This window comes from Acanthaster planci, linkage group LG13 (genome assembly GCF_054643075.1).
Source record: "Acanthaster planci isolate LZ-2023a linkage group LG13, COTS_SCS, whole genome shotgun sequence".
NCBI classification, from domain to species: domain Eukaryota; kingdom Metazoa; phylum Echinodermata; class Asteroidea; order Valvatida; family Acanthasteridae; genus Acanthaster; species Acanthaster planci.
Genome location: NC_141789.1, coordinates 4,810,988 through 5,037,284, shown reverse-complemented (window position 1 = coordinate 5,037,284; position 226,297 = coordinate 4,810,988). Strand labels below are relative to the sequence as shown.

Genomic DNA, 226,297 nt, shown 5'->3' with positions numbered 1-226,297 from the left:
CTTTGTCGATTTGTATGATTTGTATTTGTTTGATTTTTTTAACCAAATCCTCTTAGTGAACCACATATAACCTCAAATTAACAGCGTTGAAGAAAGTTTGACACATGATGATTTCGAACCTTTCACACCCAGCACTTGAGCTCTTGACACTTTCTCTGTAGTAATTAAAAACTACGTCTTTCCAATTTCTTAAGTTAACCCTTTTTGGGTTTTTTTTTGAGGGGTTCCTTTCTTTTCTTTCCTTATTTTTCTAGCGATCTCTTCTATCTCAATATCAATACATACGATACCAGAGCGTCACAACCAAGTTGGTGTGATGCCAACGGGACTCGCCATCTTGCCGCAGCGAGGTATTTCATTTCACTTCCACTTCTTTTCTTCCTTAGAGGTTTTGTACGATTCAGAGCTTTAACAAATGGTACCTGTATACTATTCGATTATCCCACATGAGTAATTGCTCCTTAATTCACGCGAGTATTGATCATCTTGTTCGTTTAAATCAGACCTGTGACATAATATGCCGCTTATCTTCATAACGCTTTTTAGTAAGTTGCCTCAAGGTCAGCGTTTACAAAGAAAGCAGTTATGTCACGCGATATCTTATGTTTATGCACAAGCAGAAAGCCGTTCGGAACTATGTTTATGACATTCCACAATGGCAAGGACGTAGTATAGGCAGACCATATTTCATACCCAACGGGAACGTTGATTGGCCAGAACGAGCAGTCTCAGCGCAGTATTTTTGGCAAATCGCTCTGGTTCCTAAACGCAGTAGTTAATGGTGTGATACCCAAGTGGTTTATCCGCTCCGAATGTAAACAAGCAGAAAACGTGCTGTACATGTATGGGTATTTCTTTCACAAAAGCCCCAAATTGCGGGCCTAATTTGGATAGAGGCGGGCGGTTACATTCAGAAATGAGCGCTTAGTTTTACTGCTGTTTTGGGGGTATCTTCCTTGAAAGGCGAATAAAAAACATTTTCATGGCTAACCCCATGAAATTGAAACGAAAAGTAATATTCTGGCCATAATCTTGAATTTCCATTAAAAAACCTAGGCCAACCTCTTCACCATAGTCAACAGGCGTTGCTATTTCGGTCCAATGTTACACTGTTTTCTATTGGCGCATATTTGATGTAGTGCAACCCTAGGAAAAACATTACGCGGACGGGAACAAGTTTGTTTTGTTGGTAGCAAAGCGACTATCGTTTGTAAACTAGCGAAGTGCAATAGACCTAAAATATAATGACGTTTTGCAATATTTACCACAGTGCATTGTGGGTCAAAAGTGGGGATTTAAATCGAAGATGGCGGACCCGATCGTCAGTTATGCGGGCCTTCGCGCGACTTCAGACAGATCAGATTTGCGGTCTCGTGGAAACTTGAAACAATGCAGCTCAGGCGTTCGTTGTGTGCTTGATACACACAATGGCATACAACAGTTAACACAAACCATGTTGGAAATACATGTGTAGGCTTTCTCAAGAGATTTTTGACAATTTTCTTTGCACATGATGATCTAGCAATAGTGCGCGTACATGTCGGCCCCACCTTTCATCCACAATGCACCATCGGTGCACCATAAACATTGTGGTACGTCATTATGATTTACGTCTATTTCCACCAAAGAATCCTGTTTTCGGTTAGAAAATCGTACCCTCTGTTGGTCCAGCTTGGGGCTCTTATACTGATTTGGATTTTAGTTGATCTAGATTTGGAGTCACGAACCACGCCTTTTGCTTTTTGTTGTGTCCCATTTCTGCCATTTACCAGTTCCAAACATGCCATTTTCCGTCGCCCGTTGTGCGTTGCGCGTCGCCCGTCGCGCGTCGTCCATCGCCCGTCGTGCATCGCCCGTTGCGTGGGACCTGCAAAAGCCGGGGTTTAACAAATGACAATGTGATGATTTAATTCACTTGTAAGTATCTTTTCCCAATGAGGCAAGTACAAATCCCACCTTCAATACTAGTCCCATAATTAATGCCAATAATGCTAGACTACCCCTGCCCCTTGAGAATTCAACCAAGTTTTTTGGGGGAAAAACATTTTCAGTAAAAATGTTCAGGCCAACTTATCCACAGTTTAATTCTAATTTGCATACTGTAAAAATGTGCTGACTTGTTTTTATCAAATTCTAGAAAGAAATCTACCAACCGATACAGATATTCCATTTTGTCCTCTCAATTTCACCTTGAAATACAAAAATACTAGACAGTGCTGTGGATAACAAACTGTTTATTTGATGTATTGTTAGGGGGCAATTACCCTTTGGTTTAAGTTTCAGAAAATGTGTCGTGTTAGTTTTTGTGGGTGTGTATGCCATGGTGGATAGACCAATGAGAACAGGTTGTCCAGCATATCAGCATTATTTATGGGGCTAACAAGTAACGTTACTGTTTAAAAGACTTATGTGAGCCTACCTGCAACTCAAGTCATGTCTAATTTGGAGTATACAGCAGATTTCATCATAGGTATACCCGCCCTCAAAATAACTATTAAGGAATCAAGGATTTTAAATAATTTATTATTTACATTTCGTTCTGTGGGATATCGTGCAGGGACAGACAGAAATATTACATTGGCTATAGGCCTAACGTCAGGCCGTTAACGAGTAAAGTTACGTCTAGAGTAACTAAGTTATCGAGAAAAACAATCTACCCTAACAAAAGTCTATTTTTTATGTAACAAAAAATGGCATTATTTCATATACACGTCACTTAACCGATGTCAGGATATTATTTCTTCTTTCAAGTGGAGTTCGGCGCAACTGTAAAAACGAATACATCTTCTAGTTCTGCTGCAAAAATGAGAGTAGGCACGATGGATCGATCCAACAAGTACCTGGACATGTGAAACGATCAAGGGTCAAAGTTAAAAATATCACTGCGCAATCGTGACCAAAAAAAAAACACAGACGACGGGCGACGCACGACGGGCGACGCACGACGGCAGATGTGGAATTCCATAACATTGTTCAACATTTGCGAATTCCGGAACTCAAACAATGATCAAACCTCACAAAATTGCGTTCGCGTGTTGCTTTCGTGCCAAGTATGAACCGGCTTTAAGGTAGCATACAGAAATGTGAAAAAATTTGTCGTCCACTTGTGAAATAAACCTCTACACAATCATTGATATCACTCTTTTATGGTGTATTATTTACAACACACATTTCTCTCTTTCTTTAACCTCCCTTCCGTTGCCCGTCGCGTCGCCTATTACGTCGCCTGAGCTGAAGTACGACGCAACGCTTGTCCCGACACACGTCCCGACACGTCGTGTGCTGTCGCCCTTTGCTTCATGGGTTGAGTTCGGACGGCCTGTTCTTGACACGGGTTTCTTGTTCTTGCGCACGAACGATGGGAACACGACTCAAGGACACTGTTCTCGGAACAGGATCACACAACACGTCCTCGTTAAGATTTACAGGAACACACGGAACAACTCGTGAGATTTTGATTTTTGAACAGCCGTAAGAAATAGCGAGATGGTTTACAAAGCCGATGACAACGGGAAATTTTGCAAAATGAACAATGATAATTTTCCACTGCACAGAAATGAATGTTCCCTTTTAGATAGAAAAGAATTCAGCCCAGTTATCCAAGAATTAACCCTCGAAGAACGTAACGGACGCCGCCATTTTTCTTGTAGTATTGTGACGTGACAGAGGGCGCTAGTCACTAGGCGCGGTGCAAAGATATAGATGGCGCTCTGCCCAGTAACAGAGGCAGATGTTAGGCGCGCATAGCTGTGTGTTAAGCAAGCGCGGCGCATAGGCTCCGCCTTGTGCATTGTGCGGTAGGGCAGCGGAAGTCACTGCTTAGTCACGTGAGCGCGTGCGCGGGCGTGGTCAGAGCAGCGCGAAAGCTATAAAAGGCGCGCGTAGGCGCTAGGCTAGGACTAGTCGTCCTGATAAAGGGCTGATCATGAGGTAAGGGTCGAGAATCCTGTGCAAGGGTTAAAGTCACCTAGCCTAGACTGTGCCTAAGTCCGAGTGGTGCGTGTGCTGTTGAGGGGCTCGGTAGGTTGAGGGGCTGGTTGGTGGTGCGGTATAGTTCCTGATAGGAGCTTGCGGTCGATGCAAGGGCGCATTGCTATCTCGTGACGTGAGTTGCGTGTAGCACAGCCCTGACAATAAGCCCCGTAGACTTGCTAAAGTCCCTGATTCGGCACTGGATGCCCGCAATTAATTGTGGTGTTCGCTGCTCTGGGCGAAGTCCGGTCACGTATAATCACGCAGTTTCCCCGTCAATAGCGCCCTCTACTGGTGCATTGGTTGAGTGTGTTGCTGAATAAACCAGCCGCTTGTTAATTGTTGTATATAAGTCAGGAGTCCAGGCGAAGTTTATTTCAAGTCAGGTCTGCCCGGTAACGTCATTAAGTTTCGACCAAGCAGATTAGCCATCATCTCAACGAAGACCAACTTTCTTGGGGGACGGTATACTTCGGTCCCAACGGACTCGTCCCTAGCCGCTCAGGGACTCTCCGGCGTGCCGTCCGACGCACCGCGCCTCGAGGAAGAGGGCGCCCTCGCCTTCGTCGGAGGGGCGCGGCGTCACAGTATTACTACCAGCGATAACCAGTTTTACTTTCCCGGCGTTCGAGCGGCCAACCCACGAATAACATATCGAGCTGTTCATGAACATACGAGAACAAGCCGCCCGAACCCAGCCATGGTGAGGGCGCCTTTACTGTTTTCTTTCATTTCCGTCCCCCGTACTTGCAAAGTACATGCTATTCGCTCTTTGGTGTTGATTTTTTCTTGTTTTTATCTCATCCATTCCTCAGTTACGATTAATTTCTGTCATATTTTATTGAAAAAATGAAAAAGGAGCAAATAGAAAATCTGCACAATAAAGAAATTGCTCTCACATAATAAATGTAAGCCCAGAATTCGTTTACCCAGCGATCCTTGTTCGGATTTCCGTCCAATTTCTTTTTAAGACCGTTGATGAAGTTCCCATTTGTAATAGATTTGTAACCTTATAAATATTTCTCTGTGGTCCATGCCTGCAGTTTCAAAGTAGTTCTCCCACTCCTCCAGACAATTTGTCTACAATTGTACCGCTGCAAGATTGACCAGGGGTTTAGGAAGTTACCACCTAGCATGCATTATATTATTACCCTCGGACTATTCAGTCTTCAGTCTTTTTTCAGGCCAGTCTTCCTCGTTAACTTCATCAGGACCACACTGTCAGTGATATTAGTCCGTGTTTCAGAATAAAACCTTGTAGACCCTATTATCATTGTGACGGTGTCTTTTCTGCAACTCTGTTTGGCCACGCACATAATTTATCATCAGATCCGCATGTTACATTAGCAAGGAGGTAGTAATGATAAATAATCATAATTGTTATAAAGATCGGAATACGGGCGTTTCACAATGGTGTGACTCTAAGAGTTTGCAAGAGTTTGGCCGATCACAATGCCACCCAATGCCCGTTTGGAAAGGGTCGACAAATTTCGCGCGTTGTGACTGGCCAACGCGTTGGAAACTCTTAGAGGCGCACTATTGTGAATTGCACATATCAGAGCAGGAAAAGCTAAAACATTGTTGTGGCTGACGTTGATGACAATGCTGATTGATCGCAAAGCTCTTTCTGATTACATTTTATTTAAAAAAAAAACCCTTTTCTTCAACAACTTACTCTTAATGAAAACACAAAGTTGGAAAGAATGCACGAAAAAGAACAACAGAATTAAGGCCTGGTACCTATAGCATGTACTGTGCAAGTACGGGCTGGGGGAAGGAAAATAAAAGAAAACAGTAAAGGCGCCCTCTATAAACACCATGAAGCAAATGGCGACAGCACAAGACGCGCCATCGTGCTTCAGGCGCCTGAGGGACGATGCGACGCGTCGCCTATTACGTTGCCTAGAATAGGCACGACAAGACGCGACGTCCCGTTGGACCGTCGCCTGTCGTGTCGTGCTATCTTAGATACGTCCTTCCCTTGTTGCATTTTTTCTGCCTAAACGTCGCCCCTTCTGTCGCCCGTCGCGTCGCACCGTCGGCACGACGCAAGGGAGCCGTTGCGTTGTGTAGTTGCGGCGGCGCGGCCTGGAGGGAGGCAAGAAAGAGAGAGAAATGTTTGTCGTAAATAGTACACCATAATTAAAGCATAGACGCTATCTGTTGTAACTTGGGGGATGCCGTGGTGAAAACCTTATGATGGGCCCATCTTACGCATGCTGCGGCCAATCAAGTTGGCAAAATGAACGTCTTGTCATTAACTGCCGCATAGGGCACAACAAGCAGTTCCACAAGTTGTAAAAATTGCCGTTCGGTTCCATTCAATGGGATTTTCTGTCCTGTGTAACAAACGATATAAAATTGTGATCAATGCCAAACAGGTGGTCGTGATGCTTAAACCTGCAGTCGTTGGAGTGCAGTAGAAGTACAGTTAGTTAGTTAGTAAGTTGGGGTGTTGCGGTGTTTGTTTCTGTGTTTGTTGGGGGTTATGATATTATACAGCTGACACAGCTGAGATTACATTTATTCCTCATTCAGCCCATGGAGGAATGAAAAATACATGTTCAACCCAACTACTTTGAATCCGTACGGACACCTTAAAACGGGGTATCACCCAGAGATCATACCAATCACGAAAAACCTAGTTTTCCAGGGAAGCCTCATTGAAGTGAGTACAAACTAGGCCTACTTTGTTAAGCTTTATCGATCACTGTCGTTTTTTCAGCCCTTGAAGTCAAACAACAGCTGACCCTAACTGAAATAGTCTCAGTAGATTCTGGCTGGCTAACTGCAGTCAATCTTTTCGCTGTCATCACGGTGGGTGAGGGATGGGGCTGGGTGTGTGGCGAGGGTAGATTTTGACACGGTATCTTTATTTGCAACTTGTAGTGGTAATCCCTTATGTAAATTGTCAGTGTACTCCACTTTGCAGGGCCAGGGGCGGATCCAGAAACTTTTCCGGGGGTCAGGCAGGAGATTTTTTAAATTTCTCATTTATATTGACAAGCAGAAATGATGACGAAACATTATACTCGCCATACATTGTTTCCAGTGGTATTGGTGCACCTACACAAGCGTTCTATACGGAGTAGCGCCGAACAAGACTAAGAGCAAATTTTGAATTAAGTACGGAAAAGGTTGGACATCTGAAACAATTAAGAGCGACCACTGGCAGGTGTACTAATAGGCGAACAAGCGCTCGGTGGTCGAGTGGTTAAGACATCTGCACTAGTAAGCAGGAGGTCGTGGGTTCGAGTCCCACCCGAGTAAGCTTGTGAGGTTTTTTTTCGCAAGCTCTCGGACAAGCACTGAGCATACAGTGCTTATTAATATACGTTGGTTAAGGGCAAACCTGTTATATATAATTAACATCTCCCCAACGCAAAAATACATCTTGAAAAAAAGCGACACTTTCAGACGATCGGAACGACATCCGAGCGACTTGGTTTCAGACGTTGCTCTTTTCACGAGCCGAACCCAATGCAAATGCATGTTTAAAGTTCGTCTGTCTGAACCACAATTTAATTGGGTCGACCTAAGTCGCTCTTAATTCTATTTTGTTCGGCGCGACTCTAGAACGCCTGCATGTCTGAAACGGATGTTACTTTTAGAAATTTTGTTATTTTTCGACCCTCTAATCCCACCTCCACCCCTCCATCCCACACCCACACGCCTGGTTTGTAATAATTTATAAACTTTTAAAGATTTTGGACTGGCACTGTGTCCACCAAACTGAGGTTGCGTATTACTGTTCAAAGCGTTCGCGTACACACAAGGAATGTGTACTCGTCTTTAGGGGTGCAGTGCCCCAATTCAAGGAAAATTCTCCGCCAGGCGGAGGCTCACAAAAAGTCCCCCCCGACAGATTCGTTCGAAAAGAGGGGTCTGTTTTGGCTAAGAAATGGTGGGATTGTGCCAGTAAGGCCCGGGATCATCTCTGTAGATTCAAGGGCACCAATCTAGGGGCAAAGCAGAGAAAAAATGTGATTGAAAACTTGTCAGAAGAGCCCACGAAGGTAAGGGATGTCATTTGAAAAATGGCCGCTGAGAAGACTTGGGAACATTGACTTTGGGGGGGTGAGTTTGTTTTTGGCGGATAATTAAAAAATTAATTGGTTAACCTACTAAAAATTGAAAATCAAATGAAATCTGAAGGACCAAACAGCGCATTGTTTTTTGTTTGAGAGGCCTCATGGACTTCAGTTGCCTGCCATGGGGCTCCAAACTTGGTTGATTTTACACTATATTCAATGGAGCTTGAATTTGTTCAGTGCACCCTTAGTGGCCCGTCTGGTTGACGGACACACTCCTCGTCACGGCTAGCTGGAAGCCGGGTAATGCACAAATACAATAGAATCGATAAATTCCATGACAAACAGTAGCCAGTAGCGAATAACAGCGCACGCGTGAATCACCTGTTGAGTGTTAGAGAGCCGTACACAAACAAGAACCAAGACTCATCAGGAACGATGTGCATGCAGAATTTGAAGGTACAGTGAAGTACAGAGCAAGGAAATAGCAGTTTCGTTCGGGAAGAGTTCCATCGACGGACACTCTATGTTTTCCTTACAGTTATGGGTATGTATGCCATCAGAAAGCAATCACCTGCCCTAAAAAGTAAAGTTCGGAGACAAATGTTGAAGCGTTTGTGTCAGGGTGTCTGTGATCAGGTGATGTCATTGTCACGCATGGAACTCTTGTCCGAAGGGGATGTATGATGTGAAAGGTTCAATGCCTGAATTTGAAAAGGTGATTGTTTAAAGTTAAAAAAAAAGGCCACAGTTCAGGCTGTGTGTTGGAAACATGGAGAGGATAATGAATTCTGCAGTCCTACGTTGCAGATTATGACAATGATGGATCGATGCAAAGTAAGTTGATCGAGCAGTCTGTATGCTTTGAACTCTCTGTTTGGGACAGTAACAGGAGGTGACAAACAAACCGATGCGAAGTTGTTATCCCTTGTTTAGATAACAGTTTTACATCCAATAAGCATTTAGGATGCGTACCCCAAACATGACATGCCTAACAAAGTACTTGGAGCTGGTCAGTGCAATCTTGAAACTTGCACAAATTTATTGTATGCTATCAGGAGCCATTGAAGAAAATCCATTCTAAGATAATGATCAACTCTCGAGGGAGAACAACAAATTTGTGCAAGACGTTGTGTCAACAATGCCCAGCCCCTGTTGCCAGCTTCAGGCATTAAGGGGGCCACATCACAAAACCCAAATTTTTTGTGCTTATGCTTTTTTACTGATAGGGGATGGGGACAGCTAGCTTCCTATCGCCAAATTGACAACAAGTCAGAAAAGGAATCAATTAATTACCATGTTAGACAGGCGTCAGTATGGCAGTATTTCTTTTTCCAAATATTGTTTTATTTCTTATTTCTTTAGCTTTACAGAGTGCTCCATGGTTTTGTATCCAACTGAATAGGAACAAGTGCTTTATTAGGGGTTTGCATCCTAAGTGCTGCCAATTGCGGAACTATTACTTATTCAACACTGAACGTTAAATGTCAAACAAAGAATAAGGAACCAACTTCACACCAGTGACAATGAACACTGAACAGTTTCTTAATTTGCATTTATTTACTGATAATTGTATCAGGCTGAAGTCAACAACCTTTTACAACTTTAGCAGGATGGATACAAGGCCAGCCTGTAACCTAGACTCTTGTTATTAACCCTATGCATCACAATTATGGGGTCAGTCCGTTGTGGTTTAAACAGGGAATTTCACCAGTCCAGTGCACCTCTTTCCTGGTATTATGTGCATATGTGGTGTATTATGTATTGCAGGAAACTTTGTGATTGGTAATCTCCTGTTTTCAGTGTATAAAATTAAATTAGAATCATAATGACATTGTGGATCAACTGACAGTTCCATGACTCGTAGAATAGTTTGCACAAAAGCTGGAGTCTGTTTAAACCTACGGTGATAATTGTGTTGAAAGTTTATTGAAAGGTTTGTGAGGAAGCTATTGAAAATCCAACATACCAGTATATGTACATGTACATTGTAAAATGTGGACTTGGGACCCCGTCAGTGTAGACTCAATGCATTCAACATTATCCCCGTTTTGGATATGGCTGTGAAAAACATCCAAATATTTGATCGATTATCAAATATTCAGATATTATTTTCTGAATTCGAATATTCTAATGCAAAATTCATGGGAAGGAAAGGAGAATTTTTTAAAGAGAAAAATTACACTGTGGAGGCTTGTTTCAATCAGATTCAAATGAAACGTGACAGAATAATATGTTACAATTCAAAACACAAATTATTCAGTAAAAAATTTAAAAGGAAAAAAATTTTCAACAGGGCAAGAAGCTAGTATTGTTGGTCTGTTCAGCTAAATCGTGGCTGCAGATACTCCTAGAAGTGAGAAGCTATTAGTTTTATGTACAGTTGGGTGTGTTATTGCAACAGATTTGGGTTTGTTCATCAACAATATTTGGCTATTTGATTGAATTGAATGTGGAATATTCGAATAACGAATTATTCGTATTGACTCAACCCTATTTTTGGAAAAATAGTTTTTGAGACATATTCAGGACCGGGTTACTCACAGCAAAATGAAGAGGAACTGTCGCAGATCCCAAGCAAAACACAAAACCGGCTTTTGGAAAAAAAAAGATGTTTAGAGTGCAAGGAAAATGAGTATTTTTATAGTTTCTTTTTCTCTTCATCACATGAAAACAAAGGAATGTCCTTCCTACATGTATGTACATGTGGAAGCCATAATTAAAACCTACATGGGTAGACCTTCCCACATTAAGGGGACAGTTTCTTTTGTTAGGAAAAAAATTGGTCACCATAACATTCTGATAATAGTAGCATCAATATTTTAACATGCGTATTGCTCCATTTTGGGGAGGACCATTAAGTCCCTTTTCTGTGTGCAGCTTCGTGTTAATTGAATAAAATTAAAGAGAAAGACGGGTCGGGTAAGATATGTTTCAAATGAAATAACGTTGTTCATTGTATTTTTACGTGTACCTTTCTGCACCACAAACTGCATGCAAAAAAGGCTCTTGTTTTCTTTTTTTAGATAGGCTAACTTAACATTGTCCTACAGTAAATGCCCAAAAAACTTCAGGGTCATGCCATCAAAATACGTGTAGGGTAGATAGAAGAAATAGAGGCAGCCTATGGGGGGGGGCTTCCTGTGAAGTTGACAATCGATGAGCAAACTTAACGAACAGCCATGTCACTCAAATAATTATTTTACCATTTTGGTTTATAATTTACACCAGAATAACCCGAATCTGTGCCTTAACTGGTATCATGCCATGTCTGCAGTTGTCAGCAGATGGTATGCTCATGTGTGAAGACACATGTACACGTATGTGTACCATCAAGAGTAAATTTCAAATCAAAACTGCAGAATGTTACTTTTGTACTTCATGAAAGTACAGATGAATGAAATAAGCCTTTTGCGAGTTAACTTTGACCCGAATCTGGTACACTGAGTTCATTAAATTCACGTGAACATTACAACTTAAATTCTCTTTACTAAAACCACTGTTGCTATACCTCATGATTCGGGGCACGCTTTTGCTTAGTTACATAAGAGACGCCTTGCAACAATACACTGTTCTCAATGGATAAGAAGGGCACAAAGGAACCAGTCCATTCCAGAGATGGTGGTCGCTATGCGAAAGCTTGCCCCGAATCACGTGTAGCAACAGTCTCTTTAGTCTGGGGAATTCAAATTGTTATGTGTATGTTGCAGTCAGATAACTTGGTGCACCAGATTTTATTCAAATTCAACTCACAAATGCCTTATTGAAAAGACAATACTGTAAGTTTGTGTGTACTTTATGTTGTGCATGTACATATTCCAATCTCATTTTACCTGACATTTAAAGAGGTATTTTTCTAAGCCTACCCATGTTTTTGTAGCTGATTTTAACTTCTGAATGTTATTCTGGGATATTTCTGTATTGTAGACATGATAAAAGGTTTGTGTTCCACCCTTTTTTCGGTTCTCACAGTCGAGGCTTTGGCACTTTTTGAATGTAATTCCAAGTTTTTCCCACCCTGTTTAGTTTTCACAATTGTGGTTGGGCTCACACATGCTCGTGCTTCATGCACAAATGATACCAAAAGGAAATAAACACAGTCGAGTGAGTCAGGATTTTTGGATTTTAGTTGAGATATGTCTCAGAAAACCTTTACCACCACGCCTTTGCACATTTCAACTTCTACAACTTTCGGATCAGTTATGACAAGGTTGTTTTCTTGAATGCAAGTTTTATTCATAGTATTTGGAATGACGTCAACACAGAGTGAATTTCAGTTTATAAACATGCAAGTAATTGAGCAGGGATGACAGTGTCTTGCTTGATTGCATCAACACAAATAGAAGCTATGCTGACTTTCCAGGAGTACTGAAAACAAGACAATACACTTGTGTTCAAAATATTCACCTGAACAAAACCTACATGTGTGGGCGATTTTAACAAAATATGCATGCACCATGTGGCCATCTGCATACACTCAGACATACTGGAACTGCATGCATTCCTTCAAACACATCTGGGCACTAACATTATACAATTTGTAATATAATCAATATTAAATTGTGCTCTTATGATATAAAAAGTACAATAACTATTGTAATGATTCCAGCTTGCCTGCAATTTTACGGGCTTTCACTTTAACAATTTAAGTCCAAATATCTGCCAGAAATTGGTACTGAGTTAGTGAGTTGAATATCCAGAGCGTTTTATTCAACAGGAGAGACAATACAAATGAATCCTTGTCTTGAAGTGAAAGGGGAACTCTCAACCATGAAAACAGCTGTAACAGGGATGCAGTATCCATTTGTGACTATCAGTAGCTCCAAATCATACACAGGGCAAAGATCATCGTGATGCCACAGTTATAATAGGCTGCACAGCATGAATCAGGCCGCATGAAAGTGTTGTAATTATGCAAAAGCTGAACTGAAAGATAAGCAATCGTTAATGGAACAATTATCCCAGTAAACTATAAGTTTCAGCTAATAAAAAGGTCAGTGTTCCTTGGCACTTTGTCCAGCAATTTTGCCTAGTATAAATTAATAATTACATGCGTACATCTGCAGGTACGTGTACCTATATATTGCAGTTGAGACTTTTCAGAGCATGCTCATATAAGGCAGATCATGTATCATTTTGTTGAGTACACAACGATCCATTGCTTAAGGTCATCTGTAAATAAGTCCCTTGTATAAAGCGGGGGGGGGGGTACTTGTACATATATCTGTCAGACTTTGTCAGTCAGTGAGTTCAGTTCATTGTTCATTGAGTTGTGTACCTTCTGAAATAACAACCACGGTCTTTTAAAAGGACTTATTAGAAAGCAGTTTTTCTGATGTATCACTTGTTTGTTTGTGTTTACTGCATGTGTTGAGAGCTCCTTTTTAACAACTTCATGTAGCATCCTTTGAAACGTTGCCCAATTCCAATGTGCATAACTTCCATCACTGTCGGTTTGGCCAGTCCTGATGATCTTGTGTTCGTTTCTTTGTCTTTTGTAGTTTGATGCTTTGTTACAGTGACATGTACGTGTACCCGGGTGTCTGAGTCCCCTTATGTGGACTTTTGGCATATTGGAGGTGCTGGTGGTATACAGAAGTGGTGAGATCCCATCCGATCATGCAGTCGTCCAAGACCCACCAAGCCCAGAGAGGGCTGGCTATGGAAACCGAGAAGATCGTGGGTCATGACGCTGCTGGCAAGGAGGCCTTCTTCAAAACCAGGATGATATCCCTCACCCCGATGGCGCCCCTACCTGTTGAGGAGGTTATAGAGGCAGGTGACGCCGAAATGGATGACGCCTCCGAAGGCTCCGAGGATTCTGGGATTGACAGCACGTCACATCAGGATGCTGTACCCAGGCAAAAGGTGCGGTAGACATTTTAAGTTTTAAGCAGTGTTTGTTGAAAGGTTTGCCCCTTGTGGACTTCAGCCAACTTACGATAATTTGACCGTTTATTGGGCAACAAGTACCATGCAGGGCTTGAGCCATAGGGCTCCTCAGTCCTCGACTTCTACAAATGTTCCTGGTAGATTTTGGATCTATATCTGTGATGTGAAGGGTTGTTACTGTACTTGGTAATGGAAAAAAGTTCCCAGCTTGATGAAGTGCCGTCTGTCGTGGTTCCCCACCATGCTTGCTGCTTTGTAATGCTAAAAGTAGTTCTAAACTATTATAAAATTTGAAACCATTATAGAACATCATGACTTATGTGTATACAATTTAATCTTCGAATACGGTCGAGTATACATTGCATCATCTGTGCTACCTTTTGACTTTCATCAGTGTCTCATTTCATGCTTGCCACAGACAAAAAAGAGAAGGGGTGCATGGCTGATTGCCAACTTCAAGAAGAAGAGCTGCATCAAGTTTGTCCAGGATCCTGACATGTCGGCCACAGTGTAAGCGTGTTTGGTTCCTCTTAAGGTTTTGGATATTTTTGTATTTTTGTAAGTCAGTATGGGACCCGGGAGCATGCTGGAAAAGGTATTGAAACATCCAGGTTGGGATTATCCATTTAGTACAGAAGGCACTGTGCCTTGGGCAGATGAGAATTGGGGAGGGGGGGGCAAACATGGTGCTTCCTGCTTTGAATTTTCAATGTTGAAAATGCTTCAAACTAGCCAGCACATAGATGTAGCTTATTAGTAAAGCTTAGCATTAACATGAGAATGAAAGGCTCTAGTGCTTACCAATGCTATGAAATCACTGCTGGTGGCTATTATTGTGTAGGGTCTGTGCAAGACCGTTGTGTTGGGCCTACAAATTACTATAGTGACTTTAACAGGCCTACAGAACACCAGTACATTGGACCTAGGAAACACTGGTGCCTTGGGCCTACAGAACACTTAAGCCCTTAGAATATCTCACATATTGTTGCCCACTTGCAAACCTAGTGGGTGCTTTTACCGTTGCAAAACCAAAGTTCAAAGTTAAAGGTACGGTCCATCAATTTCAGTTATCCCAGAAGTAGATCACTATCGAAAAGCGCACTTGATTTAAAGGTTCTTTTGGGACTAAACTCCCTGTGAAATTATTCTTTCTGGCAAGCTGTGATTTGAAGAAAACAATGAAGAGGTAATTTCCTCCGATGTGTCTCAAGATGTTGGTACGTATTCGTCAGTTCAGTGCACGGCATCAAGTAGCTTTGTTTGGCCAGATGTGAGACAATGTCCCAGCTGCTGAATTCGGGTACAGTTTGATACATGACTCAGGAATTTGAACTCCAAAATTTAAATCCTAGAATATATTGTTTTTCTCAGAATGTACAATATTCACTGAGCTGAAACTTTATGGGGTTTGTGCTTGGGCACCCTTCTTTTGATTTTGAGTAATTCTGTACGCCTCAAAGGAACGTAATGCACAAATGACAAATGGTGAACTTCACCTTTGACCTGAACCCTTCTTCTGTTCTGTAATGGCTTCCCCAGGTGCTTCTGTGGTCGCCCCAAGCGCGCTCACGTATCATTTTCCCAAGACTTGCCAGTCAAGGACTCCCTGTCCCCGCTAAAATACTTCACTGACACAGGCAGTGGCAGGATGCCCTACCAGATTCTCCAGGACTCCACCAGAAACATTAGAGTGGCCCCTGATGGCCAAGAGTCCCCAGAGTGTTGGAGTGCTGAGGAGCATTTGGTAGAGGTCCCAACTGACGCCTTTGGCGAGATACACTTCAACGAAGCAGTCGACAGAGTGTGCACATCTAAGGTAACCAAACACACCTCACGTCATTCAGAAACTCTCAACCTGCCCCATCCACTTCTCCAAGTAGGAAGCTTACCAGGCTTACAGCAACTCAGATTATCTGCCCCAAATCGAAGTGCACCCCCCAAGTGGCAAAAGAAAGACAGATAGTAGTAAGTTTTCCAAGCGGGTTCTTGCATGCGTTCTGCATACATGTACGCAAAGACCATACATTAAGAAAATAAATTCGTTACGTACACTCAGTGTGCTCCGCATCAACCACGTCATTTATCTCCATCATAAACACGCACCTCTGCAGTGAGTACCAAAAAAACACACCCTCTTTTGTTCCACTCAGAGCGGATACAGTGGCTTCGGAAAAAAAGAGTGGTCAGAGTTCATTTGGACTTGTTTTAGTTTCGATTTTATATATTTCCCTAGATGTTTACACAGGGGACCTGCACTTGACTGATTTTGATTATTGTGGGCTCCATTTGCCTCATCACTGTTTAATATTTGCCATCAGTCTTGTTATTGGATTATTTATTTGTATACTTTCCAGTACACTGAAGTAAAAGACGTGTATGTGAGAATGCAATAAAAACCGAAAACTCCCATGAACTCCCATTTTCTTGTGAAAGAATTGCCACAATGGTTTCATTTATCTACTGCGGAAGACGGTGGCAAACACATGTAGGTGTAGGGCTCATTTGGGACTGCATGCATGTATGAGTGCTTAATAAGAGCAAGGGAGGCTGTTCTAGCAGAATAAAGTCCCGAGATATTCCTGCTGGGGCTGAGTTTCCTTATGTTCTCTAAGATTCAATTATTATAATTTCCATCCATATATCTAGTGATATTAGGGTAGAGAATATGTGGTGAACAAAACAGTAGCAAAAGGTAAAAATAAATGAATCCAGTATCCAGTAATGAGTTACATCTAGTCTTTATGCTTTGTTTTGTACCCAACCGCATTTCTTGTCCAAATTTTTAAATCCAACAAAAAGTCTTCGGAAGAGTCTATAACGAGACAAATAATTGAATCTTTAAGTAATTCTGAAGAATCCTACTTCTTGCCTTGTTTTCAAACTTTCAGTTTGTGCGCCTCTCAGACCGGACCGAGATGAAGCTGGTCCTGGACCTGATGACCAAGTACTGGAAGCTGTCCAAACCCCAACTGGTCATCTCCCTGACCGGTGGGGGGCGGAGCTTTAAGCTCAACGAGAAGGACAAGGAGACATTTAGCCGCGGCGTGATCAAGGTGAGACCAGACAACTTTTTATGTCTTCTGCTCCGAGGCTGCCAGACATTGGGAGCGCTGACATTTAAATTTGTGTTGGTTATTATTTCCATAATGCATTAAAAATTACAAAGACTTGAAAAAAGTTTGGAAAATTTAACAGATGAGCCTTGATCCTTGAAATGTGACAAAATGGTAGAATAAAATGTATATGGCAGTGACTAAAGATGTGAAAGGGACTACGCAGTGCAGGTTTTGTTGAAGTCTTTTTGGTCCTGCATGAAATAGTCTTGTAGGAATCTTATAAGATTTTTATAAGATTCTGATTAGAATCTAACCAAAATCTTATAAGAATCTGATTAAAGGTATTTATAAGATACTTTCACACTGTCAATTGATTCCTGTAAGGGTCTTATAAGAATCTTATAAGTAGAAATTGTACGGGGGTATTTATGCTAGTTCCATGATCCATATTCATGAGCAAAACTGTTAATAGTCATTCCAGGCAAAAAGCCTCAATGTTGCGTTGATTTGTGTACGGAAATCTACTAGAAGATGTGGCATTTTCAAGTCCAAAATTTGGGGGGGGGGAATTCTTTGGTGCTGAAATACCTGTACATGACAATGAGCCAACAAGCAATTCTCTCAGAAATGTTTTCAACATGTAAATTTTGGCATTACAATTCGAACAGAAAGATAGATCAAATGAATATTGTCTGCCGTGATCATTTGCACTGACTGATCGGTTGATGGAAAAGTCTGAACAATCTCAAATATTTAAGGAAGTGCATTTTTCAATACACTTAACCCAAAAGAGACATCAACCAGTTTAATATATTGAAGAGGACCATCAAGCCATGGAAACTTGTGTCTAAGAAAAATTTCATCGCACCCTTTAAAAGTGAAATTTACCACAAGATTTATTCTGTAACCCGATAAAACTCTTTTGGTTGTTTTGCTAATGTACAGCCTCAATTTTGCAAAATCCTCCAACTGCTTTCTGGTAAAAATTGAAAACAGCCTCAGTCTTATAATCCTCTGTTTTTGTGGAATGGTTTCCCAGAGAATTAACTACTACCTCAATTCCTTCAAAATCCTCTGGCAGCGTCTGATATGACGTGTGAATGATATTCAGGAAGGGTGCTGCTGATTTGAAGCTTAATTTATGCGTTATGTATTACTGAGTATTGACAATGCAAGGTCAGGCCCAACACCTGGACGCAGTACATTTTTCAAGAGAAGCCACGCAGCTTTTGCCAAATGACCTCAGTCACTTTTGTGCAAGGAGGAATTCTGAAGGTTAGGGTAAACCATGCCTACCAACTGTTTCCATTTAATTGGAACAGTTTTCCGTTTTTAGAGGCCTAAGAATCAGAATGTTCTAAGTTTCAAAAATTTCGGAAATGAAACAAAATCTGGAAATCCTCACACTTGGCACACATACCACACACCGTCTGAAAAGTTTGTCTCTAATAAACAAGCAGAGTCCAGAGCACGGTGACAATTTTTACTGTAGTGATGAACCACAATACAATACCCCTTGGGCTTGAGGTTAATCACATTCTCAACAATCAAGAGGGAACCAGTTTGGTGACTAAAAAGCAGGATTAAGACAAATAGGCTCTCAGATTTTGTGTGCTGTTGTCTGGCTTTCCGATGTCAGACTGTTTAACTAAAGAGGGTCTCCCCTCAGGCTGCCTGGACCACAGACGCCTGGATCATCACTAGCGGTTTCAACGCCGGCGTGCCCAAGATCGTCGGGCAAGCCGTCCAAGCCAGCCACACCTGGGACTGGATCAAGGCCAACAAGAGGAGCTTTGGCAGCAGCAAGCTGAAATGCATCGGTCTTGCACCCTGGGGCTACGTGGATGGCAGCCAGCAACTCCTCACCAGGCATGGCAAGGTGAGCTGGGGTACCATACGTGACACACACCTACTACTCACAGGATATTCACAGCTTGGGATGGCCACATCCTGTAGTTAATAGCATGGAACTCTCCACAGTGTTATAGTTGAACCCTCACTCACTTCCTATTTAAATCACCAAAAACTTATGTCTGAGTTTGTCAGAGTCCATGTTAATCAAAACACTGGAGAATAGTATGTTGAGCCTTGCGCCGGCGCATACTCAAATTGAGCACATATTATACATGCAGGTCATTCCAGAACATCAATATGCATTGGTAAGATCGGCCCTGACTTAGCAGCCATCACTAAACATGTTTGCACTGGCATGACATCACATGCTGTGTTCTCTTTGTACCCCTGCCTTTTTGAAATTACCAAAACTGGCTGATTGTCTTGGATTTTAGCCTGGATAAAAACTGAGTTCAAGTGATTTCCAAGGCTTTGGCTTCGTTAATATTAAGCTCGCCTAACCCCAGAATGTTTACACTGTGGTTTCATTTTCTGGCACGTGCAACATCAGTTTGGTCATTTTTGCATTAATTTTTATGTAAATGCACCTAGCAGCGTAGGGGTGTGCGTTTGTGGTATTTTTGGCACCGGGTACCCATTTTATGTCAGTAGCGGGTACCCGGGTACCCTTAAAATAGAAAGGGGAATCTCCCCTGCTTTTTTATTAAACGAATTGTTACCTTCAATTTATAACAAAAGTAGCTCTGTTGATTACCCCTTCCTACATGCAGTTCCCTGTTAATACTTCTCCCATACAGGGATCCTACCCTGCAGAATACAAAGTCAACCCTGTTGTGATGAAGGGTCGACCAGTGCCCCTCAATCCAGACCACACGCATTTCATCCTGATTGATACCGGGCGGAAAGGGGAGCAGGCCTACGGAGGGGAGATTGTGATGCGGTCCATGATTGAGGAGGCCTTGGCCGCACCCCAGGAAGGTGAGCATGGGGCGCTGAACTTTGAGTTGAGAATTTGTGGGGTTTCGCTGAGGAGATTTTGGATGGCATACCCCAGGAAGATTAGCTCGACAGCTGCATAACTTAAAAACTTTGAATCAAGACTTTTTGGGGTTTCATTGAGGAGGTATTAAGTTGCCTCCCAAGGAAGGTAAAGCAGGCATGGATGCTGCTCATTGACTTCACTCGGAGTCAAGAATTTTAAGGTTTCACTGCGGAGGTTTTTAGCTATTCCACAGAAATGTGAGCAGTGATGCTGTATAACTTTCAACGGAGAATTTTTTGGCTTTATTCAGGAGATTATTTACTTATTTAAATGAAGTGAATGAGTTGAACATTTTAGCCACACCCCAAGAAGCTAAACAGTGGTCCATGTTTGATAAGGAGCCCAGTGGAGTTCATTTAATGGTGCATGTTACTCAGATACGTATAGTTGTGCAAGGCTGGAACTTAACCATAAACGTATGGATGAGAAATTAGTATGGTTTGTGATTTAGGTGGCTTCCTGTTTAGGTATCCTGCAACCAGGGTGTGTTTAGTTTTGTTTAATAGGTGGCATCTTTCAACCAACCATACAGTTGAGAACCCAACTATTATCCTAGCAACAGTTCAGCTTTAATACTAACATGTTTAGACGAGATCATTGGGTTTTAATCAGTGATGTGTATTTAGGATGCAACTGGAAATCTACGTTAGGATGGTGTCATCTGTACTTTCCCCATCAGCATTAATTCTATTTTCCCTGTCATAGGAAAACTGCTTTTAGTACTTGTCATTTTAATCAAAGTTTTGTGGTCTTCAAATTTCAGGACCACCTCTAGCGCTACACTTAATGGCTAACTCCAGGGTTTTAAAGAACATTTACCATGAAATCCTGAAGCTTCTAAGAACTCTTTAATTTGGTCAATCCTTTGTAAAATTGTCATTGTACTAATTCAGTTTTTGTTTTTTTGTTCTTTGTGCTTTTCCAACTTTTTACCAATTCAGATAATGGCCTGGGCCTTCCAGTTGTGCTTGTGGTGCTCGAAGGTGGCGTGGACACTCTGCTTAACGTAAAGAATGCTGTCTTGCGGGGGATACCTACCGTGGTGTGCGACGGGTCCGGCAGGGCAGCAGACGTTATAGCCTTTGCCCACAACCGAGCTGAAGGGGAATCGTAAGTCCGACAAAATTTCCAGATGTTATGGCAGTGACTGAAGTGCACTCTTCTTTTTTTTGCATTGAATCAGATTCCATGGAAGAAGGGCCCTATATAGCAAAGAAGAATCTAACCCACAGTACTTACATTAGTTTGACGTGGCATGCTTTCATTTCATGCCATTGGAATTTTTGAAATGGATTTGATTTAATGGTCATCTAAATTGAGTGGCTTTGTTTATGGCTTATTGTAGTTCTTTGTTATTTGTAGCTCAAAGAAGTTTAAAGACGGCGGGGAGAATGAAATATTGATATATTCCTTTCTTTCTTGTGCTTTGCATATGGGCAGTTTTTGTTTTTTCAGTGAGGTTTTCTGTCTTGGGAAAAGAAATTGATTTTCAGATCTGTGTGCACTCTCAGTAAAAATCGGTTGTGCAGGAAGTGTGAATAGGTGTACATGCGTAGCATGCCCACCTGGGTAGGCTTTCCTTGGGTTTAGGGGACAATTTCCCTTGTACGGAAAGTCAAGACCAACAGATACTGTTCAGAAAGTTGTCGCAAATATTTTGTGTTTTTGTAGTGAGTCGAGAACATTAAGTGACAAGAACCGAGAGGTCCTGCGAAACAAACTACAGAATTTCTTTAATATTGATCCAAATAATGAGAACATGAACCAGCTGATTGAGGATGTCATCGTTTGCATCAGAGACAAAAAACTGGTATGTAATGAATTTAGGTCTACAAGATGGTATTTTCAGTTGGGGCAAAAAGTTCAAATACAGTTGGTAGAAAAATAGTTTTCCTCATTTTTTTGGCCATTTGAAATAGTTTGGCCAACTTTTCCTTTAGAGGTAAGACCAATTGTATCTCAACTTAATGTTCATAGTGTGTACTTCAGTTGAAAATTCTCAATGATGTGTATTACGGTTCAAAATATGAATATTTCTGAAAAATCATTTTGTGAAAATTTACATTTACCCCCTTATTGTTCAAAAACACTTCAGACAGTTGTCCACTTGGCCTATGAAATGTGACCCAAAATACAGAAAGTAGCACTAAATATTAGGGTTGGAGTATAAAATGTTGATTTTTTTGTAAATATAATATGAATTATATAATACGTCTCTGAGTGTTTTTATTTGACGCGTACACCACCCATCTTGTCTGTCCTCATGAAAAGAAAAGTTGGTAGGAATGAATGAAGTTGGGAAATTTGAGGAAAACTGTTTTTGTTCTACCAGGTGTATTTAACTTTTTACCAAACTGTACATTCTGTAATAGCCTTTGTCTAGAGTTCTGATATATTACAATGCTGTGTGAAAAACATAAGTTATTAAATTTTCCAGCCAAATTTCCAAGGCACTTTCAAGAATTTATTACAAACAAGCTAATTTCACATTACACAGAGTAATTGCTTAGTTCAATTTCACTGTGTGGCAGATGTATTGCAGGTCTTTTCCACATTCTCATTCAGTGAGCATGTTGCACACTTTCTGTTTCAGATTACTGTCTTCCAGATGGTGGACATCAGTGAGAACTCGGGCCTAGACCACGCTATCTTGATAGCACTGCTTAAAGGTAATGGCATAATGCAAAACAGGTCAGTCCGTGTACCTGTCCATGAGGTCATCCAGTGCATGCCCTACTGAGGGCGCTGTGCAGTCTACTCACATGAGTCAAGGAAGGTTCATTTAATACCACCCTCCCCACCATGTAGGCTTCACGCAAAGTTTACATCCATAAGGTCAATGGTAAAAATTTTGAATGGCTGTTAGAATAGATAACAATTTGATAATTCAATCAATTTCATCTCCATGTTTTCAGCAAGATTTCTTATTTCCAAATTTCCTCTGAGTTTACAAGGAAGAGTATGCACATGTATCTGATCGTGCCTGGCTCTCTCGTAATTTCTTTGCTTTCTTTAAATAGCACAAGCTACTACCTCCACATACAAACTGGCGCTGGCACTGTCGTGGAACCGAGTGGACGTAGCAGAGAGGAAGATCTTTGTAGACGACGAAAACTGGACGGTATGTCAGCAGTCAGAGTCCTGTTTTTATTGTTAAGTGAATGCAGTGGCTTAGCAATGGCTGGTTTGGGGATGTTGTAGACCAGTTGAGGAAATATTTTGATAGATTAGGGCCTTAAGGGCATTGCGTGCCTAACAGGTACTTACAGGTCTTCTACCCATATCCACATACACTCTCCCTCAGACCGGTGTAATTCAACAAACAGACTGATCCAACAACGAGACTAGACAAACAATTCAACACTCTGACTAGAAAAACAACTCAAGTCCCCCACATGGCGCTGCCAGTGAATAGAGGGTGCAGTGTCCCAATTCAAGGAAAATTCTCCACCAGGCCGAGGCGCACAAAAAGTACCCCCAGAGATTGTTTCGAAACGAGGGGTCTGTTTGGGCCGAGAAATGGTGGGATTGTGTCAGTATGGCCCAGGATCATCTCTGTAGATTCAGGGGCACCCATCTGGGGGCAAAGCAGACAAAAATGGGATTGAAAATTAGTCAGAAGAGCCCGAGGAAGGTGAGGGATGTCATTTGAAAAATGGCCGCTGGGAGGGCTTGGCAACATTCACTTTTTGGGGGTGAGTTTGTTTTGGGCGGATAATTAAAAAATTAATTGGTTAACCTACTAAAAATTGAAAATCAAATGAAATCTGAAGGACCAAACAGCGCATTGATTTTTGTTTGAGAGGCCTCAGGGACTTCAGTTGCCTGCCATGGGGCTCCAAACTTGGTTGATTTTACACTATTTTCAATGGAGCTTGAATTGGTTCAGTGCACCCTAGAACTTGTCGAGTATTTCCCACAATGCACTGGAAAAGGTGGCTTCCCCCTTGGTAACCTGTGGGTGGCATTGAGCATTGCCCATATTACTTTCTAAGGATAATGAGATGTAAATGCAGAATGGACTGTAGACATGTGTCAGCATATAAACTATTCCATGTTTGGAACGTGAGAGTTCAAAGAACAGCAATGAAATCATGGTTCATACAAATTCTTATGCCATTTTTTTGGTTCAGAGTAATTCACAATTTGTAATTTATTAAATATTTTGAGCCACATCTGAAAGAAACTGTAAAAAAGGTGTGGAACCCAAAATAGTCTGGCACTACCCCATTTTAACAGATCACATTAAATTTGACCGATTCAGGGGGAAAAGAATTTTTTGGCCTTACCAGTGAATAGGATTTATTGAAATGTCTCTGCTTAAATTATGCCTGTCCTGCAGCCTGGCAGCTTGGATCCTTTCATCATGCAATCCCTCATGCACAACCAGGTGGACTTCCTGCGTCTCTTCCTGGAGAAGGGTGTCATCATGCAGGATTTCCTGACTGTGTCCAGGCTACGTCGGCTCTACAACTCGGTCAGATACTGGCCTTGGCATGAAAAGTCCAGGCCAAAACTAGGCAAACGTTTTTCTCTATGTAAACATCAGAACAAGAGTGACCTGAACAATGATACCATTAACTTTATTGATGACAAGTACGTCGCACACAGAAAGTGATCCATAAGCCATTCTGAAAAAATAGTTCATGGATAATTCCAGAAATTAGGGGTCCAAAAGTATGACATCTTTGTGTCCCTGTTACATCTGACCTTCATTTATTTGACATGGAAATATCATCAGAATTGATTTTAAACTAGTACGTTTTGTTTGGCAGGTTGCATTAATTCATCACTCTTGGAAATTAGAAAATGCATTCTGAACTTACAACATCATATGTCAGATGTGACAGGGACACAAAAAGGACCCCTAATTTCTGGAATTGCCCACATTTATAAGTGAGGCACTACCTGAATGTCATACACCTAGTGTTATTTATAATGCTTGTAGAAGTACTTGCCATATCTAGTGAAAACTACTTGTGAAGTGTAACATGCTTGATTGTCTTGAATACTGTTTTTTCATTGGTCTAGAACAATCATGTGACAGGGCAACATAACCACATGTCACATTCCTCATTAGACATCACACCAGCCAGCGTTGTATGATCACACGCACGTAAGCATGCACACACGTGACATGCCCCCGCAGCTAGTGTACAGGTTCATGCAAGGACTGCCAGCATTCGAAGATTCTTTAATTTCCCTCGGAAAAGCAAGTGAAAAGCATCGTCAAGACAGAGATATGGCAGAAACATTGTTACTACAACACTTGGTTTTTTACAGTACAGCTTGGAGACGTTAAAAAATCCAAGATTGGATTGCGTAAAGACTTGCCGTTCCTAGGTATCTGAACTTTTGAAGTGTCAAGATGCTGACTATGGTCTATGTACTTGAACAGTCTTGATTAAAGTTAGTTTAATTTTCTTTCCATTTTTATATTTATTTCTAGATAAGCCTCCAGCATTCACTCAGGTCATATGTTGCAGTGGCTAATAACACCAAGGTATGTCCAGCCATGACACAATGTGCAGAACCTCTTGTCTGTGTTCAAGAAATAAAGGCAGAGTCTCATTGCAGGAAGGTTATAAGTCTGAGAAAAAGATCACAGGGAGCCCAGAAAGTCTGGATGGGAGGTTGGATTCAAACCGTGGGTCACTAGCCGAAGAGGGATACGAGAAGGGAACCAATCCACTAATTATATGGATACAAAATAAGTATTCAGGGAATATCCATTTATGTATTGAAGGGGATTTGATTTAAGGGGACTGACTGAATTAAAAGGAACTCCTGGTCAACTGTTTGTGATCTTGGGAGATGGAAAGATGTGTCACAAATGCCATGGATGTGGAGACCTTCGCCGAATTTCATGAAATTACAAAAGAGAAAAGAGGGTCATAACTAGCTGAGCAAAACAATCAGCCAAGAACCAGCTGGAAGAAGTGTACATTGCATGCTGGTTTGGCATTGAATATCTGTTGAGCAGGTATTTTCTTTTATTGACAGATTTCTTTGCTTGTCAGCCCTGTGAAATTAGCCCTTGGTCTCAAGTGAGCAAAGACTGGCAGTGACCTTGAAACTTCTGTGAATTCATTGGCTGCTGTGTGTGATCTGTCCCCTTCCCTGCACTCTGATTGGACTGATTCTGAAGTTCATAAATATCAAAATTGACCCTGCTTTTGGGATCGTGATGACAAGAAATTACTTTGGTATATTGGCCAGTCTCTTAAGTCTGCCCCTTGCAATAGATTCTATCCATGTGTCAGCCATCTTGGGATGAATTTGAGGTTAACCTTCACTTTACCTTTTCATTCAAATGTGAGAAAACAACTGACTGCCTTTCACTTGTCAATTTTTGTTAGGGATTAAGAGTCAGTGTGAAATCTGTGTTTCTGAATCGTGTTTAGATCGGCCGCCCCATTTTCCTCTGCCACATCAGCCAAGTCATCAAATTCTTGATGGGAATCCACCGGAACAAGCTCTATGTTTACGACAAGCCGTTCAGCAGTGACAAGATGGAAAGTGTTGGGCTCATTGCTCTGTCCAGCACCCTGGCAGGTGAGGGAACGTGCCCCATATGCTTGCTGCTGTAGATTGATAATGTGGCATGGTTCATTCCGAAGTGTTCCGAAGTACTGAAAATTGGTTTATTATTTCATCATAGGAACCCTGTGCACTTTTGCCCTGAGAGAGGTTTCTCATTCAACTTTTTTTCATGTTTTGTTGTGTTTTCGTTTGAGCTGGCTATCATGAGAAAAGTGGTTTTAGAAAAGTGAAGCATACGTATATGCTTAATTTGTGTTAATTTGAATATTGAGAGTACCACTCACCGGCGGCGGAACGATTCTTATAGTGGGCGGCCAGTTGTGAGACCATCAGTCGTGAGCCATTAAGGGCTGGATCGATTGAGCCAGCCCCACCCAATTATAGGACCTGCAAAAAGGGGGGGCCTCCCTGACAAAAATATATGAATGTCCAAGTTGCATCTAGGGGTGCACGCATTTTTATCAAAGGGACACCACAAAAATAATAAGCCGCAGCTGCAAAGCTATATATAAACTCCTTGGAGGTTATTCACAGATTTCAAGGCCCCCCCGGTAGTGACGCCACTGATAAGACCATCAGGCATCAGCCATTACTAGGTCAATCCATTAAGCCCAAGCCCCCATAAATAGGACCTGCAAAAAGTGGGGGGCCATACCCAACAGTAAAAAATGCCCCCCCCCCTAATCCTAGCTGACAATGGGCACTGTAGCTTGCAAGCCTGAAGAAACCTGTAGAGAGACAGTGAGACGCATTTACAGTATTAAAGGTGGCAGGAAAACCCCTGAGGAATAATAGACCGATTGCGCCCGCTTAAAGTCACGTGCCTAGAGTACGTGTTGGGTATTAAATTTCAACTAAAGCATAGTGTTTCATAAGCACCTGATTGCATTTACCTTTAATACTCTTACTACTGATGTGCTGGGTACTATACCATAACTTGCCAGTATTCAATGTAAATTATACTCAAACCACACTATACATGTCACATGATTTGGACAGGTGTAGTCGGGTCTAGGTAAAATCCTCAGAGTCGGGCAGGGACTGAAAACGCATGTGAGCCAGCTGGGAATCAAATCCTTGCCAAAGTGGTGAACGGTGAACAACTTTGCCGACCTGACCGCCTTCGTCATTATTGCCTGGTCACTATAAAGGACACATGACATTACTTAACATTCTCTTGCAGGGAGTCTGCTGACTCACCAGGCCCAGGAGGAGTACCTCAAGTCTGAGTTTGGCTGGAGCGTGACCAGTGGGTCCAGCCAGAAACTCAGCATGATCGAGCTGGCCAATCCCGGCCTACACTTCAAGAAGCCCTTCCGGGAATTATTCCTGGCGGCGGTGCTCATGGGCAGGTGGGTTTATATTGGCCTTGTGCGGTGACAGTAGAGGGCATCATGTGGCCTAATAAATTGGAGGTCAAGTGAGGATGTTTGTCTGTGTCAAACAGTGATCCATGGTTCACTGACACTAGAATCCACATAATGGATGGAGTGAAATTGGCTTTGTGCGGTGACAGTAGAGGGCATCATGTGGCCTGATAAATTGGAGGTCAAGTGAGGATGTTTGTCTGTCTCGAACAGTGATCCATGGTTCACTGACACTAGAATCCATGTAATGGATGGAGTGAAACAGCGTTGGGATCATTTATCTAGATTCAAATCTGTGTGAAACAAACAGGCCCGTAAACACATTCTGATGCTTCCCGTATGCAGTGCTGGGTGATGCCTGTGCCCATCACCATGCTTCATGATCCTCATTGAGATTGTACACACAAAGAAGTTGAGATTCTGCAGAGGTGGAGCATGTGTAGAACCCTTATAGCTCTCCCAGAGTTTAAAATGATGCGGTAAAAAACACTTTGCACAAATCTTGAACAGGTGACTGCCAAATGAGGGCAAGCAAAATGAGCTGTAAAGTCCAGCACTGTAATAAAAGGGACTGCGGTCATAGTATCTTGTTATTTTAAGAAAGTCGGGGTTTTTTTTAGACGAAAATAATAGCACGGAGAAGCATGTTGAGGAGTAATACCATTGGCAAATGATTAACTCAGTTCATACTGTACGTATTGGTGACGTTGCATACTGTACAAAGCCTGTTTATACATCACATTCAGCTGGCATACTCAAGAAGCTAAAAGTATACAGGAGTAGTTAGTACTACATGTAAATATATACAAGACGGTAGTGTCCACTGTGCATGGACTTAACAAAACCATGCAATTAATAGAGGACTCGTTATGGTGTGACCCTGCAAACCGTATTTCTTTTAATTCTTATTCTATAATTTGTGCTTACAATGTGTCATCCAAATGGATACCCGTCTTGAATTTTTTCTTCAGTAGATTATAGAAATTAGATTATTGAAATTCATAACAAATTTGTGGTCCATCATTATGAATTTCAGAGGTGACATTAGTTGCTCGTATTTTTGACAAGGCTTAGAACACACCTACCTCCGAGCCTGTTTCTGATTTCTTCATTTTGCCCTCCATATTTCCTCTGGTTTTCCTGCATATGCGAAACTTGAATATTCATGATTCTAATGGCAATATTTAGTAAGCCTTATTTTGCGTATATTGTGGGATGTCCTTAGACCTTGATTTGAGGATTGTGTACAGATATAATTGGCACATTACCAAATGGATCTTTATGCAAGGAAAAAACAATGGAAAATCTGATGAAATTATGTTCGCGTTTTGGGTTTTATTTTAATTTCTATCTAGGATGGAGATGGCAAAGTTTTTCTGGGAGCGCATTGAAGATGCTGTCTGTGGGGGCATCGTTGCCAGCACTATCCTGAAGGGCATATCAGCTCTTTGCAAGGATCCAGATGACATTCTGGAAGCTGAGAAAAATGCCAGGTAGCGGGAGGAAAATATATCCATAAATTTCCACTGCCTAATGTTTTGTCTTCTGTTTTAAACGTTTGTACTCAAACAAAACAGACACCCCTTTTGAGACTAGATCCCCACAAAATGAGTTTGAAAGCCATGTTTCAGTCATTTTATTATTTTACATTAGCAATGATATTTGTTTTGATGTAATGTATCACGCAGTTTGGCATCTTAATGGAAATAAACATTTATGTTCCAGGTTTTTCTTGATTTTTCCAAAGGCCTCTATCTCACAACTGTTCTTGTCAAAACTCATTTTCTTTGGTTCGGTTACAAATGGACTCTGCGCATAGCAACCGCTGGCTGAAACTTGCCCAAATTATTAGCACTGCTCATGCATGCCCCACACATGGACACCAGTACATGGTTACATTACTTACAAAATGTGGGCCATCCTTTCTTTTTGTGTAGTCAAGAGAATATGTTGAAAATCCTTTCTTTTGTTGCACTGTGAGCTTGACTTTTGTGGCTGGCTTTCTCGACTTTTCCTTTTGCTACAATAACTGTTACATCAAAATGCGTCAACTGAAACTGTTTTCCAAGGAGGGGTAACCTTGTGTGCACCCGGCTTAGCCCCCCCCCGGTTCGTACATCTTGCACTGTGTGGACCTTATTTTATTCATGGGTCCACACTAGTTATGTGAGGTTGGCACTGCATGCTGTGCACTGCACCGACAAGATGCAAATGACGAGCAAGATGTTTCAACGGACACATGCTCTCATTTTGCTTCTTTCCATCTCAAAATTTAATGTGTAGAAACTTTGAGCAGCTGGCAGTTAATGTGATGGACGAGTGCTACAGAACGGACGAGATTTTGGCGGAGAGGTTGATCCAGTGCCCCAACAAACACTGGGGTGGTAAGAGTATCTTGAAGATGGCCGCTGAGTCAGATAACAAGGTGAGGAGAAAGGTTTGGCAAGTCCAAATGAGCGCTGTGTCCCACTCGGGCTTCCAGCGCTATGGCAACGTGTGCAACGTCAGCATACCCCTCAAGTATTTCCCTCGGCCTTAGGTACTTTAGTGGAGGAGCATAGCCTCTTGTGTTGATGCTAAGCTGGAGTAAGCTATGAGCAAGTTGGTTTGAAGTTTTCCCAAAATAGAAGATTCAGAGGGATTGTGTCCATTTTGTGGCATACCTGTGGTGGTTGCGTAGACCTTCAAATTTTTCTTAGGCACCAAACTATTCCTGGGCCTCAGGCGCAGTACAGTGCCCACTGTTTCAAATTGGTCACCAGACCTTATGTAGAACAAGACACAGGATGTTTTTGGCTACCTCAAACTAACCAGCAAGAACCAAGATTTGTTGAAGTTGAAAATAACGAGTGCGAGTTTGTCTTGTACTCCATTTATTTCAATCCCGGAAGTTGAGTCCTATCTCTTTTTTTTTTCCCCTTCTTAAACCTGGTCAGACCTTCATTGCCCACACCTGTGCCCAGAGTGTGGTCGAGAAGTCCTGGATGGGCGGCATGCGGGCCAGCACGCTGGCCGTGGGACTGGCCACCCTCTGCCCACTCTTTATCTTCCGGATCAAGTTTGTGGACTTGCAGTCCCCCTGCAAGGGGAAGTTCAGCCGATCCGCAAAGCTGCGCATGTTCTCCAACTCGCCCATCACCAAGTTTGGAACATTTGTGGTCAGTAATCAACTACAGTTTTTTCTTCCAATGCCAACAGGAACTGTGCACTTTGCAGCCTTTTAGTGAGAGCCAATTAATGATAAAGAAAACATGCACTGGGTCTGGTTTCCATCTGGTAACTTGTTCTTTATTCCTTGATCAGTATAACATTTTCCGAGGGGACCATTTTTCAACAGAAATAGCTCCACACTCACAGACAGGAACTCCATCTTGTGTTCTTTGCGCATTTACCACAGTTTACATACACAAATAATTATGGCATGTGGTTTGCCCAAACTTGCAGTGTGTGTGGTTTAAAGATTTCACCTGAGCATGGGTACACGATGGCAGTAAAACCTGTATTGGATTCTTGGCTGTGTTTACATATTGTCATTTTTGCCATTTTGAAATTTTCAGTAGACCCACTCCGCCCACTTTAATAAAGTCACCTGACTTGTGGGTATCAAACGTCAACAGACAGGGCTTGCTTCCATACCAAAATATGTTCTAAGTGTTTTTTGCCAAAAAAAAATAAAGCTGATTTTCGGTATATTACCTGGGACATCAGAAATCTGAGTACTACCCTACCCATCAGCTTTATTTTTTTGGTAAATGACACTCATGGCACACTTTGCTATGGGAGGACGCCATATTAATTGATATTTGATACCCACGTTAGGTCACGTGACTTTAGGCACAATCAGCGTGTTGGATAAAGTTCAAAGCTCATTTCCTGTATGACCAGTTTCTGGACATTTTTTCCCATGTTCAACCCAGTTTTCCTAAACCATGTTTGAGCAGGTATCCATTGTAAGGCATGGTAAAGAACTTCTTTAAATTTTAGCATCTGAAAAAATATTCACTGTGAAGAAGAGATATTTGTATAGCTATGCGTGTGGTGCACAATGCAATAAAGGGAGTCAGTCACATTAGCAGTGTGCCTCAGTGGTTATAAATTTCTTCAAGTGCTTCAACACCCAAAACAATTTCACAGAGGTGATTATGAGAGCACGCAGGCTGTAATTTGAATGAACTAATACAGCAATTCATGCTCTCACAAAGTTGGTATCCCCATTTGCTGCCAAAAGTGGACAGAACAGTAATCCACTTGTCAGTTTTGTCATTCAAATGGACCTTGATGTTCACGTAAAAATAGTCAGTCACTCTCTGCTCTCGATCCAATTCTAACCTTTATGCCGATGCATCTGAAGAAGAAGTTTGTAAAGTGCTCCAGACGTGGCAAAAATGCAAAACCCTCAGGGGAGAAACTGTGCACATGATGGTAATATTCAATTCCCCTGTTCCTGGGTTTTGTGACATGCGCTTACGCCTTTGCACCGTCCAGTAAAGTGTTATACTGTCCTCATTGAATCCCAGCTGTCCTACGTGGCGTTCCTGTTGATGTACAGCTATGTCATGCTCGATACATTTGGCGACACTCCCTCTATCCCTGAGTGCGTTTTGTTTGGCTGGATATTTACAACAATCATCGAGGAAGTGAGGCAGGTGGGTATATCTTCAAGACATGTAATGGAATTGAGCGCCACTCTGGAGCAGTGTTGTAATGGAGTACTCTTCGAGTAGCCAAAGTTCTCTGCTGAATATTGAACTGGGTAAGAGGGAATATGGGTGGAGTCCATGGACAGTTGATGGTAAACGTGCAAAGGGAAGTGTACAAACTAAATGTAAAACTGCAAACACTCCTAGTTTGGTAAAATTTAAGTTTTAAGGACAGAGGTACTCGGAAAGTACTGGGCCGAGTACTTTTCAAGTATTTGTGTTCTAAAACTTAATTTTTATGAAACAGTGATGGTTTGAAGTCATTATTTTACTTTGTCATCTTACCCTTTGTGCATATCATCACATTCCCTTGTACTTCAGCATTGCATCCCTCCTTACTAGTGAAATATTTGGCAGAGAACTGGGTAGTCAACAAGTACTCAACTGCGACACTTCTCTGGAGTTGGCACATGTGGGATGTGGGATATTCAAATTGGGTTGTTTCAGTGCATAAAGGCTAGAAAGGATGTGGAGATTGATAAACCTGCGCACCTGTGCATTGGGCAAGGGCACTTGGTGGTGGTTGTATGTGTGGTGTTGTGAACTTGGACTGTGCAGTAGCATTAGTGACTATGACAGAAGAACAAGACAACTTGCAGTGAAGTGTTATGTAGGCCTCAAAGGTAAAAAGAACTGTTTGTATTATACCCCGTTGATTATCATGAAATGAAAGGACTGACAAGTTAGTAGCTTGCGTCTGAAGTGTAGTGTATACATAGGGCAGGGTAGATTGGTTTGTAGAGTACCAGGGCTGTGTTCTAGAGGTTATCAGTCCAAATCCTGCTTAAGATTTGCCAAGCGCAGAGTAACAATTTCTCCCTGCGGCGCATTTTAATTTTTCAGTCATTCATCCCCGGAGAGCATGAGACCATCAGGCAACGTCTTCGTGAGTGGGCCAGCAATGAGTGGAATGTCATGGATTGCATCTCGATAGTGGTAGCGACACTGGCGTTCATCCTTCACTGGTTCACAGCAGCCCTGGAGTGGTCCAAGGCTTTCTATGCCCTGAACTGTTTCTTCTACTACTCCCGTCTTCTGCGACTGTTCTCAGTCAGCGAGAAGCTCGGACCCAAGATGGTCATGATCAGGAAAATGGTAGGCAACTAGAGGCCACTGTGGTACCGTTAGATTCGATAGACTTTAACAACTTTGTCTCAAGCTAGTTTGGTGTATCAAGTCAGGCTGTCCAAAAAATTGTTTATGCAAGGAGTTGTTGACATAGCGTACACCTTGGATACAGTAGTTGGTATGTGAGGCAGTGTGTACCTATGCAGAGAAATGTTGAATAAACCGACATAAAATTAATGCACTGCCTCCTATTTGTACCTAGTGGGACCAGCGGCCAGCTTTTATACATTGAAAATTGTTCCAATACATAACCTTTAACCACCATGGTTTTTATCTCACCTATTATAGTGTCACCAGTCTGATAATTCAAAGATCCATATAGAATGTATTTATATATCAATATATACAACAGAATAGTTAGCTTTGATAATTCATTAATTTTTTAATGTATCATGTTCATTTTTAAAGAGCACCTCTAAGGAAAACATGTTTTCCTTAGATTTGCTCTTTAAGCAAATGACAGAGGAACCTTTTCCTTGCAAAAAAATACAATTAGTGTGTCAGTTTTTGCGACAAATTTTCAGTTTTGTGAACAATACAAGTACCTTTGGTGTCTAGAAAATTGTTTACTAGACATATGGGCAAAAACGAGGAATACAGCTATGTACAAATTTTGGTTGGTCTTTTCTCTTTGGTTTCTGTACAAAAGCTGTGCTCTTCATTTGAAGATGTTATTGATGTTTTGTACATTTAGATATTTTGAATGTTTGGCACAGCCTATAATCACAAAAGTGAGGGATAGCTGCCCACCATATCGGATCATTGATTTTTAAGCATTGGGTTTTTTCCCTTTACACAGACGTATATTCAATTTATACTCAGTGTTTTCCAAGAACGTGCAAAAGTTCATAAGCTTGTATCCAAACGTTTTTTTGCTGACTTCAAGGTGTTTGAGATGGTGCTATTTCTGTGCATCTTGCTGGTGTTTCTGCTCGGTTATGGTGTAGCCAGTAACGTCCTGCTGTACCCCCACCAGGACTTCGGCTGGGAGTCCATCAAGAACACTGTCTACATGCCTTACTTTCAGATCTACGGAGAGCTGTTCTTGGACATTATCGTTAATGACGGTATGTTGTAGAGATCATAACGTGGATCTTCACACTGAAAGGGCCCTTGCTCGGATGATACATTGTTTTCAGCATAGCCCTTGAAAATTCACCTGTATGTTTTTTCAGCCCTATTTTCAATTTTTATTCCGCAGTTGGTGTCTCTTTGGATTTTATGGTAATGAGTATTACCATATTCAAAAGCAAAATTGTGATGTCTCCCACATCCAGAAGAAACCTCATTTCATTGATCTGTGCACCCAAATAAATGTTGACATTTTCCTATTTTTTAAAAACTTTTTCCAATACCCTGTGTATTATTTGGGTGGAATTGATAGAGATTGTGGAGAGGATGTTTACTATGTACCTACCTTATTCCATGTGCTTACAACTGTAGTCAAATGAGGGCGCTATAATGGATATATGGTCATATTCCTACCGTGTCTGGCCCTGTCATTAAAACTGATCCCTTAATGTCCAACAGCTTTCAAATTAAATTAGGCACAGTGTTCTGGTGGCACTATCTGGCTCATTGAGCTAACAACTTTAAAGACAGGTCATTATAAAAATGGCAAAGTCAAAGATGGAGATGAAGCTAAGTAATGGAAAAACCCTGAGGAATGTGTTATCACAGCCATGATCAGAAACATGTTTTTACTTTGGACATCTATTAGGCATTTTTGCGACTTTAGTTATGCACTTGTGACACAGTCGTTTTGACTAAATAAGAAGTTAAGGTTTGAATTGGTTGACTTTGTTGCTGGTTCCAAATCACAGAAATAAGCAGACGGTTTTTATGTTGTCATCTCAAAATGATCGAATCGGACCCCAATTTGTTAATTTGCTTGCAGCAAACGTTAAGTTCTTCACAGTAGAATGTGAAAAGAGAGGGCAGCAGAGATGAGAGACCGGAAATTAACACACTGAGTAAAAATGACATTTGTTGAAATGTTGTGTGCTACTTCATACGTTACTATTTACTGTGTACCTCTTTCGGACGACACATCACGAAGAGTTTCACGTCCTACCTTTTTTTCACACCGGACCCAAACACGTTCCGGTTTATTGCTTTGATGTCACATATTTCTGGTTTTATGGGGAACAAAACCATGCCCTGGGGATAATGTCAAGGGCTGCTGTCATGTTCAGTTCGTGAGTTCAGAAGCCTATTCTGACAGTCATCAGTCTATTGATGTTAAGACTGTGCTAGAGTCGATCATATATCACCGTGTCAAGGCTAGAATCCCATGGCTTGTATAAATCTGTCAACTATGTGGCATCTGAAGAACGTAGCACGACTGGAATGATGTATCATTTTCTGGGCCAGGTTCTTTACGATAGCCCTTTAATAGTCAAGTAGGTCAAGTTGAACCTGAAGCTGCTTTGAAGCATGAAGACAGAGCACATATAATGATGTTGGGTGATCCAGCGCCGTGTGTATAACCATAAATGTCTTATTATTATTATTAATTTGACCCAAATAAACTAACAGAGTTGAACAGTACACATAAAAGCAAAACAAGGGAGACAAAATTACAAGGCTGGACAAATAATACAAAAGAAATGAGTTATGCAGGCGCAGGGACCACAGGCAAACAACAACCGAATACCAGGACAAGACACGTGACTGTAATGTGGGTCAGGGACTGCAAAAGTAAAATTAACTACGCTTTAATACCCACAGGTATGAAGCCCTGCACATAAAGAGTAACAAAGACACAACAAATTATAATCACGGTTGCCAGACTATCAGGCATCAGCCATTAAAAGGTTGATCTATTATGCACCACCCAATCATAGGGCCTGCAAAAAGTGCTTTCCCCCCCCCCTTCCGCCGGCAGTGGTTTTAGGGTCTTAAGGAACTGTTGAAGGAAGTCAAGAACAGCAGAGACCTTAACAAAGCATTGTAATAGGTCGTGCCAAAAAGTAATGCATGCTCAAGTGATTGTATCATAGATGGACAGTATATACATCCCCAAACGTCAAACCTTATTGGGATCCCTACATCATTATAATCATGGGAAATGATCAATGAGTGATATTGACTGGCTCAGTGTGTGCAGGGTACTTGAATCATTCCTGACATTTGTCGGGGTAGATTCGTAAGTGTATTCTGTATATCAGTTTTGATTAGTTCTTCTTTCCATTGCATGGTATGCCTCAATCAATCAAAGTTTTCCTGAAGTAGTCACAAGTTGGCATTTGCTCAGATGCAAATCATGGCAAGCAGGCCATGTTTTGTCTGTTGATGATGCATTAGGCCTATAGCGTAATTCGACAACCAGACCTGTGGTAGCATAAGACTTTTGGACAGGTGGTGCATGCACATTACATACCTGTTCAACCAATAGGGTGTGGCAATTTTCCAAATGCATGCACGTATCACACTGAAGAATGTGCGTGTGGGTGCAATGCCTCCACAGTTATCACAGTTATATGGCTTCTCCTCGTATTAGTCTATATTGTTCATAGCCGGGACCAGGGAGAAATGGATTTTTTTCTTTTTTTTTTAACAAAGAATACTTCATAGGAAAGAAAGGAATTAGTATATTTATCAAATATTACCACAGAACCCTAAGAAAGCAACACCATGAAATAAAAGCATGGACCGCGAGTAAGGGTTTTGATATTTTTGTCTCCCTCAACATCATGTTGAATGAGTCCATTCGCTCTGGAATCCCCCCCCCCGACAGCAAAAGCTGGATATGTCACTCTTGTTCATCGCCCATATTGACACATTTTGCACCTCACACTTCATTTCACACAGGCCAGTCAAGCTGTGACCCACAAGAGATGACTTGCCCACGTCAGCATCTCCTCCAACCCATCATGCTGGGCGCCTACCTGCTGCTGGGCAACGTGCTACTCCTCAACCTACTCATTGCCATCTTCAGGTACTACCATGTTGCTATATTAACATGCATCGCCAACTTCCAGGGTCGTACCCTGAAACTTAGGGTGTCATTTTTAAAGCATTCTCATCTGTCACCCATGGTCAAGCTTATCCATTACAGTGGAAGTGATAACTTCGGGTGTTTCTTTCAAACACAAGAATGTGAGATAAGGCTTCAATACTAGACACTGAAAAATTCACTTACAGTCACTGTACATTGGAAGTCTGCAAGGTTTAAAGATTGAGATTAACATATTAGGGCATGTTAAAAGTCATTTATTGCTGATTGAGGATTCAGGACCTTACAATTAAAAATGAACTTCCAGACAGACACTGCTGTGATGCTGCATGTGATTTGTGTACAATGAAGAAACTGACAATGCTTGAACTCAAGATATGCACTAATATGTTTATCATCTCAAAGGGTCTGACTCCACAATCCATTAATTGGTGTATTCCACCTGCAGCCTCTAAGTTGGCAAGGCCGTCGGTACAAACTTTTGTTCTATTTTGCGCAACAGTTGTCATCATTTCAAGGCACAAATACAGTCATAAGTATTAGGGCTGAGGAATTACGAAGGAATGCTTTTGTCACGGATAGCTTGGAGCTTAACTTGAACAGTTTTCAAACTGAATAATTTCTTATTTTGTTGCGATTGGTTGTGATAACTTGCTGCAGCTTGGCTTCAGAACCAGTAAACTCCTTCACACATGTAGGCAATATGTATAGTCATCCTAAGATGCCGTCTCTGGAGATCTATGGGATGTTCTGCATCTCTTCCTCATTTCGTACCCCTGCCCAGCTCAATTTTTGACGAGGTCCAGACCAACTCACTAGAAGTTTGGAAGTTTGAGCTGTACTTTCTAATGGTGGAGTTTGAGGACCGGCCGGCCCTGCCCCCGCCCTTCATCATCCTGGAACACGCCTACCTGATCCTGCGCTGGGTATGGCGGAAGATATGCCACAAATGCTGCAAGAAGGCAAGCCCTAAAGGTAAATAGTGATTCCTTGGATGTTGCAAAAAATTTCTTGGAGAAGTCCAGTCAGTAGTTAGGTGGAAAATTCTTGAAGTTGAATCGGAGTGTCAAATCCTTTCAATGCAGAAGAGAAGTGTACAATATATGGATGCCATCTCTTCTGACAAGGGCCAAAAAACTAGAAATATTGCCATGCAGCCGTCCACTCCATGCAGGGATGTTTTACACAGCAGCCATGCCATGCTTCTGCTCAGGCAAATAATAGAAAGTAGGTTTGCGGTAGCACCATGGATGTATCTCTTTTGTGAGTATTTGTGGTTCTGAAAAGAACCAGTGGTACTCTTATTTCAGAACCACAAATACTCACAAAAGAGATCCATCCATGGTGCTACCGCAAACCTACTTTCTATTATACCTCTTCACCATGCAAACCTTCAAGACTTATCTGTACAGCGATTTATAGGTTCTAAGCTCATTTCCATCACATTTCTCGTTTCCACTGAGCACTTTTTTACAGTGGTACATGGTGAGTATCCCTGCAGAGTTGAGGGTATGAGACCTTTACCATTATTAATGTAGCTTCAGTACCTCCCCATGTCGCTGAAAAGTGGATAAAGCTATCTTTTGGGCCGGAATCCATTAGTTGATACATCATGTATGTGTGACTTCAGAGAGAGAAAGTGGAAATGGCTATTGTGAGGGGAGGTAGGGGGGTCTTAAACCCCCCAAAAAGGTGAAAATAACAAAACGGAAAAAGAAAAAAGGAAAGAAAAAGTGAAAGAAAGGGAGGAAAGTGGATGAAAACCACCAATTTCCTTGAGAATGCCCTGGAATTGACTTCTTCCTCCAGTAACAGTTTGCTGCCATTGAGTGCTTTAATCCCCTACCCCTTTGACCATAAACACTCACCCCCCCCCCGAAAAAAAGAAGAAATTCTGGTGATGCCCATGGAAGTGGATTTAAATGTTGACTGCCAGTAACTGTCCAAACTGCTGGAGGGTTGACAGAATCAGTCAAGCAAGTTTGCCATTTTTTAACCTTATTTATTCTGTACCTTGTCAAAATGCTCGTCATTCTTGACCACGAAAAACAAATTAACATGAGAGGGAAGCAATTTACCAATAGGATCTTTATCCAAAATTACCCGTTTAAAGAACACATGGACAAATGTTTTGAATGTACCTGTGTTGTCTTGATCTCAAGTGCTCTATCTCAACAAGAAGATGAAAAGAGCGCTGCGGGCATTTGAGAAGGAGTGTGCCGCTAACTACCGACGGAAGAAGAACGAGGAGAAATATATCCAAACCCCAGAACGGCTCAACCAGCTGGACAGAAGGTAAACCATTTGTCCTCAATCAGTCTGCCAGAGAGGCTGGACTCTTTTAACTTGCTTCTTTTCTTCCTCTTTTTTTTTAGTTTTAGCACTCGATTTAAATCATAATCAAAGTCAATTGAAAAGCATATCAAAAAGTCACTTAGGAAAATCAGATTGTAGGATTTGTTTAATTTCTTGTGTCTTTTTATTTAAAAGCAAAGTTTGTAATTCAGATCCACAGTTTTATTAATCTTAAATGATCTATACTCACTCTGAATGGAATATGAAGCCAGTCTCCTGAAACAATGGACTATATTACTATTGTGTACAGTGCACATGATACAGTATAAAGCAGTGTATTTCCTTTTACTGTTGTACAGTATACTTGAATAAGATAGAGTGTTCAGCTCTTCTTACATGTGTAGGCATACTTCTTCCTGTTTCAACATAAACACTCACCATGAATAATTTCTTCCACTGGTGGTTAGCTTGTACAATCCATCTCAACTAGGCTTAGCAATAAACACAGAAAAACACAATACCAGAGCAGTTTTAAGACAAACTGTATATATGTAGGCTGGAAGAGAGTGGTTATACTTGACTTTCAGGGACAGTCATTTTAGTTTGCTTAATTCTTGGACCTGCAATGTTAGTAACTTTAATAATACACACTCTAAAGGAATGTGTGAGATCTGTTTCCTGAAACTGTGAAAGAGTGTACTGTATTTGTCTTCGGTGCAATGCATATGATATGGTATTCTGAAGCAAATGGTGTCCAATATACATGTATAAGATACAGTGCTCAGATCGCATTACATGTGTACATCCTCCTCTTGGCACATCAACAACCATTGTTTATTTATTCCATTGCAAGCCTTTATAATCCATCCTGACTCTTGTAAAGGTTTTGGCTTCATACATCCAGCGTGGTCAGACATCTCTCAACAAACATAAATACTAAAAAAAGAATAGTTAAACTTGATTTCAAGGGCACTCATTTTAATTGACATATTTGAAACCCTTTTATGACAAATAGCACAGTGAATAAAAAAACTAAAAATCAGTGTAAATCAAAAGAGTCTAATTCACATTTTACAAATCTGATGTCGTTTGAGTCCATGATTTCTATCAAGTTAGTTCTTTGGTAAAGTTAAACTTCAGTTGTTCATTGAGTGTGATGTGTGTGGTCAATGGTGTTCTTGCACCAAAATGGGGTCAAACCACCCTCAAGGGGATTCACTGTTGTCACTAATTTTTTTTAAGTGGACCACAACGTATTTTATATGAGCAAAAATCTATTTGTGACAATAGATGTCAGCAACCCAACTGGCAGATTTTAATGGCAGCCAAAGCTTCATCCAAATGCTTATTTTGGAACCACTTGTTTAGGAAGTGGTAACAGTTTTCTTGCCAATCACTCACATTTATATATGGATCAGGGGGGTTTGTCTCTGGCTACTCCCAATGACTTTTTCCAATGATGGAATGTATTGAGCTGGGTTTTTGTTTGCATTTACTGCCTCAGAGCACTTGCTAATGTACAGCAGTTATCACTGTGCTGTTGGCCAGGAAAGGGGGCCATTGGAAGTACCCCCCACATAAACATGGCCATCAGATTCATCTAATGAGAACCGAAGATTAGGTCACATGTCTTAGCAGAAAAAGTAGCACTTGAACCAACATGAATACTTACTCCATTCATTGCACTACACCGCCTGGTTCAAATGACGTCACACTTTATTGCCAAACTTTGTAAATATATTTGCCACTTTTGCAAGTAACTGCTTAAATGCTGGGTGGTGATTTTTAGATTTTTATCAGAGACTGCGGGAATCCTTGAAGAAAATAGTCCAGTTTTTTCCCATCTGTTTTGTAACAATACGCAGCTTCCCAGTTTGCCCATTAATCTGTACCTTACTGCACTCTCCTCAGAATATATGAATCATAAATCAGCTTTCTGCAATGTTACCAACACTTAGCAGTGACCAAGGATATAACGGTAAGAATTCCTTTCAAGACCCATTATTTTTCCCTCAACAGACTGAAAGACCTTGACCGACAGACCGAGAAGACCAAGGAAGACCTCCAGCGGAGACTGCAACATATCCAGCAGCAACTAGAGGACATGGCCAACTCTAACCTTGAACTGGGGAGAACGGAGTCCTCCAGCAATGATGAACAGAGAAGGCGTAAGTAGACAGTTATTTGCGGGTACGAAATGCACAGGTGCAAGGTCTCCCAGTGTTTTAGTCAAGACATCATAAGACCAACACAAGACTAGTTCAAGTCACAGATTTTTCAAATTTTCTTGTTATCCGTAAACCCATAACCTGAATGAATAGATTATTCCCTGAATAACATCACAGCAACAGCACCCTCAATCATACAGAAAAGTATGGAAGAGTTTAAAGTATAAAAACGTGCACTTTATACACTGAATCTAGTTGCAATAAACAGTGGACTCTTTTCAACAGGGGCTATTGCCCCAATCCCTGAAGAGGCAGAAGCCAGCAGTGTAGATGCTGAATCCTTGGGCCAGGCAGCCACCACGGCGGAGGCCAGACGTTACTCAGGCACCCGCCAGCTCATGATGGACCTGGAGAGGAAACGAAGCATCTCTGCCGCGCCGAGGCAGAGCGCCAAGCAACGAGAGAAAGTGCTGCTGTGTCAGCTGAACCAGGAGATGGTCCAGACTGCACCCTCCTCCCTTCGCTTAGGGCTAGCACTGTTGGAAGAGGAGGATAGCGCGGAAGGCAGTGATTCAGACAACAAGCACCGCCCGCGCAAGAGATCGAAGGTCGGGGCGCGGCGCCTCTCCAAGTCTGAGGTCAGGGGCAGTGACAGGAACCTTCAGCGCACATCGTCCCTCTGATTGATTGCACTCAAAGAGTGTGTGACGCTTGCGTGGTCTTAGCAGCACATCTGCACATATGCTTTTCATCAGCACATCTCTGTGTCTGTGTCATATGACACCTGTGAATGTTATCCCGGGGCTATCTGCAACAGAAGGCAAGTTGTCTCCCACTGGGTTGATGACTCTATCTGATAACCTGTGCATAAAATGTATCCAGGGTACCAGACAAAATGTGTGGTACCAGACAAAACTGTGGTTGATAAACGGTCTTTGCTCAGTGTTGCCCACAAACAGAATAGGGGCATAGTCTCTGTGGCATATCCAGCATGGGAGGAGCTAAAACAAATATCAATAATAATATTTTATTTATCAGATATTAGCACTAAAACCTTAAGAACACAACACCGCGAAAAAAAGCCAGGATGTTGGGACCGTGAGTAATGCTTTTGATTTTTTTTTTCTCCCCCAACATTATGTTGAAGAAGCCCGAAGCCGCAGTTACTTTTGAATTTGCCCCCCTCCCCCCAAACAAGTTTGACACGCTGCTGCGTAGTCTGATCAGTGCCTCAAATTCTCAATCAGCAGCTATTTGAATCAGGACATTTGTGGTCTGTGATATGAAGGGGCAAGTATTGACATGCATGTGGGCCGATGTGTTCCCCAAACGTTCTACTTGAAAACCCATCTAGTGAGATTTGAAATAGCCGTTAGTGAGTTCTCAGAGGCCACAAGGCGAGTTCCCATCCTCACAATTGGTTACCTGTCAAGTGTTGCTTGTGGAAAAAGCTTACATCAGAATGAATCTCTCCCTGGCCATATGGGTCGTTCTATAAATTAGGGGTCCATTGTTTTTTAGTGTCCCTGTCACGTGACATATGATTACGTAAGTTCAGAAAACATTCTCTAATTTCCATGAGTGATGAATTAATGGGAGTTACCTGCCAAACAAATATAAATGGTTTGACATCAATTTAGGTGATATTTCCGCCATGTCAAATTACACAAGGTAGGTGTAATAGGGACACACAAATGTCACACTTTGGGACCTTGAATTTATAGAATAACTTATTTGTCAAACCTGGGCTTCATCAAGGATTCGTGTCATGAGTTATTACGCCTTTGACTTGGCACAAGAATGATCTTATGGCCAATAGATTAAAGCTGACATAGGAATGTAGCCAATATTTTAGGAATGAACACAAATGACCATGTTTTGTAGTGTTTGAATTGTCCACTTTTTTGGGGGGTATTCTTTTCCTCAAATTTGAATGGCATTCACTACTGTGTCTTTGTACAACAATGCCTGACTAAATTTGCCTTCTCTTTGATATCCACCTTTGTTTAAGTAGTGATGCTTATATTACTTTGCACATAAGCTTTGATATGTTTGGTGTTTATTTTCACATCCTATATTCTAGGTAATTTTTTTTTTTACTTTTGCAAAGTCCTGTCCAGTGACAAATATATGCAGCACCAAAATATTAAAAGCAAAACAATACGAATGTCTTCCAGGAAGAAATGGCACAGTAATGAAGATTAACATGTACGTAATATATACGTGTGTGTGTTTATTTTTTTACTAAATGTACATGTATTTTTTGACCCTTCGAAGTTTTAGTGAAAATGCATTGTCTTTCACCGAGACAGAGTAACTTATGCAAATGAATAGTGAATTGAATTCCTGTCCATAGCATCACCAGCTAGTTCCTCTGCCGCCACCTTTTACCAAGCCAAAGGAGAGCTTTTAACTTCCAGCATTTTTGTTCGGAGTGGTGTCAGTTTAAGATTTAAAAAGAACAGTCTTCCACAAAGAGATCGAGTTATTTTACTGTAATATTGCTGTCAGTGTAAGTAAGTACAGTTTTGGAAATCTTTTAAATATTTGGGGCTTCCGTTTAGAGTGCTGTCTTTCACAACTATGAAATAGTTTTGGTACAGAGCAGATGATTTTTTTTACTTATTCAGAGAAAGATTAACATAATTTCCCTACTGTTTTAAATTAATAGCCACTTCATTATATGCCTGGTAACATTTGATGGTGTTTGGCATGCCTGGGTTTCAAAGCAATGACTTTTCTTAATCAGGTATTCAAATGTACAATCAAGTATGGCCACATGATTTCTGTAGTGGAACAGGCTTCTTTCTATATACAGATATGAGGCACTGTGCCGGCTAGTGCTGGAAACAAAATTGGTCCTGAATGGAGTAACTTAAAGGTCCTATGGCTTGTCATTTTTTTATCATGGCCCTTGTAAATCACCCTTTTATCTTGTTTAACTGCAGTTTTAATTTTCATGTTGCCACTTTTAAAGGAAATTTTAGCGCTGTGTTTATTTTATGTTCAGGTTGATGTAGTGGTTCTTTCCTCGCATTCCACCTCTGCAGCCAGGGTTTGATTCCCTGCCCGGTCCACATGTGGATTGGGTTTTCAGTCCCTACCTGACTCCGTGGGTTTTACCCAGAATGTTCTCCTTGGGTTTTCCTCCCACCTCTAAAACTGCTTCTCATTGTCTCCGCTCTATAGATGTGAGTCACTTGGCAGCTGCCTGAGGCGCCATTGCATGCTTCCGACTCATGTCTTGTACTGACTACTGATCTATGTTTACCCTCATTAAAAGATTATATAAGTAAATATCATAATGCAAAATTTGCCTATTTTTGAGAGTATTTTTAAGACTGCCGCCCTGGAACAAAAACTCAGTCTGACAATTCACTCCAGTACTAATACTTGCGAGAATTTTGGGATATTTTGCTGCAGCTGTCTGTATGCCCCTTCCCCCATTTTTTCATGAGCAGATCTGAGATGCTTCCAAAATTGTCACATTATTTTGATATGTTGACAATGTAACTTTGAAATACGAGGTTTATTGTATTTATAATGCAATGTACCTTTGCTTGTAAATTGAATTTTATTTTTTGATTTACCCCCTGTGCACCCGTTTTCCTGTTTGTAATTGCATTTGTGTATTGTACCCAGGGAATTTAAGCATTTAGTTTTTGCATTTTTTAGTTCTAATAAAAGAAACCATAATGCTGCAATACTGTTGGGCAGTATAGCTACAGTGTAGTGAATGAAGAGAGCTTTTCTTTTTGCACTTTTCTTGTCCTTCCCTTGGATATTGCACTCTCCCAAACTCAAGATCTCGCGTGGCATGCAATGAAAGCGTTTTAACGCAGTGTTTTTCTGCATGCAATTTACTCGTTCCCTGAACCACAGAGGAAGGACACAGAAGGAGTTTGAACTGCCCAGGCTATAACATCTGGCCAATTACCGCCTTCTGGTATTTATGGGATAGCCAGTAGGCAGTCATCAGGCATTTTTTGAATGTTTTCTATTATTCGTCTGACTTGGCGGCGACCATCATTGAACACTTTGAACTGCCACAGTTGCAACTCCTGTGTCCTTCCTCTATGCCTCAACCCTGAAGCCCGTTTCACATGGAGCTGGGACATGCCACGTTGGCGCCGAGAATGACCCAAAAGTCAAATGCTTAAAGTTGCAAAATGATGGATCGGAATGTAGGCTGTTGCAGAAATCCGCAGACCAGACGAGGCCCCTGACCCTTTTTTGAAAGAAAAATTGAAGGCAAGTGTAACGGCTGCAGTGTACCGTGATTCACGTATTAAAAGTGGAGGTTAACTTGGTGCAAATTGGTGTAGTGCGTTCTACTACCCGTTGCCGTTTGCCAGCTGTCTTTGGTAAGCTGACAGATCGGCGAGGGTTCTACGTTCCCCTCCTTCCTCTATGGTCACGCTAAGCAGGCTACAGGTGAATAAGGTGAACGCTGCAGCTGTAGACCTGGGTCAGACCTTGGTAGGGCCTGCAGGGCTTGTTACGGTAGCCGGCCAGTCAGGTTGCAGGATCACGGCTTTTTGATAACGATGAAAACTTAACATGAAACGATGGGAATTTCAGAGCGACGAGCGACGTTTGGGCTGTGCATGATTGTCGTCGTCGTCAGCGTTTTGTTTTTTCTCGTCATCAGTCTCTTGTCATCGTCTTTGTACAAGGAAAGTGCATGTACACATACATTCTGTTACTCCCAGTACATTGTCATTGTCTGACTGTCATTTTCGACGATTTTGTACCGATAAGTCGAATGAAAATACATTATGCCCTTATTCAATCATGTAATTTTATAATATTAAGAACTACAGGATCATTTCATCTCACAAACTACTTAAGAAAAAGCATTACAAATATGCCGACTCAGAATGACTCTATTAGTTTTCTAATTATACTGGCCACAGCTGTCCCGGACCAGATTTGTATTTCAATATCAAGTTTTGTTTTTATTATGCAAGTCTATTTCTCTACCAAATTAGGTGCTTTTATCATAGAAATACAGTAGTTTGCTATTGATCCCAGCAGTAAGTCTGTCCGGTTCGTAAGTGTGACGTCACTTCAGTTTAAACCACACCCACTGCACATGCACTGCACTTGAGAGTTACGTGCATTGACCGCCGTTTACATGGAACCGGGAGTTAACGCGCAATTTCAGCCATCGTCCAATGGGAGCCCGCTGCAAATTGTGGGGCGTCCGCGTGTATGACGAAGTCGCTTACGAACCGGATGGGTTTAACAAAACTACGCTAACCCTAAACCTCCTCAATCCTTCACCTGTTGGAGGATTGAGGAGGGTTAGGGTTCTAAGGAGGCCGGTTTTATGGCAGTTCATCCACCATAAATAATCAAAGCTCATATATTTGGATCACACGAAGTTTTATAAATGCAAAGAAGGTTCTTTGAGAATGGCATTCATAAATACCTCTGGCAGTCTCTCTGTTCAACAAAGTGTAAGTTGACCGAGTATTATCTTTTGATGATGCCGGCTGAAAAGTGAAAATCACCGCACCTGGATGCGAGACAGTTAATCGATTCTGATTACTCAAGAGTCTTTGTGCACACGGCTCGCCAGGCGATTCTATTGGGCAACTTGTATAAGGAATATGTGATAAAACTGACGGGGGTCCTGGGAAATTAAAGTAAAATTCTACAATAAAATCGTTAAAAATTCATCATATATTGACTTCTTTTGACTCTGACTAAAGAGGTATTTATGAATGGGAATATGTATGTGCTCGGCCGGTCTTAAACTAGCCTAACGTTTAAGCGAATAATGCCGTAGCCTGCATCTCCGGCATTAGTCGCGTCCATTCTCCTGAGCCGTTCTTAAACGCACGTTTAAGACCTGCTAGCACATTATTCCCTTATTTAAACCCATATTTCTGTCCCCGAACTGGGGTGTCCACACTGCACTATGTCCACGGATACCACAGATACAGAAGGAATAGGCCCTATTCGCGGGGACCCAATTTCCGTCAGATTCCCCAACGTAGTGTATTCTTTTGAAACCGGTGAATTTAAAGAACCAGATTGTATTCTACGATTTCATTCCGAACCCCCCCCCCATGACCTGGTACCATCCCATTAAGGGTTTCAAATGTATACTGTCCGTTCAGGAATACGACTGTGATTGGGCACGCCGCGAATGCGGTTCATTGGAGCCAACCGAGTTTTCCCTTGTCATCCTGTCAAGATCGTACAAGGCAAAACGGCTGACGCTGGCACTGTACTCGAAAGTGGATTGGCTCATAGTATGATTTTAGCAGTTTACAAAAATAATGGTTCCCAAAATGACTTTTTTTGAGCAGGAGGGCACAAATACCCGCAGTGCCATTAAAAACCACCGTTTTCAGATGTCTCAAGTTTCCATTCTACAAGTTTGCTAAATATAAGATTTTCTAATGCCCTCGAGTTCATTCTGACAATTTTGTATTGCCTTGATGCAACAATTTGTCTTTTCTTCTGCAGCAAAGTAGAGGGCGCTACGTACCAAATACGTAAAGGTTTGAAACAATGTATTAATTGTGCAAGCAGAAAAATGTAAAATTATAAATTGTTGCTTTTTTTTTAATTATTTCCTTTTGTTTCCCTTTATTTACTCCCAAATCCCCCATATTATGTTCAAGGGAAGTGTAAATCCAGCCTTGTTTATTTGGCTGGTTGGACGATCGCTTAGCGACTTTATGGTTACAGAGTTACTGTACAGAATTAGCCTAAAATAACCCAATCTGGGGAAATTGTAATTATATGTGCTCAATATCGCTACAGAAAGTTGTAAAAATAACGCATAATTATTTTGATAGCCTTCAACAATGCTAAAAACAAGATGTAGATTCCCCGATGATTCTTCTGAGAGGTTTGTGGGGGAATTAGACCTAACATTATTCAACCACTTCCACTATATGATTTAGCAAATAAACAGTAACAGTTCAAGAAATGTCTTTTAACTGCATGTAGAGTTCCGGAAGTCAGTGTCATCCGACATGTTGGGATGTTGACATATCTTATCTCAGGAGGGCGTCATCTTACGAACGTTACAAGCAAAATGTTGACTTCTTGAGATCATCAATGAAATGACGATGTCCCCAAAGTGTAATGACAAAATCGCAAGATAGTATTCTGAAAGTTGGAGATCGAAGTCCTGTGGAAATTTAGTAATAAAATTACCCCAGGATGTTAACGTCATGCTTTCAGGATGCGTCTTCCTGTGGTAAGTTCTTGAGATGTCTTCTCACTATCGGGATATCGTCATCCCATGATAAATCATTTTAGGATGTCGTTATTTTAGATTGCAGGATGCCATTCCGAGACAAAATGTGTTAGAATCTAGACAAGTCAGAATGCACCTCCGGTGCTCCGTATTCAACATGTGAGGAGTTGAATTTTTTGTTTAATTTGTCGATCATATTTCGTTTATTAATCAAGGGCTGCTCATCTGATACATGTATGATTTTAAACCACAAGCATAAACACTGCACAGACAAGAGCCACTACAATCACGAGTTCGGAGACCAACGCCGCGGAACCGTTGCACAAGTCCGTGTTGCAGCAACAGATAGTAGCTCCGGCATTTGAGAAGCATCCATTCGTAGTTGGGCACTGGCTGCTGTCATAACATGTCCTGCTGAAGACATCCCAGCCAAGCGGGGAGCTCACTGTTTTCTGAGCATGGACGAAAGAGGAGTAAGTCTCATTACATGCATACAAACAGTGTGATGACTGATCGGTGGTGTAACTAGGGTACTGCGGGGCACCCTAGGCTGTTTTCCTGTGACCAAATTATACCGACTAATTTCAGAGGATGCACACACGTCAGACGGGTATTGTGGACCTGAGAACCAGACAAGGGGCACCCAGCTGAGGGGATGAACTTTTTTTCGGGGGGCAAAGCAAATTTACTGTGGCGTTATACAAGTGCGTACATTTCAACTTTAATGGGGAAACACATGAGGGCCAAGGACTTCCGCCGGGTCAGGGTGGTGATCAGTGGCCTTCCCTTCCAAGTTCCATTCGCCACAACATATTATTCCATCAACTCTCCTCGTTTTCCGGCACAGGGTTTACTTACCATGCAAGTGTCTAATTTTTTTATTCCTGCATCAGCTACGGCCTCCGACGCAAGTCTTGATACGTTAGCACAGTCCAGAGGGAGAACGTTGGGCATATGCGTGTTCTGAAGGAAAGGGTCCGCGCAATGAGGAGTGTTCGTAGACCCGCCTGTTGCACCATAGGTGCATGTATAACAACGAAGACCGTTTATAGAGCCTGCATGTACGACATAACAAGAAATTAGGTTAATGTTGTTGCACAGTCACTGTTGTCTGTAAAGAATTCCTGAGATTCCCGATTAAACAATGACCAACGCAAAGGCGGGGGGGGTCTCCGTCCCATATCTTGCTTCAAACGGAAACGGCGGCGTTCTGTTCTGACCAAAGGAGCCTCAGAATATTACGACCTCTTTTGGTTCAGCTTGGGGCTCAAACGCCCTTTAATAGTGTAAAAAAAATTGGGTCTTTTTTTCTTTTTAAGTTAAGGAGTAAGTTCCTTTAAAATGTTAATGGTCTGGCCACAGTACTGCAGGCCCTTATTGTTCATTAATCTTTTGTTATTTTATTTGACTCTGGAGCAAAGATCGTATAGATGGCGAACTTCACCGTAAATACACGTAAAACGTTGTAATCGCATAGACGCCATTTGAACAAGCGATACGCCTGCGCAATGCACATTACTGCACAGTCGCAGGCGCCGCGGCAGGCAGGTGCACCTGGTGAGCCTGCGCCCAAGCATTACAGTAAAACTGCGCAGGCGTATCGCTTGCTCAAATGGCGCCCACGGTAATTACATCTTGTGGGCAGAGTTATCCATCTTGCGCCTTCGGCGCTATACGATCTTTGCCCTGGAGCCCTGGCCTGGCTCTGTGTTCCTCAGTAATGCTAATTTCGTTTGTTCATTGCAGTCTTAAGAATTCCTTTTCTTGTTTCTATTAGCAGTGGTGCAACATTTCTTACATAATTTTCTCTGCAGGCTTATAAAAGCTGCCTGTTAGGCTAGTAGGTGTGGACTTACGGCTGGGCATGGTAGTGGATGGTGGTGTGATTTGGTTCCCTTATTTCCATTTTAGTTCCTGCAGCAGGATCCATAGTTGAATGAAATATCTTTTCGCTATTACTTTACACCAACACTACAATTAATTTTTCTGGAAAGGGTTCGATGGTTTGCGCAGTCTTTCTGTGAGTATGTTCTAATTTATTTTCCTTAGTAATTTACCTTGTGCCCATTTCTTGGTCACGCCCAGACTACGGTGTTTCATCGTAGTCGGCCTACATCTGCTAATATTTTACAGAGTTTCACACTATTTCAGTTTGTTACTCGTCCTCCCCTGGTGTCTTTGTTATCGGTGAAGAAGCGCCTATTAAATTAAGAAATTCAATTCTTTGAAGGTATAACTTGAATTTCCTTTCTTGTATTCTGTTATTGAGTTGTGTTTTTTTTACTTAATAGAAATATAGTTAGTCCCCCTTACTGGCGGGTTGGGCTTGTTTAGGTTGCCGTTACAGCATATTTATATTTATATTCTGGTTAATAATCTCCTGTAGCCTTTCCAATCTTTGAGCGAAAAAATTACAAAAAAAACAAGGGAAATTAATTTGATTTCTAACGTAGGTTGTTAGTGGCATAGCCCAGCAGTACATTCCACAATGACTGACCTGGACTCGATTCGATTCAGGGTGATGCATGAAGGATAGCTGTCAATAGCAAAAGCTTACACGAGGCCAGGTCCATTTAACCACAAATTAAAAAATAATCGTTGCTTTGAAATAGATATAATTAATAATTGGTTATTAGGGCAGAAAAGGAAATCTTATATAACAGAACATAAGAAAGCGAAAAATAAATGAATTCCACTTGTCATTCGTAGTTTCATACTACATGTAAACACTACTGGAGCATTAGTGGTGATAAAATTGTAACTCGGATCACGATACGTCAGAAAACTATGATTCCCATGGAAAGTCTGGCACAGAGGATGATTCAGCCCACACGTGACACAGTGACATTATACATTCCTCCACTACGCCAACCCAAGGACTGTTTCTAGACCCCAACCAAAGAAAGAAATGAGTTTCTGCATTGGTCCAGCGTTTTCACGACTTTTGATCCCGTGTGATGTCATTACTTCGAGCAAATGAGAACTGAAGATCGGTGTTGACCCATCACCGGTTCAGAAATGGCGGAATAAACTATTTCGTCGTCCGCAAAATAAGCAAATTACATATTAAATTTGTTGTTGCAAAGCATACAGAAAGTCGGTGTTTTCTTCAACTATGCCAAATGAAATGAGAAACTTCTAAAATATACCAAGTGAAAATGACGTTTATTAAAAATGTCGTGACCTCGGCTACCTTGCACTTTTGTATTTCTCTCTCGGATGGCGGAGCCTTTTCTGGTTCTACTGTTTTTGTTTGTTTTGTTTGTTTTTATTTTTTATTTCTATTCATTTTAATTTTTTCTGGGCCAGTTTGAACGTGTTTATGGCCACTGCTTTGACGTCACACGAATATTTCTCTGGTTAGGGGTAGTAAAAAATTCCCTAGGAAATAAAAATAACAAGCTAGCCTACATGTTACATACCCGATGAAGATGATGATGCTTCTAATTTAATAAGGTATCCACAATTGCACAAACGAGCCGACGAGTGGTAAGGGATTTATCATCTGTTTGGCTTCGAACGTAATGAATATTTGCATGGTGGTTGAACAATTTGAATATGGAACTTGAATTTGAGCTTACGGCTCACAAGCATTCACATTGAAAGAGGAAAAAGAATCCTGATATCTCTGAGAGGTCGTTAATGTGTAGACTAAAGGGCGGAACCAGAACCAAACTATTGTATACAAGGCAAGATAGGGGACGAAGGGGTACCCCTTGCCTGTCCAATCCCTATACACCCTCTAGACTATTGTTACCTAACACATTCCCCAGAAGTCTGTAAAGAATTCCTGAGATTCAAACAATGACCAACAAAATGGCGGGGGGGTTCTCTCCGTCCCATATTTTGCTTCAAATGAACTATTGGGGTGAAATGGGGGGGTCAGAAATGGGCAATTTTCTGTTTAACCTTCCATGGCCTTTCTAAGGAGTGAGTTAAAATTTTGTAGGCTTTTCTTTTGAACAGACGGAGATGAAATAGACAACCAAAACTGTCTTTCTACTGTATTTTTGGGAGAAGGGAACGCCCCCTCCCTTAGGTCCGCCCTTATTCAGACCCCGGATTGCCTAGTCGAAAGAAAATCACCATGTGGCCCGCTTTACTAATTCGCCTGCACTAATCTCTGTGTGAATAAAGCACAAGGGAAAATAACAGAGATGAGTCAATGAACAAAATATAATAGGCACAATAGGCAGCGTACCAGGACCCACGGAAGATATGTTCGAAGCATGTTACTCCAAATTAGAAGACACGTTGAGCTAGAATGTTGACCTACGCAATCCATCCAAACGCGTGCTGGTTAATAACGGTTTTGTCAAAGGAGTGTGCACTGTACACTAATATCTCTAGTGTGTAGTGGTCGCTAATTTCTAACTAAAACTTGAGAAACAATATTACTATTAGTTTATTCTACAAATTTTCTTTTTTAGAAAAGGTCATTTTGATGACCGGAAACAAATCATTATTATTCCACGATGAAATTTGAAATCAAATTTAATTTACTTACAAATGACTGAGAACAGGAGAACGATTGTACGCGTCATAGAAAGCAGCCCCATCATAGTTTGGTGGCTCTTCTCACAGCTCCCAGGTACGTAGAAATTCTGTGTGGATGACAAAGACAATATGGCCATTACTAAAACACATGAATTAATCAATGTTTAAACTCTGTTGGAGCTCTTTTTGTTCAGTCAAAAAAGGCATGCTTTGGCTTTGTCTCCTTTACCTTTGAATAAATTTCTGAGCCAGTGGAAGGGAATGGAACAAGCAAGATCCACTTTTTCATCAAAGCAATCTAAAACCCAATCTAATTGTATCCCCTCTAAAGATCAATCACATCGGTAATTAATAAGTTCACTTTTTATGAAATTTAGACATATTTAAAACAATCCGTTATGTAGAACTAAATAAAGATTGCTACTGACGTCAATAGCACGAGTTGAAATTTGCCTTTATTTCTGGCACACTGGAAAAAAAGTCGTCGGGAGCATCCAGTAGAAGCCTGTTCTGATGACGTCATGCAACGGCAACATAAATAAACGACTGTATTATTATTATTTCGGGTCCCACGGCTGAGTGGTCCTTGCTCTCAATTAACTGTGCATTAAAAGAGGTCGGACATTGACTGTGACTTGTAATTTCTTTTACAGCAACAATGTTGATCTATACCGGATCTTACGGTAAAGTTGAACCGTTCTAGTTTGAACCCGGAGTAAGGTCCTGATGAATGTCAGGTACATGACCGAGGTCATTTGCCGTAAATGACATCTAACTTACTTTACCCGTTTTCTCTCTGCTCTTGTGCCATAAAGCGCTAGATTTGTTTGCCGCCTTCATCGACGTCATTTTCTACTCCAAGCCATTATCGCGGTAAAAATGAGCCCCCAAAAGGCGATTTTTTTCTATAAATGCGAAAAAAATGCCATGTTAGTAATGGATAATTATGACCAATTTCCTGTTTAATAACATTTTTCCATAAGAGCAGTGTGATTGATCTTTATACGGATAGCCTACATTGGGAACGATGACAGGCTAAAGAGAACTTATATCAAGAGTTTGTAGAGATTTTCCTCTCGGCCAGATATCAGTTTGACGCCGCAGGGGGGTGTGTAACTCGCCAGTGAGCTAGTAAATCGCCAAGGCGAGATGGGCCTAGTAACTGGGAAAAAATTGCCGTACGTGGCCCCATATACGCCTGTGTGTTTCCCTTTGATAGTACATTGATCGAGTTACCCCGAATGTTTGCCCGTCTACAAACGAAAATGCCAAAGTTCGTGCTTCATAATACGGTTTCATGGAAACGGAATTAGAAGGAAATTTGACCCAAAAAATGACGACTATGAACTAGGTGTAGTATACAAGTTAATGAAATGCAATATCAGCCATTCGATCGGCAATGTAGCGGAAATATCGAAGTAGTCGTCCATTGTATGTCTAGACCGTCCAGCCAGCGGTCCGGGTACCAAGCTGATACAGTTACTTGCAGAGCTGTGTATACAGCGAACGGTATTCCGAGCGTGTCAACATCTTGTGCAATCCTCCCAGCTTTCATGAAGGCTCTACTTGCGAAATCAGGCTAAAAGAAAAACCAAAAATACGGAGGGAACAAAAACGACTCTGAATAATATACATGTAATGGGAATATGAAGGTACTTACAAGATGTGCAGAAGTCAAAGTCGATACTGTATGTCCTCGAAGTTAGGAACTGTCAATGATTTCAAAGCCCAGCAATGGCACTTTCCCTTGTTGAACTTCAGGATATTTGCTCGACCGCGCAGTTGCCGTATGGTACATACCTCGCGGTTCAGACAGGCACGACCCCAGGTCATATCAGTTTCAGTCATTCAGCACGAAGCTGTGAGCCACTGCCATAACTGCAGTTGCAAACCGGTGAATGAAATTAATAGGCCAGTCAATATTTCTACATCAAAACACGTCAACTGCAATCCCTTGTAATTCTTTTTTTTTATTTGCTTTTACTTTGTTTTTGTTATTTGTTTCTATTTCTCGTACCGTACCGAGTTGGGTACGACAAGTCGATAAGACAATTTGTATACAGGCACCAAATTTAAATTACCTGCACAGACAAAAATCACGTTATTTGGGCATTTTGTCAAATGTGAACTGGATGACTTTCGATTGTGAAACTAAAGTGTCAAAGGCATGTAGCCGGGGTGTGCGTCGTTTTTCCAGTAGCCACGCGCGCGTTGCGTATAAAAGCTGGTATCGCTGAGGACCGTTGATTCCCGTCCTGTACGTTGTCTATTTATCAAACCTATTTTTTTTACCTGTGAGGAAAAAGATTACTGTAATGTCCCGAGGGTTTAATATTAAAAGCCACTTCATCATATGGATGTTTAACATGCGTGGGTTTAAAAAAAAATGACTGTTCTTAATCGGGCAGTAAAATGAATCATCAAGTATGACCACATGATTGTTTTAATGGGACAGGATGTTTTCTTTTGACAGATACGACAGATACGAAGCATTACGCTAGCCAATGCTGGAAACAGAATTGGCCCTGGTTGTTTTGACTGAAAGAGCCTATGCCTTGTAATCTGTTATTAGCACAGTCCTTATAAATGCAACTCTGTATCTTGTTTAACTACACTTTTTAATTTTCTCTTCTTTTCAGGGACACCTTTTTATTTCTCTCTTATCAATACAAACTCCATAGCAGTTAGTACAGTTATAAGATATCGTAATACTTTTTGTGCTAAACTGCAATTCTTCGAATTAGACTTGACAGAGTGCAGAGTAATTTTGCCATTTCTACCAACATTTTTGGTAAGCACCATTGATAGACGTCAAATATTTTTCACAATGATAATGCCTCTGGGTATCCTTTGTCAAAACTTCTAATGAGGGTGTTTGCTGTTAATTTTCATTTTATAAATGTGAAATCTGGCAACCAAAAGGATAATATTAAGGCATTTGAGTCTAGTGTTTCAATTTTCATGGTGCCACTGCTTACAGGGCGTTTTAATGCTTCTTTAGTTTATGTTCACAGGTTAGTGTAGTGGTTGCATTTTCAATCCCTCCTCAATCTTCCGTGGGTTTTACTAAGAATATTCCTCTGGGGCTTTCCTTTCACCTCTAAAACTGCAACCGCTTCTCATTATCTGCTCTCTACAGATGTGGGTCGCTGGGCGGTTGTCTGAGGCACTCTTGTATGCCTTCGACTTAAGTCGTGCACTGATCAGAGTTCACCCTCATTACAGGATGATATAAGTTCGGTGCCCCCACAGTATCGAGTGCAAAACATCAGGTTGTGCCAAATGCATGCCTAGGCTATGTGAGCATGGGAAAAACAAATATCAGTGTATGGAGTGTAAGAAAAACGTGTCAACGAAAAGAGAGACAAAAAAGAACTACCCCGGTTACTATTAATTAAAAATTCCACCATTTCTAAATCAAGAAATGGTGGATTTGTTTATATAAAAAGGTGATAAAAAATTGAAGAACAATTTCATAATATACAAGAAAGAATGGCAAGACCCACGTTTAGACCCAATTCTAGACCATTACCATAGTGAAAAACTGTTTCAACGTTAAAAGTAAAGACCAAGAGCGTATCTGATGGTGTTTGAGAGCTGCCTTAGATAAAGTCAAAACGCAAGCGAAAGACCGCATGTTTCTTCTATACGTAAGTGTTTCCTCTATACTCGTTCTTGTTTAGTGACGAAACAAGCCATTACTGTTGGATAAAAGACTTTTCCAAACTGTTATTTGGCGTATGCACAAACGACCACGATAAAAGCATTTCTGGCATCGACTCAGCTCCTTCGAAACTAACGCTTCCAAATGAAGGAGAAAACTTCCTAAAGTTCAGAAATCACAAACACATACAAGACGCGCCTTTTGTGATTTACTCCGATTTTGAATCTATATCAGAAAGAAACAGCAACTCAGAATCCGGAGCTAGGAGCAAACGCAACCAAAAAGCAAGCCCAGAAAGCCCGTGGTGCTTACGTCGTAGTTCGCTGCGACGCGTCTGTTGACTCATGCAGAGACCGTCGCGACGGTCTATGCATGAGTCAACAGACCTACAGAGGTCCAGACGCTTCAACACGACCCATTGAGTCTCTACAGAAAGAAAAAGACGTCATTAACGACGTGTTTAATTACCCCTGTAAACTGCCTTGAACTGCAGAAAAACAAGAACAGTACGACCAAAGCAACTCCTGGATCTGCGAAAAACCCTTGTACCCAAACTACCCGTCTAACTGTCAATGCTCAATCCCCAAAGAACCCAAGAGCACAAAACAGAAAAAACACAGTTTCCTTTTAAAAACGCTTAAGGATTTACAGGTTACCGTTGTATGCGTTGCAACAAGCTCATAAACAAGTTCAGAAGGTCAGAGACCACTGTCACGTGACGGATAAGTTCAAAGGTGATCTTTCACAATCTACATGTAGAAAACTACGACGCCCACTTGTTTATGTAAGGCGCCACCGCGCTTAAACAAGATAAGCCTTTTTGTATCGCTAAAGACTCTGAAAAGTACATCCGTTTTTCTTTGGGTCAACTACGTTTCATAGACTTAAGGCGTAGTTACTCGACAAGCTAGTCAAAGCCTGTCCTCGAGACGCTATTAGTTTACTGAGAGACCACGCTGCCCAAGGACATCAAGCTTCTGTTACAAAAAGGCGTTTACTCATACGAGTACATGGACTCATTGAGCCATTGAGCAACTTTACTGTAGCCTCAACAAAAGCCAGTCGCTCAAAAAGACCATGCTAGAGCCCATTGAGTCTGGTCCACGTTCGGTTGTAGGCACTTAGGCGACTACCACGATTTGTACGTAGAAACAGACACGCTGTTACTCAAAGGTGTGTTTGAAAACTAGACGCATTTGCCCAGCCAACTACGGTTTCTATCCAGCCAATTACTACACAGCACTAGGACTGCTTCTGCTGGCTACTGTACAATCGCCAAAATTCAGGCTGTCCCGTACAGATGACGCCGTAAGGGATCTGGTTGTAACTAGAAGAAGTAATTTGTAAAATGAACTTGTTGGGACAGAACAGCAAGATCAATTCTGTCTATCTCGGTCTTGAAAGCGCCAAGAGTCGCAGAACATCTGACGTGGTTTGGTAGACAATTCCATTCTTGAATCGTCCAGGGGTACAGTGAGTGAAGATAGCTATTTTTGTTTGTCCGGATACGGTTGTAGATAAGGTCACCATGATGATGTCTTGTAATAGGTCTTGCCGCTCGATTTGTGTCGGGTTGGTATAGAAGTTGAAAAATATTGTTTGGGATGAGGCCATGTGTCTCCTTATAGAGGGTACACAGTCGGGTTTTCATTCGTCTAATATCGAGGGATTCCCAATCCAGTTTAGAGATCATGTCAGACACACTGGAGGGTTGTGAGAAATCGTTGAAAATAAACCTAGCAGCACATTGCTGTACTTTGTTAAGAGTGTCGATGTTGCTTTTCTGGTGTGGATCCCATATCGTCTGACAATATTCCAGGAGTGGTCGAACTAAGGCTTTGTAAGCAATATCTTTTGTGACTCTGTCACAACAAGAAAGGTTTCTCCTTAGTAATCCCAAGGTCCTGTTTGCTTTAGGGGCGATTGATTGATGTGTTTAGCCCAGGTCAAATCGGATGTGAGTTCAGCCCCCAAATATGGATAATGACTGACCTCCTCAAGAAGACTCTCCCCTATACTATATCGGTTCCTGAGAGGATTTCGCTTGTGGGTGACTCTCATGGAAAAAACGTTTATTATGGTTAAACCCCATCTACCAGGTAGATTTCCAATTGCAAAGCTGATTAACATCATTCTGGAGGATGCTGGCATCCTTTCTGGTCTTGGTCTCCTGGTATGCTATACAATCATCAGCGAATAGCCTGACACTCGATGATATGTTGTTAGGTAGGTCGTTGATGAAGACCAAGAATAGCAATGGGCCCAACACCGTACCCTGGGGGACTCCGGACTCAACTGGAGATTCTATGGAGACCTCGCCGTCCACAACAACCCTCTGATGGCGCCGGTGAGGAAGGATTCAATCCAGGAGTGGATGTTATTCCGAATGCCAACGTGAAGTCTACGGTGGGGAACGGTGTCAAACGCCTTGCTAAAATCCATTATAATGAGGTCGGCTTGGCCACGGTTGTCTAGAATACTGCGAAGATCATTTACAAGGGCAGAGAGCTGGGTTTCACAGGATCTTCCTTTCCAGAAGCCATGCTGTTGATCGGCTAAGATCCCAAACTTCTCAAAATGACTCATGATGTGGCTATGAATGATGTGTTCAAGCAGCTTGCAGATGATTGACGTCAATGAACCCGGACGGTAATTTGCAGGGTTGGCACGGTCACTTTTTTGTAGATAGGTGTAATATTGGCCTTCAGCCAATCTCTAGGAAGAGCACCATTTGAAACAGACTTCTGAAATAATTTCTGTAGTATGGGAGCAATACTGCTTGAGCAAGCCTTCAAAACACGCGCTGTGATTTCCTCTGGGCCAGCAGCCTTGCTAGGATTGGGCTCAGCAAGAAGTTTCTCTATACCATCAGTAGCGATACATAAATCGGAGATGTCAGGAGTACTGCTATGTCCTAGGTGAGGGAAGTCTGTCAGCCTCTCTTTGGTAAAGACGGAGCAAAATTGGTGGTTAAGAGCCTCCGCCTTTTCCTTAGCACTGGAAAGAACCTTGCCTCCAACTAGTAAAGGTGACACACCAGAAACTTCTTTCCTTCTAGACTTAATAAACTTCCAAAAAGGTTTGGAATTATCTGTTTTCAAGCTGGCACCAATAACATCTCTAGTATAAGACCTATAAGCTCTTCTACTCTTTGTATCGATGTCTCGACGAAGCTTCTTGAATTTAGACCAGTAGTCGGCAGAACCAACTCTTTTGGCCCTGTTATAGAGGCGTTTCTTCCTGTTCACTTCTCTCTTGATGGAACTATTTATCCATGGATGTGAGATATGACTGGAAGTCAATCTGGCAGGGATGTTTTTCTCAATAGACGCTGAGAGTGCTGTTTTGAATAAGATACACAGGTCATCAATCGAGTTGGTACTAACAACATTCTCATCCAGGTCATGTTAAACTTGGTCATGTCGGCATTTATCCCAGTAAAATTCCCTCTGTTGTGAAGGAAAACTCTGCGTCTCGGAGGTCTGGTGATCTTCGGGTTAAGGATAGCACCCACAGTGACTATATCATGATCACTTAACCCCACGCATACACGAACATAATCGGCTGCGGCAGGTGTGCTAGTAAGGCACAGATCAAGGATGTACTGATCTCGGGTGGGCTCTCTCACCAATTGATGCAAGTTGTTGTGGTCATTAAAGGTATCGATCATGTGTTTACTGATAGCAGGATATTGACCACATGGCTTAAAAGCAACAGACTCCCAGTCAACATCTGGTAAGTTGAAGTCCCCCAGGAGCCAAACATTAGCATTTGATGGAATTTTGGCAAGTGACTTATCAAGCTCCTTGGCGTAGTCAATATCAGAAGAAGGTGGTCTATAATAAGCCCCAATATAAATTGGGAAAGACCAGTAACAATCAATCTGTAAGCCTTTGTCAACAGAAGAAATGAGGTTATTTCTGACGGCAATAAACACTCCACCACCACCCTGGCTGTTACGGTCCGTCCGGAACACATCATAATTGGACGGAACAACTTCTCCCGAGGCTATGGTGTTATTTAGCCATGACTCAGTTCCAACAACCACATCCGGGTCTTCAGAAGCAAGCAAAGCTTCAAAATTTGGAACCTTATTTTTGACACTGCGGCAGTTGATGTTAATAATCTTCAAACTGGTAGTACTCTGTTTATGCACAGGTAATTTCCTATGTGGTTGTTTCCTTTGGCTTTTAGATCTAGAGAAATTGATCGGCTCACCCAAAGATGAACCAGAATGGACGCTATCAAAAGACATGTCAGTAAAAGTACTCCCTGCTTCCAAACTGTTCAGAACATCGTAGCTATTAGATACGTCAAAACCCTGTAGACTTTCGAAAAGTAAAGTTAAAAATTTGGCAAACCACACTGTAGGCACGTCCAGGAATATGATGGGTGGTCTCTTAACATGTTGTACAACTGGTCGTTCATCTTAAGGCAACCAACATGAAACCAGCCATTATACTGGTCACATTCAATGGCTTTTTGACCCCATTTAGCTGCTTTCTGGCATACCTGACAAGGATACTTGGGTGGCTTGGGACCTGGATTCATTTCAATATCTCCGGCCAGGAGAACGATAAGACAAAACTGAGTTAGGTTCTTGCAGTCAACAACAACTGGGTTTAATATTCTAGGTCTGGTGTAGCGAGAAGAACAATAGAACGAGCTGACCGGGTTCACCTCAGAGGCAGCGTTGTGGTTCAGTGGAGCTGTCCAATGCACTCTCACGAACGGATTGGTAGGTTTTAACACTTCTGGGTCCCGAGTAGACATTCCGACGCGAACAGAAATCACAGTCAGAAGTAGCATAGTCCAATATGTCCTTATCGATGACATTTTGAATACCACTCACACAATAAAACAGTAGAGAACACCGATGACGCAGTACTGAAAATTTACACGTAGACCACTGAGTAAAAATCTAAGATGGCAGGATGTACACGCTCAAAGTTAAAAACAAAGTCTTTTTCAAATTCAGCAAAAAACGGGTTAAAAAGCAGAATACGCGATCCAACAAGTACTTGAATTAGTTGAAATACATCCGACGTTAAAAAGGAGTAAGGATGGCTAAAACTAAAACAGAAAAAAAGATTAAAAATCGCTCGCCACGAGCGCGAGAAAAACCGGCAACCAGTCCCTTGCACAGCGCCACCCGTTACCCGTGGGACGCTTTCTTAAAACCATCGGTATCGAGTTGGAGTTACTGACTACAGTGGACAAGCATTTGTTTCTTGAACGCGCAAAACGAGGTGGAATTTCCAGCGTTGGTAGCGTTCGGTACTGGCCAACAAAACCGTACATGTACTTGGACACTGACAACTTGTACGATTGAGCTATGAGTCAACCTTTAGCCACGGGCGGCTTTCGCTGGGTTAAACCTGACCGGTTTACTACCGAGATAGTTTTGTCGTTTAGACCCACGAGTTCAGAGAAGTATTTCCTCGAAGTAGACCTCACCTACCCCCAACACTTACAAATTAGTCTTGGATGATTTTGTTTTTTCTTGGCCTTCAATAACTGTTTTGAATTAATTAGCCTACGCTTTGTCTTTTCGTACTGGAGTGCTTTTGTCCCTGGTGGTAATGCTGAATGTCACAAACAGTGTATGATATTTCAAAACAATGACGGATTTCCTCAGCTATTGACAATTTAAAAAATGTTGGCAATTCCCAACAGCTCGGTCTTTCGTTCCAAATACGGTCTTTTGTCCGGTTTCAGGCTCCCCGGCTTTGCGGACAAACCCAAGGTACCCGAAACTGGTGTGGCGGTCTCAGCTGAATCCCGGTCTCAGCAGCCCCCTGCATAGCCGGACATTAAACGGATGACTTTCCCGTTGTTGTGCGCAGAGATGGTGCGACGTATTTTACCGTATTTGGTAAGGGGGACCACTGAGACCGGGAGACAACTGAGACCACCACACCGGGCTCGCCGGTGCAAAGTATTAAGACTTGCCCCCTCTAAATCTTATCGTTCAAGATTTGGTTTAACTTGTATTCAATGAGGCGTGACTGAGCTTCTGGAAGTTGTTAATCACGAATTGTTGCTTTTTAAATTAGAGCCGTATGGTGTGTCCGACACTGCACTCAAATGGTTTAAAAACTACATCTCTAACGGAAGTTAGTCAAATGCAATGCAATGGGGAAACTTCTAGTCCTAATGATCTTTCTATTGGCGTACCCCAGGGGACTGTTCTTGCACCTGTTGTTTTTTTAATCTACATTACTGACATCACGCAAAGTGTTAATTCTAAGTGCGCATGTAATACATTTGCCGATGATGTCGTAATTTACACGACTGGGAATGACATCAATGATGTTAATCATGTTTTGGAATCTAGTATTGATAGCATGAGTGACTGGTACGATTGTAATCGTCTACCAGTCCTGACAAAACAAAAATTAGGCTTTTAAAATCCAGTCGTGTTAATAATCTTGACAAATTGAATATTTTACTTAAAAATATTCAACTTGAACAGCTTGGCACAGTGAAGTATTTAGGGATTGAAATTGATGAAAACCTAACCTGGGAAACTCATTCTAGGAATGTTTGTAAGTCGGTTGCTTATAAGATTCATTCCCTTTGTCGACTAAGACATGTCATTAACAATGGTCTTCTTAATACCTTACACAAAACAACTTTTCAGCCATGTCTGGACTATGCCAGTTCTGTGTGGGGCAACTGTCTTTTTAGGCTACAAAAAAGAGCAGCCAGGGTTGTCGCTAACAACTTTGATTTTATCATGGGGGAAGGACACGGAAGGAGTTTGAACTGCCCGGGCTACAACATCTGGCCAATTCGCTTTCTATCATGCCCGGTGTGTCCATAGTCAGAGCGCAGCAAATGCTTGCTACGCACCACCTGTTTCACAACCATAAGACATAAGCCCCTTTTGTACCCCATGATCATCGCCGCAAATTTCGCTGGTAATCTTCATCTTTAAAACGTTGTGTACTGAAGTTGAATATTCATGCAATCGTCAGTGCTTGGTATGATCTGACAACATCAAATTTAATGTTTGTGCATTGCTAGTATTAGGCCGTGTGCCGTAAGTTTTCATGTGCAGCTATTGCCCTTATCGAACGCTCTCTTCTGGACTTTTTTGGGAATAAATAGCCAAGTTGTTTATAAAATTTTGTGTTTTATTTAAATTATTTTTATTACTGCATTTACACAGAAGGGTATTTTATGAGATTTCATGATCGCCCCTTGTGATGAAACAGCGCATTTTGTTTTTCGTGAACTTAACTGTCCTGTGGTGGTCAACATGTCGTTGGCCAGTCTTAGCCGAATTCGTTCCGTTAGACTTTGAAAACTGATGTTTTGGACTGACAAAATAAAATTACAAGCATTGCATGGATAATGGAAAGGTGCATCAAAATCTTTTTTAAAATTTATTCACGACAGCAAAAGTAAATCTAATGCTCAGACATTTTCTTTCTATTTCCGGGTCACTGCGACAAGTTGCAGTTAATTGCAAAGAAAACACCACAAATTTTGCTATGATATTACTGGCCCCACTTGTCCAGCTAAGCTGCAGGCAGTAATCAGGCATTTTTGGAATGTTTACTATTGTTCGTCTGACTGTGCAGCGATGATCATCGAGCGCTTTGATATGCCAGAGTTGTAACTCCTGTGTCCTTCCTCCGTGATTATATTAATTCTAATGGTGAGTTTGTCAGCCCTTTCTTCGCAGACTTTTGAGCAAAGGGGGGACTTTTATTTAGCTTGTAATATGTATAAATGTGTTCATGGTTTAGCCGCTGACAGACTTTGTAATAATAGTGAGATGTATTTTGATAGGCATGGATTTAACACTCGAAACGCTGATTCTCTTAATGTTGTGGTTCCTAGGCCTAGCGTGGAATATGTTAAGCAATCTCACAGCTATTCTGGGGCTATTTTCAAGATGGGGCTATTGTATGGGGCTATTGTCTGGGGCTATTGTATGGAACAACTAACAAGCTAAAGTCCAGAATGCATTTTTTAATGGTTTTAAAATTGTGTATAACAAGCTTTATTTTTAATTAGGTATTTTTTAAACAGTGTTGCGCTCATGTTTTACTCTCTCCATTTTCTTTGAACTGCACAGGACCATTCTGTATCTTGTCTAAAGATTTTTAAATGAATAAATAAATAACTGTATGTACGCAGTTAATTTAAAACTTTGCTGGTTTTAGGTCGGGATTAGTTGTAAACAAAATGCTGATTGTGTTCACCTCTGACGTTTTCCACTTCGCTGTAGTGTTATCTAACACAATGGTTACAAAGAACAATCCGGTTTTTTATTCTTTTATTGTGTTCACAGTCATCAGCAGCGGGTTGTATCGCTTTACACGGTGGAGGTTCTTTTCCCAACAAAAATATAACTCGCTTAGAGACGGCTTGTTCATTTTGATTAATACATTACTTTATTTTTTTTAAATAGTCGCTTTAATTTACGTATTGATTGAACGAATTATCTCGACAGAAACTTTCGTCCTTGAAAACAACGTACGCTTACAAAACTAGGTGGAAGTTCAACATTATCTCGACAGAAATGTTTGTCCTTGAAAACAACCACGCAGTTCACGCACTCTGACAAAACTAGGTGGAAGTTCAACATCATCTCGACAGAAATGTTCGTCATTGAAACAACCACGAAGTTCAGCTTTCGATCTGTTCTTTCGGTGATCACAAGCACATCGCAAGCTTCAAAAAAGATCCAATTGAACAAGCATTAGACACTGTATTCACTGATCATGAGGAATTTTAAAAGAACTTTATGATGTGCTGAAACCACTGACTAAAGGAGGACCTAAGCGAAAAGTGCATCTTTCTGATAAATCTGTCTTTGAACAAAACCTCATTCCACAAATAAAGTCTAAATTAAGCGAATATGAAGAACTAGAGGGCACGCAAAACTACATATGGAAGGTGTCTACACGTGGATTTAAAACAGGTGTTACGAGCATTTCACTCTCTGACATAAAAACTGAGCCTGTCAAGGTGCGTGAAAAGGAATCAGATGGACAAGATCTAGACTTGAATCAAGTTCAACCGTGTACTCCTTAACTTGGCATCGAGGAAATACGCACCTTCGGCAAACTACAAAGCGTGGTTTCTGAAAGAACTAGCCGTTCCATACATCACCGCAACTGGGTGCATTTTCGCTTCTCATAAAAAAAAAATCCCCGCGTCTCCTTGTGTGTGGGTTATCATTCTCACAACTCATCAAACACAAGGCGCGTCTCTCCAAGTTTCTCAGTGCGAATGATTGCGGGGACAGATTGTCAAGACCTGTATCTGTCAATGCACAAGATGGTACGTTCGAGTTGGTTCCAACAAACGCCAATATTGTTGTTCCAGCGAGTGCTCAGTGGGATCTAAATCCACAAGAAACGGCAGCGTGCTCCGTCGTGAGAAACAAATTCTGGTCAGTGGTTCTGACAGTGTGTACTAACGGAGGTGTGGATGAAATTATTTCGCCTATACACAAGACACAGGTATGGATTGTGAATGACTAACATCGCTCAAGTTGTGCAGTGGTCTCAACAAGTGCTCCGTGGGAAAGAAGTCTGCTGTTTGATTGTGTAGACTGCGCTATCATAGAAATTCTTTGTATAGTGTCATTCCATGAGGTAGGGGCACAATTTGTGATGGTGCCCTTGTTACATCCAAAATTGTTACCACCTGTCATGACCTGTAGAGTAGGTCATTTACTCTCTAAAGATAACACACCTCTGTATTCTCAACGAGCAAATCTGCCATAGCAGACACGAACGGTTTGGGCCGTGCATATAAGTCATCGTAGTTGATTTCATCGTCGGTATCGTCAGCGTTTATTCCCGTCATCAGTCAGTTGTCATCGTCTTTGTAACTACGACATTTAGTGCATACATGTACATTGTACATTCTGTTTCGCCCAGTACTTTGTCAGTGAATTTTCTTCCGTTCTGGCTGTCATTTTCAGCGATTTTGAAGCGATAAACCGGATGAAAATACATTATACCCTTTGGCATCCAAGCATTTCATAAAAGTAAGGGCTACAGAAACATCTCATCCCACAAACGGCTCAGAAAAATGCATTACAAAAAGGTGCTGACTCAGAATGACTGAGCACTTTTCTTGCCACAATTGTCCCAGACCAGATTTACGATATTTCAATGTCAAGTTTTGTATTTATTATAGAAGTCTGTTTCTCTACCAGATCAGATGCTTTTATCATAAAAATACACAATGGTTTTGCTGTTGATTTCAGTAAAGGTTAACAAAAATTGCCCTAAGGAGTCCAGTTTAAACGACACCTCATCCGCCAGTCAAATCAAACCTCATATTGGATCAAACACTTTTATAGATGCAAAGAATTCGAAGGCGTGTTCTTTGAGAATAAATATGGCATGTAAGTTCATATTTCTGTCCCCGAGCTGGGGTGCAATTATGTCAAAGGATACCACGGACGCAGAAGGAATTGGAACCAAACGAGTTTTCCCTTTTCATCCTGTCAAGATCGTATAAAAAACCAAAACAGCTGACTTTAGGACCGTATTTGAAAGTGAAGGAGGCCCAAACTATGATTTTAGCTGTTTACAGAAATTCGGCTCCAAAAAATGAAATTTCTGAGTGGCACAAATACTCGTAGTTCCATTAAAGAACGCCGTTTTCGGATGTCACAAGTTCGCATACAGTAAGCTTTCTTAAATACGGTTTTTAATGCCCTCAATAAACTGAGTTCATTCTGACATTTGAGTAGCCTAAATCCTTGATGGAACAATCTGTCTTTTCTTCTGCAGCCAAGTAGAGGGCGTTACCTACCAAATAAGTAAACAAGGTTTGAAGTATATCCAAAATGGCCAAAATTATATTCCGGAAGTTTGATATCGAAGTCCTGAGGTAATTTATTATCTATTCTAGAAGCATTTAAATTATCTCAGGATGTAGTACGTTTTCTAGATGTTTTCTCATTTTAAGGATCTTTTCATCCCACGATTAATCAATTTTAGGATGTCGTTATTTTTATCATTCTGCAACAAAAAATGTCAGAATGTTAGACAAATCAGATAGAACTCCAACTCTCCATATAGAATTTTTTGCTTGATTTGTCTGTCATCTTTCGTTAATTAATCAAGGGCTGCTCATCAGCCACGGTTTAAACCGCAAGCTTAAACACAGCACAGGCAAGAGCCACTGCGAATGCGAGATTGGAGGCCAACGCCGCTGCACGGTTGCACAAGTCCGTGTTGCAACAACAGACGGTAGATCCAGCCTCTGAGTAGCATCCATTCGTAGTTGGGCACTGGCTGCTGTCATAACATGTCCTGCTGATGACATCCTGGTCAGACGAAGATTTCGTTGTTTTCTGAGTATAGGACGAAAGAGAAAGTAGTATCGTTGTATACATGTACATACAAATTATGTGATGACTGATCCTTGCATGGTGTGAGTATACAGCGTGAAATATCTAAGGGGACACCCTAGTCTGTCCGGTTCCCTGACCAAATTGTACCTGCTAATTTCAGAGAATTATACATGTCAGGCGAAATTTTGGGTCTGAGAACCATGCCAGGCTAAGGGCCTCCATGGGAAGGAACACTTTGGGGGGCAACTTTACTGTGGCGTTTACAAATGTGTAGCTTTCAAACCTATCTCACAAATGGGGTCACGCAGGAGGACTTCCACTGGGCCGGGAAAGAAATTCTTGGCCTGCCGTCTTACTTTCCATCGCAAACTTCCATCCACCCTCCTCGTTTTTGAGGCACGACGTTTACTTACCATGCAAACGTCGAATTTTCGGATCCCTGCTTGTATAGTGGCCTCCGGCGCAAGCCTGGAAACGTTCACACATTCCAGATTGAGAACGAGGGGCGCATCCGTGTTCTTGACGAAGGGGTCCGCGCACTGAGGATTGTTCGCGGGCGAGCTTGGGGCACCATAGGTGCATGTGTAACAGCGAAGACCGTTTACAGAACCTGCATGCAGTACAAAACAAGATTTTGGCAAGTTGTTGCTCAGTCACTGCTGTTGACGCCTTACAGGTGATGTTAGGTGTGTGTGTGTGTATGCGCTAGTTTTGCCAGGATATCCTGATTAATGAATCATTTCTAAAGCGCCTAATGACCTTAAAAACGCCAAATTGCCTTCCAAAATCTGAGTTTCTACGTAATGTGTGAATATATCCTTTCTTTGACCGGCACGTTTTCATGAGAATGGATTTCGAAGTGTGGTCTCCAATCTCATGAAGTTTCATATTACCGAGCGAGTTTAAGCATTTTCCATGCGTTAATCACTGGCCCCTATAACCAATCCCTGTTCACTCAGATCTATTCTTTACTTGTCATTAAAAGAGAATCTATTTTTCCAAAATGAAATTGTAAATTAAATTTTACGGCAAACGACTGAGGCCTACCAGTAACGGAAAACAGGAGAACGACTGTACACGCCAGAGACAGCTCCATTATTTTGTTGGCTCTGTTAGTAGCACCTGCTCCGTTTTGATGACAAAGACAATAGGACCATCAATAAAAACCTGCAGAAATCAACTTCATGCCAATGGATGACACGAAGATTAAGTAGGCAAATTGACAAAGGACCAACTAACCACAGAATCGGCCCCTGAAAGACATACATATACTGACAACTATCGGTAACACGAGCTTGGGATAAGACAAGACTTCAGTTTAGACGAACATATTTTGCCAGTCCCGACTGAAATTGCTCAGGTGTTGCGATATTTTGGTTAAGACGAGCACTTTTTGCGCACCGGCTGAGTGCAAATCTATTCAGCGCAAGCTTTTTAGAAAGCAACATGTCAATAAGCCAGTCCATTCAATTTTGAAATGTGCTTCTGAAATTTTTTCGTTTACAGTAGTACAGCGCCGCAGTTTCCCCCACCGAATCAAGCCGTTTGTGTCCGGTGCAGCAAGAGAGACGAATAATGTATCCGTATCCAACACACAAATTCTTTGTGGCGGCTCACGTGCTGTCTGAATGACAGTAAAGATAGTTTGATATTGGACACTCGATACTCCATATGGTTTGTACAGCGAATGTCAGATTTTTTTCTCTCGACATTCGACATTCCCTGTACAATCCTATGGGAATGTCGATTGTGTCGAGAGACAGACATTCGCTGTAAAAACCTATGGTAATGTCCAATGTCCTCTAGTGTCATGTCGCATGAACATTAGCGAGTGCCGCCAAAGCACTACGATACTTTAGAGAGTGGTGATAAGTGGTTATACATGTACATTGTATTTCTATGTCATATCGTGTAACATCTCCAAATGAATTAACTGTAATCTAAGAAGCTAAAAACATTTCCAAAGGTGGGTGGGCTGTGAAGCCGATGGAAAATTGGATTAAGAAAAATGTTATGTTTCTAACCATTTTTAACCCTAAGAGAGCTGGGTTTGTATGTTGGACGATCTCACAGCAGGAGCGGACCCCCCCCCCGAACTCGGCATCACGCACCCAATTGTTTTTAAAACTCCTTATCAGTATAAATGTGGAGTTTCAATTTAATTCAACTAATGGTTTTGCTGTTCAGGTCATTTGAATGTCAAGGCCACACATGCGCTAGCCGGGGTGCATTGAGCACGGCAGTGGACAGGTATACATTTTTGGCTGACCTGTCTCAGAGCAAATGGGCGTTGCGCGAGCACAGTTTGTTCGATTTAAAAAAAAAACTAGCAAAGTCTCAGGGCGTAAAGAAAAAACACAGTGTGACATCGGAAAAAACGGGCTCCAGTTCTTTGATAGGGTTACTATTAAAACGAATTGTAATTTCAAACGGTTCAGAAATGAGTTCAGTAAGTTTGAGTGCCGGAATATTTGCTTTTCAAATAAAACAATTCAGATTTTGAAACATTCGGTTTTTTCATAACAACTGAACAATTAACACCTCCAACCCCCCCAAAAAGCAAGTTAGCCTGGTACTTTAGCTACATGAGGTCAATGCCTAGGCCTACAAGAGCACTAGAAAGCAAACCATTACCACAAGATTGCGTCTTTTAACTTCTCTAGCAAGCCTGAACAGAAAATGGGAATCACGGGCATGTTCAATGTACCTCGCGGTTAAAATATAGATCAGAAAGAGGCCCTGGTATATATTTGTAAACTTTATTTGTTCATATAATGTAGGCCCTGATTTTAAAAGGTCATTTTTAACATTCTTGTGAGGTTAAATTCGATTAAATATGCAAGCACGGAGCGCTTTTTTTGATGGGTTTAAGAAATTCAATCATCACGTGTTAACAAGTTTCAAATGTTTTCTGTTTTATGCCTAGCGACCCCCCTGGATCCCCAGCGCCAATTACGGCCACTTTGGTCTGGCGGACGACTATTTTAATCATATTGTTTTATTATGTAAAGTGACAGAGTAGATAGTCATTTTAATTCTGTTTTATTTCAACAGGGTAGCCTTGTCAGTTAATTAAAAACTGGTATCATTAAACGCCCTGATAAACTTAGAAAAAACAATAGAAAGGAATTTAAAACAGATTAGACATGAGAAAAAAGAGAAAAATAAAACAGAAACTGAATAGCAGTTGAAAAACACAGTATTTGTATATAAGTTAGATACAAACCATTTGGCATTGACCTGTCAGCAGAGATAGGGAGAATGAAAAACAAAGCCTTGATAATGACCCCCGCTACGGTCTACCGGCCGAGAACATATTTTTCCCTTATTACACATAAATGATGCAGGCCTACAAAGCAAGGAAAAGTATTACCAGACAGCTGTTCACAACACAATACAATAATGAACGACCGGAGTGTTTTTATATGCATGATAAGTTTTCAAAAAGTCGCGTGAGGCACAGCCGAGTTCGGGATTCCGCCCCCCCCCAGCTGTGAGGTGGACCAAAATAACCCGACTCTTTAGGGTTAAAGCCGGTTAATACTTCAGGCGAATGCACAAACGAAGCGAATTCGACGTCATGAAAATTCGCAGCGAAATTTTGCCAGAGTTGAAATGTGTTCAACTCAGTTTTGCACATTCGCAGGGCAAATATTTGATCTGCCGTTACAATTTCGCGTACGTGTTCGCTTTTGCGCCAAGTATGGACCGGCCATCATGTGTGCTTTCTTTCGGCAATATTCACATTAATCAAGAGACGGATCCCCAAATTTGTGCTTTACACAAACGAAGCAGAATGGAAATCCGACAAAATTGACCGCACCTTTGTGCAGTATACAAGTGCTATGCAATGCACGAATTCATTTGGAGTTCAAGCGGAAAATCGGAGTAAAGACGCCTTATATACCCGTCAATAGTTGCGCCAAGCGTTGCGTGTTCTTCAAAATCACTCCCAAGGTGATTTTGACAGTCGCACACAACCGCAACGCACACGTGTGTTCTGTTATCGGAGTTGATTTTGGTGTGAAACGCATGAACGCATCGCTTACGCAACGCACTAAAAAACGTACATATGGATAGGAGCCTTAACGGCCTCCTTCTTTGTGAGTCTGGACTTTCGAACCGACGCCCAGGTCATGTCAAGTGTGCCGGTTCACTACCAACATCTTACACAGAGCGCCAACCCTCTTTTTCTGCCTAGACCATCTTCATGAAGACTTCGCTCGCGATGTTAATTAAGCCAGAAGAGAAACGAAAATATGAGGGCACGGAGATGACTCTGAATAATCGTTTACCGACAAAGTGGGAAAACAAGATACTTACAAGATGTGCGGAAGTCAAGGCGCAACACTTTATGTCCTTGAAGTTGGGGACTGTCAACAAATCCACGGCCCAAGCAATTGCATTTACGTATGTTCGAGCTCAGGCCTAAGCTTTTGCTTGTGAACTGCGCAGTCGCTGCATTTTGCATGCCTGTCTGAACCCACCCCTCGCCGGTCATATTAATTTGAGTCATTCAGCAGGAAACTGTGAGTCACTCCCGTAAATCTGCTTGCAAACCGGTGGATCCAATTGCCTCAGGCCAGTTAACCAGTGACGTTTTAAAGATATTTCTTTCTAAAGATGATCACCCCTAAGAATAATTGTTAATTATTGAAGAAAACCAATCGTTTACTTCCGTTTGTCTCTGTACCGATATGCGTCCTAAGTCAAATAGGATTTCATGGTGTAACCTAAAAGTACACTCAAGCAAGAGAAGGGAAATGATGTTCAGATACACGTTTCCGGGTACATGTTGCGTTTTGCTGCTCCATTTTTTCTGCCGTGTACGCGTCAGTCGTGCACTGCTCTTTAGCATCATTTCAACATTGTCTGTTGACATACGACTGTTACTTCGGTGTCGTATGTTGCATATGCCGTGCAGTTTTCAGGTATTCATTTCCAAAGCCCCATATAGAAAATGTTTGTGGGCTGTTGTATTTCATCTGCGTCTGGCTTTTGCCAGGGAGCAGTCCCAAATCATTATTGTGGCACAGGCGGTGGCTACATGGCAGTGGACCGTTGATGAGTGCGGACTTAAATTTTAAAAAAAAATTGTAGAATTTTTGCGTCAACCTTCTAAGCCTGATGTTGTGCAAGTGTGCATTTTTCATGAATAATTTCGGGAAAAAAGTGTAAAACCCCTTTTTAAGAAAGCCAAACTTTTGGGGAAGGAAGTGATTAATCATCGGCGTATTTTGGTTAATAGATAAAATAGCCCGCAGTTTCTGCTTTTTTGTCCTTTTTTTTTTTTTTTTTAAATATTTCTTGCACATTTAAGCTTTTTGCTAGACGCGAATACTGCTGTGTTGACCATGGTTAACTGCAACTATTTTTATTTGGTAAAGTCAGTGGTTCACTGACACCAAAACCCGCATAATGGATAGAGCGAACCAGCGATGACATCACTGATCGAGATCCAGATCCCTGTGAAACAGGTAGGCCGTCCAGCTTAGCACACGCGTGTATTTGGCAAATCACGACACCCTGAACAAGCATGCAACGCGTGGGAAACACCAGTCCACGAGCGATGGGCAATCACAGCAATGGTTTTCTATTTCAATTCTGGTTGAATTAGGCCTACACTATAGAATAAATGTAATCGCGTCGCCCCACGCACTATACTGCGGCGTAGAGCGTCCATGACTCTACGCAAAAATTGTGCACACTCAACGGTGCGTCTGTACGCGATGCCAATCTAGTCTTTTAATTCTATGGAGGTGTTTCATGTGAAGTAATATGACGGTCAAAGGCATTTCGGGAACTTTGTCTGTGGAGGCGGGAGTATTTTCAAATCCGGGTATTTCTACTTGAGAGACTTGGAACGCACGCATGTTTCCGCGCACATCTGTGTAAATTGCACGCTGGCCATAAAAAAACCATGTGATTGAAAATCCTCCATCTGTCCCCTTGTCGCACGCATTGTTCCCGAAAGACCCTGCCCTTGATGAAGTTCTTACACCGAACTGCTCATTCAAGCGTAATACAATTTAAAGGCTGCATTTACGTTCATGAGCATTGCTGTGATTCTTTTGTTAGTGTGTTTTAGTCCCTCAAGAAATTAGGTTCCCCGTCTGAAACCTTGGTTCGACCTGAGTCGCTGTGGTTCGGCACGAATCTAAACGCCTGTCTGAACTGGGTGCTTGAGTTTAAACATGTTCTTGCCAGTAGTCATGACATTTGAATTTCAATAATGATGTGACCTTCAAGGTAATCGTACACAAAGAAAATTACAGTCGATACTGGTCATAGAGCTATACATGTATAGCTCTATGGTGCTGGTTTACCCATAGTTGCATTTTTCCAACAGATTACCAACACTATTGACCGTTGCCATAGCGTTACTGACTGTCGGTAGAATACCTTGTGAAACAGTTTGCGCAGTGCTCGTGGTTAGAATGTACATGTATTACCCCAATTGGCTCCTAGCCTGCCTAATTGATGTGAATTTAATATAATGCTTAAATTACTGTCTTTGATATATGCTTCCTTTTAGTTTGAAGCTCCATTTCCTTGAATATTAGCGTTTGAACTTCCCCTTTAATCTTCCGGAAACATACGGAACTGTGTGGAAACCGTACTTGAAAACAATAGATCACCTCGAAACAAACATAAAATAGTGGAGCTTGCGAACGATCGAGTTTGCGGAAGCACTGTGTAGGAAATATCTTGCAGAAAATTGGTGGGATTCTCAAAACTGCTGTTATCAATGTTCCGGCGGGAAAGCATGTTACCACGTCGTCGGGACAAATATACATGTCGCTTGCTTTGATTTGGTTCCTTAATTATATGTTTTAACTAGTTTAACCATAAACCTAGAATGACAGGCCTAATTCCTCTTTATTTGATTAATAAAGCTCGTAAAGCCAACCTTAGACTTGAACCCTAAGGCCTATACTAATTCAACGGAAACTACAACCAAGACTTAAGTCACACAAATGTCACAGTCAAGAATTCATTGCCTTTAAAAGAAACAAATAAGGAAAGTTAAGAAAAATGTGCATTCATCAAGCTAATCTGTGAACTGTAAACTATGTCTTTAACACTACAGGGTGTATAAAAAAGTAGACTCTCAGAAAAATTAGCATGAAATGACGTAGGACCCAAGTTTCAAAAATTTGGTTGTACCGTTTGGCGAAGGATGTAATTCTGCTTTAATTGGTGCAAGTTTCGTGGTTCACATTTCACGTTTCAATGAGCAGAGGAAGGTGGAATTTTGGAAAATGAAAGTCTGTTTCGGTGGAAGGGCACGACGCGACGGGTCGACGGCACGAAGCGACGGCACAAAGAGACGGCATGACGGGACGGTACAACGCGAAATCACAACGCGACGTCACGATGCAATGCATTCAAAACAGGGAACGGAAACGACGCCATGACGCTACAACACGACGTGATGGCATGGTGTTCTATAGCCGACAAAATTGCGTCGTGTCGTGCCGTCGCCCCGCGCCACAATGCAACGGCTCCGTCGCGTAGAGCCATAGCGTTGTGACGTTGCCTCCTTTCTCATTACTTTTATGCTGTGTTTAATGCTTGCGTCATCGCATCGTGCTGGAACGTCTTGCCGCCGTATCGTGCCGTCATGAGGTTGCGTCTTGCCGTCGTAGCGTTGTGTCGGGGCGACGGAACGACGCAACGAAATTTTGTCGTCTATAGAACATATGTAAGAATGGTTTCAAGAATTACCGGGGCGGTACGGGGATATGTAGTTTGGTATTTGCTTTACCTCGCATTATGTGATCAGCATGCCAGCTTTTAGTTAAGTGTTGGCTCATTTGCTGACCAAAGAGCTGCTTGGCAGTCCAGGCTGGCAACCAAGTGGGAATCGAAGTAAGGACATTGTTGTAGATCTCCTGGATAACCCACCGTCGCAAGAGCGCACCATCACGACGAAGTGCCGGCATTCATCAACTGCTTCAAAGATTACCACATCGCAGGGTTGTAGACCAGTCAATAAAGCCGTCGATGTCAATGATAATCATCCCCTCTTCAGAAAGTCGGCAAAAATCCTCACACGTTTCTCAGCTATTTAAGGCACAATTGTGACAAACTAAAGTGCGTGTTGTTGATTTTCTATTCAATCTTCAGTACTAATTAACGAATCCAGTCACTGGAAGCTGCAGGAGGTGCTTATACCAACAAAGGCATGCGCCATGGGCGTGGAAAAAGAGGGCAGCGGCACTTACCCATTGCTTTGTTAATTTGCTGCTGTTGAGTGTTTTGCCTCCCTCATGCCTAAGTTTGTAGGACTTGAATTCCTGGGGGCTTAGGGTTGGGTGTGGAGTGACGTTTGTTTTGTTTAATTATTATTTTAGGTTTACCCGGCCAATTTCTAAAACTGTGTAAATGAATTAGTAATGGAGCATTCATTTTCGAGTGAAATGGAACGAACGTTCAAACCCCCTTTCTATTTAACAAATACAAATATTCGTTTGTGTGCTAACAGAAGTTATATTCTTAGAACTGTTTGGTTGAATGGTTAAATGTTTGAATATTCATAACTGAAATAGACCATTCATGTTGTCTTTAAAAACATACCGACTATCGTACGAATCCTATGCAGACACCGACGCGGAGGTAACCTTTCCTTCACGTAGTACGTTTTTGCCTCAAGTATGCCAAAGTTCACAAAATAGCCCTCTTGCAATGGCTGAACGGGAAGATGCAGGAAAATCATAGACTTCAATTGGTGTACAGTTTGATAACAAACACACTAGAATCCTTCATGAGTAACAATATCCATTATCAAAGTGGTGTCATGATTTCCGTATATTTCTAATCGAATGGAACGCAATTTTTTTTTAACTTGAATAAAAGCACATGAAAATGAATACTCAATACTGACGGTTTACGGTAAAAGACAGAGTTTTAGTGAATAAGATTGCACGTTGGTTGCAATTGGCAACGAATACGTCAAATCGATTTCTAATCACTTATTTGTAACCTTTTAATTAAATGAAATTTAATGCACATTCATTTATTTGAAGGATGCAAAACGAAGTTGGTTGTTATCGTATTGCGAAAATGGAACAAAGATTTAAGTCGTTCTCAAAATCCACGCGAAATTGAGTTTTTATTTTACGAATTTAAAAAGCGCATTTTCCGAAATTGGCCAGGAAAACCTATATTATATTTTCTTAACGTTTTGCTTTTAAAGAGCCTCGCAATAATTTCTTCATCAGATCCAGTGAACAGGTTTTGGTGATATACCCAGCAAGATATGGGACGGAGGGGTACCCCCCTTTACCTGTCCAATCCCTATACACGCTCTACACTTTTGTTACCTAACACATCCCCCTTAGATGTCTGTAAAGAATTCCTGATATTCTAATCAAACAATGACCAATACAAAGGTAGGGGGTGCTCTCCGTCCTATATCATGCTTCATAATGTTCGGAGAGGGCATGTCCGGCTATCCGACATGTCAGGCAGACGTGAAGTCAGGGAACTGGACTACAACTTCCAAAAGACATCAACCGTCTTCACTTAAGAAACAATCTAGAGATTCTTTTCATGGCAACAGACATTTAACAATTACAAACAGATGTCTGTGAAATTTTGCTGTCAGCAATCGTCATTATAATATCGTGGATGATCGCAGCCATGGCAACACCATACCAAACATAAACAAGTCCCTTGATTGTTTCCAAGCAATTGGACTGTTGCTCTCATTGAGATAGCGCAACGCCATTTTTATCTTTGGCACCGAATTATGCACATGGTTCAAATAAACGGGGCCAGTGTGACAAAACATCCAGCGATGACAATTTCTAGGCACTTTTGAGTATTCTGTTGATGATATTATTCTTTGCCGGTGTACTTGACTTGTGGCAAAGGTTACAGCGGTATCCCTGGGCAGATGACATTAATCAAAGCACTACAGGCTCGCGGTCTGTCAATAAAAGCCCCTTATCAGTTTCGAAAACTGCGTAGGCGTCAAACCAACCTCCGTTGTTCCCTCCTCTTTTCAATTCATGTTTACAGGACAGGGTACTTTTCGTGTAAGTAATGAGGCTCGCGCAGGAACACAACAGTGGGCCCAAATATTTCAAATACATGTAGGCAATGTTTCCTCGAAGTATATTTAAACGTATTAAGAACATGTGATAACAAGTGTTGCGAGGCGCGAACATATTTGCCCCTTTTAACATTAAAGGGAGCACAAGGTGAATGTCACATGCGTTAAAACAACTGTGCCAGAAATAAAACCCCATAGCTTTTTAAATTATGCACCTTTTCCACTGCTGTCCAGGTAAAAAAGCTGAATGGTTCCTTGAGCGTTCCCAGCTCTTGCAATGAGTGAAGCTTTACGCCGGGTTACAGTCCCTCCACTAAAATTTAGGCCTTACGTAAAGTAACAGTCTCATCATTTTAAACAAGTCAGAAGTTTATTTTTAGTGGAGTGGTTAATGGAGGACAGTGGCTACCCTTTTGGCAGCCAGTAGTTTATTACATTTGTAACCTTTAGATCAGTTATAACCATGATTTTTTATCGCTTATTCCTTCTTCTTGACGTTAGAAGGTTCTGCCAGTACGTTACGTGCCGATCCCATACTTTAGGCGAACGTAAAAGCGAAGCGAATTTGACGTCAGGGAGCATTTGCAGCGAAGTTCGCTGAGTTGAGATGCATTCGACTACTCGCGAATTTGTGGCACGGATATGACGTAATCGGTTGTCACGGTTTCGCGTTCGTGTTCACTTTTGCGATATATGAGCCGGCCATAATGCAATGCCAGTTTTCTCACCGTCTCTTCACAACTTGGGCATTTTCTGTTATGAGGTGCAGTAGGCCACTAGAAACGAAGGTGGATGAGATCCGTGGCTGTAGGGAAAGCGTTCTAAAATTGTATTAGGTGCTCTGTAAAGGCTTATTATACCTATAATATCCCTTTAAAACCTTACAATAGTTTGCAAAACTAAGCGCACAATACAGGGCATTAAATTTATTCTAATTGAATCCCGTACAAGCACATGAGTCCTTGTTTTTAAGTTTCTCCGTTCCTGTGTTTGCACTGAAACAGTTTCGACTAATTTTACCCGGCAAATGTAGGCCTAATGTTTTCCTGGAGCTTCCACTATCTCAACGGTTATTCTTAATGCACGAAGACCTGCATGGAACACAGCAAAAAAATGTTCTATCGTTATCCTTTTGGGTGCGTATACCTTTGAGGACTATACCCTCCAATAGGCCTACAGTTTGCTTTACTCCCCACTTTGTTTCTGTCTCCGGTTTGACCTGATTTTAAGCCCACTGACTTTCGAGTTTCAAAAATCTTGTTTTCCCCAGTGAGGCAATAGAATGGTATGTTCCTGACCATAAAGATGAAGCATTTTCGGTTAGTTGGAGCACTCTAGGCCCACGAGTGGTCGATTTTCGCAGGCGAGATTTCGGGAACCCTCGACGTTACAGGAATTATCGGGTATGTGTATGTGTAATAAAGACACTGTTGCCATACCTCGTGATTTGGGGCAAGCTTTGCTTAGTTACATAAGAGACGCCTTGCACCAATACAAAGTTTTTAATAGATAAGAAGGGCACAAAGGAACCAGTCCAGAGATTCCTGAGATGGCGGTCGCTATGCAAAGGCTTCCCCGAATCACGAGGTGTAGCAACAGAGTCTTAAAGTCTGAGGAATTCAGATTGTTACGTTTATGTGTAATCGGATAACTCAAAGTACCAGATTTTATTCGAATTTAAGTCGCTAAAGGCTTATTGCGTTTTGCTGTGTGATTGATTTTTGTTCGTAAGCAAGGAGATACCGTCGCCGTTAGTGAAGCCTAACCCGTTTTATTTCATACATTTTGTTGTCAACCTTATACTCGCAAAATAAGACCCCGCAAAAAATACGGTTAATGTTTTTAGGGATCTTTCAACCTTTAGACATAGGCCCCAAAAATAAATAAATAAATTTTACAAGGAACCGGGGGGCCGTCTGGATCCGTGCCTGCAGCACATTAAAGGTCCAAAATAGCACTTTAGAGAGCTAAATGGTGAATGACTAATTTCTACACTAGGCCCCGCCGAACAATAGACCTCGTCACGCACCAATCAGTCTCGTATTTGCACACCAGTGAAAGAAAATGATCCTTGCCCTTACCGTCACCGATAAAACCACCCCCAACTGGACGGGAAAACATCAGTCTGGTCCAATAACGCGCGGCCGGACCGGGCGTGTGTGCACCGGGGAATCGAGCTCATTCAGAGGCTGATTTTCAAGTTTGTTGAAGGGTGGGTCCGGCGGCAGTGGACCGCTACACAGTCATCATGGCAACCCTGGGAACTTCTCATAATGGATGGATAATTGCGGTGTCTCTCTTATTTGCGTACATTTGCGGTAAGTTCCCAGCTGAGGTGTTCGAGTTCGTTGCTCTGAAATGGCTGTCTGCATTTTGTTCAGTTACGAAGCCACTTCGTTTTTTCGGTTGTTTTGGTTTGTTTGTAAAGAATGCCCGTTGTGCGAACTTGTCTCAGGAGAAGAGAAACTTGTCTCCCCCACCCCACCCTTTCCCCATCCGCTGGATAAGCCACTGCCGTCGGTGGTTTTGTTTTTCAAATTTAAACAAAATTTGCTGGCGCGAAACCGGTATTCCGTTTGCCCGTTGAGTTTCTTCCCGTTTAGCTTATTATTTTGACAAGATGTCTCAGCGAGAACGCTCGTAAAATAGCAGTCCATTTGGGAGTATTTATGTCCAACAATACATGCGTTCTGTGCCTTTATCATATGCTATCTATTTTGGCGTCAAGATTCTGTATTGACAATCCATCTGTCGTCCTGATTTTGATTTTATCGGCGTCCCAATATCGCTCTGAAATTCTATGCCGCTTGCATTCTATCTCCCCCCCTGGCTAAGCTATTCTCGGAAGGAGGGTGGTGCTTAATAGGGAGCATGAATTTCCAGTAATGACGGTTCCTCTCCTCTCTCCACTTCAAATTTGGAAGTTTGTGAGAAATATGCGTCCAAATTTCATGCAACTGATGTCAAGACGTTCAAAAACGACGGAAAACTCTCGTGGGCTCCGGAGCAGTGACATTAAAATGCACAGAGTTCCCTCCAATCCTTTTTAATGCTGAAGTTCTGTAGTGTTATTGTAGTGATTCCAACGCGAAAAAGAGGGTGTTCGTTTTAGTTTTTAGGAAATTTTTAAAAGGTTGATGTAATTATATCTCAATTTGATTTGTTTATATTATTGTAGTAATTGTCTATAATTGACAATGACAATGAAGAAATGTCTGTGCACATTGCTCTCGAGTTCTCTCCTATTTTTCTTTAAAGCTAGCTTCATGTGCAAAATCTCACGAAGTATAACAGTATTGTATTTGAGTTCATCACATTTCCCACCAAGTCCATCACAACTCATTATGTCTTATGCCAATTCACAAGCTATTCGAATGACTGAGACAAAAGCATTCTTTTGTCATTGTTCGCCCTATTACTCATGACTGGCCTTGTGAAGGAACTTGTCAAAGCACTTGTGATGGACTCAACTCAAACACTTCGAATATATCGAATGGAAAAAGTGATTTTTGTAACAACCGTATTACACTACCTCCGAAAAACAGAGGAAAGTTGATTCCATATACTTCACACCTCTAATGCGACTGTGTGTTTGTTTCTTTTCAGTGTCTGTCTTTTTAGCCTTGCTCTTAAGCAAGCCTGTGTCATTTTTCCCGTATCTTTCCATTTTAGCTGTCAAGCCGGTTATGTCCAGAGTCCAGAGCATCTATCCGCACAGTGGCAGCACAGCAGGTGGAACTCGGATCACTATCTCCGGCGAGGGTGAGGATAGAGCTATATGGTGAAGATGAGCGTCTCAGGGTGAAGAGGGGAAATATAAAAGCAAGGGGAGGAAATGAAATGGAAAGGAGGAAAGGGAATGCCAGCCACCAATTTTCTTGAAGCTCCATCTGAATAGACCCCCCTTGTGCTATTCATCCTTTTTACTTTGCTGCTGAGAAATACTTCCCCGGAAATAGCTCGACAAATTTGCCTTTTCCGTAAAATGCCGTCAGGTATGGTACCTGGCAAACGTCCGCGGGCAATCTGTAGAAATTGTGAAGATTTCCGCGTTTTGGCCATTGGTGATTCTGTGGGGGGGCTTTTTGCAAGAAAGTTGCTAAGGCGGGAGCCATGTAATCTTTGGCACCCCTCAAGACACGTAAGGCTTCCCAACTATAAACTTTAGAAACCAATTTTACTCTGACCAACTGAAACCAAGAACAAGACCAAGAGTCAAACTCACTGAATCAATTTGATCGCATTTCCTATCTGTGTGATTTTTATCACAAACCTCGTTCAAGCTATAATATTAGCGCAGTGTTTCATTCTGGTCACTCGATACCTAGGTGTAGGCCTATCGAGTGATTCAAGAGGTGAAATGTTGCTTTTTGGATATAAACGAAATTTGCACTTAAGTTAAACCACACGCCCCCCCCTCCCCGTATAAGTATCGTCACTTCGTACATGCATTGATTTGTATCTCTTCCTTTGCTGAATTGCATGTTTATAGGGTTTAGCGCCGACCCCTTTAATTACAACAGTGAGGATGCACACAAAGGAAACCAGGTTTATCTGAAAAGCAAGTTCTCAACCCACAAATGTGACGTCATCCCTTACTACTGCAACCAAGAACAAATTGTTTGCGACACAAGGTGAGTTTCGTACCGTTTATGAGGCATACCAGGCTGCTTTCTGGACACAATATCTTATGATCAAATATCCTCTGAAAATATTGATCATCGTCATGAGATGAGATGATCACAGACAAATCACCGATATCCCAAGCACCACAAAAACTGATATTTTTCAACTCCTGTAGATGAAACTTTCCTGATTGCTTTTGGTTGATTATTGATTTCTTTATTTTTTGAATGGCTTTTTTGCTTTTTAGCAGGGAACAACTCTTTAAAAATAGCATAACGTATACGTTCTTTTTGTTCTCAAAAGATAAAAAATGATTTCTCGTTTCTCTCGTTAAATTTTTTCACATTTTAGAAACATCTGTCCACCTGTTTACTCTAGTTTGCGCCATCTGTGTCGTCTATAGCTGCTAGTACTAATTTTTACACGATTTCCACATAGGCCTCTGGGTGCTGAAGGTCAGTTCTCCGTGTTTGTGATTGTGGACGGTGAACCAGAGACCAAGTATTGTTGGAATGCAAACAACTGCAAGTTTACGGTACGAAAAATGTAACCATTATGATTTGTTTTCATGTCCAAGCTACAATTAAACGAACGTGTTCTGCAGTAAAAAATAGAATGTTTGAAATCGAGTTCTAACCTCTTGAAAACAAAGTCAAAGGCGGGGCCACTTGGTAATACATTGCAGAGGTCTTGGAGGACACCATTTTTTAATGGTATACAGAGTTAATTAGCGTATACAAATCAAGGATATCCAAGAAATTGTCCAAATAGAGTGCATTTTTTCGCATTTTCTGAAGTCGTTTTTCAGTGCTATTTCAGTTACATTTTTGCCAGTGGAAAATAATCTCAATATCTCCTTTTTCTCTGTGGAGACCCTTGGCCAGACTGGAAGCGCATGGATCATAATATCAATAATGACAGTGCAATCATTTCGGTTTTTACACCGCAGTTTCGAAACAACAAAACGCCTACCATTGACCGGGTGACTCCTCTTAGCGGCGAACCAGGTTAGGATACATTTCTGCGATTAAGCCTTTTATCATCTCATCGATTTTGCGGGTCATTCTTTGTCGCAAGCCTGTTCATGCCTCATTCCATAATCTTTGACTGTGCTCTTGCCGGTTCCGTACATTTCCTGTACTGAGACCAACTTTTCATGTCCTTTCAAATGAACTGGGGCTATTGTAAGCTAAATTTGCAATTTTAAAAACTCCTTCAGTCTGTAACTGAAGGTATATCACTTAAATGTTGACGTTACACTTGACGATATTGTATGGGACAGACACGCGGGCGACTATTGGCAACGAGCATCTATGACCTGACGGTCACAGCCGTAGATACGGGGTGAATTACACCTTTGTAATCGATCACCCACGCTACAGTATAGACTCGCCGCTTCAAAATCATATGTCGAGTCAAAATATAAAAAAGGAACGGTCATTAGGCCTAATTTAGATACTCCAGAAACAATGGTAAGCACATTACCCCAATCTCTCGAGTCTGTTTGGTGTCTACCGCAAAGCCGTAAAAGTTTCCCTTTTACGGTTAATGCAATAAGTCAGCGACGCATGTAAGTCTCTTATAAATGTTCAGAGGCAAGGGCCGATTTCAAAGCTTTATGGTACAGTGTGAATTCGCAGTGTTGTAGTATAGCCCAAGTGTTATTCTGTATTTCTTAGGCACATGAGATTGACAAATTTGGCGTCGCTATATATAGTTGGCATGAAACTTATCCAGAATTTGATACATGTGAGGAAGGCAGGAGTACAGTATCACGATTTTTTGTGAATTCGCAGTAAGATACAATGACGTTTCACCTTCCTCAGATGCCGGTTCATACTTGGTGCGAAAGCAAACACACACGCGAAATTGTGACGTTAGATCACATATTCATCCTGCCAATTACACAAGTTGACCACGTGTCTCAACTCAAGCGAGTCAGTGACGGTTTGTGGACGTCAAATTCGCCTCGCTTTCGCCTTTACCTGAAATATAAAGGCCGGTTCACACTATGAAAACGGACCCAATGTAATGTTACGAAAGATGTGCAGGCTGGAGTTGAAATGTGTTCAACTTTTGCAAAATTAATTCGTTTCGTGTTCGCTTTTGCGTGAGGTATGAATCGGCTTTAAACCAACCTTAACGCAAAGAGTTGTGATTTCAGGGCGTCTTTTCGTACTGTAAATATTCGAAAACTTTAAACACAACTTTGCTTCAAAGTTTTCTCACGTCAGATTCGTTTGGTTTTCACGGTAGCCTGTAGTATGAATACCGGTAGGCCTTTACTTAAACTCATCAATTTTGAGACATGGTTTTCTCCAGCGAAGCGCAAAGCCAAGTGGAAATTTCCAAGCTGTAAAGCACTCATCATTAAGAGAGGAAAGGGATCAACTTCAGGATTTTTTCAAGTAAATTGGTGATTCTAATTCCTTTTCATCTCTTTTTTTTTCCTGCCTTTGCTTTGTTTCGCTTCCTTTCCTTCTTATTATTTTCCATCTTTTTTCCGGGGGGCAAGCGCTCCCTTCAACCCGCAACACCCATGGTCATTATTGCACATGCTACGATATGCCCTTAGAGTGACGGACGGGACAGAAGTTATTGTCTGATGAAGACATTCTTCAAAGAAGTGGGCCGTATGATTTTATTAGTCGGGCCTATGCTACGCAAACCGATTAACATTCGAAATGTCAAAAGCAGGGCCAATTGCCGTAAACGGGAAAGGCCTCATACAGGCCAACCAGAGTAATGATCAGCTTGTATGTTTTCCCAATGTTGATTCTTTGGCGTGTTTTATTCAACCATTCATTATGACTCTGTATTCACTGGCTTTAGCAGGCCTGTATATTTATAATCTTTAGCACTGAATATATTTTAATTTATGCATGGCACCTCATACGGCTTTACACGAGATCTTTTCAATGATTTTCAATGATTGCATTTAAATTTGCACATGCAAATGTACTGTAATGTTCTTGTATGAACTAGGAACCAAGTTGTCTATCCGCGGAAATATATTCACCGACGTTTACGACCCAACTCCGAAGCCAGAAGATGGCAGTTCTAAAGGGAAGGCTGAGATATTAAGGTACAACACCGGCATCACATAACTACAGTGTAATACTTCGGGATATATAGTTGAAATGCAATAAATCCTGAGTGCAGTATGACGTAATATTTTGCATAATTATAGCCTTTTTTGGAGTTCTTGGCAAAACCTGATTAACTCCTAACATTATCTGTAATCATTTGCTTTCAATTTTAGCAGGTTATGTAATACGCATAAATAATTTCATTGACAAAAGGTCTGATATGATTTACTGACAAGGGGGTATGTAATTATGTTGTTCTACAAAGATGCTGGCAAACATGTAGCCTGCTTTTGAACTGGAACAGCAATCATAGGTGGACAACTTAGTGCTATTCCATAGCTTTCCGGTATCTCCTTATTTACGAAATTTTCAAAATCCGGGAGTCCCTATGAGCCGGGAATTCCCTGAAGTCACCCGTTCTGTTGGAGGGTGCGCCCTCTGGTGATGTGTGTGACAGTTTTTTCCCAAAGATATGTTCTAAGATGGAGGCGTATGCCATTTAAAAAACGTGGATTTTGTCAGAATCGTTCGAAAAGAATACCGCACTCAGCAGTGATGCTTCCTGAATTGCCACGGTGACATCAAAGATAGTGACTGTCGTTTTCAATCAGAAGAGAACTTAAGAACGACGAAAAATCCATCTGTTGGCGAGGCTTGATAGCTTGACCGGTAACTCCAGCCCTACACTCTCGCGGTCGTTGGTTGTTCCATTTCACTCGCGGCATAACAAAGGGGCAATCCTCCATATAATTTTTACAGGGATTTGAATGTTTTCCTCATCAGTTTTTTTTTGCCGCACCACGATAAAAAAACCAGATACTTTTTCGGTTTATGGCTAGTTTGGGAGATATTCACAGTGCAACTTGAACAGTGAAATTTTGGCCATATTTGATGTCCCCATAGACCACAACACTATTTTGCCCTGTTAAGTTTTGAGTGTGGAATATGGAATAGCCACCAATTGACCAATTAGGGAGAAGAATCAAGACTCAGTGATATCATCCTGACCACGAAAATTGCGAATTTCCAGATGTCATTAGGCTTTATCATTAAATAAGGTGTGTCAGTAGCTCAATTACGACGCACTCTTGCTTCAGACATACACTGTATATGTACATGGACCCATGTTTGAATCTCCTGACCTCTGTGAAGTTTTTCCTTTTTTTGGCCTTTCTCTTTAGTTTTTCATTCATATATTGCAGGGCCCCATGCAATGTTCCCTTGCCATGGATGTTTTTCTCTTTCATAGATTTTTACCTCCAAGGATTTTTAATGGAAATCAAGTTAATTCATAACTGACTTCCTGTTTCCAGTGGTGCAGATTGATGCAACAACGTAGACACTATCCAAGTCTAAATTTCCGTACAATTGGCACTGTAAAATTTAAATGTCAAAATTTGTTGCATAATTGCAGTGACGCAAAACCAAGTTGAGGTGAGACCCTGTGCCTTTGTACAGAGAGATAAAGTAAAATGAGATCTGGACTGATAATTTGTGCAAGTGCAAATTATTTAATGTTACTTCCAACATTTATTTTTAAGTTAATATCCACGGATATACATGTACCCAGTTCCATTTTGTTAATGTAACTGTGTGAACCTGTGTAGCACTGCACACCATTTATCGGTGAAAACCCTTACCAGTTTGAGTTGCACCCGAAATTCTAAAACTTCTAGAGTTATCTTTCAAAGAGGCCAAGATAATTCTAGCTATAAGGACAATACCTCAATAAGTCCATCACATTCTGATTGAAAGAAAAAAGGAGTCGAAATAAGGTCACTTTTCACAGTTCTTCTGTGGACTGTTACAATATTCCATTGAGGTGGCCTTGTCAAAGTTAACTTGCAGTGAATTGCATGTTTTTCATTGCAGGGTTTACTGGGGAAATTATTTATGCGAACCATTTGATCCAGAGACTGGCGAACTGTAAGTTCCGACCATTAAACTATATTTGGCAATAGGAAGTTATCTGTGGTAGGCCTAGACCCTAAACGCTGAGATGTTCTCAGTGGCAGTATGCGATTTGTCACCGAATTCACTAAGAGGTAGAAATCGTAATAATGAAATTTTCTCTGATTTTTAATGTTTTTACTATTTTGTTATTACTATTTTGTTTTAAATAATGGTAGTTAATTATTTTAATATGCTCCTACAAGCAAAGCATCATTAATTTAAAAATTATATTAATGTTGCCGGGGTAGAAATCTTGATAACTGCATTTTGCATTTTCACATTGAGACAAAAATCTGACTGCCCAGTACAAACTGTATTGCCTAGAAAGGCTGAAAAGTAAGCTAATTTAGATTTTCGTTTTCAAAAAGAGGCACACACGTTTTTTCACATCCATAGCTGCATGTAAAACGTGCATGCCCCCAGGGCTTCCATATGGAAACAAATGCATTGAACAGAAGGACATCAAGTTTGAAAATATGTTTTTTTTTTCGTTTTCACAAATTGATGTGCCTTATTACTAATTAATTTAACCACAGTATTCATTCGAATTACTGTGCTCACAAGTTTACCTGGGTTATTACTGCATAAAGATGTTGCAAATTGGTATTACTTCTCGGGCAACTTTTTCGAAAACCATTTTTTCTTCAAAATCTGCCTATGTCTCTTCATGAAAACGGTGAAAAATTATATGATTCATCGTATCTTTAGTAGAGTTGTGGTCCAAGCAAGAATGGAGCCTGAAAAATGAACCCATCGCAGTCATTTTGACCTTTGGCAGTGGAAGAAAGCTAAGAAATGGAAGGAAATGTATGATGAAAACATCTGTGTAGGACTAATTAAAAATGCTGGATTTTTTTTTACATCTTCACATGCACATATGTGAAGATAATGTATATTACCATTGGTGTTTACTATTACCCAGTCAACATGGCTGCGATACCTAAAGTTCATTGATTCCTACCGCATTATATAGCTTACTTTTTGAGTATATCAAAGATTCCAATGGCGTTCTTTAGCCACTCAGTGACAAAATAAAGTATTTTCCATCAACAGTTCCACTTGTCTCAGAAGAAACATTCAGGTTTGATAGACTTCTCAGTTTTCCAGCTTACTTTCTAACCAGGACTAGTGATAGTCGGGCACAGATTTTTTTCTCAGTTCTTATCATTTGTTTTGATGATATTTTATCCTAGGTATAAAGTAGCCCTAGACAATCCAAACAGCATCAAAGGTGTCATTGAATGTGCTCCTAAAGGAACATTTGTTGGTGAGTGTGGGAAAACAATATTACACAAATCTGCCTTCACTGTTGAAATATTGAGACCATTTCTACCGGAGTCGTATACTCATGGCTGAGTACTTTAAAGCAAACAAGCGTACCAATTAGTAAGAAGCTTGCTTGGTAAGCAAAGTTTTTTAAAAAATGAACAGTTCAGATGATCAACAGAATTGTGTAAATTTAGAACAGAAGAAGTTACAAAGCATACAACTGAGTGCTATCAAGTTTTACCGATTACCATGGTAATTGGTTGTAAACTGAGTACTACAAGATTACTCAACTTCAGCACACTCATTCCATTACATTCCAAAGAAGAGTATGAAGAGTTAAACTTTGGCAGAGAGGTGGGAAAAGCTGTACAGGTGTCAACAAACAAGAACAACGTGAAGGTTTAAAATGAAAAAAAAAATTTTTAAAAACTTTAGCGCTTTACAAGATGTTATGGCACTTTACTTTAAGAGCCCTATTCTCAATCAATCCTCATGAAAGACTGAAGGCCTTGCTTAGCAAAGGGAAGGCCAGTTGAGACTCTTAATCTCTGATTCTACCAAGAGCCCCAATTTTTTTTCTCCAAGACAGATTGTGTCACACTGAATTCCTCCAAACACTAAATATAACCTCATTTTTTGTCTCTTATTCTTTGTTTAGCCTCCCAGACCTTGTCCTACCTGGTGTCAGATAATTACGGCCGTTCCTTAAGTAGATCCAACATCCTCCGTGTGAGTGCCAGGAATAAATTCTACCTTTTCCAAACCCACGCCGGTGAGTGTGTTTCTTGTTCTTTCTCTCAAAGGATGAGAGTTGAATGTAGCAGGGCAGTTTTTTCACAACTTCCCTTGAAAGTGCCCCCGCTTGTTTAAATGAAGGTTATTTTCAACTTTGAATCGCTGTTTTCATTACTTTGTACCTTTTGAGTTTTAGGCTTCTGTGAGCTTCCATTCTCATGATCCAAACGGGGGAAAACCTCAATGTTGCCTTGATTTGTCCATAAACAACTGCTGGAGCTTTAAACATCTTACTGTCCTAAATTTCCTTTTTTTGGTTAAATATTGTGCAAGTACACAGCAATAAGACAACAAGCAACCATATTTCAGAAAATATCTCTAATATTTGTATCCTGCCCTGTCTCCTTTGCTTTTAATCAGATATTCTGAATGTTGAACCAAAAGTTGGTAGCACGGAGGGGGGAACCGCTCTCACTATTACAGGGAAGTACTTTGATGGATATGCTGCGTCCGTGCTGGTTGGTGGTAAGTGAGAATATGCAAGAGAATGTCTCTTGCCACAAAACAAACTTTTGTTCTGTCCACTCCAAATTCTGTTCTAATAAGAGTTGTTTGCCTTTTCCAGGCTGCTGCTGTTGATGTTGCGTCAAGAATTGATTCAAAGTCTTGTTCATACAGTTCAGAAACTTAGGAGCAATGCAGATTTGTATTGTATGAGGGCAAACATTGCAGTGAAATCACTGATGTGCCTCATGCTCTTTTGCACAATTAGGCCCCAAAATATGCTTATCCTCCCCAATTCCTTATCCTGTGACTGTGTGTCTCTGAAGTTTTCTTTGAGAAAATTTGGGGGAAACGTGGAATTTGAAATAATGAGTAAAGTTGGAATGTGGTAAAAAGGATCAAGTGACTAATACACACCTAAAATAAGGTTGCTCATTTCATTTTAGAAACAAATTCATTTCTGGTGTTACCTGTTAACACTAAGCTGCTCAATGAATCAGTAGAAAAAGGTGAAACAAGTCCCACCTACCTACCCTGTTTTCATATTTCATGTAACAGGAAGCAATTTTTTTTATTCTGAACTGGAAATATGTGTACAACACCATTAAGAATCACTTAAACATTAAGCTCTGCATACACAAGTTACTCATCAGGGGTGAGATTTCTCAGCTTTTCAGCTGATTTCAGCTTTGTGGTTTTGGATTTCAGCTTTTTTTCCTCTTTGGCTGTGTACAAAATTATAGATTTTCACAGGTCAGCTTTTTTTGTCGTCTTTGAGCTGTTTTCAGCTATTTTTATCATTGGTCAATCTCATTTCTGGTTACTGTGTCACATACAAAGTAGGCTTGATACAAAGAAACTGGTGTGTAGAACTTCAAAGGCTCATTCCCTTCAAGAAATTGAGCTGTAATAGCTTTAGGAGAAACTTGTTTAGAAGCAAAATCAAAGTTAAAAGGAAACCTGAGACATTGCTGATTCTGATCCCTTTTGTAGCTTTTATGCTGAGTGTCGGGTTGTTTTTCTTTTTATGTTGCACAGGGGTTCCTTGTGAGATATCAAACAGAACTGCCACTGAGATAGAATGCATTACCGGCCAGGCACCACCAGCCCAGAATGTTTACCCAGGAAACCGAGGAATGCTGTTTGAAGTCTGGAACGAGACATTCCAGTCGTAAGCTGACTTTATGTACATTCTTTGAGTTCCCATCCTGATCATCCCTAAGCCACTTCGGTATTTCGAGGTAAGGTCATGCAAAGGGAACACATGCCTGACGTCATGCCAGCCCAAACTTATTCTGTGAGCGTGAGTCAGCGCAGTCCTCCTGGAAGAAAACAACTTCTACACACATACACTGGACAGCGAAAGAAACTTGCCACTTCTGTCAAAGGCCACACATAAAAATTCACTCCACTAGAAATAAACAATTTTTGTACACAGGTATGCTGCAATACCCCTTACTAGTCACATGACCAAATGCAAGTGATTATCTTTATAACAAAGAAGAAATTGACATGCACAGCAACTTTGGCTGAATCAAAAGTCACACACAAAAGTACTCTCCACCAAGCAAAAATGACCCATGAATGGACAACATTTTAAACAACCAATGACAAAGTGAACACCTGTTTTGTCAAAATGGTGTGCATGAGTGGTTTCTGTATAGGGATGCCATCCTTACTGACTATGCATACACATTATTGAAAAGTAATGATTGCGACATCTTTATTTCGTCCTGTGACATTGATTTCTGCGTAAAACTTAAGGCTAATTTTGTTACATTCTGTGATTACAAATGCTAAAAATTGGTTGTTGTCCATGCGCTGTTGGAATACTGAACTGGCTTGTTGAGTGATTTTACTTATTAGATTCTTTAAATTAGTTAAATAATTTTCTGTAATTTGTTTTGGTTAAGAAACCAAGGGCTGAGGAAATTTAACCTAGAGGTAGAGAGAAGACAAAGAAAAAAATTTCAGAGATAGGAGGAAATCCCAGAATGATATTTCTGGAAAACTGGGGACTCAAAAAGGGACTGAAACCCAGTTCACATATCTGCCTGGGCAGGATTTTTGACCTGGGTCACAAAGGGGGAAGTAGAGGAAAGTACCACTGTTTGCCGTGCTTACTGTAATTTATGCCAGCAGGTGTGCTCGGCAAAAATTCCACAGTCATAGAACCGTCATTGGTAAAGCCTGCTGAATCTCTCATGCGCGGTTCAAAAAAGTTTTAAAAACCAGATTCATTCAAAACTAGTTGAGAAAATCTGCTCACACTTTCTAATGCCTGGGTGGGCCCTATTCGCCCACTGTCACACATTTTCTGAAATATTGCTACTTGCATTATTTTTGTCAAAAATTTTTAATATAATGAAATAAATTGTCAAGAGTTTTTAATAGTGTCTTACAACCATTTGACACCAGTTTTATGAAAATCAGACACACTATTTCTTCAGAAACGCTCAGCTTTCCAAGCTGCTTAGAGAAGTTTGTCCTCGGAACACCCAGTCACTTGTCATAACATGCTTGTGTTTAGGGTGAATCATGTACTCGGTGACTTAAAACATTTTTTCTTTTCCTTAAAAAGGTTGAATCAATTTGATTGGGATACCAGTGCCTCAGACTACCATTCCGTGCATGTTCTGGAGGCAAGTTCCCCCGAAAATCATCAATTAGGGGTGGACTACTTCATGGGTCGGCTGCGAGGATTCTTTGTACCGCCTCGCACGGGTGACTACCAGTTCAAAATCATTGCTGACGACGACGCTAAATTATACTTCAGCCTGACCGGTGACCCAAAGAACAAGGTATAGTGAGTTAGGAGACATTACTGCCGTGACACAATGAAATTCGGTAACCTGACCTGCTGTGACCTGCTAACAGCAGGCATGTGTCAAACTCAAGAATGAGCCTTTGGGTGTGGTGGGCATCACAGTCATGGCATCTCTTCGGAGTAGTCAAAATGCTGCCCTCATCACTGACCAACATACCCTGTCCCACTTCTGCCATTGTCTCAAAGGCATAGACCGTGGCAGAATGCACAGTATTTATGGTAGGCGAGCCTCCAAAGCTTTATAATGGCAAATAGGAGAAACACACAGCCATATCCCCCAGGTTAGATTGGAACAATAACATCAGTTGCGCAGGGGGCATTGGGTGACCATTGTACCATTTGAAAAAAAATTCACGGTTATTTGGTGAAATGAGTCCAACTGTCAAGCTTAAAATTTAATGACTTATGGTTGCTATTAAATCAAATTCTTGCCTACTTCAATCTTGTCTGATTTCAGGGAGGCGGAGTTGTCAGGTGCTACTTTGTTGTGTTTTGATCCACACCCTATATTCTGTACGGAGACATAAATATTTAGCTGTTTCAGGCACTAGTTGAAACAGCTCTTGTTTTCATGAGATTTTTCTTGTTCTTTCTTTTTTTCTTTTTTTCCACTACAAATACTATGAATAACACAGCTTTTCATTCTGCACATGGCTTTTGGCCTTTAAGCAGTCCCCATTCCCTTCAGACTTGGGAAATCCTTCGAACATCATCCAAGGATGTATTGCAATACAGTGGTATCATCTTATTAGAGCCTTCATGGCCAAATTTGTAACAGACCCAAATTGAATGAAAATTCTGTTTCATAACAGACGTAAGAAAATCAACTGCACATCCATGTGTTTTGAATTCAGCTGAAAAGGACGTGTTGGAAACATCCAAACTGCTGCTCCTCATGCACAAATGGTACAAAAAGTAGAGCTTTTTCCGTTTGCATTGTTGAATGGTTGGCATACAAGTTATTTTCTCCATGGGACAAATTGAAAGAAGAACTGGGATGCTGAAACTGAAAATCGTTCTGTACTTTTTTCTTTTGAAAAGATTTGTTTCAACAGCCTCAACAATTGTGTTTTTCCCTTCAGAGCCAAATAGCTTTTCTGGACAGAAATATTGGCAACTGGTATGCAAATGCAAAACAAACCTCTGAGAAAATCCTACTGACAGCCAATCAGAGGTGGGTAGCGTCAACATTTATATTGCTGGTGAAAGCAGAATAAATGAAAAAAATGGCTATCTTGTGCTTTTAAAACTTAATTTTACTACACTCAAACACTATTAATTTTAAGACATTAGACTCAGATATTTTTAATAAGGTAATGAGTTTTAAGCTTGATGATGCTTGGTGATAAAAAGCTTTAAAAATTCTCAAAGTGCACCAAATTAGGAGAATTGTATATATGTACACATATAATTGGCTTTTTTTGCCCCTTTAGTTGGTTTGTACGGCTACTTAAGGTAAATTTGCATAAAGTATTCATAAACACTCAGTGTATCAAATTCGGTTCAATCCATTAAGACTTGGTTAGCCACTTCAGTTTTTTCCCTCTTCCAACTCAATGTCTAAATGTCTTCCATGTTACGAGACAGGAATTCCTGTGTGTTTACTGTCTGGTATGAAGTGGTTAAAACTCAAACATCAAGGTCATTGTTTGAGAAGCAATCATATAGTTTCTTCCCTGATGTTAATTCCTGTTAAGGACACCATAAATATGAGACAGTTGTGAAATATTCCGAGCGTCGTATATGTATATGTAAACCTGCTCCCAAACTGAAAAAGACTAGTTTGTAGCCATATACCATCACATTGGTGTCTGCTTTCACCTGAACCAAATCTTAGCTACTACTTGGAAGCAGTGTACAGGGAGCGCGCCGGACGAGATTATCTCCAAATTGGAGCTGTGTTCTTTGATGTGCCCATGGTTAGGGCCGACACTCCCTTTGCTATGAATGAGGTTCAGAAGATTAAAACTTCGTCAGTTTTGGCACTGGAGCAACAGGTAAATTTGAATTTTGGTTAGTCAGCCTTAGTGCCAAATGTCGGTCCGAATTTACACCAATTTCACACGGTTTCCTTATTACTTCGTGGCACAGCTTTTAAATTTCATGTCTTTTTGCCATTTGAAGTTATTTATCAGGGAAGAAAATACCAACATTTGTCAGTGTGTTGGAGTTTGTACAGTTGATATGTAGGGGAAGCAACTCGTAATGACAGTTTTAGTTCCAATTCAGTTGGTAAGAAATGTTCCAAGTAACTCTGGTGGGTTTTAGAGAAGTAATGATTTCATTTATTAGGGAATTGCAGTCGTAAGAATTATTGTGCAGGAGTACCAAAATCATTAACTGACAAATTACAAGCAGGTATTCAAGCAGATTTTCAGGGCCAAAAGGCAACCTGGAAATTAGGTACATGATCTGTCAACAAGCTGAATTTTGCACATAAAGTTCTGTTCCATATGAACGTAACAATCTGAAAAATACATGAAAGGGATGTTTTTGACTGCGCTTCAGACGGTGACAATAGAGGGCGCTACGTACGAGAAGCAGGAGGTGGTTGTGAAGACCTCATCATGCTCCACAGCCAATTGCAGTTACAAACTGAAGTTTGGCCAACTAGTCACAGGTATGCACAACACTTGATTTGATGTTACTTCTGCACAGATACGAGATGATGGCCTCGTTGCACATGATCCAAAAAATTGTCCTCAATTTAAAACTGTTCAACAGAGGTTAATATTTGTAACTTAATCCATTCTGCATCTGTTCGGAACCATGGCAATAATGGTCGTTTGTCAGGAAGTATGCACACATGTCATACACGTTTGGCGCAGGACGTGCTGAGCAAGCGTGGTCAATTTTGGTGTCAATGTACAGCCTTTGCGCGTGCATTCGGTACATTGCTCTGGCCCAGTTGAAAAAAACTTCCTACCAACCTGTCTCTTCACTGCTGGTGAGGGTACACTTCAACTCAGGGCTAGTGGTATGCACAAATGTCACAGAAATGACACATTTTCCCTGTCTGAGTTTGATGTAAATTTTCCACACTTTCCTCAAAGGTGACCTGAGTATGTCATCGTCTGCAGACGAAATGGAGACGGCACTGAATAGCCTCGTCAGTCCGGATGCAGTCAGTGTAACCATGGCAGCCAGCAGTGGCACAACAACGTATACAATTGAGTTTCAGTCAACCCAAAGTAAGATGTTTTTATAGACATATCAGTCTTGTTTGGGAAAGAAAACGTGTTCATAGTTTATTGTTGAGTCATATTTTCCTTTAATTGAACGACAGACTTCCAGAAATTTCTCTGCAAGTTTCTGAAATTAATTTTATCCTCCCAAACGTTCACTACAAGAGCAGTCCTGTCGTCAGCAGACAGAATGTCAGTTCACACATGTAAAATGTTCATATGTGTCAGTACAAACAGTGCAGAAAATGGAATTTAAACGAGTTCCTTGATGTCAACATTTGCAGTTTTTACCATGCCATTCACCATTGCCCCATCTATATTTGCTCTACTCTACGATTCACATGAAGTGTGGACTTGGCTAGAAAGATCCTACAGCTGATGATTTGATCCTTATTACAACGTTACAGAGTTTGGAATCCTCAACAAGTATATCGTTCCATGTAACACCCCTCCATCTCTCTAATTCCTGCGACCACACCCAAAATTACTATAATTAAAGGACACTGTCGTCACTACATGTATATTTTTCTACCTTTGTCAACAATTTTGATAAGTGGCAATGCTGTATGTTTGAGGTCTAAGTCATTGATGAGGGATGATAATGCAATGAGTAACATTAATTGTCAAGAAGGCACTGTAAAAAAAAACCTTCTCTCGTGATGAAAATGCACGTTACAAGCTCTGCTGATGGTTTAATTATAGTCGTGCGTCTGTAAAAAGCGATACCCAGAATAAAAAAAGGATATGCAAAAGTGCACGGAAATTGCCCATGTTGTACAAAAAAATACTAAGCAGAATCTTTTAGGTATAAACGTGAAATATGTTGAAGTAGTCGGTTTTTGATGGAGTAGGTATTTCTTTGAAAAGTCACAGAGTTGGGTGCTTGGAGCTGTTGATGCTCTTTGGCCATATTGGAAGCCCAAACAGTGAATAATGATAAACAAGGCATTCCAAGTCAAATGGTGCTTGGAACTATGGCACTTCGAGCCTTTGTGGGTGCTCAAAGAATTCGTATAGAATAGATGCTCTGAGTCAAATGGTGCTTGGAGCTATATTTCTGGGCATTTGTGGGTGCCCCAAAAAATGGATATTGATATGCACTACTCAAAAGAATTAAAGGAACAAGAGAACAGAATGTTTTTGTCGTGGTCTATATGGGCTACCATTAGAACAAGAGGCATTTGAGTTATGTTAAAATCAATGAATGATTTTCACAGAACTTTAATGCCGCTTGTTCTGCTTGATTATAGACCATGACAAAAACATTCTGTTCTCTTGTTCCTATAATTCTTTAGAGTAGTGTAATGTGTTGCCTGCAGGATGAGTTGGCTGCCCAGATTTTGGTGCCCGACAGTACATCATTTCCTTGTGGCTGAGGCATGCACACCCACAAGTGTGTATTTGCCTGCAACTGGGGACCCCCTATTGTTCCTCTTTTGTTTGTACTTTAACTTTTTTAGAAGACCACCCATATGTTTTGTACACAGTTGTCAATCGGGGACCCTCTGTCAATCGGGGACCTTATTGTCCTCTATTGTTCAGGGTCCCCAATTGAATGCAGAAACAAACTCACCAGTATTTCCGGGTGTCTTTGTATTTCATGGTATTTCACCAGCCACCCTCCTGATGATGAACAGAGCATACTGTTCGGAACGTCGAGTGTTCACCATCATTTCTTTTCAGAACCACACACTCATAAAACAGATATTTTCCTCTACATGGTGCAATCACAAGCCTAACTTAATTTAGTACTTCCACCATGCATAGTTTCAAGTCTTATCTGTGTATTTCATGCTGTCTGCTTATAATGGTTACAGTTATTAAAGATTGAACACTGAATTACATTCACCTGTTTCTGATGCAACAGCTGTAGGAGTAGCTTTTTTTATTGAGTAGGATTTTCTCTTTCTCACCCCCTCTGCCATATCTGCAGTGGGGGGGGAGGTGTATCCCTGTGAAGAAGAAACAATGAGTGGATTATCGGATTCACTAATGCACATCGGTATTATCTCATCCAGACAACCTGCCTCTTTTGGTGGTCGTTAAGGATGACCCGAGCCTGGACATCACTGTCAGCAAGACGGTGGACTTCTCTCCTATCAGTCTGGACAACTTCAACATCATGATGGAGAACTCTTCGACGGTCGATTTGTCCTCAAGCTCTACTGCCCAGGAGGTCAGCTGAAACCCACTTTGACCGGGCATCTCTCAGCATGATCTTTTGCCTCCCCCACCACAAAAAAAATATCGGAAACATCTCCCCATGTCTTTCCGAATTCTTTTTTCTTGTAGCATATACGATGAAATCCAGGAAGACCTATGTCAATGTGGATCGTGGGGCAGAACCCAGCAAAAACCTGCCCTTTTCATATTTATGTTTTATTATAGTCATTAATATTTGTATTAAAGATACACATTCCCTATTCCTTTTTCCTGTTTTTGTTATTGTTTAATAAATTTTCCATAGATGATTTTTAAAATCAATGAAAAAAATCATCACGTAAGAAAATAGTATGAAAATGTAAGAAAATGTTAAAAAAAGCAGAATAGAACTTACAGCAAGAAAATTCTTCTAAAACAGTTGATCCCCTTTCCTCTCAAAATGTGGCTTTGCTGCATTATATTGCAAACTGACAACTAACTACCTTTCAAGCTCACCTGGAAGTGCCAGGTCACAGGTTGCATGTTAACACAGCCCGGTAATCGGAATCCCAATGAAATCTGATTTCTTTCTGTTTTTATTTGTTGCTGGCATCCTCCAGGTTCAGCAGTCCCTGATGGATTTGTTCAGTGTCCAGTGCGAGACGATCGGGACACCCAGGGCCTACTACGAACAGGGCTTTGAGGTCGGGGAAGTCGGGGAAGTGGATGATCACATCATCAGGGATGAGGAGCCCTATTGCGGCCGAGGTTTACTCAAGAACCCGCCCTCTGTCTTTATTGCTGGCAAAACACTGAAGCCCGGTACCTCTGAGACTGTGAAGGCCTTTGACGTCAGGTACAATAAGTGGGTGAGTTGCCACCTTAAATCAATTTTGGTTTTTAGTGTTCCGTTCATTCCATTCCACTCAATTTTGGTTAAAAAGCACTTATGCGTGCTAAACAATGGCTGCATGCATTATTTGGCACGATTACAGGGTTTATCCACAACAAACACAGGATGCGGGTCCCCCTTATTTTTTCTGTTTTCTCAGAATGACGCAATCTACGTTCGGAATTCGCATCTTCGCATGAACAGAAAAAAAGCCCCTCTAAGCTTGTTATAGTTGAGCTCTGAAGACAAATGACACTGCATTCGGTCTGGATGCTTCCATACTTATTTGAACAGATAAAATCAGAGAAAATGTGTTTTCCTGAGAGGTGCTCTTTAATTTTGTTCATCATGCCTGCATGGAACACTATGCTTCAGTTTGCTTTTAATTAAGAAAAAATGAATATAAAGAGGAAGAACATACTAAGGTTAAAACAATTTCCAAATGTGCAGCTGTTCTAACTGAGCCATGACGAAAAGACAAGATCAATTTAAGTTCGGCACTGTTTGATTTTCCTCATCTGTTTTTCAGTTTGACCGTAGGCCTCTATTCCTTGCAACAGGAACTAGTCCAAATGTTTGGCCCACAGATTACCCTGTCAACAACTCGATCAATTTTGATGACCTTTAAACAAACTTTGCCAATTGGGAACCAATAGCAACGGTCCACACATCTACCCCGGTTATATTTATCGTCATATATCTGAGTGATAATTCAAAATGAGGGTTTCATATGTTCATTCTATTGCCCACCAAAAACACAGCATATGTGCTCATTATTCGTTTCATTTCGTTCAAAACAGAGGATAAACATTGTCAAGGATATTGTCATTCTCTGTGACTTTTCATCCCTAACAAGAAGCAAGCCCCACCCCTTGTGCATTTTGTCACTGTAATATCATCGCTCTGCAGTTGTTTGATCGTGCCAAACCTTGAGGAGTTTTTCTACCAGTGTCTTGAAGTCATTTTGATAACAATTTCAACTGTCTGTTTTCAGGCATGTGGGCATGTGCACAGGCCAAGTGCGAATTACAAATGGCCATAACAAAATCTGTGTCTGGTTGATTGAAACTTCACATATGTAGGCATAATGAATATCTTTAAATGCATGCTAAGTATCCCAACCCTCTCAGCTGGGAAAGTACAAGGAAGGGGGGACCTCTTTTGGGGTGATGTGAGCATCTTGAATTGATACTGGAAAACTTGGGATTGACTTTTTAGGACCTGTGAAAACTTGACGATAGTTTTAGAAGAGCATGCCTTCAGAGGCATTGCCCAGGCATTTTCTTGGGGGGGGGGTGTGCCAGAGTCAATTTGCCAACTTGTATCTTATTTGCCAACCTTGTGTCCTATAAAATGGAAATCTGTGGTAAGCTACATTCATGCTTCAGGGGAAATGCCGACGGCCAACGTATACTGTTTATGTACCAATTCTGGATTTGCCTGCTGACCAAAGCTCTCTTTGCCACCTCGGAATTAATTATGGGGGGGGGTTTACAGGGGTGTCTTCCCCCAATTCTCCAGTCGCGACGCCCCTGGATGCCTCTCAATCAGTACCTTTCCTCCCTGCAGCTTTGCACAGCACACCGGGGTGAGATGAAAAATCGCATCCAGCTTAAGCAGCGCTGGGTGGACAGAAACGGCCAGGAACACTCCAGCTGGCAGACGTACGACGACGGGTCACTGGATTTCTCATCTGCAAAGTGAGTATGTTCTTGTAGGCTCTGCCTGTGCATGTACATGAGTTACGCGGATAGACGTCGATCTGCGGGTGGATAGTCAATCTCAGCTCCAAGGTATTAAAAAAGTGGCTGACTAATTCTCAAAGAAAAGCCAAAGGAACCCATTCGTTGACTTTCAATTATGATAGATTTTCGGTTTTATTTAGTATTTTGGCAGCAAATGAAATCAAAAGTTGAAAAGCTTTTTTTTTGGCAAGTTTGATTTTTGGGGGGCCTTTGTAGATCTTGAACAGTGACAAAATTTATTTGCATGTTGTCTCTATATTTTATGAGGAGACCGGATGCATTTGCATATTCAGTGAAGTCTTATTGTCAGCTGGAAATGCCGTATGTTACCACTGACCGTTTATTGTGTTGAAATGTCCCATTGCCTGTATAGGTGGAACTTCAAATGCATTGACATTTTTGACATCACGACCAAGAGTTCATTCTACGAGAGCCATCAGACGGGCTACCCATTATTGGTGGAACACATCAAACTGTTTAGAGCAGACGGCCAAGATTTCTTCATAGATAATTTGTACATCGGCAATGACCAGCCACAGTGTAAGCGTATTGATCAGCGGATAGAGATCAGAGGCAATGCTTTTATCACAGCTCGTTTGAGTAGTTTGTGGCTCGACTTGAGACTGAATGACTTGAAGTGGACTTGCAGGGACAAGTTATTGACTCAACCATAACAAAGATGGAAAATTACATCATTTACTTGTCCACAAAAGTAGTAATACCAAATCTTTGATTTTTTCCACTACAATTAAGAAGAACTTAATAAGTGATTTTAAGCATTGAGGATTTCGCAGTGCTTGTTTTGTGACTAGTATGAACGGTGTTGATGTTCATTTTACACACTGTAAATGAAAAAGGCTTCACTGTACGTGTGTGATTTTCTGACTGTTCTATCAGATCTCCGCACAAAGCCGGCTGTCCAGCCAAATGGCATCTTGGTAATGGACGTGAATGTCAGAAAGCGAGGCTACAGCTTCGACATCACGTTCACCTCGGGCAAATGCGGCTTTGGCTACCCGCTGCTGTCCGTCAAGGACGCCGTCAAAACTGTGGACGAGAAAAACAGAGCTGTTTACACAAGCACTGCCTGGCCGAATGGTGTCAGCATCTCGGTCACCCGCCAAGAAAATGCATCAGAGCCAGTCGGCGGAACCTTTGGTCTCAGTTTGAATGGCAGCGAGCCCCAAATCGACGGTCAGTCATAATTCACATTTTCATAATGGAATAAATATGTTCTTGGCCAGTCTAAAGGTGCCTTTCCACATGTACTTTTTTTGGGTGCGTTGCATACACGATGCGTTCATGCGTTTCACTTTCACAGAGACACAAAAATCGACTCCACTATCATGACACACGCGTGCGTTGCGTTCAGCCGTCAAAATGGCCCCGGGAGCAGTTTTGACGGATATGCATCACTTGACGTGGGTGTTGATGTGCATATGGAGACAGGTGAATGGACACTGGTAATGCCCATGCCAAAGGCAAACGGACACAGTCAGCCTTCATTCTCCTGAGTCAGTCTAAGACCAACCAAGCACATATTTATTCCCAGTCATAAATGCCTTTTTTGTCAGAAAGTCAAAACAAGTTTAAAGATTAATACTTGCAGCGATTTTCTTCAGCAACATTTTATGGTCTACGTGAGTAGTTGTAAACAACCTCCTTACATGAAGATTCCCGCATGCATGGTGTGCATTACATGAGCTGGAGTGCAGCTGGATGGAGAAGTCTGGCCACATGACAGGCTTTTAGCCAATAGGAATGGCTGAAATGTTATTTTTGAGGTTATTTAGGCATGCAGAGCTACAGAGCCTCACTGACTAATCGCTGACCACTGACACAAGTCCTGTGGGAACTTCTGTTCAAGGACATAGGGGCAAAAGTTTGCTGGCAAAGTGTGACAATTATTTGGGAATTTAAGTCTCCTTTCAGTTTAAATTCAATTGGTCAGAGGGTTTGTTGCACAGCCCAATGGCATCTCAATCTGCAGGAAAATATGAGAATTAAAAACCTTTTGCGGAGCAGAACTCCAAGCATGGTTTTTTGGTTTGATTTGTCCATGTGCAAGTGAATCCCACTCAGAGTGACACAAAGGGCAGGTCCGACATAAGAAAGCATTCACGAAGAAATTTGAAATATGCTCAGCTTCTGTGAGTTTGTAGCACAAATATTTACTGTTTTCCAAATCAGCAATTGGCGATGGCGCTTCCAATCTTGGATTTCACAGACCTGACTGGGCACTAGAATGGCCATTGTAATCCTCTGGTCTGTGAAACACCAAGCAGGGTCTGTTGGAACATCGCTTGATTCAAATGCTTAAAATGCAAATACATTGACATATCAGATTTTGTTTGCGACAATAGTTTCGTTCGAGGCAACAGCAGGAAAGCTGAAGGAACTTCTGGAAGGCAGTTTTGATGTGGGTACAGTGAAGGTTGGCAGACAGGGCTCATGTATGGGCTACACGTGGAGCATCGAATGGCTGTCCAAAGGAGGAAGTCATCCACTCCTGCAGGTAAGAGTCATTAATGCTCCCTTTATATAACTTGTTACCCCACCCCCCCCAAAAAAAACCCACACTACCACAGTAATTAAGACCCTGCCCAAATTAACCAGTTCTGGTAGGAAGCAACACTTGTTTTTATGGGACCCATGACTGTAACCACTAATTACTGTAGTCACGATTTGATCCGCATTGCCATGGCACTCATGCCCTCCTTGTTTCATATTTTGTTCTCTCGGGGCTTCTGGCAGGGTGGGCCACCGGCTGCCAAAATTTTATGCTGCCCTGCCGAAGTTTTGCCTCCCTGCAAAAAGTTGCAGTGCCCTGCTATTTTTTTCATTGGATTTTTCCTTATTCTTCAATGGTTACACTGTTTATCTACTGTATGCAGAGGTTTACCACAGTCTGCAGATCGGACATACGGTCTGCCAGCATTAATGCTCAGGAGTATAGCAGTAGCGCTTATAATCAAACTGTTCTAGATACAACGTAGTTATTTTGATTTATTCATATATGCAATGTGACATTATCCATTCATATAATAAAAGTATACCCACAATATGAGTGTGCCAATGATGATATCGTTTCATCCTCTCATTTTGCAAGGTGGACGGTGACAACCTAACAGGCAACAAGGTAGACGTCAATGCCTCAAAATCAGTTGAGGGTCAGTTCCTTATGGGGCCTATCCCAGGCGAGTTCTTGAGGCAGCTGTACGACAAACCTCAGGTGAGTCAAGACATTGCTCGGGGCTTAGATCGGCAGAGCAGAACTGCCAGCTGCAGTGTCATTGCACACTGCTCAAGTCACACCGGATAAGTCATAAACATCTCGGACAGCTTGCCCATTCCTGGGTCAAGAGCGCATCACGTGGATCTTTTTTTTTTAAAGGGATAACGGTGCCAACTGGTGTGAAACACTTTACCAATTTCACACGAAATGTCGATTCTTATTTTATGGACATCACAATCCTCTTGGCCACATCAGCAGGTGCAATATAACCATTGAGTCCACAATCCTCTTGGCCACATCAACAGGTGCAATATAACCGTAGAGTCCACAATCCTCTTGGCCACATCAGCAGGTGCAATATAACCGTTGAGTCCACAATCCTCTTGGCCACATCAACAGGTGCAATATAACCGTAGAGTCCACAATCCTCTTGGCCACATCAACAGGTGCAATATAACCGTAGAGTCCACAATCCTCTTGGCCACATCAGCAGGTGCAATATAACCGTTGAGTCCACAATCCTCTTGGCCACATCAACAGGTGCAATATAACCGTAGAGTCCACAATCCTCTTGGCCACATCAGCAGGTGCAATATAACCGTTGAGTCCACAATCCTCTTGGCCACATCAGCAGGTGCAATATAACCGTTGAGTCCACAATCCTCTTGGCCACATCAGCAGGTGCAATATAACCATTGAGTCTACAATCCTCTTGGCCACATCACAGGTGCAATATAACCGTAGAGTCCACAATCCTCTTGGTCACATCAGCAGGTGCAATATAACCATTGAGTCCACAATCCTCTTGGCCACATCACAGGTGCAATATAACCGTAGAGTCCACAATCCTCTTGGTCACATCAGCAGGTGCAATATAACCGTTGATCCACAATCCTCTTGGTCACATCAGCAGGTGCAATATAACCATTGAGTCTACAATCCTCTTGGCCACATCAGCAGGTGCAATATAACCATTGAGTCCACAATCCTCTTGGTCACATCAGCAGGTGCAATATAACCGTTGAGTCCACAATCCTCTTGGCCACATCAGCAGGTGCAATATAACCGTTGAGTCCACATTTCATACACTCCATATCTCTACTCAGCGTCTGCTGCTTTCTACGTGACATTGCACAGCACACACATGCACGCGTATATTTCCATATAAGGAAACTTTTATTTCCTTTGTAATATCTGTGGCTTTGCTGTGCGTGGATACCAACAAGTTTGTTTCAGTGATGTCTCTGCCAGATTAGCAGGCCCATCTCGGGGGTGGGGGGAGGCCCCCTTTCATGAGCAGGTGTCTCCCCCATCAGCAAAAACCATAGCATCAAAGTTATCTGTTGTTCACGTGATGTGCTCCCTAGCTGGAATTGTGTCCCCCCCGCTGCTGGCGACGCGGCAGCAAATGTAAGGGCCAAAGAAGGAGGGTTAGGAGACGTGTTTTGTGCTAGATTGAGTGAGGTGTTTCATTTTGTGCGTGTTCGATGTCATATTGGTCACAGGTGGAGGTCATTGTCAACACCATCCCTTCCAGTTGCTCAAAAGAACAATGCACTTTTGAATTCAGCGATGATTACACAGCCAAAGTGGAATCCTCCACTCCAGCTTCAGGTTAGTTACGCAAGCTATGTATGCCTTGTCCAAGTACCACCCCCCCTTAGCACAGAAGTAACAAGCCATTGTCAGTGAGACAGATATTTCCCATGGCGTGCTAGTATATTTAAACATTATAAGCAGACAAGTAATAACAAGACCATCACACCAGTTCTGTGTGACTGGTGCTCTTGTTTTGAGGATCGCACAGCTGTGTGTCACAATTAACTTATTCTTGATATCAAACAAGGCCCCAGCATAATGTGGGCACCAAAAGCCCACGAGCACCATCAGCTCTGAGCACCGAAAGCTCACCGAGCACCACAGCTCAATGCAAAGGGGAAAGCACAGAAGTTTAAAGTTCAAGGTCATCCACACATGAACGTGTAGGATCATTAAACTGGAACATTATTGGCATAATATTGCCAGACATTATAATGAGCCAAATATCCTTTCCAAGAAATCTTAATCATTGAAAGTGATTAAAGATTAGTACGGGAGCCAGTACAAATAATGGAGGAAATTTAAAAAGGAGTTGTAATGATACTCAAAAATGAAGTGTCATCATTGTCCGATTGGATGATGTCTGTGCAGTTCATAAAAGCTATTTTAATGCTTGTCTTCTGCTTCAAGACTTCAATTAAAGGCAGGTTCATTCTTCAGGAGGATACAAAAGTGAAGCAGATTTGCCATCATAAGAATGGTTGTCGGGGGAGATTCGCGATCCAGTTACAAGGTGTCCAGAACTTTGTAAATATGCACTTGGTAAATGTGAATCGGTCTTGGTGAACCTCAACCTATTATGTTATTAGCAGCCACTGTTTTTTCCTCCACTTTCAAGGCACTGCGGGTACCAGTCTGACGTTGACCGGCTCTGGGTTCAGCACTACCAAGGAGATGAACCTTGTGACCATCGGCGGGGTCAGCTGTGAAGTCACGGCCGCCACTGACACATCAATAACATGCAGCATGGGTGAGGTGGCCGCCGGAACACATAAAATCAGCCTGGAGATTGAGGGACAGGGTCTGGCACGCTATCCAAATGGTGAGTATCCCCCCCCCAAATAAAAAACCTTCAAAGCCGTCTTTTTTGTTACTTCTAGGGTGTGTCAGAACTAGGTATCTTGGATAACTGACGGTTGATATCTGATAACTGGACAGTGTAAAAATGGCATTTTCAATTTGGAGGGAAATGACTCAAAATGACTGTCTACTCTTTTCATCCTTGAGGTGGCAAAAACATTTCAAATGTGTGAGTAGTTTCAATTTCTAACAAAACGAAAGAAAAGAAAGCGTTCTAAAATTAACATGTTTCCGGGAGCACTGTTCCCTCACACTACAAGCTGCACCACTAGCAAGTTACTTAGTTACTTCTTAGATAATGGAAAGGAGACCTTTTAATCTTGAAACAGCTTTTGGTTTTGACCATCGCACAGTGGAGCAGGAGGGAATCTGCGGCCTTGAGATATCAGCTCTTCCCCATTTTTTTAAATTGGCATGTATGTAAAGACATTCATTACGACTTCATCTGCTAATTTTTGATTCAATCCAACTCGGAGTTTTGTAGTTTGTATGTTATTTGTAGTTCAAAGCCTCTTGCGAGTTGGTCCATGCGTGTGCACTGAGCACGTCAGTTGGAAAAGTTAACATTTTTGGCTGTTCTATTTAGGATAAATTGGCATTTTTGCAACAACAGGTATATCGGATAGTCATAAACTTGATGTCGCGATTATAATACAGTGTTTTTCATGGTAAGACATTACCGGAAAAGTTCTTATAGGTTCCACTTGAAAAAAGTGCCGATTTCCTCATTTAGGTTAGGTATTGTTGAAAAATTTTAAGATAAAAACTAGGCTACATGGAAGTCTCACTTAAAATTGATGTGCAAAGGCTGTTTGCTAACAATTTGGTTAAGACCAAACAGGCAATTCAATTGCATTTTTACATATGCTGTATCCTTTCTTTCCTTTGAATGTCGGGGCTAGGTTTTTCTTTCAAGGATCTTGGTAGCCGTGCTCTACTGTAAGGGCATATTTCTGGTGAATGCAATTATTCCCATCTACATGTATCTTGATGAGGTTGCAACTCTTTAGTAGTACTGGCAAAGTGGTTGTAAAAACGATAACTCATTGGTTCTGACCGTGCAGGTTACAGTATTTGTAGCTGTTGATTTTTGTTTTCAGCTGCGGAAATGTCTGACATTCGTGACAAATTTCATGTTCTTTCTGCTCACGATTTGCAGGACCCTTGTCATTCCAATTTGAGCTTGGCCTTAGTACAATCGATCCGACTTCTGGAAGCTTAGCTGGTAAGCCTTGCTGATTGGATGTACTGTAACTTGTACATATTGATGGTTCTGTGTTGCTCTGCCATTTGGTATGGTCTTACCATGTGTCACTTTCTGTTTACCGGCTAACAACATTTCTGGTGAGAAAAAGATTTTACATTTCGTCGGTTGCATTACCAACTGACATATCTTGGATAGTTGCTGCACAGCAAACTGTTGTATCGTGTGTACAAGATCTATGGATGGTAAGTCATCACTTCATGGTGCACCAAAACTATCCTACATGTCACTTTGTGGTGATTGTGAAACTGATGATTTATTTGAATTTGGCGTCATCTTTTGGAGGGTTACTTCGTTTAAAAACATTTTTTTAGAGTCATTCATTTTATTTTGGTAAATGTTATTTCATATCATGTAAGTTCACCAAATTTGACAAAATATTTTGTTACATTTCTGCAATGTAACTGGACATGTCTAGGCACTAGTTTCATTACAGCAACTTCAAAATGACAACTGCTTGTGTGATTATTGGAAGTATTCATTAATCTCCGTCTTTTGCATATTGGTCATGTAGTTGTCTACATTTGCCATTTTGTGCAACGATTAATATTTCACCAAAATATGCTCCCAGGAATGTATGAACCATATTTGTGTTGTTTGCATTGATAGGCGGAACCAAAGTGACAATTACTGGGAGCGGATTTAGCCAAGACAAGGAGGATGTGGACGTTTCTGTCGGGACTCAGGCGTGCCGGATCGATTCGGTCAGCTACAGTGAGGTCATCTGTGTCATCGCATTAAATGCAGAGGTGAGAACAGCCAAAACATTTGACAGAGAAGAGTCACATATTCTTGTTCTGCTTTTAAATCTTGTGACTGTTGTATGCATATTGTATGCGAACAGGACCTATTGACTTAGTGATATTGACCAAATTTCATTTCATTTTATACTTTGCGGAAATATGTATTAGCTAATTACATAAGATTGGATGGCGTTTTGGTAATGCAATGCACTCATTGTAACAACTTAAATATTGCAGGAATGGAGGATAAGAGCAATCTAGTATTGTTATCATTGGGGGTTTTTTTGTTGATTAGCTCTGGCCAAGTTAATTAGAATCACCAATTGAATATTTTCAGTCCAGCGTCCAAATTTCCGACTAACTTTGTTCAAAGTTCAGATGTGTTTCAACACTGGTGACTCGTGATATCACTACGCTCAATGTGATGAGATGTGGGTATGCTCATACCGCCATATTGATAGGGACCAGCCCAGTTAGTTTGTGAGGATTGCCAGTGTCAAAAGTGTTTCCTCCCATAATTGATGCTGATTTATTTTCAGCACATAAAATCTTAATATGAATAAAAATTAATAGGCCTACATGCACTTAAATTTCTCGTTTTAGTCCATCCTGTCCTATACCTTGTGATCACTAAATGTTGTTTTTTTCCTCAATGGTTATCCGCCAGGCACCAGATTCCTCCGTGGATGCAGACGTGACAGTAACAGTAAATGGGGTGTCTAAGGATCTGTCAAGTTCTTTCACCTTTGACCCGACAAAGACACCAACTATTACTAGTATAAGCCCAACAAAATCGCATGTAGATGGTAAGTCCTGTCCCAGGCCGATTGTAGTGCCCAGAAATCCCGAACACCCAAGATTTTGTCATATTTGTCGTAAGAAGACACAACATGTAGACTCAAAAATTGGGACTAAAGCTTAACCTAGAGATCTTGTGTTTATTAGGTACTGTTTGCACAGTTTCATTCAGGATTTATGATACCAAGACAATTGATGTGTAGTAAACAGAAGTTTAAGTCAATATCGACCCTAAATCGATCTTAAGCAACATCATCAACATGGTGTTATTAGCCACTGGCCGAGTCTTAGAATATCTGACATGAACCTGTTCAAAACTGCAACTAAAACCTCAAGATCAAGAATATGGTTCTTGTGTCCTTATACAAAGGGGAAATGATTATTCATGGGGTAGTTCTGTTGCTATCATGGATGTGAAACTTAGCATTTTTATCCCTTAAAGGGTCTGTGCAATGGGATTTTAATATTCAACCCTTGATGGTGTACCTTAAGTGCATCGCAATTAACCTAACCTTCAAGTTTTGTTTTGCTGTTAAGGATATTTTGGCACTTCTCAGTTTTAATGTTATTGAGTACTTCCATATTCTTTAGCAAAACTGTGATGGCATTCTTGGGAGGAAGCCTCAGTGTCAAACTGATTTTTACACAAAAAAATGCTGGCATTTTCTTTCTGTAGACATTTTGATGGCCTAGATTTCCTTTTCTTTTGTGATTTATTGCTGTGTGAGCATGTAAGCCAACAAGAAACCCTTTGTCAGAAATATTCTAGATGAGCATAGTTTGGGTGCGAAACTTGAACAGAAAAAGCTATAAAATGAACAGTGTCTCCCCTGAATGACATCACAGCAACCATGTCCTTGGCTGTCAGGAATAGCAAACCACTTTTTTAATGTTTGAAACAAATGTACTTTTCAATACATGTAACCACAAAGGATGTCAAATAGTCTGTTAAAGTCGAAGAGTAAAAAGTGTGAAGTTGCACAGAAATATTCATCACTGGGATCCTTTTCACCGCCAGGTGGCGATGAGCTCACCATCACTGGAACAGGCTTCACTGTCTCTGGCGCGGTGGTCTCAATTGGAGAAGGGGACTGTGAGGTCACAAGTCAAACTGACACAGAAATCAAGTGTACGATACCCGAGCACAATCCTGGCACCTTCTTTCTTGAACTCGCCATCACTGATCAAGGTTTTGCTAAAACAAAGTAAGATTTCTCAGGAAGAGTTACATTATAATCCTTCTACTCTTTCAAGAACAGAATCTCTTACAAGGAGGGAAGGACAACAGATAGATCTTTGAATTCGGAACTAAGAATCACAAGAATTAGGCTTCCATTCTTTTTTTAAACCAAGTTACAAACCACTTGCCGGTGGAATCATTTGTGGAAAGTCTTACTTTTGAAAAGGGCATTACTGGCCACCTATTCAAACACAGCCAAAAGCCATGGCTACTGGCTCTCCAAACTCACGTGTGCTGTGTCTGCAGTATTTGTACTGTGTTTTTCATCACAAACTCATAGTCTAGACACTCTGAGCCCCCCGCCGTAGAACAATTATGTGCTGCAATCAAGGCCATACATAGCAGCCCTCCAAGTTCAAGTTGAACACAATGTCTCTCCCAAGACTTCTCGGACAATGTGTATGTGCACAACACCGATAAGCATTAGGAGAATTGTAGTGTCTGCTGTCAGAAGTGCTAACATATGGTATATTATCTACACACCAATGACTACCGATTGCCTGAACTTGTTTACACACCTTTTGGTTGGAACCAGTTAAGACCTGTCATAGATGCACTTACTGTACCTATCACTGACAGATTGGGGGAGGGCAGTGGGGACCATCAAAGGTGGATCGGGGGAGGGTAAATGAAGCCAGGGCTTGCAAAACAGAGCCAAAAAATGTTTAAAAAATAAATAAAATGAGAGACATTTTTTTGCTCTCTTTCTTTTGCCTTTCTCCCCAAAGCCTGTGAAAAGCCTCAAGATGTAGCCTCATCCTCAGATCATAGGCCATAAAAAGTTACATGGAAATTTCCAAAATTATAGGCCCTCAAACGAGTTTGCCATCCCCCCCCAAAAAAATGGGATCTGTTTCCCCCCTTGCAGGCCACCCCCAAAACATTTCCGTTGCTTTTGAAAAAGAATAAGAAAAAAGGCAATATTTTAGGGCTATTTCACATCCTTTCAAAAACAATTCTCCCCAACTTTAGCTTCATTTCTTAGAAAGGTCATAAAGGTTAACGCATAAAGAAATTTCCTAAGAAATCTGAATATTTGGTCTCCCCCCCAAAAAAACTTCACATCCCTGTCCCCCCAAAAATGGTTAGGGATCCACACTTATTTATGTCCTGTGATCTCTGTTCTGTCCATTGCGCAGAACATTCTAACTAGAGCATTTTTACTTTTTAAAAAAAATATTTTCTTGTATCAGATTTTTGGCTATTTACTTCAAAGACTTCGGCTTACATTTATCAGCGTGATTTCTCCAACAGCGGAATAAGTTTCCTATACGACTTGGAGGTGACAGGGATATTCCCGGACTATGGCTCCCTGCAAGGACAAACGGAGGTTGCTATCACGGGGTCAGGCTTTGGCACCAACGCCAGCGACGTCTCTGTCAGTCTAGGGGATTTGGGATGTGAGGTGAAGGCCGTGAACGACGACTCCATCCGCTGCATCACTGCAAGCTCCGGGAGAACGCACAAGGTCGACAACAGCGGCAAGCACAATTGTAAGTTTAAATAGCTCCATTGAGCCACGCCAGAAACGGCACTGTTGCCAAGGGCGGATCCACTACCAAATTTGCCAGGTTGGGGGGGGATTGTGTTTTTAAGATATTGAAAAATTTCAGAATGTCTTGAAGTTACCTTTTATGGCCTTTCTGAGGGTGTGGCAAAATTTGGGGGTTTTAACATGCTTTTTGAAGGACGAAAACTACAGAACTACAGAAGTCCCAAAAATGATCCTTTCCGAGGATTTTTCAAAGTAAGCAATTGTCCTTTTTTAAGGTTCAAGATACACATGACTCAAACACAAATGGACTCATTTGAGCACGTTTGGCAACCCTGTGCAGATCATCGTGTGATTAGGACAAACAGAAAGGATATGGAACATTATGAGATGACAATTTATATCACAGTTTCCAGAATGGAAGAGAGTAGTGGTCACAGTGTGCAGGCGGGGCATAGCAACTGGGGCGGGGTTCTGGTTTTATGTGGTTGAACACAGCTTCATAAATCAATAGAGCAAAAATTTAAGTCAAGGTATGGGCTGTAGACTGTTTTTATTCCTTGATTTCAAAATCTTAGGAAATTTTTACTTTTTTCAAATGGATATAGTGCCGTTTGGAATTAACTCTCCACGTCATTTCCTTACCAAACAGCCTATGGCTTAGGGTACAAATGGAATCCCCAGGTGCTGACGATCCTGGCCGGGGACGTGGTGGTGTGGAAGTGGACTACATTGGACTACGTGACAGGCATTACGTACTCAGTCCACCAGACAGCCACTGCTGATGCCGTGGATTACGACGGGACGGGATTCTACAGTGGCAGTCCAACTCCAAATGGTCGGTGTGAAATCCAGACTAACACATAGCATTTTCAATTACCCTACTTCACACATATGATGCAGAGCCAGACTGCCACTGGTCAATTCACTATCACATGCAGGCCGGCAGACAGGGTTCCACCCACAGTTGAAATATGCAAGCCCATAGTGAACTGTTCCCCGGGAACATGGGATCGTGCCATGCACTTTATGAAGCAATCTGGAACTGTAGCCCTGGTGAGGTATTCAGCCAACCATAATCTTAGCTTCTCATGAAGTGATGGTCTCAATTTTACATGTTGTTGAGCTTTTTAAATGATGCCTGAAATAGGCATGGCAATTGAATATGTATGACCCGTGTTAAAACAAATACAACACAGTTTATTTTGGGCGGACAGCTGATAGTTCCCCTCGGTATCAGAGGAGCTTAACTTAAACGCTTTACCCTCTCTGTTATAATTTGTTTTCCTTCTTGTACCGCCAACATCATGTCATCTTTAATACCCTAACCCTGACCATTAAAATGAAGGGCAAGAAATGCTTGGGTTCAGGGGTTGGGCCTTGCTGCACAGTCAGTGCTTACCGCATCAGCACAAAATTCAGGGGAAGACATGAGAGCTACATATTGCATTGCTCAGTGTCATTGTCTGATCCTTTGATAGCCTTTTCTGGCAAGCAAAGAGCTGCCACTGGAAGGTTGTACGGTTGGGGAACAGTTGAGCACTTTGATTTTACACAAGGCAGATTTCTCACTCACACTGACAGATGTGCATTGCTGTGTGAGTGGGGTTCCTACCAAAATGCTTTTAGGGTACCTGGGTCAAAAGCATGGTTATTTAAACAAGTGGATAGGAATTATTTCACTTGATTGTTTTTTACTTACGTTTGATGGCTAGGAGAAAGATAATGTTAATAAAAATGATGCAAAATATACCAAAGAACTCACCATTTCTTTGGTTTTGAGGCAAAATACGAGTTGTCAATGGAATGAACTCTTGCCTTCTTATCTCGCATAAACTCAAATTCAAAATCTGTATTCACTTCTCTATGGACAATTTAAGGTAAGTGTTTGGCTGCTATTAAAATCACACAAATACGTAATACAATAAACAGTAACAGGATGAATGGAAAGGCGCTTAGCTGGATTCTATTTTAGTCGATACGGCCAGTGAGTACACGGTCCTGTTGGTCCTTAACCGAAAACACATCCAAGCATGTCAGTACGGGAAGACGGTATGTTTCTTGCAGACGTGTTTGTCCATCGCTTTTCTGCTCCTGGCACCTATTACTACTCCAGTGAAGAGGTTGCCCAGAACAGCCAGCTATACATGAAGGGAGTAGTCAAAGTGATTGAGGCCACGTCGTCCTCGCACAGACTGACAGTGGAAGTGGCTGGCCATGAAGCTCAGTACGACACGAAGTCAGGTATGCAAAATGTTCTCCCGAGCTCTGGCATCATATATCTTAGCTGTGCTCACAAAGTGACAGACACCTCAGTACGTTGTGAAACAGACATTCGGAGATACATGTAATTGCATATTAATTATCTGTTTGTTTGAAAACATGTTTTCTGCTAGGTTTTTTGTAACAGGAGTGGAAAGTTGGGGGATTATCTTGTAAATAATACATGCTTTGTTGTTTGCTAATTCATACTCAGTTGTGGCAGAAATCTGTCTTTATTAAATAGCAATTCATTAATAAATTTTTCTTTTACATTGTGAGAACAGTTGAAAATGTGGAGACCTCCACTTGTTTCCTTTAGACTTACAGAGTTTGTGTCGCTTTGGAAAAAAAAACATTGTTTTGCATTGTTGGTTTACGTGCGGTATGGTCCTAATTGCCTGTTCTTCATTGTTTTAATTCCTGGTAATACAAGAATCCTGTTATAACAAAGTTATCTGCAAATCCGATATTTGTTGAAAGAAATATATACCTGCTCAAATAGAGTACTGAAGTGTGACGTCACTGTGAACCAGAAAGTGCAGTGCAAAGTACGGGCGCGTGTTGGTTCACGCGCTGCTTCTCGCACTAATGCCTTTTACCACTAATTGTGCATGTGACGTATTCACTTCGGTACTCTATTCAATTGGATGATTTACATGAATGTCACAGAAAGGAAAGGGATGTGACCACAATGGGGGATTCCCCGTACTGTGTGCCGCCAACAGATTGCCAATAGGAAGCAATTTTTCAAGGTCACAGTTGAGAAAAACATGGCTGTCTTGCCATGATTTGCATTTGAGTATGCGTCAGTAGACAGCAGTGGAAATTCTTACATTCCATGCAATGAGCGCCGAACTGGACCGAGAAACGGTGCAGTTTTCCTGGAAAAGCAGGCTCCTTTGGTAGGAACTGGTTTACAAACAGCTACGAAGTGCACACATTACAGTCGCATCATTACCAACAAATGAGCACTCCAGACCAACATGGCTCTTTTCAACCGATGAGGGGAGTGCTTCTCCTCAAGGTGGATAGGCAGAAGAAAGGATTAATTAAAACTGCTACTCAGGATACCGATCTTGTCCGAAAAAAGCAAACATCAGAAGTTCCCCTTATGCAGCCAGCAAATAGAATTTGTCGACCATAATTTCCATGTCAAGATGTGCACTGCAAAATAATGCCTTTTAGTGCAAACCTCTTGGTGGTGCCCTATACTGTGAATCGCATGTATTTCACCAACAATCAAACCATGAAGAGGGCAGAATGCACGGTACAGCTAGGAAGAAGTTTCTCGGAAAGTGCCAATCACTGAAGATTCAAGAAGCTGTGTGGGGCAGGGGAGTGGAACGTTACCCATTACCAGGGGAGCTGTGCAGAATGGGAGAGACTCCACAGTTCACATCTTCCTGTAGGCGTGGCTTTAATTATGGTTCCCCTGTTGCTGACAGCTTCATAGTTTTGCTTCCAAATTCATTGGAGAGGGAATGGCACCCCCACCTGCACACACTCACCTCACTCTGTCCCTGATGTAACTATTCTCTGTGGATTGTTGATTGAATACAAGTTTAAACCACCTGGCTTATTCATAATACTTTCCTTATTCTGTCATTTGTCAGTGTATATTTTGAGTTCCTTTTTTCGGATGTGCCAATATCTCCTCCATATCAAAATCATTGGTTAGCTCTTTTTTTTTTTTGGCCCAATTTTTCAAGGCGCAACTGCACCAGTAAGTCCAGACGCCTGTCCCGGAACAGCCACTACCATTTCTGGATGTGACACGCCCAAATCAAGCGGCGACGATGCTGACAGCTTCTACTTTGCCTATTGGATCTGCAGCACTCCAGTCATCAGCAAAGTCACCCCTAACCAGTAAGCAAATGCGCGTTCTGAGGTCATGTTCATTCAAGAAAAGAACAGGATGTGAAAGGAAATGTTTCAACTACAGCAACTTTTTACAGAGATAATTACAGTGGCTAGTGGTGGGCCCAACAGGGGCCCTGGCTCTCCCTAAATAGGAGCCAAAAATATTTGTTTGAAAAAAATGTAAGAGTTGCTGGTTTTTGTAGTTATCATATTTGAAAGTGTGATTTGAATTTTATGTAGTGCAGAATTGTTTGTACTTTTTTTCAAGTATGAAACCCATGCTCTCATAATATTGGTTTTCTTATGATCATGTTGCAACTCAGGACGCAATAAGGCACAATATTTGCTGATGGTGAGAATCTAACTGCATGTAGGTTTGAAGTACGGGCGTTTCACAATAGCGCTCCTCCAAGAGTTCGCAACGTGTTGGCCATTCACAATACGCAAAATTTGTCGACCCAATGCACATTTGGAAAGGGCCAACAAATTTCGCGCCCCATTGCTGACTCTTGGAGGCACACTATTGTGAAATGGCGGTATTGATGCTGCAAGAAATTCAGGGTTTCAAGGAAATGATTTACATGATGTGTGATGAACCTTTCTTTGGTACAGGGGTGACTCAAGTACAACCGTAACAATCCAGGGCAAAGGATTCAGCGCAAAGAAATGTGACAATGAGATTTCTGTTGGTGATTACTCCTGCGACGTGCAGACCAGCACAGACACTGAGCTCACCTGCCATGTTGATCCAGCCAACAGCATGAAGGTCGGGGAGCCGCAGTTAGTATCAGTCAATGTTAAGAATAGCGGACAGGCCTTGAACCAGATCAAGTCACCAGCGGAGCAGGGTTTTACCCTCAAACCTCGCATTGATTCCATTTCCCGGCACGAGGGATCTGTCAGTGGCGGCACAGAGATCACCATCAGCGGGAGTGGCTTTGTGGCAGTCGGGAACGGGGCGGTGTCAGTGCGCATTGGCGACCGGGGCTGCGTAGTCCAATCCCAGACCTACACACAGATAGTATGCATCACCAGCAATACCGGAGGTAGCGGCAGAGCTCGCAGAGCTGCAAGTTCAGACCTGTCACTGGAGGTCGGCTCCCAGCAGGCCGTCTGCAGCAGCGACTGCAGCTTCAGTTTTGCAGACATCAAGACGCCCCAGGTTGACACCATCGCACCACAAACCATCTCAGGGGGAAGCACCGTTGTCACCATCACCGGCTCTAAATTCACCACCGACCCATCGTTAGTCAGAGTCACCATCGGGGATGTAGAGTGCTCAATCACCAGTGCCACGGAAATAGAAATCCAGTGCACAGTCAGCTACGTCCCTGCCGGAAGCCAAGAAGTGGTAGTGAATATTGCCGACAAGGGTGATGCCAATTTTAACACAGACAACACGGTGACCAGTTCCAGGGTCATTAGCAGTGTCGTCCCTGCCATGGGCAGCACGGCGGGGGGCCAGGTAATCACCATTTCAGGAAATGGTTTCGTGGAGGGGAACACAGAGGTCAAGATCGACGGTCAGGTGTGCGATCTTGAGAGTGTGAGCCTGAGCGAGGTGAAGTGCAAGACTCGGTTGCACGCAGCCGGTAAAGTCAAGCTTAAGGTGAAGTCTAATGATGGAGACTATCCAGCCCAAGATTACGAATATTCAGCCGCAGCTACGCCCACAGTCACATCAGTGACCCCATCCAAAGGTCAGTTCATATTCATTTGGTTAGGAGTCCATGGCAAATGAAATGCAGCCTCGAAAATTCTGTATGTCCAACTTTCAGTCCCGGTGCTCAGAAAGGGGACACACTAATTGGGTAAAGCAACTTAAAACAGGTTCTTATGAAGAGAATACAAACCCAACTCTTTCAAAAATTTTGCCCATAGGCACAGGCATGCAACGATAAACAGTGCAGAACTGAAGCTTTATGACAGCCCACCCATGGATTTAGCCTTTTGATTGGCTCAAAGCATGTCACATGTTTTACCTCTTTACTATTTACAGCTCACACCGAAAGAGGCTATACCTTTGCCGCCTTGTTCTGAAAATATCAGACGCATAACATCATCCAGCGAATATCCAAAGTGTTAACACTTTTAGGCTGGACATGGGTAGACCTGCGCTGTGTTAAGGGGAAACTGTTTTTTTTTCTTTTGTGAGAAAAGTTGGGACCGAGTTGTGGGTACAAACGTCTTTGGTCCCAACAGAATCTATTCAGTTCAGTCGAAATATTTGGAATGATTTTACCTGTTTTTATTTGTAATGAGGTTTCTTTGCAAAAACACATCTGAATATCCAGTTGATTTTGAATGACACAGAGGAAAATATGATTTTTATTTGTGGAAACTTGATGGGGATATCTCACAGTGAAAAATGAAGGAGGAGGTTCCAAACATGCTAAAAAGGTGTAATCTTGTGCGTCGGTATTTGAACAGGTGGCATTTGAACATCAACATATCCTCATTTGAAGTAAGTTTCATTTTTTCCTGGGAAAAGATTCTCACTGCCAGTTGATTGTCAAAGGATATTTCTACAGCTTTGTCAAGTATGTCATATTTGATATGCATGTGGATAATTCCAGAAATTAGGGGTCCAAAGGTGTGACATTTTTGTGTCCTTGTTAAATCTGACCTTTGTTATTTGACATGGAAATATCACCAGAATTGATTTCAAACTATTACTATTTGTTTGGCAGGTAATTTGCATTAATTCATCACTCTTGGAAATTAGAAAATGTGATCTAAACTTACAAAATTATATGTCAGACAGGGACACGAAAAAATGGACCCCTAATTTCTGGAATTACCCATGTAACATTCCATTGACCTCTTTATCTGTACTAGGTGAAACTGGCAGACAGATTACAATCAGTGGTTCTAACTTCGGCTCTACAGTGGCCGACGTCACTGTCACACTGGATGACGCCATCTGCAGTATCGTCTCTGTGGATGATGCCTCTGTGGACTGTACGCTCGGCAACCACTCCGCAGGCATCTACCCCATTGTGCTGCACATCCACGGAAAGGGGCTGGCATCAGGCGACGTTCAGTTTGAGTATGAGTTGAAAGTGGACTCGGTCAGTCCAACTGAGGGTGAGTCATGGCGCTTGGGTTTTGTTTACTCGTCACAAAGTACAGTTTTTGTCCCATGCAAGTTCAGTGACCCAGTGAGACTATGAGGCTGTGAAGATAAAGTTGTTTGGGAATTATGGTAACATGATATTCATGGATTATGTTATCTAATCTTTGCCATCCTGGTTTTGCATATATAATTTCCTTTCTTGTCCATGTTTTGCTTCTGTATGTATTCCCTTTTTGTTCTTTTTTTTCTACCACACAGCAATCCTCTTGATCTTGTCTTTAATTCATATCAAGGAAACCCTTAAAGATAATGAAGCAATGTTACAGTTAAGTCCTGTAATCCAAATTCGCCAGGTTAAGTCTTGTTCTCTAGTTTAAGGTAGTGTGAATTAGACTAGATTCAAGAAGGAAGCCTGCAGATTAGCACTCTATGATAAATTGAATAGCTTCCTCTTTGAAGGTATGCTGTGTTGCGCAAAAATCAATTGGCATAAATGTTGCTTTTTGTTTTAGAATTAACACTCTGTCTGTGTCGGTTACCATTCAAGCTCAAAATGGACAGAGTAAAAATTTTAAAAAGGTTTATGAGAAAAGGTTTCGGTCACCAATTCTGCAATACCCACAGGTGTCATGAAAGAAAGTTGACAGCCAGGTTTGTGGACGTCAGCAAACAGGCTGCAGTGGACAGTGCACACGAGATGAAGTAGCTTGTGGGTTCTTACACTGTTCGTTGTGTGATACAGCAGTTAAGCAGTTAACTGTGAGACTTTGCGTGTAAGAAGTTAGCCGCAAAGTTCAGAAGACTTGTCGGGGTACTGTGCTGTGAATTCCCTTCAATTCATGCAACTTGCCATCCACAGACTCCCGATTAAGCCAAAATAGTTTAAGCCATGCCTGACAATAAATTTGCCAGTCAATGTTGGTTTGAAAAGAGTCTACACCACTCAAAAAAAATGAAATTTGAGTGAAACATGAAACATTGTGTGGACCTGTGCAAGTCCATGCAATGTCCTTGAATCCACGTGGACGTCTTTTGTTCCTCGGGTCCACGCAGTGCATGTTGACCTAGCCCACTCACTTTAGGCTCTCAAGCGCACTGTCATCTTGTATTGATCACCTCACAGGGAGTTTTGGTGGCGGTCAGGTGATGACTCTCACTGGAACTGGCTTTGATGACACGGCCTTGGTGACTGTGTGTGACCGCGTGTGTTCAAATGGCGATGTGGGATCTTCATCAGTGAAGTGCGAGGTGCCATCCAATACAGGTACGAGTTGCCAAGAAGAGCACAGAGGGTCCCTGGTTTAGCATAAAATCATTGCCACAAGTCGAGAAGAGTGACTAACGTTACAGTTGAGCATTTTCATTGCAGACTATGGTGATTGTACATCAGTTTTAATCGTCTGTAGAAAGACTCTGCCAGCAAATGAATGAGGACGGTAAGCATGTCAGATAGCGCAACAGCTGGAGTGGACTGGTTGGCGTGTGATGTTTATGGGACTTGCTGACCACTGTGCCCCAACATAATCCTATTGCTTTCTTCACGTCAGTGATAGAATTGTCAGCTTTCACCCGCATCTCCCCAAACTTACTGTAACACAGACAAGTGCATTGAAAGAGTTAACTCTTAGTAACCGTATGAGCATTTGTGACTGTTCCCATGGCAAGATTAGCTTTATCAATCAAAATGTGTTTTTACAGGGTTAATTAGTGCATAAATCCACCAGTACTGCTGCTCAAGGTGCTATGTCCCTCCTTACTGTGCCCACAAACATTCCTATGACCATCTCAGTTCGCTGATACTGCTCAGAATTTCTGGCGCAAACAGCCAGTCAAGCAGAGTATTTCCATCTCTGCCCCCACTGGTACCCATTTACTCCTAGGGGGAACGAGGCACCATAGGAGCGCACAGGTGATTTGACCTATTACGTCACAGCTTTATTCCCAGGTGCTGGATATGAACCCTTTACCTAGCTGTGAGCCGATGTTACAAATCCCTTGCACCGCCTGGCAATACGTTCCCCCCATTTTGGCTTATCTTTGCTCTAGATCCTCACCTGATTGGTACCCACCTCGTGTTTGTGGCAAAAAATTGCAGAAAGTTCCCACTTCGCTTGTGACAGGTTTTGTCTCAGAATGTGCATACTGTCCCACTGGTGTTAAACAGGAGATGTTTTTTTCATTTAGAATTCATACGCTGCTTTGATAGCTGTGGGGTAAGATTTTCTTTAAACACTTTGTGAAGTACTGTTGTGTTCTTGTACTGACGGTCAGCCACCGTGTACCAACCACATCTAGGCAGAAATTCCAACTGTGACATAGCCGGAGAGAGGTCTTCATAGTTGTGATGAAGACAAGAACGTGAGCAACCACATGTGAGACGACAAAGAGTTGTGGACAGTGGCTGCTGAAGGCTAAGCGATTTAAATTTTAATTTAGTTGCAGACAGTGGCATCCTGGCCTGTGACGTTATAGTAACCCTAGCAAGTGGCTCTTCTGTCACCAAATCGGACGCCTTTACTTACAAGACATCCCTGACGCCAGTCATTGATTCTGTGGAACCTCGTCGTGGTGGAACTCAAGGAGGAACTGGACTCGTCATCAAGGGATTGGGATTTCAGTAAGGATTTGGGCTTTGTTTGAATGCATGATTCATTCATTTTTTTTTCTTTTTGGTCAAATGAACAGGATATTTTGTTGGCACTGCCGTGCTATGTATAAAGATCCCATCGGGTGTACATCCAGAACCATTTTTGGGGGGGATGACAAATTTGTGTGGTAGCCAAAAATTTAGACTTTCTTTATGTAACATTTATGGCCTTTCTGGGGGGTAGGGCTGAATTTGGGGGCTGTTTACATGCTTTGGAAAGGAAAGGAAATGAAATGTAAAAAAAATCATCCTTGAATTTATTTCAAAACCAAAAATATTGACATTTTTTATGGAAGTCAAGTAATAGGTAGGGCATCATGTAACATTAGCCTAACTGTAGATGGAATAAATACAATCTCACTTCAATTTATACTATTCCAAAGTTACTCCAACTCCGTTTAGATTTTTCTAGGGAAACCTAATGAACCTGTTTTATACCCAACATTGCAGTAACCCAGTAACTGTACAATTGTATCATAACCCTTGCATAAAAGGTGAAAGTGCTTAGGGCATATTAGTTTTAAATCTGTCAAAATTCTGTTCAAGTTAGTGATGGATTTCAGTGAGATCAGGAGGGCCAGTGGTAAAGTGATTTCATGATCTCTGCAATTTCCTTGGTGAATACAGTTAGATTCTTCTTGGATTTGACTTTTCCAGGGCTACTGGCAATGTAGTGACTATTGGTGGCACAGAATGTAACATCACAAGTGAACAGGTGACACAGATTGAGTGTACAACCGAAGCTCACGGGCACTCGGAGATGACCAAAGTGAGAGTTGAGGTCGGTAGTCAAGGTATTGCCACACAGGTGAGTGTGAGTGTTGCTGGAAAAAAGAGTTTTGGGATTTCCTGGAAGAGAGGCATAGCGGGTTATGGACTTTGGATGATGGTTGGAGGAGGGTAGTGGAATATGATAGAGAAGGGTCTATTAAACAGGTTTGTCTGAATATTTTGTACTCATTCTGTCGAAAGTAGATCAAAAGTCACTACAGCCCATCCATCCCATATTGGTCTTAAATCCTGTGCATACGAACTGGCAACACACACACCAAGTGTCTTTGGTTAGCTCACAATCAAGTAGGCTGCATAGCACCCTCTACAGTTCCAAGACACCGCCTTTCGCGTCCAAGTCTTGTGTCTTGAGATGTGTCTAGGTCTGTGCCAGTTTTTAAAATGAGCACGTTCTAACTGAAGTTGTGGTCATGTCTCTTGAAGCCCCTCTAAACTGTGGTATATGAGACTTAATCTGCATCCTTTTCCAGTCTTCTAACCCTCGCTTGTCTTTTGCAGGACAATGCGGACTTCTATTACATCGATGTGTGGTCATCTCGTTATACCTGGGGAAACAAGGACCCACCAATTAAGGGCGACCTAGTTGTTGTCCCCGCTGGCCAGACTCTGTTGCTTGATGTCACAACGCCTATCTTGTCCATGCTTCTTATTCAAGGTTTGTTTTCAAGAGTTGACAGCATGCTCTATTTCATTTCATGATTTCGCCTCCCCTCTTTCACACGTGTGACTGGGCTTCTTCTTTTTATTTTTTGATCTCTGTCATGTTTCCTTTTCAATATGTTCAAGTTTTTCCTTTATGCAAAATTGCTTGAGGCTTGAAGATAAAAGACACCTTAGGTACAGAGCCACAGGAAGACGTGTTGGGCACGATCAGTCAACCTGCAAGATTGCTTGATCTCTTGGTGATCGCTTGATCTATCAATAATCTCATCTTCAGATGATTTTTTGTTTTGACCCACATTTGAGAAAGATTGTTTCCCAAAAAAGGGAGACGAGTCAGAGATTTCTCACAGGATCGACTAATAGCACAATGCAATTGTGCTGATTGACTGATCACACCCAACAAAAGTACTTACTAAACTCACTGGAGGTATAATTCATCTTCTTAAACCTGGATGGATCAGATTTTGAGAGTATTTGCTAAAGCTCACAATTAATTTCTTTCAGAAGAGAGGGTGAAGCACTGAACGGTGCTGGTGTAGCATAACTGATCTTTTAGGGACCTAATATTTGGCAGCTTTCCCCCCGTGCCATCCATGGATGAATGACTGGATACTTCATCAACCAGTAAACAACCCTTGAGTCATCTGGAGAAGATGAATATGAACAGAGCACGGTATTTGAAACATAAATAGTTTTTTCAGAACCACATAACTTACAAAAGATCCAAATTGCTCCTTTGTATCTTCAGGCGGTACTGTCATGTTTGACGAGAAGAACATCGAGCTCCACTCCCAGAACATCCTGATCGTGGACGGGGGCCACCTACAGGTGGGCACGGAGGAGGAACCATTCCAGCATGAGGCCACCATCATGATGCACGGCCACGTCCGCTCCACCGAGCTCCCGCTGTTTGGCGCCAAGACGCTGGCTATCCGGAATGGCACCCTGGACCTCCACGGTAAGTGATCAGAAACCAGTGTTGGGGGAGTGGCATATCCAGACTGGTGGGGGGGGGAATGGACTGTTTTCCAGAAAACAAGTGTCCAATTTGTTTGAAGAATCCTCAATCCCCCCCCCCAAGAAAAAAAGATGGTAGTGTCATTTCTACCATGCCGGTGCTTTCATTAATAATGAGCAACATGTCTCTTACAGCCCATGTGATATCACAAAGAGCATGGGTTTGTTCCAGTGTTTTTGGCTGAGCAGAGGGCCAGAGACACCATATATTAAAACACTAATATCTTCTTACACTTGGAATGGTGTGGTCCAAATGCTGCTTCAGTCTCTTCAGTTATTTATTGAGAATTTGGCTCGCATAGAATTGTCCTATTAACCATGGGGAGTAAGGTTCAACTTAGATTTAGCATGTTAGCATGCACACCTTGGTATTTCGTTGAGCACAAGTGCGTGCTTCACAACTTAGCCAATCAGAGTCCAGGAAAGGAGGAATTTAGATGTTTCAAAGTAACTGTTGAAATCTCGAACAGAGAAACTTTGTTGCCTGCCCTTACTTTTCGGATTAGGTCTTTAATCACAAATCACTCTGTTTTCCAGAGCAGTGTTCGAATATACATCATAAGAGAATGATCTTTTCACCTTTTTTTAACTGATCCTGCTCAGGGAAAAAAATTCCTGTGACGTGGACTCGCCTGGCTGAGAGTGTCAAGACAGGGGCCACAACCATGAGACTCGAGCAGGAGGTGACTTGGAAGGTTGGGGATGAGGTTGTCATTGCGTCCACAGGATATCGGCACAGCCAGAGGCAGAACGAACAGGTGAAACTCACAGGTAAAGTCTCTCCAAATCATCAGTGCTACCGCCCCATCCCCAAAGCGCAGGCCCGACATAGAGGGATAGGGGCCTTTATTAGCAACCAGTGATGTGCCCCCCGTAGCTCTGGTACTGTAGCTAAGGGAGGGTGAACATCAGCCTGGAGCTGGCAACAGAGATGCCAAACCTCCATGGAGTTCTTCCATGAATGCTGTAATCGATAAAGCACAGGTTCACATATTCATATTCAGGCAAGCATTATGGTTTTCTGATAACTCACTAGCATTTCACCTGCATGTTGTGGGTTAGCAAAATGGTTTAAGTACATGAAGGGGCATGAATGGCGGGACATGTTGTAGCTATCCTTGAAACGGGGATGAATTTCTTCACGAAAATTGTTCTCATTCTTTCGGATATATCCTTCATGGAATAGGTAACAAATTCTTTTCAGCACAAACAAAAAATGAAATTCAGCGCCGTCCCATGTAACATATTCATGTTTTGTGTGCACTTGATATTAGTGTAGTAGTCCAGCCCCGTTGTGATCACTCGGTGTGATTCGTCCAACCAGTGAAGGAGGATATGAAGACTAGTATGAATGAGTCTTGACCCTAGGCTTCAGTTGATTGGTGTTATTGCTGATTCTGATTTATTCCTCACTCAGGTCACATTTTCAGGGTAATGACAAGAGGAAAATCCTGAAGAAACCAAGAAAAAGAACCCAGTACAATTGAAATTAAAGGAATGTGTTCGTTTTTGCTATATGATAACGCTACTGCCTCATTCTTGTACATGTGTGTAGAAGGCTTTAATATACTTGATACAGTCAGTGTCAATACTCCATAAAATTTGATACCTAACATTGCCTAATATTCTCACCTTGACCGCTCAAGATGGAAATGTGTCTTATTCCTGGCTAGAAACAGTACAAGAGATCAGGAGCCACCTGTATTTATGCCCAAAAATCTGGTCAAAAGTACTGATCAAAGTCAGTGAGCATGGCGGCATGGTCCAACGGTCTCCAAGATAAAAAGAAAGTATTCGTGCTTCTGCATGTAGGCCACAAAAATCTATCACGTCAGAGCCATGACATCATCTTGAATATATTTTGTTAATAAACTATGTATGATATGAGGTGAGTCCCCAGATCTCCAGATGACTGTGTAAAGTTTTCAATTTGGTGTTTTGGATTAGAAAGCCAGTGCAATATTGTTCAACTCATCAGCCCTGTGAGTTTTCATATTTGGCTAATGTTTGCATAACACTGTATTACTGTATTGAGCCAAAAACAAATTTGGATTTACCCAGGTTAAAAAATAATAAGTAAATATTCTACATTTGACGCCTTATTTCATATTAAGCAGTTGTACAGGACTTCTCACTTTGCTGTCGATGAGGGGACTTTCATTTTACATCGGGTTTAGGGAAGAGTATTTTTTCTGATCCAGTTTTGAAATCAAGCAATTGAGGAATTTTGTCCTCTTACAGGTGTGTCATCCAATGGAACCGAGCTTACATTTACGCCAGCCCTGAAGTACGACCACTTCGGCATAACACAGACCATAGATGACGTCACTCTGGAGATGAGAGCAGAAGTGGGTCTTCTGACACGTAACGTCAAAGTCCGCGGATCCGTGCAGGAAGAATGGATTGAGGAATACGAGGAATGCCCAGAAGACTTTGACACTGGTAAGTACCATGACCTCCATTATATTGTACTTCAGTAACCAGTCTAAAAGCTGTCTATAGATGCATGTCGGGGGAGTTTGTTGTTTAGTCGGTCTGTCAGTGTGATCACTGCAGGGAAGTGGTCTTAAGTGTTAAGCCAGTCAGCCTGCCCTGGGTTTGATTTGAAATGATCTGAGTTTGGGATTTTTTCAATAAGTCCTCAATCATGTCCTATGCTGCATTTTGTCTAAAGATTCCAGACTGAATTGTAACCACACAAATGAATTTGTTACTCATCAAAAATGCTCAACACTTTCAGTTTCTTTCCATGTTTTCTAGGCCAGTTTGCAGGCCAAACATGCTTCCTGGGGAAGTTTGGTGAGGAAACAGGCAGCGATCAGTTTGGTTCCCAGATTATGTTTTTTGCTGTAAAGCCAGATGAGCACCTTGTGACTGGTCACATCGAATACGTGGAGGTCACCTACGCTGGCCAGGGCTTCCGTCTCGGCCGCTACCCAATCCACTTCCACATGAGTGGCGATCTGTCAGGATCGTACGTGCGTGGGTGTGGCATCCACAACACGTTCAACCGTGCTGTCACCATCCACGGGGTGCACAATCTCCTGGTGGAGCACAACGTGGCTTACAAGGTCATGGGACATGCCTTCTTCATGGAGGACGGCATCGAGACAGGTAACATCATCCAGTACAACCTGGGCGTCTTTGTCCGCCCCAGTAGCAGCTTGCTCAACGTGGACATCACCCCGGCTGCCTTCTGGGTCACCAACCCAGACAACATCGTCCGTCACAATGCAGCAGCCGGGGGCTCACATTTTGGCTTTTGGTACAACATGCCCGCCCACCCAGGAGGCCCATCATTCACTACCACTATCTGTCCCCGCAATGTCCCACTTCGAGAGTTCCGCAACAACTCTGCCCATACCCAGGGCTGGTACGGTCTGTGGGTGTTCCCCTCCTATCATCCAAAGAAGGGCGGCGGCTGCGATGCGACAGAGGATGAACCAGCCAAGTTTTACTCCCTGTATGCCTGGGAGACAGAGCGAGGTGCCGAGGCCGTGGCTGTCGGGGCCATCCAGTTCCATGACTTTGTGGTCTCAGATGCCGACATGGCAGGGGTGGAATACCAGCGGATCAACGCTCCATGGGGTGACGGCGGGGCCCTAGTCAAGGACCTGGTGGTGGTTGGCCACAGCCAGATATCCGAGGACAAGAAAGCCGAGAAGTGCACCGTGGCCGGCGTCAACGGTCCGCAGCTGGAGGGCCTGACTGTAGATGGAGCCAAGTTTATCAACTTTGACCAGGAGCGCTGCGCCACGCTGGCCTACTGCTCCAAATGCAGACAGTACCAAGGGGGTGAGTCAGTGCGACTCAAGAGACTGGAGTTCTTCAACTCACCCAACAGGGCATCTTTCAAGTGGGAACACGAGTGCTGGTTCGAGGACCTGGACGGCACTCTGACGGGATCGCCCAATCACCTAGTTCTCCCGAGCAACCCCAACCTTCCCCCAAGTGCCTGTAAGCAGGAGGCAAAATACGGCTTTGGCAACGTGCCTGGATCAACGTGCGATGACACCATCCGTCTCCGCCGACTGTCCTTCAACAATGCCTTGCCGTCCTCACTGGTGTACAAAGCGGCACTGTTCACTAATGCCCATGGAACCACCGTGGCGCCATTTGCTGAGAAGCGCCTAACACACCCCAACGGCTGGATGATTACCCTCATCCAGGGAGACACTTATAACTTGGCCTTCCAGGATGTAGAGCACGTCACCAACATTACGTATGATGCGGTGTTTTACGGCTACTTGGATGGAGACTACGTGCTAGTCAACCACAGACTCACTCAGACTCCTGACCGCTTCGCCATGAATGGTCAGTTCAAGAACGTCACAGACGATGTCTTGACATATGACGGGAACGAGAATGGTGACATGAGCTATGAAGGTGACACCAAAACTGTGACATACCTTGGTAAGACCCTAGTGGTTTGGGTTTGACACAGGTCTAGAATTGTGAACTCAAGAAAAGCATGACAGAGGGAGGGGGGGAGGAAGATTGTTTCCCCTAAAATGCCCCCCTTTGAGACAGAATCTTGTTTCCCCTAAAATGCCCCCCTTTGAGACAGAATCTTGTTTCCCCTAAAATGCCCCCCTTTGAGACAGAATCTTGTTTCCCCTAAAATGCCCCCCTTTGAGACAGAATCGTCATCAAGGAGTGTGTCTTGGTATACATCCCCCCTTGTTTTTTTTTTTAAGACAAAGAAAAGCTTGTTGTTCTGAAACTCTGAGGGACAGGCAATTGACTGCCAGCAACCCTTCGGTACAATTACATGTAGGCCCTCCAAGTGCCTCTCACAGATTAAAACCTAGGTGTCATGTTTGTAAGCCATGGCCAGACATAACTACAAGTGGGACGAAATTTAGTTTTGATATTCCATCCCTTTCGAGGGTTTGTTAACAAAGGTTTTAGATAAATAGGTGTCTCTTAGGGGAGGAATAGGCGTTCAAATATTCTGCAATGATGCTCAAAAGCCTTCCATCTGTGAAACTTATTTCATTCCCCCTGAACATTTTCAGTATCTGGCAAGGGCGAGTTAGCTCCCATCAACCGTGACGTCCACCCCAACTTTTACAGCTGTTTCTACAAGGACTGTCTGCCCACTCCTCCTCAACCGCCCCCGGACAACAAGCCAGATGACTTCAGGCGGTGGTCCAACGCGAGTGCTTGGGAGAGTGGAAGCTTGCCAGCCGACGGGGCAGACGTGATCATACAGCCCAGTGAGTTGTAAAACAGATATTGATAGGCTCCCTGGTTGATAGTACACATGTGGAAAATGCAAAATTGGTGAGTGATGTGATAGCTGAGTTGTTTGGGGTTGGAATCTGCTATCATGCACCCCCCCACACACACACAGCCGTGAGGTGGTCCAAAATAACCCAGCTCTATGGTGGTGTAATCCTTCAAGCAAGCATCTCCTCAAATATGCAAATTCTGCATAATTGACCTGTATCCATGGAGGAATCGAAGTCTAGAAAAAAGGATGGTGCCTTCAGAATGCTACAAAATTGCTTCAGATAGAGGTGATTGATTCTCTCTTAATAAATTTCTTCCTCTTGAGTCCTTCACAGTAACGTCAACACTATTGTTTCTTTTTCACACTGTGACATTTTTTCTCATTTTAAATATTTGGCACACATCATGCCCCATTTTAAATGAATTACCTTTTATATTTCTCTTGGGCTTAATTTTTTGAAGTTCTTGGTGTGCAGTAATGTTGTAGTGTTTTTGTGTGCACAGTGTTGTTGTTTTACCCCGGGATGCATTTTCTTTACATTTTGGATTGCACAGGCCCATATTGGACCCAACTGGCAATACGCCATCGGCCTTTGTAGTCTATCTTGGCACCAGACTGTTTCCATTTCCTTTCTATATTACTGTAACTGCTTTAGATTTGTTTCCTGTTCCATTTTTTCTTTTTGTGTAGGCTGATGTTCATTGTACATGTTCAAGGTCTGTGCCAAATAAAACCAAAGCAAACCAAACTGTTTTCTTTTCTGGGCTGCAGCGGTCTGGATGTTGGCAGACGTCCAACTCCCCGTCATGAACAAGCTCGTCATCTACGGCGGCCTGGAGATTGAAGATTCCCAGGACAACAAGCTGGAGGCCACCTACATCCTGATCCAGGGCGGCCGGCTGGTCATTGGGTACTCGGAGGAAAGACCCTTCCAACATGAGATGAAGATCCTGCTGAATGGACACCACTTCACTGAGCAGATTTCACTACCCTCTGGACCCAACCTGGGATCCAAGGCTCTCGGTCCGTTTCTCTGATTGTATAGGAGTCCACTCACACAGGAATTGGCAATTTCCAAATGTCCATCTGTTGTTGGGCCCCCTGGGGAGACCAAATTGATTTCACATTTTGGGCACGAGTCTCCAACTTTGGTGTCATGATGAATCACGGGTTCAGTCTCCAAAAACGAGACCCTCAAGCTCCATCACTGTCACAGAAACTTCACAATATGTAGCCAGAGTTTGGGGCTTGGGGTTGACTTACTTATTGACTTGTAATTGACACTGTTTTTAACCCATGGTTGACCTTTGATCAACTTGTGATTTAGCCTTTACCTTAACTGTGATTAAACCAAGGGGGGCATGGGGCCAAGTGGTAAGGGTCTGTGGCTTGCAATCATAGGGTTGGAGGTTCGAATCCAGCTACTGGCAGTATGTTGTGGCCCTTGGCAAGCCACTTCACCCCTGCTTGCGTCTCTCCACTCAGGAGTATAAATGGGTACCAGCATTAGCTGGGAAGCAACCTGTGATGGACTGGCATCCCATCCAGGGGGAATAGAAATATTTTCAGCCGTTTCATTCCAAGAAACCAGAGATAAACACCAACCTGATGAGCCAAATTGGCTCAGACCAGATTGACTTAGTAATTTATGCTTTGAATAACCCATGGTTGTTTCTGTGATCAACTTGTGATGTAACCTTTAACTTGTAATTGACATATGGCAGACTTCTGACTGACTCGACTTGATAATTGACTGTAACTAGCACTGTGATTGACCTGTGATGAACCTGTTTTTGACTTGTGATTGATCTCTGGATAGGCTTGAGATTTGACTTTTGATTGACTGTGTGATTGTGTTTTGCCTGATATGTCATCAGGCGTCTTTGGAGGCCTGGACATCCACGGCAAAAATCGCAGCATCTACTGGACCCAACTGTCCGCCACCGTCTCCCCAGGAGACACTACCCTGACCGTCAGGGACCAGACTGACTGGCAGGTAGGTGACGAGATCGTGGTAGCAGCCACCTCCTACGAAGCCTGGCAGACGGAGACGTTCAAAATTGAAGCCGTCACTGATACGTCTACCTTCCAGATCAATGGGAGCTTTGCATATAGGCATGTCGGTGAGTGAAATATGTTGAAGACAGTCAGTTTGGTTGAGCAAAAGCATTTTTAGAACACTCTGAAACATTCCACCGTTGCACCTCCCTGTCCTATCTCAGGTGTTCACTGACGAATAGTTCTGAAATTTCATGTGCATGCAAGATGTCCATTCTTGGTACATTTACAAAGTTGCAAATTGTGTTTTAATGTCATCAGTGGATGACAGCGCTCCATATCAGTGGAAGAGCAGTGCTCGTTGTGGGTGAGAGTGGGCATTTTCACCAATCCATGCTCAAAAGCATTTTTGCAACGACCATATATGCGGTTTTTGTAAAATCTGTACAAATATGTCATAATACAGAGAAACAAAAGCTCACAACCATTGAAAGGAATTGTAGTAATCAGAACCAATACAAGATGGCCACCCTTAGTGCACTCATTTTATCCCAGTGCCTATCTATTCAAGGGGTAAACCTGGCCTTCAACCCCCTTGTTGTAAGTGCAGTGATGGCTAATTTTGAGACAAATTTAAATATGAAAATTTTGAACATGTCTAGATGTCCATTTATCCTCTCCGAGTTTAGATTTTCATTTGATGTTATGTTTCATGTTCTAGAGATTTTGTATCAAGCACAACTTTTACCTGCATGTACATACTCCGTCATTTGTGTCTGAAATGGAACTGAAATGCATTTTGATTTTATTTTGAACAATTGCCTGCACATGCAGTATTCAGTGGAACCTCAGATAATCCTCACCGGTAGATAAAAGTTTCCCTCTTCGATCTGTCCAACCAGCTGATTATACCGCTGACTACACCCTGGCTGCCGAGGTCGGATTACTGACTCGTAACATCAAGATAGAAGGCAACGATTATGATCTTCTCTTCAAGGAGTCATTTGGCGCTCGCGTCATAGTGGGCAGATTCTTCCAGAGTGGAACTGAATACAAAGGTAAATCCAGTCCTCTATCATTGTCGACAGAAGGGGACAGAGCTAGATTTGAGCAGAGTTGTCAAAGTTGTTATTACAGAATGACTAAAAATGCACCCATATCCACTGATGTTTAATTTTGCTATTGACATGAGACGAGCTTTTAAATTTCGGTTGAGACATCACATGACAAAGCTCCTTGGTTTAATGCGAGCATTCAAAACTGACGATTGACACAAAAAAGATAGTATGTTTCTTTTCTGTTATTGATTATAACAGGAGAGAGGAAAATGGCCCTTGTTCCTAAAGGTTATTGATTTAGTTCAAAATGAATGGAATTTGTTTGTAAATTTGCCTCAGATTTTTGGAGGAGGGTCATAAAATGAGATTGAGGAATCGTGTGCTTGCGCAGAATTGTTGGATCTGAAGGTATGTGAGAGCTCATTAATTGGCCATGGATTGATTGTGGATGTCTAGCACAAGTCAATCTGTTTACCACTGTCCTACAGGGTATGCCCGAATATCTAATGTCCAGTTCTTCCACACGGGCCAGCTGGGTTGGTCAGACAGCTTTGACCCTCGCTACTCCCTGGCCTACCTGGACATTGGCCGAGTCACCGAGAAGTTACCCTCCTACGTCAAGGGATGCAGTTTCCACAACGGATTCAGTCCGGCCATCGGCGTCTTCGGAACCGACGGACTACTCGTGAAGGACAACGTGATACATCACACGGTGGGACCGAGTACGTGCTGGTTATGTGTCACAAAATGATCAGCTGTCCACGCTGAGCGAGAGCGAGGGCAAGGGATGGCGTGTGATGGGAACTCATTGGGCGCGCCAAAAACTTCTGCACATGTTAGCATGAGATGTACTGAGCATGCACAACCAGTTTACTTCGGAATGTGCAGTCTCCACATATGTGCCTAGTTTGAGGATGGATCGGGGTGGGGGGGGGCAACGGGGTCATGGTGCAACCTCACCCAAGAGGATCCAAAACGGGGAGTTGAACAAATATCAAAGAGAAAGCTAGCATCAGTTTTCCTTCCCTCGAAAAGCATGTAAAGAACATCCAAATGTAGCTTTAACCCTCAGGAATGGCCTAAAAGGTTGGTTAGCTGAAAGTGATGCCAAATATTTTGGGCCCCCCCAAAAAACAAGTTTGGCTCCACTAAATTGGGTTCTTGATCCATCCTTGGCCCACTTGAGACAATGCCCATCAACCTGTCCATTTGTTTGCCAGTGAGATGATGCTCCATGTTGGGGCAGATACACTGCTTTTAATACTGAATATTATATAAATAATGAATGTTTGTGAGTGCAATGGAAAGAACCATTTCATGTGGAATAGAGCATTTAATCTGTCACTTCCTGGAATCATTCTCACCACTGCACTCATTAACATTGATTATTTGTTTTATACAACACTTGAGTTGATTATTTGTAAACTTTGTGAACAAATCACTGTTTGGCTTTCGTCAGTCCAAAGTAATAATGAAATGCAAATTTGTCACACTTTCACTTTAGTTGATCCTTAAACATATATTCCCTGTGCATGTGCCTCTCACAATTTGCTTAATTGTTTGACAAGCTGCTTGGTTTCTTTCGATCACATAATATGACCACTACTTGTGAGTTCAGAAATTTCCTCCTCTGACAGAAGACCAAATGGTACCGATATTTCATGTTTATCGCCATCACTTGAACCTTTGTACGTTGGTGCGAATTAGAGCCGTCACTGCGTCTGAAGCACGTACGAAGGCATTGCAGCATTCTATCTGTGCGCACCAGACGTGCACGCAGGACAGTGTGTGACAAATTAGTATAAACCAACGGTACCAAACGATCCGCGACACGGCAACCCCAACCCACCAATCAAATTTGCACGTGGATTTATTCAGGTGTTATGTAATGCTTACCATGCACACTGGCAGCCAGATGTTGCAATCACAGTTACCCTTGCTGGGTGCCACATTCTCATCTAAAAGAAAAATTGCCTCATTAAAGAGGATTGCTCTCTCATTAAGTATTTCCTAGTAGTGGGAATTATTTGGTGTTTTGATATATTAAAACTTGGTGAATTGTTCTTTTGGACTGTTTTACATTTTTAAGCCCAGTCTGGGAGGTTTTTACTATAGTTAGAAGCTTAAACTCTGATAATATTTAAACTTTTTTTCAAAGGTGTGATTATATGGGGCAATGGTAACCAGCTCATCCACAACCTGGTGGCCCTCGTCGTCTTCCCGGGGACCTACCAAGACCGCTATGAGGAGCACAATGCAGATTGGACTGGGGGCATCGAGGTGGAGAAGGCAGGCAAAGTGGTCATGGTCAACAACACGGTGGCCGGCTCGGAGCGGGTGGCCTTCAAGACTTCAGGCGAGGCCTGCTCCGCCGCACCCAGCCCTGAGGCAGAATGGTTTGGCAACGTGGCTCACTCAACACTGCGGGGAGTCTACCAGCTGAGGACCGGGCAACCAGGGTGCACCAAGATTGCCAACTTCTTGGTGTACAAAAGCTGGGACTTTGGGATCTATGCCCAGGTACAGCATTTTTGAAGTGACAAGGCCACGAAAACAAACACCCTGAATGGACATTTTGGCATGGACCTTCTCAGTCTTGGAGGATGAGAATTTACTCCAAATTGAGACTCAGCAATATAAATTCCAATCTTTCTAATGTTTAACACATGTAAAGACTTCCCTAATGAGTACATTTGTGAAGTTAACTCAGATCAATGTGTGGGTATGTTCTCAGGGTCATATGTGATTCACACGCTCATATGTATTGGCTGGCATGAATTGATAACAAGTCAGGGGCAGCGTTACAACCATTTTGGAAAAAAATGAACATTCCAGAGAACATGACATCTTACATGTATAAAATTTGGTGTCAGAATGGCCATTGCAATGTTTGGACGGTTTGGAAAAATGCCTCACAACAATATCACAGAAAATGTGCCTCAGTTGATTTTATCCCCGTTGCCTGGCTCTCTCAGTGTCAAGTATCAATCCTGTGCCAATGTCACTCGATGTCAGAACAAGTCCTAGTCTGAATACTGGTTTGATTATAGCATGACCAACTTCTGTAGAATGGAGAATAGTTAGTGCTGTTCTCATCTAGTACTCGACAGTGGCAAATGTTTCAAGGCATTTGACTGACAACTTTTGGAAAAACTGTTTAAATGTCGGAATTTTCAAAGTCTCCTTACTAATTCTTTTAAGAGAGTGGAACACAGTTGAAGAACGTGACAATCCATTCATTAATTTCCTGCCTTCAGTTTGGAAGGGGGTCCTGCCATGTTAGGAGAGTCTTGGATCCATACTCACGGCATCAGACCCCTCAGTAAATTAAGTTTGTTTTAAATTGTTCCATAGAGAGTGACGGTGATCTGGCTTTCTCAGTACCCTACCTTAGCCCCCGTAAATAACTCTCTGCCGAGTTGTACATTTTGAAGTAGTCTTTGTGACCAGTTTAAAAGTCTCTGTGACCATGACCTTGAAATTACAAATCAGATCGGATCCAGCATCATCATGTCAGACCTGACGCTGGTGGACAACAAGATGGCCGTTCTGCCCCTGGTGATTGGCCCAAATCCACTTAGGCATCAAACCGGGGATGTCTCCGTCCGGATGGAGAATTCCCTCATTGTTGGCGTCAGTGATTCCTTCGATTGCCGGGCGGATGCTGTAAGTTTGCTATTCGTTCGGTCTCCTATAATAAAGCTTGAAGAATACCGTTAGATAATGATGTGAGCTTTGTTTTTATGTGTTCTGTATGCAGTTGTAGGCAGACCTCTTATCTGCATCCAAATGATCTGGGATACGCTTCACTTTGAGCATGTACTGTTGGAATAACGAACTGGCCCATTAAGAGTACCAATACGGCCGTTTCACAATAAGGCGCCTCCAAGAGTTTGCAACGCGTTGGCCAATTACAACGCTCGAAATTTGTCGACCCTTTCTAAACGCGCATTGGGTCGACAACTTTCGCGCATTGTAATTGGCCAACGCATTGCAAACTCTTGGTGGCGCACTACTGTGAAACGGCCGCATTAGGTCATGGATTTAAGTCACAAATCCTGTCTCCCTCTCAGAGGCATAGCCATGGGGGGCCTGGGGGCCATGTACCCCCCACAAATTCCTAGTGCCACCCAGGTGCCCCTCCCCCCACTAAAAAAAAAAGATGAATTAATCGATATTAAACTAGGCTAACAAAAGCTTGCCCCCCCCCAAAATACACCGCTGAAAGCTGGTGCCCCCCATAAGATGCTGGTGCCCCCTTGTGCCCCACATTAGTAATATCCTAGCCACGCCACTGCATCCTCTTTACATAAGATTCTAATTGTTATTTCTTGGAAATAGTGACAATATGATGTCAGGCCATCAGGATGTCACTGCCTGACAAATATAACAGCTCTCCCAACTTTCATCGTACTTTTCGCATTTTCTCCTCCCCTCCTCTGCCCCTTTCGCTCTTCAGGTTGCACCCGAGAATGCCCAGCAGAGCGGAATGACGAGGAGCCCTCGCGCCCCCGGTAAAGGCCACTCCGGATTTGTGTGGGCCAGTTTTGTCCAGGGGGGGAATTTAGCACCTTCAATGTCGCATCCTCATCACCAAGCCCATCTTTATCCCACCATCAATGGTCGGAGCGAGCTCCACAGTAAGTCGAAACCCGAAACAGCCACAGTGTTTATTTTGGGGGGGAAGGGGATGAATTTGCCGTCAGGTCTCAGTTCCTGCAATTTGCTGCTTTTGTTTTGATTGAGCATGCATATTGACCAACGAGGGACTACATTATTTTGGGCTGGTAAACAAGATTTTGAAAGAGACAAGACGTTTTGGCCAAGTTATTCAAACCTAACACTCCTCATACTGAAGCTCGAGACGCGTTTGTTCAGCATTTGTACAATTTTTCTCACCGTAACTTCATATTTTGAGATGCATCAGTGAGGTCTTACTGCAGAAGGATATGAGCAGGCCATGTACGTTTACAGAGTTGAAGTTCAGTGCACACAGTCCATCGATCTTCACAGACATTGTGTACATGTCCCAAACCTACATGCATGTATATCTCTGTACGTTTGCCATCAGAGATTAAGGCACCACTAAAGTGATTTTTTTTTCATTGCATCCTGCCTACTTGGTGAATAAATATGGAGTTTCATCTGTTAAAATGCACATTAACAGGGTATCGCTAGTGCATTTCCATGACTGGGTTTATTTCAGAATTTCTCCCTCAGAAGCTTTTCAAATGTTGTCCATATCCTTGTCTGGGAGGATACTTAAGGCTCATGGCACGTCTCACATGTGTTCAAAAAGCAACATTTTGAAACTCCTTGGATGTGCCATGGCCTCTATATGGCCCACTTCCACCAGATCCACCAATGAAGCAGTTGGGCATGAGGAACCTGTTCCAATGTGAACTCCATGGCATGGGCTTGGCCCTTCATGGTCAGTGTCATCTTCACCAAAAAATGCTTACCGTTTTGTTACGATGTGGCAAACAGATGTGATTTTCAGGGGCTTCGGCCAGCACTGCAAGCGGACCGATGCTGCCATCATGACCAACCCAGGGAGCCAGAATGCCATGCATCCTCTTATCACCTCGGGGATCAAGATGGAGGAGGTGGCCGAGGAGCGGAAAATATTCATACATCATCCGAGCCTTGGGTAGGTGTGAAGGAGGTGTGAATGTCACTCAGAAACACTCCAGACTTGCGTTAATGAGTCACTCCATTCTTATCGATTTGGGATATCACTCTTTGTGTCTGTGAAACATTCCAAGCACCACATGAGTAGCATTTCCAAGAACTTTTGAGGAGAAAAATATTTAGTAATACAAGAACTGCTACAAACTGTTGACTGCATTGACCTGAAATAAAGATGAAGTCCTCTAACATTTTAGAGAGAACAAAATCACAGACTTGCTCAGGTGAACCAGAGAAGATCGGTTCCTCTGGCTTGGTTAGCGATGCAAGTTTGTTCATTTACCCAAAGTGAATAACGAGAGTTTGAATTATTTGTGCAGTATTATTTAAAATGAGCAAAAAAGGCAAAGGCTTGTACTTAAGCACTGCTGAAATGCATCACTGTGTGTCCTCAAGAGTGACTTTATCGAGTAATGTCGCTAAAATGTGGGTGATGTCTACATTAATTTTGGCGTTGATAGCAAGGTGAACCCCTCGGACTGTGTCGACATGGACTGCGATGGAATGAAGAAGGCCATGATCCGTGACATGGACGGTAGCCTGCTGGGCTCTCCCGGCACCATCATCCCCCAGTCGGAGTTTGAGTGGGACGGTGACCCGCGGCGCGGCCTGGGCGACTACCGCATTCCCAAGGCCATGCTGACCAGACTAGATGGATCTCGAATTCCTATTGATGAGAAGGCTCCAAATAAGGGTGAACAAAAGAAAACATAAATGTGTGAAGCCTATGTTGTGCCTTGAAGTCATGCAACACAATTACCTTCCTACAACCTTTGAGAATGTACCTTTGAGTTTCACTGAACCTTATTTTCCGTTCTTTTTGTTGGTTTATTGAAAGGTATTTTGCTAGCTTTTTGGTTTTTATGTTTTAATGCTAATGTCCACATTCCTTAGCAACCCTGTGATGCCACCCAGGGATTAAGTCTCAAATATTGCATTTTTGTGCATAAGAAACTGCTTGATGTCTTTTTATATTGCTGCCCTGAATTTCCTTTTCTCTGGTGATTTATGGTTGTGTAAAACTTGTTCATGACCATAGGCCGAGTGGCCTTATCTCAGAAATGCTTGCAATTTACCAAATTTGGGTTCACAATTTGAGCAGTAAAACATAGAAACTGAACAGTGCCTTCCCCGCTTGTCATCACAGTACAGGGAGCATCAATTATGAAGAAAAAAAACGTGAACAATTTCTAATGTTTGAATTATTCAATACACTCATGCATGAGGATGTTGTGTAGCCTACATGTACTTTTCCTGCATAGAGGACAAGTATAAATGTGCGCAAAAAGTGTGTCAAAAGAGCCTACCAAATATCAGGTGTTTAGGAGACAACTTGGGTCCTGTTTGAGTTTTTTCAGTCTTTATATTTCCATTTCTAAAGATTTTTCAAAGCCTTTTTGTTGTTCTTTTGCTAATGCAAGTTGTGAGCAAAGTAGCGATGTCAGCCTAGGCGAAAGCCACAGAGTGTTACAGGTGCCTGAAAGCAGGAATTTGTTTTTCCTTTTTTTTGGTGATTTTTTTCAGGTGCTAAAATTACTGGTCTATTGTGCTGTCTCTCCCTGCAGGCATTTACCGGGGTCAGGAAGACGAATGCGAGTGGAAGGCAGACTGGCAGGCCTACGAGTGCCACGGCATCGACCACATGATGCTGGTGGTGGAGAGCATGGACGACGACACCGAAGTCCGTCGCCTGACGCCGCTGGCCATGTACACCGACAGCTACGTGGACTTGGTCAACGGGCCCGAGGATCACGGCTGGTGCAATGGGTAAGTTGGAGCCCAGTTACCTGCGAGGTCAATCTACCCCTGACTCCACCCCACTCATTTGCTTGAGTTGACACTTTTCGCAACATGTTCCTCATTTCTTCTGTTAAAGTTCGTGCCTTCAGCATATACTAACAAATTTCATAAAAACCGGAATTGTTTTTCTTTTCTCTGAGAATTTCTTTTAATTTGCCTCTTGATTCCTTGTTTGAGTGCAATGCAATTCCGTCTTACAGCATAATACCAGACACAGGATGGCATAATAGTGTTTGTGGTCCATGTACATGAAGGCTGTCATCATTAAACTGTGACCAAACCTAACAACATGAGTTCAAAGTCATCACAATCTGTCTGTTAGTTTAAGGCCCTCCCACAATTCCAAATCAGTGATCAAACCTAACCTTTATCCCCCATATAACGCTCATTTATGAATATTCCAAACTGAGTGATACATCCAGTGCAAACAAAAATAAACGAGACAGAAAAAAATTGCCTCGAGCCTGATTTTTAGTAGGATGGAGTGTCATGGATGGAATGGAACGTTGGCTGTCTTTGCTGCTGTACAGGTACACGTGCCAGGAGCGCATCAGCACCTTCTACACCTTGGTGGCCACTGGCAAGGAATACGAGGTGTACTTCACCAGCACCAACCCCCAGGGCATGCGCTTTCACCTGCTAAACTCTGACCAGAGCCAAGCAGTGGTGGTCGGCGTCTGGTATATGAAGCCAGCACGCTTAGACGTCTATTACCAAGTGAGCTGCTTTGATTGTTGGGGCAAAAGGTTACCAAGCATGTGACTGAACTAAACACATTGAGTCAGAGTCATAACTTTGAGTTAGAGGCATTTACAGAGAATCTTGTAGTGTAAATTAATCAACTGAGGAACCCTCAGTGTCCATTTTTGTCCAAACATGTAAGATGTTGGCAGCGATGTTATTCTATGTTTGCACATTTAAGACAATAAATACAATGGAATGCCGTTATAACAAACAAGACGGGGGTCCACGCTAAATGTTCGCTACAGCGGTCATTTGGTATAGCGAATTTAACCGCCGAACGTTTCGTTGCCATGTTGAATAGCGCCCTCTCTTGTCTAACCAAAGTGCACCCTCTTGCCGGTACCATGGTTCATTGTTTTCGTGATGTTTTGCCGTTGCATTCAAGTTTAAGGTTTTGAGAAATGTATCTGTTAATTATTTTTGTTTCTTATTTAAACTTGAGTCAAAAAATTGATATCAAGTTTATCCTAAAAGACATGGAACTACCGCTCAAGATTGATCTCTGATGCATGCTGTGGCGAATCTTGGTTGATTTGTGTATCAGCGGCGCCCTCTTTAGACTATTGTTAGTGCAATGCCACCGTGCACATACGTGCGGTTTTCTTCCACACCCAATCATGTGGAGTCGCAAAACCAGTGTCCACTTAATACCGTTGACAACTAGTGGCTCTCCCTTCTCATTCTTGGGAAAATAATGGCCACTTGTCACTTTCCAACATAAAAAAACACTGACTGTTTTATCATGTTGACGTTCGGGAATTACAAATGGCAACTGAATAGTGTTCGGTAGGTTCTGTGCACAAATTATTTGGAGCCAAGGACGATGTTCGGTACAGCCGAATGTTCGGTATAGCGGTGTTCAGTATAGCGGCATTCCACTGTAGTTGTTAAGTATCATATTCACTGTATGATAATTTAAAATGAGAAAAATTCCGGAACTATGGCTTAAACTAACCTAACCAACAACCAAAGTTCCTTTAGGACACTGCATATGCCGTGTAACTTCTCATGAGTATTGATTTTACCTATACATGTATATATATAGCTCTAACGCTTGAGATAATCATGTCAAAGCATGAAAACATAAAGCAACTTTCTGATGTCTAAATGTTTTTGTCAGTTTTGTACTGATAAAAATTTGTTTTGACAGTTGCGTACATTTCCTGTCCTAGAATCGCTATGTTGTCCCAAACAATGGCGACACCAGCTCTGGGGAGCTGATCTGGAATCCCAAAGACCCAGAGAAGCCGGACAACCAGTTCAACCCCTCGCTTGACTCAGGCGTGCACGGCGAGAACTACTTTGACCGAGACACCAAGACTTTGTGGGTTCTGGTGAAGGGGCCCAAGCCTGTTGAGATCCGCACCACAGCTGTCGTCATGGTTTCTTTTGGTGTCCCTGCCGTCTCACTGGATGACTTCTACGAGAGTGGGAACCTAGTGAAGAACCTGGCTAGCTTGCTCAACCTGGACCCCTCACAGATCCGGGTCGTGGAGGTGGTGCGGGAAGGAACCCGTAGGCGACGACGCTTGGCCGAAGGCCAGTCTGGAGTGGAGTTGGAGATTGGACCACAGCCGACGCAGGAGATCGAGCCACCAGGAGAGGAGGCTACCACAGAAGCTCCAACAACTACAAGTAAGAGTCAGAGTATAATTGAGGCCCGTCTGCCTTGATCAGAAGTACCCCTCAGCGGTCGAAGAGAGTGCATGTTGCTAGGGACTGTCAATTATGTTGTGTTGGTAGCCGCAGGACTGTAAGGCGTACATGTCATAGTCGTTTGTGCCAGCAAAGTGACGTCTCCACCAGAGGAGCTTCTTTTGCATCACTTTTACCAACCAAAGTGCATTGTGTCTGATAAGTCAGGATAAAAAAGAAAAGATATTGCTTCATGGCTTGCATTGTCCGCACATCAGTTCAGACCCTTTCAAAGTTAAGTTTGACTGGCCCACATGGGTGTTCTTGCCATCCCATGCGTAATGGAACCATGTGCTACACATCCATTGGCATATTGCAGGATTATGCATGATGTCGTCGCTAATGCCTGTCTGAGGGTTTGTAACAGTCCATGCTCATCAGCTATGCTAGATTTATAAACCAAAGTTTTACCTAATTTTATGTTTTTTCACTGTCACTGTAAAGATTATTTGTTTTATGATTTTATATTTGACAGTTTTCGGGTGATAAACATTCTGTCGGAACTTTTCTGTGAATGACAATCAGTTTTATTTATTTATCTTTTTTCAATACTGTTGTTTCACGTGAGCACGCAAGCTGCAAACGACAGGTGTTTATCTGCAAGATGATAGGTAGCTGTTTGGAATTCTGTTGCGTTATGTTGTGAGTTTTCTTTGTCCCTCAGGATCCTCTGGCTCAGAGGTGGGCTATGAAGACCTCCTTCGGGTGACATCGCAGCTGGCTGACGGCATGCAGTTGGGGACGCTGTCCAAGTACTTTGGTGTTCCCATCAGTCTGACAATGTCTGAGCCTGCTCCCCCAGTGGTGGACCCCACTGGAGGAGTGCGGGCTACCAATGAGACAGGTGGAAGCCCCGATGTCCCCCCGGGATCAAAGCGGTAAGAAGAAAAAGAACTGGTTAACGCTGTTAGGGCAACTCAGTTTACACTTGGTTAATCGATCGGTGCATTCATTTATTGAGTCGCGTTTTTTGTTCAGTCAATCAAAAATTGACTTTTGGAACTTAAAAAGCACAAAAAAAACCCAGCTGAAAAGTGTCTTAAACTGAAACTCAATCCATGCACAAAACACTTTCAGAAAGATACGTGCAGCTGATGTGCACTCATAAAGGCACTTTACCTTTGAGGATCTGAAATGCACCACTTGTTTTGTTTTTGTTGCTGAATAAACCTTGTGTGAAAATTAGCATGCAGAAGAAATCAGCAGTTAATAATTAAAACCATAATTTGAAAGGGAATGATTTGATCAGTTGGAAAGATAAACTTCATAAACTTCAGGTCTATATAGTAATCATAAACTTTGGGCCTGGAAATGGTTTGCTTATTTCCGAGTCCAATAAGTGTATCAAAACATGACGGGCGCTATTGGAATCACACTCAGAAAACTAGACCGTTTAATCAGGGTACTACTGCTTGTGATTGTACTGCATTTGAGCATTTGTTCAAAAAGTTGTGCGAGAAATGTGCAGGCAGTCTGCCTCGGGCAGAAGCACCCCCTTTTTGGTTGAAAAGAGTTGTGTTGGCCGGGAATGTTCATTTTGTTGGTAGCGATGCGACCGCAACACGTGCATTTCATAGTGGTTTGAGTGAACCAGTGAAGAAAATTGCACCCTCTCTTGGTTCAGCTTGAGGCTCATTTCAAATATTGAAATCTTATTCGAGTAACTCTACCATTCCTCAACCCACCCATTGTGATATATTATTCCCACATGCCCCTAGGGAGTTGAGGTTATGACACCCATCGTAAGTTGTGGCGATGTGGTGACCCCCCAAGTTGGTGGTTTTTCACATCCTCAGGTACGACGAAGTGATGCTGGAGGAGGAAGAGAAGGAGAATGAGAAGATAGGGGTGGAGATTGAGTACCGCACCCCTGATCACCTGGAGATGGGAACCCAACCCGAGGCAGCCTTTGAAGGGGAACCATTTTATCAACAACCCTCGGTGTACGTGGTGGATTCATCGGTGAGCATACAAATATCAGTCGATGTATCCAGCGGGGGGGAGGGGGAGAAAGGTTGCCACTGGTGCAGACACAATTTACCATTTTTTTTAATTATTTTTTTATGGAATTGAAAGCGCCAGTATTTTAGAATTGGCAATGAATTTTTTTGGATGGTTCAGATTCTTTTATGGGTGGAAAAATAAATTTGGTCAGTCGTTTTTTTTTAATTAAAAATCCATTTTGTGCCCCTTGGACTGTGGGCCTGGATATGCCATGGTACAAAATACCAGCTTTCGCCCCTACAAGCCCAGTTTAAATTTCAAATAATGACTTTGGTGCAACTTTATGCAACTCAAAGCCAATTTTTGAATGGACAAATCATTTGGACAATTCACATCCAGCTTGGTGTGACTTGGGAATGTTTAGGAAGTTTTAGGAAAACATTTGTCCCGTAGCGTAACTTGGGTAGAATTTTGAAGAGGGGACCTTTGGGGGACACTCACTTTTTCAAGGGGCACTTCAAGCAGAGGAAGTGCAGCTTGTATGAGTTGTGTAAATTTTGAAATTTCAAATGGGGGTCTTCAGTGTACTCAGACCTTGGTTGATGAGGGGCCACATGCCCCCCTGTGGTTACGCCATCGGCTTTTTCAAATAGCACCGTAGAATTCTTCCAACAATCTCATCACGTGATGCTTCCTGCAGGGTGTCATACTGCCACAACTCGGCTCTCCCTCCAAACCATGGCGGCTGACTGCCTCAGTGAATCTGTCAACCCCACATGCCAATTCCATCAAACTATCTGGCAACACCACCATCCCGTTCTACGGTGGCTGGGCCAACTTCACCAGCCTCACCATCGCCAGCCTGCACTCAGGAGTGATCTTGGACTTCCGGGTCACCCATCCAGCAAACGCAACACTGGCTGGCATCAGCTCGGCTGCCTTTGATGTGGTGGCTCTCCTGTCCAAAAGGCTGCAGATACGTTTCCCGGCCGATTATGATCAGGTGGTGGCAGGGAATGAAGAACGTCTGAAGAGTCAATTTGAAGACTATGTTGTCAGAAAATATACCAACATCAGACTCGGAAATATTGAGATCCAAAAAGGTTGGTGAGCGCATACTTCAGTGGGATTTGTCAATGAATTTGTACAGGATATTGCACGTTCAAGATAATACATTCCTTAGTGATGTAGAAAGGTGTGTCCATTCCATGTCAAGTGGACTAAGTCCTTGCCATGTGTGGCACTATCAGACACGAGATTGTCAGGATGGAGGATGGTGTGTGCTTTCCGCAATGGGATTGTGCATCCACGTAGTCCTACCTTTTGGAGCTGTGTGTGATTGCACACACACACACACCATCATAAGCCTTAAAACCCAGCCCCAAAAGGGTGTACGGTTGCATGTCTGAGTCTCCCTGTTCTGCATGCCTCAACGTGTATTCCTAGCATTAACATTTACTTCACATAGACTAACATAATCTGGGTGAAATTAATGCCCAGATTTCCTCTTGTCTCTCCCCCTCCCTCAGGATCCATCCTGGTCTCCTTTGATCTGAAGGGTGAGGTAGAGGCTGCCCTCAAGGCCATGTGGACGGACATCCGTGAAGGAAACTTCTACTTTGAGTTTGACGGCCGTAAACTGAAAGCTGATGACTACCTGTTGGTCGACGGAAAGCCATACGGACCAATCGATGTAATGATTTGAAAGCAGATTGGTAGCATGAGTTGTTTGCGTTTGCGTTGGAGTCACGGTTACATGATTTTGTGTTATCATTTTCCCTGAGCAAGAGTGTTTATCAGAATTGTACCTTACATGAATAGCATCTGAAGAAAGTACATCCCTCTCTGATTAATAAAACCCTTTCCGTTGAAGAGGGCTTCAAACATGGGATTAAGACAGTTTGACTTTGCAGCAACAAAAGCAAAAGGCACCTCCAGAAATTCAATATTATAACAAAAATCATGATTTTCCATTAAAATGCGAAACATTTTGGAGGTGGAAATCTTCTGTAGATATTACAAGCATTGAAATGGAGTTGTTCTTTAACCTTTAATCAAGGAGTTGGTTCAATGTCCTCATTCATATTTGTTGTTCCAGGTCCCCAGTCAAGGTTTGCCCGGCTGGGCCATTGCACTGATTGTCATCTTCTCTGTTGCCATGGTTTTACTGCTCCTCTTGGTTATCTACAAGTTTTTCATCCAAAAAGGTGAGGTTTGGATTATAAATCGATCAGTTATGCACATCAAAAAAATGTTTCCGACCACCCTCTGTGCCCAAAGACGCAGATGTAAATATTAGGGGCCTTGCTGTTATTCATGTATTAATGTCATTGTTAAGTTTTTTTTCATGACTGATATTAATGTGCACAGAAAACTCATACAGAGCAAAAGATAACAGAGTACAGTCAGAACTGAGTTGTCTGAATGAAGCTTCATCTGATTGACTTGGCTGCTGACTGAAGTCCTGTATGGATCTATGGTGGTGGTGGTGGTGGTAGCCACTTCCCATTGAATCATGCTTCAAAGCTGCTGCTAAGTCATTTGGACAGACCTACTTACAGCACTAAATGCCATTTATTGAATTCTATAACACCTGGGTTTTGCCACAAAATGCCACATTGAATGTGCTTTTGGTTTTGTTTTTTGCCCCCGTGTATTTTCAGGGAAAAAACAAGTGCACGTGTCTGATGAGGTCCAGCTGACTGAACAGGGGAGTCGACCCAGCCGTTTTTCTTTGTCACATAAGGTCCCAACGATGATGGTCGAGGGAGGAGGAGATGACAATTCAGAGAGCATGGAGTAAGTGCATCAGTAGTACTTGGAACACTCATACTGCCTCAACATCTCATCGAAGTGTATAGAGGGTTTGCATAGCTGCCATCTTGCAGGCCAGTGCTTTTGTTCCACAGGGCATGCAGAAAGGAGGTTTCTCCGTGGAACAAAAGAACTGCCCTGCAAGATGGCTACCGCACAAATTTAAGCCTCTACATGTATATATAGTCAGTAAAAGTTGTTGACCTCTGACACAGGGTCAACTCATTTAAATATATGCATTCCACGTAACAGCATTCCATGCACACAAGCATTTCTGAACAAGGTTTAATTGAATAAAAAAATGTCATTATCCAATCTTTATGAACAATCAAGTACAAGACAATATAAGCACAACCTAGCCCATCATGAAGTGGAAATAGCTCATCAGAGCCCAATTGAAGGTACTGACATTGGGAATGAATCCTCCATCCTTAGTGTAAAGTGGCTTGCTCAAGATAGAGCACAAGGTCAGTGAACACAGGGACCTGCTACAGGTGCGTGCAGCCAAGAAGTGGATGGAGGGGAGGGGCCAAACACAACATCAGGCCACCTGCTACTTAGTGGTGATTGGGGGGCAAGTTGCCCACCTGGTGACACCCTCCCCCAGACCCTAGAGCTGGATATGCCACCTAACAGCATCTCAAAGGTCTCCCCAGTGTTACCCTTATTTGCTACTGTCTGCAATACCTAATTAGTATCCACCTTTGTATCCCCCTCAAGATTCAACAACCTGATTGCCCTGAGGAGTCAAGCCAATTCCCCGAGGCGTACCCCTGAGATTGAGACTACAGCCTTACCGCCAGGCTTCACTGAGTCGACCGGCCAGGAAGAGCGAGGTAAGTCAATTAGAGATCACAGAGTTTAGCCATGCAGCATCTATGAAACCTTATACATTGCTATGGTCACATACTTCCTTGCTCCCAACAATCATAGCTTGTATTGTAGAGTTCCAGTGCGCATCAAGCCTTGTGTGGCAGTATGAGAACAGGTAGTTAGGTGTGAGGCTCATAACCAGTGTCCAACCTGATGTTCGCAGAATCTCAACTGACCTTTCCCATCGTTGGCATGTGATATGTATAGCACACGGATAGTGCGACGGAAAAATGTCATTTGCCCCCACATCGTAGCTTTATTATTTTCAGTGTTGGAGGGCTTGTGTGTGCATAGAAGCTATGTAGTTGAAGACATATCCATGAGTATAAGATCTAGTGCTGAAAAAAGGACTAGAGTACGTCTGTGAGTTCGTATGCAAGTTAAGTGTGGTACGACATTACAGTAAGTCACATTTCCGCGAGTAAAAGTACTCGGGTATATGAGTACCAGTGGAGTACTACTTCATTGCCTGCTGTTACTGTCACGGTTCATCTCCCAGCACTTGAGGACCGCACTGAGATGTTCGTGATGGTCAAGAATCCAGACGGCACCTTGCAGAAACTCTGCACTGTCCAGGCTAACAAGGTGGGCAGCCTGTCTGCCCTGCGGAGGGACGTGGAGCAGGTCCTCCCTGGCAAACTTCAGGGGAGGCCATTCGTCCTGCTGAACGAGGCGCTGGGAAATCTGAGCAAGGCTCAGGAGGAGAAGATGTCACTGACGGAGGTGTATCGCTCGGACTGCGTCATGATCCGATGGATGGAGGAGAGCGGTGAGTGTGTAGTCATTCTGTCTTTCTTAGAAAATCTTATCCATCCCACGTAGCTAGTCTAAAATGATCACATATGCAACAGATGACCTGATTGGGCAGAATGTTAGCCTATCACTGGACATATCTTGCTTGTGTAATCTAGGTGAGTCCAAGCTGTGTGTGTGCGGTCTAGTTGGCCAGTTTGAGTGTTCCCTCTGCCACCAGCAAGCCTACTGCAGTCCGAAGTGTCAGTCGGCTGACTGGGTGCAGCACAGCATGCAGTGCTCCAGTGCTGTCGTGAAATCCAGTGACAGTATCAAAGTCTAAGAGGATTTACTGGACCGGGAGACATCCCAGACTAGAAGATTATTGTGTGTGTTTGCCATAGAAAAGTCTAGTACCAGATTTAATGAATAGACTATTTGAGGAGTAGTTCATATTTTTTTGAAACACAAACTACTACATGTTTTGTGTGTCTCCATGATGGTGTCTTGTTCATTTTTGCCAGAAGTTATAGTAGCTGTCTTCAACTAGGGCGTTTGAACTTCCAACATGCCCAGACCACATCTGACTGGCATTTTCATTTTTCTTGTGCAGCAGATTTCATTTGTAGGAAAAGATGCACGCTGAACTGGAGCACCAAGCTTTGGGAAAATATATCCTGCAAAATTGGATTTTGCCTTCCAAACTTTGACTGTGTGTTGTTTGAAAAGTAATGTAACCATCTACACATAATGTTTACTTACGGTGACTGGTATTACAAATGTTACAGATATATTGTACAGTTTTTGATTTTCCATAGTGATCCAGGTTTTCGGTTTTTTAAGGCGTACATGTAGACCATGTTTTCCCTGATAAAACGTAATATTTGTGTGTGTGGTTGGAACAAAAAGTTTACATACCCTTGGTAGCCTTCAGTTTCCCTTGATCTCTTGCTTTTTTTGTAGTTTTGCCAACTTTTTCTTTAAGAGGTCAGACAAATTTTATCCCAACTTGATGTTCACAGTGCGTACTTCCATTGAAAATACACAGAGACATTTGATATTTGAAAAATCATTTTGTGAAAATTTACATCTACCCCTTGTTGTCATTCAAAAACACTTCAGAAAGAGGTTCACGTTGAATATGAGATGTGACCAAAAATACAGAAAAGTGGCACTGAATGTGAGGGCTGGAGTATGTAAACTTTGGTTTTGTAAATATAAATATAAATGTTATATTTGTCTCTGGGTTTTTCTATTTGACGCCTACGCCATGTACATCAAGTAGTGACCCATCTTGAAGTTGTGAAATGCGAGGAAAACGTTTTGCTCCCCCAGGTGTATGTAAACTTTTTGCCCCAACTGTTTGTTTGCTGTTGAAGAACAATCGACAGAAATGTGAATACAAATCAATTAAGTTTACAGATGTCAGATCCAGAAAGTCCTTAACTGTTGACCATGCTCAAATTACTAGTGGATGAACTTTTTCATAAAATCCTCTGTAGAGATCGGTTTTCTGTTTGTTTCCAGCTTGTCTACACAGTTTCCAGCTTGCCTACACAGTTTCCAGCTTGCCCGCAATAGTTCCGATGTGACCACTGTAGATGCTGCTTTGTTCGAGAAGTTAAAATTGAATTTAAACTTTGTATGTTGTACTTTTGCTTGCTGTGTGGTTCAGATTCTTATTTTTCGGAGGATGAATATATTATGCAGATGAAATTAATGAAATTAAATTGTTTGCCACATAACTGAAAGACACAAATGTGTTATTCATATTTTGAGGATAACAATTGTCAAAAAATGCAGCTGCTGTATCGTCAAAAATGAAAGCCAAGATTCCCTTGTTAATTAATATACCTGTTTATTGAAAATGCTTTCAGCAATCAAGTGTGAATTAAAAATGTTTGACGTGTTACTTGCATTGCAAAGTGACTGTTGTACTAATTTTCTATGAAGTGCCCTGGTGAAACACCTCTCTCCCCACTTTCCCACTGGTCTTCCTCCACCTCCATCCAGGTTTTTAAGTTTCCCTTGTCCAGCAGATCACTATTTTGAGTATTTTGACTGACAAACCGTTGATGGTTGGTTGCCACTTTGTTGATTCGATAGCGAAGCCTTGTGGTCCTTGAAACGCCTGTCTAGCAGTATCCCACTTCCCACCCCTGGCTTGTGAGGTCGGCTTTACGTGCTTTTTCTGTCGGGCAATTTATTCCACATTTTGTAAACCCCGTAGGTTCTGCTAAAAAATAAGGACCATGAGTGCAGAGGAACGAGCACAAACCAATCAGGCTGAGTTTACCCACTCTTGCTGATACCATACAACATTTTCATGAGAAGGTCTATGGTTGTTGACAAGGCATAGATGGTTTGGGAAAGTTTAATGGTCTGAAACCGAAACATCTTTTAACAAGATTGACCATTCAGAACCAGAAAATAGACTAGGTATCCGATTAAAAAAAAAACAATCTGATTGATGCAGGTGGTGTTGCCATAGCAGCGGCGTAGCTAGGGTGCTTGTCCATTTCTTGTCCAACCATGGAGGTAGAATCACAGGCTTGGACACTGGCACTGAACCAAATTATAGAGGTTCTATCCTGAAATGATTCCTGCACTGAAAAACACCCACAATACCGATGACCTTCTGGAGTATTCTAATTTTCGACATTTCCTGCCCTGTGGTTCTGCTGACTGACTCCCCATACATTCTTTCTTTACACTGATTTGTGAACCTCGAAACCAGCGCGGTTTCTTGCTTGCTTCGGAACGTTATAGCTTCTTTTCTCCAGGGCTAAAATCTCTGCTGGAGTAAAAAGTGAACACTACAGATTTTAGAAAAGATTGAAACAGACTCACTCCAGAAATCCTCCTTTTTATCACCTTTGCTTGATTTTCTTGAGCAAATGGCATAGCTAGGGGAATCTAGAACACCTAACCTATTAAAAAAATTTAGCAAAATGAAAATTGATTTTTGCATATTTTTCACGTTTAGGCGCCGATTACTCAAAACGAGGGGTTTTGGGGAACGTTCCTCATTTTGCCGTGGGAAGTCACAAATTGTCCTGTTTTGACGTTACCGCTGCCTGTGGTAAAATTGTGGTATTCGCGTGGGGCTCTACTGCTTGTCATTTCCTTCACCGTTCACATTCGTGAACCTCAAAATCGGCGTATGATGGATGTACCGGTCTCACCGCGCAGTGCCAATAGGAGTCGGAGCGTTAGAAAATCCAACGTATCTTTGTTTCCCATGTGTTGAAAACCACGGTCGCTCGTGGTGGTTTATTTTTTTCGTTATTGTTGGGGATGGCCCACACACACCTGTCACACTTGTTGTATTTGTCATATTCAATAATTTTACTCAAGCATGCGACAAACTACATTCTTCTGGCATCACCTGGAATTTTGTTGGTATTTACAAACATTTTTCACAGTGGTAGCATTGTACGAGATGACCCAATTTGAAAGAAACCTTGCATGGCATTTTTATCTGCAATGCTTGCAGCAGGGTCCAAAAAACCTAAGGGTGCATTCCACCAAATGGTTGTATTTCTGCGTGCGAGCTTATTAATATTTTGTGATCCCACGGGATTTTTATAATAAGACAGCCCATAATCAAGAGGCATCATAGAAATATTTCTATCAATCCCGAATTTAGGACTGATAGTTTCCAGTACGGGGTATTTCTTTCAAGAAAAGCCCCTAATTGCGGACCTATTTTGGATAGAGGCGACGCAGGCGGCTACATTCAGAAATGAGCGCTTAGTTTTACTGTTATTTTGGGGGTATCTTCGTTCAAAGGCGAATAAAAAAAATTTCGTTGCTGAACCCCATGAAATTGAAACGAAAAGTGATCTTCTGGCCATAATGTCGAATTTCCAGTAAAAAAAAAAAATTGAGGTCAACCTCTTCACGAGAGTCAACAGACGGCGCTATTTCGGTCTGATTTTACACAGTTTTCTATGCTGGGCGCGCGTATTTGGTGTAGTCCAAGGGTCCGAAAAGTGACACCCCCCATATACGAAGGGCGACTCTGAAAGTCAACTCGGCAAGAGTCTTTTTTGCAGCAAAATTGCTGTGTACAATGGCATTTGAAAATTTCAAGCAGATGGGTTTTTCTGACCCGAGGAGGAGCGCGGTTATGGTCGGTCCCCCTGACTTGTTTTTTGCGAAACAGTCGTCTCTGATTTAGTCGTTAACCTCGAGAACGGTCCTTGATGTCTCTCACCAAGCAGCGTTGTTGATGGGAGACGGGTTGTTAACAAAAAATCCAACGTATCTTCATTTCTCATCCGCCGGTTGGAAACTACAGGTCCTGATAGGTTTAACGTTGTCGCTGCCGAAGCCGAACCGTGCAACGCTGTACCTTTAAAACGGCTACTTTTGTACGTTGGTGAAAACTGCATGACTGTTGCGGCTGCAGGGTTTAAAATATAAGCCATTCAAGTGTTTCCCCATTACTTCGATTCCAGCCGTCAAACCGCCGAGACTAACGACGACAGGTATCGGATATTTTCTTCAAAGAGCTCCCTCTCTCTCTCCCCTGAAATCTGCCTAATAAAAAAGTGAACAAGGGTTTTCAGTTTCGTTCTCGAATATTCGGAAAAGCAGGTTTTCACTTGCCTGCAGCTCAAAATGAAATGCGTGAACTGATGCCGTATAATTTTGATATAAGGGTGAGATCTTTATCTTTCTTTGTAATGTGGCGATCTGCTGTAATCAGATTTTATTGTTGAAACCGAAATAAGCTATTTAGCTTGATTTTTTGGAGGGGAGTGGAGGGATTTAAACAGAAAGGACCGATTTTTAAAACTTTTTCAAATTTCAAATGCAGGACAAACCAAATTATTCTCCTGAAAGACATTTTTCAAAAGCTTCGGGAAATTGTGAACAATTCATTCTAACAATTTTTTTCTCTTGAGAAGTATGTCAAATTTTAATTCATCACCCCAAGCGATGCGTGATCCACCAGTCAAAACCACTTGTGGCGTCATCACCCTATTGTAACGTCTCTTAGACTTTAGAGTAGGGAGCCGTTACCAAACAGAATAACAGAGTCACTGAATTAACACTACTGATTTAACACTTTAACACTACTGATTTATTCTGAAGAATTGTTTACATCGTCTCCATATTTAAAATGAACAATTTTTGTTGCTAGTGAGGTTGGATATTCTGGATGTGTTCATCATGGGGAAAATAGAGTACAGCTAGCCCGTCCAAACCTAAGCTGTTTATTCAAGAGGATGGCAAAGCTACGTCTTCACACGAACGAACGGTCGAGTTGTTTGTTGATACTCCATGCCCGTTCGGGAATGTTTAATGATCGATGCTATCCGCAGGAGGTAGAACGCTTCCGTACCAGACTTTCAGCTTGATTGGGGAGGTTATGAATAATTCATGCAGTAGGAAGCTATGAAAGAAAATTCTATGGGCATGGGAATTTTGTGCACATTTCTTCGCTGACTTCTGGAGAGCGGAAGCCCGAGCGAGGAGTAGGGTGAAAGGCAAGGCTGCTCGAGGGTATGCCACGGGGAACTTGGTCAACGAAGGAAAAGAAAGGTGAGCCTTTCTAGGTACATTGAGTTGTGTACAGCACCTAAGTCTCTGGATGGGCTAGGTAGGAGAGATCTACACTCAATTGTTAAAAGGGTAAAATATGGGCGAGTGGAGGTAGTTGACCCTGCTGTGTTGTGCCGGCCGTGACAAGACACGGGTTTTCGGTGTGTGATTTGGCGAGACATATATGCTATGAAGTGGGGGTCTGTGTGGGTCGAATCGAATGTACGGGTCGTATCTGTAGCTTAAGATCGACTCCGAGAAAGATTCTTTGGGGAAAATGACAAAGTTGGAAATGTTCTACGGAGTAGTGGTTCAAGAGCATGTGACAGTCCTCGCCCCACAAATAGGGCTGTAGTGGCTGTCTACATCGTCTAGTCTTAGATAAGAGACAGATTGTAAAAGAGAGCCACTCAGCCCTGTATGTGGGGATAGGGACAGTCCCAGCATGGTGCAACCGAGTCACGCGTGGTATGCAATGAGCTGTGTACATGTGCATGCAGTGTGGATGGTCATTGCACGCTCGCTGTGGGCCCAGTGAGTGGTGTGAAATAACGTGTCTTTCTTGCCAGCTTGACAAACTTTGACATATTGTAAGTACGTGTATTTCCAGAATTCTGACATTGCATGTACACTTCATTTATACATGTAGGCTGACTGACATGTGCATGAAAATTATTTTTATTTTTTGGCAGGTTTTGAAATGTCCATTTTGCCCTGAAGGAAAAAAATTGGAAAATTGAGCCCAAATAAAAACTTCATTGGAAAGTTGAGAGTGAATAAAATCAGGAGTTTTGAATTAGATTAGTGGGAGTCCGATGAAATTTCACTTACTTTGAAATTTGAGGTAAAAATGTTGCTCCGGCTAGGCACTGGAGGCAAAAAATCCAACTGCGCCAAAGTTAGGGGGCCTACAGTGAGGGAGCTTCAACAATACATGAAGGATTTTGCTGTGACAACAGTAAAAGCTGAAGGGATGCATTATTTTTGTTTTTAGTGTAGGAGGAAGTCATTAAGAGAAGATAATGGAGCAAGGAGTGGCCAATGAGTGGGCAGCATCAGTGGAGAGCACAGAATCTGAGTAAGCTCCCTCCTAGCACCAGGTTATTCAATATTCAAGTAAACTTTATTCCTGCAAGTTTACTCATTTTCCCTCGTACTATTACACATGTCTTAACCACTTCCTGCCAGGGCATTTATCAATGTTGATGATACGGGGGCGGGATATTTATCATTTTTTCTGTTTTCAAAATTCTTTAAAAATTCCTATCTTCATTTATTGGACACAAACACGTGGAGGGTGTACCTCTACAAATAAATTCCCATAGACGGCAGTGATAAATCCGCATACTTCACAAATATTTTAAAAATACTCACAACTCTCACAGGTACAGGCTGCACAGAAAACTGATGTTCCACATGTCCTCTTTCATTTTCCTTTCAATTTTCGGGGGTTGACCAATGAATTTTTGAGAAATTTTCACCAGAAGCAGACCACCCCTAAAATGAAGAAAATGTCCCTGCCCAGAAAAGTAGCCATTTTGAAAAACCCTCCCTCTGCAAAATGCTCAAATAGTTCCACTTTCAAACCTGATTGCATCCAAATTGCTCAGAATTGGAAGCCCTGAGTCCGGCCCAGAGGTTCAGTCTCATATTTCTTCAATTCCTCAGTTCCATGGCTCTCAGGACCCTCTAATATAGAATATTTTGAGTGTATAACTTTTATTAATGAGCTTGGCGGACATATTTCTGGCCTAAATACGAGGGTGCACCCTGAAGGCATGTCTGGTGTCCACTCTAGCCTGACAGACAAAATCTATTGATGCCTGAGTATTTCAGTATACCCAGCAAGAAATGAGACTGAGGGGTACCCCCCAACATGTCCAATCCCTATACACATTCCAGAATATTTTTACTTAACACATCCCCCCAAGATGTCTGAAAGGAATTCCCCAGATTCCTGCGAGACAATGACCAACACAAAGCAGGGGGGATTCTCTCCGTCTCATACCTTGCTGCATATGTATTTCAGCCAGGCCTACAGCCTTATAAAAAGAGCCCAGATTTTGTGGGTATTCTGTAATATTCTTTTGTTCACGAACCTGGCTCAGTGCGCTGCTGACCTCTTTTCAATAGGGGCCAGATTAGCGTGCAATGGTGCTGTGTGGCTCATCACTGCGTGGTGGAATGCTTTTGCCCCAGTGGTAATCCGCTCGCATTGAATGCCCCAAACTGTGGTATACTGTTTCAAAACAAGGCTGGATTATCTCCACTATTGAGAGTGAAAAAATGTTGGTAATTCCCAGCAGCCTGGTCTTTTGTTCTGAGTACGGTCTTTTGTTACAAGGCCCTGTTCCCTTTGTCCGAGTTCGGAGACCCCGGCCACGCCTATAAAGCAAATTTGACAATGCAGTGCAGTTTTCCACTAAGGAAAGATACTGCTTACATTTTAGTTTCATTTTTTTCTATTTTTATGATGAAGTCACTCCTCTGATTTATTTCACTGCTGAAGTTTACACCTAGAGTCAGTGATGACATCTGTATTTTATCTTCTTTTTGTTCTTTTCAAGAAATGGGCTCAGGAGAGACTCAATTCCAGTGAGGACCCAAGTGACAGCCACTCTGACAGTGATGAGGAGCAAGAACAGTGGATGGAGAAAAACTGTCACTTGTCAGTCATATTTGCCAGCTGTGAAGAAATCAACTTTTGCAGGTAGATTTGTCCCTGGTACTTCCTAATGTCTTAACCCTAAAAGAGCTTGGTTACATTGGACCACCTCACAGCCCCTGGCAATCCCCCAAGAATTAGGCTGTCCAGTGCTGGATTTTTTTTACAAACTTTGTATGCATGACTTTCCTTCTCAATACAAGTATTGAAGTTTTATCTCAATCTGTCATATGGTTTGACAGTCACTTGGAAGTTGGGAATGGCAGCGGAAAAGTATACATTCTTGGTTGACCTCTCAGAAAGGAAGGAGCTGTGCGAGAACAGTATGTTGGATTTTCACAAAAATGGTGTCAGAATGACCAAAAAGGAGTTGTTAAAAAACTCCAGAAGGTTTCTGGAAACTATGCACCATGATAATATTGGAAAATATGTTAAAGGGAGGTAGATTCCCTCTCCTCTCCCCCAGCTCTTTGGGATAAATTTCACAGGTTCTTCAAGAAATTCCCACTCACACAGCCAGAGTTTTCACAATTCGTTAAGTTGAGAAAACAGTCAGGAGGTACCTCCTGGTGTTTGTACCTGTGTCAACCGGCTGAACGTGGACCTTTTCCGAATCGGCCAGCTTAGGTTGACAGATTTACATAAGTCTGTGGCAAATGACTGAAGTCACTCACTTGTGGCTTTAACCCTAACAGTCCCAAATCCTCCAATTTCAATACGATTTTACATACAACCTAGGGGGTTAGGGTTAATCATCTAGCCTCAGCCACACCATTTGGACATCACCGTAGAACCCACAACTTTGCTGAGGACATGCTCAAACAGAAAAACATTTATTACAATGTATACAGATATAACTGCACCCTTTTTTGTTACTGTATTTTTACCAGGTGTTAAAGGGGATAGCAGCGTAGTTGGTCCCTGCCTGTGGGCTCATCTCTGGCATCACTGGCCTGATAGAGTAAGGTGGTAGCAGCATGGTTGGTCCCCTGCCTGTAGGCTCATCTTCTGGCATCACTGGCCTGATAGAGTAAGGTGATAGCAGCGTGGTTGGTCCCCTTCCTGTGGGCTCATCTCCTGGCATCACTGGCCTGATAGAGTAAGGTGATAGCAGCATGGTTGGTCCCCTTCCTGTGGGCCCATCTTCTGGCATCACTGGCCTCATAGAGTAAGGTGATAGCAGCGTGGTTGGTCCCCTTCCTGTGGGCTCATCTTCTGGCATCACTGGCCTGATAGAGTAAGGTGATAGCAGCGTGGTTGGTCCCCTGCCTGTAGGCTCATCTTCTGGCATCACTGGCCTGACAGAGTAAGGTGATAGCAGCATGGTTGGTCCCCTTCCTGTGGGCCCATCTTCTGGCATCACTGGCCTCATAGAGTAAGGTGATAGCAGCGTGGTTGGTCCCCTTCCTGTGGGCTCATCTCCTGGCATCACTGGCCTGATAGAGTAAGGTGATAGCAGCATGGTTGGTCCCCTTCCTGTGGGCCCATCTTCTGGCATCACTGGCCTGACAGAGTAAGGTGATAGCAGCATGGTTGGTCCCCTTCCTGTGGGCCCATCTTCTGGCATCACTGGCCTCATAGAGTAAGGTGATAGCAGCGTGGTTGGTCCCCTTCCTGTGGGCTCATCTCCTGGCATCACTGGCCTCATAGAGTAAGGTGATAGCAGCGTAGTTGGTCCCCTGCCTGTGGGCCCATCTTCTGGCATCACTGGCCTCATAGAGTAAGGTGATAGCAGTATGGTTGGTCCCCTTCCTGTGGGCCCATCTTCTGGCATCACTGGCCTCATAGAGTAAGGTGATAGCAGCGTAGTTGGTCCCCTGCCTGTGGGCCCATCTTCTGGCATCACTGGCCTCATAGAGTAAGGTGATAGCAGCGTGGTTGGTCCCCTTCCTGTGGGCTCATCTCCTGGCATCACTGGCCTCACAGAGTAAGGTGATAGCAGCGTGGTTGGTCCCCTTCCTGTGGGCCCATCTTCTGGCATCACTGGCCTGATAGAGTAAGGTGATAGCAGCGTGGTTGGTCCCCTTCCTGTGGGCCCATCTTCTGGCATCACTGGCCTCATAGAGTAAGGTGATAGCAGCGTGGTTGGTCCCCTTCCTGTGGGCTCATCTCCTGGCATCACTGGCCTCACAGAGTAAGGTGATAGCAGCGTGGTTGGTCCCCTTCCTGTGGGCCCATCTTCTGGCATCACTGGCCTGATACAGTAAGGTGGTAGCAGCATGCTTGGTCCCCTTCCTGTGGGCTCATCTTCTGGCATCACTGGCCTCATAGAGTAAGGTGATAGCAGCGTGGTTGGTCCCCTGCCTGTAGGCTCATCTTCTGGCATCACTGGCCTGATACAGTAAGGTGGTAGCAGCATGCTTGGTCCCCTTCCTGTGGGCCCATCTTCTGGCATCACTGGCCTCATAGAGTAAGGTGATAGCAGCGTGGTTGGTCCCCTGCCTGTAGGCTCATCTTCTGGCATCACTGGCCTGATACAGTAAGGTGGTAGCAGCATGCTTGGTCCCCTTCCTGTGGGCTCATCTTCTGGCATCACTGGCCTCATAGAGTAAGGTGATAGCAGCGTGGTTGGTCCCCTGCCTGTAGGCTCATCTCCTGGCATCACTGGCCTGATAGAGTAAGGTGGTAGCAGCATGGTTGGTCCCCTTCCTGTGGGCCCATCTTCTGGCATCACTGGCCTCATAGAGTAAGGTGATAGCAGCATGGTTGGTCCCCTTCCTGTGGGCTCATCTCCTGGCATCACTGGCCTGATAGAGTAAGGTGATAGCAGCATCGTTGGTCCCCTTCCTGTGGGCCCATTTTCTGGTATCACTGGCCTGATAGAGTAAGGTGATAGCAGCATCGTTGGTCCCCTGCCTGTAGGCTCATCTCCTGGCATCACTGGCCTCATAGAGTAAGGTGATAGCAGCGTAGTTGGTCCCCTGCCTGTGGGCCCATCTTCTGGCATCACTGGCCTCACAGAGTAAGGTGATAGCAGCATGCTTGGTCCCCTTCCTGTGGGCTCATCTTCTGGCATCACTGGCCTCATAGAGTAAGGTGATAGCAGCGTGGTTGGTCCTCTGCCTGTGGGCCCATCTTCTGGCATCACTGGCCTCACAGAGTAAGGTGATAGCAGCATGCTTGGTCCCCTTCCTGTGGGCTCATCTTCTGGCATCACTGGCCTCATAGAGTAAGGTGATAGCAGCGTGGTTGGTCCTCTGCCTGTGGGCTCATCTTCTGGCATCACTGCCCCAGTATAGTAAGTCATCTCTTGTTTTACAACAATAGTAGTCATGATTTTGGTTGTCACAGCAACTTGTTCAAAGGTACAGTCCACCATTTTCCTTTTGTGGATTATATGCCTTTGAAGCAACAAAATTACTCAAAATCTAAATAGTGACTGGCCAATATTCTGAGAAAACTATTCTAGGACTTGGATTTCAGATCAAAAGTTGCTGATTCATGTTTAAAATTGTGCCTGAATTCCGCATTTGGGAAACATTCTCATATTCAGTCGAATACAGCTACACCTTGTCACCCCCTGAACTGATGAACTCTAGAAACTGCTAGTGTCTGTACATCGTGTTAATGCTTGCACGCATTTCTAATAGTAATTTTCCAAAAATTTGAGAAGGCGCCTGCTTGAAATCATTGTTTCCTCATGATGACCATTTGCCAGAAAGAACAGTTTGTCATAAAATTTAGTTCTCTATCTAAACCAAGTGTGCTTTTCAACAACAATTTTCGATATCTTTTGGATAACTGCAAATAATAGACTGTATAGTACTTTTAACCCGTTTGTCCTTGTACAAGGTTCCCACAGTCATTGAAAATCCTGAGAAAAACCTGGGCAAGCTACAATCCTGGACAAATCTTGTCTTAAAATTTGATCTGATAGAGCACTGTGAAGTGTGTTTCCAAAACATTTCCAAAATAAAGTCTACAAATTAAAATCACATACGTTATGGGGATTTGTTCAGGCTTTTTGAAGGTGAGCAATGAATATGGACAAAAATTTAAGTGTTCAGAGCTCAAATTTAAAGAAGGATCTACCTTAATTTGACAAATATTGAACCAAAACACAAAAAGGGACCATGTGTAAACACTTAACAATGTTTTCAGTCACCATCCAAAATTTCCAATTTGTATCAAACTCAACAGACTTGTGCACATTGTCGAAATATTTGTGCCCACACTTTCAGGATCAATCGTTGATTCCTGTAGGAGCTGTTGGTCCATAGATATTTAAGGTTTGTGATTTTCCCTGATTGACGTTACAGTATTACTGTAAAACAGCGCCCTCGCTTGTTAGGTAAAGACAATTTTAAGTGATTGAAAATGTCACTTTTTGATTCACTAAACCCTAAAGGGTTGTCTGGAAACATATTTTTAACATAGAAAAGAGTACAAATCACAAATGCTTTCAGAAGTAATGAGTCAGCAGTGTCAAAGGAATTCTCTTGTCATAGTTCATTTTCTGACATGAAAATGGATGAAAAGCAATAGACATTAACAGTTTTTATGAAATAAGAGGTGTAAAAGCAAGGAGCATACAATGATCCTATAATTTTGGAAGAAATGTCTCAATTTCTGCTGCAACTTAGTTCCTTTTGTGGTTAATTTCTTCCCCTGGACCTCCTCATATGAAAGCTGTGGGTATGCCCCAGGAGAAGCAGACCATGATGCTGATGAGAAGAGCGCCCTCGCCTCTTCAAAGTGGAGAGAAGGAAGATGGAGGACAAGATCCTCTGGGGCATAACAGAGATGATTCTTGTGAATGCCAAGGAGAGGAAGTAACTCGGACGCCAATCCTCACCTCCATCACTGAGGAGAAACAGTTTCCAAGATTGCATGAGGGATCCTCATTAGAATCTTAGGCATCCATTCACAAAAAGGCAAGGAAAGGACTCAGTCTTCTCAGAGATGCAGTTCCTTGCTTCCACCTTAGTGATGGAGCAAGTCTGTCTGCTTTTGTACACTACTCAAAGAATCAAAGGATCATACATAGTGATTAATAATTTAAACAATGGTATTCACATCGCAAAAAATGAGCGTCATTTAATTTGACTATTTTCTGGCATAAAAAAACGAGAAACTTCCACTACAGAGTACTGAAGTCTCACGACACTGAAAAAAAACTTTGGTCAGCACCTTGTCTAGGTCCTTTACAGCCCTGAAAATGATGTACACAAAAAGTAATGTGAGTGCGCTGTTTATGAGTTAGAATGATATCGCGGGAATGTGAGGGCGCTGTTTATGAGTATATTCCGGTAATGTGAGAGCATTATTTGTGATTGTGAATCACAGAAATGAAGCGCTTTAAAGATGTATGTATCTCAGCGTGGAAAAAATACATGTAAATGTTGAGACCCTTTTATTCAGTAAAATAATGCAATGTCTGACATGTATTTGTTTGCAAATCTTCCCCCAAATCACATATTTTTATAATTATCTGTAAAAATGACGATTGATACAAAAACTCTAATTTGTGGTTGTCAGGACATTAAAAAAAAAACAGCTGCCCAGTTTTCCAAAACCTAAACACAAACTGGTGAGAGGTCCAATATTTCAGTCACTTTTTTTCAAAACGTCCTGAAGTGAGACACATATGTGTACATCATTTTACCACAATAGGGTTGTATAGTACTGGCAAGTCTCATGTCATTGTAACCCCCCCAACTCTCTAAGACACTCCCACTCTCTCACCCCATTACCTCAGAGTTAACCCATCCTTAATTTATGTGCAAAGAGAGTGAAAGGTGGCCATTTTGAAGTTGTGCAATACCTGAGCAATATACAGGACCCAATGCTTTTGACCCTTCCAGCTAATTGGGCTCTCAAACATGACTAACCAATTGCATCGTCTCACATTCTATGGTGCTCAGCCAAGCATGAACACAAGCTTCAGTGTACAATATGTAAAGTCAATGAGGTACTCTCCTGGCTGAAATTTTAAAAAACAAACGTCTGATCCTTTTAAGTTTTTTGAGTAGTGTATATTGGTATACAGTACAATGCTGCTATAATGAACAGGGCAGGGTCCATACACAATGCTTGGTGTAGCATACCTCCCCAATTATTGCGATTTCATTGGTACTGTTCCAATCGTCGCATTTTCATAGGCCTAAAAATCAAAATGTTCCAATTTCCATAAAAAAGGGGGAAAGTCCTGGCAAAAGAGGGCACCAGTTGCAGAAAAAAGAGGGCGCTATTTCCTATTTTGAAATGTCAGTTGTTACACGTACATGCGTGTGTCTTCTTGTTCATGTAAAATAGATTCTCTTGTGTGGCTGCTTGTTTTGCTGTTGGATCATAACATGGCCGTTCCAATTTCGGAGTTTATTGACATCTTAACTTTTGAGTTACTGTCATCAGTCCTAAATTTTTTTCTTTAATTTAAAGCAAATTCGTGATGTTCAGTGAAAGTGAGCAGAAAATTTGGGAGCCAAGAGGCATGTTCCGTATACCGAATTGTTCAGTGTAGTGACGTTGTACTGTACTTGCCTCCAAATTATTCATGACTTAAGAGGTACTCTGTAAATTGAATAGGCAATCGGTCAGTTTGCTTTGAAGAAAGACTATTGTTTGCCTTTAATTTGTTTCTTTTCATCGTAACGCATTGACTCATATTAATGCACAATTAAAAACATTCATGTTTACATTTAAGTTATCAAGATGCTATACATATTGCATGCTTTTAAAATTGGTGTTCCCATTCAGGCAGCCCAAATACCAGCACTGTTCAGTCAACTCAGTGGCTGTTCTGAACTTCACTTTTAATAAGTTTGCCCCCGGAACAGAGATTGTATTGACAAATAGGAAAAACTACTGACATAGGGCTGGATAGCTCAGTTGGTAGAGCACTGGTACGGTGTTGAAAATTTGAAAATATTACCTTGCAAAACTGCTTTGTGTGTATTTGAAACAATCACTATTTATTGCTATTACCAGTTACTTTCTATTTGCAAGTGAAATAAATACTCATTTACTTAGACGAGCAGAACAACTTGTTTGTACATGTATATCTATTTGTAAAACTGTAGTACTTTGCCACTTAACCCTTCTCCTAATCTGGACCACTTTACACTGCCAGAGTTTAAGGTACATCTGTTTCCATCTTTAGATTTTACTACATTACAATCTCATCCATCATGGAAGCCCTGCCAGTCTTAAACATCTTTCAAGCTCCTTTTATAAAGTTCCCTCTTTGAGCCTTTTAGTCTCATTCTTATAAGGGCTACAATAAACCCAATAGCAATATGAAACATTAAGAAGCTATGTCCTCCAACCCCATGGGATCCTCAGAGCTCCAATACTGGTAGTCTCAAGCCCTCAGCCATCCACTCTACCCTTCCTATCAGCTCTCAGACTTCCAGCCCCTAGGACTTCCACCTTTGCCCATCTCCAGTACACAGTTTGACTGAAAAATATTCTAAGTCCAAACAATGGAAGGTTTAACATTTAGAAACGAGCACATCTTTTCAAGAAAGTGCCATGGCATAGCGGTTAAGGACACTAACTGCTATGCACAAGGACCTGGGTTCAATTCCAGGTGGGCATGCACAATTTTATTAAAAAACTTAGTTAAAAAAAAAAAAAAAAAAAAAAAAACCTCCTTTTCCAGGGACCCCAGGTTTTGAACCGGGGTCCCCTGGCCTGGCAGCAAGCAAGCTAACCACTAGGCCATAGGCTTCTTGATAGATATAATTTCGGAACTTATATTTAAAGGTTAGGATTGTGCAATTTCAAAAAGGTCAAAGGGCATAGACATTTGCATATATTTAAATAACAGAAATTTCAATATCAAAAGGTGGAGAATACACAAAATATTCAGACTTTTCAAGTATTTTAAGTCAAACATGTATTTGCAAACCTTTCTATATTTATACTTCCAAATGTTCAGTTTTATATCATGTACGGCATCACTAAAAATTCCACTGTGTTGGCTGAAACGTGAACACAACTTGGAGAAAGATTCTGCTACGATTGAAACTTCAGGTCCTCTGAACTTTTCATTTTAGAGAATACCTGTATTTCACAATTTTCGGTATCTTGCTCTAAATGTTAAAATTTGTCAGCTTTTCTGGATGAGTGGGGGCGCTGCTGCTTTGATGTAAATCAGGGAATTCAGGCAGCGTTCAGTTATTTTTTCCCTCTTTCCATTACCGTTGTGTGATTGAGGGCAGTATTCAGTTCTTTTTTCCCTTTAATTTTTCCATTACCATTGTGTGATGTAGTAGGGCTTCATGCAATGGAAATAGCGCCCTCTATGCTTGGTCAGCAGAGCCTATGATGCAGCAAACACAGTGGAAATTCCTCCAGCCAGGGTGCTAAGAGAAACCAATCAATGTCATCAAGTTCTGTCAATTTTATTCCACTGTTAACCCTGAAGTTGCCGGGTTATTTTGTACCATCTCACAGCCAATATCTTGGCCGTCTCAAGCCCAATTTTATTCAACACTTGGCATGCATGTAAAACACTCCTTATCAATACAGATGTGAAGTTTCAAATCAATCTGACATACAACTTATAGTTGATACGGTCATTTGAAGTTGAAGGTTACAAGCATACTAGTCCCAGACTGGGGGCCAGTCTACTGGACTCCCTCTGTATCCTCGGCTCCACAGTGGTCCATTCAAGAAGTGGAGACTCAGCAAAGACGCCTTATGAAACCCCTTTTGTGTGTATGGATCACTCACTCCATCAATACTCTGATGTATTACTTTGGGCGATTTCCTATTTGTTGAAGTTTGTGAAAGTTTGGTTTCGATTTGGGCAATTCATTTACTACGGTGATTGGCTCCCAATCACTGACCGATGCCAAACACAGTCGCGCGCTGTTTGGTCTGGGAACCAAACAGCATTATTACATAGATCCCCAGAGCATGGCACCGCCAAAGAACGTTGATGAATGATGAACCGAAATGCATACGATGGGGGATCAAGTGTGAATGCATTGTCAGACATAGCGTGGCATATGTGGAATGCACACCCTTCCCTCATCCAATCCCAATCCCGTACGATGATGACGAGCACCCATGAAAGTAACCAACGGCTGTTACTTGACATGTTCATTACATTCACGCTTACATGTACAAATTACGAGTGATACACAGTCGCTGATAAGACAGCAGTTTGGATCACCGTCTCAACGCTGTTTGGTTCCCAGACCAAACAGCCCCTGACTCTAATTGGCATCGGTCAGCGATTGCGAGTTAACCACTGTAGTAAATGAATGGCCCAAATTGAAACCAAAATTTCACAAACTTCTACAAATAATACATCATAGTATTGAAGGAGTGAGTGATCCATACACACAAAAGGGGTTTCATAGAATGCGCTTTCGCCGAGTCTCAACTTTTTGGATGGACCGCTGTGGGGCCTCGGATACGGAGGGAGTCCAGCAGACTGGCCCCCAGTCTGAGGCTACAAGCATACCAGCCACAGTGTGCACTCAGCACAGCAGTTGAAAGTGCGGGTACATTTTTTTGGTTGACCTGTTTCGGGAAAGTGGGTGCTGCATGAGAACAGTATGTGTGATTCAAATCCAGCTGTTGGCAGTATGTCATGGCCCTTGGCAAGCCACTTCACCCCTGCTTGCCTCTCTCCACACAGGAGTGTAAATGGGTACCAGCATTAGCTGGGAAGCAACCTGTGATGAACTGGCATTCCATGGGGGGGGGAAGAAATATTCTCAGTCGTTTCATGTCAAGGAAACCGCAATAAACACCGGCCTGATGAAACAAATTGGCTTGGACCAGACTTGCTTTTTGGCTTTTTCTTTCAGGAAAAAGGGGACTTGTAACGAGAAAGATACATGTATGTGCAATTTTCACAGAATTGGTGTCAAAAAGACCACAAAAGAGTTACTGAAAAACTCCTGAAGGCTCGACTACTGTACTGTGGCGATAGCAGAGAAAATCTTGAGGAGGAAGATTCTATCTACTCTTTGTTCTTATAGGGTCAAATGAACACACACGATGGTGATTGTTAACATGTCAAACCTCAAAATGATTTGGTTCAGGTAATATCTTAGGACCCCTATTAGCTAGAGTGTCTGTATTTGAAATCTTCAATATTGCCTTGATGTTACTTTGTGCATGTGTCTATGACATCAATGTATGGCTTCAACATCATCTTCAATACTTAAAAAGACAACTTAAAGTCACTGCAGAAGACATTCTTCTGGATGGACAGTACGTTTCTTAAACTCTCACTACCAACTCTGCTTCTATCCACTTGCCAACAAGGGCCCTAACAATAAAAAGTTAACTGGACTAGAGAAATAGAAAGGCCTCATCTCTGTCAATTAACCACTACCAGCCGGGGACTCCGGGATCGGAGCCGTATGGTTTATATGTGTGGCCGGGGTCTCCAAACTCGGACAAAGGAAACAAGGCCCTGTAACAAAAGACCGTACTCCGAACAAAAGACCAGGCTGCTGGGCATGACCGGCATTTTTCACTCTCAAAAGTGGTGATAATCCAGCGTTATTTTGAAACCGTATACCAGGGTTTGGGGTATTTAGAGCAAGCGGATTACCACCGGGGACAAAAGCTCTCCACCACAGCAGCAATGAGCCACACAGCACCGCTGCATGCTAATCTGGCCCCTATTGAAAAGAAGTCAGCAGTGCACTGAGCCAGGTTCGTGAACAAAAGACAGCTGTATAACACCGCACAATCTGGGCTCTGTTTACAAGGCTGCAGGCCTGGCTGAAATATTCGGGTGTCAATGAAGGTCACCTGTCAACTTAGAGTAGTGCCTGAAGATTACTCCGTGTGGCTATAAACGACGTTAAATGGAATGATGAATTGTTGAAGGATTTTGAAAACGGAAAAAATGATAGTCATGCTGGCCCAGCATCCTCAACATTGAAAAATGCCCCGGTCCGAAGAGGTTAATATCAATGATTCCAAAGCCAGTCTCAACATGACCAGTTTGTTTGGCTGCTGTTGATTGCCCAATGCATCTAAAGGTTTGTTCACATTGGACTTTTTTTGGTTAACTTACTGCAACTTTCCTGTACAATTACAAATCCAATGGGAACACACGGTAAACTACGTCCCTGTTAACTTACCGCAATCACGATGTAAAACTAACTGGCCAAAAAGGGTTGCAGAAGATTTCTGTGCAGCCACGGTAAGTTAGCAGGGTGCAAAAAGTCCAATGTGAACAGTTCCCATACAATGTAGACTTGCAGACAAACCAGACTACTGCTTACACTGAGAAAATGGCTGAATGGTTCCCAACTCCAGCACCATGCGTACAGTACAGCAGCATGCCGCACACAGTGAAACGTGCCCGGATAAAGCTATACACACATTGTGTACAAGGCTTTTCCAGTACGAGTTTGTCATCGTTGTGGCAGATTTGGCCGAATTTGTCTGATTTTATCTTTGTTTTTGTCAGAGTTTGCCGATTTCATCAGGATTTGTACAGTGCAGGCTTATTAGGCCTAACAGCTGGTCTTATTAGGCCTAACACTGCGAATAAACATAACGGTTAAACAAAGTCCACGTGGGAATGCACAGTAGATTGACATGAAGGAATGTCACGGTAAGCTTCCGCACACCCGCAGAAGAAAAAGTCCAATGTGAACGCGGCTATAATGCATTAGACTTTTACATCTGCTGGAGTATGCAGCATCTGGCAGGGTTAGGGTCAAGGTCAGTATTTGCAAAGTGATACATGCAGTTTTCACCATTGTTTTAAACTCCTCTTTTACAGGCTGTAGACTGCTGGCCCTCTTTGATTCCACAATCTGATCGTCTTGCTTGGACCTTCATCAATGTTCCAAGAGCAGACACTATGACAATAAGGGGCTTGATCTGTGAAATTGAAATAATCATAATATGATTTAACTAATTCACCCATTTATGATAAAAAAATTTCGTTTTACAAGTCCAATATTCATTTTCATGTTGTTATTTTCAAGGAGCTGCAAAAAACTGTTCAAAGATTCAAAATTGTGGCTTCCATCAGTAAATTTGGGGGGAAATTATACCCAAGACATGTTTACCATCGGTTATGTTCTCAGCCGGAAAATATTTGTCATCATGTCCACAAAGTTTATAATATCCGGCACTGTGCAGTCTCTTTAGTTTTTAATTTACTTCTCTAAGACAACAGAAATTGACACAGAACCGTACATTTTTTTAATGGCTGCACCAAGTGGCAACTTCAACTTTATTTTAAATAAGGAAAGATTTTCAGCTCAAGGAGATACATTATTCAATTTATGCCTAATCTTCCTGATCCTATAGGGGAGGGGAAAGGTTATCTCCACCCTCCAACACACAGTGACATAACGCTTTCAACCCCACACAGCCTCCCTCCCCGTTCAAACATTTCCTTTTTTTTCCCTTTCATGGGTGGAGGGTGAAGCCACCACAGCTGCCTAACTGCAATTAAATCAGAAGGGTCAGCAGGTATCAATTACATGTACGTGTACATGAGCATGATGTCATATTCAGACTTACATGTCCCCATCGTCCAGTCATCTCTTACCTGATTGCCAGCTGCCAGGTGTGTATGCAGGTGTTGGGTCTAACATCAAAGTGTGCCAATGCAGTGCAGGTGTATAGGGTGCATTTGATTACAAGGCAGACCTGCAAAAATAGCAAGCTATCACAATATGAGAAACTCAAACTAACTGAAGAATCTTCAACGGCAAAACTGCACGAAACTGAATCAATGGGGACTGACAATTCAATTCTACATGTATCAAAACCAAAAAAACTGATCAACCCATTAAAAAAAGACCAAACTGAACAAACTGAATAGGACTTGAAAACCATGAACTAAAGTTTACCCAAAAAAGAGCGGGGGGGGGGGGACTGTGGAATCACAGATTAGCCAAAACTTTATACTTCTCCACTGCCATACTCAATGTACATGTAGGCGGGCCAGCACACAGAGTGTGTCCGGTCTTGAACTTCAAATGACCATACAACAAAACAGTACATATATGTTGGCTTGAGCGCACCTAATTTTTACAAAATGAAGCATGGGATGGCTGAGTCACAGTGCCAGCTGTGACAAGGCACATGGTCCAAAATAACTCGGCCTTTTTAGCATTCGCCAGCACAGTGTATCAAACAGAACTTATAAGAACTCAGACTTCAATCACTGATTCTAGCAGACGGGACTCAAACAGAAAACCACACTCCAGTTATGTGGAACAATACATGACATGTACGTTGACTTGTCTCTGATATCTGCTTCACTGAGTATCATGGCCACACTACACGTACATGGCCATATTAAATGCAAGGAATTTGCATAAGTTTAAGACCACCTGGAATTGTATTGGTATTTCTGTCACTGGGCCTGCATTACATTGTCTAATTGAATGGTGCATAACATCACTGTACAATGTAGTAGTGCTATCTGTATACCCATTTGGATGAGATTTTTGCAAAGGCAGGTCTTGTATGATATTTTGTCTGTAGGTTAAAAAAAGTAATCAGAAAAAAGTCTAAGTAATCAGAAAAAAGGAGGGCACACCAAACACTAGACTGTTAACATTTCAAATCATGGGAAATGTAGTCAAAGAGCTGTTTAACCAAGATACGAAGGCTACACACTGAAAATAAACAGAAATTGCCATGATTGGTTGGTTTGAGTTTGGTTTTTCTTCAGGTTGATACATTTTGTTTGAGTGGTCCTACACTTTTGCAATGACCGCACTGGTATACTACATACTCTCACAGGCATGAAAGCCTAAAGGGAGCTACTCTTATGTTAACCACTACCAGCCGGGGACTCCGGGATCGGAGCCGTATGGTTTATATGTGAGGCCGGGGTCTCCGAACTCGGACAAAGGAAACAGGGCCCTGTAACAAAAGACCGTACTCCGAACAAAAGACCAGGCTGCTGGGCATGACCGGCATTTTTCGCTCTCAAAAGTGGTGATAATCCAGCGTTATTTAGAAACCGTATACCAGGGTTTGGGGTATTTAGAGCAAGCGGATTACCACCGGGGACAAAAGCTCTCCACCACCGCAGCGATGAGCCACACAGCACCGCTGCATGCTAATCTGGCCCCTATTGAAAAGAGGTCAGCAGTGCACTGAGCCAGGTTCGTGAACAAAAGACAGCTGTATAACACCGCACAATCTGGGCTCTGTTTACAAGGCTGCAGGCCTGGCTGAAATATTCGGGCGTCAATAAAGGTCAGCTGTCAACTTAGAGTAGTGCCTGAAGATTACTCCGTGCGGCTATAAACGACTGTTAATGGAATGATGAATTGTTGAAGGATTTTGAAAACGGAAAAAATGATAGTCATGCCGGCCCAGCATCCTCAACGTTGAAAAATGCCCCGGTCCGAAGTGGTTAAAAATAGATTCATTCAAACACATGACAGATGCTAGTTGAACGCACCTAATGTGGTGTGCAGTAATTAACGTTCTCAGAGATCACCACAACTGCTGGTGTCTGGAGTTGTACATGTTCACTGCCAGTAAAGATCTTGAGCAAATCACAGTTGTAACAAAATTATGGTATCCAGATGACAAATAATTCACCAACAGGCATGACGGTCAGGAATTCGCCATTTGGGCAAATTGAACATGATAAACTGCTGGGTGAATTAATCAAAAAGTCAGTTGAGAAATACCTGTATGTAGCTGATACCCTTTACGGCCAGGGAGCTTTATCCCAATGTTTAAACCTTCCTCCACTTGTTTCTAGTTTAGGAGTAGAGCCACGTATACGGATGTATCGTCCACTAGCCTGGCCATAATAAAGTTGAGTCTGTTATGTGCCACTCTTTGATGTTTCCTTGACTTTCCCCATGCATCATTGCCAAACCTCTTCCCTGAAAAACACTGAATTCATTCAGTTACAATAAATAAAGACATTACAACCTTTAAAATACATGCTACTGATCACCTCTGTGAACAATTTTGATGTCATGAAACTTAAAAACCCAAAATTCAAAAACGACAGCATCCAACAATTGGCACAAATTCAGCTGACTGTTCCCTCCTTGAAAAAATCTCTGAAAATCCAACATCCCACATAAGAAGTTCTTCAAAGTTGATAAATTTGGGTATTACTCCTAAATATACATACATGTACACACTCATTTTCAGGAAAGTAGGCATAACGTTAGTAGTTACTCTCTTCACCGTGGGTACATTTTCAGAGTCTAGAAATACACAAACTTTAATACAGGTATGCTGAAGTGTGTCAAAACTAGCTTGGAAGATTTTTATTCATGCTGCAGGCATGTGCCTGCCTTCCAGAGTTGACGAGACTGAGTTGACTTGGGACCAAGTTGACCTGAGACAGAATTGACTAGGAGCAAGTTGATTCCAGACCAAGAACATTAGCGACTTCACAATATGCAGTGTATTATGCCATGTTTCGCTGGATCATATCCGAATCTTTAAAAAGGCAATTCGTAGAGTCTAAGTTGCTCAGACTATTATTAACTGATCTACATTATCGTGATGCAGTCGCATCAAATATCATTTCAAAAATTCAAATATGCACCGCATGCCAAAGTGAAGTTAGGCTAGCACTCAGAAACATTTATTTTTGACCTTGTTGTGCTTATCATGGGGGATGGTCTAGTATTACAGCTGCAGATGAGCACATCATCACACCCAACGACTTGCTGGGGAGGGATAAACAATTTGAAAGATGTGTGCAAAATCTAAGTGAGTATATAGGCCTACTAAAGTTACTCACGTCATTTTCAAATGGACCATGTACATGTACTAGAGGCATGCGTAGTGTTGATCCTAGTCCTAGGATTGGTCTCAACATGGTCTTTTCCTTTCTCCATGGTCTCAAGGATTAGGCCTATGAATTTTATTCCTGTAAAGTATACATGTATGTGTGGAATAATAAAAGCAAAATTTCCTGTTACATGTATGTAAAGGTCTTACCTGCCATATAATTGGAATTCTATGAAGCCGAGGAGGAGAGCCTCAACATGTATTATTGTCCCTAGTATTACAGTTTGCACCACCCTTTGAAGATATGGTAGCTTCCTCCATTCATAAAAATGCACATTGAGCCCAGCCCTACAGGTATCCTGTTCGTAAGAGACTTCATCACCAAGGCGAACGCCCCACACTAGTGGGGCTATGGCCTGAGCGGACAGTGTCCCAACGGACGACTGAGCTACGGACGGTCAGGTTGTCTCAACGGTCAAGTTGCCCTAAGTCGAGTTAGCAAAGGGTCGAGTAGTCCGGACCCCATTCCGATGGCATCATGACAACACTAGCAATTAGCATGACTAGCGAGTAGGCGCAGGCCTAGAGATCCACATTTAGCCTAGCCTAGGTCTATTATTTTTTAACAACTCACCAGCTCCCGATGTGCTTCCTAAAACGGCTGGACTCGCCGGTGGGGAAGCGAGAGTTGTCCTGGCGTAACTGGATGACCGCGCTATGGCTGATACACCTGTTAGACAGCACTAGCCGGCCTCTGCTCTGTGCCGCGTTGAACCACGGAAACGACCAAAACTTTGGACGCATGGGCGCCGCCATGTTGAAACTCTGCTGCCCCAAGCTAGACTCGACTCGCAGTCACCGACCGGTCGGTACGGTGACCGCGACCGGTCGATCACAGATGTCGGAGTTGTACATGTCAGTGTGGGAAATCCCATTGTTGCCCGGGGAAAATACCGGCCTCGGCTTTTGCTGAGGGACGACCCAAGGCGCGGTCCGACCGAGTCAGCTATGTGTTGTGTCCGCGGGGCTCTCTAGAAACTTGCAGTACCGTGCGGAAGGAACGAGGAGAATGCTGCGCTGTATCGGAGACGGCATTTGGGCAAGGCAGCCCGTTTTGCGATTCTTCTACCGGCTCACCAGATTCTTCGATACGAACATGATACGAACGGGCATGGACGCGAAGCATAATAAACAAAAATCGCCCCTTTCGTCGTTTCTCCGTAGCAAGTGGTTGCAAGGTGAAAAATACAAACCCATTTAAACAACTAGGCCTATAAACAAATGTTTGGGGGGTTAACTATAATTACTCCGTTTAATTATCACGCACTTATCTTTTATTTTGAGGCCAACACCATGCCCGACTCATCATGCTGTCTGCACTCTGCACGGTATACACAGTAAACCCATCAATAAATTACGTCTTTCTTATGCTACACTTGATTATTTACAAATATAAAAAGGAGAATTTGCCTTGTTTGATTTTAAAAAGATTTTCAGGGAGAGTGCATTTTGGAATCTGCCTTACTGGCAATCCAACTGCCAAAGATAAACCCAGCTATTAGATAACAGCTAGCTCATCATTTGCGAGTGAAACGTATTCCAGTGGTGTGAACTGTTGTTTTTATGCGACTGTGATTTATTCCTCTTTCTGGACCCGGCAAGGTTGGATTCCATGCTTGCCAGTCAAGCAGATTACAAATGCAAGTGAATACACTGCTTCAAGTCTCATCAAAACTATTTCATGGTTAACGCCATCTTGGGTTTATTTCAGTAGTCACCTGAACACTTTGAGAGCCTAAAATCGAACACTGTGTGCTGCACACTGCTGAAAAAGGCAGCAGCAATCACCATGCACCGCCAGAACTAGAAACACTGAAAGACAGCTCTAGCAATGACAATGACATTCAAGATGGCAGTATCCATGACTAAGTCTGTCAGTCGTCACACGAGGGCCTGTCTACCATTGGTCTTTTCACGATGGCCGTTCCACCATCCAATTGGCATCAATGGGAAGGCTGCCCATGTCCAGCATGGCAGAGCTGGGAATGATCTGTTTTTCTTCCCACCAAGATTTTAAAGCATGTTTAAATGCAATGTACAGTATTTTCCTACAGACCAAAAAGGCCATGATTGTGTCCAGGACTGGATCCAAGAATACTTAGTTGAAAAAAAAATGCTTGTGTTAAGCACATGCTGTGGATTGTTCATGTTGTACAAAATGGGACATTTGGGTACAAGTTATTATTACACATTTTAAACTTTGGTGACATTTGAGCATTGTAAGCTGCACCTTAAACAGCAAGATCAATTCTGCTTTTCAAACTTCTTGAAATGCAGTGATGCACTCATCAACTGTTTCCTTCCTTACACCCTCCCCCAACACTGCCCCTAGGTCTTTTGTCAGGGTTTGGTCGTGCTTCCCAAGCCCCAAGGTAGGGATTCTAGTCACTCACAATTTTACAGAGGTACAGCATATAGAAAGCTCATCAGTGTGTCCTGGCTATGAATGTTTGAGATTATCACTACATTTTTCTACCAGAGTCTGTCAGTTTAGAAGTGGCGATTTCCATATCTTGACCGGGGGCAGGCCAGGGAGTAGGGCATTGGGGGAAATAACTGATACGTGCACAACAAAAGGTTACATGAAGACATCAATAAAAAAAGCCTGTGTTCCAATCGCATCAAAGAATTCCTGCAGTCACAAGACTGCAAGTCTGTATAACCTGTCAGACTGTCAGGATATGAATCAGGACCTAGTTTCTACTCGGTTGGTTGTTGACACGTGAAGGCATACCCAGGCAGACACAGCAAGAATGCACGAGCCCAATGGTGAGTTTATACATCAAGCCAATGCAAATAAGAAGTCATTTTAATACCTGCAAGCATTTAAAGCCCAACAGTTACAGGTGTGAATACAGGAAACTTTATGCAATTACAAAACAGAAAAATAGCACCAAATTGCATGTACTACAGACACCAAATCATCAGAAAACAAGCTGACTGAACTCCAAGAGAGAACATACCCACTGACCAGAGTATAATTGCCATCTACACAGTTTGAAGCCTTTCAAAGCTATAAAACCTCGACCAGTAGCTTGAATAAAACCAAAACCTGATGAGCGTGCGAAGACCGATCAAATGCCTGAACCACATCCACAAACTGTTGATCGTATCTGCCATTTAATAAATAACGAATGTTTTGTCTTTTTATGTAGAAATAAACACGCTACACTTCACAGCAGTGAATGCCTCATTCAGCAACACACAGTCAGCACTTGGGAATGAAAAACTCTGCAAGTCGGTGAGCTTAATTTGTTACAAATTCTCGCTTCAATGAAAATATAATGGCATCTGAATGAGGTCTTTTTTCAAGCTGGATCTTATCAGTTTGTGGTTGCATAGACTAGTCGGATTTGTTTGTGTGTGTTTTCTGCTCTGGGCTTTCAAAATAGTAACAAGTCATGGTGAAACCAGAGGATTCAAGGTGGAAGAATGATGAGCCCCAAGGGTCAGAGGTCAACAGGTGAGAGGTCATTTACCAGGGAAGGAGCCATAAGCTTAACAAGAAACCGGTGGGAATACTGTTGAATGCTGCAGGGCTGATGGCAAGGCTTTAGGATTCAAGGATCAGGGGGTTGGGTGTCATTTCTCGCTGGCGTCAGGCTTGACAATCTGAAATGTGATCAAGTACTCCGGATACGCCTGTAGAAACATTGAAGATGGTGCAAAATGGGTCAATTCCACAACTTTTTAATCTGAAACACTTCGGTTTCCCTACCTAGACCACAAAATTCGGCTGCAGTTAACAGACACAAAAATACTGATAGTGTTCTAATACCCAGAAATTTAGTTCCATGAAAAATTGAAGAAACAGTCTCTCAGTTCCTGCCTTTATAAGTTAGCATTTCCTTTGTTAATAAACACTGGCATAAATTGTGCATCAGTTGCAACTGCGGTTGGCACATATCTTTAGCCAAATTGAAACATTTAATGAGGCAGGATGCTTATATTTCATGTTGTCAGCATTCTGTGTTGGTCAACATCTTGGGCACTGTGGTAGCAATTACACATAACTACAGACATACCTCAGACATTCCCTTTTGGCTGTAAACACATTTTTTCTGACTTTGTTGACCCCTAACTAACATTTCCCACAACCAATGTTGGCCTACTTATGTTTTGGACCACAATCTATTGATATACCCTCTCCAAGATGATGAAATTTTGCCATGAAACCTTCGGGAGACATTGAGATATCTCCTTACCATTTCAAGTCTCCCAAAGGAAAATTATGACTATGATGTTTCCCTGTAGAGAGTACTTCGGTTGAACACATCACAGCACACAATCGCTACAAAACTTTTTTTTTGACTAAGATTATTAAAAATTATTATTACAGGTAGTCATGGCAAACCCTCTGCAAACCTGCGGCTGACTGAACAGCGTGGCTGTGACAAGGCAAAAAGGAAAGTTGCATCTAGGACTATCCCTAGGAAACATTGAGGAGGTTCAGAAATTGGAAACTCTTTGACTGACCTGTTCACCCCTGTAGATGACATACTCCGAGTAGGCCAGACCACCGGAACTGGGCCGGCCAATGACCGAGTGGTGACCAGGTGGAGCATGGGCCATCTTCATTGCACTGAACTGAAGGAAGGCCTTGCCCAGAGTCACTCGACAGAATATGATTTGCCTGAGAGAGAACGACAAACGATGCACGGTAACGGCGTATCTCTGCAAAGCGGACACTTCTACAATGGGTTACTTTCATATTCCAATAGAGTATGCCCAGATCGAAGTGCGTCCAAGCTCACTGGGAAACAGAACACGCACACACAGCTTCTGCCCAGTCCTACGCCTACTAGCATACATACTCTTTTCTCGAATAACCTTGCCTTTTGGAAATGCCAAACTAAGTCGTTATAACACCTCACCCATAGATTCTGTGTCTTTACTGGCCATGAACTAGTCAGATGGCGTTCACTTATTTTGATCTCTCGCCGTGCACAACCAAAAGTTCTAGCAACTGAAGTAAGACACACATAACAACCAGTTTTGCATAAAAATGCAAATAGGTGTGCAAACCATTCAATGAAGAGGGAGTTTGGATATGTACTTGGTAATTTCCAACAAATTTCATATTCAAATAGAAGTGTATGTTAATTGTATTTTAGATTAACCACAGAGAGGCTAGTTTAATAACATCACTCCAAGTAGTTAGTATTGGCATCGTATTGGCATTCACCTTCCATGCTAATTCAGGTAACCTCCCCCCCCATCAATCTTCATCAAATGTATCTCCCGGTAAGCCTCAACGCTCCACTACTCACCGATGGCAGACATAGCAGGACCTGTCCTTGTGGGCGGGGCATCCTGTCCCACCTCCTATCCCGTACACGTACTGGTTGCTCTTGGACGAGTCCTCGGCAAAGTAGATGCCAGCCCCAAACATGCCGCCGATGTAGGCATGGCGCTCGTCAAAGCCTTTGTTGACGATAGCATTGATGAACGGCGACCCTGGAACAGGTGAAACGAGCATAATGAGGCTTGCTCCAGACCACCTCACAGACATGACAGAAAGTGAAACTAGAGGAACATCTCATGTCCGTTGCTTGTTGACAATTAAATGCAGGTCTGACATCCCTACTGAAACATTACTTTGCCAGGAAATCACACACGAGACATCTATGCAGCAGTTTAACCCCTTGACACCGGGACTTTTTTCTGAAAGCTGACTCCAAGAATTTCAGCCTCGCTTGGCCACGAAGGCCACCTGCCACACTGCAAATTCTCGGTTTGTGGCCCTGCGTGCTCTGCACGCTTTGATTTGCATAGTGAAAAGGCTCACTGTTCGGTGGCATGCGGCTCTACTTACGCTTCATCATTCCCGTTGTCTCTTTTAAAGTGGGGACTATTGTGAAGCACTGTTTCCAACACGTACCCACATGCAAACAAACAGTGCAGTCACCTCTACACAGACTGCCAAAAATACATTCAAGTGCATGTATGCTTTCATGATCATTGAGTAAAAATCCCCAAATGAAAGCACAGTGTCAGTATAAGCTGGCATATGATGACTAAACTCACCAGTCAGGATTGAATTTTACTTCAGCGATAATAAGGTGAAGTCAGACTGTCCAAGGCCACCCGCACTCAGTACAGGGCTCTTTTCAATTATTTCTGACATACAGGGATCTGTTGATTTAGTTTAAAGGGTTCCTATTATCAAGGAATACACAAACTATCCTATTTCTTTCCAGAACATTCCAGGTCATCCCACGGAATGCATGGCCATTCTCCATACACTTCCTGGATCTTCCCATTTTTCCGGTGCACAACCGGCGGTGCCCATCCTACCGTGGAACAGCATCCTCTCGTTGTCGTGGCCGTGGTTCTCATCGGCCACCTCCTTCTTGCGGTGCAGGTAGCGATCCCACAGCTTCTTGTTGCGCACCTTCTGCGCCTTGATGATGTTGTACCTGCTGAAGATGCCTCCGGCTTGGCCGTTGTCCCGGTGCTCCCGCACCGTGTTCTGCATCTGTGTGGTTGAAGTTGAATATTATCAAAATAACCCACCACTCTTGGTGTACTTTTAAGGCACCTCCCTATTCCAAAATGAACTATTATTTTCGGCTGAAAATACCAACTTTTGTAACAACAAAACAACACACAGTACTTTAGAAAGTTGGACTTACACATGCTATCCTTTTTTGGTGATCATGTCTTTTACAAGACTTCTGCAACATTTCTAACTGCATCATTGCTTTTTTGAAACCCCGAGGCAAAGTCACGGATTGATATTTGCTACAATGGCTTGCCGTGGTCCAAGATTTTGGTCTGTTCTTACCTCCATTACCACCGACTGGTACTCCTTATCATCCACGGCCAGGTCGATCAGTATGGAGCCCTGGTTACCGTGGACGCTCAGGTGGGGGTTGGGGGTGATGCTACCCCCCGTCAGCCGCTCCATGCCCTTGATGATCTTGTGGCGGTGGCCGTAGGCATTGATGCCGATCTCTTTGAGTTCCTCGTGGCCCATGTCTACCAAAATATCCATAGAGATCTGCAGCAAGCAAACAATTCAGATCATGTTTGAGAACAAAATGCTCCCTTTTCCCTGTATCTTCACAACACTTCCTTTCGCGCACAGCTGACATTCTGAAGTCTTTCTCTCATCCATTTTTATGTGTCTACTCCAAAACCACCTACTGTGTTTTCTGGATTTCCCTAGCACCGCCCCCTTTTAGGAGACCCAACCTGAAGGATCTTTGCCCACAATTTTCCTCACTGGCTTGGCTATTTACCGGAAATCTTCACAATCTGTCATTGTCACAAATCTCCACTTCAAACCTTTTTACAAAAGAAAATAAAAATGTGATTTCTTCACTTATTTCTGAGGTTCGGTTGACAGACAGCAATGCAATATTTCTGCTGTGGCCTAATTATTGAATTGCTGTCTGGCTTTGTGTCTGAGAAAGAGACCTTACACTTGAGAAAAAAAAACAGACCGTTCTTTTTTAAAAGAGTAACACCACAGAATCAATGGACACTGCAATGGGGCACAAAACCAGTGTTTCTCTGGTGCTTTTACATTTTGGCCATGCCTTGAGCACTCCATAACCTGTTCTTCGTGTGTGTCAGTATGGAGGCTATGGCTGGTCTGAAACCAGAGAGTGATTACTATTTCTGAATAAAAGTCAATGTCCATTTTAATGTCAAAACTGACGGGTAAATTTTGTTCCGTCAATGATTGCCTGTAGGCGGTAAGAACAACCTTGTAAGACCATGACGGGCTCTAATGCTTCATTCAATCTACAGCCTGATTGCTTGTTCATGCGCGGAATATTCCTGAGTGCTGAAATAATTGCGGACATTTATAACCATTGGAGAAATACTAACACAGCCTGAGCCCTTTAATTCATTTTGTGTCACATACTTTTTGATAATGTGACTCATTACTCTAGTGTTCACTGCAAGTTAACTTGTGTGCGTTCACAGAATGTTGTTTCTAAAATCTATCTTGCCAACAAAGCTTGATGTTAAACCTGTTGGCTGGAATAATTTCCTCACCAGTTCCTTCTCAAAGATGTCTCTGAGATGGTCCAGCTGAATGGATCTCAGGAAGCTGCCGATGCTGATGTCCAGTGGATTTCCCGCCCCCTCGATGGACCCGCTGTCTGCCGCACCGTCCCCAGTCTGCGATGTCGATGTCACTGCGGGCTTGGCGGCTGCCGCCCCCACCGGCGCTGGTGTCCCCACCCCCACACCCCCTACCGCCCCCTGGGGGCCGTCCACCTCGTCCGAAGCCACTCCTGTGCCAGGCCGGCGGGTGGAGGGTGCAGGTACCAGGGCTGAGGTGTTGACAGGTGGGGCCGGAGAGGCGTGGCCCCTGGCAACAGCCAGGGCAGTCCCCTGGGGCATGGCGTCCAGGAGGAGGGAACGCACGTCCTCGGCTGTGGCCAGGTCCAGGGGTGTTTGGCCCTCTTGGTTGGTCATGGCAGGGTCAGCACCATGGGCAAGCTATCAGGAAGGACAGAAAGTGGAGAATTCCACATTCTTATAATACTTATTGTAGCCCTTATCAAAAGAAGGTTTAGGGGTTGAAAGAGACAGTTGATGTGAGTGGCTCCTTGACTAAAACCAGCTATTTTGTAAACATTCCTCAGAAATTTTGGTCGTTAGTACAGATGGAGTGAACAACCAACCATTCAAAGATATACGCTTGCGGGTACACCACAGAATCAATCTCTTTTTTTAAGAGCTGTGGTTCTTAGAAGAACCAGTGAGCGTTAACTCGACGTTTTGGCCAGGATACCCTGCCGTCCAGTCTCCATTGATTCCATGGTGTACCTGCAAGCCTATATCTCATGTAATTTCCACCATGCAAAGCTTCAAATCTTACTCAATCATTCCAAAACATGGTTTACATGTACTCCACCAGCACTCCTGAATTTCTACTTTAAATACACATCATGTGCACAAATGCACATACACATATCCTCTCTAACCAAGTGCCTTGCCGAAGAAACACACTTCCAAGCCCAATGGCTACATACTCCAACTCGCAACTCATTCAGTCGGTTAAGGGATCTTGAGATCCAGGCCGATGATGGCTTGGGATGGTCAACAACAAATGCATCTTACCAGTAAAGCACAGAGTTGTGTTCGGCCCTTCTGAGCTGCCTCGTGCAAAGGGGTGAAGTTCCACCTGTCCACGGCATTGACGCAGGTGTTGTGCTTGATGAGCAATGAGGCGATATCTAAGTGCTGTGAACCCAAACAGCAAAACCCAAATGGAAAAGTTGTAGAGCTTCAAAGAGACAGATCAGACCTGCAAAAAGTGTTTCTGGGGTTGGTCATTGACCCTAAAAGCCCAAGCACTGTTCGTGGTATCCATCCCCAATCACACAGATTCCAACAGTACTCTTGCTGCAACAGTACCCAATCAGACAAACTCCAACAGGTCTTTACCTGTGTGATTTTGTTTGATTGGGTACAGCAGGCCCATTGCACAGTACAAAGAGTAAGGACAGGCAGTACCTAATCAAACAAACTAATACACCATCATTCTGCATATATCCATTCCCAACTGCTGGAATCATTGTGGTCAGAAACGAGGAAGATTGTCCTATTATGGTCATTATTACAGAATATTAAATACTTACCATTTCAACGGGATTATATCATTAAATAATTTTTGAAAACACAGTACTCATTTAAAAGTGCTGATGGTAGAAAGTGATGGTAAAAAGTGAGAGGGCCACAGTTCCCATTCAGTCAAAATTCAACAGGGTAAGAGCGGGCTGACAGTACCTATTTATTTAGCCAAAACACAACACCATGTAGCAAGTTCCCAGTGCCTAATTCCACAAATTCAAATACTGGTGTTAAACTTTGACTGGTTAGGGATTGTCACGGTTACAGTGTGTTGCCAAATGCATACCGCTGGGTTTTGATATGTACATGAATCAACCCGAAATGGGTTGACACAAAACATTCTGTGAGCAGCACAATATTTTCCCAGTTGTTACGTCTTACTCAAGGAAACAAGACAAGCACACCATGTCTTTAAGGCCCATTTAAGTGGACTGAATCCCCATCAAGAGACAGCAACCTTGACTCAATGGTCACAGAGAAATGTAAAACGGTCTTTAACTTCTTTACCACATCTGACTTCCGTAGAATATCTTTCCACAAAATGAAACTCTAAGTGTCCTCGATTTAAAACCATCTGATTTGGCTCCATGTCAGAAACATACTGGAGTTGTCACATACCCCATAAGACGATGCGTTGTGCAAAGGTATCAATCCACCTTTGTCTCTGGCGTTTACATCAGCACCGTGTTCTAGTAAGTAGTCTGCAACCTCCACATTGTTGTATCCAGCTGAAAAAATGGACAAGGTGAGCCCAGTTCAATGATCTGTCTGTGAACTTTGTACACATTTCACATTAAGCACTGCACTCTTATAATCTAAACTCACACGTGAGTACCTTTCCACACTTTTACTCTTTCAACTCTGGGTTGGTTCGACTCCAACTCAACGGTCTTAATTTCCTGTACCTGCACTCGTAGGTAGTGCTTGTTACAAAGTACAAGAGCACTCAAAGAGAACAGCTTATTCCAGCTGCCACCATGCTGGGATCCTGGTCTATTTTCTGAACAAGTAAACCAAATGTTGCAAGTCAAATGTGTTCATTTCGTCACACCCAGCAGACCAGAGGATGTGTAACAAAGGAAAACGAAATATTTAGGAAGATGAGAGAATTCCTTGTGACGCCACAAAAATAGATCTCCTGTTTCAGGTCTCCGCACTCCTCGGTTTCAACCAGCAAAAAAGCCAACTTATCTCTTCGCTTCTCTGGAAGACACCTACCAGCCAAGTGGAGCGGTGTGGAGTTCCTGCCCTGGGAGTCTCGGCAGTTGATGTTGTCGGGGCTGACCAGCTTCTGCACCCGGGCCAGGTTGCCCTTCTTGGCGGCCTCCAGCAAGGCGGCATCCCCTCTCAGCAGGTCCTGCACGTCCTGGTCCCCTTCCTTGACCAGGTCCAGGGCGGTGTGGCCATCCCGGTTCTTCTTCTCTGGGTCGGCACCATGCTGGAGACGACATTTTTTTGGGGGGGGGGGGAGAAAGTGGGAAATCCCATTCAGACTGCAAAACTTAAATGCCATCCAACAGGGGCAGCTTACGATGCTCTCTGCAACAGAATATCACTTCTGCTAACTGCTCACTTCAATATTAGTTACTGACTGATGTTTAGGAGGTTTCAAACAATTAAATTGAACACCTTGCATTCCCAACATTTTCAAACATTAACCAACATCATTAGTGGCATATCCAGGTTTTGTGTGTGCGGGGAGAGAATACTGAATCATATTCATGTGTAAGAGAATCCTCATCCTCCATCCTAAGACAGGTAGTCCAGTACAATTTCAAAAGCATTGGCACTTTCAATTCCTGAGAAATAACATGTCTTGGGGGTACTGTTTCCCACACCCCCCTCCCACTTGATAAGCCACTGAGCCTCCAAGAACTTTAAGACTCTGTCCTCCTGAAGTGTGACTTTATGTCTGGATTTGTACATAATACAATGATTGCTAGGACTGTACTGAGCAACATCACAAACCACGTTTCTAGACTAAGTCTTCCATGATGTATTGTTCAATCTAATCAGAGTAATTAAGCACACTGTACCATTTCTAGAATGAATTGTCAGACTTCCATGACGTGTGGCTACTGTGCACATAGATTTGGGTACAAAGCTGCAAGGTTGCACTGAATTTTTCCAATACAACTAATCAATCAACGTCGAAGACTTGTTTACCTTAAGTAGTAATTTGCAGATTTCGTATTTGCCCTTGGCGGCTGCCTCGTGTAGCGGTGTGAACTTCCAGAGATCAGCTGCATTGACGACAGCACCATGCTTGATCAGTAGCTCTGACACCTCGTAGTGGCCAAAGGAACAGGCATTGTGCAAGGGAACTAGACCACTGCAAACAATCACACATAAAGATCCTAGGTTTATCCTAAAAAAGTTAGTGTCTTTTAAGGACTCAGTGATATGTATAATCTGGAAACTCCCCCCAAATAAAATTGATGCAGAAGCAAGTTTTTGGTCAAGGTTCAACTCCCTTGTACAAAATGCATTAAAAACCCACTCGGGACAGCCAAACTGCAAGACTGAAGGAAATGAGATGGAAGTACTAAAAACGAAAATTCATTTGCAGCACCAGGCAAACATATGCTTTCCATATTTAACATCAAAGTAGATAAGATTTTCTCCAGAACAATGACTGCAGAAGTAAAAAAAAAAGAGCATGTTCCGGACAGTTTCCTTTCTAACAGCTACAAATGAACTGAAATAATAAAGCCCTGTATCCATGATGCCCACAATTTGTTTACATGCTCCATAGGAAAGTACACGCGTGTACAAAGTGTGACGTGTGCAGTTCATGGGCCTATTACTGCGAGGCACAGTATGCACAAAATGGCGTTACATTCAACTGACCACGTTGGTGTGACTGGTGAGAATCTCATCTGGTGCCCAGTGCACCGGTCAAATTCTTACCCTTTGTCCTTGGCGTGAACGTAGGCCCCGTGCTGCAGGAGATAATCCACCACAGCGACCCGGTTGTAGCCGGCCGCAAAATGCAGAGGTGTGGAGTGCCTGCCCTCCTTGTCTCGACAGTTGACAATGTGTGGGTTCCTTGACACCAGAGCCTGAATGTGACCAATGCAATGACAAACATCAGAATGGCATTCAAAGATAAAACTGGAGGTCTCAAAAGAGGATCTCAAAACCACTCCATCAAATGATGAATGTCCCACATTTTCAACATGCACGGTGCACAAGGGGGAAAGTAGACTTCATTTATAAAGCAGAATCAGACCAGCTTCAAGGGTATGGTGCATCTCCACTCAGTCAGGGTGAAATTTACACCAGCTAGGTCTCAGGGTGATATCTGGTTTTGCCCAGTGACTGATGTCACTTTTTACAGATGCCAAGTGCATCTGTAATCTGGATTTCAGATTTACGTGGAGTGCATCAGCTGCGCTGTATTTCCAAGATATCTGGATCAATAATGAGTGTGAGTATAGAACATCTGCTCACGGTGCACACGCTCACACTCAAGCAGTGCACATTCAAATTACAATGATCCCACTGTTCTGTGCTCTGACAGATTCCCTAAAACTACTCTAATAACGACAAACAGACATGTTTTGGCAAGTGATGCATTTACCTGGATGTTTTCCAAGTCACCAGCCTTGGCGTATTCTAAGAACTCTGTGCTCTCGTCCACAGCATTCAACCTTTGTTCAACTGCACACAAACAGCAACGTATACTGAAGTTACAAAATAGCTGTCATGCTTTAAAGCAACACTTAAAGTGCACTTTGTAAATCTTACTGATGCTGACAGAGAACCCAGGCCCGTAAGCTGGGGGGTTTGGGGGGGTTTGAACGAACCTCCCCCCCCCCGCTCACTTCTGAGTTCCGCTTGTTGGTTTGGTTTTTTTTTGGTAATAAATATATGATTTTAATATGAAACAATTTTCGGAATGTAAGCCACAGTATATATATTGATTCTCATGCAGAAAATATCTCTGCGATTTATAATGACCTGCAGGCAGTTTATGCCGCAACATGTAAAGAATGAAATCAGTCACTAAACGCTGCTCCATGCCTCAGCGCAGCCTAACCCGGGCCGCCGCGCCGCCGCGCCGCCGCGCCGCCGCGCCGGACCAGCCACGCGTACCCAGCGGCGTGGTGCAGCGTTCCGGGCACGGGAACAAGGCAGTCATGTTTTCATTGGTTGCCGTTTACTACTCACGTGTTGGAAATGAAGGAAACCAGTCCAGAAAGACTGAATAGACTTGTAAATGCCCTGTAAGTACCATTCGCACCTCACATATTGTGTGGTATGTCTGTTCATTTTTGTCTGTTATGGTGGTGTAATCCATGTTGTTTATCATTTCACTGGTCTTAAAAAGAACAGCTACATGGCCCACCCAGCGAGGACTCGGGACACTAATCCAGTCCACTAAAATTGGTATTTTCGAGGACTCGACAAAGTTTAGGTGTAATGAAAACACTCGTTCATGCGCTGCTTCACATTACAATTGAAGAATGCGCACCGGAAAGTGGCGTAAACCCTGTGGGCAAATTGGGAAATTTCACTTCTAACATTTGTGTATGAAGCAATATTTTCTCTCTGATTTCACAAAAGATGAAATTTGAGAGAAACTCCAAATATTTTGATTCATAAATGTCCATTTCATATACCTGCTACAAAGTTCAATGACGTGTTAATTTGGTCCGATTTTCCATTTTTTTCGAAGTGCAAAATGAAATACTTTTTTTACCATTTTTAGTTAGGTGAGTGGAGGTAATAATGATTTACTAGAATGTATCACTTTTTTAGAACTGAAGAAATTTTTTGTGGGATTTTCTGAAATTACATTAATAATAATGTTCATATCATTCACTCGCCATCACCCAGCGCAGTCAACTTTGAAAGATGGGGGAGGGGATATCATCAAGGTTGCACCTTGTATGATCTTCTGCACGCCCTCAGAGGCCAGCTGTACCGGGGTGAAGCCCTGCAATGATAACACCGTGGTGTCGGCACCATAAGACAGCAAGAGACGGCAGGCCTCTGGTATGTCTTCGCGGGCCGCACGGTGGAGTGGGGTCTGGCCCATATTGTCCGTTGAATTCACCTTGGGGGAAAACAAATATAGGACAAATTCAACATGGATTAAATCTAAAGCAATGTGGGGATTGAGGGACGGAGAAAAATGGACAGAACATCCAACAGAGCGGTTGGAACAAGAATGTACTGTGATTTTTAGGGGCTTTTGGCTCTGGCTACCCAGTATTCATAAAAAGTCAGTCGACTTAGTCCAAGAGACCTGAAGCACTGCCAAGGCTTTTTGTCACAGCACCAGTACCCATGATGCTATATAAGCCGTGTGTAATCTCCCGAGGACTCTTGGCATTCTTGCTCAAAATCTTGTCAGTCCAGAAGGACCGCGGTATCTACCCACCTTCGCTCCATTTTCAAGGAAGAGTTCCATGACCTCTACGTAACCCTTGTCTGTTGCAACATGGAGTGGCGTCAGACCTCTGTGTTGTCAAAATTAAGAAAAATCCTCGGCAATTGACAGTAAAAAAACTGAGAGAAGAAGCTGGCAGTTTCCATAAACAGTAGTGAATGTCTAGGTCACATTCTAGTTTTTGGAGTTGATGTTCTAGAGATCTTTTAAATGTTGTTTTGACACATAAACGTTCATTGCAATTCAATTTTCAAATTAAATAAATAGAATACAAACCACTTTTTATGTTTTAGGGACTTTTTGACTTTAAATAAAGAGAAAAAAGCTGAAACCATGGCGTCAAATTTGAATAGAGCAAGTCTTGCCAACCCTGAAGCTAAATTTTGATTGAGTAGTCTTCTGTGTGGTGAGCATCCCAAAATGCCTCAGCCGAAGCATACACTTCACAAGAATCTCAGTACTCTATCCAATTTGCACCCCAACATTTCCCTCAAAGATTAACTTCAAACACTGTGGAAGCAGTTTGATGGAGTAGCGTACCGCGCATGGAAAAGCCGGCAAGCACAAGGGTGCTCATGCAGGGAAGACTGGCCTCTGTGCTTCAAGGATGGCTTGGAATGTAAATCTCTGGAGTAAAAAAAGGGCTTGCAGTAACACCATGTGGATGGACCTCTTTTGGAAGAGGTACGGTTCTGTGGACTCCTGAGGACAACCAGAGCATACTGGTCAAAACGTCACCGGTTCTTACCAGAACCACACCTCTTCCAAAAGATATCTACCCACATGGTGTTACCACAAGCCCTCTCTTAGGTCTTTCTCCACCATGCAAAGCTTCAAGTCCAATCTCTGGAGTGCTATGTGCAGAGAATCATTTCTCTCTCAGGGAACTTACTCATTATTTTTATCCAGCACATTAGCACCTTTCTTGATAAGTAACTCCGCCACTTGTCTTCTCTTGGGAAAGACAGACCCAGCTGTGCAGTGCTGATAAATGAGCATTTTACAAGAAATGGTAACTACGGAAAGCAATGCGAAATTAAAGCAAACATTAGGTCTATTTCTTTCAAATTAAAAAAAAAAAAAGAAGTGGAAAGTTGGAAATTTGTTCAAATATTCACCAGCGGGCTGTCTAGTGTTTGTGGGTTCTTGAAGTTGACCAAGTCTGGCGCAATTTGTTTCTTGACTCGTGTTACATCAGCTTGCCTGCAAGCCTCTAAGATTGCATTGCCTCGATATTCATCTGAAATACAAATGTAAGTAGAAGAGCAGGTGTTATTGATACAAGTTATTCTTCCATTTTGTTTTATGATTTTGTAAGACAGCACAACCATTGTGCTCCATCCCCACATAAGGAACTTACTTTTTAACTATTTTGTACAATTTTGTAAAGGTAACAAATTCAAAGTACCACATGCCCATTTTCAATTTGTCAAAGCAATGCCACAAACTGTACAGAATCTAAAACTCTAAAAGCTCTTTTTAAAAATCTTTTTAATGACAGTAAAATCTCTTAATGTGATCAGAGCACTTGTGATCTCTTTTTGCAGAAGCATCTACTAACGGGATGCAGTTGAAGGAGAGTAGAAAAGTTAAACGTTACAATTCATTTTCATTGCAAGAAGATTTGAAATCAAAGCTCCTCTGTGCGACCATGACATGTATCATTATCCCGTGTGAAAGGAATGGAAAAAGTCACAAGTAATTCACCTTGTAAATAACATTTACTAGCTTGATGTAATACCAATACACAAATTACAAAAAACTGACAACTATTAAGTTTAGTTCTGGTTCAGATACTGGTAACAGATTTGGTGAATGCTTTAAGTTCACCATTCTTACTTCAACCTTTAACCCTAACAGTCCAAAATCCTGCGATTTCAATATGATTTTACATACACCCTAGGGGGTTAGGGTTAAAGATCGCTAGAGTGGATAGCAATGGGAGGACAGGGAGAGTACATGCAAGGCCTTGGGCGAGATGAGAATATCAAGAAAGGTTTCTGCTAGGCTCCATGGCTTGAATGAAACAGCTCCAGGTCATGGTTGGTTCCATTACTTGAACTCACATTGCAACATCTCCTTGAGTTCTTTTGTCGGTGTGACGTCGATTGCACTCTTGGAATGACAGTTGACTATGTGAGGATCTGCACCGTGGCTCAGTAGCAGGGAGCACACCTCAAGCCTGGGGGGAGATGACGGGGGAGATGTACAGGATGATTTTAAACACACCAAAAATTATTTCTATAGGAGTGATTGACAATACAGTGTGCCACCGAAAGGCCATATGAGTATCATCGAGATTCAGCGTGAAGACAAAACATCATTTCTACAAATCTGCTGCAAAATTCTGATTGGAAATTTCGCGCGAGATTGACAATGAGTTGATTTCAGAGGATTTAAAGTCCATCTGCATTTGGGCAGTACCACACGTAAACAGTAAAGGATGGGAGGTTGCCTGATGCTAATAATAATGTGGCGGGGACAAAGTCATCCCTCTGGTCACATGCTTGGTGGGCGTGCACTGTCTTGTGGATCACTCATTCATGTCCCGTTTGTTCTTATTGTGAAGCTGTATCCAAATAGGCCATGAGCACTCAGGATTCATTCACAAGAACAAAGCAAGGGAGCTTTGGATGACGAGGTCATACTGGTCTCATGCTGCGTTCAACTCCAGATTTTGTTTACTGATTGCTACCGGCGTGCATGTCCAATAACCAACTGAGCTTCCTTAGAACTCTTGGCATGAGAGGAATGTAACTAAGCATGGGCACGGGCTGTGAGTAGCTACACACTGTCTCACGTGGATCTACTCGGAGAGAGCCAGTAACGGATGCAACATGTGTGCGCGAAGTAACTTCAAGCAAAGGGACTCAATTTTGAAGGATTGAGCACAATTCTAGACCATCTTGATGGAAAAAAAATGCAGTTATACTGTGATGTTTTCTGCTTCTAGTTTGGCAAAATGCAGAGCAGGTATGGATGGATGTAACCCATGCCCAATAGTGGTGCTGAAAAATACCACATCACGATTCTGTGGATTCAAAACTCATTTACAGTGGCAGGGGTCTCACCTTGTTTTGGAGGCAGCCTCATGCAGTGGCGTGAACTTCCACAGGTCCATTGCGTTGACGTTAGCACCATGCTTGATAAGTAGCTCTGTCACCTCAAAGTGGCCATAGGAGCATGCATTGTGCAAGGGAACCAGACCACTACAAGGAAATTAGCAAGAACAAAATTCTTTATTTTGAATCTTTTGCTCTTCATCATTTCTTCACTGTTACACATTGAGATGAGACAATCAGCATGTTGGAATGATCACTGTCCTTGCACTCTGACATATCACAATGCAGCCGAATCACACTATGATCTTGTTACAAATAAAACTTTAACCCTAAAAGACCCACTGTTTTTCAGACCCGTACACAGGTGGATTTCTCCTCTCCCAAGAACTCCGCTGTCAAATGCCCATTCGTTTTGAAACTTGGCAGCACTTTTGAACGGAACTCCAACTCACCCTTTGTCTTTGGCGTGGACGTCAGCACCGTGCTGTAACAAGAGCTGGACAATGGAAACACGATTGTAGCCAGCAGCCAGATGAAGAGGGGTTGACTGAAACAAAGCATTGCGCAAAAAGATGACGACATGGTTAGAAATGACACTCCTTCTCCGAAGTCTCTTGGTAGAATTTTTTCCCAGCAACCTTGTTCAGTCACTGACCACCGAGCCACGGCTTATATTCTGAAAACTATGGTACTCCCTGACAATGCCATACAGTCCCCTCGTTCTTCATGATTTATTGCTCTGGATGACGTTTCTTTTAATAAGGAATGTCTGAAGACCATTCAGTAACGGCTGACCCAGTATTCCAAAACAAGAAGTTGCATCCAGAGAGCCTGTGCATCTAACAAACAAGCGTGATCAAAGATCTGGAAGAGGAATCAACAGGCCTTCATTTAACTACAGCCTTCCTCAATCCTCTGGACAATTTTTGGAGGATTGAAACTGAATGGTAAAAAAAATGCGTCTGGTCGCCAAGGGTGGACTGTGTCAAGGGGTCTTGGGTTAGACTTTTTGCTGTTTATGCTCAGCCGTGAATACATTCAGGCCCAGAACACGAGTGAAATGATCCGCACTTCTCATCAAACATAATGAGTGGAATGGCGAGGGGATTTGGGGGGAACTGTGACAATGGTCACCTTTCCCAGGAACACATTCAAAAAATAATGGAGTTTGGAGGACTAAGGCAGTATCCAATTTCTACCGGAACATAGTCAAAGGATTTTGAAAGACTGAGGGTGTATCCTAGCTTAAAGGGCCTAAGGGTTAAAAATTCACATTAACCAAAACGCCCAAAGTTGTGTGAAGAATACGTCAAAATAAGAGGGTTGAGGACTACGGGGGTTGAGAAACTCTTAGCTTATTCTGCGTACCCGCCTCCCATCACTAGCATGGCAGTTGACATTGAGGGGTGTAATCAGTCCCGTCAGCTTCTCTTCATTGCCGCTACGTGCCGCTTCCAAGAGTTCGTCCTTCTTGTACTCTCCCAACAGCACCTGTTTGGCAGGCGGATCAGCCAGGTCCAGGGCCGTCTTGCCATCTGTGTTCCTGATGTTAGGGTCGGCACCATTTTGAAGCAAAACTGTGAGGCCAAAATAGACAGGTCTTCTACGTTGCTTCTCAAAATATTTTTTCTTTGTTCATACACGTAGGACACTGGAAACGTAGAGAATTTAACAGTACTGGGACTTGAAATTCAACCAGAGAGGTAACCTGCAGCATGTTGAAGGTTAAATTGGGACAGGGGACTTGCTTTGTATAACACTGCTTCAGAAATGTGAGACGGCTGTAATCATACATGTGTACATCATGTTATCTTTCACGGTTTGACAACTGAAATAAAGGTAATGCATTCTTTTGCTTAAGAAGTATTTATCAAAACAAAGTTCTTGTAACAACCTACCAAGGTTTGTGTTACAAGCAACCAGTAACCTGTTCAATCAATTAATACATGCACTAGAAACAAAGCCTGAACTGCAGCATTTTCAGACGAGTCTATTCAATTTTACCAATTTTCTGTTCAGTATCTTATCTTTTTTACCCTAATCTACACACACAGTACTCACCAATACAGACATCAATCTTGCCCTTGATTGCTGCCTCGTGGAGTGGTGTGTAGTTCCAATTGTCCCTTGCGTTGGCATCGGCTCCATGCCTGAGCAGTAGGGTCACGACCTCGGCATGACCAAAGGAGCAGGCATTGTGGAGGGGAATTAGTCCCCCATCATCACGCGAATGCACATTGGCGCCATTCTGAAAAAGGAACTCCACCACATCCTTGCGGCCAAACCCTAAAGAATGAAAATTTTGAACCCCCCCAAAAAATTTTTAGAATTTATTGAACAAAATAATTTAGCCAATGCATGGAAACAAAGATCTTTGTTTATAAACTGTGACCAAAATTTGCATGGGCAGCCGAAACTTGCAAACTGGCAGGCTGAAAAAACTGTCTTTGACACAGAAGTAATGCCCAGCAAAAACTTTTCAAGAAAGACGTAATCTCAACAGGAAATTACACATGTTCATCAAATGACCAACTAATTTCTAGCAAATTTAAAGACCCAATTTTGAGGTTATTTGATATATTTAGGGCTGTTCATGTGAATTCCAGAGATGTCAGAGATGAAGGGTTGTGAGCGTTCCAAAAACCTCCAAGCAAAATTTGCAAAGGAGGGAATGGACTTGGTACACACAGCCCTTGCAATGTATGGTTACGTGTACATGTATGTACATGTACTTCAGATATGATGTCCAAATTTTACCCAGGTCATGTAGTTGCAGAGAAATTACATGTACACAAAATAAGGATGATGGCAAATGCCTGTGGAATTTAGGAAACCAATCATGCCAATGATGCCCTGACTTTCGTCTGGATCAGACATTTGAATTTTAGAGATTTCATTCCATTTAGGGGCCACTCAAGAAAATTTGGAAAAAAAGTCAAAATTTAAACAACATTGAAAATTTTGAGCGGCCCCTTATTAGTAAAGGAAAATACCAAGACAAAGCCTGAACATGTTAAAGTAAAATAAACTGTAAAGCTACAAAAAAAGAAAAAAATGAATATTAACCATGATTGATGTGGTGCTAAAAAGCAACAAGAAATAAAAGCAGTGACCCCCTCAAAAAATATTGAATATGCTTCACTGGAAATTTTAAAAAAAGTTGAAACAAAACACTAGGAACAGACTGACCATATACACGTAGACGGAAATACAAGCCCTAGAACTGAGTTTCGGGGGGGGGGATAGGCCATTTTATTAATGCATCCTGTCCTGGTAACATGGGTAAGCAAAACAAAACAACAGACTGCTAGGCCTAGTCTAGTCTGACATGTTTGAGTAACTTGGACCCTACAAATCGCCTTTTTTAAACATCTGGACATTGTCAGGCGACAGGGAATCCATTGTCAATATGTAGGCTAGCTCTACTGAGTGGAGCATTAGCACTCCTCTTCATCGGATTTTGTACTGGATCGGTCATATTAACCTTATGACTGATCTACTGCAAAATTCGAAAAAGAGGAATATTAGTATGCTCCACTCAGTCATGACATCAGTCGAGCAAGGCCTAGGTAGGTAGGTGTAGGCCAATGAAATATGTTTAAGGTCACCAGTTAATGTCCAAATAAATAGGCCTACAACGAGAATATCATTAGATTTTTGATGTGCAAGTAATTAACTAACAAATGAGTCATCCTGGGCTCCACTAACAATACAAACAACTGTCATGAGTCAGTGGTAAAGTCACAGTGTGTGATGGTCGTGAACATCACGCATGTATGCAGAACTCCCTGAACTTGATCATACCTGCTGCAAAATGGAGCGGGGAACTCTTCCTCCCTGCTGTGTCTTTCGCATTCACGTTGGTAGAATTAGCCAGCTTTTTGACTTTGGATATGTCTCCGTTTCTACAGGCTTCAAACAGCTCGCGGTGTGGTTCATTTGCACCAGTACTTATCGGTAAAAATGAGGAGAGCGCACTGCGCCGTGAAGCCATTTTGACAAAATGTTATTAAAATCTACTCTCGATCTCGTATTATCTCGCACCAATTCGTAAAATCTCGGCTCATCAGACATGTCAGAACAGCAAATAATTGGGATTCTCATAAATAATAAAACTACCTTAATATATTAGAGATTTTTTATCAATCACGTACGTGGTAAAATCACGGAGAAATAACAGTCCTAGTAGGTTAGAACATGGAGGAAGGAAAGAAGAAATACTAATTTTGAAGTTGTGTTGGAGCATTACGCGAACGAAGCTGGCCTACAAATTAATCACGTGATCTGACCTCAAAATGGCGTCAACCGCGGGAAGTTTGGTCTGTGGATTGTCTACTGCTTAATTTGTTGTTAAGGACAAACTATTTTAATGCACGATTTTCTTCTTTTTATTTATTATCTGCAGTCTTAAAAAACGATGAACCATTAGTGACTTAAAATGGCGAGTATTGATGATGATATAAATGAAGAATGGAGCGACGACGAAGTGGAAATGACAGCAGCAGATGTGTTACAGAAACTAGAAGAGGTAGGCATGTCTCCGAGTCCAACAAAAAAATGTGTCGTCATGGATAGTCGTGTCGTTGTTTATTACTACTAATTATTAGCCTGTCGTAATATTTTGTTAAAATGATTAAGCATAATAGATGTCATGCAAAAGTAATGAGTTGTTGAATTATTTTACGTTAGTTTATTGATCACAGAATTTATAAATAGGGGGCCTAGGCCCTAAGTCTAAACTAGGGACATCATGATGATAGTTTCTTTATGTTCTTAAAGGAATGTATCACTACCACGACCTGACATGCCTGATGACTACAGCATGGAGAAATTTTTATTCTTTAGTGACTACAGTAACCATGGTAACTGTATCACTCAGTCATGTGCCGCAATCAGCATGATCAGTAAAGTCAGTACCCCCAGAACTGTGGGGTCCGACGTCTGCTCCGCTCCCTCGGATGTTAGACCCCACAGTTCTGGGGAGTATAATGTCAGATGAGTCATGTCAATGGATGTGGACATTTATTATCTTGATCTTTTGTTAACATGCTAAAGCACAAGATAAATTAAAATAATGGCCTCTCAGTGACTCAGTTAACTCGGTTAGATTGGATTCAACTACCAGAGTGAAAGTCTATTTGAGTGACTATTCTAAGTAAATTTCTCCTTGGCCCTCACTTTACATCCAGGAATCGCAAATGAGCGTGTGTTTCTTTTACGTTCACATTGATTATGTTGATGCCTTAAGCCAATCCTAGAATTAATACAGGGCTCCTTGTTACTGGTAATGTTCCATAATTCTACTCTCTGGGGTAACACTGAATATGTTTCTAGGAAAGGATTCCATATGCCACTTGACACCTTGTGCACAAACCATGTGAGACTGGTCTGAAGAATTCTATTTTCTAAGTGATACCTCAATGCTTTCACTGCTACATTTTATGACATTTTATTGCTTTCGGACACGTCAGATGGGTAATAGGTCCCTGCAGGGCAAAAGTAGTGGCGTCCATATATGGAATTCTTTCCTGTTTACAAATTACACATACAGTGCATTGCAATTTTTCTTGTCATTTCAACAACCTATTTGTTGATATCATTCAACAACCCATATGATGTTCTTGTTGTGATTTCTAAACACTGGCCTTTATTTTTAATGAATAGTTCATTGTGCCTGGGCATTTATAATTTTTCTTTTGTTTAGGCGTGGTTGAACGAGAAGTTTTCTCCAGATCTCTTAGAGAGTAAGTCTGAGCTGGTAGACTGCATGCTAGAACAGATTCAACAGATGGAGAGCAATATCAGCCGCTGCAAGAAAGGAGACTTCCGCATTATTGTGCATAAGATGGAGGTACCTTGAGCAGGATGATCTTGTCTTGTATGAGACACCCCCACCTCCCGTTAATTCATAAACAGTTTGATTAAAACAGAGTATTTTGTCTTATAACATGAGAAAATGGTGCACCCTTTTCCGCCCAAAATTATGCACATTCTGATATAAGGATATAACATAACTTCAGGAGTTACCCTTTTAACAAGGAGCACCTTTTGGAATTGCTAGATTAGTAATGATTATCACTATGTTAAGTCCAATGTCCAGATAGTGCACGAGCATAAACAATTGTAAGTGTAAAGAACATCAAGCTTTACCACTGAGTATAAATCTTCTTGCTGTCTTGCCAACTAAACCTTTAGAGTTTCTGCTTAAAGGATCACACTTTGCATGTTATTGTGACTGAATGCCACAAAGCCTTTGAGGAGAAATATGACTTTTGTCAGGTACCTGTTGATGAAAATAAAACGGTTTGTTGGTCCATTTGGCTTTGTACCTTGTTGTTGTTATTGTTTTTTCTCAGATTGACAGGATCAGGTACATTTTGAGCAGTTACTTGAGGATACGATTGGGAAAGGTGAGTTAAAAGCTGTTCAGTTTTTGATGTTGCAGTGCTGCTAGGAAATGATGTCATCCGGCAGAGAAAGACCTCGTTTTTAGAAAAAGACAGTCAAAGACTTCAATTTTTCCTGAATTTTTGCTCTTTTGACTCAAACTTGCTTCTGTCCTAATCAAAGCAAAACAAGGGCCGTCATTTTGAATTTCTTTCTGCAACACTTGCAGATTGAAAAGTATTTCCATAACATTTTGAAGAAAGAAGCAGCGAGGAAGGATGACGAACCATCCAGGTTATCACAGGAAGAGTTTGCCTTTGCCAAAGAGTAAGTTTAAAGCAAAAATGAAGTTTCTGGGACAAGACTAGTGTTGACATTGGGACATTGTCTTTTCTGGTGCAATTATTCCTCTTATTTCTTTATTTTCTTGAATGCACATCTGTGAAGGATTGTAACTTGAAAAATAAAAGCTGTCAAAGTAATCACCAACATCACTAGCTGTTTCTTATATTGAGAACCTTATTTCCAGGATAGTTTTTGTGAAAGGCTTTCTGAATCTACCAAACTTAATGGTACATTCTTTGTGCTAAAGCAAAATTGAGTCAGCAAGGCTTTATACGGCTAAATTGTGGGATACAGGCACATTTTAGAGTACACTGCAGTTCCGGTTTAAGAGGTTCCGTGATAGGACATCTCCCCTCAAGTAAAAATAGTTTGGTTATGATTATACATTTCATGATTGAACCTGTTACAGAGTGTGGAGTTAGGCCAATACAGTGCACTTGGATGATCAATTTTGTTCTGCTGTAATCAGCTTTTGATCAGACATAATCCAAGGCCTCTTACAGTAGCAATGTCGTCAGCACAAGAAATCAGAGTGAAGACACCGACAGGGTTTTCACGTTGGGGACATCTTGATATTGCCTAACAGCAGTTTATCCAATGACATCTGCTTTCTGTCGGACAAATGCCAAAAGTGGTCGAGAAATGTCCCATGTCTGACCGTAATTTTCACGCTCTGCTGTTGTACTGCAGGTTTGCCGAGAACACAGAAAACCATTTTAAATCAGTTGCCCTGAGGCACATGCCGCCTAACCTACAGGCCCTGGAGCAAGACAAAAGGGGTGAGACAAAGATTAAAAGGCCAAATTACTTGCACGCTGGACTGCAAAGGGAGATTCGTTGAAGGGGCAGAACCCGACACCGAAATATCACAAGACGCATTGAAATTTTGCTTGTAAAGTGCCCTACTCAGTGTCTCTGAAGCTTCTGAGATAAATCCTATTTAAATCAAAACTTCAAGGACCCAAGTCTTGAGCAGGCTACAAGTTCAAGCCAACTTACCCTGAAAAAGGAATGACTGATTTTTTTTCTTTCACAGTATCTGAGCCAATGAGAGTGCTTGTTGCTGCCAGGTTAAAATAGAAATGCATTTGTTTGTCGGTCACATTTACACTGTCTGTTGAAAATGGAAATTTTTCTGAACTGAAGAAATTCTCTTGGGAGAGGAATATTGTGTGTAAACTTTTCTCCCCCCTTGCCTGAACACACACTCATGTTCTCTGTTTAAACATGGTTATATGTTACACAATGTATGACACAGGCTCACTGATGACGCCTTGGTTTTTCGTTTTTTCTTATTCAACAATGAATCCTTTTCGACAGCCCCTAAGCCAAACCTAGATGCCTATGTATTCCTTCGGGCCAACCAGAAGCAGGAACAAGTTCTCATCGAGCCAGAGTTGGAGGACGACCAAAAGTAAGTCTGCAACAGTTGTGTTAGTCAAGTCCATTACATGTCCATCGCAAGCTTATCCAGTCTTAAGTCACAAGCTATTCATATTAACTGTAATTCATAAATACCGGGGACAATTTTCTATTCCTGTTGGTCGAAACACGTCATGTGACCGTGTATTAACATTTGATGTTGTTCAAGTAAAACGATTCTATTGGACAACTTTCAAAAGGAATGTAACGTAAAATGGACGGAGGTGTTTGGGAAAATAAAAGTAAGATTTCAGAACAACATCGTTGGAAATCCATCACATTGACTTCTTTTGACTCTATGAAAAAAAAAATATTTATGAATGGGTATAAAAATGGGCTTGGCCGGTCTTAAACTAACGTTTAAGATCGGCTCAGAAGGCTGAATGCTGATTGATAATGCCCTCGCCTGCAGCTTGGGCATTAGTCGTGTCCATTCTCCTGAGCCTGTAAGCACACAGTTATTCCCTTACAAAAGCATTCATTTGACACTGTTCATTGTGTTACTAGTGACAGAATACAGCAAAAGAGTTGTATAAGGTCTTGTGAATGGCGTCCTTGACTGTGACACTGGTCAACAGCTCATGCGTTGACCGAACAAGAAAAGAACCCGACTTTCACTCACATCTTTGTGTGTTAGGGGTTTCTTTGAAAAACATGCAGAATGCTCCTGTTTCCATTTGGAAATCAAGTCTAGGTAAATGTGTTATTTCTTGTGAGAACAAGTGGTGTTTTTGGCAGGTAAAAGTGCCTTCCACGTTAAAGAATCCCCATTATCTGCCAAGCGGAAAATAATCGTTCAACAAATGTCATGACCTATGCTTGCAACTATTCTCTATGCATAGCTTTTTATGTGCGTAGCATCTTTCCGAAGTTGGTCCCAGCTGATGGAATATTTCACATTTTACATTTCAAAACACCCTTTTTTCCCCAAACACTTCCTTCTCCCTTTTCTTAAGTATCTTTCCTTTATCAGGTTTTGATTGCTAATTTGTCAGCTATGCATGATCACATCACCTGATTTTGGTTCTGTTTCTAAATTTCAGTGCAGAGGTCATTGACCTGGAGGAAAGCGCACAGTACATCATGAGGTATCAGCCAATTGCATCACTTGTGACTGGCGGAGCCGTCTCGTTAATTTGAACAACCTGTCCGTCCACCACTCTGTTTCAATGCAATGTCTGCAGCCCATGAGCTCGGATTGTTTCCCAAACCTGCCCGAGATGTGCTTTAAAAGTTTTGGCTCCCTCAGGTACCGGCCAGAATTGTACTCCTCCAGAATCTCACTTTTTGTCTCCATCTTCCACATCATCTGATTTTGAGGGTCCCTGACACTGGAGATTCTGGTTCCAGTTTTTCTCATTTTTGTTACAGGAACCTCAAAGTGCATGATACAAAGGCAGGAATAAGAGTCTTTTTCAAAGGTTCTGGTCCTGGCTATGATAAAAACCACAGAAACAACCTTTTAGAAATGCCCATTGTGTCATTGTTATATATGCTATTTGCATCACCTGTTGATGGAGGACTTTTTAAGGGCTTTGCTTTTTGAGTATCAGGAAATTCATAAAAGGTATGCTAATGCCCATCCCGCTGAACACTAGCATTGCCCTCAGCTGATGCTGTGAATAAGAAAGCAAAGTAACCCCCAAAATCATGTTACGTGTCCCTGACTGCTTTCTGTGGGGAGCCACCTGCAATGTTTTTCTTTTAGTTTTTAACACTGGAAAAAAAGCAAAAAATGTCAACCAACTTCCAACATTAGACTTTCTACTGTCACTTTGCACTTAATACAGTCAATCGTGCAGTCTCCATATGTCTCATAAATCAAATATGTGCCCATGGGTGCGGCTGTGTTGTGATTCTTGTGAAACCTCGCTCCAAGCCTCTAAACAAACGATCAGAACTGCTAGAAATATTTTCAGTTGTATTAGCTCTTTCATTGTTATGTCTTTGAACTGGGGAAACAGAGAATGTAAAACATTGGAAATTTAAAAAAGAATGGTGGTCATGTTGAAAATAAAAACTAGAAGCCCTGCTTCCTCTTTAAAACAAAGCCTGGATGCTAAACATGTTTATATTTTTACTTGGCCAGAAACCTGTAAGAGTACTAATAATACAAATTTATGTAGCATATTTGTACGAAAATTAAGGATCGTCATGTCCAACACTGTATTATTAACCTCCCAGTTGATGGACTTGTGACCATTTGTAAGTCTATCCAGTAAGTGCCCATCAGATGAGGTCCTGTGGGTTTAATCCAACAGAACTGCAAACTTCAAGCAGCACTGCTCTTGCCCGAGATAATGAATATTCAAACAGTGCATCATACACAGAAAGCACCATTTCCCCCTCAGCAGTACATGTACAGTATATCAACCATATTTAACAAGGAAAACATTGAAGTTTTCACTTGGAAACAAAATTGTTCAGACCAGTCTCCTCGGGTTTGTGCACATGGGCTTCAGTGATGTCCATGTACATGGAACTCTTCCCACTGAGCTTGCATTCCAAAATGAAATTTATTATCAGTTGTAGGATTTCCATTGATTGTCAGTCTGTTAGAAATGTCAAAAGTACAAGTACATGTATTTTAAATGTTTATTTTAAAGGTAGGCAATTTAGTGGTCCATGTTTGCCTCGTGGTTTGTAAAGGTAATAATAGATAACACAGACGCCTCTTGTTGCTGTGCATGTCAATTTTTTCTTTGTTATAGAGATAATCACTTGCTTTTGGGCATATGATTAGTAAGGGGTATTGCAGCATACCTGTGTACAAAAATTGTTTATTTCTATGGAGTGAATTTTTATTCACTTTCGCCGCCTCTTGACGAAAGTCAACAGGCGGCGCTATTTTGGTCCGAATTTGCACAGTTTTCTATGGGCGCGTATTTGGTGTAGTGCAATCTTATCCGGTTCATAAGTGTGACGTCATTTCAGTTTAAACTACGCCCACAACACATGCACTGCACATAGAGTTACATGCATTGATCGCAGTTTACATGGAACCGGAACTTAACGTGCAATTTCAGCGATCGTCCAATGGGATCCTGCAAATCGTTGCGCGTCCGCGCGCCGCCTTCGTGACGAAGTCACGAACTGGATAATGGAGATCAATCGCGCTTTTGACGATGACTACGCGTAACGAATAATATATGGTCTTTGCGTTACAAAAGTTACAACCATCTGTCTTTCTTTTGCTTAAGGGTGCACTTCAACTCGGGGTGGATTGCAGTTGTCAGACGAAAGGAGGAAAATCGACCTGTACACTTTCCCCTCCCTTCGCAAAAACGAGAGAAATCGATTTTAATTCCATCCTGAGCCATCAGCGCCCCCCCCCCATTGCCGTTCGCGCAAAGATGACAAAAAATTTAACATCGAAAGAGCACCCCTCTAAAGTGTTGGCGGCAGTGAGTGGGTGCAGTCAAGTTTCCTGAATCGGTACGGTACGGGTACTCGGGTAAGGCGTAGATTTACGAGTTCGAGTGATGATTGAATAACAGACCCGCTGGAAAAAAATGGGGGATTTTTGAACACTGTTTATTCTACTGCGAATTCTTCTTGGAAATTTTAAATTAGATGTTCATTTCCTAAGTATTGGCCCCTGTTCTCTACTTCTTAAGGTTAGATCCCGTATAGCCCCCATCCCACGATGCATGTCAAACTATGGAGCCTGGAAACGACTGCGATTAGTGTAAATCTTGCAGAAGAGAAAAATGACGAGCGTATGTCCAGTCGGACCCGAGCAAGCTTGCGAACAAGACACACTGAAAACTGAAGATCTTCATCCGAGACTAGAAAAAAAAGAGCATCGCGTTGTAACCCCAGAAAATGCAAAATCTTCTGTTTGTTTATTTCTGCTATTTTACCAGGATATCTGACTTTAACTAAAACTTTTCGAACATGCATTCCCTTCACAATATTTTAAGATACATGTATATGTATTATGAAAATCACAAACACTACGCCTGCATTTTATTTCCCATTTTTATGTCAGCGCGTAAAAAATAACAGCTCCATAGCCTGTAAAATGTAACGATGGCTCTGTCAATCATGTCTATGGATACACGACTAGGCAACAGGCAGTTTTTGCTGTCCGTGGTCACGTCGTGACCCAAACTCACTGAAATTCCTACCGGTATCCTTAATCCAAAAGACAAAGTTTGGGTCAGCTGGAACTACCACGATCTAGAAACGTTCGGGGGGGGGAAGATTGTTGTAATGTAATCTTTTATGGCCTTTCTGCTGCTGAAGCTGCATTTAGGGGCTTTAGAAGCTTTTTGAAAGGAGGGGAATGAAATAGATTTTTAAAAAATCACCTTTCACTATTTTTCAGAGGTGGCCAAGTCAAGTCACAAGTTATTTGGTCACAGGGCAAGTCAAGTAAAGTCACAAATTATTTGGTCTAAACACAAGTCAAGTCACAAGTCTCTTTGTCCAAGTACAAGTCAAGCTGCACGTTATTTTTTTCCATGTGTAATAAGCAAAAAGAACTAAGCGGCAACTTACGAAGTCACGAGTTGCGAGTTATAAAAATATATAGGGCCGGTCGAGTTGCGTCTGACTTGGGTTGGTAACAAGTCATTTTTTTTTTTTGCAAGTCCAAGTCAAGTCACAAGTCAAAGCAGGTATTTATAAGTCAACTCACAAAAATAGCGACTCGAGTCCGACTCGAGTCCAAGTCACGTGACTCGAATCAGCACCTCTGTTATTTTTCAACAACGATTTTGGCTTTCGGGGTGGGGTCATGGCCCCCGTTGCCTCCGCCTTGTATCCGCCCTTGACGCCCATACAAATAAGGGGATTACTGTCTGGTATGCATCATGTACATGTACATACGTACGTGTACATGATAAGGAGCGACTAACCGCAGACTGGACTGGACATGCGGGCACCGGACCCCAACACCGTGCTGATCCCATGGTCAGCAACCAGCGACCGTGTGGACAGCACAGTGTCGTTACAAGGTCATAGGCGCGGGGTTCATGCGTGGTTAAAACATGATCACTCCGTGCTTACATTCACCTTGAGGTGGGCTGCTTTTTTGGTGAACGTACATGGACGTGGTGGGGCAGGTAGAACCAGCGCATGCATATACGTGTACCTGTAAAAATGAAGTCGTAAAAAACACGGTGGCGCGACAAGAGGCCTTTTTTCCGTTCACCAGTTGGCATGCTCTTGTCTAGTCTGATATTGGAGTTTTTATACAGCTCAATGGTCTATGCATGTGCAGTTGTAGGAAATTCTGCTGGTGCCCACAGATTTCCGGTTCCTCTCGGAGGACCGGTAAAACTTTCCCTTTCAGAATCAAATTTTTTTTCAATTTGTCCTAATGTTACCAAGTTGTTTTTTTTGGGGGGGGGGTGCTCATGACGTTAGTTGTTGAACTCACTTTGTTAATTACTGGAGCGGCTTCTTTTAATATTATGTATGCTTGTTTCAGATTGACCATCGGCTCCTGTCCCAACCCAGCCTCCCCGCAGGGAAAACTTTTTCTTGCCATTGACCCTATCTGAGACCCCTGGCAACCTCCATAAATTAAATGACCGAATTAAAGAATAAAATATATATTAACTAAGCAACAAATTCAGGATCTTCGCAATAAGGAAGGTTTTTGGAGATGTCCAATTTACTGCACGAGGCTGTGCAACGTTTCCGAAGTTTGGTATTGAGCGTGGGCAGTCATCCTCGTGCAATCCAGTCTCTAGTACGTCAAATGTCTTTAGCGTAATCGATGTGTTCCTTCCTCCATGTTTAAACAGAGCAATTTCTACTTTTGATTTGTTTCCATGAGTCAGAAGGGAAACCTCGATGTTGCACAACACGTATAATTATGGTTCGAGCACTTTTTATGTACTGTTGCTACGCTGGCACAAAATTACGATTAAAAGCGCAATGGTGAAATTCAACACGACTTGCTCCAGATTGTGACGGACCTTAAAAGTTGTAGTATTGTAAGGGGGTGTAAATCAATTTTCATTATAAGGCTCCAGATTTTGGTAAATGATGACTAGTTTATATATTGCAGAAAACAGTAACAAATTTACACTCGTTTATTTCCCCCATGCACTGACTGACTCCTCTTCAAAGAAACGAAATCATGATAGGTTCTCGTATCTAAAAACCCAAAATTCTACCAGCTGGTGCAATCATTTCACGGATGTTGTCCAGCACAGGTGAGTGTACACGCGTCTACTCGCACGACCGGTAGACGGCCATGATTGGACCATGCTTCAGCGAGCCGACCTGATCCCTCATAGGCCAACGTCTCTGATTGGCCGCTAAAAAAAGCACCACGTGAAACTTCAACCCTGTTGGGGTTACCCTCCTGAAGAAGTTTCAAAACCACTCGGTCATAGGTACATGAAATGCTTGCAAAAATAACACATTTGTTACATTACCCTAGAAGTTAACTTCAGCCGAAAGAGTTGATTTTAGAAATATAAACTGGCCACTGAATTTACAATAAGTTTCTCTACAGATATGTTTTTTTCTATTATAAACAACCAATTTTTATTGTATTGGAAAGAACCTACCTTCTGGAAAATGGTTGTACCTAACAAGGATGACCTTTCAAAATCATGCGCCGGGCCGGCCGGGGACTACGTGCTTCATCGTTCTGGCCATTCATTAAGCATAAACATGTTCGTCATCCATGATCAAATGTACATGAAGTAAGCCGTTGTTGACTGTTTGTGACCGTAGACTTTGAAAATTGGCATCGTTTATCAAATGTAAGCCAATGCTCAATTCTGCACCAGAACACATCGGATGATTTCGACAGTTAGCCTTACATCAACTGATATTGCTTCCACGATCAAGCTGTTTTCATCAGCCGACAGTTTTGGAGTTTCCGGAAAGGCATGACCAGATGAAATTTCTATTTCTACCTACGTGTGGGCTTAACGGTAGGCTTGACGTTACACATCGATGTGGATGGCCAATCTTTGTAGGCCAACATGGAACTTGCTCAGTGCTAGGCCTGTAAGTGTAAGTGGCCGATTGAAACGGCTCTTTGCATTTGTTAGCTTGTTGCATGCTTGTTGTTTGTTTTGTTAGTAACTCTAACAGGCCTGACGTATTTGTTAACCTAAGCTAGCTTGAGGCTGTAGGCCTCTGCCTAGAAATACCTTAACCTTGGGCCTGTCCCCAGAACTGTGGGGTCCGAACCGCTCCTCACAAGCCCCGCAGAAAGCGAGCCTTTTTCACGTCATGACGTTTAACATGTTTAACAGGGCACGAATAGGGATTTTATTCTGGTTGTGTAGGCCTACCCATAGAAATGCTACTTCAATTCCCCGAGAGTACTATGTAAGATAGCTGACCAAGAAAAAACGGCCAAATCCATGCTGTTTTCCAAAATAGGTGTAAATATTTCCCAATCTGTGTCCAAGAGTCATGTGGTTCACATGTATGCTTGTAAAGATGAGCTGCAAACGAATGGTTGACTACAGCTGCAATTGATACGCAAGACATGGAATATGGCTGCAGCCGCTTTCCGTACATGTGTGTGCAATTCTTAGCCACGCTGGTTGAAATGGCAGTTGGCTTGCGGCACACTGGGAGTCACACTGACCAATCACAGGCTTCTTCATGATTTATGCCTGAAGTGTAATAATGACAGGCAACAGCCGTTGGTTACCAGTGCGCGTGAGCATGCTGTCACCTTGAACGTTTTCTGTCAAGGCCGCATGTGGATGCGGACAGGCAGTGATCTTTGTGTGCATCAACGTTTGAGAACCCATGAGGCTTTTTTTCATTATGCATTAGTTGGTGTACATACCGTACATTGATGGAGAGTACGCATCCATGCAAAGGAAACCAACCTCGAAAGCAGACTAGCTCGAAGTCCGTCTTGCATCATGCTATTTGTACGCGGGAGCACTACGAACTCCCAACTTACTTTGCAGCCACTTTTTAACCATTCCCCATGGGAAAAACAATGATTTTTATGAAAAAGTAGGATGGAAAAGTAGGCAGTGGATGGAAATCCAAGATATTCACTCTCATGGCCTAACAAGGTTTTTAAGTTTGTGGTATTAACCCTAGCCCGAGGGTGTATGTAAAATCACTTTGAAATCGGATGATTTGTGACTGTTAGGGTGAATATTATGTCCAATCACAGTGTGACGGTTGGGAAGGTCCTGATTCCACTCAAGAATATTGCTCATTAACCATGTTTACGGTGCTGCATATTCATGGTATTTCAATCTTCTTGTAGGCATGCACGGACACAGTGATAGTCCCCATGAGTTTGGCCTAGAAACTCGCCTTGCAGTATCCTTTCCTTGGCTTGACCACACGTCCACTAATGCCAAATCACTGAGCAAACATTTCCACACGTCCACAAAAGTATGATGGCTGTTTCATGTCAAGCAGAGGAATCACCTGGCATGCCAGGTGGAAGTCAACCCTGCTGATACGCGGGCTGTGCTGCTCTGGTCATCCTGGTGTAACACCTGCTACCATACATTCATGACGCGCAACAGCCGTCGTAGTTCATTTATGTAAACGTGCAACAGTGCTGACATTTCAGCATGCGTTATCAGGAATGGGTATCAGACTACACTGTTAGTCCTCTCGGATTAATCAGGCATGCTCTGTGTATGGTAGCGATTGACGTACCGAAACGATTGCTTTTGGTCCTTCTAGAATAGAGCAGCCATCATTGTGATCATCATTGTGATCAGTTGATCATTTCCCCACCTCTGTCCCCTTCTTGTATGCAGCCATTGGTTTTGAGCATGTTCACCCATCTCAGATTGTAACTTGTGCCCTCTTCAAGTTAACCTGTTTATACCTGTACCTTGAGAGTGACGTTGGTTCTGTTAGAACATGCTAGTACACTTTGCCCTCAGTTTAACGGCCAGTAATTGTGTGTACCATCTTTGATTTTTGTGCTTGCAGGTTCAAATTCAGCAGGATCATTTGGATGTGGTAGAGCACTTGAGTTTAACTGAAGCTACCGTTTGTCTTTTGGGACATGGCATGTGGCCTGCTGACAAGCCCAGCAATGCCGATTGACACCCTCCTCCCTTTGGGCACAAGCCCGCCCCTGCCATCTCTCTACCTGCAGTCAAGGTACACAGCCACCTCCTACATGTACATTTCTGATATATCTGCGGCCGCTAAGGCCCGGCCGGTTGACCGGCGCAAACAGTTGAGGCCCTGTCTCCGGGATGGACAGCAGGCCAGGAGGATGAAAGATGCAGTTGACAATGGCATTGAAACGAATGGGTCAGCAGAAGCATGCTCAGCTCAGAACATATGCGACAGTATCCCCATTGATGGCCTTACCATAGACGACAAGGTAAAGGACGCAGACTATGTTAAGACAGTCAGACAACCACCGAAAAGCAGGAAACGTGTCTGCTTTGCCGACGCTAAGGGCCTAGCTTTAGAGACAGTGCGAGTGATGGACGGCCCCAGCCACGTCCCACCAGTTCTTCATTCACGGATCATGGAGGAGATTGTCCAAGATGAGAAGCCAGAGCTCTTTCACACCTACACCTATGTTGTAGACTTTGAGCAGCCTGCGGCAAACTACCTCGAATTTAGGGACAAGCTAGAGAAGAATTTCATTAGCTTGGAGAACATCGTCATCAAGGATAACGTGGAGGTCATGGGAACCATTAAAGTGAAAAACGTTGCTTTTGAGAAATCTGTCGCAGTTCGAGTCACGTTTGACAAATGGAGGAGCTTCCAAGACATACCAGCATCCTACATTCAGCGCAGCCCATCAGGGCAGGCCGACCGCTACGACAGCTTCTCTTTTTGTTTCAACATCCCCCAGAATAGAGAGGGGGAGAGTATTGAGTTCTGCCTCCGCTATGAATGCCGGGGCCAGTCTTACTGGGACAGCAAGGGCGGAGAGAACTACAAGATCATCTCGCAGCACGAGAAGAGCCTGACGGAGCAGCAGAAGCTGGCGTCCTATTGCAGTCTCAGCAGCCAGGCAAACTGGGGAGACTTCTCTCTCTGGAAGGTGGTCGCAGATGAAAGGCCATACTGGTGACACAGAGTGAATCGGGGCTCACACTGCTGACGTTGTAGGCAGGGACTTTGGTCTTCTACCTACTACAGCATAGCATAGGAAAAGTACCTGCTTAAAATGTTTACCTGTGGTAACATAGGGAATCTGTCAAAAGTGATGGTGGATATGAAGCCTTATGTGTCGTCTCAGTGATGTACATGCATACAGAAATATTTTGTCGAGCATTTATTTTGTGGATCATGCAACTCAGTACACAGTGGGCCTAGATTCGTAAATCCACATGCATATGGACTGTAGAGTTTGGAAACTGGAAAGCAATACATGTATGACTTGACAAAGATTATTTTTGAGAAGAAATTTGTTAAAAGATAGAGATTAAATGCATATTTGCATCAGAGGGAGGTTTTATCTTTTTCAAGAATGAATTCTGTAACTGCAGAAAAAATTTCATACCTGCAAGTTTACAAGAGTGAATTTGTATCCGGTTGGAAAGATGGTAGAGAGCTGTCAGAACTTTGGTGTGTACATAGCTGGAAAAGCTACAAATCCACACTAACAAGTAAAATGGCAGGTTTCAAGTTTTATAAGTCACTGCCCAGAGCATGTGAATAAGCTTCAGGAATCAGTATTTTTAGACTGGAGGGGTTTAAAGAACTATGACTTGTGAATTAATTTACCATACCTTGTACATTGAGAGGTAATTACCACAAATTATCCATGTGATAAATCATACATGTATCAATATTTGTGAAGTAACAGTTCAATTTTCAGGGTGTTAATGCAGTGAAAGAAAAAATTGCTGGAAGTTAGCGATCAGTACCGACTTTACTTTTAACTCATACTTAGGTGATCAGTTCTTAGAGACTTGAGTTTTGCTCTGCAACATTCTGTGTTCTCTGTCTGCCTAAGAGAGATGAACATCACCAGTGTCAATGAACTAGTTAAAAGTGTAGCTGTTGTCTATCAACAGGAAGATTGTGTGGAAATGTTCTTTTGGTGTGATTAACTAACAACATGTATGCCCCGATACAGAACAGCCTCAAGTTGCATTTCAGTTGCTTGTCATTGTCTTGCAGTTCAATGGATACTTGCATGCAGTTGTTACAGCCGTTGCTCGTGACAATCATTCAGTTTGGTGTGGCAGAGCCATAGTTAAACACATACCTTCTTGGTGCATTGATGCCGTAATGAGAAGTACATATTGAGCTACGCAGACACTCTCATTACAGAGTTTTAACATCCTCATAGTTTTGTCCATGAGTCTTGCAAGTTCACAAGCATTCTTGCAGCAATACAGTGCATCTCCTTTCTAAACACATGGAGTCACAACAGCTGGGCTGTGTGTTTGTTTCACACGCTCAGTGATCTGTCCTTGGTTTATAGGCACCAAAACTGGCCCAGTGGATGGTGCGAACCAGCGTTGGGATCACTGATCACCATCCAGATCTGTGTGAGACAAACAGACCCCAGCTGTTTTGCCTCCAGATGGTAGCCAATCCAGCCTGGGGTTGATATGTGCATGGAGCTATTAAACATATAATGTGTATAATAGTTCTGTGATATGTGCATGCCCATTATCCTGTTCAGTGACTGTGCCATGTACCTATAACACTGGAAATTTTGATTAGTGGGCTAAATATGCTACTTGGCATTTCAAAACTGCACTCTGTGGGCATGGTTTAACCTGCAACATAACACTTATTAACCGGATTGTTAAGCACAGAGTATTTTGTAACGTACATAAAATGAAATGATGTTTGTAATTTCTGAACCAAAGACATGTACCTGTATGTAACCTGGCAAATCATGTCGGGGGAGGGGGGTGTTGTACAAAACTTGAGAGAAAAGAATCTGATATTTTTCTGGTGACATTTTTTGTTCTGAAAGGGCCAAATCCATGAATGTTTGAGCTTGTGCAATGTTATAGAGATGTGCTTCAAATGGGGTTGTTGGCTTTTTGCTCACTATCTCTACATGTCTTACATGTGCAAAATGAGACTTTTTCAGTTCCTTGCTCGGTATTGAAGTAAGGTGTGTTTTATTAAAGCATCATTAAACATGGATTGTTACTTTGTTTGGAACTTTTTAGCCTGAGCTGGTATTTTTCCCAAAGTCAAATGTAACATTAATAAGATTGATTTGTACATACTTCTGAAAACAGATAGTAATTTGTATCCTATTTACATGTATTATTCAAATTAATGGTCGCTTTTTTTTTTTTTTTTTTTTTTCCTTTTTTTTTTTTTCCGTCCTAGTCAAAGATTTTGTTTTTACCAGAATGAGGCTACCATATACATAAAAAATGTGTGCAAATGCGTGACCATATATGAATACAAATGTAGCTGGCTTTTGCTCATAATACTCCGTTTGAAAGCAACAAAAGATGAAGGGTTTCTTTTTCTTTCTTCTGGGAAAGATTAATATTTGAATAATTCATATGTTGCATTCGTCATTGTAGAACCTTGCCCCCCCCCCAGAAACAAATTACCAGAGATAAAAAGTACTGCTATGTCGTAAGCGGTTAAGGCAAACTGGTTTAATAGTAATGGTTATCGTGTTCACCCTTTTTAGAAGGGAAAATTGTTGAAACAGTGGAAAACACTGAAGCAAATCGGAACCTTTTTGTAGGCACACCAAAACCTGTTGCATCATGTGCATATATATGTGTGCTAAAATCCTGCCGGAGTCAACGCCACAAAAGCTGGTTTCTCTTTTTTTTTTTTGCTATATGAACATTGTTTGCATCTACTCAGAGCACTGCATTCTTAAAAAAAAAGAAAATTGTGTGCTTTGTAATAAATAACTCAACATTTATTTACAAATTCCTGTAGGGGAGAAATGCCTACAGAAAAATGACTTTGTACTGGACCACGTCTTGTTTTTTATGTACAAGTTACCTTCAGCATAAACTTTCCTTAAACAGTGTGGTGTGAATGAAATACATTTTCATTCCACCTGTATTGAGTATTGGGCCAATTTGTTTTGTTGGTTAAAATACCCGAGTACACCTGGAATCTAGTTAGTAATCCACCATCCTTTTTTGGCCAAGTAGGCTATTAGGAAAAGAGGTTTAAAACTGGTTATGCTTGCTAACCAGTTAAGTTGATGTTTAAAATTGTAGGGAAAATTGTGAGTATATTTGAGACCTAGCCGATTTCAATGCAACTGTAGACAAATTTCTGTTGAGCTGCTATAAGCTAGAATCCCTGAGAGGTGGCTCACTATCCATTCCTGTGAACATGTAATGTGTAGGTTTACAAAATGCATGAAAAATGCTTGTCTTGGCTCCTAAGATGTTAGTACCAGTTGGCTTTAAAAGCAGGGTCAGAATTGAGTGTGACAAGTCAAAAATATATTTCAAACTTGATTTTTAAATATGTTTTCATAGTGTGAACAAGTGTACAATAAAACAGCAGAGTCGCTATCGGGTACAAAAAGGACCACACGTCTTTGGAGCATATTTTTTGTGAATCACCAGTGGAGCAGTGTCACAGCCTTCAAGTTCAGAATTTTACCCCTAAAATTGAATATCAGAAATGCTGAAAGGCGCTAGCTGAGAAAGAAATCCACAGGCATGACAGGAAGCAGGAAAAAAAGGTTTGTTGAAAGACATGACATTGCCAGGTACATGGCCACGGTGCACTGTAATGGATTTCCTTCCTGACATACAGGAACATTTCCAAGGAAACGAACCCGCTTCAGCCAGGTGTTTATTTTAGCTTAAGCGAAAAGATAAAAGCTTTAACTATGCACAAGGAAGTTCAGTGGTTTATTTCACGAGTTAGTGTAACATGTATTATCGTGTCATGAGTTCGCATGAAATACATCCGGAGCAAGGATTCAGTATTTCTTTACTTTGTTAAATGGGATTCAAAAGTTCAGAAACAGTATACATGTACATTGCAGATACAGTGCAGCAGCTGCTTTGATGGTAAAAATACCTACCGTTGCTCAGTCCAACCAAATTTTATTACTTTCCTCTGCACTGGGGAAGGGGGTAATAAGGGTTTGATGAGTTTTCTTCATAACAAATGAGTTCAGCCATACATGGACAATCTACATGTTCATCCAATTGCACATGATATCGTACCTCCGCATAGAGGGGTGTCTGAAAGTACAGTGTACATGTATTTCACATCCATTTGAGAACAAAAAACACGAAAGAAACTACATATAGTTGGCATTTACAACCCATTAGATATGGGGCTTACATGTACAAAGTACATGTCAAACCTCACGTTTTTTTAAAGAAAATCAAATACAAGGTGAGTGTACAAGCTCACCAGAGAGGAGACGAGCACACGGCTGCGCTGTGACGACAGAAGAGATTAGAAGATTGTCCTGCATTGCGAAGGCGATCCAGGGATTGTCTACTTGTGCCCTACAATTTCAATTAAATGTAGATCAGGAAGCCGGCCAGCATCTCGTACATTCCATACATGATACACACCCTTGGCTGCATCTGGGCATTTTAATAGGGTTAGAGATATTTTTCGTCTGTCTGTACTGCATCAGGTCTTGCTTTTGCTGGGATGCCCTACACTGGACTGCCCTACACTGGACTGACCACTCATCTTGATATGATATGACAGGACCGTAAAATATGTTTGCTGTCTGGTCAATAACGCCTTATCTCGATGCAATGACTAAACTCCCCTGCAACTCCTGTTCACATTTATATACCTGAAAATGAATGTACATGTATATTGCTGACTCGGTTCTTGTCAGTAGTGAAGTCAACTGGTCCCAGTTTGGAACACTTTAAGTTACTTTTCATTTGTAAGGTTAACGCTATTTACACATTTCCACTGCATGTATGTGCATGTTCACCACTTCCATAAGCAGTTGTTTACAAACACTGCTCTTGAAAAACACTTTTCACATGCTGCTAATATTTGCTGTAAGAAATTAGTTTCACACTTTGCCTAAACCACAGAAAGTTTTTCCTGTGTTCTGTGACCTTGGTTTAAGCTACTGTTTCCCCCACGTACGCCAATTCCTTTTTTTTTAAATTGAGGGTGTTGGGAGATGTTACTTTAGAAAAACATGAAACTTGCACTTTTAATAAAAATTTCACCCAGAAAAGTTCTAGTTGCCAAATGCACTGAATATTGTCTTAATTCTGATTGATACGAATGCGCACAGACAAGTGCTAGATGTCATGTCTGCACAAATTGCTTATGTTTTGAAGTGTTCTAACATGTAGAAACGATGATATTTAGATCTTGGGTATGCCTCGTGTATTAACTGTATCAACTGCATATTATTGTACACCTGTACGGCAGTTTGTATACCGATACATGTAAATGTTTTGCAGCCCGAACACAAACAGTGACAGGTGCACACCCATTCAGTCAACTGTCTTCAAGCATCGAATGTTAATACCAACTTCATTTTCCTTGTTGGTAAATGGCATTTATATGGTAGTTTTTGCCAAGCCAAAACTAGATCACAGGTCATGCAGAGAGCTACAATAAAATAGCAAGAGTGCACGCCAGTTGATCAAGGGGGTTAGTAAGACACACTGGGGATGTGGATACTTTTCAGGCTTTAAAATAGCCATTCCAATCAATCATAAATTTCTGTTTAGAGTTTACCAGAGTTTGATCTTAATAGATTACCAGCCAAAAGTTGTGTAATGTGCAAATGTAGCTTGCGACTGGTTTGCACCTGACTCTGCTTTGCATAACAATAGCCAGTTTTGAGAATGTTCTTCTTTTCTGCATAAGAGCTCCATGAATTCAAAACCAGATCTGTGTGATTTCCAATAGTTTTGTTCAGAAAGGATTACGAAATCACATAATATGCCTTACAGTGCAGACACATGTATAGCTTTTGAGCCTAGCTGTAGATTAAAATGCAACTCCAAAGTTTATCCTTGAAAATCAACTGCATACATGTACACGTATATCCGGTGATTGCCCACAGCATGTGAGCTTTACAAAAGTTCATACATTCTACCCACTGCAGTGCAGACATTTCGATCATACAAATCCTTTGGCAAATGAGTTTTCAGATGAGTTGCCAGAAAGAGATCCAAAGTAATGAAATCAGATATACAAGATTCATCTTCGAAAGCCAGCCTGTGATTTTGTGCATATTCCTTCTTTTCTTGTTTGAAACTTAAAAAGGCACCCTCAGTCTCTTCCAAAAGCCCTGTTTTATTAAACACAGAAGTATTTGTGATGATCAAAAACTACACGGTCAGCGTCATAGCTGTGTCATAAATACGTAATAATGTATGCTGTGTGATTTTTTAGCTTTTTTCTTTCCACAGACTATAATGCAAATTCCACGTGTAGTTTCCTAAGCCAAGTGACAGTTGTCTTTTACAATGTACATGTACATGCCATCGTTATTACTCAGATTGTTAAGGCTGACCCATCCATCTGGTGACTGAAGAATAATAAGCGTACCTGGCTAACTGCTGGCAGACTCCAGGCTTGTATGTGCCTTGTCACTGAACCAACCCTCCCCCCCCTCTGATTGGTTAGCCGAGTGTCAAGGTATGTCAAGCTGCACTGTCAGGCAATCAGTCTAGCGTGGCTTATTTAATCACCAGTCGTATGCTTCATGCAAACTAGATCCCTGAGCATTATTAATGATTATTAATGAAGATATGAAAACTCATATGAATTTATGTTGCTGGTGTCTCCAAAGCTGTTTTTGTTATTGCAATTTAGTCACAACAAATGCACAATAGGTTTACTCGAGCCTATCCCAGTGATACAAAACTACTACCCTCCGAGGACGCGTTAAAGGCATAACCTCTATATGACCGCTGTTTGGCTTACATCATTTAGAGTAGTGTGCCTTTACAAAGCACTCTTTACAACATCAGGCCTTCTCTTCCAGCAAAATTTATTGCGGTCCATGTGTTTACTCTTTATTCTAAACAGTATGTAAAGTACGTTCTCATTTCTCAAATTGAGAAAGGTTATTTCCTTAACTGTTGTTTATAAATTTAAGTTATGAGATCCTTTTTGTGTACAAACATTGCCTACCATTTTTTATGGGTTGCCATGCAAAGTTTGCAGACATCTAATCTCTTCATGGCTGGCTGTAGTTTTGGTTTTGTATTTATTTCCTTTAATCTAAAGAGGTACTTATTTTCATTTAATATGTAGAAGTAAAAGTCATTATGTGGTGTTTTAAGAGCTCAATGTGACTTTTCAACACTAGGCAATGTTTGTCTGTAGTTTTGCCTGTGTCTATGTCAGTTCTTCTTGTTGCAAGAACTTAAAGCTGAGTTTCTCAATCAGGCAATCGATCAGCTTGTTTCCAACTAACTCCCGTCACAGTCACAAAGTTCAGCCCTTAATTTCCTGAATCACCTCATTATCAGCATAATTATTGTTTACTTATCCACAGATGTCTGAAATTTGAATAGGTTGGATGCAGCTTCCAAAGGTTGTATTCAAAGAGATCAAACGGCACCATTAGCTATGCTCAGTCTGGTCACGTACCTGAGGAATGGCGTACGTGATTCCACACAAAAAAATCAAGCCTTAATACATTCTTCTGCACATGCTCATAAATCTTGATGTGATCTTGTCAAAACCGTAGAATTATGAAGATCCTTTGGGAACCAGAATGCGGGAAAACTTTCAATGGAAAGTTCCATTTTTAAACTGCTTTCCTTTTAGTTAGCAGGCTACAGGCATCCCACCACAATGGCCATACAAATGAAGCACGGCATCACCCAATGCCTGGTCACCTGTTACATACTGGTGCTTGCCCAGTTTTTATTCCTCTAGGTCAAGGACCCACACTGACAAATGCTGGTCACTGACCTTCAGAGATTTATTCAGTCCCAATGGCAAAAGAGAAGAGCATTTCTCTGGATGTAGTGATAAAAAACCCTACTTCCTGGGTGTAGGTGTGATATGGAACCATGCACAATACTTACTTGAAGGGCAGTGAGAATTTAGATATGCACATAGTTGGTGCCAAGGTGGAGAGGTATATCACTACCCCGTTGACCCTATACCCATCAGTAATTGAGACATGCCCACAAGACATGCCCACAAACACTTACCCAGCAGCAGAGTACCTTTGGAAAGTGCAAGAGGATGCACAAGTGAAGTTGTACAAGACTGTACAGGGTAAATAACATCATTCCCAATGAACATTAGAACACTTCTTGGAAGCCATAGTTCTAAGAATGGGACGGGTTCTACTCTTGCAAGAAATGAAATGCCTCCCCAACAATCTTGTACTTCTCTTTTAAAATAAACAACTGCTGTACAGAGATTACACAAATACATGCCTCCATGTTGGCACGGCTACAAAACTGCCACATACCAGTGGGCACTTACATATATTTTTCTGTCCAAGGAATTCTGCCTAGCTAAAACAAGTGGAGGGAATTAAGCACAAAACTGAGGATGCACTAAACCAGCCTGGAGAAAAATCCAAACAGAAAACTCTGTGGGGGCGAGCTTGCGTTCCATGGCGCACTGTTCAAGATGAAAGTGGTTGGTAAACATTTAAGAATTACTGCTCCTGGTAGTCTCTTTTGCCAGCATTTACACGATTTTATTAACAAGAATGATGTATTCAAGTTTGCCAAATTGGAAAAACATAAAACAGGAGTGCCACATTACCCCCCTTATTGACTGTTGGTCAGGGGCATTCAATAACCTGACCGATTTATATTGAGTGGCATAGGCAATATAGCATGCGAGTATATCCATGGCCAAAGTTGATCTACGGATATCATTTTCTCATCATGGGGGGTCCCTTGGTAGAATGTCAGAATGGCCACGACCCCTATGGCCAGGCCTCAGAGAACTGTCTTTCTCTCAGTCTTGACATTCTCATTATCGATTACATCTCCCTCTCAGGCTTCCATGGCCAAGGCTTGAGTGCAGGATGCATACTGGTGGTGTATCAAGGTTTGGGTCTAGATGGATTAAAATCTTGAATATTTACCAAAAAATCCTCCTTCATTCTACTGAACTCCCAAATCTACCTACAGCAATCTGGGATGCAAATACTCATTCTGCCCCCGCCCCCCAAAAACCTTCATATACATGTAATTTCTTTGGCCAAGTTTTCTCAAACATTAGTTCTAGGGGCTGAACTGACTTCAGACATTTTGTTTCAAAGGAAAATCTTTTTAGATGGGGAAGGCAGATAGCAACAATATAATGGGTTGGTAATATATTCCTGAACTTATGAACAAAAACGTGGCAAAGTTTGTTTTCATGTTCATGTTTTTCTTCGTCCAAGTCCTATTTTATCTGTCCATTTATTTATTTATTTATTTATTTATTTATTTATTTATTCCTTGTATTCTATGCTTTTACTTCTCATCTTGGTATGGAAATAAATGTGAGTTTTGAATTGAATTGAAAATCATTTTTCCAAAAAAAAAAGAAAGAAAGATAATGGAGTTTGGGTCTTGGGAAGGCTAAACAAAGGTTGGGCCCTCCCACTTTGTTCCCTAAAACGTGTCTGTTTTCAACTAATACAAACATCGACTGAGTACTCGAGTACCTTCACATGTGCCAACACACGTGTGGGCATGGACGGTGCAAGGTTCAACTTGCAGGGTCCCAGACAACACCGCACATTACTAGGAAGGTTCCACTCACAGATTATACGGGGCGACAATACAGAAAGACGAGATAAAGGTGGTGATAATAATATGAATGTTACTGATTAATGGGCCTGGGTCAGACATGAGGGTAAACAAGGGCTGAGCTGGCATAACATCACATCACATCAGCAAACTCTTATTATGACATTGAGGTTACTGGCAAGGGCATTGCTGTGGTTGGGGGATAGCTCTTTTTTGGGGGGGAGGGAGTAACTCATTGGGGGGTATTCTACAGCAGTAGCAAACCATTTGCAGTAGATGGGGTAAATTTTAAGGTACTTTAATGGAAACTAGTAACCATCTTCCGTTTTCCTTGTCTTTATCCCCCTTTCGTCCGTTGCTGAACCTCCGCCACTTTGGGAGATAGGGTGGAGTCGGCAAATTCCTCCTTCCCCCAACATCCTTACCTGGCGCAATCAGTACACATTAAAAGTATTTAAGAAGAGGCTTAACTGGCATTAAATTATTCATTTATGTCTTGCTATTAGAAAGCTGATGCCAAACTCAACTACATGATCCCTCAAAGCTCCAAGGAAATCAACCAGTCACCTTTCTGTGTCCCTCTCCTATAATTGGTGACTGGGGGATCAGAAAGGGCCATCCTACTACTACATCAATGTCAAAGCCAGAAAGTACAGATTAAAAACAACAAATTAAAACAAAAATCAAAGTTGACAAACTGAAAATAATCAGTGGTCATCCAGCTCAATCTCTTTATGAAGTTGACCCCCTCCCAAAGAGCACTCAGAATCCGTTCTCTGGCTTTATCCCTCACTCATACCCTACTTATATGGCATCCAACTCATCACTGGCTGGACAAGTCTCACCCATCTCATTTATCAGTGTGCTCTGTTCATCTGTGCTCTGTGTTCTGTGCTTGACACACCAAGCATCTTGTTTGGTCATCCCATAGAGAAAGGACACAGTCTATGGTCATCCCTACTGACCTTTCACAATTAGCCTCAAGGGTAAGTCTGTCTGTGTAGATTACTTCATCACCAGTGTAGCAGCTGTGGGATTCCCTACCATTTTGTCTGAGCAGGTATATGCCAGGGAGTGGAAGTGCCTGGATACTTTGTCCTCCTCAGTGCAGGTCACCAGGTATGAGAGATAATCACAGATTGCTCATAGCTAATTTAGTTTACCCTGGATAACTTGAAGATTTTCAGGAGACAAAGGTCAACACGTGAGGTCAACTATCTGTGGCTTACTGTTCTTGTGAATGAGCTGGTGAGTAAGGCCAGCTAGAGTCTCTATTATTTGGCTGCGGCTCAAAAATACACACAGATATAGGTAGTGACTGAAGCCATTATCATAGCCTGTGTAATTTCAAGCCACATCCAAGTAACTGGGACACAGCCTAGGCTTCACTTCTAGTTGACAAAGCTTTGGTATAATGGTACAATGAAGATATGGCAATACAGTAACCCTGTTGGTGGCAGACGAAAGATATGACTGTGATAAGAAAGACAGAGGTACATGTAGGTCAGGCAATTAAGGGGCTAAACTAGCCAGCAACACTTCTTCAAGTATTGTTAATAATTGGTATCCTTTTGAATTTTCCCTGGTGTGAGATTACCTTTACTGGATGAACTTTTTTCTGCAAACAAAATATACAGTCCAATGACTGCTGCTGTAGATGGATAGCCAATGCAGAAATAACCATACCTACACTTTCATTGCAAAATCATGCTAACTACAGGTTATGTGATGTATTTAGTGACCACAGAATAACAGAAACATCAAATTGTGACTGATATGGCTGTTTATGATATCTAGAAATTTGGAGGTGACCAGGATTAAGTTTAACCCCAAAGTGTATTCAACACACTGTTTCACAACAGAAAAGCAGCCAAGTGTCTTAGTAAGAATCTTGATAGTGGACAGTGCACAAACAGACGAGGGCACTGTTCATCCATTTTAGGGGATTTGTGCCAGCATATAAAGCACAGAAGAAAGGGTCAGTTAACAAGCTGTCCCTTTTCAGCTCCTGCCTTCCTCTCCATTTTCATCTTCAGGTTTCAATTTGATTAACTTTATATCCAAGGTTCAACCTGTGAAGCTCAAGCTCAACGCTGCTTCATTTTCCGCTAAACAAACAAAAGTTCGGAGTACTTTTTGGTTTAAAACCAGGTGTGGAGCTTGAGAGAAAATGGCAACAATGCCAAGATTGGGAAAAGGGTTAAGAAAAAGAGCACTGTGCACAACAACAGTACAGAGGTTCATCCACTACGTTTCAAATTGGCGGGGGGGGTTAGGATTACTCCAAAAGTGTGTTGTCCCGCTCAACTGCTGGACAGTCTAATTTGAGCATACCATGGAAACTGTCTAAGACTGATGCATGTATTTGGCATTTTTCACCACTGAATGGTATAAGGAAAGGAAGTTCTTCTTAAGATCAAAGGGTGGGTTAGATCAGCAGGATTACCAGGGGAGGGAAAAGGATGAGGTGTCATCTGTGCCCCCTCCCCTCTCAGATGTCTGTTCTCTACCTAACGCTGGTTGTCCTACACAGGCACTATGATATGGGCTTCTGCCGTCTCCAGAACAGTTTCAACAAATCTGTAATCAAAGGAAGTCAAACTAACCAAACAAATGTTTATACAAAAACATAACCTTTCAGTGAATAAAAGTAATTTCCAACTTGTATCCAGACCATCAGCACAATTACAGTGATTCCCGGGCACTATTGCAGCTGAATCCTGCATTAAACGGATGGAACATGTACCTGCCCATTCCAGGAACGAAACACCGCAAGTGGACGAATGCTTGGCCTAATAAGAATCTTTTTTCAGGAAGTCACATACATGTACTCTCTTACAGTTTCCTCAAAGACTGAGGCATGTCAAGGCAACCTCCTTCCCTGATGTAAGGGAGAAGCAGTGCCATCCTGAGATTGTGAAACTGGAAATGCTGACCATGCACAAGACAAACCTGCACGTACCCCATGAAAACCACCATACTGAAACCAGGTAGTCAATTCACCCTCACATTAAAGAGGGCTTTCAAAGCTAAAGGTACAAATTGCCATCGATGGCACTGCCTATATCATGATAGAGGCTCTGCCCCCGATTTCAAAAATCCTGATTGGTAATGTTCAGTGAAAGGATTTTTTAAAAGACAGCTGAGACTTATGTTAACTAAGTAGATCGGGGGTCGCATCAATGTCATTTTACACATCCCTTGTTACATATTTTATGGCCTCCAACTGTCACTACGAGCCTCATCTAATGACCTGAACAATATTTCAACATGGATCCCACTGAAACAGAATAACTGTTCAATTCCATTGGCTTTAGGTATGTCTAGACAGAACATTCAAAACAGGTCAGGTGAGCTACACAGAGCTACCAGGAGAGCTTTGCCAACATACTGGATTCAATGACCAGATGTCAAGACGAGTGCAAGGCTGGGCAGACTGCCAATAAAAAAGAAGATGAAAATATCTATGTTTTATGCTCATACCAAGCTGTTTCCTCACGGTTACTACATAAAAATTGAAGAACAGCCTCGGTATATAGCCAGAACTACTTGAGAGTCATTAGTAAAGAGTGCTGTTTAATTATGGAACAATCAATGAATCAGTTTGGTTATAAACTTGCCAATGACAAATACACGTAGCTGTTCAAAACTTGGCCAAAATAATGTATGTGACACGTTGGCCACAGCTGATGGCAAGACCTGTGTGTGTGATGACGTTGAATCCAGGCCAGCCGGCGTTCTATTATTTGCTGACTTTAAATCAATAAACTTATGACTACATCTAGGGTGCCGCAGCAGGAGTAAGGCATACGTTGCAATATTCCAGCAGCAAGCAGTAAAATTATGGCTGTACACAAGAATGTGTAAGACTTTGAGCCGCACACTTGTTGCCCAAACTTTACATACACTTGGACTGAAAGTAATGAATTAGAATTGCTAAGACTTTATGTACTTCCCAGCTACTATTCCTTTTCTGTAGCCAGCGTATCGGTACATGTGCTTTATTTGCATTTCCAGATAAATCATTTTTATGTTAATAAAATACACATGCTTTGAATGAATCAGCTACAGATGGAAAATGAAAGCCAGGAATAGGTGGAGTCTTAACACAGTGGTTTCACTCCAAGTGTATGTAACATTTCCAGCACAACTGTTCACATTTTTGTGTACACTGGAAAATGGATTTTCAAGCGTGCACATTTGACACAGGAAGCATGATCTGTAGTCATATTGAAGCTTAACTTAAACCCAACAAGTTTACAAAATCAAAACTTGCTTTCAAGGGGTCAAAGGTAAGCAAGTACACTGCAGATCAAAAGTGGACACAATTAATCTGGAAACTACAATGCATACTTAATAAATACATCCCATGCAGTGAAACGTGATGATGCCCGGGGGAAAGCGTTAACCGCAGTGAACAGTCTTAAATTGAAATTGTATCAAACACAGTGCTAAAAAACAGAATTTAAAGGGGCTTTTTTAGGAAGGGGTGAAACAGATTGTAAAAACATCCTCTTTCTATGGACCTGGCTTTCAGTAAATACCGGTATGCAAACATTTAGAGGAAATGACTACGGTAACAGAAATGGAAAAATGTTTGACAATTTTGCTTAACGACCACAAGGCCAAGACCTCAGAGAATATTTGTAAAACAAAAGAAAAAAAACAAAAACAAAATTCTGACAAACAGAAAAAGGCTAGACAGAGATTTGGAGGTCCTAAAGCCACCGTGAACCCTCAAACAGGAATACAGGAACATCCAAGGGTCCATATGCATGGCTCCACATGGATGGACAATCTTTGCTCACTTTCTTTTGAGAAATGAGCAGAGAAGTGTTCATCACATTCTTCCCTTAAATTTGACCACAGTAAGAACTTTTCTCCTGAAAGATAAATGCCATCTCATATGAAGAAAGCTGAACGTTTATTCTTTTTAATGGCGAAGACCAACTCTAATTAACTGGTGTATGATTTCTAGTTTTGTTCATATGATATTTCTTTCATTTACCAATTCCTTTTTCAATGGCATACTTTGTCATTTCCTTCTGTGAAATATCACATGATCAGAAACATCTCCAGTTACACATAACGTGATATTATGCTATACATACATTATGTTCTTTGATTGAAGATGAGCCTTATTCTGTCCCAGGTCTTTAAAAGGCATATAATCCATGTTCCGGAATGGATTTTCGTTTGAAAAGAATTTATAGTAAAGATATTTTTAGCACTTCCAAAAACTGATGTAGATGTCATTTGGTGTCAGCACTATAAACAAACCAGTATATATGCATGCCTTTCATTTTCCAACATGTTTGACAGCTGCAATAAAAACATTTTGTGACTTCACCAGATTGAAACCCCAGGTGTCTAAGTAACAGGGTTTTATGTGTTTGTCTAAAAATGTCCACTGACAAGAATATGCATTGCACATCATTCTCAAGCTAAAGTGCCGTGTGTATCTCATTGTACATGTAAATCACATCAGATAACAGACCTGAACAAACTGAATTCAACATACTTCTGAAAAATATCTGGTAAAAGTTGCATTATTCTTTCATTAATAAAATGCTATATTTACTGAGCCGCCTCAAACCTATTAATGCTGAAAACGGAGGCATGGCTCAGCAACCGATACGACAATTTCCAACAAAGACTGGCCTTCTTCAAACCTGCATAGTCTGTGGCTAAGCAGTGACTTTCCTGCAAGAATGTGAATTTGCATTCACTTCATCAGAGCAATGATACACAGGAGACTTGACAGGTTCATGTTTGTTGGTCCATGCCATCTGGCAGAGTTACAACAATGACTGATGACAGAGGAAGTGTCTGGGCTGGGCTATACTTCATTGCTAATTAAAAGTGACAATTGAGTCAATTACTTTTGCAGCAAAATTGAAGTTGTCAATCACAGTTTTGGCCTATTCTGTTTTTTCTTTTTCTTTCTGTCCCTTCTTGTGCCCATACTTCTTTTGTTCCTCCTATGAAAAATTGTCTGAGCCGACAGGTTTGTTAATTTTTTTTTCATTAATCCACTTGTTGTTTGATCGTCACCACAATGCTTTCTGCCGGACCAAATTTTATGGCCTCCCCCAAAGGAAAAATTTCCCAGGGAATGAACAAGAACAAATTTCTTCAAATACAAATTATTACTTTTTAACATTTAGAAATAGTGAGCCAAGAAAGTGCCGTCTCAAAATATGATTTTTTTTTTCCAACCATGCACTAAATGGCAACAGTGCACTGAATGGGACACCTCATACACTGTAGCAGTGATCAATGCTCGTGACGCTTTGAAGCAAAAAATAGATACCAAAAACCTTGAGCAAAGCTCACTTGACTGGTAATTATATTGACCATTGGGCACATACTGGCACATTTGAGCTCCACAATAGAATTTGACCTCTGCTGCACAATAGGGATGATGCAAGTCAAACAAAATGAAGTAACAAAACATAAAGAAC

At 42.1% G+C, this 226,297-nt stretch overlaps 8 protein-coding genes across 47 annotated transcripts; 5 read left to right on the top strand and 3 right to left on the bottom strand.

The window, feature by feature from the left end:
- The first annotated feature begins 8,150 nt into the window (after nucleotides 1–8,150).
- LOC110982474 (transient receptor potential cation channel subfamily M member 3-like) lies at nucleotides 8,151–43,438 on the top strand. Of its 4 annotated transcripts, none has more exons than XM_022240887.2 (26): nucleotides 8,151–8,550; nucleotides 13,505–13,871; nucleotides 14,314–14,405; nucleotides 15,435–15,711; nucleotides 16,784–16,948; nucleotides 18,621–18,830; nucleotides 19,603–19,783; nucleotides 20,789–20,957; nucleotides 21,519–21,657; nucleotides 22,441–22,516; nucleotides 22,868–22,968; nucleotides 24,190–24,324; nucleotides 25,297–25,350; nucleotides 26,252–26,402; nucleotides 27,574–27,742; nucleotides 29,113–29,250; nucleotides 30,041–30,182; nucleotides 30,694–30,915; nucleotides 32,275–32,403; nucleotides 33,301–33,552; nucleotides 34,472–34,652; nucleotides 37,399–37,525; nucleotides 38,328–38,518; nucleotides 39,706–39,838; nucleotides 41,858–42,006; nucleotides 42,316–43,438. In XM_022240887.2, exons 2-26 carry the CDS (start codon nucleotides 13,623–13,625, stop codon nucleotides 42,687–42,689), a joined length of 4,206 nt encoding a protein of 1,401 aa, XP_022096579.2. In that variant the 5' UTR covers nucleotides 8,151–8,550; nucleotides 13,505–13,622; the 3' UTR covers nucleotides 42,690–43,438. The 4 variants fall into 4 exon arrangements, with proteins under 4 accessions (XP_022096579.2, XP_087001061.1, XP_022096576.2 ...); XM_087144935.1 differs by having other exon boundaries at nucleotides 8,153–8,462; nucleotides 42,292–43,438; XM_022240884.2 differs by having other exon boundaries at nucleotides 8,153–8,550; nucleotides 42,292–43,438.
- A 3,457-nt stretch (nucleotides 43,439–46,895) lies between these two features.
- LOC110982479 (uncharacterized) lies at nucleotides 46,896–58,205 on the bottom strand. 3 transcript variants are annotated; one of them, XR_015427493.1, is made up of 6 exons: nucleotides 57,858–58,205; nucleotides 55,386–55,603; nucleotides 54,511–54,630; nucleotides 53,736–53,832; nucleotides 50,087–50,283; nucleotides 46,896–49,680 (listed from the first exon to the last, which is right to left on the bottom strand). XR_015427493.1 is itself a non-coding variant. In XM_087144936.1 (6 exons), the coding sequence occupies exons 3-6, from the start codon at nucleotides 54,572–54,574 to the stop codon at nucleotides 49,471–49,473; spliced, it is 573 nt and encodes a 190-aa protein (XP_087001062.1). In that variant the 5' UTR covers nucleotides 54,575–54,630; nucleotides 55,386–55,603; nucleotides 57,858–57,991; the 3' UTR covers nucleotides 46,896–49,470. The 3 variants fall into 3 exon arrangements, 1 of the variants encoding a protein (XP_087001062.1); XM_087144936.1 differs by having other exon boundaries at nucleotides 54,506–54,630; nucleotides 57,858–57,991; XR_002598583.2 differs by lacking the exon at nucleotides 54,511–54,630 and having other exon boundaries at nucleotides 57,858–57,992.
- Nucleotides 58,206–67,517: 9,312 nt separating this feature from the next.
- On the bottom strand, nucleotides 67,518–76,809 carry LOC147796926 (uncharacterized). 3 transcript variants are annotated; one of them, XM_087145125.1, is made up of 4 exons: nucleotides 76,493–76,806; nucleotides 69,772–69,846; nucleotides 69,138–69,334; nucleotides 67,518–68,724 (listed from the first exon to the last, which is right to left on the bottom strand). In XM_087145125.1, the coding sequence occupies exons 1-4, from the start codon at nucleotides 76,668–76,670 to the stop codon at nucleotides 68,515–68,517; spliced, it is 660 nt and encodes a 219-aa protein (XP_087001251.1). In that variant the 5' UTR covers nucleotides 76,671–76,806; the 3' UTR covers nucleotides 67,518–68,514. The 3 variants fall into 3 exon arrangements, with proteins under 3 accessions (XP_087001251.1, XP_087001250.1, XP_087001253.1); XM_087145124.1 differs by lacking the exon at nucleotides 76,493–76,806 and adding an exon at nucleotides 73,048–73,938; XM_087145127.1 differs by lacking the exon at nucleotides 69,772–69,846 and having other exon boundaries at nucleotides 76,493–76,809.
- Nucleotides 76,810–80,895: 4,086 nt separating this feature from the next.
- LOC110981271 (fibrocystin-L-like) lies at nucleotides 80,896–152,026 on the top strand. Its single transcript, XM_022238696.2, has 65 exons — nucleotides 80,896–81,102; nucleotides 82,457–82,546; nucleotides 83,277–83,418; nucleotides 83,849–83,945; nucleotides 84,360–84,417; nucleotides 86,396–86,495; nucleotides 88,372–88,425; nucleotides 89,646–89,719; nucleotides 90,380–90,493; nucleotides 90,877–90,981; nucleotides 91,999–92,131; nucleotides 93,542–93,761; nucleotides 94,870–94,961; nucleotides 95,625–95,784; nucleotides 96,296–96,407; nucleotides 96,841–96,978; nucleotides 98,991–99,148; nucleotides 99,735–99,983; nucleotides 101,576–101,706; nucleotides 102,125–102,291; nucleotides 102,649–102,945; nucleotides 104,115–104,266; nucleotides 104,861–104,983; nucleotides 106,492–106,600; nucleotides 107,424–107,627; nucleotides 108,825–108,890; nucleotides 109,539–109,678; nucleotides 110,340–110,478; nucleotides 111,489–111,675; nucleotides 112,965–113,203; nucleotides 113,855–114,040; nucleotides 115,270–115,446; nucleotides 117,174–117,330; nucleotides 117,937–119,024; nucleotides 120,163–120,411; nucleotides 121,524–121,664; nucleotides 122,837–123,017; nucleotides 123,705–123,855; nucleotides 124,338–124,494; nucleotides 125,251–125,460; nucleotides 126,123–126,290; nucleotides 127,761–127,961; nucleotides 128,280–129,932; nucleotides 130,538–130,738; nucleotides 131,527–131,778; nucleotides 132,633–132,878; nucleotides 133,656–133,811; nucleotides 134,300–134,533; nucleotides 135,970–136,331; nucleotides 137,304–137,477; nucleotides 138,271–138,451; nucleotides 139,299–139,461; nucleotides 139,961–140,193; nucleotides 141,065–141,266; nucleotides 141,830–142,016; nucleotides 143,216–143,678; nucleotides 144,403–144,616; nucleotides 145,535–145,700; nucleotides 146,383–146,785; nucleotides 147,212–147,375; nucleotides 147,781–147,889; nucleotides 148,346–148,481; nucleotides 149,217–149,332; nucleotides 149,869–150,138; nucleotides 150,281–152,026. Exons 1-65 carry the CDS (start codon nucleotides 81,033–81,035, stop codon nucleotides 150,442–150,444), a joined length of 13,635 nt encoding a protein of 4,544 aa, XP_022094388.2. The 5' UTR covers nucleotides 80,896–81,032; the 3' UTR covers nucleotides 150,445–152,026.
- Nucleotides 152,027–153,746: 1,720 nt separating this feature from the next.
- On the top strand, nucleotides 153,747–165,173 carry LOC110981285 (uncharacterized). Of its 20 annotated transcripts, none has more exons than XR_015427458.1 (5): nucleotides 153,747–155,654; nucleotides 156,649–156,732; nucleotides 158,222–159,285; nucleotides 159,355–161,557; nucleotides 162,949–165,173. XR_015427458.1 is itself a non-coding variant. In XM_087144721.1 (5 exons), the coding sequence occupies exons 3-5, from the start codon at nucleotides 156,696–156,698 to the stop codon at nucleotides 163,173–163,175; spliced, it is 429 nt and encodes a 142-aa protein (XP_087000847.1). In that variant the 5' UTR covers nucleotides 154,885–155,654; nucleotides 156,347–156,426; nucleotides 156,654–156,695; the 3' UTR covers nucleotides 163,176–165,173. The 20 variants fall into 20 exon arrangements, 16 of the variants coding, with proteins under 16 accessions (XP_087000847.1, XP_087000850.1, XP_087000848.1 ...); XR_015427457.1 differs by having other exon boundaries at nucleotides 158,222–160,803; nucleotides 160,873–161,557; XR_015427456.1 differs by having other exon boundaries at nucleotides 153,748–155,654; nucleotides 158,222–160,665; nucleotides 160,735–161,557.
- Nucleotides 165,174–165,178: 5 nt separating this feature from the next.
- Nucleotides 165,179–209,113, bottom strand: LOC110981242 (poly [ADP-ribose] polymerase tankyrase-1-like). Of its 13 annotated transcripts, XM_087144711.1 has the most exons (27): nucleotides 195,910–196,400; nucleotides 194,167–194,391; nucleotides 193,474–193,682; nucleotides 192,558–192,652; nucleotides 192,115–192,252; nucleotides 191,110–191,225; nucleotides 190,162–190,283; nucleotides 189,936–190,027; nucleotides 189,035–189,113; nucleotides 188,536–188,707; nucleotides 187,229–187,308; nucleotides 186,556–186,707; nucleotides 185,812–185,977; nucleotides 184,864–185,083; nucleotides 184,264–184,373; nucleotides 183,133–183,255; nucleotides 182,059–182,508; nucleotides 180,836–181,051; nucleotides 180,346–180,526; nucleotides 179,319–179,505; nucleotides 178,525–178,681; nucleotides 174,623–177,690; nucleotides 172,920–173,130; nucleotides 170,810–170,910; nucleotides 170,004–170,130; nucleotides 166,521–166,628; nucleotides 165,179–165,718 (listed from the first exon to the last, which is right to left on the bottom strand). In XM_087144711.1, exons 1-22 carry the CDS (start codon nucleotides 196,097–196,099, stop codon nucleotides 177,631–177,633), a joined length of 3,540 nt encoding a protein of 1,179 aa, XP_087000837.1. In that variant the 5' UTR covers nucleotides 196,100–196,400; the 3' UTR covers nucleotides 165,179–165,718; nucleotides 166,521–166,628; nucleotides 170,004–170,130; nucleotides 170,810–170,910; nucleotides 172,920–173,130; nucleotides 174,623–177,630. The 13 variants fall into 13 exon arrangements, with proteins under 13 accessions (XP_087000837.1, XP_087000827.1, XP_087000828.1 ...); XM_087144701.1 differs by adding an exon at nucleotides 173,999–174,127 and having other exon boundaries at nucleotides 165,179–170,130; XM_087144702.1 differs by adding an exon at nucleotides 173,999–174,127 and having other exon boundaries at nucleotides 165,179–170,130; nucleotides 172,920–173,120.
- On the top strand, nucleotides 196,396–202,309 carry LOC110981243 (DNA replication complex GINS protein SLD5-like). Its single transcript, XM_022238640.2, has 7 exons — nucleotides 196,396–196,633; nucleotides 197,810–197,956; nucleotides 198,462–198,515; nucleotides 198,722–198,819; nucleotides 199,528–199,616; nucleotides 200,158–200,251; nucleotides 201,303–202,309. The coding sequence occupies exons 1-7, from the start codon at nucleotides 196,544–196,546 to the stop codon at nucleotides 201,397–201,399; spliced, it is 669 nt and encodes a 222-aa protein (XP_022094332.2). The 5' UTR covers nucleotides 196,396–196,543; the 3' UTR covers nucleotides 201,400–202,309.
- Nucleotides 206,873–213,687, top strand: LOC110981279 (protein phosphatase 1 regulatory subunit 3B-like). 2 transcript variants are annotated; one of them, XM_022238731.2, is made up of 2 exons: nucleotides 206,873–207,237; nucleotides 209,161–213,687. In XM_022238731.2, exon 2 carries the CDS (start codon nucleotides 209,237–209,239, stop codon nucleotides 210,266–210,268), a length of 1,032 nt encoding a protein of 343 aa, XP_022094423.2. In that variant the 5' UTR covers nucleotides 206,873–207,237; nucleotides 209,161–209,236; the 3' UTR covers nucleotides 210,269–213,687. The 2 variants fall into 2 exon arrangements, with proteins under 2 accessions (XP_022094423.2, XP_022094424.2); XM_022238732.2 differs by having other exon boundaries at nucleotides 206,873–207,243.
- The last annotated feature ends 12,610 nt before the right edge of the window (nucleotides 213,688–226,297 follow it).

Bases quoted from the DNA above. Each gene is read 5' to 3' on its own strand.
- LOC110981243 (XM_022238640.2), top strand. From the start codon at position 196,544: ATGGCGAGTATTGATGATGATATAAATGAAGAATGGAGCGACGACGAA. The intron at 197,957-198,461 runs GTACCTTGAGCA...GTTTTTTCTCAG, and splicing joins TTATTGTGCATAAGATGGAG to ATTGACAGGATCAGGTACAT. The intron at 198,516-198,721 runs GTGAGTTAAAAG...CAACACTTGCAG, and splicing joins TGAGGATACGATTGGGAAAG to ATTGAAAAGTATTTCCATAA.
- LOC110982479 (XM_087144936.1), bottom strand. From the start codon at position 54,574: ATGACGTCGATGAAGGCGGCAAACAAATCTAGCGCTTTATGGCACAAG. The intron at 50,284-53,735 runs GTAAGTAAATTA...TCGTACATGCAG, and splicing joins TCTCCTGTTCTCAGTCATTT to GCTCTATAAACGGTCTTCGT. The intron at 49,681-50,086 runs GTAAGTAAACCC...GTCCATGCTCAG, and splicing joins AAAAATTAGACACTTGCATG to AAAACAGTGAGCTCCCCGCT.
- LOC110981279 (XM_022238731.2), top strand. From the start codon at position 209,237: ATGGCATGTGGCCTGCTGACAAGCCCAGCAATGCCGATTGACACCCTC.
- LOC110982474 (XM_087144935.1), top strand. From the start codon at position 13,623: ATGCAGTCGTCCAAGACCCACCAAGCCCAGAGAGGGCTGGCTATGGAA. The intron at 18,831-19,602 runs GTGAGCTGGGGT...TCTCCCATACAG, and splicing joins TCCTCACCAGGCATGGCAAG to GGATCCTACCCTGCAGAATA. The intron at 30,916-32,274 runs GTCAGTAATCAA...ATTGAATCCCAG, and splicing joins CCAAGTTTGGAACATTTGTG to CTGTCCTACGTGGCGTTCCT.
- LOC147796926 (XM_087145124.1), bottom strand. From the start codon at position 73,240: ATGACTCAAATTAATATGACCGGCGAGGGGTGGGTTCAGACAGGCATG. The intron at 69,847-73,047 runs GTAAGTATCTTG...AAAACGGAGCAG, and splicing joins CCTTGACTTCCGCACATCTT to GTGCTACTAACAGAGCCAAC. The intron at 68,725-69,137 runs GTAAGTAAACGT...TCCTATACTCAG, and splicing joins GAAAATTCGACGTTTGCATG to AAAACAACGAAATCTTCGTC.
- LOC110981285 (XM_087144721.1), top strand. From the start codon at position 156,696: ATGAGTGGGCAGCATCAGTGGAGAGCACAGAATCTGAGTAAGCTCCCT. The intron at 156,755-158,221 runs GTTATTCAATAT...GTTCTTTTCAAG, and splicing joins AAGCTCCCTCCTAGCACCAG to AAATGGGCTCAGGAGAGACT. The intron at 158,365-162,948 runs GTAGATTTGTCC...CTCATATGAAAG, and splicing joins GAAGAAATCAACTTTTGCAG to CTGTGGGTATGCCCCAGGAG.
- LOC110981271 (XM_022238696.2), top strand. From the start codon at position 81,033: ATGGCAACCCTGGGAACTTCTCATAATGGATGGATAATTGCGGTGTCT. The intron at 114,041-115,269 runs GTCGGTGTGAAA...TGTTTCTTGCAG, and splicing joins TGGCAGTCCAACTCCAAATG to ACGTGTTTGTCCATCGCTTT. The intron at 121,665-122,836 runs GTACGAGTTGCC...ATTTTAATTTAG, and splicing joins CGAGGTGCCATCCAATACAG to TTGCAGACAGTGGCATCCTG.
- LOC110981242 (XM_087144701.1), bottom strand. From the start codon at position 196,099: ATGGCTTCACGGCGCAGTGCGCTCTCCTCATTTTTACCGATAAGTACT. The intron at 187,309-188,535 runs GTGCAACCTTGA...GTTTGTGTGCAG, and splicing joins CGTGCAGAAGATCATACAAG to TTGAACAAAGGTTGAATGCT. The intron at 185,978-186,555 runs GTAAGAATTTGA...GATTGTTTGCAG, and splicing joins GTTCACGCCAAGGACAAAGG to TGGTCTAGTTCCCTTGCACA.